Raw genomic sequence first — 288,358 nt, forward strand, 5'->3', positions numbered from 1 at the left:
GCAGTGGATCTAAGCATTATGGCAAATTTAAGGATTGTTTTTTCTTAAAACATAGGAACTAAAACTGTATACATTTTTAAAAATATAAAATAAATACATTTAACTTTTTAAAAAATGAGGTAGAGAATACCCTCTTTTATGTAGTCAAAAAAGAAATTTATTGGGAGGGAAAGATCCATAGGCTTTCTGGCAAAAACAGAAACAATTGCTATTTACACTCACTCTGAGCCACCAAAACCCAAACAATGACCAAGTGAGGCTTGGTCTAGGACTTATAGCTGGCCAATCAGAGAGAGCCATAGTGATTTGGCTTCCTCCCTTCAGTCTCTTTCTTCCTTTCTTCCTTCCTTTCTGTCTGTCTCTCTGTCTCTCTGTTTTTCTTTCTTTTTTCTTTTCTTCCTTCCTCCAATCAAATGTGTGAACTAGATAAGAAATAGATGCCCCATCAAACAATGAATAATAGGTTTTACACTAAGTGGAAAAAGTTCTTGATAAATTTATTAATTTTTAAAAATAATTTGTTTTTAAGACATTCTTTTATGAGTTATGTTGGGAGAGAAAAAAAGGGAATGGAAGAGGGAAAAAAAAACAGAATAAGAAATGAACATAACATGTGTTGATTTACATTCATTCTTCATCGTTCTTTTTCTGGATGCAAATGGCATTTTCTGTCCAAAGTCTATTGGGATTGCCTTGAATGATTAAATCATTGAGAAGAATCAAATCTTTCATAGTTAATCATTGTACATTCTTGCTGTTACTGTGTAGAATGTATTCATGATTCTGCTTATTTTGCTCAATATCAATTAGTATAAATCTTCCAGGCCTTTCTAAAATCAGCGTGTTCATCACTTTTTTATAGAACAATAATCCATTATCTTCATATACAATGACTTATCCAACCATTGCCCCATTGATGGGTCTATTTATTTTCCAATTCTTTGCTACCACAAAATGGAACTGTTACCAACATTTTTGCACATGCGGGTCCTTAATGATTTCCTTGGAATACAGACCCAGTAATGGCACTGTGGGATCAAAGAGTATGCACAGTTTGATAGTTCTTTGGGCATAGTTCCAAACTGCTCTCCAGAATGGTTGGATCATTTCACAATTCCACCAACAATGCCTTAGGGTTTGGATAGTGTCCTTCCAAACATTTATCATTATCTTTTCTTGTTAACTTAGCCAATCAGAGATGAGAGGTGGTACCTCAGAGTTGTCTTAATTGGCATTTCTCTAATCAATAGTGATTTAGAGCATTTTTTAATATCACTATAGATGATTTTAATTTCATCATATTAAAATTTTCTGTTCATATCATTTGACCATTTATCAATTGGAAAATGACTTGTATTTAGATAAATTTGACACAGTTCTTTACATATTTTAGAAATGAAACCTAATTACATCCTAAAGCATCCTAAACCCAGGATATAAAAATTTTTTTTCTCAGCTTTTAATTCCTTTTTAATCTTGTTTCTGTTGGTTCTGTTCTTGATCAATTTAGAAGTATTTGAAAAGCAGTATATATTATTTGATAGCAAAAATCCCAAGGAGCTATTTTGTAGTCAATGATTTGCAATACCTAGTAGACTGGTAAACAGTGTGGAACTCTAGAGAAGTAATCACCCTAGGGGAAGGAGAATATTCTTGGAGTCAGAATAAGACCAGCAAGCTACTTTTTTTTTTTATTAAAGCTTTTGTATTTTTCAAAATATATGCATGGACAATTCTTTTTTATTATTATTAAAGCTTTTTATTTACAAAGTATATGCATGGGTAATTTTTCCAACATTGATCTTTGCATAACCTTTTGTTCCAAATTTTCCCCTTCTCACACCCATCCCCTCCCCTATCTGGCAGTAGTCCAATACATGTTAAATATATTGAAATATGTGTTAAATCCAATATATGTATATATATTTATACAGTTATTTTGTTGCACAAGAAAAATCAAATCAAGAAGGAAGAAAAAGAAAAACTGAGAAAGAAAACACAATGCAAAGCAAATAATAACAGAGAATGAGAATGCTATATTGTGTTCCACATTATTCCCATGGTTCTCTCTCTGGGTGTAGATGGCTCTCTTTATCACTGCACAAGTGGACAAACAACTCATCATTTCTTATATAATAGTATTCCATTACATTCATATATTGCAATTTGTCCAGCCATTCTCCAACTGATAGTCTTCCCCTTGATTTCCAATTCTTTGTCACCACAAACCACATTGTTCTAAACAGTTTTGTACTTGTAGATCCTTTTCCCTTTTTAATGATCTCTTTGGAATATAGACCCAGTAATGACACTTTCTAGATCAAAGACTATACCAACCATTTATAGCTCTTTGGGTATAGTTCTAAATTGTTCTCCAAAATGGTTGGATCAGTTCACAACTCCTAAAAAATCATTTGTTTTCCAATTTTCCTACATTTCTTCTAACATTTATCATTTTCCTTTTCTGTTATCTTAGCTAATTCTCTAACCAATAGTGATTTAGAGCATTTTTTCATATGACTATAGATGGCTTTGATTTCTTCAACTGAAAATTGCCTGTTCATATCCTTTGACCATTTATCAAATGGGGAATGACTTGCATTCTTATAAATTTGACTGAGTTCTCTATATTTTTTACAGGCTACATATTTATACTAATTGCAAAAATTGTTCTCTCAGCTTTCTGCTTCCCTTTTAATCTTAGTTGCATTGGCTCTGTTTGTATAAAAACTTTTAAAATTTAATGTAATCAAAATTATTCATCTTGCATTTCATAATGTTCTCTATCTCCTGTTTGGTCATAATTTCTTCCCTTCTCTATAGATTTGACAAGTAAATTATGCCTTGCTCTCTTAATTTGCTTTTAGTATTACCCTTTATGTCTAAGTTACATACCCTTTTTGATCTTATCTTAGTAAGGGTATGCAATATTTGTCAATGCCTAAATTTCTGCGATACTATTTTTCCATTTTCCCAGCAGTTTTTGTCAAATAGTGAATTGTTATTCCAGAAGCTGGAGTCTTTCAAACAGTAGATTATTATAATCATGGACTATTGAATCTTGTGTATCTAACCTATTTTACTTATCCACCACTTTATTTCTTAGCTAGTATCAATCAGTTTTAATGTTTGCCACTTTTTAATCTAGCATTCCCCCTTGGAAGGGGAATATTTTAGTCTCTTCTCAGTTCTTTTGAGTAGAGGAAGAACTTAAAAATTTTGGAAGATTGGAGGATTTGGACTTTTCATCAGTATCCTTCGGACAACAGTGACTATGGGAAGTATCTACATCAAGAGCTATGGGAAAACTAATAGCACTGTGGAAAGGCAACTTCAATACTCTTCAAATAGTTCAGCAAAAAAGCTACACCAGGGAATTTAATGAGCACTATATTCTATAAAGGGCAACCAGAAACTGTGAATTATCCCTTTGTCATGTTCAAACTTACTTTCTTCCTGAACTTTGTGTGTTCAGGTAGGACACTGTGTCACAGTTTTAAGGGATGTTCTTATGATCTTACCTTTCGTAAATATTCCTTTGTAAGAGTTAAGTCTGACTGACTAATTTATATTAATTGTAATCATAGGGAGAGCCCAATAGTAGGCATTTATGAGGTATTGCATTAGAAAAATATCTTCCTGCCTATCAGAGCCCCTCAGACTCTGAGGGGACAAGTATCAGCTATGGGGACCTGATTTGCCAGTAAGAGTAAAGGTTTGAGATAGTAGCTTGAGAAACTCTCCACAGGATTACCTGCTTTACATTAGCACCAAAGATGACAAGGAAAAGTAGAAAAAAGGCTGAGAAAGCACAGAGGCCCATATGCAGGATGATAAACAGTACTTTATGTGGAGCATAGGAGATGAGGCTAAAATAGATGTTTAGTTAGAGTTCCATAAGGATTCAGATGGTACATTAAGCTCAAGGCACTCCAACTTTGGATTTATTCACCCCATCACCTCCATTTAGTGTAGGCCCCTGGAAGACTACACCTGAATATGGGTACAGAGTCTCTTTGCACATGTACAGATAAAATATGTCTCAGTTCATTAGCTTTCATTCTTTCTCCTTAATATTTTGGCATAGATTCAATCTAGGTTAGGGTAAGAAAAAAATTCCTCCAAATAATTGAAATTTTTTTTGACTAATTTTGTGTCCATTCTCATAAGATTCTTTCCTTACTTTCCCTTACCCAAAAGGATCACATTTTAATTTAAAGTACAAATACTGAGTGCAAGAGTACTCAATTGTACAGTGTTGAAACTTTCTAGTAACTTAATCACTCCTACCAAGGTCTGGAATTCCTCAGTCATAGTCATTCAATGTTGACATGAGTCTGACCTATCTAATTCTTCTTCTACAGGTCTCAGTGGTAGACTGAATTTAATGTCCAAGGACCAGATTAACTTAAAAGAGAGAGGCTCACCTTTTACAAATTGGTCATTAGGTAGATGATGGCTATTTTGGCCATGACAACCTATTAATACAAATTTTTTTTATATGACCCTCAGTCTCAATGAAGCACTACTTCTGCTGTTGACAACAGTGAAATGATATGAAAGTGGGAGTTAAGAATTACACAGTTTTTAGACTATTTGTAAACATTAACAATTACTGCCATTCTCAATGTGAATTTTTTGTTAATTGTCTAGTAATGAATATATTGGGTAACTGTGGATAAAGTGCTGGACTTGAGAAAAAACTCATTTTCCTTGAGTTCCAATCTGGTCTCAGATACTGTATGAACCTGGATAAGTCACTTAACTTTGTTTGCTTCTATTTTCTCATCTGCAAAATGAGGATAGAGAAGGAAGTGGCAATGGCAATCCATTCTAGTATTTTTGCGAGGAAAACCCCAAATGAAGTTATGAAGAGTCATGACTGAACAGCAATGAATATGTTCTTGGAAGAATTGAACTATATAAATATTTATATTCTTGTTAAAAAAAAAAAAAAAAGACCAAAGGAGTTCATTCCTCAATAAGAGGATAATTCCCAAGTTCTCTTTGGAAAGAGAAATTCTTTATAAAGGTTGGTTTTACTCTGTCCAACTGCAATAAGAAATACTTGGTCTTCTTGTTTTGCAGTACTTGTGATCATAAGCCAAAAAAACCATCATGAAGATAATTGCAGCTTTTGTGTCACTATGTTTCAGAAAAAAGAGGAAAAGTGCAAAGAACTTCATGAGTTGTTACAAAGCAATTCAATATACTCTACGATAGTTGTTTACTTTAATACAGTTATAGACAGGAGAAAATGGAGAATATATCTTGGAAACAATGGTTTGGGGCTTATGCTTTGTTTTGTTTTTAAAGACTAAAGGTGTGTAGAAAACTCCAAAGCATTATATCTATATGTCATAAATGATTTATTCAATGAAGGGAATCAGGGAAAAAAATTAAATAAAAAAATAAGGAAGGGAATCAGAAAGAACTGGTCACAGCATGTAGTAAACAACATAACAAAACATGAAACTGACTATTTTAACAGACAGGAAATGATTACAGTTATCATTTCCATATCATAGGAGCAGGCACCCCCAGATCTGGAAAGTCCATGTAAATTTTTTAGGTTCTCCTTTTGTACATGAGAAGAAGTCTGAATTATTATGGTATTAAAAGATAAAATATGTTGATACCATATAATACTATCTATATATTTTATGCATTTCTGAATTTCTAAACTTTTTCTCTGTTATCTGATGGCCTTTGTGTCACCTGAGGATTCCCCCAAAATTCTAAAAAATTCTTATTTAATATTTAATTTCTTTCTCTCTCTCTTTCTCTCTCTTTCTCTCCCCTTCTCTTTCTCCCTCTCTCCCTCCCTCCCTCCATCCTTCCTTCTTTCCTTCCTTCCTTTTTTTGTTTTTGTTTTGGCAATTGGAATAAGTGATTTACCCAAGGTTACACAGCTAGAAAGTATTCATTGTCTGAGGCCAGATTTGAATTCAGATTCTTCAGACTCCAGGGCCAGTGCTTTTTCCACTGTGTCCACACTACTTGTCTCACCCATTTAATTTCTTATGCAGACCCATGATATATCAAAAACTTGATGGGGAAAGTCATGATGTTGAAGGGAATAACTGTAGTTTCTTTTTTTTTAAATAATAATAGCTTTTTATTTTTCAAAATACATGCAAAGATAGTTTTCAACATTCACTTTTGTAAATCTTATATTCCAAATTTCCTCCCTCCCTCTCCTTCTCCCTCCAACCCCTCCTCCCCAGACAACAAGCAATCCAATATAGGTTAAACATACAATTCTTCTAAACATATTTCCACATTTATCATGCTGCACACGCACAAAAGAATCAGATCAAAATAGGAAAAAAATGAGAAAGAAAAAAACAAACAAATAAGCCAATAGCAACGACAAAAATGCTATGCTGTGATCCACATTTTGTCTCCATAGTCTTCTCTCTGGATGTGAATAGCTCTTTCCATTACAGATAATGATAGTTTCTGATGTCTGTGTCTAATAAGAATCAGCTTTCTATGCACAATTTGATTATCAAATAGCGCAAAGGTCAAAATCAACATCAAATTTGAAGAAAAAAAAAAGTTAAAATAACCTAGAGAATTAAGCCATTCATAGCATCAGAGATTTGGAGCTATAAGAGTCTTTTTTATTATTGATGTTGTTGTACAGTAGAGTCCAACTCTTCATGACCCTTCTGTCCATGGAATTTTGTTGGCAAAGATCCTGGAGTGCTTTGCCATTTCCTCTTCTATTGAACTAAGGCAAACCGAGGTTAAGTGACCAAAGTAAAGAACTTCCAGCCTTCAGAAAAGAGACTGGGTGAAGAAATTCCTAAGTTCCCTAAATTTACTTGTAAGAGGAAACCCTCCCCCTCAATAGCTGGTCACTTACAAGTGAAAACAATTTTGTGGTAATATTCAAAGCACAGCTCATCTGAGTGAAGAATCCAGGAAAATAATATGGTGATTCAAATCTGGAAAGAGACTATAGCATTAAACATGATTTAACTTCACATCATTTACAAAAATAAAAGTTGGGATCCTGTTTTGTTGAATTATAGATGTGGATCAAAATCATTTTTGTTGTTAATGAAAGGTTTTCTTAGGGAAAGAGCTTACAATTACAGTGTATCATGATGTCTAACTAAACTTTTCAGTTCAAGGACAATTTCTGAATCCTCTATCATGTACTCAGCAACTTATAAAGTATGGTGAAGGCTTTATATTTTAGTATGTTAAGTCACTATTTCACCTCTCCTAGGGATCATTGCATTTAAAACCTTACCTCTAATTTTGGGATAAAAGATTTTTTTTTATTAAAACTTTTTAATTTTCAAAAGGTATGATATGCATGGATAGTTTTTCCAACATTAGTGCTTGCAAAACCTTGTGTTTCAATTTTTCCCTCCCTTCCCCCCCATTCCTTCCTCTAGATAGCAAGTAATCCAATATATGTTAAACATGGTAAAAATATATGTTAAATCCAATATATGCATACATATTTATACAATTATCTTGCTGCACAAGAAAAATCAAATCAAAAAGGAAAAAAATGAGAAAGAAAATAAAATGCAAGCAAACAACAACAAAAAGAGTGAAAATGCTATGTTGTGATCCACACTCAGTTCCCACAGTCCTCTCTCTGGGTGTAGATGGCTCTCTTCATCACAAGACCGCTGGAACTGGTCTGAATTATCTCACTGTTGAAAAGAGCCATGTCCATCAGAATTGATCATCATATAATCTTGTTGCTGTGTACAATGATCTCCTGGTTCTGCTCATTTCACTTAGCATCATTATAAGTCTCTTCAGGCCTCTCTGAAATCATAAAAAGATTTATTTTCTTAAGAGGAATTTCAGACATCAGTGAAGAAATGTGTGGAGACATTTATGAGATAGAAAACATTACAATAAAGCAGGCCTTTAAAAGAACGCTGGCATTGTTATTATGGATGGTTAGAAGGTTCAGTGGAAAGGATTCTGGATTGGAGAAAGATCTGTGTGTTGATTCAAATCCCAGCCCTACCATTTACTACTTTACCCACCTATGATATTTATATGGGTTAGTCAAGGAGCTTTTCTGAGGCACAGTTTTTTTGATCTGTTAATTGAAGTTTTGGACTACATGGCCTATGAAGTCACTTTCTGTTCAAAGTCTCTGACCCTATGCCTCAAAGGAGATGAAATCAGTTATATATTAATGGAAAGTATTTTTAACAGTAAAAATTTTAAGTTGGAGGACAGTTAAATGATATCTTGATTTTTTTTTTTAATTGACAGAATTCATGCCAGGGTAATTTTTTATAACATTATCCCTTGCACTCACTTCTGTTCCGATTTTTCCCTCCCACCCTCCACCCCCTCCCCTAGATGGCAAGCAGTCCTATATATGTTGAATATGTCCTAGCATATCCTAGATGCAATGTATGTGTGCAGAACCGAACAGTTCTCTTGTTGCACAGGAAGAATTGGATTCAGAAGGTAAAAATAACCTGGGAAGAAAAACAAAAATGCATACAGTTTACATTCATTTCCCAGTGTTTTTTCTTTGGGTGTAGCAGCTTCTGTCCATCATTGATCAATTGAAACTGAATTAGGTTTCTTTGTCAAAGAAATCCACTTCCATCAGATTACATCTTCATACAGTATTGATTTTGTTTTTAAGTGAAAAATGAAAACTGTGTACACAATGTCAGAAGACTTGCTTGAAAAGTGAAATATTGAATAAATCAGTCATTTTGTCTACATTAGGAGTGGTAGAACTAGAGAATTTTTGTTCTTTTTGGCCACATATTACCTTCCACTTCATTACAACCAACAGGACACTGTTGTTATAAAAACGGTCCTCAAATAGAGCTTTCTAGAATTGTGTAATAAGGCAGCTCTAATCTCTCAGAATCTTTCAGCATAAACCAACCTGATATATTTTTAATGGCAAAGAAACTTTTAAGCCAGTAAAACTCATCTATCACCTGATTTCTCAAAAATATGTAAGTATACCAGGAAGTTGCTTTTTGTTTTCCACTTCAAAAATAAACTTAAAGTTTACTTTTGAAATTAAGATGTATTTTCCCATGTGATTCTGAAGGGTTTGCATGAGATTTAAATTGTAGAACTTTACTTTGTAATTTAAGTAGTGTCAGTTTACTAGCTATACATGAAACATACTTGCTTCTACTTACCATGAAATTAAAATAAGGGTACTTCCAGGTTGAACGTTAGAGGTTTCCACTCTTGCTTTTCATTCACAAACATGGATAGGACAGTGGGCTTAGAATCAGGAAGGCTCTAGTTCAAATCTTGCCTCGTAACATGTAATTAGATGTGGGATTTTCAATAATTCACTTAACCTCTGTAAAATGAGAGAATTGGACTCAGTTGCCTTCAGAGTTCTTTCTAGTCTGAAATCTATGATTTTATGACAAGATTTCCAATAAAATACAGGCTATTAGAACATAGAGTATTTAAATTCAGCTTGTCAGCAAAATGGATAATAATCATCTCTCAAAATATAGACAAAGTAAAATTCAAAGAATTAAGGAAAACTTTTGGCAGAACCAAAATTAGCAAATAGGATTAGCCTTAGATTTTGACCTATAGAGAGATGCTTCTCATTCCCTCCACCAAACTGCCAGAGGAGTAGGGGTTTCAAGTAGTGAAAGGGCCCTAGCCATCTCCAGTCCCAGTGCTCCTCTGACTTTTCTACTGCCCTCATGAGAAACATTCCTCTTTTGTTTGTTTTTAATAAACTAACCTTCATTCTAAATTTCTTCTTCTCATCTTCTTTTCATTTTCAGGTACATATTGAAACTGTTTTCTCCTGAAGACATAGCATTTTTTGGCATCCTTTCAAAGGCTGACTGCTTCTTAAGCTCTCGTGTTCTCTGACCCATAGGAACAAGAAAAACTGGCATCCATCTTCCTGCCTGATGCCACTGTCAGACTTTCCCTCAGCAACCCACCTTTAAAATTCATTTCATTAAGTGGCATCCACATCCAAAGAGAGAACTATAGAGCCTAAATGTGGATCAAAGCATAGTATTTTCATCTTTTTTTGTTGTTGTTGTTTGCTTTTTTTCCTTCTTTGCATGTTTTTTCCCTTTGATTTTTCTTTTGTGCAGCATGAAAAATATGGAAATATGTTTGGAAGAATTGCATATGTTTAACCTATATAAGATTGCTTGCTGTCTTGGGGAGGAGGGTAAGAACAAGAGGGAGAAAGGTTTGGAACACAAAGTTTTGCAAAGGTGAGAGTTGAAAATTATCTTTGCATGTGTTTGGAAAAATAAAATAGCATTTTTTAAAAAGAACCACTATTCTGATTGTGGGGAAAAAATAAAATTCATTTCATGCTGTCAAAAGATCCTTGCTGGTGTCATCTTTGGACAGTTAGGCAATTCTTCCTCCTTCCCCCCAAAATACTGGGCTTACCTTACTTTCTCCTCTACCCTAATTCTTAGGCAAGACTAAACCTGTGATTTCATTATTACAGGTAATTTTCAGGTAAGGAAACTCCCTTTACCATTTCAGGTTAGCAGGCTTTCTGCAACCTGTAATCTTAGAGAATTTTCTAAAGCACTGAGAAGATAAGAGACTTCACCAGGGTCAACCAACCAATGTGTTTCAGAGTAAGACTTGAAGCCAAGTCTTCCCTGTCTTTAAGGCCATTCTACTTTGCCATATTATCTCTTCCTCATTCAGAATCAAATACTCTGGCTTTCCAATTCCTTATCCTCTTCAACATCTATGACTTCTGCCTATCATGTTACCTTAACAAGTAACAGCAGTGGACATACTTTTAAAAACTCCCCATCACTACTAACATTAAATTTGACCCAGATAAATAGGAAAATTCCTAGTTTCATCTCTGTTACAAATAAGACTTGAAAATATTTTTAGCCTCCTCTTCCTCATTCCATAATTCTCTCCCACCCCTCAAAAAATTCATCAGAATCTCTAGCATATAAAGAATGTCTGGATATGAACTAAGAATACAGTCAGCTCCTCCATGGCTACTGACCCTCGGACAAGGTATGAATTTCCAGGACAAAATGAAACTTAATGGAATCATAGAATTGAATAGTTGGAATATAACTTGAATATAGTTGGAATATGAAATAGTTGGAAAAATAGATATTTTATAAGTCAAAGGATCACATAAATTTTGACAAGGAACTTCAGAGGTCATCTGGTTTAATCTTCTTGTTTTTACAGGAAAAAAAAAAAACCTGAGGTTGAGGGAGGCAAAATGATTTGCCCAAGGTTATCTATCTAGTCTAATCATTCCCAGAAACTTAAATCTTTCACTTACCTAATAAAGATGGCATACTCACAACAAAGAAGGCACTGTGTTCTACTAGCAAAGCAGAATTGAAGTAGTTCAAAAGAAATGCAAGATGTGCAAAGTTAGTGACTCTATCCCAAATGTTCACACTGACTATTTATTTGTACAGATCTGTGTTAGAGCATTCTTACTGATCTAATCAGCCACAGTTGGACACACTATAACTTGAGGCTAACATAGTGGTGTCATTTTAGTCCTCAAAGGGAACGAAAGATAACAACTAACCAACCAATCAAAAATCCAGATTTCACAAAAGAACTCGAATGCTAGGGAACATGCCATTCTAATTTTAGATAGTTCTAATTATTAGGAAGCTATTTATACAAAGTCAAAATCTGCCTTTCAGCAATTTCTACTCCTTGGTCTTCATAATGCTGTCATAATGTTCATAATGTTTCAATTTGTATTTAGACACCATTGGTTCTTTCTCTGAGGATGGATAGCATTTTTCAACCTAAGTCCTTTAGAGTTGCCTTGGATCATTGTATTACTAAGAATACTGAAGTTGTTCACACAAGCAAGTATTTATTAAGCAATTATTTTGTGCCATATAATGTGTTAAGTGCTAAGGATACAGAAACAAAAATTAAAGTTTCCACTTTTGAAGGAGTTTACATTTTGTTGGATCAGATAACACATGCACAGTTATCTAAATAAAATAGGGCAAATAAATACAAAATAATTTCAGGGAAAGGGAGAACACCAACTAGAAATGTTGGGGAAGGATTATATAGTAGGAAGCACCGCCCTTTGAAGGAAGAGAGGGATCCCAAAAAACAGAGATGAGAAGGGAGGTTATTCTCGGTATGAGGGAAAACATATAAAGCAATGGGAGGTTAAATAATTTGCCCTCATAGCCAGTATATGCCTGAAGAGGGAGACCCAGGTGTCTTTTCTTGACTCAAAGCTGGCTCTCTTTCCACTATGCCATCCCACTCTGCCTTTAATTCCGTAAATGCTTAATATTTGCTGAATTAAACAATTTATTGAAACCAATTTAATTACATAAAAAGAGAACTAATCCATTAAGAAAAATACATTGTTATGGGAACTATCCACTTTTTGTATTCCTACCCTTCCTTTGAGAATGAAATGGCATGGGATTGCATTTTTAAAAATGTCTTTATAATATCAAATTTCAAACCTGTAGAACAAACTTGAAAATTAAACCAAAAATATCATTTATTTCAACATGTGATATTGTCATATGTTCAAATGATAATTATTTATAATCTCCTCCTATTGTGTCACATCAGTTTCCACTTAATTATCAATATTATGATATTAGTAGAAAAAAATTAACACATACTTCCACTGAAGAGTGAGTTCTTTAGAAAACAGATGGTGTAGTTTTGGTCCTCTTTGAAAATGAAGGATGAATAGCCTTCAGTAGAATAATAGTTTAGTTGGGAAATGCAACTCGTTTCCCGTCCCCATCTTCTCATTTTGTAATGGTAGCAGCACCTAAGAGCATCTGTGTAGTAGCTATCTGTTGAATCCAGATAGTGAAATTCGGAACAGAAGTTTTCCTTTTATCTCAAGTTTTTCTATATCCCTAGGACTTTTCAGTCTTTCAGTTAGTTACCTCTGCCTATTTCTTTTTTGACTCTTAATTTTTTTTCTTTATTTTGTTAAATATTTACCAATTACATGTAAAAAGTTATTTTTTTAAACAATCATTTAAAAAATTTTTTTGAGTTCCAAATTCCTTTCCTTCCTCACATATCTTCTCCTTCTCTGATACAGCAAGCAATTTAATGTACAGTCATGCAAAAAAAAAATAGGGCTAATATTTCCATATTATCCCTATTGAAGAAAAGAGAGACCAAAAAAGAATAATAAAGTTAAAAAAAAAAAAAAAAAAAAGGACGCTTTGATTTGTATTCAGACTCCATCAGTTCTTTCTTTGGAGTTGGGGAGCATTTTTTTTCATAAATCCATCAGGATTATCTTGAATCATTATATTGCTTGAGAATAACCAAGTCATTCACAAGTGATTCTTCTTATAATATTGTTATTAGTGTGTACAATGTTCTCCTGGTTCTGCTCATTTTATTTTCCATCAGTACATGTAAATCTTTACAATTTTTCTGAAACCATCTTGTTTTTAATTTCTTAAAGTATTCCATCAGAAACATATATTACAACTTGTTCAGTCATACCCCAATCAATAGACATTCCCTCAATTTCAATTCTTCATCACCACAAACAGTACTATAAATATTTTTGTATAAATAGGTCTTTTGCCCTTTTGTTTGATCTCTTTGGTGTACAGACCTAGCAGTGATATTGGTTGTTCAGAAGGTATGGAGAGTTTTATAGACTTTTCAGCATAGTTACATATTGTTTTCCAGAACTGGTGGACTGGTTCACAACTATTGTATCAGTAGATTAGCATCCCAGTTTTCCCACATCCCCTCCAGCATTTATCTTTATCCTTTTCTGTCATGTTAGTCAATCTGATACAGGTGACCTGGAGTCTCAGAATTGTTTTATTTTATATTTTGCTAATCAGTAGTGATTCAGAGAATTTTTTAATGTGACGACTGATAGCTTTGATTTCTTCTGAAAAATGCCTATTCATATCCTTTGATATCAAATGGATAATTGCCACGAGTGTCTTACCACTACATGGATGTCCGTGGGCCGTGACATAATGCCAGCTGAGTGTGAAAAAAGAAACAGGCCAGGAGAGAGATGTGAAGAACAAACTCCATTTATTGATCTGAGGGTAAGGTTTTTTATAACTTTAGACAAAGTCATATCAAGCAATTTTCTCATGAGACTTTTCCCTAGCTGTTTCCTAGCTTCCTTATTATCAATAAGGTAATTTGGTTCTCCAGAAACCAAACAGAGGAATGGTGAGCCAACATACTGAGTTCATACAGCCTTTGGATTCCGGCAAGCTACATGGAAAATCTGGTCTGTTCTGAATCCTCTGACTCAAAGCTATCCCTCAACAGGGAATGATTCTTATTTTTATAAAATTGACTCATTTCCCTATATATTTGAGAAATGAGGCATTTATCAGATACATTTGTTTTAACTTTTCCTTTGCCCCTTTCCCCCTACTCCTTTAATCTCTATTTCCTGTTTTCCTTTTAATTTTGGCAGGACTAGATTTGTTTCTGCAAAAACTTTTTGATTTCATGTAATCAAAATTATCTATTTTACTTCCCATAATCTTATCTTTAGTTTGATTGTAAATCCTTTTTTTGAATTGGATAGATATATTTTTTTCTATGCTCCCATTTTTTATTATATCATCCTTTATTGTAATGTTCTCATTGGTTTTCTGGAGGTCTTGGAGCAGCAAATCCACCAGGAGGCTGATGAAGATGGAATGAATCTCTCTGAGTCCGAGGGCTTGTGCTCTTTCATCCTCCAGCTGAAAGTGAATGAAGGAATGAATCTGTCTCTGCGGCCCCCCTGGCTTATATGCTTTATTCTAAGTACAAACCAATCATTATATTACTAGGAAATCACTATATTACTAGGAAAACATAATTTGTTGTAAGATTAAATCAATCATACTGAACTTGGAGAACTATTAGACAACCATTGTCTCATCAGTTCCATTAGTTAGAATTGTAAGAATCCTTGTCTCAAGTTCTGACCCATAACACTTCATGTCTACATCATTCATACATTTTTACTTTATCTTGGTATACAGTGTGTGATATGTTGCTCTATGCATAGTTTCTGCTAAATAATTTTCCAATTTTCCCAGAATGTTTTTGTGGTCAATGTTGGGTTCTTACCCTCAAAGTTTGGTTCTTTAGGTTTATCAGACATTAGACAACTGTTATCATTTACTACAGCATGTTATATACCTAATGTATTCTACTGGTTCACCACTCTATTTCTTAGCCAACATCAGATTGTCTTAATAATTACTGCTTTGTAATAGTTTGAAATCTGGAACTGCAATGAATTGAACCAGCTATACCCAGCGAAAGAACTCTGGGAGATGACTATGAACCACTACATAGAATTCCCAATCTCTCTGTGTCCACCTGCATTTTTGATTTCCTTCACAGGCTAATAGTACACTATTTCAAAGTCCAATTCTTTTTGTACAGCAAAATAACTGTATGGCCATGTAGACATATATTGTATTTAACTTATACTTTAACATATTTAACATGTATTGGTCAACCTGCCATCTGGGGGAAGGGGTTAGGGGAAGGAGGGGAAAAGTTGGTCATGCAATTATCAATGCTGAAAAATTACCCATGCATATATCTTGTAAATAAAAAGCTATAATTAAAAAAATCACAGTAAGTTTCATTAATAAAAGCCTTTTTTTCTCAAAAAGAAAGAAAGAAAGAAAGAAAGAAAGAAAGAAAGAAAGAAATCTGGAACTGCTAGGCTGCCTTCCTTAACATTTTTTTCATTGATTGTGTTGATATTCTTGACCTTTTTCTATAGAATAATTTTCTGGTATCTTGATTTATATGGTACTGAATAAGTAAGTTACTTGGGTGGGATTATTATTTTTATTATATTGACTCAGTCCATCTGTGAACAATGAACATTTCCCCAATTGTTTAAATATGTGAAAGCTATATTCATATAATCCTTGGGTTTGTCTTGGTAGGTCACTACCTATTTCTGTTGTTGTTTTGTGTATTTTTTTACTAAGCAATTAGGGTTAAGGTGACTTGCCAAGAGTCACACAGCTAGGAAATATTAAGTGTCTGAGATCAGATTTGAACTCAGGTGATCCTGACTCCAAGGCTAATGCTGTAATCACTGCGCCATCTAGCTGTCTCTTCTGCCTATTTCTAAACAAAAATAGGACAAAAGGTCCCAATTTCAATTTCTGAAATAGGATGGAGTGTTTTGCGAATGTTTAAAAAAAAAAATGAAAAAAATTGTGCCTTTCGATAGTCATTTAACATTTAACTTTCAGTTTTTGTTTTCTAATTTTGAAAATATAAAAGGACAATTGTAATTTTTGGTCAATATTAAACTTAATAGGATTCGTATGATATTACTTAAAATTAAACAGGACATGATACTTTTTTTTTTTAATATGCAAAACAACATTTATTTCAGCACAATTTTAGAGTTGCCCTAATTGGCTCTAACTTGCACACTGACAGGATAACTTAGCATGATATAGTACTATATAATCTCATGTTGTTTTTCCTTCATTTTTTTTTAAATTAAAGCTTTTTATTTTCAAAACATGCATGGATAATTTTTCAACATTAACACTTGCAAAACCTTCTGTTTCAATTTTTCCTCTCCTTCCCAACCCTACCCTATATGACAAGTAATCTAATATATGTAAAACTGGTAAAAATATGTTAATCCAATATATGCATACATATATAATATCTTGCTGTATAAGAAAAATCAAATCAAAAAGGAAGAAAAATGAGAAAGAAATTAAAATGCAATCAAACAACAGAAACAGTGAAAATGCTGTGTTGTGATCCACACTCAGTTGTAGATGGCTCTCTTCACTACTGGACAATTGGAACTGGTTTGAATCATCTCACTGTTGAAGTGAGCCATGTCCATCAGAACTGATCATCATATAGTCTTATATGATCGTCATATACATAACTTATTTAGCCATTCTCCAATTGATGGGCGTCCATTCAGTTTCCAGTTTCTATCCACTACAAAAAGGGCTGCCACAAACATTTTTGCATATGTGGGTCCCTTTCTTTCCTTTAAGATCTGGGGATATAAGCACAGTAGAAACACTGCTGGGTCAAATGGTATGCACAGTTTGATAACTTTCTGAATCTAGTTCCAAATTGCTCTCCAGAATGGTAAGATCTATTCATAATTCCACCAAAAATGTATCAGTGTCCGAGTTTTCCCACATCCCCTCCAACATTCATCATTATCTGTTCCTTTCATCTTAGATATACTTCTTAGAATACTTCTATTGCCAATCCATTTGGAGAGCAAATAACCTCCTACTACTTGAAAAATTGACAACTCATATTCTAAACATCTATCTAAAATATAGAATACACTGTAGAAACCTGATGAGAATCATGGATAATAAAAGGAAAATATGCTCCTTTTGAAATTTAGAGGAAGATGTAGAGATTATCTCTATCAGGTTGAGGCAGCTAACAAATATTATGAATAGAGCAGGTTTGGAGTCAGGAAGAAGTGAATTCACATTCTACCAGACACTGGCTATGTGATCTTGGGCAAGTCACTTAAGCTATCAGACTTAGTTTCCTCATTGTAAAATGGAGATAACGGTGTCCATAGGGTTATTTGGGAGGATGAATTGAGATAGCATATGCAAAGTGCTTTACAAATATTAAAGCTTTACATAAATGTTTGTTATTATTTTAACTTTTCTCTTAGTAGCTTTAAAGCCTTAGCTTTTAAATTTTATCCAGTAGATATACACAAAATACTTCTTAAAGTAGACATTCTAACTGAATAACTATTTTTACCATAAATATTATTCATCATTCATTTTTGAAGAGGATCAAAAACATCATGATATGATGTTTTGATTTGCAAGGAGGTTGGATTTAAAAGAGGCAGAGTTGCACAAAGTTGTCCATCCCACTCTCTCTTCCAGAATCTTTGAAATCCAGTGGCAAAACAAAAGTCAGGATGACTGTCTTTGACCCAGGATGCAGTGGGCCAAGAATGATTTTGATGTTTTCAATGTCTGACCAAGTTCTAACAGCTCTACAGTGTCTGCTTCAGCCATCTTCATGACCATTGGAACAATTAAATTCTCATCTGCCCATTCTGCCAGGAGAAGTATTCACATGCTTGGGGTAAACATCTTCCTAATTTACCAAAGAATTTAAGTCCTACTAATAATGTTCAATCTGGTTTAGTCCATCTTCAGAAAAGATTTTACTGGGGTATTGCAGCTGCATATGCTACAGCTTCTTGGAGACACAGGTGAAAGTGAGGTGACAGTTTTCACAAAGATGGATAAGCATTTCTGAAAAGGACTCAGCAAACCTTGCTAGAATTCCTTGAATAACTCATATAATAACAAAACTGTTATTATTAGAAAACTTGAAAGCTACTAAAAAATTCAATATAAATGCACATTTAAACATTTATTCCTAGAAAGTTTTAGTTAAATAACAAAGTTCAAGACTGTATAAATCCATTTTCAGGTCGGCAAATATAATGTTTTTTTTTCTTAGTAAATTTATTTATTTTTAATACACATTATGACTTATGTTGGGAGAAAAATCAGAGCAAGGGAAAAAGCATGGGAGAAATTAAAAAAGAAAAAAAAGTGAACCTAGTATGTGTTGATTTACATTAAGTCTCCTTAGTTCTTTTTCTGGATGCAGACGGCATTTTCTCTCTGAAGTCTATTGGGATTGCTTTGATCACTAAACTACTGAAAAGAACCAAGCCTTTCATAGTGATCATCACATATTCTTGCTGTTATTGGGTACAATGTATTCCTGGTTCTGCTTGTTTTACTCAGCATCAGTTCATGTAAATCTTTCTAGAACTTTCTAAAATCAGCTTTTTTTTATCAATTTTTATAGAACAATAATATTCCATTATCTTCATATCCTATAACTTGTTCAGCCACTCCTCAATTGATGGGCATGTATTCATTTTCTAATTCTTTGCTACCAGCTTTGAGCTAATACAAATATTTTTGTGCATATGGGTCCTTTTCCCTCCTTTAAGATTTCCTGTATTCTTAAGATACAAACCCAGTAATAGTACTGCTGGGTCAAAGGTATGCATGGTTTTATAGCTCTTTGGACATAGTTCCAAATTGAATGGTTGGATCATTTCACAATTCCACCAATAATGCATTAGTTTCCTAGTTTTCCCACATCCCCTAAAATATTTATCATTCTCTTTTCCTGTCATCTTAGCCAATCTGAGAGGTTTAATTTGCACTTCTCTAATCAATAGTGATTTAGAGCATTTTTTCACATAGCTATAGATGGTTTTAATTTCATCATCTGAAAATTGTCTATTCGTATCCTTTGAACATTTATCAACTGAAGAAAACATAATAGTTTTTAGAAATATTAAATATATTTTATATCATCAAAAGAATTATTTAGAATTCCCAGTTGGTTATTGAACTCAGTGTTAAGTACCCACTATGACCACCAAAGATTTACCTATACATTTTAGATCTGAGATGTTGCATTCCCCAGTTAAAGTTCCAAGAGAGAACCGATATTGAATTAGCAGTAGATAGCCACAGGGTGTCACTACTAGATTGTGTCTCATCAAAAACTTAAAAACAAAACAAAACTTTTCCTTTAGGGAATATGGATCTAAAACTCTTTTTAAAAGAATAATGTAATTTTCATTTGCAAATTATGATTTTCAGCGCAGAATTTTTAAGGGAGGATAGGTATAAGTAAGAGAGAGGCTTGAAAATAGAAAAGTACTCAAGAAAAGGAAAACATAAGAGGGAGGAAAAAGGGAATAGTAAGCAAGGCAATTTAGACCAAAAAGAAAAGACAAATAGCAAATCAGAGCAGCTGTGAACATATTTACTTCATATTTTGATGGATCTGTGTTCTTATTAATGGGGGAGAAGCTTATTCATTCCAACAATGTAGATCACAATCCATCTACAGCTTCTCATTTTTTTTCTATAACTTTCCATAATCCTTTACAGAGGGTACACCAAACATTCTGAGGTCTACTTTAACTATTTTAATCTTGGATGCATGTAAATAAAGCATTAAGACTTTCTAACAATTATCTTTTATGAATAAAATTCTCACATTAGGACTGGTTGAAGGAACTGGGCATGTTCAGTCTGGTAAAGAAAAGATTGGGATGAAAACTCTTTTTAAGTATTTGAACAATTATCATGTGAGAAATGGAGCCAGGGCAGAAACTTGACTTCCTCTACCCCAAACCAAAACTCCAAATTCCTTTAAATAATGACTCTAAACAAATTTTAGAGCGTCAGAACATACAAAAAAAAAATGGAGTAGAACAATTTTCCAGTTGAAGAAAACTTAGGTCAGCAGGAAAGGTCTGTGGCATCAGGGTAGGAGTCCAGTGTCCAATCCTCATGAAGGTTGTGCCAATGTGGTCCCTGACCCAGTGCCAGTAAAATAGAAATGCCCCTATGGATTTTTGACTCAATAGCAGTACTAGTGGCTTCCAGACTTCTCTGCCCAGAGAATGCTAAGTCAACTTGAAAGGTCAACAGAAAAGGTCTATGGCATCAGGGTGGGAGCTGAGCAAGTAGTCCCAGAGTAGGTCTAGTCAGCTTAGATCTGGTCCCAGCCCTGATCCCATCTGCTCCCTGATGCCAGCAAAGCAGGAACAGACCTTGGGCTTCTGAATTAGCAGAAGCACTGGCATTTTCTAGATTTCTCACCCCAGAGACACCAAAGACAATTTGGAAGATCAGCAGGAAAGGTTTATCTGTAGGATGAGAGGGCTTTAGGATATCAGCATTCCAGAAGTGGGTATGATTCGTGATGGCAGCTTCCAGTTTTTCAGCTTATAGGAGTTCTCTTCTATATCTTATATCTTCTATAAAAGAGGCAAGAAAAAGCTTTTACAATGTTGGGGAAGAGGGGACAGCTAGGGAAAGTGAGTTAATCCTTACTCTCATCAGAATTGGCTCAAAGAGGAAATGACATACATACTTAATATCGATATAAAAATTTATCTTACTCTTCAAGAAAAAAGGAAGGAAAGGGGAGAAAAAGGAAGGAGAGAGGGGGTAATAGAAGAGGACATGTTGGGAGAAGGAGTGGTCAGTAGCAAAATATTTTTAAGGAGGGACAGGGTGAAAGGAGAGAGAGAATACAGCAGTAATAATAGTAAAAAAAAGTTTGAAAAAGTTTCTCTGACAAGACCTCATTTCTCAAACATTTAGTCAACTGAGTCAAATTAAAAAAAAAAAAAGAGCCATGCCCCAATTGATAAATGATCAAAAGATATGAACTATGCCCCAAAGACTATAAAACTATGCATATGCTTTGATCTAACAATACCACTACTAGGCATAAATCCCAAGAGAAATTTTTTTAAAAAGGAAAAAGTCCTATATGTACAAAAATATTTGTAGCAGCTCTTGTCTCAGAGCAAGAAATTGGAAAGTGAGAGGATGCCCATCAGTGGGGGAATGGCTAAATAAATTGTACTGTATACAAAGTAATAGCAATGTTCTGAATACAGATCGAAGCCATACTCTCTATTTTTAACTTTTTCTTGAGAGTTTTTGTGGAGGGGATGTGGAAGATCCTATTTTTTTTTTTTTTTTTACAACATGACCTTTATGAAAATATTTTATATAACTTCACATGTGCCTTCTTATTGGAGAGTGAGTATGGTAAAAAGAGAACCTGGAACTCAAAGATTTAAAAACAAATGTAAAAAAATTGTTATAAATGCAATTGGGGAAAATTTAAAATGTTAAATTTTAAAAAAGGATTGTCATGTGGATGAGGGATGGGAGTTATAGTGGGGATTCCATTTATGTATGGATTAGACTAAATGACTGCTGATGAATTTCCAACTCTCCAACTCTGATTCTGTAACATATAAGTGAGATTTAAACCCAGGTCTGTTTGTGAATAGGCAAACCACTTAACCTTTTTGAATCTTAGTTTTCTCTTCTCTAAAATAATCTACATTTACAGAATTGCTGTGAGATTCAATTGATAAAATGTATTCATTTTGCAAAACTTAAAATATTATATAGTTATCAGTTGAAATATAAAACTTATTACTTTGTATTCTTCTCAACTCAGGGTCATATACTGATCAACTTGCTGGGTTTACTGGGGGATAAGTCTTTGGAAACTTTATCTGTAAAATATCTGTACTTACAATAGCATAGTGACTCTAAAACTTGGGGTGGAGCACAGCATTAAGAAGAGAAAAAGATTATTTTATGTGATGACCGCGTATTTTAAAATCAGCCGGAGTCAGGAATTCAGGTTAAGGGGAAATCTTCAATCTTTATTCTTTTTGAGGTGAAGAGGGATTGCAATAGCAATATGGGCAGCTGCAACCAGGATCCAGCTAGTAGAGGTGAAGGGGGATCGTGATCGCAATGTGAGCAGCTGCGATAGGAAGCCAGCCAGCAGTCCCTTCTGCTTCTCTCTCCCCCCCTCTGCCTCCACCCACCAAAATTGTCATTTCCTATACAACACATCAGGACTTGCACAAGAGTGGGCGGGGGCCATTCTTTCTCCAAGCATATATATTAATAGAGTATGGTCCATATGGTCCAATTACTATTTAGCTTCACATGCTTGGGACCTCAGCGCATCAACTCGAGCTTCAGCCCATTACAATTTTAAAATTTCAGTGATGAGGGCATACTCAAAGTTAATTGGGATTCTACCTGGGCTTCTAAAAGATGAATTTTAATTACCCTCATGATTAAAATGTTTTTTTCCAAACATTTAGGAGACTAGGTTGTTGAAAAAAAAAAATCCACCTTTATTGGACTGTAAAAGTGAGTTGTTAGCTGTTTAGCTCCATCATCCCTTTCAATTTCTTTTCCCCTAACTTTTACATTTAAGGGTTCTGATAAAGGCCTCATTTCTAAAATATATAGAAAACTGATCCAAATTTATAGGAATTCAAACCATTCTCCAATTGATAAACGGTCAAAAGATATGAACAGATAATTTTCAGATGAGAAAGTGTTCTAAATCACCACTGATCAGAGAAATTCAAATTAAGACAATTCTGAGATACCACTATACCTCTCAGATTGGCAAAGATGACAAGAAAAGAAAAGGATGATTGTTGGAAGAGATGTGGGAAAACTGGGGCATTAATACTAATACATTGTTGGTGGAATTGTGAACAGATCCAGCCATTCTGGAGAGCAATTTAGAACTATGTTCAAAAAGTTATCAAATTGTGCGTACCCTTTGACCCATTAGTGTTTCTATTGGGCTTATATCCCAAAGAGATCTTAAAGGGACCCACATATGCAAAAATGTTTGTGGCAGCCCTTTTTGTAGTGGCCAGAAACTGGAAAATGAGTGGATGCTTCATTGATCAATTGAAACTGAGTTAGATCTTCTCTTTTTCAAAGAAATCCACTTCCATCAGAATACATCCTCATACAGTATTGTTGTTGAAGTATATAATGATCTCCTGGTTCTGCTCATTTCACTTAGCATCAGTTCATGTAAGTCTCTCCAAGCCTCTCTGTATTCATCCTGCTGGTCATTTCTTACAGAACAAAAATATTCCATAACATTCATATACCACAATTTATCCAACCATTCTCCAATTGATGGGCATCCATTCATTTTCCAGTTTCTAGCCACTACAAACCAGGCTGCCACAAACATTTTGGCACATACAGGTCCTCTTCCCTTCTTTAGTATCTCTTTGGGGTATAAGCCCAGTAGTAGCACTGCTGGATCAAAGGGTATGTATGCACAATTTGATAACTTTTGGAGCATAATTCCAGATTGCTCTCCAGAATGGTTGGATTTGTTCACAACTCTACCAACAATGCATCAGTGTCCCAGTTTTCCCACATCCCCTCCAACATTCGTCATTATCTTTTCCTGTCATCTTAGCCAATCTGACAGGTGCATACTAGTATCTCAGAGTTGTCTTAATTTGCATTTCTTTGATTAATAATGACTTATGCATCTTTTTATATGACTAGAAATAGTTCCAATTTCATCATCTGAAATTTATCTGTTCATATCCTTTCCATTTATCAGTTGGAGAATAGCTTGATTTCTTATAAATTAATTTTCTATATATTTTGGAAATGAGGCCTTTATCAGAACCTTTAACTGTGAAAATTCAACATTCACTCTTACAAAATCTTGTGTTCCAAAATTTTCTCCTTCCCTTTCTCTCACTTTCTTCCCCTAGACATATTTCCACATTTATCATGCTGCACAAGAAAAATCAGATCAAAAAGGAAAAAAATAGAAAGAAAAAAAAGCAAACTAAAAAAAGATGAAAATACTTAGATTTTTAACTCCTCCTGACTCTAGAGCTGGTGCTTTTATCTAACTTCACCATGTAGCTGCTTCCAATCAACTGCTTTATAGGAACAACGTAAGGTTTGTTTTATGTTTCTGAAATAGCTCCCTACAGGAACTATTTAAAAGCAGTGCCTGATAGTTCTACAGAGGTCAGTAGCTATAGTGGGTATTTTTTTTTTTTTTTTTTGGTAATTTGATACCCTTTGTCAGGATCTTTTTTTTTTTAAACAATATCTCTGCTATATCAAAGAATTAATATTATCACTTTGGGAAAGGATCCAAAACAAGCATTTCCACTGATCAGTGGATCAAAAAAATATAGGCGTATGATGATTTAAAATGCTTAAGTTTCAGCACTTTTTCTCATTAATGCTAAGGGGATTTTGTCAATTGCTTATTAATTTCAGTAGTGGGAAATCAATAAATGTTCTTGTTGGAAAAAGGGGTCTCTAATCCACCTGAAAATGATAAATGGTTAAAGTATGATAATGGCTGAAAGTCAATGGCAGTGGCAGTAGTGATTAGATCACCTTTAGATCCTTCAAGCCTTTCCTCAATGTCACTGTTGTTGAGTCATTTCAATGATGTCCAACTCCATGATCCCATTTAAGGGTTTTTTTGTTTGTTTGTTTGTTTGTTTTTTTGGCAAATGTACTGCAATAGTTTGCCATTTCCTTCTCCAGTTCATTTTACAGATGAGGAAACTGGCAAATAGGATTAAGTGATTTGTCCAAGGTCATACAGTTAGCATCTGAGACTGGATTTGAACTTAGAGCTTCCTGACTCTGGACCCAGCACTCTATCCATTGTGCCACCTTGCTGCCCCTAATGTTCTAATAGTTCAGTTCTAACACTATCTTACATTGTTTTCTAGTGATTCTTCCTTGGGAATATCTGTCCATAGTTTTTTTTTTTAGTTTTTTTTTTTTTTTTTTTAGGCACTCTACCTACTAGATTTAGTCCTTTACATCACTTCTACTTCATACCTCTAAAATCTGACGATTTTAAATTTAAGTCTAACTTTTACAGTAAGAAGCTCATCATCTGAGTCAGTCGACTCCAAGTCTTGATTTAATTGTTTAGAACTATTCTACTGTTGGTTGCAAAGTATATAATCAATCTGATTTTGATATTGAAGACCTGGTAATGTTCATCCTTTTTGGATTATTGAAAAAGAGGATTTGCTATGATAAACATACTATCTTAGTCTTTGCCTTGCTTTATTTTGCACTCCAAGGGTAAGCTTGCCTCTTGTTCCATTTTTTTTTTTTTTTTTTTGATTTCCAACTTTAGCATTCCAGTCTCCTGAAGAATGTGTCACTTTTTGGAGTGTAATTTAAGCCTTCATAAAACTGAGCAATTTTGGCCTCTGGCATCAAGGTTTGAAGCATGAACTTGTATAACTGTGAGATTAATTGGTTTGTCTTGGAGTTGAGCAGTCAAATATCATTTTTGAAATTATGCCCTACTTTTCTCATCCTTTTATTGACTATGAGGTCTATTCCATTTCTTTTTTTTTGCTGAGGCATTTGGGGTTAGGCAATTTGCCCAGGGTCACACAACTAGAAAGTGTTAAGTGTCTGAGACCAGATTTGAACTCAAGTATTCCTGATTTCAGGGGTGGTGCTCTATCCACTGTGCCACTTAACTGCCCCTATTCCATTTCTTATAATAGATTTTTGCTCATAGTAATTTATATACAGTTGAAGAATGATGAGCCATATAGAGATTAAGTGACTTGCCCAGGGTTACATAGCTAGTAAGTATATATGTGAACTTTGTTTTCTTGACTCCAGGTCCAGCACTTTATTGTACTACTGGTACATTCCTCTAATTCATTCTTTCTCTTAGACACACACACACACACATATGTATATATGTGTACATACACAAACTTGATGAATATTTTTCTCTTATAGTTTCTTTTAGTATAATATTTCCTTTTAGGTATATTTTAGTGTTCCTTTTCTTTTTACTTTGAATTCAATTTTGTCTGATGTCACTGATGTTACTCTTCATTTTTAGTTTGGAAGTTACATTGTAAATTTTTTTCTTCAAGTTTCATTTTGGATCTATTTAGAGATTTCAGATTTTCTAGTTAGAAAACATACTATTATTTCCTAAGAAAATCCCCAATGAGTTCATGAAGAGTCATGAAAAAATGACTAACAAAAGCAAAATTCCTCTTTATATTATGGAAGCAGTGATTTAACAAAATTAATGTTCTGAGGTTAGCTTTTTTAAAACTTAGCTTTCTTCTCCTTAATGTTAGAATTTAATTATGATTCATTTGGGCATATTGAATCTTGGGTTTTGCTTTGTTAAGGTCCTAAGGATTATTTTTGTTTCCAGTTTCTTATCTTCCAGTTCTGGAAGAACTTCAACAAGTTCCAGAAATGTAATATTCAAATTCTTTTACCTCCTACTAAATTTTCTAGACTACAGATTTATAGTCAGGCCATAGAGATCTTGTCCAGTCCTCTCCTTATGTGGATAAGGAGTGATTGAATGTTATTTGCCCCCTAAGGTCACACAGGGAAGTAGCAGAAGTGGGGCTTGATTTTTTTTCTTTTTTTTTTTTTATTAAAGCTTTTTATTTTTAAAACATATGCAAGGATCGTTTTTCAACATTCACCCTTATAAAACCTTGTGTTCCAAATTTCCCTTTTCTTTCCTCCACTCCCTCCCCTAGATGGCAAGTAATATTATATTAATTATGGTAGAGATATATGTTAAATCCAATATATGCATACATATTTATATAATTATCTTGCTGCACAAGAAAAATCAAATCAAAAAGCAAAAAAATAAGAAAATAAAATGCAAACAACAAAAATGTGAAAATAAAATGCTATGTTGTGATCCACTCAATTCCCACAGTCTTCTCTCTGGGTGTAGATGGCTCTCATCATTACAGGATCATTGGAACTGGCCTGGATCATCTCATTGTTGAAAAGAGCCACGTTCATCAGGATCGATCATATAATCTTGTTGCCGTGTACAATCATCTCCTAATTTTGCTCATTTCACTTAGCATCAGTTCATCTAAGTCTCTCCAGGCCTCTCTGAAACTAACCTGCTGATTGGTTCTTATTGAACAGTAATATTCCATAACATTCATAACTTATTCAGCCATTCTCCCACTGATGAGCATCCATTCAGTTTCCAGTTTCTTGTCACTACAAAAAGGGCTGCCACAACTACTTTTGCACAAATAATGGTTTGGACATGTATACTTATTTTGTATTTAATTTATCCTCTAATATATTTAACATGTATTGGTCATCCTGCCATCTAGGAGAGAGGGTGGGGGGAAGGAGGGGAAAAATTGGAACAAAAGATTTGGCATTTGTCAGTGCTGTAAAATTATCCATGCATATAACTTGTAAATAAAAAGCTAAATTAAATTTAAATTAAAATAAAAAAACAAAACAAATATTTTTGCACATGTGGGTCCCTTTCTCTCCCAAAATCTCTTTGGGATATAAGCCCAATAGAAACACTGCTGGATCAAAGGGTATGCACATTTTGATAACTCTTTGGGCATAGTTTCAAACTGCTCTCCAGAATGATTGGATCAATTCACAACTCCAACAATGTATTAGTATGGGACTTGATTTTCAATTCTTTGTCTTCAGATCCAATACTCTCGACACAAAATCAGTCAGCTTTTCTTTATGCCTACACCATTTGGATACTCTTCCTATTTTATGAGAACCAATTAAAAAATTGTTAAATGAAGGTAAAATTGCATACTGGGTCTTCCTTCCTTTCCAGTTTCCATCTATGATTTTCATATAGAATCTCCATTGTAGCATTTAGATTGTTAAGATTATAAACTATTCTACAGATCTATCCAGATCTGCATGTTTGCCATAGTTTGGATAATTGGCTTTTTTTTTTTTTTTTTTTTTTTGGGGTGGGGCATTCAGGGTTAAGTGACTTGCTCAGGGTCACTCAGCTAATAAGTGTCAAGTATCTGATGCTGTTTTTGAAGCCAGGTCCTCTTGACTTCAGAGCCAGTGGATAGAGCACAATGCTAGTACCTAGTTGCCCCATTGTCTTTCAGTATTGTGTATAGTTTTCCATTTCACTAAATCTGTTGCTAGTTATCTCTGTGGACTATTTTATGAATTTTTTTTTTTTTTTTACTGTATTCTCAATTCTTCACATTGGTATTTTCATTATTTCCTCCCAATACTCTAAAAAAATATTTTAACTTTCTTCTGTGATTTTTAAAAACTCTTTTCAAGCTTTTACTGGCCTAGTGATTTTTTTTTTTTTTTAAACCAGTGTCAATTGGCTTTTAATTTATTTGAATAGTCATTTGTCCATTTGAAGGAGGTCTCTTTTGGAGATCTCATATTATAGTTTGGTCATTTAGTATTTTAACTGATTCAGTTGCTCTATAGATTTTTTTTCCCCTGAGGCAATTGGAATTAGTGATTTGCCCAAGGTCACATAGCTAGGAAGTGTTAAGTATCTGAGGCACATTTGAACTCAGGTCCTCCTGACTTCAGGGCTGGTGCTCTACCCACTGTGCCACCTAGTTACCCTCTATTTTTAAAAATTGTACTGGTACTTGGCTTTGCTCATTAAAAATGTTGATTTTTGTGTTATTTCAAAACCATTTCTCTTCTTTATCTATTTTTACAGGGTGAGAAGCTTTTTTTCCATTTCAACCTCCTACTTCCATTCTGTATTAAGTCCCAAGATGACACACTCCTTTGGTTCTATTTCTCTAATTTGTTTTTGCTTTCTTTCTTTCACTGGTGTCTTTTTCTTCCCAATCTCTTAAAGTATACAGATGTTCCCTAAAACTGTTTTCAGATTTCTTGTTTTCTCGAGCTATAGGCTCTGCTTTGTCAATTCACTTACTCCCACATTTTCAACTATTATCTCTGCATAGATGACTCTAAATCTATATTTAAAGCTCTAACTTCAAGTTCTACACCCACATTTCCAAAGATTAAGAGAACATCTTCACCTGGATTTCTCTCATGACACACAAAATATTTTTAAATCTGAACTGCTTTTTCCTTTAACCCTACATCTATTCTTTTTCAATAGTAAGACCATTTAGTTTCCTAAATATTTTTGACCCTTATTTTTCTTTTCTCTCTTTTCTAAAAAGTATCACTGTCTTATGTCACTACACTTTTCTTGCACTTGTCTTTTACAGTGCAGTATCACTGTCTTATGTCACTACACTTTTCTTGTACTTGTCTTTTACAGTGCAGACTAATTTTGTATTCTAGTTATTTTATCCACTTTCTATTGCCTTCTGAATAAAGTTTAAATGTTCTGTCCAAAATTTTAAATTCTTCCACAATCTATTGTTCCACATGCAAAGATAATTTTTTCAACATTCACTGTTGTAAAATTTGTGTTCCATATTTTTCCTCTTCCCTCCTTTCCTCCCTCCCCTAGACAGCAAGTAATCCAATATAGGTTAAATGTGTGTAATTCTTCTATACATATTCCCACATTTATCATGCAGAAGAAAAATGAGATCAAAAAGGAAAAAAGAAAAGCAAACCAAAAAAAAAAAAAAAAAAAGGTGAAAATACTATGTTGTGATCCACATTCAGTGGATTCACAGGCCTCTTTCTGGATGCAGATGGTTCTCTCCATCACAAGTCTATTGAAATTGGACTGAATCACCTTATTGTTGAAGAGCCACAAATCTATCATAGTTGATAATCACATAATAATCTTGTTGTTAGGTACAATGTTCTTTTGATTCTACTCACTTCACATATCAGTTTATATAAGTCTCTCCAGGCTTTTCTGAAATCCTGATGATTGTTTTTTATAGAATACTACTGTATTACATTCATACATCATAACTTATTCAGCCATTCCCCAACTGACAGCCATCCACTCAGTTTCCAGTTCCTTGCTATTACAAAAAGGGCTGCTATAAATATTTTTGTACATGTGGGTCCTTTTGCCATATTATGATCTCTGTGGGATACAGGCCCAGTAGAGACACTGCTGGGTCAAAAGACACAGCCTCTCCCCACAGGTCAACTTCCATGCCTACTTTCCAGTCCTCTTTTTTGCCTTTGGGCATCCTATCCCCCCTACCAAACTCCCAGCTATTGTGTATATGCAAAGTTTGATACCTCTTTGGGGAATAGTTCCAAATTGTTCTCCAGAACTACTGGATCAGTTCACAACTCCACCAACTATAAAGAGCTGTAACTCTTGAGTCAATGCACTGAGGTTAGAACAACTGAGCACTTAAGGCTAATTACCGATTGGACAATACTCTATAAGCATATGCTTGGAAAATGACCTTTCCCACGATCCTGTGCTGGCTCAATAATTGGTGTATACAGAGGACTGTAGGAAGAACTATGGGTGTGGAGTAAGTCAAGGAAGAAGGTGGTCATGGAGATTCTGCATCCATCCAATTCACTTCTACCTTTAAAGACCAAGAATAAAGACCAAGGACTTTTGCTTATCCTGACTCTGGCTGATTCTAGGGTACCCAGGGTGCTAACTCAGTCTTCACAATCAACAATGTATTTACACTCTTTTTTATGAATTTAATCATCAACAAATTATTTCAGAATACACAGAATTACTGTGTAATATTGGTCGAGTTACTTAAATTCTTAAGTCCTCAATTTCTTTGTCTGTGGAAGGAGAGAGTTCACCTTTCCTGAGGCCTTTAGATGAATCTTGGTATTCATCTCTTGGTAAGAGGTAATGAATCTAAAAATGCATTTTTGAACATGGCCAATGAAGAAATTTGTTTTAATTGCCTATGAATGAATATTTGCTGTTAAGGGTTTCTGTTTTTCTTGTTTTCTTGGGAGAAAGACAATGCTTAATTAAAAAGAACAGATTTTAAAATGAGGTTAGACTAGGTATGTTCCAGCTCTAAAACTTTGATTTTTCTGTAGACAAATATCTTTCCAATAGAAAAACAATTATCTTTCCAATAAGGAAAAAAAAACCAAACTAAATAGAACCCTTCTTTAGAAGCAGATTAAATTGAAAAACTGATCATATTTGATAGCCCATGCTTCATTTAGAACTCTGCTGAAAGAAGGATGTAGTTCATCATTGGTTCTCTAGAATCAAAAAACTGATTTTGTAGACCTCTAGTTTTCCCCTCTGTTTATTATGGCTATTCTGTATATTTATTTTATCTTACTTCTGCTTTCTTTACTCTCCAACAGTTTACACAAGTTTCTTTGGATTTCACATTTTCATTGTTTTGTATAATTATATGTTCATACACACATATATATGGTATAATTTTTATATGTAGAGAGAATATAGCATATAATTTTTCTATATGAAATTATGAAAAATTAATATATCCTCCTCCCACCAAAATACGCACATACACACAAACACACACATTCATAATATACTGTTACTTTCATGAAGGAATAGGCCTTGTATCCAACTTGGGATCTGTACATACCTATACCTACCTTTATTTTTTTTAATCAACCTGGCAAATAAATAAATATTATAATAAAATAAATAAATATTATAAATAAATAAATAAATAAATATTGTGCTAAATAGTGGAGATACAAAAAAAAACTGAAATAGTTCTCTGTCTGCTTAGGTGCCAGTGGAGGATACACATATAAGGGATTAAAATATTTAAAAAATTATATTTCAGGGGAAGACACTGGGATTGTAAACCAAAGGGCAACAAACGGTTTCACTTTCTAGTAGCAAAGGTAGTGTTTATTTCACTACTGTAATAAATACTGTAGTAAAAAGGAGTGGAGAAACAATGGTCATGCTTGTTAAACCCTAGCTATCTGGTGAATGACACAATATGTACACTTTAAGGTTCTTATCCCTACTTTACATTTTTTTTTCATTTTGCTTACCGGTTTTCATTTAATAGAGCCACCAAAATAGACACACCCTGTTTAATCTCTTGCCCTGGCTATTATAATAGCTTGCTAACTGCCCCTCCCCCAGAAAATCCTCCCTCTTGCTATTAGATATCCAAGTCCATGCAGCTTTTCTTTTCAAAACTCTTGGGGTGGTCCTCTGTTTTCTCCTAAGATCTTCTTTTCTGACTCTCATTTAAAGTCCTGGCTTTCAAATACTTTTTTCACACTCGTTTGACATTAGACCCTTTCGTTTACTCTACTCTCCAGTCAAACTAACACACTGGGCAAGCTGGAATTTGAAGACACCACCTTCCTTGGCACAGGCCAACCTCCATGCCCTCCTTTCCCTTCCTCTTTTTTGCCTTTGGGCATCCTAGCTCCTCTTCCCCCTCCCCCTCCCCCCCACCAAATTCTGGTCAGGAGCCACCCCCTACAGACTAGGAATCACTTTCTATTTACTCTGTACACACACACACACACACTGTATCCTCTACTTGTTTCTCCTCCGGAACCTTGTAAATTTCTCTAGGCCATAAGCTGTCTCTTTTTTATTTCTTGTTGCCTTTGTATCGTACCGGCTGGTACCAGTGCGCCTAGGCTTTTTTAGAGGTTGGCTCAATCGATCCACGAACAGATACTGAGCTCCCCATCCGTGCCAGGACGAAAGGACGGCCGTTGTTACAGCTGGGAGAGCGGGACTAGTGCGCGGAAGACCGTGAGGGCCACCCACAGCCCTTCCGATCCGGAACCGTAACCCTTTTCCCACCGCCCCGCTCCGGGGTCTCCGGCAGCTGGCTTTGCAAGCCTCGGGGCGCTCGTTCCACACTGTTTTGTGTTACGGGTTATTTGTATACACGGTTCCTTTCCTTCCCCCCTCTGGCTCCCTCTGCGCGAGCACGGGCCTTAAGCCGTGGCTGGAGACAGGGGAGAGGGAGGGGGTCAAGGGCCAGGTTTCCTTTCCCGGCCTGGCCCTTCTCCGTCAGGCCGCCGTACGATGGCGTACGTGCGGCCAGAGACCACAACATGGCGGCAGTGCCCCTCCAGGGCCTAGTTCCCTCGGTTGCCGTCGTCGTGCTTTCAGCCAATGAGGAGGCGTCTCGGTTGGCGGGAAGCGGCCTCCTACCGCCAGGGGGCGTCTTGGCAGGGAAGCCAAAGGAGAGGAGTCGTAGTCGCCGCCGCTACCGCCGCCGCTGCTGGGGTGGGAACCTCTAGAGAAGACACCTCAGCGCCCCGCAGCGCTACGCCCGATCCCCCGCGGTCTCCGTCTCCTGCTCCATCCCCGGACCGGCTCGCTCGGACGCAGCAGGTACTCCACCTCGGCCGTGGCTCCTGGGATAAGGGGGGAGCGAAGCGGCCGGGGACGGCCTATGCCCTTTCCCAGGGACCCCTCTTTCTACGAGGACCTCCGCCCCCACCACGCCTTTTAGGCCGGGGCCGCGTCTCCGGTACTCCGCTAGGCTACGGTCCCGCCCTCCCTCCCCCAACCCGGCCGCTCCCCGGCTCCGCTGGCGCGCGCCCGCTGGTAGCTGTTTACCGCCGCCCCTTCCCCCCCTCGGACCCTTTCCCCGCCCCAGTCCCGAGCTGCGGTGGGCACGCGAGCGCAGGAGGAGGTGGGAGCCGGGAGCCGGCGACCCGTGGCTTGGGTTCTTATTTATTCCATGCCAGCGACGGTCCAGGCGGGGGACGGGGGGATTACAAAGAAAGAGACGCCTCGGGCCCTGCTCCTTAAGCAGCTTTTGAGATTGAGTGTATGTGTGTGTGTGTGTGTGTGTGGGGGCGTTCTGGGGGGCGACTTGTGCTTACCTCTGAGTGTCTCCCGGGAAAGTGTGTGACTGGCGAGGTGTAAAGGAGAAGGGGCTGTGAGAATTGGGAGGAGCCAAAAATAAAGTTTAAGTCAAGTTAACCCACATTTATCAAGCACCTACAGTGTGCCTGGCACTGCTAAGCGTTTGGAGATACAAAGAAAGTAGGGAAAGCACGGCCCCTGTTCTTAGGGACCCCGCTGTTGGGGTGGGGACGGGGAAGGAGATGGGGACTGGCTGCAGGCTGAGAGGAGTAACACGAGGATCTAATTTGTAAAAGAGAGAGAGGATAAAGATATTGGACCCTTTTTAGCGGATCTTGAAGGGCCTTGAGGAGAGGGATGTAGTCCAGTTGCATCTTGAAGGAAGGGAGAGGGGACTGTGATCTGGGCAGGAGGATTATCTGCTTGATATAAAGGACTGCAAAAGGAAGGGGTTAAAGTCGGGACTATTGCAGGGAGATGAGTTGAGAAGTAATCAACAAGCGTTTATTAATCGTTCTCTTTGTGCCTGATGTTGGGAAAGAGACAAAAATGAAAATCGGCTCTTAAAGTTAATGTTCTGTGGGGATAGAAGGACCACAATTTGTACATTGATAAGTATCAAATGCACACGGAACAAATGGAAGGTAGCACTAGAGGCTTCATATGTACATTAAATATGTGACTTATGCGTATTCGTTACACATTCATTTCTGTGTTCCCCTCCTACTAATGTGGCATACACACAAAACCAAGGGATTCTAAGAAGTGCAAGTTCGGTGGAATAATAAATGATGCATGGAAGTGGAAAGGAAGGGGATAGATGGAGAAATAATTGTCTGGAATATTCAGTAGGACTGAGAACTCTCTTGCATATTAAGGGTGAGGACTCTCCTCAGCTTCCTCTTGAGCCAGGAGAACCTGTTTTTGAATTTGGATTAATCCACATCAATACTTCCCCTTTCCTCTCTTCCCTCTTCACTTTTGATTTAAGAAGTCATTTGCAACCGACAAAACATGACGAGTTTATGCACTTTCTAGCTGGAAGGGGACTTACAGAGTCATCATTTATCTCAAGCCCCTCCTTTTACATAGGAAGAGAAAAAAACTGAGGCCTAAAGAAGTAAAGGTATTTGTCTAGTGTCACACAAGTGACTGAGATGTGATTTGAACTCATTTTCTCTGACTCCACAACTAGGGTCTCATAATACCAGACTGAAAAGTGTTTAGAGCTGCACATTCACAAGGGGAGAGGTAGGAAGGGAAAAGAGTAAAGGGTTGGGGTCCTAGAAAGGTTAAGGTGCTGTCTAGACAAAAGTGACCTTCTTGTAGATTTTGAGGCCTTTTAACACTGATTTATCTTTAATTGTGATAATCATACTTGTTAAACTTAAAAATTTTAGGACTTGTTCCTTTAGGGCTTTTTTAAATTGTTTTTTATTAGCTTTGATCCTACTTGACTAATCTGACTATATTGGTTTCCAGAAGGTGTGCTGGAGTTTGTTTACTATTTGTTTTGTGTCACCTTTCTGATTTTTCATTTAGGATTCACCTTTCTAGAGCTAGTGGCTACTGCCCTTACTTGTTTGAGGCTTTTTATGTTTTACATGTTGTGACAACTATAGTTTTCCTGACCTGCATTCAGTTATAGACAATTAGTCCTATATTTTGGAAGGGCCACTCAAAGGAAATATCAAAAGTTGTTACATCTAGTGAAATTACTAGATGTGAAATTGAAGATGGGTTCTAAAGAGATCTTGATATTAGCTTAGTGACTTTGGGCAAATTGACCTTTTAAATGTACAGTTTACTTATTTTTCAAATTTCTATTTATTTTGTCATGAAGAACACATAGTATTTATAAAGAAACATACATATATAACTTAACTGTTATTAAATAACAAAGCCTGCTATGATTAATGTTAAGACTAGCCTTGAATAGTCTGATAAGTAATTGAGGTTCTAAATCCTCTCCCTAGTTAAAGACTTTCAGCTTGTAGATTGATAGATGATCTGAATATGGTTTCCCAACTTGATCCCTTTCACTTAGGCATTTCTATTTTTGTCTGAAAACAGGAAAGATAGGTATTAAGTCAAATTTTGTAAATTAGGTTAAAAAACCCTATTTTACTAAAATTTTAAAAATAAAATATCATTCTTGACTTTCCATTTTGATCTGTTTTATGAACAAAAATATGTTTTAAGACAAGATATTACAAAATAGCAAAAATCGGACAAAACAGCAAGTTGTCCAGTTTGGTTATTTTTTTTCCTATATGGAATGTTGGGACAATTTCTTTTGGGTGGTTTTGGATTTCATTGAGGAAGTATAAAAGTATTCTCTATGTCATAAAATCTTTCTAAGAATGGTCTGTGTCTAAATCAAGGATATAGTGGAAAAGGTACTGAATTTGGAGTCAACACATTGATTCAAATACTTGTCCAAGGTCATATAACTAGTGAGTGGCAAAGACAAGTCACAGCCTCTCGGGCCTCAGTTTTTTCATTGGCAAAATGAGGTATCCATCTATCTGTGTCTGCAGTTCATTCTTAAGGATGAAGTTCTTAATACAGGGTATTAAATATTTTAATCTGCTGAAAAGGTCAAATTGAATGGATTTTATACAGCTGAATTTTTTCTTTATGAAAAGAGAATAAGATATTTGTTTTTTTAAAACTTGTCCACTTATTTTTGAAGTCCTTCCAGAAAGAAAATTGTTTTATGCTTTAGTCTAGAAAAATCAAACAGGCCAGGAAATGAGTGATCACATTTCTACCCTCTTTTATTCATATTGATAGCTGTAGGCTTAGTTCAAAGTTCTCAGAAGTGACTCATATTTATTCTCATAATACCTTTCATTATTAAAAAAAAAAAAGAAAGAAAAAGATTGCAAAACAAATTTTGTGTTCATACAAGAAAGATGGAAAATTATGTAGTCCTTTGTTTCCTGTATCGAAAAATAACTTTTTTTAGTTGTGGTTTTTTTTTTTAAATCCTGGATGTAATTGAGTTTCCATGTTTTGAGAAATGAAAATGAAATCTAACTTAAGGTATTATATAGTATTTTTGTCAATGATTTAAAAATCATTATATCTATAACATTTTTGAATCTTTATGATGGCATGATTATTGGATAGAGATCAAGTCACCTTTGAAGCATTCTTGCTGTGTTCCTCAGCAAATCACTTAACTTGTCCTTAGGTTGCTGATCTGCATTGATAGAAAGAATTTGCATTTTGGGGAGTTTCCTATACCAATGAAGTCATAGGTTTAAGCCCCAGTCCTTAGTGCTTATAAATCACTTTTTCTGAACAGTCTTACTCAAAAGAAAGGGGTGAGAAGGGAAGAAAGGAAACCACACTCAATATCTGTTTAGTATCTTTAATTGTGGCAAACCAAAACGTTTCTGTGTGATGTCATTGTATTTCTACAATACCTGCTTTGTAGTTTCATTTTTTTTTTTTTCTTTTAAAGGTTACATTATATCCCCAAAATACTTTGAAAGTGTTACTAAACTTGCCTTGAGTTGCAAGGCTTAGTGCTGCAAACTATTGATTTTTTTTTTTTTTTTGCATTTTCTTAATGCTTTATTTTAAAAATATACAACTTGAGACTTGAGTATAGAAAAATGTTTATAAAGAAGTAAAACTATGATGATTGTTGGAGGGGATGCGGGAAAACTGGGACATTGATGCATTGTTGGTGGAGTTGTGAACGAATCCAACCATTCTGGAGAGTAGTTTGGAACTATGCTCAAAAAGTTATCAAACTGTGCATACCCTTTGATCAAGCAGTGTTACTACTGGGATTATATCCCAAAGAGATTATAAAGAAGGGAAAGGGACCTGTATGTGCACGAATGTTTGTGGCAGCCCTTTTGTAGTGGCTAAAACTGAAACTGAATGGATGTCCATCAGTTGGAGAATGGCTGAATAAATTGTGATATATGAATATTATGGAATATTACTGTTCTGTAAGAAATGACCAACAGGATAATTTCAGAAAGGCCTGGAGAGACTTACACGAACTGAACCTGAGTGAAATGAGCAGGACCAGGAGATCATTATATACTTCAACAACAATACTATATGATGACCAGTTCTGATGGACCTGGCCATCCTCAGCAACGAGATCAACCAAATCATTTCCAATGGAGCAGTAATGAACTGAACCAGCTATGCCCAGAAAAAGAACTCTGGGAGATGACTAAAACCATTACATTGAATTCCCAATCCCTATATTTATGCACACCTGCATTTTTGATTTCCTTCACAAGCTAATTGTACAATATTTCAGAGTCTGATTCTTTTGTACAGCAAAATAACGTTTTGTCATGTATACTTATTGTGTATCTAATTTATATTTTAATATATTTAACATCTACTGGTCATCCTGCCATCTAGGGAGGGGTGGGGGTAAGAGGTGAAAAATTGGAACAAGAGGTTTGGCAATTGTTAATGCTGTAAAGTTACCCATGCATATATCCTGTAAATAAAAGGCTATTAAATTAAAAAAAAAAAAAAAAAGAATTTCTACACTAAAAAAAAAAAAGAAGTAAAACTACATTAAGCTTCATTTTTTTTTCTCACTTGGAGCTAATAAGTACTTTTTTTTTGATCAAGTAGTAGATTAAATTTCATATTGTCCCCAAACCTTACATTGACAGTGTAGTAGTGCTCATTGTACTGTTACCTTCTTAGTAAGACTTTTTTATATTTTGGTGTTTCTTCATTAAATATCCCTGGATAGAATCTAGAATCAGAGGGAGTCAGGCTTTTATATTGACTCTTGCTATGCAGATTATGTGGTGGAAAGATCATTGATTTGGAGCCTGAGGACCTTCCTTCAAATTTTTTAATTGTTAATTAATGTATGACCTTGGGCAGGTCACTTAATTTCTCTGAGATTCAGTTGCTTCATTTGTAAAGTGAAAAGTAAGTTAGATGAGCTTTTAAATCCTTTTAATCTATAATGCTATTGCCTATAGTGAATGGTGTTTGTTGCTTTTAGGGTGATAGTCCAATTCTTTAGTCTGAAAGTTAAGTCCCTTTATAATTTAACAGTGGCTTACTTTCTCAGACTTCACTTATCACCACCATCCTACCTGAACTTTTCATACAACCAAGTTTGTCTAGCTACTTTTGCTTGATGTATTTCACTTTTATCTTTCCACCTTTGTTCCTTCGTCTGACAGTTCTCTTTAGCTTATTGAAATTGGCTATCCTTTGAGGCTCAGCTCAGCTGTCGCCTTGTTGAAGGTGATCCTGATTAGCCCAAGTCAGAAATGATGTTATTGTTAGAAATACTTAAATTATTGCTAATTCTTCATATAGGTGACTCTGTTTGACATTTAATTGCTCCTGTTGGGGCTGGATGAAATTCATTATAGCAAAACTTTAGTGTTTTTCCATTGTTTACTGATTCATGTACAAACTTATAATTATTGCCTTCAAACTGTCCTACTATAGGTTTGATCCCAATACCTGTTAATTCTCTTCATACCATGAGTGGGGTTAAGAGGTGGGAAGTCTAGGACTTAATTTTTAGGTTTCTCAGCCTTTGCACAAGCTATTCCATGCATAAAATATTCTGCCCTTTGCCTTCCCTTCAACTCACAGGAAAGTTTTTCTGATCAACCCTGCTATGCTTATCTGACTATTATTTTCTCCCTGAAATTGCCCTCTCTAATGCCTGTAAGTACTATACTAATAAATTGCTGACTTAGAGCTGGATCAAACCTCTACAGTTATTTAATCAAACTTTCTTTATTTAAAAACAATAACAAAAAACAGCTCCAAAACAAAACCTGACATGGAGATGTGGGGAGACAGATATATGAGCTTCTGAAGCAAAGTGAAATAAGCAGAACAAGGAAGCAATATATATGACTCCAGCAATGTAAGGGGAAACAACAACACAAATTCAAAATGAAGATTGTTAGTGTAATGACCAAACTTGACAATGAAGAAAAGTGAAGTGTAAATGTCTCTTCCCTTCTTTGCAAAATTGAGGGACTGCAGATTGTACACAGAATACATATACTGTTGGAATTAATTGACATCAGTTTTGCTAAATTTTTTTTCCCCTCCCTCCATTGGTGGGGGAATATGTTCAGAAATGAAGATGGTATAAAAACAAGATTTCAATTTTTTTTAATGGACAAAAAAAAAAGGTCTGCAGAAGTGACTTTCCTAAGCTCATACAAGAAGTCAGAGCTGGAATTTGAATCCAAGTCTTTTGATCATACATGTACACATTCCATTCTATTATGCTTCTTTTTAAAGTATTTTTGATTATTTTTATTCAGTAGTATCCTGTATCTCTATTTTTCTCCCCATTTCTCTCTCTTCTAGACATCCGTACCACATGATGGGTAATAGGGGAAGAATATGATCCATCCCATGTGATGGAGAATGATATTTTTGAGAAAGGAAAAAAAGTCAGCGCAACCAATGATACATTGAAAAAATACAAAACCATATACAAAAAAAATACAAAACACTGGATCTTCCACCTCCACCAAGTGTTAAATTGAGAGTGTTCTCTCATACCTCTTCATTTGAGTCCTACTTAATCTTTATAATCTGTTACATTCACTTTTGTCTTCTTGGCAAGTTGTTTTTTTTTTCCTTTTACGTTGTTGTAATTACTGTGTATATTGTTTTCTTGGATCTGCTTATTTCATTCTTCATCACTTCACATAAATCTTTCCATGTTTCTCTGTATTCATCACACATCATTTCTTACAGCACAGTAATGTTCCATTACATTTATGTACCACAATTTATTTAGCCAGGACCCAATTGATGAGCATTTACTTATTTTCAGTTCTTAGGTACAAAAAGTGTTGCTTATAAACATTTTGAAGTATATAGAGGGCATTTTTTTTCTCTTATTAATGGCTTCCTGGGTACATAATGAAAATGAGACCTTTTATTCAAAGAGTAGAGATATTTTAGCCACTTTATTTGCATAATTCCAAATCAACTTTCCAAAATGGTTGGGCCACTTCACAGTTCCATCACATAGGAAGTCAGAGCTGGAATTTGAACCAAATTTTCTTGACTCTACATGCAGATGTCATTCCTTTTACTATATTGATATTTGATTATGTTCAATTGTAAAGGAGGTATTTTTGTCTCTTTTAATATGTGCTTCCAGTACTTACTGCATTTTTTGTATCGTGTAGGTTCATTAAATACTTGCATGACTGACATAAAAAGTGATAATTCTGTAAAAAATATAATTCATAATATAAAAATTCTCTAAATGATTCAAATGTTCTTAATTAGCAATAATAAGTAATGCCTATTGGAAGTTGGAATTTTCAAAAATGCTTTTTTCTTAAAAAAAAAAAAACTGGGGATCTCATTAGTTCTTCCAATTTCTTCTCTAGTCACCTAAGGTATGATTAAACTTTGGATTATCTAAAAAAAGAGGTAGAATTTCCAGATTTGGTAGAACATTTTCTGTGAAAACCCCAAATTGGCTTACGATTAAATTACTTGCTTTATTTTGTGAGAGTTCATTTTTAGGTTTTTCATATTTGCTTTGGCAATGAACTGATTTCTCAGTGTTTGGAGAATAGTTTATGATTTAAGGAGATGTAAGAGTTATTTTAAATTTAGACAATATTATCTCTTCTCTCAAATGACTACCACTATTCCTCCTTACATGTTGCCTTTTTGCTGCTAATGAAGTTAGTTCCTAAATAAATAACATTTATTGACAGTTGTTTTACATAGCAGACACTCTTGACTCTAATAAGCCCCTTCACAAAGTCCTTTCTTTGAGAAAAAAGATGATTATTAACTGAGAAGAGGAATACATCTTTAATGTTAGCAATTAGGATTAATACTGATTAATATTTGACCAGTATTTCATATTTACCATCTTTTCATATTGGCTGAGTCTTTCTTTCTCTAACCTGCAAAAAAAAAAAACAAAAAACTATTCCTTTTCCTCACTGGATGTTGTGCTTCTCCCATATAATACATTGGTTGTTGATATTTAAGTGTTTCTATTGATTTCTTTTTTCCCCCCCATATTGTTTCACTCACATATTGTTTATTTGACTGTGCTTTCTTCTCTTGCATTATTTCATATAAGCCTTCCCATGTTTCTCTGAATTAGTCTGTTCTTTAAATGTGATAGTAGTATAATACATTGATATTGTACAATTGGTGTCCTATTAAAGATCTTTCTTTAAACTTTTTTCTACATCATTAAATCATGTTAGATCAATTCAACAAATGTTTATTAAGTACCTACTTTTTACAGAATTTTGAGATTAGGGAGAACATTAGGACATGCCAAGATTAAATGTTTCAAAATGCTGCCATGTAGATCATAATCAAGTAGGGAAATACTCATGTTATAATTAAGTGCTGTATGGTCCTTTGGATGGACTATATCCCTGAAATGATCCCTTTGAAAGAAGAAAAATACATAAATAAAAATAAAAGAATAACATTGTACATCGATTGCACTCTGGTTTTATATGAGTCAAATTTTAGGGAAGTTCCGTCTGTATTCATATCAGTACAATAAATGTGTTATAACCCAGAATGTAGCTTAAGTGTAGACTCTGTGATATTTTTAGAAAACACTGTAGTATCTTTGTAGTATACAAAACATTGTAGTATCCTTGAATGTTGGCTGTGGCATAATAGGAAAATGTATCTAGAGTTCTACCTCAAAAAGACAGGATCTTACTTCTCTAACTCTTTCAATAGGAATTGCCTTCCCCACCTTCAAGGCAATGGGAATTCAGACTCCCTTCTGCTTTAGTTTACTGATAGTGATTTCTGTGCTTTAGGGCAGTAGTTCTTAAACTTTTTGTTCTCAGTAGCTTTATACTATTAAAATTATTAAGAATCCAAAGAGGTTTTTGTCTATATGGGTTATAGTTATAAGTGTTTGCTATTTTAAAAATAAAAACTGATTTTGGATCTATAGATTTTCTGAAAGGATTTTAGGATTTTGTGGACTTTTTTTTTTTTTTTAAATAATAGTTTTTGTTTTTCAAAATACATGCAAAGAGAGTTTTCAACATTTACCCTTGCAAAACCTTGTGTTCCATATTTTTCCCCCTTCTTCCTCTTTTCCTTCCTCCCTTGATAGCAAGTAATCCAATATAGATTAAACATGTGCAATTCTTCTAAACACATTTCCACATTTATCATGCTGCACAAGATAAATCAGATCAAAAAGAGAAAAAAAAGGAGAAAAAAAACACGCAAACGACAACAATAAAAAAGGTAAAATACTATGTTGTGATCCACATTCAGTCCCCATAGTCCTCTCTCTGGATACAGGTTTTCTTATCTGAAAATTGAGAGTGTTAGACTAGATCAACATTTTCCATATTCTCCATAGAAGGATGTAGTTTTTGTAAAATAATAATATTTCTATTGAATTTTAAAGTTTAGAAATTCTTTAAATTATCTTATTCAGTTCTTACAAATAGCTCTGTGAGGCAGGTACTATTCTTATCTTTATTTCATACATAAGAAAACTCCAGCTGAGAGTTTGTCTGAAGCCACATAACTAATAAGTTTATAAGGTACAGGATTAGAAGTCGGATCATGTTGATTCCAAACCCAGGACTCAACCATAACAACTGGCTGCTTCCCAAAGAGGTGTATTACAATAGACGAGCACAAACACAAAACCATAATTTGTTTTTGTTATCTGAGTTGCTTCACAGAATATATGTGTTCATATAGGAGACACAGAATTTGTGAAAGACATGATGCAGAAGAACAGGGCAAACAAGAGACTCTCTCTGATTCAGTTAAAGGTTGTCAGAACCTACTCAGCAAAATTATATTTAACACCTGCTTGAACCTTATGGCTTAAACCACTTTGCTCTTACTTTACCAAGATCCTCTCCCTTTGCCTTTAATAACTGCCTACAGATGTACCATGATTTTCTAGATTGCATATCTAAGAGCAATCAAATTAAAAGAAGACTGTCCTAATTAGATTCTATGAAGACTTTTTTTTAAAATTTAAAATACATTTTTTTAATTATAGCTTTTTATTTACAAAATCATATAGTATTGCTGTTGAAGTATATAATGATCTCCTGGTTCTATTCATTTCACTCAGCATCAGTTCATGTTAAGTCTCTCCAGGCCTTTTCTGAAATCATCCTGTTGGTCATTTTTTACAGAACAATAATGTTCCATAACATTAATATATCACAGTTTATTCAGCCGTTCTCCAATTGATGGGCATTTACTCAGTTTCCAGTTTCTGGCCACTACAAAGAGGGCTGCCACAAACATTTTTGCACATACAGGTCCCTTTCCTTTCTTTAAGATGTGTTTGGGATATAAGCCCAGTAGTAGCACTGCTGGATCAAAGGGCATGCACAGTTTGATAACTTTTTGGGCATAATTACAAATTGTTCTCCAGAATGGCTGGATGTATTCACAATTCCACCAACAATATATCAGTTTCCCAGTTTTCTCACATCCCCTCCAACATTCCACAATATCTTTCCCTGTCATTCTAGTCAATCTGACAGGTGTGTAGTGGTATCTCAGAGTTGTCTTAATTTGCATTTCTCTGATTAATAATGACTTGGAGCATCTTTTCATATGGCTAGAAATAGTTCTATGAAGACTTTTTATGAATTAAGTAAATGACTTTGGAAGGTTCCTCCTAGAGGTTTGGTAGGGATTTTTGCCCTGCTGATCATTTCTTATAGAATAGTAACATTCCATAACATTCATATACCATAATTTTAACTTATTCAGCCATTCTCCAGCTGATGAGTATCCACTCAGTTTCTGGACCATATTTTGAGGACCACTGTCTTAGAGCAGGAAGAACTGAAGCAGAATTGGGACAAAGGTGGAGAATGTGTAGAGAGACATGACAATGAGTCATTAAGATGAAGGAACTGTACCTATGACTAGTATAACTGTCTAGGGACATAATTCAGTTCCCGTATTGACCTTGAAGTTTCATTATTTCTTGTCTTTAAGCCCTATTCCCTACTTTTGGTTAGGGTATTTTTTTTTAAGAATAATTTTATTTGTAGTAATTTCTCCCTACTCCCTTCTCCCTGAAGCTATTGTCCTTAATTACCTACAATCAGTAATGCCTATAGGAAGTTGGAATTTTCAAAGATGCTTTTTTCTTTTTAAAAAAAATTATAGAGATCTCATTAGTTCTCCTAATTTCTTCTCTAGTCACTTGAGGTATGATTTTATTTCCCCTAAAAAACTTTTGGATTATCTAAAAAAGAGGTAGAATATGCAGATTTGGTTGAACATCTCTCATCTGACATTCTTTTAGATTTTTTTTAAAAATTTTTAACATTGTTTCTAAATTAAATTGTAAGATATCTCCCTTCCTCCTCTCCCTCACCCACTGAGAAGGCAAGCAAAATGAAATCAATTAATTTTACATGTGAAATCATACAAAACATTTCCATATTAGCTATATTTTTAAAAAGAAAAATAGAGAAAACTATACTTCAATTTGCACTCAGAACATTTCTTATTTTGGGGGAGAGTGAGTTCTCTATCTCACTCTAGAAGAATAGTGAAGAGTAACAGGTTTGATCCCAGTGTTATGTTATGAAAGTTTTAACCCGATACATTTTTCTGACCTTCAATGCTTTACCCTTAAGACAGTGTGGTAATTCTCCCTCACCTGCCTTTTCTTCTGCCATATTAGTGCTAATTTAGTATGACCTCCAATTGACTTTAACTCTTCTGAAATACAAAACTCCTACATTCAAGTGACCCACCATCCTAACCTCCTCCATTAATAGGAAATTACAGGTATGTACTATCACATCAACATCCATCAGATTGCATTTAAAGGTTATTGGTGTTTTAAGTACAAGATTATTAAGTTAAATGTTGGAATTTCTTTTTTAAAAAGATTTGTATTGATACCTTTTTTATATTGCCTAGATTCTCTTATGTCCCTTCTCTCCCCACTGAGAGAGGAATTTTTTTTTTTTTTTAAAGGAGAATAGGTAAAACAAATCAGATCAATACATTCTGAGGTTTTACTTTATACCTCTCAGATTAGTTAAGATGACAGGAAAAGATGATAAATGTTGGAGGGAATGTGAAAAATTTTATTCTATGTAATTTCATATTTTATGTAATGCTTTATACTTATGTAATGCATAGTATTGGGGGATCAGGGAGTATTGGTACTTTTAATGCAGTTTTCTCTTGTGAACAATTTTTTATGTTCAAGATATGAGAGACATGACTAGATAACAGTTGATTTGAAAGAGCATCTGGGGATTAGCAGACTATATTCTTAATGAGTCAGGTGTGACAGGTGTGACAAATTAAGGCACTCTATGCATTAAAAGAGAAACAGTTTCCAGTACTAATTTAGAGAATTGAATTCAGCATCATGGTTTTTTTTTTTTTTTTTTTAATTTGGGTGATTTTCTTTTTAAAAAGTTCATCTTTGCAAAATCCTGTGTTCCATACTTTTCTCCTTCCCCCTTCCCTAGACAGCAAGTAATCCAATATAGGTTAAACATTTCCACATTTATCATGCTGCAGAAGAAAAATCAGATCAAAAAGGAAAAAAAAAAGACACACACACACACACAACAAGCAAGCAAGCAAACAACAAAAAAGGTGAAAATTGTTGTAATCCATAGTCAGTCCCTAAATGTCCTCTCTCTGGATGCAGATGGCATTTTCCATCCTAAGTCTATTGAAATTGCCTTCAATCATCTCATTGTTGAAAAAAACCAAGTTCATTACAATTGATCAACACATAATCTTGTTGCTGCACTGCTCTCTTCACTCAGTATCAGTTCATGTAAGTCTTTCTAGGCTTTTTTGACATCAGCCTGTTCATAATTTCTTATAGAACAGAAATATTCCATTGCTACCATATGTTATGGGCCAGAACTCTGAACAAAGGATTCTTACAAGGTACTAAGTCAATGGAATTGATAGAGACAATCGTTATCTAATTTAGCATAGTTCAGTATGATTGACTTAATCCTACTAGGAGATGTTATGGGCCAGAACTTGAAACAAGGTACTAAGTGGAATCGAGGAGACAGTGGTTAAATCTAGTTTAGCATTGATTTAATCCTACAACAAATAATGGTTTCCTAGTGATATAATGATTGATGAATACTCAGTGTGGAACATATAAGCTAGAAGCTCTCGGGGCCAGGAGAGACAAGTGCACTAGAAGCTCTAGAGAGCCCATCAGCAGAAGTCGGGAGTTGGGGAATGGTCAGAAGCAAACAGCAACATGGGCAGCTGTTTCCCTTCACCTGAAGTGAATTTCCTCTCATTTAGGAAACAACAGAAACCTCTCTAGGTCCATGGACAGCTAGCAGTAATTGTTTTCTCTGCATACTTAGTGGGGAATTGTTTGGCTGTCAAAAATCTCCTTTTCTGTATAACCCTCATGATCATGTAAAACATGAAAAACCCATTTGAAGTCAGAATTAGATCTTTGCAAAGTAAGCAAGGGGCCTAGGATAGGGGTCTGTGGATCCCTAGAATCTATCCCCACCTTCCATAAACATACAGTGTAAAGGGTTCTAGGCAGATTAGTTTAGCTTTCAGGATCTTAAAAAAAAAATCCTTAGCTTGATCAGGATATGCTAAGATTGTCTCTCTCAGTGAACAAAAGGGAAAATGGGAGTGGCCCCAAATACTTGGGCAAAGTAGGCCTTCAGACAAAGAAACTAGCCCCAGAAAGCAAAAGAGTTAAAGATTTTATAGTAGCAACCAAAGAATTCTCCAGGGCTGGCATGCAAATCAAAATATCATCTGTATACTTTTACTGTATCTCATCTTCCACTGGTCACTTGCTTTGATTACAGAAACTTGCTATAAGAGAAAAAATCAGTGACATCATTTAAATAGTATCAAAACTGCTCCTTCAGGCTTGACCTGAGAGCACATACAAGAAAAAACATCCTTAACTCAGTTTTACTTCAGGAAATTCCAAATTTTAACAATTCTGTCTTAAGCTAGACTCAGGAATAATCAGGTGGGTTCTCATTCAAAGAACACCACTGGGAAATTGAGTCAGAAGGATCCTACATTTAGCAGAGGTCAAGATCAACCTTCTAATTTGTTCCCAGATACTAACTTCCACCTGTAACAATATGCTTGTGGCATATTCCTTTCAGATGGTGGATCACTGGCTTGACGATAAGACAGTTATACCTGAATTTAAAACTCCAAATAAATATCAGCTGCAGCCCCCAAGAGATTTTTTTTTTTTTTTATCTCCAATAACATTTCTCATTAATCAAAGCTTCAGGTGAATCAGTAAGAAATTTATAGCTTATTTTTTATAACTTAAGTAGATGGTTCAATAGTAGTTCAACATTGCACAAATCATTTTGCTTTTAAAATGCCCAATATATAGAAAAATTCTAAATTGCATATTGTCCATAACAGAAACATGTTCAAAGGCAAAAACTATTATTCTCAGAGTCCCTTTAAATAGTGGCTGCAACTTTAAGATGACTCTATATAATCAATTAAAACTCATATAGAATATCTTAATTTCACATGAAAGAACCTTATTGGAATTAACAATTTCTTCATTCTTTAAAAAAATGTTAAATCAACTTCTTCAACTGAGGAGTCCCTATAAACTTTTTGGAACTAGCCCTATTAACTTATCAAATCAGGTTCAAATTCTGCTCTAGGCTTTTGTTATCATATCCCTTAAATAAGGAGACCATTTTGCACTTCGATAAACATTAAATAATTTGCTGCAGACAGATGGACACCTTAGTAGAAATAAAGCACTTTTAGAAAACTTGTGGTTCCAACAAACCTCTTAGAGCAACTATAAACTTGAAAGAGAAAAATAAAACATTCAGTTACTACCACCATGTAAGTCTAGGCTGTTCCTTTAAACAATATAAGCAATCAGTGTTTCAACCAGCAAGGGGGAGAGGAGCAAAGAGTTGCAGTTTGTTAAAAAAGCAGTTGTACCACATCTAGTGGGGGGAGGGGGAAATTAGATTGTCACTTGACAATCTAACCTGACAAGGTCCTCTTACCCTTCCTCCATTCTACGTGACATTTCTCCCAACTCCACCATGCTTCCTGACCCCCACTTCTCATCGCTAACTTTTTTAGGGTACCAGGTCTCCCAGGATCCAGCCTGCCAGTCAGACATGCCCCAACCTTATAGGGTGTCTTCTTTCCCCTGGCAAAATGGCACGTTCCACTAGGACTTGGGCCTTTCTGTCCACCCTAATTCTTTCCCCCCTCTTTGCAACACACCACACTGTTCCTCCTTTTTCTCTCTCACACCATCTCTCCCCCTGTAACTCATCCCATCTCTCTTTCCTCCCAATTCCAACATACTCTCTCCCTTTCTCTAACATGCTCCCAAACTAGATACCCTTCTAACTAATACTCCATTTAAACTATTAATTGCTTTTGCAAATCAATCTCATCACTTGTCTTTAGATCACCTTTTTTTTTTTTTTTTTTTTTAACTTTAAACTTTGATTCACAACTAAATAACTTTGGACCAAATTTCTAAAACTTAAAATTGAATTTGGGGGATACAAACATGACCTCCCCTAAGATAAGCTACTGGAACTTTGTTTTAATAACCTATATTTTAACTTAAAACCAAATAAAATACAGTTCTAAATTTCCAATTGAAAACTGCTTTTATTATCATATCTCAAATAACAAATTTCCCTGAACTAATTGAACATCATTTCTTTCTCTTTTGGATCCACGTGTCCCTGCTATAGTCAGGGAATGGGTTAAAGGAGAAGAAAGAGACTCTTTATGTACTTCTCTATGTACTATCCTCCTCCAGGAGGCCCCAATTTAATTGAATTGCTTTGGAATCTTGAAATGATCAATTGCCAAATTCCCCAATGATTACTCTCAAAGGCCTTTTCCTGCAGTTCCAACTTTGAGTTGGAGTCTACAGGAAAGTCAGGCCTTTTTCTTTTTAACAAATTCTAGCTCACAGAACAGACATGACAAGGACACAAACCCAGGCAAAAATTACATGGAAGAGGATCATTCTTTCCCCACACACAACAGAAATATCCAATCAAGTACACTTTTTTTTCCCCCTCTGAAGATTTGAGTTGAACTGCCTCCTCTCTACAGAGCATCCAATCTCACAGCCTGATTTCTTGTAATACACAAAGTCAACCCCTTCGTGACTTGGCAGACCTTTCCAAGGGCCTATGCTGCCTAAGGACAGCCCAAGGACATTAACAGACACTGCCCCCGTGGATTATGCATGCATAAGCATACCTAGCTTACTCTTACTCAGGCTTCCTCATCTTTGGAGGTTTGTGTGTTTCTGTTTGTATCTGAGTGTCTTTCTTAGGCCCATTCTTCACAGAGAGGGAGGCTGAGAGTCTGATCTCAAGGACTGCCAGAGAAAACCCAACCTGGCATCTATCTTGAATCAGGATCCCAGCCATCTCCACAGATCCCAGATGAGCCCCCATAAACTGTGTGGGACAGGTGCTAGACCTCCTTTCCCAAATTAACTAATCAGAAACATCTTCAGGTACAAAGGGAAAACATTTATTTAGTCCTTGCAGGGAGAGGCCCAGACACACAGCTGGGAATCATCCCAGCTTCCACTGTGTGCTGGTGGAACTTGACCAGCTTTTGGCTTATTGGGATTTAAATAGTTTAAGACTGGAGATTTTTCACTGGATTGACTAAAAGGCTGTAATCATCCTTGACCAATGGTCACCAATGTTCTTTGCTTCCTGTGGGTCACATCACTTCCTGTAATTTCCTGTGGGTCTGACTTTTAGAGACCATGTGACTTCCTGTAATCTAGGTCCAAGACCTGATCTTCTGGTTCTAGGAATAGGAATCATGTGACTTCGTCTCAACTGAGAAAACTTCATCCAGTCAGTCCCATTCAAAATGAAGCTGGAATCATAAATAGCTGCTTGTGTGGCTTCATCAAGAATAGCTCATGCCAGACTTCATTCACATTTATTCTTTTGACATAGTTGATTCATCAGGGAAACACTAGTTTTATTTATTTATTTTCTTATTTATTCTTATTTATCTAGTACAGTTTAGATGTATCTGGAACTAAATGAATGGTTGAATTCTTAGGTATGTTATTTTTGGTTCTGTCGTCTTGAAAAATTTCCATTTGAGTGGCTCAGTTATTTGTGCTTGACTTCTTTTTTTGGGGGGGAGGGGGAGACTAACATTGTTTATCAATAAAAGGCATACTTGGCATATTTCTCAAGTTTGCAAATGACACAAAGTTAGGAGAGATAGTGAACACTGGATGAGATCCAAAAAGTTCTTGACAATCTCATTGGGTTCAATCTAATAAAATTGAAATTTACTAAGGATCAGTGTACGATCTTTGATTTAAAAAAAAAAAAAATCAGTTTTGCTAGTATGATCTGGGAGAAAGATGTTTAAAATTTTCAAATTAAGTTTTATTGAAACCTTTAAAAATAACACTTTCATTTTCAAATATGTTCCTCTTCCTTCACCTATGAAGGAGTCTTCCTTTGCAACAGAGACTTTTTAAAATAAAAAGCAGAATAACAAAATGAACCAGTGCAGTTAGACATATCTAATATCACAGACCAATATTCCACATGTGTCCCACTTCTTCAAGGGAAATAGGGAAGTGTCCTTTTTTTAAAAATACTTCTTGGGGTTAAGGTTATTTAGTATAGGAAGTACAGTTTCATGTTTTTGATTGTTGTTTATACTTAAATCATTGCATGTTTACATTTCCTGGGTCTGCTTATTTTACTGGCTTATCTATTCCACCTCATCACCTTATAGATGAAAAAATTAAGACTGAGAGCTGAGGTGATTTGCTTATAATCACATTGGTAGTAAGTAGCAGAACTAGGATTTCCACCTACATCGTTTGACTTTCATATCAGTGTTGTTCCCACTGTACCATGATGTCTCCATGTTTCTTTGAATTTCTCATATTTGTATATGGTCCCTTATAGAATAATATTATTCCATAGTATCCCTGTACCAAAACTTCTTCATTTGTTATTCAAGCAGTACTTTTTTTTTAAATTACCACAGAAATATTGCTCAAAATATTTTGGTACTTAAAAGGCCTCTTCCCCTTTTATTCTTTAACTTCATTGCCATATTCTCAGTAGTGGAATCTTTTGTCAGAAGTTACAAGTATTTCGGTCACTTAGTCAATAACCATTATTCTGAGACATGGGGAATACAAATATAAGGTAAAAAACAATTTTTCCTTCAAGTAGCTTACATTATAATGAGGAAGAAAACATATATAAAAGGAAGTTGAAAAGGTGAAAGGGAAGTTATTGGGGCAGGGACATGGTCAAAAGTCAGGATATTCCAGAGTAAAGCTTTTGGAAAAAATGAAGATAAGAACATAATGAATTAGGCACTTAATTGTTTTAACAATGGTTGTTTCACATGTGAAGACCCATATGAATTGATGCAGAGTGGATGAGCAGATTAGTAAATGCAGTAATAGCGATATTCTAACAATCTAACAAAACTATAAATGTGAAAGACTGAGCTACATTGATCAATACAGTGATCCAAAACAATTCCAAAGGACTTATGATGAAAAATGCTGTCTACTTTAAGCAAGAGAACTAATGAATTCTTAAGTGCAAATTGAAGTACAGTTATCCCTGCAACTTTCTTCATCTTGTTTTCAATATATCATGGGTCAACATAAGAAATTAAATGGGAATTTCTGGGGAGTTTTTCAGAAGCTGCATTCAAAAGTCAGCAGGCAACACAGAGTTTAGAAACTCAAAAATGCATGAAATATATGTATAGTATTGAATAATATTGAACCAAATTTTACAATAAAGTACAATTCCCTCCATCACCATCCCCATTCTTTTGCTCCCTCTTCTTCCTAATTTTTTTTTTTAAACATAGCTAATGTGGAAGTATGTTTTGTATAATTTCACATGTATAATTAATATATTGCTTGTCTTCTCAAAGGATGAGGAGAAGGTTAGAGGAAGAAAGAGAATTTGGAATTCAATAAAAAAGAATGCTAAAAACAAATATATATATATAATATATATATATATATATATATATTATTTTTTTTGTGGGGGGGAAGTATTTTCAGGAAGAATTGTCCAATTAGAGAAAAGGGCTATAGGTGTAGAGGCATCTTTCTTAATACTCGGGCATAGTTGTATAATCACTTTTTTAAAAAGCATGATTTCATATTGTTTTCCAAAATCATTAGTGTGTTAGCATGTTTTTTCTCCACAATCTTTCCATCCATGACCATTTTCATTTTTTTTTTTTTTTTTTTTTTTGGTCACCTTTGCTAATTTGCTGTCTGTGAGATGAAATGACTTATTTTAATTTGTGTTCATCTTACTAATGATTTGCAATCATCTTTCATGTAATCATTAGCAATTGGCAATTCATCTTCTGAGAACTTTGTTCAAATTCCTTGACCACTTATCTGTTTGGAACTGACTATAGCTAATTTGTAGTACATTAAGCAGCCTTGGAGGACAGTTTATTTGAAAGGCAAGAATCTTATCTTATTTGCTGCCATAAAATGATGAAATCCTTTTCTTTCATTTCTTGACTTTACTTCAGTCAATCAACAAACATTTATCATTTATCTACTGTATGCCAGGTACTGAGTATAAGAAATACAAGACTGAATATACAAAATGAAGCAGTTCTTGTTCTTAGGAAGCTTACAGTTGAGTCAAGTGAAACAACATGTAAAAAATATGAGTTCATTTACTAAATAGATACTAGATAAGAGGGGTGGAGGAGACACTAGCACTCATGTATATTAGTATTCTGGGCTTTTGCTAATCAAGATTAGCAATTCATAATAAACCTTTCAATATTTTTCTGAATTTTATGCATTATTTCTTACAGAATAATTCTATTTCATTACATTCATATACTGTAAATTTTTTTTAGCTATCCCTCAGTCATTAGATAGACGCATAAATTGTTTCCTGTTTTTTTGCTATGAAAAATAGTACTGTTAGAAATATTTTGCCACACTTTGGATTTGTCTGACATTCACCTCCTTGTTGTATAAACCCAATAATGGGATCATTGACTCAATTTAGGAACTCTTATTTGTTTAATTCCAGCTTGTTTTCTAGGATGGTTAAACTGGTTCATAATCCTGCTGGTAGTAAATTAGTATTCTTGAATGAAGGGATGAGAAAGTATTTATTAAAACACTTTATTAAGGCACTGTACTAAGCATTAGAGATATAGATAAAAACACATAAGATAATCTGTCTTCAGGTAGCTTACATTCTAACAGGAAAGAACAAAACAAAGTTGTGGTCAATTGGGTACACGATTCTGGTTTTGCTAATTTCACTTTCTATCATTTCATATAGTAGGTTTTTCTGTATTTCGTAGTATTTGTTTCCCTTAAATTTTGAGTTGAAACTTGTCACTTTAACTTATTTTTGGTTTTAATACTTTATCCCATAATTTGATTCTGGATAGTTAAATTTATTAATTAAACCCTGATGACCTATGTGATTATATGTATTCATTTTCATTGCAGAGGGTGAATCTAGAAATTGGATGTGCAGGATAACATGTCCAATGTTTCTGAGGACAGAAGAAACAGGCAACAGGATATTAAGAAAGGACTGCAGTTTATACAGTAAGATTTTAAGACTCAACATTATTTTGAAAGGCAACATATGATACATGTTATAATTATAGTGCTTCCAATAACATACACTTATATTTCTTCATAAGAAGTAAAGGTAGGAGCAGCTAGATGGCGCAGTGGATAGAGCACCCCTGAAGTCAGGACTCCCTGAGTTCAAATCTGGCCTCAGACACTTAACATTTCCTAGCTGTGTGACCCTGGGCAAGTTACTTAACCCCAATTGCCTCAGCCAAAAAAAAAAAAAAAACTGATTAAGAAGTAAAGGTAAAATCTGGTTTTATTCGGTGATTTCATATTAAAAATGGTTAGTGACTGACATTTGTAATTTTCTTTTCCTTTTCATCTCTCAGTATTATGGAAAATCATATAAGGCCTTAAAGATCAATTATCATTTAACCCCACCATTTTACAAATAATGAAACTAAAGCCCAGAGAACATTAAATAGCTTCCCTAAGGTTGTACCAGGTAGTAAGTAGCAGAGCAGGATTTGAACTCAGTTCCTCTGATTCCTTAATACATTTTTCTGTACATTTTATAGTCACTTTATGACTTTAGTGTCCATTTTTATGAGCCTCCTAACACTTTGGCTTTATTGTTCCTAAATTCTAGTTATATCTTTCTTTGTTCTACTTTAGTAGAGAATTACTAAAAAAGCTTTGTGTTAGACCTTATTTGTTATCTCTTGGTTTTCCATCCCCTCAAAATTTCTGAATGCTGAAATTCATTAGTCTTAGTCATAGTCTTCTAGTCTACTTTTTCTGTGTTGTGACTGCTACTGAACCGCCTCATCATCTTCATCATGATCACAAAATATTTAACTTTTCTCTATTTTCTGGATCATCATCCCTATTCTGGTTTTACTTGTTTTCTTACTAAGTTGATTCAATTGTCAGACTTCAAAAGACAAAAGTTGCTTCAGTTCATTAGTCCTTTAATGCTTTTCCATGTCTTTGTTGCTAATCCCCACATCTGGATAACCTTCACCATTAGTCTTATCCAGTCCTGCTAACTTCTGGAGAAAGTTACAATACTCTGCTATCTTCACTTATTACAGATTTATGTTTTCCAACTTTAGTGGGTCTCTTATTGGGTGTCAGAGCAGTATTTTTTGCCCTATTTATTGCATTCTCTACAACTACTGTTCCAAACCCCTAACTCCAACCTTGATAATCTTCCTGCCTCTCTGCCCTCTTTTGCTAGGTTATCTTTTCCCCCCACTCCTTAAGTGGAGGCACCTTCCAAAACTCTCTCCTTGATGTTTTCTTCTCTATACTTTCCTTTGGCAATTTCATCTCTTTTCAAAGCATCAATAATTGCTCCATGCAGATGACTCAGTTCTGTATATAGTTCCACCCCTTTCCTGGTCTCCAAGTGTACATTTCAAATTGTTCTATGACCCTCTCTAAATTGAACACACCTTTTTCTCATATCTTCTCTTATTCTTACTTCACTATTTTTGCTAATGGTTCTTCAGTTCTTCTAGTCAGGCACCCAAAGTCAGAACTTTGAAGTGATCTTTGATTTCTCCTTCACTGTTATCTTCCATATCTACTCAGTTGCCAAGGCCTGTTAAATCTTTCATGGTGTCATTTGCATCCATCCCCTCCTGGTTTCATCCTTGCTATTAGCACCTTAATTTAGGTGCTCATTACTTTTTGCTCTAGTCTCCCTTCTTCAGTCCTTTTTAAATTTTACAACTGGAGTAATTTTCCAAAAAGTCAGCTCTGATTATATTGTCTGTTTGAAATAATTCATTGGCTTCTCTAGCACTGTTTCATAGATTTGTGAAATCTTAGCATTAGAAGGGATATCAGATGTCTTTAGGTCCATCTTTTTGCCAAGATATGAATCCCTTTTAGTGTCTGTCTTAAATGGACATATGCCTCTGGTTTAGTTACTTTGTTGGTGAAAACTCATTATGTCACAAGGGAGAGAGGGAAGAGAATAAGCCTTGACATAGCACCTACTAAGTTGTTTTTTTTTTTTTTTTTTAAACAAATACCTCATTTCAGAAGGTGCCCTATTTCATTTTTTTTTAAAATTGTGGGAAGTTCTATTATTATGCTCAAATTTGCCTTCCTGTAATTTCTGTTCATTGATCCTAGTTCTGTTCTCCAGTAGCACATTTAAATATCTTATTTGTAAATGCTTCATAAATATCCAATTTGTTCCTCAAAACAGTCTTGGGAGTTAACTGCTATTATTTTCTCCATTTTATAGTTGAGGATACTGAAGCAGAGGTAAAGTGGGTTTGTGCAGGGTCACATAGCTAGTAAGTTATCTGAAGCTGGATTGACCGAGGGTCTTGAACTCAGTCCTTCCTGACTCTAGGCTCTCCGCTCTATCTACGGTACCACCTAATGTTTTCAATATAAATGCCTTTGTTATAAGTTTTAACTATTTAGTTTGGAATTAAAGACTCTCTGTGTTCTGGATTCCATCCTATATTTCCAGACTTGTTTCACATTATATTTCATATATGCAATTCTCTAGACAAAATGGATTATTAGCCATTGCCCAAACTTGTCTTGCCCTCTCCTATTTTTCTGTGTTTGCTTACATTATCTGTCACCTAGTATTCTAACTTATGTCATATTTTATTTATGTATATGAAACTTATCCATCTGAATTGCAAAGAACTTGAGGACAAGAAGTATATCTTTTTTATTAAAATATCTTGCATGTGGTAGATGCTCAACATCTTGAATTGGGTTTGTACATTTATTCTACTTTTAGACATCATTTTTCTTTCCATTATTTAGTTTCTGTAATTTTGTGTCAGTTTTAAATTGAAGTAGATATTTCCCTATTTTAGTCGTTAGTTTTTCTTTTTGTATTTTCTAAAACACTGGATTGAAGAATGTAAATATGCTGTAGTAACTCATGAAAATGGTTTTACTGATTAAGCTGTAATGTAATGAAGAAATTGTTTTTGAGAGTATTTTTATTTATTTTCTTTTCATTTACTAGATCATAAGGCTTATATTCACATAATGATACTTAACAAAACATATGCAATTGATTTATTCTTTGAAAGCAGTCAGATGAATAGACCATTGTTAATGTAATGAATAATAGGCTGACCGACTGTTACTTGGAGTCTCCTAAAGTTAAAATCTCAGATGTAGAAATAATTTAAAAACCTGTTGCTACCAAATATTGGATCAAATAAAATAAATGTATGATTTTATGCTGTTTATAATTTTTTTTTTTAACATTTAAAACTGGCTTTTTGCTTCTGGTGTAATTTGAGACATACAAATTCTACATTTTTAGAATCTTTGTCAATAGGTATGAAATGTAAATGGTGATTGAAAATTAGCATAATTATATTCTTAACATAGAAATAAATGTAGTAACTTTGGTGTGAAATTGAAAAATAGCAAAATAAGTGCTGGAACAGACCGGTAATGAAACATGTGGGGAAATTAAATTTTGTTTCTCATTCTTAGGTCACCTTTGCCATACCGAGGAACACAAGAACAGTATGAGGTAATTGATGCTTTAAAGCTTTAAAGTTTCATTACTTTATACTTCATTGTTGATGTGGGGAGATAAAATAACAAATACTTTTTATATTCCTGTATCTACTCTTTTCTAATTTTTTTTTTTTTTATGAAATCTTTGGAAACTAATTTAAAGATTATCACATTTACCATTTTAATTTTTTTCTAAAGACAAATGTGGCAGCATTTTAAAATACCTTTTTAAAAGTAGGGAAGTATATTTTTTCCATGTTTTATTCAGATATAAACTGAGAGGTAAGTTGAAAATATCAAGGAAGGGAATTTCACAGTTAGAAAAAGAAGAAAACAGTGATATAAGGGAGTTCCATCTGCATATATATTTCTGGTCCAAATATGGATTTTTAAATTTTTAAGTTTTTTTGATCTTTTAAGTGCCATGTATTTTTTAACTGTAGAAGTTTTTCATAATAGTGTATTTATATTAGTAGACTCTTAGGGCTCATTGCTAAAACAATGATAATTCGTTTCCAATTTATTCACTTTGCAAGTTTGAGAATAGGCCTGTAGAAGTTGAGTGACCAAAGTCACTTATGATCTCACTGAAAGCCAGATCCTTGTCCATGTTGTGATCAATAATTTACCCAATCTTGATCTCTTTGATTATTAATAAAGTTCCTATAATAAATTTTGTATAAATAATCGATTTTGTCAAGTTGGGCCCCTAAAATGTTAGTCATAACATAATTTTGCCATTTAAAATTTTCTCTTTTTTTTAGGTGTTTTTATGGACACTTATAAAAAATCTCTTTAATGAAGGAAATGATATATATCAAGATTGTGACTGGAATGGCTCATTAAGTCAGTATACAGAAGCTTTAAACATAGCTGATTATGCAAGATCAGAAGAAATTGCAATTTCTAATGAAATATTAGAAAAACTGCATATAAATCGTATTGCATGTTATTCAAATATGGTAAGTTGTTGAATTTTTTAAGTTGAGGAAAAACACATCCTATGGAAAGCTGATACATTAAAATCCTTTCAGAAGTAATACAGGAGGTATCAAAAATAAGCCAATTTCTTCTCTTTTCCTTATTTACTCTCTTCTCAAAGCAATCATACTCGCTTTTGTAGGTAAACAAAAAAAAAGTTTTGGCCTAATGTTGAAAGATTTTCTATTATAAATGTCTCTTAACTATTAATTTCACCCTAAAAATGGCCCGCATGAAGGGATTCTAAGGATGTTTATGTATGGGGAGAAACATTATGGGAACATGTTCCTTGTTAAGCATTGATTTTTGTTTTATTAAGTCTTGTAAAATGTCACCATTTTGATATGTAATGTCCTTTGTGTTTTTAAATTAGATAAATCATTGTTTAACTAGTTCTGTTATACAGTGTAGAATGTTAGACTTGTAATAAGGAATATATGAGTCTGAATCTTCTTTTAGATATGTTCTATATGTGTGACCCTCAGCAAGTCATTAAACTTGTTTCCATTTCCTTCTCAGTAAAATAGGATTAATAATAGCCTCTCTCTAAGAGGGTTGTTTTGGGAATCATGTGAAACTATATATATATATATATATATATATATGTATGTAAAGCAATTTTCAAATTTTAAAGCAGGGGTCCTCAAACTACGGCCCGTGGGCCAGATGCGGCAGCTGAGGATGATTATCCCCCTCACCCAGGGCTATGAAGTAAAAGGCCCACAAAACAAAGTTTTTGTTTTTACTATAGTCCGGCCCTCCAACAGTCTGAGGGACAGTGAACTGGCCCCTGTTTAAAAAGTTTGAGGACCTCTGTCTTAAAGTAATATAACTAAACCAAGAATTTTATAAATCAATATGACTATATTCTGGTGTTAATAGGCATTGATCGGTAGATGAAAGATATTTAATATAATGGAAAATGCACTAGATTAGAATCTTAGAAACAGTATTAAAATTCTTCTATCTCTCTGATTTTTGCAAAGTGCCTTTACCTGCTTGGCCCTTAGTTTGCTCATTTATAAGTTGTGAGAAAGTTGACCTTTTATTCCTTCCAGCTCCAAATCTATGATTCTGTATTTGGTAGTGAAATATATACGTAATACATTTCTTGACTTCATAAATAGATCAGCAAGTGAATCAGTCAAATATTAAGGACTTAATATTCAGTCCTTTCAAAGAATAGAAAATAACTTTGAAGGAAAATAATCTTGTAGAAGATTCAGATATTTTTAACATGTAAATGGCTTTTTTAAGGCTTAATAATTTAGCATTTTTAAAGTTTTATGTTGTGGCATTATATATAAGTTCATTGTTAATTTTAAAATGTTCTTTTTTATCTTGTCATTTAGGGATTGAATGATAAAGTTCTAGAAGACTGTGATAAAGTTTTAAGTTTAAATCTTAATAACTGTAGAGCTCTCTATCGGAAAGCTAAAGCCTTAAGTGATTTAGGAAGATATAAAGAAGCTTATGATGCAATAGCAAAATGTTCCTTGGCAGTACCTCAGGTATGGAATTCAAAAGAAGTTTTTTTAAAATATTATAAAGATTCATTTCTCATAAAACTATTTATCATACTAAGACTACTTAAATAATTTAAATGTTAAGAGTTCATCTAGTTTTAGTTGGTTATAAGGATTAAAAAAAAACATTGCTGGAAAATGATTTCCAGTTTTTCATATTTCTCATGTTGTTTCCACTTCTTTCTTTTCTCAGTTTAATTCTTGTCTTTTCAGGATGAGTGTGTAATAAAACTAACTCAAGAACTAGCCCAGAAATTAGGATTTAAAATAAGAAAAGCATATGTCAGAGCAAAGGTAATGTAAGGCTTCTACTTTTAATATCTTGGTTTTTATTTTGGAACTTTAAGTCAATTTTATTTTAAATGTAGTATATTTAATTTATTTCAGTTCTCAAATTCAGTTCCGGGGGAAGTAGCAACTAAGGTAAAGTTAAAGTTTATTCCAAAAATTAAATGATAAAATTTTTCTTTAATTTGAACTAAGCAATTAATATTTTCACATGTAATATTTTGTCTTTTTTTAATAACATCTTATTCCACAATTTTATTTTCTAAATTGTTTTCCTGTGACTAAATAATACCCAATATCATATGTAGAAAATAGTTTAAGTAACAAATGAATACTTTTAAAAATATTCACATATTGTTTGCTTTATTTTTCAGTGTTTAAAGAGCTCTATAGAAGACATAGAGTTAGGTAAGCTTTGAGCTATTATACCAAACTAAAAGAAAATATAAATTTTACAAGTTATATTTATTATAAAATATTATCAAATTAAATTTTTATATTTATCCATATATAAATGCCATAAATAAATTATATTTATTTTAAGTGTCCTAATCAACTCTGGTCTAGTAGGACTGACCTTCCCTTTAGTGGTTGTATTAGCAAACACTTAATATGGCCATCAGTTTGGTCATCCACAAGTGAAATAATCAATCTTTGAATGATTAAAAATCATCTTTTTAATTGTACTTTTTTCCCTTGTTATTCCATTTGTCTTCTGGCAGTTGTCTATTAAGATGAATGGTATATAATAGGAATATTTATTAAGAAACAGAAAATGAGATGAAAAAAAAAAACTTCCATTTTTTTATTATAGATTTGTCAGATCCAAAGCAAGAAGCTGCTCCTGTTATTTCTCTTCTCCCTCCTGACTTTGCTCCTGAATTATCAAATGAATTAGCTTCACTTCCTATTACATCTTTAACTCCTGTTTTACCATTACAAATGGAAAAAAGTCCTCTGCCTTCTGCCATGTTGGCAAATGGGGGAAAGATTTCCTTTACTTTGTCTGAAGCATACTTAGATGATGGAGATATTGTCCTTGGTGATGAAATAGATGAACTACTTGATTCTGCACCAGAAGCTGATGAAACTGTTTTGGTAAATTTTAAAATTTTCTTACTTTGTTTCTCTAAAGGGAGGATTAGTGACATTTTTTTTGGTAATGCAAATTAGCAAAAATCTGTACATTGTAGCTTAAGTTTTAGGTTTCTTATCTTTAAAATAACTTCTCTTTAATAATAACACCTGGATAATTTCAGTATTTTTAGACTTTTGCAAAAGCCACATTATCTATTGTAGTCATGTTTTCAAGCCACGTGATGTTTGATGGGGTCCTACTGGTGGAAAGGTAAGGATCAAAACAACATGAATATCACTGAAAACACAAATTGATCTTGTCGTTACCCATGACTATTGTACTTCCACATTCAAAAAATGTAATTCTTTTATCTCATTAAAATCTTTGCCTTAAAATACCTCATCATGTTCTTCAGATTTACTGTAGATTTTTAATCCTTCTATCCCTTTCAGTGGTTCTCAAAATATGGTCTAGAGAATCCTGGGGATCTCTGAAACCTTTTTAGAGGGTTTACAAATTCAAAAATAGTTATTTCCAATATGGTAAATGTCTATAAACAAACCGCTTTGGGGAGATCCTCAATAATTTTTAATAGGATAAAGATACTGAAAACAAAAGTTTGAGAACCACTGCCTTAAGTCTTTCTTAGACTATCGTCTCTACTGATTATACTCTCTTCCTTCTCTATATCAACCCCTTGGTGAATCATTTTAACTCTATAGTATCCTTTACTTAGAATGACTAGATTCACTTTAAATATATTAACATCATCTCACCTGGGCTTTCAGTGCAACAACGACATACTTTTAGACTTCCCTGATCAATTTGCTATCATAATTCACTTATGATAGCTGTTCCAGACATTGTTATTTCTCCTTATTCTATCCATATCATGTCCTTTATCTGCCTTCTCAAGTGAGGAACTCATCTCATACTTTACTGGAAAAGTTCCCTCTTCTTCCTTCCCTCCTTACATCACATTACTCATCTTCATCCTGGTCTCACATGAAAAGTTGGCTCTTTTCTTTGCCAGTGTTCTAACCTGTCTAGGCAGGTAGATAGCAGAATAGATAAAATACTGATCAGGAAGACCTAAGTGCAAATGCAGTCTCCAACACTTAGTAACTGTGTGATTCTTGGCAAGCCATATGACTTCTTTTGGTCTGTGTAAAATGTATTAATAGCACTTATCTCCCAGAATTGTTGTGAGATTGGTATAAAACACTTTGCTAAATCTTCATCCAACTGATGTCTACTAACTGTGGTTATTCCTTGAGATTCTGTCCTGGTATCTGTGAACTAGTTTTTAAAAAATACTTTTTCAATGTAATAGATTTCCTTTGTAATCCTGTGTATTTTTTATTTTATGCATCTAAAAATATCATTTTGAGAAGGGGTCCATAGATTTTATTAGACTGTCACAGATTCCATGACAGAAAAAAAAGGTTAAGAATTTCTTTTCATTAGTGATCTTGTTGACTCCTGTGGGTTCAGTGTACTCATTATCTTTATGTATATTAGCTTTAACTATATATATATATATATATCCAGCTCTCTCTTGAACTAGTCTTCCATTACCACCTGCTTTTTGCACTATTTTTTTTTTTTTTTTGCCAAGATAATTGAGGTTAAGTGATTTGCCCAGGGTCACACAGCTGAGGCCATATTTAAACTCAGGTCCTTCTGACTTCTGGGCTGATATTCTATCCACTACGCCACCTAGCTGCCCCCTTTTTGCACATTTTTTTTTGGACATTAGGAAATCTTGTTGCCTTCTTAAACATGCCATATCCCAAACAATGTTTTAATTTTCTCCCCTAAATTTTCTCCTCTTCACAGCTTATCTTTTAATTCTGAGGGTAAAACCATTCTCATTCTCAGTTTTTGACTTACGTGGCTTCCACATGTCTAGTCATTTAATTATCATTTGTACTTTTACAACATTTTTTATATATGACCCATTCTCTCCACTGACATAGCCATCACTCTGATTTAGGTGCTTATCACTCCACTTTAAGTCTCTCCCCATTCCAGTTCATCTTCCACTCAGCTGCTGTGCTGATCTTCTTAAAATGCAAGTCTGATCATGTCTCCATCATTCCCTCATTCATAACTCTAGTAGATTTTTATTATTTCTAAGATCAAATATAAAATTCATTGCTTAGCATTTAAAGTCTTGGCATTCCTTGAATATGACACTTCCTTTGCTGACTCCAAATGTTTTCACTCATTCTCCTTCATGCCTAGAATGTCCTCCATACTCATTTTAATGTCCTGTTTTTTTTCTGGCTTCTTTCAAGACTAAGCTGAACTACTGATTTCTGCAAAAAGCCTTTCTTCACTGCTAACACCTTCCTTCTGGGATTAACTTTCATTTAGACTGTACAAATTATGTTTGTATATAGTAATTTATATAATTTATATATAGTCTCCCCATTAGAATGTGAGTGCTTTGAAGATAGAGACTTCATTCTTGCTTTCTTATATTTCTAGTGCTTGGATCATAGCTTAGGAAATATTTAACAAAAAACTATTGCTCATCACAAACTGGCTAGGCAAATAACTCTTATTTCCAGAGTTCATAGTCTTACATTTGTTCATATCATCTCATCTGCATTTGTTTTTCAAATGAACTCACATATATTAGGATTAAAATCCATGTGTGTTAGGGAAGGATGCCATGGAGGCCTGTAGAAAACAAAAGGAAAAATATTGGGTCTCTTGAGAAAGAGAGTTTTAAAGGCCTTGTTTAAGGGATGGCACGTTATTTAGAATATAATTCTAATATCTAGAGTTATGGGAATTTTATCTAGAATCTCTACATAAAAGCATATACATATATATAAAGCATTTACAACTAAATCCCATCTGAATGGGAAAATGCTGCTTCTTTACATCCCAGAGTTTGATACTGCATGTTGTTAGTACTTATGTGTCCTTATGGGCCTTCTTCAATTTCATAAAACTATTCCCATAAGACGTTTTTCTGCACATGAACACTTCAGGGATATATAAATAACCCTACATAAATATTGTTGTTAATACAGACAAAAATGAACTTAACTTTTGGACAAAATAACATTTGCATTCAATTAGATATTAACACAAATCTTCTTGTATCTTGCCTATAAATTTGATGATATTTTAAATCAAATTAAAAAAAAAAAACACCTCAAACTGGGCAATGTGATCTCTAGTTTTTGGTCTTTGATTTAAGCTTTGTAGCATGTATCCTTAATATAAATGACTTTTCTAAATGTTATCCTTTTCATATAAAAAATTATATTCTATAAATTATATAAGCACATAAATATAATAATATTGGTAATTCCCTTTGAATCCTTTTCTGATCTTCTTGGATAAAGTATCTCAGAATATTCTTGTGGAGAAAATGGAGATAAATGAATTAGACAATGGTATAATTAGACATACTCAGAACTGGTTAAATGACAGCACTCAAAAAATAATTGTTAATGATTCAGTGTCATTGTGACAATAGGTCTCCATTGGAATGCCTTACGAATCTATGCTTGACTTTGTTCTGTTTTGTATTTTTATTGATTACTTAGATAAATGCAGTTTGCAAATGACAGAAAGTTGGATGAGATAGTAAACATATTGGATAAGAATCAGAATCCAAAAAATATCTTGGCACCAGGTGGAATTTAATAAGATAAAATTAAATTATGGATAAATGTAGAATCTTGCACTTGGGGATAAAAAAAAATTCACACAAGATGGGGAAAGTATAGATAGATAGCAATTAAATATTTGGGGTTTTATGACCTGCAAACTCTGTGAATCAGCAGTATTATGTGGCAGTCAAAAAAAGTTAAAGTGGTCTTCCTATACTGTGGTAGGTAACTCAGGTTTCAGAAATCGGAAGATAATATCATTGTACTTTGGCCTTGTTATGTTTAGTTCTGGCTTCAACAGTTTTAGAAAAACGTTGATTAACTATATGTATGTATAGTTTAGTATTATAGAATTGTCATGTGGTTTTCTCAATTTTTTTTTTTTTTTGGCTTCACGTTATTCTTCACATACCCCCAAATTTCTTGATACTTCTCATTCATTAGTCATGCTTAATAGAGATATAGAACTCTATTATATCCATCTTCCACAGTTCAGTCATTTCCTAATTGTCGTGTAGGAAACAAACAGGCTACAGATTAACAACTTTTCTGTTTAGATGAAATAACTTTAGGCAGACTTTCCTTTGTAATTACATCCCTGGGATGTTTCTTATAGTGAGATTAGTGGTACAAATATGTGATCAATTTGGTAACTCTTGTTCTGTTACCAGGTTGATGAAAGTCAGTGCAATCTTTTTGTAGAGCAATGTATGGCATCTAATTCTCTCATAACCTTGCCACCATTGAGTTTTGTTATTTTTATTTGTTTTTGTCAATTTTATTGGTATAAAGTATTATTTCCATGATAATTTAAATGTGCTTTTCTTTCTTTTTGTGAAGGTGAACACTTTTATGTGTTATATATCATATTTCAAAGAGTTAAGTCTTAAATATTTTTCTTTGTAGATACTTTGTAAAAATACTTTTTTTCTTTTGGTTTTCTTCTTTAGACAGCCACAGTAGTCAGAGGATCCATTCCAACGTCTAGTGTTACTCCTAGTATACCTTTTTCTGCACCTTTATTAGGAACGTGTGCAGGGTATGTTCCTGCATCTTCCTTTTCAGAAATATATCCACAGCCTTTGACTTCATCATTGGAAGATTTTTGTTCTTCTTTAAATACATTTTCAATGACTGATTCCAAAAGAGGTAAACAAAAAGTCATATTTGAAATATTTCAAATTTATTTTTGAAACAATAAAATTGTTGTTTGGTAGCTTTTTAAAAAACAATTTTCCTCCTGATAGTAGATAGTAGGAAGATTTTATTATTCAATTTTAAAGTATAGAAACATAGATTTAAATTTAAAAGTTAAAAAAATTTTTTTGAAAAAAGATTTTTGCTTGAAATACTAATTTTTAATTGTAGTCGCCAGAATTAAGTTATTGTCTAGCTAATATTTTATTTTTGTCTTTTCTGCCTCATTTCTCCAAAACGTTGTATCCTGAAAAGTGAATGCAATATAGAAGTGGTTTAATAATTTACATATAATGATTTGAATTAATCCCTACAATGACTAATTTTAAATTTATTTAAAGAAAATGAATGAGGCAAATAAACTCTTGAAAAATCAGAGTAAAAGAAATAATGGTCTATTTCACTTGATGAAGAGAGAAAAATTTGAAAGCTTTTTTGTGTTGTGTTGAGAAAAACTCAACTTTTAGATTTTTTTCCCTTCAAGCAAAACACTTTAGTGAGTTATATAAATATCTTCATCTACTATAGCCAATTTAATAAGTTGTCATATTGGATTACTACATTAGATATCGGTGGTAGAGAGAAAAACTTATTAAATGAAAACAGTGTATTTTAGGTTTCATTTGTATTTAGCCAGAAACCATGGAATTAGTTACTGTATTTTAGCTACTGTATTAGGAATCAGCTGTTTGTATTTTCAAGTGCCCACTTAGTGTTGGTTCTGACTGGGATTGTATAAATTTAGAATTTAGAACTGGAAGGAACCTTAATGATCATTGTATCCAGTCCCCTTATTTTATAGAGGAAAGCAAGTGGATTCCTTAAAAAAAAAAAAAAAAAAAAAAAAACTGAATTATAATATATTTTTATATACATAGATACATGGCAAAATTTAAATGACCAGGTAATAAATCTTGGAGAAGTGAGAAAGAGAATAGGGCTTTACTGTTAATGAGAGAAAAAAAAAGGAAAACAACTATGAACTTTATGCATTGTTTGTCATAAAATACTTTCATGTTTAATGACTTATAGAGAGGTCCTTTTGTACTTTGCACTTTTGCCATTTGAGGGTTGTAGTTCTCGGTGATATGTCTGGTACATCCTACAGTTTTTGAAAATATGTCAAATACATCTGGAAATTGCTACTCATTCATAAATTATTGGCATGATTTGTACATGATTGGGTTCTAGAACAAAGGATATATCCATTAAAACCAGAAGGTTTAATAATTTAGAAACCTGTAAAATTCAGTATGCCTTGCAATTGAGCTATAAGAAGGCAATTGTGAAAAGAGATACCTGCACTGAGTTACTAAATCACTGTGTTCTAATTGTATGTTAGGAATTAAAAAAAGTCAATTGAAGCTTTTTTTTATTGTTATTTTTAGATCTGCCCACATCAACATCTAGAGAGGGAGCATTGCTTAACAACAATAATTCTTCCATTTTACTTGTAAGTGCCTTTTATAAATGTGTTTATCATAGAAGAATAGAAGGAGCTTAAATACTTGAATAAGCTTTTAAACACACTGGAGTTTGTTTATGGTGTGGACAATAATGCTAAAATAACTTTCTTTGGGGATTTTTGTAGTAAACCCTTCAAACGTAGGATACCTCCATCATAATTGAATTATGTACTTTACTAGACAGAATTGTTTAAACATAAACTTTAAAATACATAAAGATTTTGTTATTGTTATAAAATTCATTTTATTTTAAAGAGAGAACGTAAAAATTAAATGAAATAATCGTTCTTTAAAAAGAAACCAAAAAACCCCCCAAAAATGGGAGTTTGAAGTCTAATTTTATACATTTAAGGGACTAAGTAGTAGTCAGCATGAAGCATTAGCAAATGCACTATTTACAGGGAATTTGTTTTATTTTGGTGTTTTTTGCAGTGATATTGAAACTATAAGTTGGTGACAACATATCCTTAAATCCCTTATTTCTGTCACAGATGAATGGACCAGCTAGTTTGTTTGCTTCTGAGAGTTTCCTGGGAATTTCAAGTCAACCTAGAAATGATTTTGGAAATGTTTTTAGTAGTGGATCTCCTAAAGTATCTTCAACTGTAGCTGGAAGAAATCCACTTGAAGGAACTCATGAATTACGCCAAGCGTGTCAACTCTGTTTTTTAAAATCAGGTAAGGATCAGACTGTGGAAGAGATTGTATTTTCTTGGATAAATTAAGAATTGCTGTTGAAAACTGAGTTGATTTGATAAACACATAGTAAAAAGCACAGAAAATGCTTTCTCCATAGTTAATAGTGACCTTTTAATTTCCAAATTCAATGACTTTTTGTCAATCCTCATTCTATCTTTATCTTTTATCCTTAAATTTTTTTTTTGGATACTACTCTGTCCTGGTCATCTTCCTACCTGTCAGACTGTTTCTTCTTATTTTCTTTTGCTTGATTTTCATCCAGGTCAGGACCTCTAATACTAATCCTATGTGGTTCTGTCATGGATCCTCTTCTTCTACACTATTTCATTTAGTAATCTCATCAATTCCTGTGAACTTAATTCATCTTTATGGAGATGATTCTCAGATCTACTTTTCTTATCCCAGTCTCTATTGACCTTCAATTTAGAGCCTCCAAATTGCCTTTCAGACATCTCAGGCTGGATATTCTGTCATCATTGACTCCTCATTATCTCTCCCTGTTTCCAATCTTGTAAAGGCTTGTTGATTTTATCTTTTCAACATCTCCTAACTGTGCCCCTTTCTCTCTTGTGACATTGCTATCACTCTGTTTGATGCTACTGTTACGTCTGCTGTTCAAGTCTTTCTCTCCCCATTCCAGTACATCCTCCATTCAACTACCAAAATGATTTTCCTAAAGTGTAGGTCCACCTGCTCACTGGCTCCAATGATCTGTAGGGTCAAATACAAAATCCTCTCTTTGGCATTCAAAACTCTTTTTAATATAGATTCCCATCTACCTTTTCATTCTTCCTATACCATAGTCACAAACTTTTCAGTCCAGTGATACTGCCTTTTTTGCTATTTGATGAAAAAGACATATCATTTTCTGCTCTAAGCATTTTTGATACCTGTCTCCCATGCCTACAATGCTCTCCTTTCTTAACTCATTCTCCTGGTTCCCCTGGCTTTTTTCCAAGCCCCAACTAAAATCCCATCTTTTACAGGAAACTTTGTCCACTGCTTCTCGATTCTAATGCTTTTCCTTGGTTAATTAATTTTCTACTTTTCCTGAACATAGCTTGTTTGTGCATATTTGTTTGCTTGCTTCCCCAGATGTTAAACTTCTTGAGTGGACGGACTGTCTTTTACCTCTTTTTGTATCCTGAACCCTTAGCTAATAAATGTTTATTGATTGACTGTAGAATAATATACAATAACCAGTAATCTTTGCATGCCATATGCTTATTGTGTTTTTTCCAATCAATTCTAGATAATCATTAGGCTTTTTGACTGAAACGACCATTATTTATTTTCATCTTTAAGTCTTCTTTACTTTTTTTTTTGTTTTAATCTGAATTTGAGATGCTAGTTGTGAAAATTACTGTTTTTATTTGATTATATATATATATATATATATATATATATATATATATAACCTTTGTTTAGGCATTGTCAAGATATCTCTTATTTTGAAATTCTTTTTATTTTAGATATATCAGTGATCCAGTATTTGTTAAGTTCATCATGAGTAGCATGATAGAGATTTTAGGGAGGAAAGAACAAAAGTAAAGCAGTTCTTACTCCTAAAGAGCTTATTTTCTCTCAGGAGAAGTGTGTGTGTGTGTGTGTGTGTGTGTGTGTGTGTGTGTGTGTGTGTGTGCATATTCAAAATATTTACAAATAAAAGCAAGATAATTTGGAACCTGTGATCAGGAAAGGCTCATGTAAAAGGAAACACTTGAGCTGAAAGTTGAAGAAAGTTAGGGATCCTAAGAGTTGGAAGTGAGGAAGGAGTGCATTCCAGGTTTGGAAGAAAGACTATACTAAGTCAGATATGGGGGGATATATTGGTGTTTGTAGTGAAGTTCAGAAAAGGTAGTAATAACTAAAGCAAGGCTGGAAACGTAGGTTGAGGCAAAGTTGTGAATATCTTTAAGTACCAAACATGGGACTTTATATTTGACACAAAAGGCAATAGGGAGCCATTTGGGTTGGTTTATTATAAGTCATATGGTTATTCCAAAACTTTAAGAAATTTACTTCAGTAGCTTTTTAGAAGGTGAATTAGAGTGCACAGACATAAAGAAGAGAGACCACTTAGGAAACTATTGAGGGCTGAAACTGTTGAGTCAATGCACTGAGGTCAGGACTGCCGAGCACTTAAGGCTACTGATTGGACAATACTCTATGGGCATATGCTTGGAAAATGGTCCTTCCCACTATCCTATGCTGGCTCAATGATTGGTGTATACAGAGGATTGTAGGAGGGACTATGGGGTGGAGTGAGACTAGCCAGGGTCGCTCTTTGGTGGTAGACGAGGGAGAAGGCAGTCGCGGAGATTCTGCTTCCATCCTGTTCAATCCTGCGTGTAAAGACCAAGAATCAAGACTAAGGACTTTTGCTTATCCTGACTCTGGCTGATTCTGGGGTGTCCAGGGTGCTAGCGTGATCGTCACAGGAAGCTATCACAATAGTGATGAGGTGTGGTAATCTATGTGTGTACAGAAAAGGGGATGGATTCAGGAGAGCTGTGTGGATATAAACAAAAGTATTTGGGAGCTCATTGTACATATATAGTGAGAAATTGAAGATAATGTCAAGATTGTGAGTTTGGGTGACCAGAAAGATGGTAGAAGATAGAAATAGTGAAATTTAGAAGATAGTACAATTTGAAGAAATGATTTGAGTTGTTTTGGCCATGTCAATTTGAGATGCTTACTAAGATCCAATAGGTAGTTAAAGATGTGCAGTTGAAGTTCAGGAGAGAAATTTGATGTGTGTGTGTGTGTGTGTGTGTGTGTATGTGTGCGAGTGCAAGTGCGCATGCATGCATGTAAATTTTGGAATCATATAGAGAAACTTTATGATAGCTGATGAGAACATTAAATGAACATTAAATGGAGAGAAAAGAAAGCAAAAAAAGATCCTATGACAGACATAAGTGTATGCCAAATCATTCAAAGTAATTGTGGTGGGCACTAGCAATTGAAGGTATGTGATCAGTGTAGGTTTCATTCTAGACAGCAGCACTGGAGTTGGGACTTCAAGGAAGCTAGGGATTCCAAGTATGGTGAAAAGTCTGCAGTATAAAAGGATATGTCCACAGTGGGGTGCAACATGAATGATGATTTAGAGCCCTTCATAGGACTAGTAAGTCAGATGAAAAGAGAATTGAGAAGTACTATTACGAACATTTAGAGAAAAGAGTTTCTGGGAGGAGGAGGTGATCAACAAGATTGAATGCTGCAAAAAGTTTGAGACAGATGAAGATTTGAAAAAAAAGTGTCAGATTTGGCATGTATAAAACGAGAATGATATCCCTAGTTATTTTAACATAAAAAAATAATTAAAAAGCAGTCTAGGCACTAAAGGGCAGTCCTGGATATATAACTGGTCTCTTATCATAACCATATTACATAATGTTTTGAACTTCTTTTCTCTACATTTTTCTGGAATAAGTTGATATAGTTACTATCTTTCCTGGATTGCAAGTTTTTATCACCAGGAAAAATATGGGTAGATGATATTTTATTTTATTTGTCCCTTATTGTATTATATCAAATGTGTGAATTACTTGTTAATTTTTCATTTCGTAGGATCATATATTTAGAGCTAGAAGGGACCTGAAAGGCCATCTACATCTAGTCCAACCTCCTTCATTTTACAGATGAGGAAACTGAGGCCCAGAAGAGTTTAAGTGACTTGCTGAAGTTCATATAGTAAGTGGTAGTGCAGGATTTATGGCTAGATTATGAAGTGACGATCAGCAAATTTACCTTGCTTAAAGAAGTGAATTTGAAGTGATATGAGCAGAATTTAAAAATATACTTTATCTGATAATGTTCCATAATCCAGTCTAATACAGACATAACACTTGAAAGAATTATTTTACCAAAGTTTTGTACCAGATCTAGTTTCATGACATTGTACAAAATATAATCCATATGTCCATAATCAAATTTAAGACCTATGTGACAGTTTTCAAATTTAATTTTTTTAATCATTTAACAAAAACTTTGTTTTTTCTCCTTTCCACCTTCTTTGCCCTTCAGTCCCTCTATCTAAAACCTTTGTAACAAATATGCACAATCTAGTGAAATGAATTCTCATCATATCCCCAAAATGTCTCAATCTGTACCATTATTTATTGACATCTTTGTCAGATAAGATGGGTAGCATATTTCATCTTGTTTCCTCTAGAATTGTTGATAACAATGTGCCCATTTTCATATTTTCATAAAGTTTAAACTCAGTCTCCAAACTAAGTAAATGTGAAAAGCACTTGTGCATTTTACCAATAATCTGATAAATTAAGAGTTTTAACAATAGGTTGATCATATCAGTTGATTCACATATTTGGCAAGTTCAGTGAAAATATCAGTTTGGTTGAATTTGAATTGAATTCAGAATAGTTCATTTAAAATAGTTGCACGATCCATGTACTTTTTTTTTTTAACTTTAGTCTAGAGAGTAGATCTTTTTATAGAAACCTTTTCTAATAGTATATATTTTGGTAATATTTTAATGACATACTTCTCATACAAGGTTCTGTATGCTGTGTTTAGGAATAATATGAAAGGATTAGAATATTGATGAATTGTTTACTTCATCTGTATGAATCTGAATTCTTTTGATCGAATTCAGCAAACACTGATTAGCTGTCTGTTATGTACAGTTCATTGTGCAGAGGTACAAAAGTTAGATAAATCAGAGTTCTTGCCCTCATGGATCTTACCACCTACCAGGTGCTTATTATGGTACTTTATATGGTAGTTATTCCACTGTATGTTTATTAATGAATAAACATTATGTGGATTCTGAGATGAATATGACAATAACTGGAGAAATCAGAAAAGCAGTACTGGCAGAGCTGGCATTTGACTTGAGCTTTAAAGGAGGGTGGTTAGAAATAAAAGTCAGATTCTTATCCTGGTGTCTGTGAATTTGTCCCAAAAATTGGTAATTGTGTATCAGTAAAATTGGTTTCCTTTGTAATACTATGTATTTTATTTTATGCATTTAAAAACACTTATTAGACTGACTGCTAATGGGGTGCATGACACATAAAAGGTTAAGTACCCCTCTATTAGGCTGAGAATAGGAGAGTAAAACAAAAGTACAGTCAGGAAAATGCAGGCTGTTTTGACATGGGGATCAGGTGTGTTTTAGTTTTACTGGAACATGGAAAGGAAATAATTGTAAAGAAGTCTAAAAATTTATGGTGCTATCAGATTGAGAAAAATTTGAATGCCAAGCTAAGAAACTTATACTCATTTGGCAGGCAGTAAGAAGCCGTTGTAGGGATTTGAGCTGAGGAATTACATAACCAGATCATGGATGGATTGAGGAAGCTATTTGTTAAAGAAAAGCATAAAGAGGTGAATAGAGAAGTGGGAGGCTCCTGGTAGAGAATATTTCATATACAGTTTGACTCATTGATTTTACCTAGCAGTTTTTTTTTTTTTTTCATTTAGAGGGATATTTGGAAACAAAAGATGCCATTTAACTTCATTTTATTTATTTTTTTAGGAAGAGTAAACAAATAAGCATCAGAGTGGCAGCACCTCCAGGAGTCCTGCCAGGTGCTGATAATGGACTAATAATATCATTTTTAGCCTTAATATGTATACTGTCAAAGAGAATTACAGAGTAAAATATGCTTCCCCAAACCCAGAGGGAAGAGCAAGTGAGTAGCAGCTTGGTAGGGATCAAGTAGAGGGAGCTGTGTGGCACCAGAATTGAGCAGAGAGAAAAGTGACAAGTACACAGTAATAATATATTTAGGAAACAGAATCCAAATTAAATGTAGAAGGTGATTGGTTCTAAGCAATCAGGGACTATATTTAAGAAGTTTTGTGAATGCTTTCTCATGTCATTGATATAAGAAATTGTCTTGTCAAAACAAAAAAATACATCTGTCTCCAAAAGAATATTGAAAATAAAACAAACACAAACTATTCTTGTTTAAAACAGGGTGTGGGAAATGCAATGTAATTGAAGAAAATTAAAAGGATAATTAAAATAGTTGAGATGGTGGTACTATTGTGTGAAGGCAGACTTGGATTCTTAGATAACAGATTCAAACTGAACTTTATTCTCTTTAAATTTTTGTGTTTTATAAACCATGAACGTTTAAATTGGTTCTTTCCTTGTACAGAAGGTGGAATGATAGAAAGATGTCTGGTACAATCTGATATTTACATCATGACACTTTAGCATGAAGGCTGTTTTTTTTTTTTTTTAATTTGGGTATTTTCAGTGAGAATTTTATAATTCATATAAATTTTTTCATGTCATTTTGTGATTGTAACTGGCTTAAAACATTTATGCTTTATTTTTTTTTGTTTGTTTGTTTCTTTAGGTCCTAAATTAATGGATTATACCTACCTTCCTACATTAGATCATAAATGTAAAAAGGACATTTTAATTGGTAGAATAAAGAATATTGAAGATAAATCATGGAAAAAAATACGTCCACGACCAACAAAGACAAATTATGAAGGGCCTTATTATATATGTAAAGGTATTTTATTAAGTTAATATTATTCATTTAGCTGAATAAAGATTCAGTTACTGATGAAAATTAAAAACAGCTATGAAGTAGTACAAGTAGATAACACCTGTTGCACCAGACTTGGAATCAGAAAGACCTGATCAAGTTTGGCTTATTGCCTCTGACTAGAGCTAAATTCATTTAGCGTCATTGAAGTGATTGAAGCATTGGTGAAACTTAGTAGCTTTGAGACCTTTGTTGTCCATTATTTAGAGACAAACACTCTTTTTTTCAGATATTTTTCAGTTTATTTCAGATATAACTTTTGCTTATTAGCCCTCTTGAAATGTATTGTCCGTTCATATCAAATGACCCTGAATAATTCTTTGAATTTGCTTAGGACCAGCAAGAGTTGGGCTTATAGAGACTTTCTTCCATGACTTAACTTAAAATGTAAAAACTTGATTCTATTACAGACAGCATTTTTTTTTTCTGAGGCATTTGGGGTTAAGTGACTTGCTTAGGGTTACACAGCTAGGAAGTGTTAAGTGCCTGAGATCAGATTTGAACACGGGTCCTCCTGACTTCAGGATTGGCGCGCTAACCACTGCACCACCTAGCTGCCCCCATGGATAGCATTTTTTAAAACTTGTTAATGTCATTCCTAAAGAAGTGTGTGTACATGTACTATTCCATAAAGTTAAAAGGATATTGATGTACTGGAAATTTGTCCTAAATTATGTTAAACTTCATAAATTGTTTTTCTAAAACTTGACAAAAAGCCTTAAATTCTTTAAATTCAATAGATGTTGCTGCTGAGGAAGAGTGTAGATATCCAGGTCATTGCACTTTTGCCTATTGCCAAGAAGAGATTGATGTGTGGACACTGGAACGAAAAGGTGCATTTAGTCGAGAGGCTCTTTTTGGTGGCAGTGGAAAGATAAATTTCACAGTGTTCAAACTTCTTCAAGAACATCATGGAGAATTTATATTCCTTTGTGAGGTACATTTTCCAAGTTTTTCTTCTGCTGACTTTGATTAGCCTTTTTGTCAGTCCTCAGTTTAAATGCACATTTTCTTTGCAAGCTTTTATGAAATTGAATCTTTCTTTAAAAAAAACAACAACTTTATTTTGAATGGAAAAAATTAGTGAATGTCTACAGTGAGTCATTAGAAATACTGTAATGATAAAATAAAAATTCTAGGTAATTTTATATTTTGTCTTTACGATAAACCTTACTATCTTATCTGTTCCAGAAATGTTTTGATCATAAACCTCGAATAATAAGCAGAAGAAATAAAGACGTTTCTTCTTCTTGCTCTCACCCAGTTACAAAGCATGAATTTGATGACAACAAGTATGTTGCCGGTTTTTCTTCTCATTTCTATCATGGAAAAGTAGAAAGTACAAAAAGGTTTTTTGCCAATACTAAATAGGAGCAGTGATATTGTCATGCTATTTTGTTCTTCTTTGGCATTATTTTGAAGAAATAGTTCATAGACAGGAATTTTTAGTGGCCTTTCCAAGTGAAGAAAAAAATTAAAGTGATATTTTATTACTGCAAAAGAATCTTGCCTATAAATGTATGAAGTGGGATATACTGTGAGTCACATCACATTCTTTAACCTAATTATTGCATAACATAAACGCATGTGACAGATTACTTCTAACAACAAATAATATAAATAATAAGAGGTTTCATCAGTTTTAAAATTTACTATTTATTTGTATATGACTTAAAATATATTCTCAATAGAGATCTTTAATTTTGTGTTTTTTTTTTTTCAAATATATACTTTTGTAGAAAATTGAAATATTGCCTCCATTTTCACTCTAGATGCCTTGTTCACATTTTACGAGAAACTTCAGTCAAGTATTCTAAAATCCGTGCTTTCCATAGTCAGTGTCAACTTGATCTGTGTCGTCATGAAGTTCGCTATGGCTGCTTAAGGGAAGATGAGTGTTACTATGCACACAGTCTTGTGGAATTAAAAGTCTGGATAATACAAAAAGAAACAGGTAAGTTAGAACCAGAAGCGTGCTTCACCAGAAACAGTAAGGGAGCCTTATAAAATATAATTGTATACTTGTAGCTTAAAATTTAAGAATTGTGGAAGCTGTCATTAAGGTAAGTTATAATATTGGGTTAACTTTTTAAAAAAATTTTTGAATTTAGCCTGATTTAAAGTTGTTGCTACAAATGAGTTTAATATCCTTTTCTTGGAAGGAAACATTTCTTAGGAATTCAGAATGATTATTGTTTTTTCCTCCAAATACCTTGTCCATTTAGCATTAGAAGTAAATTTAACTGAACATTTAGTTGGTGTTGATATGTTGGATTTCTGTTATATAAATGGAGGTTATTATGGAAATAATTAAAATGTAGGCTTTTGTACTTCCTAGGTATAACACATGATGCCATTGCTCAGGAATCTAAGCAATATTGGCAAAACGTGGAAGCAAAAGCACCTGGAGCACAGGTATTTTCATTTGAATGCTCTGCATTTGATATCCTATTTGGGACTAATATGACAAATCATTTAAGTTGGTTTCAGTATAGGATAAAAGGAGAGACAGGATGGAAAGAGCATGGCTTTGGAGTTGGCGGGACTTGCCTCTTCTGATGCTTTACTACCTGTGTGATCTTGGGCATTGAACGAAGGAATGAGGAATCATTTTTCAGCGCTTATTATGCACTAATAAGCAGTGGAGATAGAAATACATGCAAACAAGGCAGTTCCTTGGGGAAGAATATTGGGGAAAGTTGGCAGCAAATTGTGTTAGGAAGGACTGCAGGTACTAATTTCCTCATTTGTAAAATGTGACAGTGGGACAAGATAGATTTTCATTATCCATCTAGCTCTGGAGCTATGAAGATATGATCCTACATGCGGTACCATTCTATTTCATATTTAAGTCAGGTCAAAAACTCATGTGAAAAACGATGTTTTTAGTTTATTATCATTCAGAGTATTTTTTGAACATCTGCTTCAGCTTGTTGCATTGGTAGTTACTGCAATAGTTATATTTCTTTATACATGCCACTATATATTCTATACCTCAGAGATGTGGGAAAGGATTGTAACTTTGCTTTCTTTGGAAATTGGTTTTAAATGATAATAGGCAGCTAGGTAGTACAGACCTGGAACCAGGAAGACAATTAGTAGTTATGTGGCTTTGGGAAAGTCATATAACTTCTTTGCCTTAATTTCTTTAATTGTAAAATGGATACAACAGCACCTATCTCTCAGGAGTGCTGTGAAGACAAAATGAAAAAATATTTATCCAGTGCTTATTAGCACAATGTCTGGCATAAAGTAGGTACTAGGTAAATATTAGCCATTTTTACTGATTATTATTATTATATAGAGTTTTGTCATATCTAAACATTTTTGTTTATTTTAGAATGAGTTATAGATGTTATCAAAAGTATTAAAAACAAATGCATTATTTAGTTTGCATGTATTCATAATGTACTTTTTTGATTGGGGAGAAATCCTGATGGTTTTTCTATAATTTTGTTTTTGTTTTTCTCTTGTTTTTTTTCTCATTTAAGGTCCCCGGAAACCAAATAAAATATGGATCTCTTAATTTAAAGATAAAATTTGTATGTGCCCAGTGTTTGAGAAATGGTCAAGTCATTGAGCCAGATAAAAACAGAAAATATTGTAGTGCTAAAGCAAGGCATTCGTAAGTAACATATGCAAAGCACATGTCAGTTTTATTGTTATCCACTTTATAGGTTGGAAGATGTTAAAAATTTATGACAGCTACAATATAGAAAGAAAAGTTAAAGCATAGAAGAGGGCGAGGGGGAAATAATTTAGGAAGTCAGAAGCAAAGAATTTTTAGAATTGTCACTTTAAAATTCTTAAATTTGATTTTTTTTCTGACTAATCTTTGTTTTTTCTTTAATTTTAAATGCTCAATAGCAAAAGTTTTAATGTAAATATCAGTATAAAATGAGGTATTATTGCTAACATTATAAAATATCACTTATCGGGTTAAGCAAAATAAATAAATTAAATATCTTATGGTCCTTGAAGTACAAACTTTGTATCTATTCCTATATGTTGTACCTATTGCCAGTGTGTCTTTGTTTTTCTGAACTCCATTTTTCTTAGGTGGACCAAAGACCGTCGAGCGATGAGAGTGATGTCTAATGAACGTAAGAAGTGGATGAACATCCGTCCTCTTCCCACAAAGAAACAAATGCCTTTACAGTTTGATGTACATACGTAATTTTTAAGCCACTTTTTTTTATTAGGCACCTCAAATAATTGCAAAATGACATTAATTTGAAGGAAACAAACCTTTTGTTATTAGTGAACTTACAGTGAAATTGAAAACATTTGTTCTATGATATTCAAAAATGTCTTTAATATCTTAAATTTTAAAAAGTTTAATAAGTAGTATTTATATTTATATTTTTTCATAAAGTATACTTTGACATCATATTTGGTATCAATCAAGCCACTGGCTCAAAAAATTAGCTTGGTTAGTTAGCTACAAAAAACTCTTAAGATGTGTATAAGAGCATTTTGTTTCCTTTATAAAGAAGCAGCATAGCCTATGCAAGGGCTGGCTTCAAGTAGGCTTGGTTTCAAGTTCTGCTTTTGTCACACACTAGATATGTGACCATGAGCAAGTCACTGAACTTCTCAGTGCCCCAGGTAAACTGATATAGATTTGCACATATCCATTTCTCCCTATCTTTCTCTTTTCTCTTCCTCCCTCCCCCAATTATCCAAAAAACAAATTTTTGAGGGGGATTTTTGAGAGAGGCAATATACCGTAGTGGCTGGAGAGCTCAGCTTGCAAATCAAGACATCTTCTGTATACCCCAGTTAGCTATCGCAAAATTGGTAGAGAATTTCTTCACTGTGAGTTCACTATAACAATGAAGTCTCAGGTCTGGTTCTCTCTCTTTAACTTATGCTCCCCATAAAAGAAAGACAGATGGAAAGAAATATCAAAGTTTTGGAGGCAAAGTTATCAGATAGCCTTTCCATATTAACTGGCTAACTTACTTAGAGATACTGCATATTAAGATTTTTCAATTTATCCTTTGTGTTTTGTGGGTTTTTTTTAAAATTTCAAACATAGTTATCTAAAACTATTATAAAGAGAAAACCAGATTGGTCTAAATAGAACTGGTTTAATATTTCATTCAGATTATTGCTACTTTCAACCTAAAAACTCTTTTAAGAGCTTATTCTTTGTTGTTTTAATGCACCAATTCTTATCTTTTAGATAAGAGTTTTTGTCTTTACGATATTTAAATTTTTTTGGCACTATGTCAAAATCAGATTTCAAGTATTGTTTGATTAAATTACTGATATTATACAGTTTTGGCTATTTGAGATATATTTTTTTAATTTAACAAGATTAGGCATGATCCAGTTTTGCCACAATCTGTGTAGATTAGAAAATAATTTCTAGTAATAAAAGAGGAATATTGTCTGTCAGAACAGAGTATGAGAAAATTTACTGTGGATTAAGATGTTATCTCTAGGAATGTAGGTTCATAATTTACATTTGAAAGGGAACTTGGAAGTCATCTAGTCTAACACCTTCATTTTATCAATGAGGAGGGACCTGGGGCCATCAACTTTAGAAAGGTTAAGGAACTTGCCTAATGTCAGGTAGATGATAGTGCACCTTTACTTGTTATTTGAACCCAGGTCTTCTAACTGTTCCCTCTCTATGTCACCATGCTGCACACAATTCTCAATTTAATTTGGAAGTAGCAAGAACCCTTCAGGCAGTACAGATGAAGTGGAGATTTTATTAGCAAACTAAGCTGTAGTCTTTGTTTAAATAGGCAATAGATGCTGAAAAAGATATAGAATGATTTCATTTTATAGAACTGCAGTTCTGCAAAATTTATAATTTGCAGATTTTGACATGAATCAGTTTAGATTTTTATCGAGTTTTTTTGGTGTTTTACTTAGAACCAGTCTATGTCTATAGACACCTTATGAATGACTGCTGAATTAATGAACATTGCCAGTTTGAGATATTCGCTGAATTATATTTAGTGTGGTAGGGAAAATCCTAAACATTTGCTTGTATTTAATAATTATCCCATAGCCATTATCCTTTTAAAGTAAAAAAAAATAGTTCTTTAATAGGTCTTATAACTGTCTTTAAGTTCCTGTGACAACTAATTGGAAGAAGTATTTACTCTTAATCTTAGGAAAGATGTTCCCTCATTTAGCATTTATTACTAGTCTTTCCTTCTTATATAATTAACAGAAAGTTCACTATTCCAATTGGAATAGAAATAATTCTGTTTGTGTATATGTGTGTTCATAGATCTTTTTGTATATACATTTTGGTATATTTTATTAATCAGATACATGTTATTAGAGGCTGTAGAATTGAAAGTCTTATCTATCTGGCTGTATAACAAAGGAAAAGAAAGATAAGACAAGTGGACAGATGTTAAAAGCACACTTGTATTTGTCATCATGTTCTGTCTCCTTTAGACACAAACCTATTGCAGGAGGTGTTGAAAGGCATTTTATCTTTAGTGGTACTCTGTTATAGAAGGACTTGAAATTAATTAACTTGTTTTCTCCTATACTATGGACTTGTTCAATTTCAGTCCATAATCGTTGAGGTAATTAAGTTTGTTTAGTGACCAGTGTATAATCTTCAATGACAGAAATGTGGCTAATAATACCTTGTCTGCAGGAAGGCAGGAAATTGAACTGATTGCTTGAGGGCCTGTTTAACTCTACTTAATATTTATTTAGAACTCTTTATTTATTCCTCTGAATATCACCATATTTGGAATGGGTTTTTTTCCTCTTTGTTATTGATGGTAATCTCAAAAACAAACTGTTAAAACACACTTCCTTGTGGCATCTGGCCATTTTATTTATAACTAATTACAGAATATAATATGGCACATGAAAATGATGTTACTCTACATGGAAAAGTAGTTTTTTTCTGTTGAAGAATGTGTCCATATTTATTTTAACTATTACTTACTAATTGCCCTTGATTCAAAAGAGTGGATATATACAGTTAAGAGTTTGAATACTGAAAGCACTTTTAAAATTCCATATAAGCAGTAACATATATTTAAAATTACATAGGTTAATATCTTGAATGATGTGGACCTGATGTTACTCAAGCGAAAAATAAATTGGCATAAATTTACCAGTAGTTGTACTGGAATGTATGATATAGAAAAATGAGTAGTTATTTGATAAGAGTTTTAATTCAGGTTTTTAAATAATGCCAAATATTTTCTTGTTTCTTGACAGGATTCTAAGGCAAGTCTTTAGATTTGTACCTATCAGTATAGCACCTTTATTTTCTACAAAATAACAGGAAATGGTATTATAGGAAAACTGTAATGTCCTGATTAATGTAATAATTATCTTTAGATAACATACATCTAGTGAGAGAGAGGTCATCTGCTATCATTTTAAGTAAGTTAGTGATAAGGGTTTAGTGAAGTCTTATTTAGTAATTTTGGGGAACAGTATATTTAACATTTCTTCAGTATCCTGATATATCGTGTTTATATACTAACAAGATGAATCTTCTCATTTTTCAAATAAAGTCTGAAAACTAGTTTGTCCTGAATCGGAGACTTGGAACTATAAAACCCAAAAGACCAGATTGTATTAATTATTAAAGTGATCTGCTATGTGAAAAACTAAAACAAGTATTTAGATATTTGCATGTAAGAATAAGCTCTTCAGTTTATGACAGGTTTTTTTTTTTTTTAAAGCTGGAGACTTGGGGTAGCTAGGTGGCGCAGTGGATAGAGCACCAGCCCTGAAATCAGGAGGACCTGAGTTCAAATGTGACCTTAGTTAGACACTTAACACTTCCTAAGTGTGACCCTGGGCAAGTCACCTAACCCCAATTGCTTTAGCCAAAAAAAAAAAAAAAAAGCTGGAGACTTAATTGTATATTTTAGATTACTACTAAAAGTTGAAACTTCATTTAAAAGTTTTTATTTTTGAACTGTTATTTCTGATTCTTGAGTAGAATACATAGTCATTCTGTTCTGATTAAATATAAAAAATTAGGTAGTTTCACTTAAAGCTTCAGGCTTAAGGAATATTTTTTTCTTTCATATAGTTGTGCAATCATATTGCCTCTGGCAAGAAATGCCAGTATGTTGGAAATTGTTCATTTGCTCATAGTCCTGAGGAGAGAGAAGTTTGGACTTATATGAAAGAGAATGGAAGTGAGTAAAAAAGAATTTTTTCTTAAATATGACCTTGGAACTACGTTTTCATTTCATCTGAATTTTTTAAAGTAATATTGTAGTTTATTTTCTTTTACATATTGCAGGTTACTCTTGTTTCTTTTCATATATCTTTTTTTTCTTGTGAGGTCATATTAAGGACATTGGTGAAACTCACTATCTAAAGGATACCTGCAGTGATTTTTTTCAGTAAATTGAGGGATCTAACATATTTTGTGACTTTGGGTTTTTATATATAGGGTTTCTTAATTCAATGCATTCTTTTAATATACCAAAGTTAAGTTTTTAAAAGATGTAATTTTTGTCTCTAATAGTCACAATTTAGTTTTCATGGTTAAATTTAGCTTATTTACTAAATACTTATAATGTGCAAGAAGACATTGTGCTATGCCCTGGGGATAGAGAAAATCCTTCTCTTGAGGATAAGAATGAGAGAAAACTCAGGCTATATTTGAATATTTAACTAATGTAATACTTAATGTAATTAAGTTGCAACGTTCATTGAACCATTAAGAAGTTAAGGGGATAGAATTATATTTAATACTATAGACCAGCAGCCTATAGGCCATCATGTTCACCTCATTTAACAAACTATTCCATTTTCAATTTTCTGAAGGCAAGAAAGTATTGAAATCCTACCACCATTTTTTGTAGAAGAAAGTGCATTCTGATCTCTTGTGTTTAGAAGTATTTACTAAGTAATTGAAGACAGAATTAGAATTCTCTGTCTTATAGAAGACATTTCTAAATATATCGAAGTAATTCTTATAATACTTTTCTGTTTTTATGAAAAAAAAAAAAAAACACAACTACTATTCTCAGGTTGCCTGTGGGCAGTTAGGTGTTGCAGTGGATAGAGCACAAGACCTGAAGCCAGCAAAATCTGAGTTTAAATATGGTCTCAGACACTAGTTCTGTGATCCTGGGCAAGTCACTTGACCTGCATTTGCTTGTATTTGCTTGACCTGTATTTGTTGATTTTAAAAAAGAGGGACATACCAGAAAAGAAAATGGCAAATTATTTTGCATCTTTGCTAAGAAAATTCCATACACAAGTCTTTGGAGTCATGTAGAGTTGAACATAGTTTCATCTATCAACTCATCACCAGATTGTACAGCATTTGGCAATAATGCCAAATATATGTATTTTTACCAGAGAAAGCAACTTTCAGCTACTATCCAAGATCATTATTCTTGGCAATTTACTATCATATGCATTCTAGCTTTTGGTATCTTGTAGTTTGATTCTAGGACTTCAGTCAAGTCCAAAATCTTGATCATAATTGTAATGTTTATGAGTAAAGTAACAAATTTCAAACCGTGTTAAGTAAATTTACAGGAGTATGGTGGTGATAGCTTTTAAATTCAAAAAAAAAAATATAGATTTGAAATTGTCGCTTAATGGTAATATCTGGTGATATTTTCTGGTTTTAAGACCAATTATAGGAAAGTATCTTGCAAATGCAAATAGGATCCCTAACACAGAAAGCTTACTTTTGAAGTTCTGACAGTCTCACATTTGGTTTTTAAGCCTGTTATTTTTTTTTTTTTAACTACTTCCTACTTTTTCACTTCTAAAAATTGAGTCCATTATCAATGCTTTTCTATTTTCATATGCTTAAAATTCCATGTATTTTCACTGTTGTCTGATGACTTTTTTTTTTCAGTACAAGATATGGAGCAATTTTATGATATTTGGCTAAAGAGTCAAAAACCTGAAAAAACTGATGATGTAGCTGGCCAGTCAAATAAGGAAAATGGGAAACAAATTCACATGCCAACAGATTATGCTGAAGTTTCTGTAAGAACAACTTAATAATTATAAACTTTTTAAGTATATGGGTGGGATCTGAATCTGATTTTATCTGTATAGAAAACTTCTAGTATGACAACTTCTTTAACCAATAAAAAATTTCCAGTTAATCTATAACTTGGAGTCTTAGAGTGCTAACTGGGGATGTTAAAAGGTTAATGCTTCATCCATGTTCACTCCACAGTAGTTCTTTTTATTAGAGAAATGACTGAAACTAAGTCTTCTCCTCTCCCTATATTCCCTTATGCCATGCTTCTCTGTGATGGTAAACTACATATATAAAAAAAAGCATTCCTTCAACTTAATTATGGCTTCAATTTAAAGTAAAATTGAAATCTAGTATTGGCAGAATTGGAAGCTGACTTTGGCTCCTAGTACTAATGTAAATTACCTCACTTTCCAATTTCAGGCCAATCACTTAACTCTGATCCTGAGAGTTTCTTTAAATGTAAAAATGTAAATAAATTGAATGTGTTACGTGCCTATGACTTTTCCAATAAAGTCCTACTAGATGGCACATTGTAGCAAGAAAGTAACCCTGTATTTTCAAAAACTTTGCTCAGAGTACACAAACTTGGCGGCTGGAAAGCATTCAAGCATGGGTCCAATAATGACTCAGATAAGAATATAGTTAAGTTTGCAGAAGCTCATCCCCAGGGAGCTGGACAAAAAGGGACCATTTTTAAAAAGCCTATTCAAACACAGAAAGGTTGCTTGTAGTGTGCATCATTGTGTCTGCATTGATTAAAAATATGTCCTTGAAGTATTGAATTATTAAGGTACTTTACTTCAATGATATCTAAAAGGGTAAGAGAAAATCAAATGGTAACAGAAAATAAACTGGAGTATGTTTCTAATGACAAATTTTTTCTGCGTGAATGCTCTCAAATATTTGTTATTTGTATAGTTGTTATACATTTTTAAACGACATTTTTGTCCATAAATTTAAGTTTTTATTTTCTTAGAATTTTCCCTTTGTCATTCAGTCTTTCAGAGTAGTATTAATCTTTGTATCTATAATCAATTTAAAATTTCTTCAGTTATTAAGCTGGCATTTTATATATATATTCCTCCCCTTGTCTTTAGGAAAACATTTTTATTCTAGGGCTTTCTGGATGATTGTGGGTAAAAAGTACTTTTAAAGATCTAGACTTTTTATCTTTTGTTACGGTTATGGTTTGTCAAGGACTAGGAATTGACTTCCTTTTGTGCAAATAAGTATATTACTTTTGATTGAATTCTGTCTACCCTCCTATTTTATGTGCTAAATTGTTATTGTATATAGTTCTTAGTGACTTTTACTATAAGTTGGTTCACATTAGAAAGGGAATAGAGATATTTCCCTTAGAACTTAGGAGTCTAGCATAGTCTGTATACAATTAAAGTTCCTAATGTGAGTAGTCTTTCAAATTTGACTGGAGTAGACCCAGAGACTGGACTTAAAGGTCTTTTGAGAACTTTTTTTTTTTTTGCACACCTCCTTTTTCAACAGGATCTGATAATTGTTAGTAATTGACCATGTATGTTTTAGAAGTTGAAGTGTCAAATAACTTTTCAGACATCAAATGATTGAATCTGAAATGATTGAATATTCAAGGCTTTTTGGAGCATGACTATCATCTTAAGGGCTATTTAAGATTTGATAAATCTTTAGAGCTTTTTCTCAAATTAACACACTTTTTCTTATCACTTATAATACTTTAAGGAAGGCAGATTTCCTCAATAAGTTTAATTTTTTTTAAAAAAAGTAGCTTTTATGTTATTATATGTTAATTTTAACTGAGTATAACTTTTATTATTTTTATGTAAATAGGTAGACTTTCACTGCTGGCTGTGTGGGAAAAATTGTAATAGTGAGAAACAGTGGCAAGGTCACATTTCTTCAGAGAAGCACAAAGAGAAGGTTTTCCACACAGAAGATGACCAATACTGCTGGCAGCACCGTTTCCCAACAGGATATTTTAGTATTTGTGATAGGTATGTAGGTTTTATAATTTTGGACTTGAAAATTATTCATCTCATAGTTTCTTTTTTAATTTGTAATTTTTATTTTTTGTTTTCATATAACTTATCTGAATATATCCTTTTCCTTACAAGAAAGAAAAAAATTAATAAGGGGGGGAAAGGCACTTAAGTAAAAATACCAGTGATTAGCTAAGTCTGATAATTGATATGGTTTTCCACATTTATAGTTCCTCAGCATTGCAAAGAAGAGTGGGAAATGCATTTTTTTCATCTTTTCTGGGCTAAACCTTGTCATATCCCATTCAGTTTTGTTTTGTTTTCTTTGCATTTATATTGTTAATAGATATATCGTTATACTTACTTCACCTAATACCACTTCATATATCTTCTCAGGCTTCTCTGATTTTTTCATAGTCATCATTTCTTTTTCTTTTTCTTTTTTTTTTAATTTTAATAGCTTTTTATTTACAAGTTATATGCATAGCTAATTTTACAGCATTGACAATTGCCAAACCTTTTATTCCAATTTTTCTCCTCCTTTCTCCCGTCCCCTCCCCTAGATGGCAGGATGACCAATACATGTTAAATATATTAGAGGATAAATTAAATACAAAATAAGTATGCATGTCCAAATCATTATTTTGCTGTACAAAAAGAATCGGACTCCGAAATATTGTACAGTTAGCTTGTGACAGAAATCAAAAATGCAGGTGGGCAAAAATATAGGGATTGGGAATTCAATGTAATGGTTCTTAGTCATCTCCCAGAGTTCCTTCGCTGGGTGTAGCTGGTTCAGTTCATTACTGCTCCATTAGAACTGATTTGATTCATCTCATTGCTGAAGATGGCCAGGTCTATCAGAATTGATCATCATGTAGTATTGTTGTTGAAGTATATAATGATCTCTTGGTCCTGCTTATTTCATAGTCATCATTTCTTTTCAAGCAGTATAAAAATATTCCATTACATTATTGTACTACAATTTATTTTTTCATTTATGGGAATTTTTTTTTCCCATTTGCTACCAGAAAACAATGACCATATGGATATTTTGGCATATATGAGTCCTTTCTATATTTGACCTTCTCCAGTATATATTGAACCATGGGATCCCTTGATAAGAGTATATGGGCATTTGTGTCCCTTTTTTTAAAAGTGTAATTTCAAATTGCTTTCCAGAATAGTTGGGCCAATTCATAGTTCCCTCAGTAGTATATTAATTAACAAGCATTAATCACTGTGCTAGGTACTAGAGCTACAAAAGATAAAAAACAATCACTTAAAGCTTAAGTAGTTTATATTCTGTTGCAGGAGACAAAAGACATGTAAATTGAGTAAAGTCTCTTTATGTGCAGATTATAAGGAAAAAATGAGGCAATTAAATAGAGCTGTAGTTGGAGGGATTAAAAAAAAGGCATCATGTAGAAAATGACACGTACTTCATCTTAAATGAAGTTAAGGATTCTGTGAGGCAGAGGTAAGGAGGAAGTTCATTCCAGGCATGACAGTTGGAGAAAGAATATTGTATATGAAGAACAAAAAGGAGGCCAATTTTTCTGGACACTAAATTTCAGGAAGGGTAATGTATAATGGGGCTGAAAAACAGATTGGGATCAAATTGTGAAGTGCTTCAAAATCAAAACAAAGGGATTTCTATTTGATTCAAAAGGCAAAAGGGAACCATTGAATTTATCAAGTTGAATAAAGCAATCACACCTAATGCTTAAAGAAGATCATTTTGGCAACTGTGTAGAGGATGGAATAGAGAGACTTTGAGCCATGGAGAACTGTAGGAGTCTATTGTAACAAAGTTCAGGTGAAAGGAAATGAAGGCCAATTTAAAGTGCTAGCTATTTAAGAACAGAGAAGGGGTTGAATGCAAGAGATGTGGAGGTAGAAACAGCAAGATTTGGTGACTCATTATGTGGAGCAATGGATAATGAAGAGTCACTGATCATTCTGAGATTATGAACCTAAGAGACTGGAATAGTGGTTATCCCTTCCACAGAAATAGAGAAGTTCTATAAATGTGGAGGTTTTGGGGGGGGAAAGAGGAATTCTGTCTGGACAAATTGAGTTTTAGATAGATTTGGATAATTCATTCTGAAAGATCTAATAGGTAATTGCTGACATAGGACTGGATGGAGCTTAGGGGAGAAAGTTAGCCTGGATATATAGATCTGTGAATTACTTGGATAGAAATGCTGATCTAACATATGAGAGCTGATGAAGTCACTAAGAATATAAAATTAGAGACAGAAAAGGAGTTGTTATTTTTGCTAATTTTCTGGGTATGAGATAAAATGTCAGAAAAATTTGTATTTCTTTTTTTAGTGATTTTATTATAAGTCTTTCATGTGGTTGTTAATAGTTTGCGATTTTTTTGGATAATTGCTCATATCCTTTGATCACTTATCCATTGATAAATGATCCTTGGCCTTATTATATTGGTTCCCTATATAGCTTTGATATCAAATTCTATTAGAGTTCTTTAATGCAAACATTTTCTACCCAAGGAACAATTTTTATCCCAGTTGCATTGATTTTGTTCATGGCAAAGATTTTCAACTTCATGTAATTTTAATGATCACCAGTATTTAATGAAAAGAAATTATGAATATTGAGAACCTGGGGCCATCTATATGAATTGATAGAGTGTAGCAAAACTAGCAAAACAGTTTATACAATGACTACAACTGTGTAAACAAAACAAAAATCCCAAACTTGAGGGTGTGATTATAGTGACCAACTTTTACCTGAAAGAAGAGTTCAGAAAAATGCCCATCTCTCCCTTTGGAGAAGGGGGAGACTATGGATGTGTAACTTCATATATTACATCATGCCTAGTATTTATGTTGGTTGTTTTTCTCAACTGTTTTTACCCCTTCTTTTTTAATTCATTGGTGCATGGGATGAAAAGTTGGATGGTGGAAGTGAGAGAGACTATATATTAAACATGATGTAAAAATAAGAGTTATTAAGATGCCAGGAAATATAAGTAGATTACCTTTTTAAAAAAATGTTTTATTCTCTAGCCATGTTTATCTGGATAATTTTCCACGATAAACTATATATATATATATGTATATATAACATGGTACACGCACGTATGTATATAAATTAATGTATTTTCTGGGGTGACTATTTACAATGTCAATAAGTAGAATCTTGTGGTGGTTGTCATTTTCCCTTCATTCTTTAAGAAGGACCATGACAGGTGACGCTATGACATGCAAATAAATTGAAGTGAGGGAGGGCTGTGCAAGGTCACCTGCCTTACTTACTCTTCCCTCTAGAACTATTTGAGATGGCCCAGGATGCAATGGGAGACGTTGACCTTTTTAAGCTAATATCTTCAACAGGTATTAATTTGACTGAAGCCACACCCATTCAGTGATTAAGGCCAAATAGGAATTAAGGCAAAGAATAATCTCTTTGACCTTATCAAAAAATATCTAAATAAGTGAATCTGGAAGGGGAAGACCTTCTGGGTTTCTGGCCAAAACAGAAATGATTGCTATTTCTGTTTACTCTGAGTTAATCAGGACTGAACCATGACCAATTGGGACTTAGCCTGGAATCTATTGTTGGCCTATCTGTGAGACTGGTTTTGGTTTGAGGTGTGGTCCTTAAGAAATCTAGCCAGTAAACCTCTGGCCATGATTGATAACAATGTAAATGGAGCTAGGTGGCCCATTGGATAGAATGCCAGGCCTGAAGACTTATCTTTTCGAGTTCAAATTTGTCCTCTTGCATGTATTAGGTGTGTGACCCTGGACAAGTTACTTAATTTGTCTCAGTTTCCCCATCTGTAAAATGAGCTGGAGAAGGAAATGAGAAACCACATTAGTAGCTTTGCTAAGAAAATAGGTCACAGAATCAGACATGACCAAAATAAATGAATAGCAACAATGTAAGTAGAAAGAATGACACTTTAAAAAAAAAACACTTAATGTTTTGAAATTATATTCACAAGGTTGGTCCTAAAGAAGAGATAAGAGAGGATACCTCCTCCTACTTCTTTGAAAAGGTGGGGGGGAGGGGAACAGTGTGGGAGCTGGGAGCATTTTATATAATGTCAAACTTTTAAAATATATTGGTTAGTTTTGCTAAACTTTCCTCTTCATTCTTAAAATTCTTTATTATAAAGGATGGCTCTCTAGGAATGGGGCAATTGGAAATTGGAAATGTAGACTCTTGTGGTATATACACAAGAAAATTTAAACTGTTTATATTTAATGCCTCCTATAGTTTTTATTTTCCTTCATTGGTAATGCACAATGCCCTAAATATCTTTCAGTTTATATTACCTTTGTTTGAAATCAAGATCACAGTAATTCTGAAACAATTCATTAACCATTTGAGCATTAAGAATCTTTATGAAAGGTCTTATGTAAAAGGATAAATTTGATTGATTATTTACGTGATAATTTGATAGAACAACAAATTGATTAAGCTTCAAGTATTAACTTCTTTTGACAGATATGTGGCTGGTACTTGCACCGAAGGAAACACCTGTAAATTTGCCCATGGAAATGCTGAACTTCATGAATGGCAAGAACGAAGAGATGTTCTAAAGATGAAGCTTAGCAAAGCCAGAAAAGATCACTTGATTGCACCAAATGATAATGACTTTGGAAAATATAGTTTTTTGTTTAAAGATTTAAACTAATACTAAAAGTGATATGTTTCCTAATCAAAGCATCAACCTGAAAATTTCAAAGTATTCAAAAGCATGTAGCAGAGAAGCTGCAAGTTTTCTGCTTGTATTGGCATATATATTGTTCCTCCTGAACAACATTCTACAGTGGTTATGAAAATGGGGTGTTTAACAGATCTGGCTGAGCCGTCATGAAACCAGATGGTAAAGTGACAGGCTGCCATAAAGTATGCCCGATTTGCCATCTGTTGAACATAATTTTGGATGGAAGGTTGTTAGGGGGGAAAAGGATGAGGAAAAGGAAAACCTCTCTTGAGTTGGTCCTTAAGCTGAGACCTTTAAGGTAAGATAATAAACCAGTGTTCTGGAATAAGAAGACAATGATGGATGAAATAATATAAGTGTTTTAATGGAAAGAGTCTGTTTAAAAAGAAATAAAGTTTGCTACTTATCTGTATGTAGGTTGCTTAAAAGGATTTTCTTAATAAAGATTTTAAGCAAAATAACCATTTAACACTAGTATATGTTGAATGGGGTATTTTTTCTCTATTTGTATGTTTCACTATCACTTACCGAAAAGAATCTTGAAGAAAATGTGCACTAAGAATTTTTGGAAAATTGGCTGAAATTTTGATTTTTTTGGTCTTTGCTGTTAAATGATTTTGAAAGATTTTACTTGTATTGTTGGTATTGTGTATTGTATGGACCAATATTGCCTGTTATAAAACTTTATATAAATGCCTTTTTGGGGGGAGGAGGGACCAGTCCTTTTTAATGAAAGTATTGAGGAAATATTTTATTTTCCTATTCAACATTAAGGTTCCTCAATTTTTTTTTGTAGTCAGGAAATTATGTACTAAATGCTTAAACATTACCTGCCTTTTTGAATGGATACTTTTTCTTTCTGTATGCTTTCCTTTTGAATAAGAATCTTCTGTGTTATTGACTTACATGCAGTTTCTTATATTAGCTATAGTGCTGTTTCATGTTTTATCCTAAAAGGAATGCATGATGTCTCTGAAAAGGTGAAACTCAATATTATGTCATCTTTAGCTTTTAGTACCAACTTTCATATCGATTTATGAAGCCATCTTATCCATGCTATTTTGAAATAAAGCAGTAATGTAATTAAAATAAACTACTTCTCACTGCTAAACTGTTACTCTCTTCCTTTAAAAATAGATGATGCTTGAAATTCATGTTTAGGATTGTGTGTGCATTTAATTAGTGTTTTGAACCTGATTTTTTTTTTTTAAAGTCTTTTTTAGCAACCATTTTTAAGTTCAGAGATTACAATTACTTTAATGAAGATACTGAGGAAAAATTTCACTAGTACATACTTTCTTTTGAAACTGAAATTCATTAGAACACTTATTCTTGAGACATATACCAGTCTAGTATTTTTCCAAAGGCTGGACAGTAGGGGGCAGATTTTTGACAGTGACTTTTTGAAACAATTACAAAATGTTTTGGAATTGAATTCAATGAATATAATATCTTTGAGATCCCCATTTTGTCTTTTTCCATGAAATATTTCTATTTATTTTCTGTGAGAGAAGACTAGAAAATACTTTGAAATCCTTACAAGAAGCTTGCCACATAAATAAAAAACATTGCTTGGGAGAGTTGCACAATACTGCTGCCAGACTGAAAACATTTCTATTAGAAATAGTAATTTTTAATAATTAAGGAGAAAAAATGTATAAGTCAAGGACATGAGGAAATAAGGTTTATTAAAAGAAGTGGTATGATTTGATATGGAAAACAGTTTATTCCCAATTAGTTATGTAATACTTCTGATGACTGTTGAGGTTGTGATGAAGCCACCACATAATGGTAGAATATATAGTAATACATATCTGTTGTCATTAATGATCTTTGATATCTTCAGAAAAACCTCAGGAACTGTTTTTGTCATTCCAGGTTTCTTTGTCTTCCAAGATGACTGACTCATCTTTTTTCCTAAATCTTGAGGGAATTGTATAGCAATTTAGATGTTTTATATGGAACTGATGACAAAGTCAAAAATGGTCATTATAGGTATATTTTTAGTAATACCAGAGTTTTAATATTAGATCCTTGAAGAGTAGTCAGGATCTTACTTCAAATCTTAGTTTTGCTATTTAATACACCTGTGTGAAATCATTTCTGTGGACCTCAATTCAGATGAGGGGATTAATGAAACTAGTTTTCTTTAGTCTCTTCCAGTTTTAAATATTTGACCCTATGATCTTGCAGTATATTTGTTATCTCATCCAGCTGGAGTATTTCCTTCACCAAGACAGATTGCAAACAACCCAGGAACAACCCAGGTATGTTGTCATCCAGTCAGTATTCCTAAATCTTGCTTACTACCTTCTTATCTGTTTGTATCTTAAAATATTTTACAATTTTTCCCCTATGGGCAATTCATTGTTTGAAATGTTGTTTTATTAATGTTTTCTGTTGTCCTTTGGTTGACTTTCAACTATAATACTTTATGGACTATGGTAGTAGTCCCTGTCACTGTGGAGCATCACTGGGAGAATATTATAAAATAGGCCTTTGTTATATTTCATAAGTCACAATTATATCTTCATCAAGAAGAGTTTCCATTGCATTGAAGTGGATTTTGTAGGGGAAGTAGGGTTAAGGGGAAAATCAAAATATTAAAACTCAATACTATTTGGAAGGTATAAGCAATAGCTTGCTTACATGATAGTTTTGACATTTAACCTTGCTAGCAAAGTCATAGGGCACCTTGAATTGGACTGCAATAAAGTAAATGGTGGACAGAAACAACTCTGAATTGATGCTCTAAAAGGGGGGGAGGGGAGAAGACTGCTGTATCCTATTCAGTTTGCAATCTCCCTTGCAATAGCAAAGTTAGCAAAGTAGGTTTGCTAGGTTTTGCATCAGTTAGCAAAGTAAGATTCTACCCTCCTCACTTTTTACACATATCTAACACAGTATATGCTCACTCTTACAACTTTGTTTCTCTTTAAGGCATTATTTTTCTCTCTCTATTTTTATTTAATCTTATTTTATTTAGATGTTGATAATGGCTGGAAGATATAATAGTTCTTTCAATAAAATTTATTAATTAAGAATTAGGTGTTTAGTTTCCAGGCACTATGCTTATATGCTAAGGATGTAGGTACAAATAAGGGAGTAGGTCCCTACTCCCACATTCTAATGGTGGAAACAAGAACATATTATATATATATATATATATATATATACACATATATACATACATGCAGCATAAACAAAATATAGACACACTAAGTACATACTTATGCGTACTAAGTAAATACAATTAAGTTAGGGTTCCAAGTACTTATCAGTTGGGATTAGGAAACGCTTCGTGTAAAGGTGATTTCTGAACTACATCTTGAAGGAAAATGCTTGACTCAATTATAGTTGGAAAGCATTCTAGATAATGGTGAGAACAAATGTACTGGCAGGTGATAGTGTGTCAGTTGTGAGGAGGAATGAGGAGATAAATTTAACTAGTTTGGAGATTTTAGAGGGGATGATAATTACCAGTGAGGCTGGGAAAGCTAGTTAAAGCTAAGATATATAGGACTTTAAAAGTTAAACAGTTTATATTTTATTCTAGAAGCATTAGAAAATTATTGGAGCTACTTGAATAGGGAAGCCACAAAAATCTGCAATTGATAGAAGTGGTGAAAAGTAAGGAGTCCAATTAAGAACCTATTGCAATAATCAGTGAGAAGTGATAGGGACAGTAACCAAAATTTACTAATGGGAGGGAGAGAAAAGGGCTCTGATTTCATAAGTGAGAGATGTGAAAGTGAAAATGACAAGATTTGGCTAACTGATTGGACATTTGGTGGTCAGAGCATGAAGAGAGCAGGATAATGCTGAGAATACGATGCTAGATAGTGATTTCCACAGAAATAGGTTTTGTTGAGTTTAGTTTTAGATATGGTTTAAGTTCAGTTTTGAACTTTTAAGTTTCTGGCAACTTATGAGAATACCTGCTCTACTAAGTCACAATAAAATTGTAAGAATCAGATTGATATGATTGGAAAATGCTTTTTCAAAGTATATCTATATGATTGGTGCCAGTTCCAATGATCTTGTGATGAAGAGAGCCATCTATACCCAGAGAGAGAGGACTATGGGAACTGCATATGGATCACAACATAACATTCTGTTTGATGATGTTTGCTTGCATTTTTTTTTTTACTCATTTTCTTTCCTTTTTGATCTGATTTTTCTTGTGCAGCAAGAGAACTGTATAAATATGTTTATATATATTGGATTTAACATATATTTTAACATGTATAACATATATTGGATTTCTTGTCGTCTAGGGGAGGCAGTGGGGGAAGAAGGGGAGAATCTGAAACACAAGGCTATGCAAAGGTCAATGTTGAAAAATTATGCATGCATAATAAATATGAAATTTGAAAATATTTGAAAATAAGCTTTTTTTTAAAAGTGTGTCTATACACACAAGATGTGTATTTTGAAACCCTCAGATAAGGCAACTAAATGTAACTCTTAAAATTTTTTGCCATGGTTAGGATATTGCAAAAAATTTTGCATTTGTAGTCCTAGCCCAAACCCTCTCCTACCCTCCACTGAATTGTTCTGAGTGCAGTAAATCAAATGACTCACTTTAGATCATTTGCAAAAAAGAAAATATTAGTCTTCTCTACTTGAGGGATTATTGAGGATAAGATAATTTGTATTAAAAGCTCTTTGTAATTTAAAAGTGCTTTTTAAGTGCTAATTATGTTTTGATTTACTTAAAACCACATATTTGTTATGTCTTTTCAGTTATTTCCAGTGAAAATCAAATCATGAAAGTAAAGGCCTCCTGTTGTATGCTGTTCACTCAGTTACTATAATCTCTGCTCCCTTAACTCGATGAATATTTATATTCCACTTTATACTTGTGAGCAATAGAAACTTCAGTTTTCCAAATCATTTGATCACATGGATTTTTCTGATTTTTTTTGGGGGGGGGGTGATAAATTTAACATTTTGATAGAAAACTCATGGAATAATAGGAAGGACGTCTTACTAGAAGAGTAGGGCATAGCTTCTTGTCTGAAATCTACTAATACTATATTATAGCCTCAATTTCCTCATCTGTAAAATGGGGGGAGGAGGGAGGAAGAGTGAGTTGTACCACATGATCATCAAGGTCCTTTTCAGCCTTGACATTTTATTTTTCAGTGATAAATTTTTAAGCACTTTTTGTTTGAACCACTCCTGTAGGAAACTTCCAGGGTGGAACCTAGTTCCCGTCTCCCCAGTTGATGTAGATAAGCAACTGCTGTGCTATGCAGTCCCATATGGGAAGAGCTGAGAAGGAAGTTAGCAGTTAACCTAGTACAAGTCGGGGTGTGGATCAATTATTTCTCTCTCTCTCTCTCTCCTCCCCCCCTCCCCCAATAATCCACTTCCTCAAAGTGTTTCTAACTCAAAAGAGTTTTTCATACTTTTTTTTTTCTTTTTTGCTCTCAATTGGGATTAAGTGACTTGCCCAGGGTCACACAACTAGGAAGTGATAATTCCAATAAATCCAATTTAATTCAGGTCCTCCTGACTTCAGGGCTAGTATCCACTGCGTGGCCTAGCTGCCCCTCATATTACTTTTAAAGCTATGTTGTAATATTCTAGACTTTGAAACTGCAACTCATTTACAGATAACTGGAAAGTGTGATGAGCTGAGTGCCACATGTTAAATTGGTTCAATTTAGATCTGGGTCAGTTATGGTGAAATCCCCTTTGGCTATGGGCATTGCTGTTTGTATTTCCCTTGCCAACCGATTTCCATCTGAGTTCATTGTGTTTTACTTTCCAGCCAATCTCCAGGGAGAGATTCATGCAGATTTGTCTGCATAACAATATGCAGACAGAAAACATCATTCATTGGCTATATAAAAATAGCATTGATCCTATAATGATTCTGCCATATGGTGTCTACGTTCATTAATAGGACTTAGGGGAAACGAGTGGGTCGAGCAGTTTAAAAAAACAAGTATCCAGTCTTAAAAAGAACTTTAAAAAAATACCTAGTCTTTAAAAATATTTCCCTTTCAGGGGTCCTTAAACTTTTTAAATAGGAGGCCAGTTCACTGTCCCTCAGACTGTTGGAGGGCCGGACTATAGTATAAACAAAAACTTTGTTTTGTGGGCCTTTAAATAAACTAAGGAGCCCTGGGTGAGGGGGATAAATGTCCTCAGCCGCCGAATCTGGCCCACGGGCCGTAGTTTGAGGACCCCTGCCTGGCATTAATATAAAACGCAGCCTTATTCCCTTCCACTCCTCTCGTCACAAAACTATCTTTTTATCTTCTTAAGTTTATTTTTTTATTGTAATTGTAAAATATAATGCCTATGCTTTAGTAGCGAGAATTAATTCCTTTTATCAAAGTAACCAGACTCTCTTGTTGCTCTAATGCCTATAACTCAGTCTGTGACAATATGGTTGCTTGGATTCTCTGGTGTAGTGTGTTGAAGGCTTCTGTGTAAATCTTCTCTGGAATACAAGACACCCCAAAATTGTGAGTTCATTATTAAGCTAAAAAAAAAACTAACTTTTGGGGGGACGTCCTAATTAGGTGGCTTTAAGACAAATCACATAAAGTGGTCCCTATTTCATTGAAAACCAATGGGACAGGACGATAGGCCATTCCCGATCCCTTCTATTCCCTAATCATAAAACTCCGTGACGTTTCTAGTTTTAACTCTTGTTATCCTATTCCTTCCCCTTTTCCCATTTCCTCTACAGCCCAACGACCGTCAGACAGCGAGTCTCTCCTCTACCGGGACGCCCCGAGTACTTAAAAAAACCGGAACCCGTGTTGGGACAAAGATCCCAGGGGCTCGAGCATCCTCATACACCGACCAACGGGCCGCGCAATACGACGACCCCGGCCCGAGGTCCCCTAGCCAAGGGCTCTAGCCTAGGCACCATTCCTCTCCAAACCTCCCAGTTCTCACTTGCAGACTGACGCAGCACCGGTCCGGAAGTCCCTTACACCTTAAGAAGCAGCCCTCTAAGACAGCGAGGTCCCCCTCCAGCTGCTACTTGGCCCGTACGCGCACTCGTTGGGGGCCGGGTTATAGAAATTGACTGTTGGGGCCGTCCAGGTACGGAGAGGGGCCCGGGTTCCAGATTAGTAGGAGCTAGGCCTGGGAATGAATTCTGTTGGGACAGGGGCCGATCTTAAATTGTGAAGGGATAGAGCCGGGCTCCAAGCGCAAACTCAGTGGGAACGGGTTCCGGGTTCAGGTTCTGGATATAGATTCTGTTGGGGCGGGACTGGGTCGCCGGTTCCTTGGAGGCGGGGCCTGAGTTTAGGTGATTTTTTTTTTTGGGGGGGGGTAGGGCCGGGTCCACGGCGCAGAGAGTGGGAGCGAGACCTAAATTCAGGTTCTTTTAGGGGCGGAGCCCGGATCTAGATTCTGTTGGGGCGGGACCGCGACCCCGGTTCTCTGGGGGCGGGGCCGGAGCACAGGCTTCCGTTGGGGCGGGACCGGGCGCAGGCTCGGTGTGGGCGGGGCCCGGTGCGGGCTTGATGGCGGGGCTGACGTGGCGGCCCCGGGTTAGCGAGTGCTAGCGGCTGTGCGATAGGGGAGCGGAAGGCCGGGCTCGGCCCTCCCTGCCCGGCCCCAGGCGGCGGCGGCTGAGCTGTATAAAGCGGGTGGCAGGTAGAATGTAATGTCGTTATGCGGAGGCCGCGGTGGCGGCAGCGGCGACCAAGACGGCGGGGACGGTGGCGAGGGCTCCGAGGGCTCCGGCGGCAGCAGCGGCGGCTCCTCCCGCCCAGCCCCTCCCGGCCCTACGGGTCTCCTCTGCCGGCGGCTACGCGGCGCCTCCCTGATGGCCCGGCGGAGGCCCGAGCTGCTGTGCGGAGTTGTGGCCGTGGGCTGCGCGCTGCTCCTGGCCCTCAAATTCACCTGCAGGTGAGGCCCGGAGCTGGGGGAGGAAGAAGCCCCGATGGCTCCAGTAACAGCCGGGCCGGGGCGGGAGCGTTTTCGGCAGCGGCGGTCCCAGCGCGCCCGGAGGAGGCACTGCCTCCCTCGTGAGTCGCTTCACCTGGAGCAGGTGGCAGGAACGCTGGGTTGGGGTGTGCATGACCTCGATCTGCGGGAAGTCCAGGCCGGGCATGAGGAGCTAGGGAAGGTACTTGGTTGCCAGTCGGACCCTCCTCAGCCGGAGAGAGGGTAGCGCCGACGGTCATTCTGAGCGCCGTCATCTGCCCGACTCTGAAACTACAAGGAGATTGGATTGGTCACCCTTCCTGCCTCTGTCACCCAGTCTGTCTTTTTCTCTAACTCCCTTTTTTTCCTGCCCGCCCCCAGTTATCTTCCTGTTGCCTCTCCGCTGTTACCGCCGTCTCCTCTCTATTGCTTCTCTTTTCTGTTCCTCCTCTGTCTGCCAGTTATCCTTTTCGGTTACTCTCCCGTGTGTTTGCCTTCTTTCTCTATTGCCTCTCCGTATGTTGCTCTGCTCTCTGCTGTCCCCACTTAAGTCGCTACCCCTCTGTCTCTCTTGCCCTTTGTCACTTTATTGACTCCCTCTCTTTTGACCCCTTTCCTTTTGTCACCCTTACCCTCTGTCTGTTGTCGTCCTTTGTATTACTTGTCTGTCATTTTATTTTTGCCTCTGCTACTTTGCTCCCCCGAACTGTCTCCCTGTTGCCCCTTCCTGTTATTTCCATCTCTTTATTGACATCCTATCCGTCTCTTTTATCTGTCTATCTGTTGCCTCCCCCCACATTGTCCCAATTGATCTTAATCTCTGTTTCTGTTACCCATCTATTTTCCCCCCTCTTTCTCTTGCCCTGTCTCTAATACACACGTCATCCTAAATCAGGAATACAATCGGATACCTCTTGCTCTTCCCTCTTCTTGCCATCCCTCCCTCCAACTAATATTACTATCACTTGATTTTTCTTCCCTCCTCTGAACTTTTCTTTCCATATAGAGGAAGTAGGAGTTCTCAAGTTTGGGGAAGTAAAAACCCTTCATTGTGTCCAACTTTTCTTGTAAATTAGCGAGACTATCAAACTTCTATTCAATACTTGGTCATATACATTTGAAGTGGATGAGGTTGCTTCTCTGGTTTATTTTTCCTGTCAGAGAGGTCCTGTCCATTTCTCCATTGTCATCCTTTCAGTACCCACTAATTGATTACATAATCTTAGTCATTACATTCAGTCAATATATTTAAAAGGTTCAGAAAAAGGCAGAAACAACTTGGGCTCAAGGATCTTACATTTTAATGGGGAAGAAATATAAATAACCAGGTACATTCAGCACACGTGGAAGATAATCCTCAAGATGAGAAACTGAAATAGTGGTTGGAGGATACAGGACTCTTGAAGAAGGTGGGATTTGAGCTGTCTTGAAGGAAAACCAGGTTGCTTAACTTCTCTTTGCTTCCTGTTTGCAAAATTGAGGTTTAAGAATGCTTATCCCCTTTTAGCTAAAGATACATTTTGAAATAAGTGTGTGCCCGAGTACAGTGGAAAAGAACCCATTGACTTTGGACTGAGAAGTCCACCTTAAGTTCTAATCTGTAGGTGAGGACTTATATGATTTTAGGCATGTCATTTGACCTCTCTGAGTTTCATCTGTAAAATGAGGAGGTAGGACTAGAGGGTCCTACCTTTAAGGTCCCTTCTAGGTTTTAATGTATGATTTTATGAAAGCATTTTGAAATAGGGAGAAGAAAGGTGTTATATAGATCTAAGGAACTGTAACAGACATTACCTGATCAACAATTTTTATAACAAAAAATTAGAATAAACAAATATCTTGGTTCTTTTTTATTTTGGAAATAAGTTTAATAATGCCTCATTTGCCAGCACAGTCCAGGAACATGTCATTTAAATACCAATTTTTTTAAAAATGTGATTTAGCCATTTTTGATGGAAATTATTTGCTAAAGCCATTTTCCAAAGCCTCATCATGATATGGAAGTTACAGTAGATTTGTGGCTGAGCACAAACTCTGGCAAATCTTACCAAACTGCACAGCTTTGATTATGGAGCTAGTGATGAACTATATCTATGCCTGTATTTCAGGATCCAACTTAGCTAGGTTCAAAAAAATTTAAATTACCAGGTTGGTTTCAGTGTGATAAAATTTTGCCCAACACCAATTCTTGAATACCATTGGTTTAGTTGTAGAGCATGAGACCTGCCTTGAAGGAATAATTGACACAGAGGAAATGTCAGTTTGATAGAAATACCTTACAAATGTATGAATATATATTCCCTGTCCCCTTAAACAAAGAGTACCCAATAAAATTAACCATGTTTCAATAAATAAGGGTAATGTCATTTTTAAAAAATGGGCTATAATATAAGAATTGATGTGTAGAGAATATTTGTGTTCTCAATGGCCTTTTGAATTCTTATAACCTCTTATAGTTTTTCTATATCTTCTCTTAATTTCTGGCAGTTATTTCTCACTTCTCAGAGAATCTGCCTTCAAAAGCACTTTTTCATTGTCTCGGTATATGAGCTACGTGATCAAATTATGTCATTGTAAAACAAAGGTAGCATCTAGGAGAGTTTGAAAAGAATACTTTTAGGAGTAAAGTATATATAGACTTTATAACACTTATTTTGACTACCCATAAACCATTTTGAAATTTTGGTATTGAGAATCAAATGGCAAGAATGTATTACTAGTAGATACTGTGCTAAAAGCTGGGGAACTTAAGTCTAAGTTCTGTTTAAAAGGACAGTTCCTGTCTATTGAAAAGACCCCTCTTCAATCTTAAAACATAATATCTTGTATCTGGAATGTTGTATATTCCAATGTAATATTGTCACAATTCTTTATCCTAATGCACAGTGTAAATGTATTCTGTATACTGAACTTTCTCAGGTTTCATAAGTATACTGTTTGCTAAGATGAACATTTATGATATATCGTTCATTTATTGAACAATGCTGTAATTTTCATAGTTATGGCATTTTGCAGTTAATTGACTTTTTTTTTTCATTTTCTGGGATACTGTCTCCTCAAGCAATGTTTATTATCATTTTTGATTCTGATTAGCATATGTGAGAGAAGATAAGACATGGGCTAATTATTAAAAACTCTTCTAGCCTTCTAGAATTTTTGGAGTGAGAAAGGTGTAAAATGTTTATTGTATTGCTTAATTTCAAAGAATTATCTAATGATTATATTGATACCACATATGGCCAATATTGACTTTAGAAGATTATTGAAGACTTCCTGCCTCCTTTTTCTTTACAATTGTGGAATATAGATATAGAATGAGACATGTTGTTAAACTTGTCCAATGTATTTGTTCATGGTTGTAAACTTTTGTTACAAAGGAAATTCTGTGGTAGGAGAGTCATTTGGAAGTGACAACAAAGTTGTTGGTTTTTAAAAGTATAATAAAATGTTACTTTTAAAAGTAACATACTATTCTCAATTATTGTTTTAATATAAAATATTAGATTGGTTAGTGACAGTGCCCCTTCATGACCTCATTTAGTTATTCCAATCAAGGGCACCTTTTTAAAGATTGAATTTGCTTTAAATTTTTCTTGTAACTAAAGTTCATTGATATGAAATATTCTAATTTTTTTGTGGGGATTTTTTTTAGTCGTGCAAAAGATGTGATAATACCAGCAAAACCACCAGTAAATTTCTTCTCTTCGAGATCTCCTGTTCTTGACCTCTTCCAAGGACAGTTGGACTATGCAGAATATATTCGTCGAGATTCAGAAGTGGTATTGTTGTTTTTTTATGCTCCATGGTGTGGACAGTCCATTGCTGCAAAGGGAGAAATTGAACAAGTAGCAAGCAGGCTTGCAGACCAGGTAATGCCAATGAAGATACTTTGGGAAAATAACTATTCTAGAATCACAGAATTTTAAAATTTGAATTATAAAGAGACCTTAAGAGTCTTTAAAAAGCTTAGAGATAATTTTGCTTTCATTTTATTAAAAAAAAAAATGTATATGTCAGTAGTTAATCTAGCAGCAGCCTTGGAAGACAGAGGCACCATTGGATAGTTGGGTTAAAAGAAAGAAAGGGAGATATACCACAGGTAAGTTAAAGATTTTCTGTAGTTCCCCAGGTGTCCTAAACTGGAGGGGGGAAAATGGCATTCTACATGGCTGACCCTAACTGCCATTTTGCCTTTAAGTTTTAAGTTAAGTATTCATAAATAAAAGGACTAATGTGCCTTAAAATATGTTATACATTCCAAAGTCCTCTCCCTAGGCTGTGCTACCATTCTTGAAACATTGTTAAAACTTTTTTTTTTTTTAATTACCTTCAAGAATTTGAGAACATTGTTTGAAAAGTTCAGTGACAGAAATGTCTTGTCTTTTAAGATGCATTTGATTTTTGGAAAATCAAAAGTCATTTAGGAAAAAGTCAGTGAGCATTTATTAAATACCTGCAGTGCCAAATGCTAGGGATACAAAGACTAAGATGAAATGGACCTTGCCCTCTAGGAGCTTAAATTTCTTTGGGGTGGTGATGTCTCTCTGTGTATAGGTATATTATAATTTGGGGAGGGAGAAGACTTGGGAGATCAGGAAAGGTTTCATGGAGAAGGTGGTGCTTGAACTGAGCTTTGAAGGCAATCAGAGATTTTGAGAGGCAGTGATGAGGAAGTGTATCCAGAAATGAGGGGAGGGAGAGGTAGATGGACAGCCAATACAAAGGCTTGGAGACAGGCATTTAGCATCCTTTGAAAAAGAATGATGAATGCCAGGTTGGCTGCATAAATCTGGTGTGAACAAAGAGAATTAATGCACAAATAAGGCGGAAACGTAAAGGTTGAGTAACGTTAGATGATCACATTGAATAGTAATACTCCCATTGGTGAACTCTTCTAGCACTTCCATTTTGGGGAAGGGATTTCAAAGGGAAGGGAAATGAGCCATACTTTTCTGGATTTAACCATTATATTCTCAGATGACTATCTTCCCTCTTTCACTTACCCCCTTTTTTAATATATTGCTTTCTCTCATTAGAATATAAATTCCTTGAGATTAGGTACTATATTTTTGTATCTCTAGTATATTAAGTCCTTAATAAATACTGACTTTTGGGCCAAAAAATGAGTTTAATAAAGCAATGAGAGAGTTTTTTTTTTTTTTTAATGAGCCAAAAAATCTTTTTTAAAGTGTGTTCCTTGTAGAACTTTTTTTCTAATCTCAAATGGCCAATTTACTTATGTACTTATCTCATTAATGTCAGATGTTTCTCTTTTTATAGTAAATTTCAATACAAATATGTTATTTGTTTAGCTTTTAAAGATAAGGCCAGTGGTTTGTTAAAAATAACAGCAATTCTTCTCTGAATTATCTTGTCTTTAAAATGAATGTTCTTTGAGTGCTCAGTTAGGACATATATGTTTCATTAATTTTTCACTAGTTTATGGTGCCCTGCCATTTGAATGGCACAATATTTTCATCTTTTTTTAAAAAAAAACTTTAACTTTAAAAACTTTCTTTTCAGATGTTCCAATTCATAGTTACTTGAAAATTGTTCTATAGGTGCTGTTTGTGGCAGTTAACTGTTGGTGGAACCAAGGGAAATGCAGAAAACAGAAACACTTCTTTTACTTTCCTGTAATATATCTGTACCATCGGAGGTAAGATTTTCATTCAAAGTTCAATTGGAATTAGTTTTCTAATATAAGGATTAGTTTTGATAATGTTTTGAGGCAGTAAAATATAAGAACAAATATCCTGTATGTTGTTACCCTGATAACCTTTCAAAATCACATCATTAGTATATTATGCATTCTTGCATATAATTAACAATTGCTTAATTTAACTGTAACCACAGCCATCTGTGATATGATGAAACTCTCTTATATATCATCCATTATATAGATCTGATGGTGAGAGATAATCTAACACATTGCTTGAGCCCAGTGATATTATTTTTCATGAGCATCATTATATTTCCCATCCCTTTTATAAATTTTGCAACTAACTGTTCTTGTAACATTGTTTATGATATATATATGTATATATATTTGAAAATCAGCAAATAATATCAGGCATTTTTATGGAAATTATTTTATCTTAGAATGCTGTTATTAAAGTATTTTGTTATACTTTCAAATGTAATACTTTGTTGTATTTATTAATGGCTCAACTAGTATGAAGTTTATTGTAATCGGTGGCATACTTAAAAGTAAAATTGAATTGGGAAAATCTTTTTATTTTTATCTTGAATTTTTCCACTAATGATAGTTTGCTATCTCTTATAAGCAGAGTCTCTTCTTTTTTAAAAACAAAATGCCATTTTTCATTTTTGTACTCTCATGCTTCAAGCATAAGTTTTGTTTTTAAAAAAGAATGGTCATGGAACATTATTGTTTTCTAAAGAAGTGATAATAAATGATAGATGGATTCATTACCTCATCATTTCTCTTTAGATAATCATGCAATTAATTTTTTATGCAATTAAATTTGTAATATAGTTTAGTTAGTTTTATTTTGAAGTTGTTGGCCAACTTTATTTTCTTGGCCAATATTTTGAGTCCTGCTGTCTTAAACTTTCAGATTAAAGTGCAATTAGGGAATGCTTTGTTAAGTTTCGAACAAGCCTTTATTAAGCCTTATTCAACAACTATGTATATATAAGATGAAAGATAATCTCAGAAAGAAGGCATTAGTAGGATGCCAGGGGCAAGGGGAATGAGTAGGGACAGGAAACCTGGGAAAGGTCTCCTGTAGAAGGTAGCATTTGAAGTGAGTCTTGATCAGGTGTCAGAGGTAAAAGAGTCTTTTTCAGACCTGTGCTTTGGCAAATGATAGATTGAAGAAGAAAGAGAACTGAGAAGATAGGAAAACCAATCAGAACACTACTGCAGTTATTTAGGTGTGAGGAAATGAAAGCCTGTGCAAGGATGGTGGCAGTGTCAATAAAGAGAAGAGGACTTAAAGAAAATATGTGTGGATATAATAATGACTAGTCTGGACAACAGATTGGATATGTGAAAGGAGAGTTAAGATTGACACTAAGATTGCAAACCTGTTTGACTGAGATGATAGTAGTGCCTAAACTTCTGTGAGAAAGTTTGAAAGAGGAAAGAACTTTAGGGGAAAGGTGATTTCTTTTTTGAACATGTTGAGTTTTTAGATGCTTTATAGGAGCTCTGCTTCAAGATACTCAAAAGGCAGTTGGTGATATGGAACTTTAGTTCAGTATGGAAGCTAGATTTGATTAGAGAGATCTGGTAATGATCTTCATAAAGTACTCGTATCTATGGGAGCTGGTGAGATCACCAAGCCAGTGTGAGAATATAGAATGAAAAGAGAAGAGAAACGAAGAGGGAGCTTTGGGGCATATCCACAGTTATTGGATATATCCTAGATGAAGGTCCATTAAGGTGTGTCAGATCTTAAAGATAAAATTCAAGGTACGGAATTCCATTTAAATTCAAGACTACTAAGTAAATATTATGTAATCAAAATGTTGTAAAAAAAATTACCCTGGCATGGATTCTGTCAATAAAAAGTTACTATAATAAAAAAAAAAATTATGTAATCAAGGTTTAGCAGTAAAAATAGAAGCTGAATTGTATAGCTGTGAGGGCTATGTTTCTATAGCAAGCTTAATAACTTAACCTGTTACAAATGTTAAGTATTATTATAAATAATAATTTAAAGGGCACTTTTAAAGTTTGTAATGTACTTTTCATATAGTATCTCATTTGAGCCTTACAATAACCTTGTGTGGTGGACACTATAGGTATTAATAAGTATAGCATCAAAAGAGATAATATTTATAAAGCACTGTGTCTGGTATGCTTAGTTACATAATTGTTAATTCCCTTCCTCTTTCCCTATTATTACTTCCATTTTACAAATTAGGAAAGTAGGAAAGTAGGATTCTATATCTTACACATGGTCATATAGTAATAGTTGGGATAGTAGAAGTGGGATTGGAACCCCAGATCTTTTTTTTTTTTTTTTTTTTTTTTTTTTAACTTTTGAATCCTCGATCCACTCTGCTATATTGGGTCAAATTAGTTCAGTTTTGAATTAATAGTATGGTGATGCTCTTTGCCTTTTATAATAGTGTTGTGAGTTGGAAGAGACTGTTGATTGAAACGTGACTTTCTCTACAATATTTCTAACAATTGGTCAGTCAATATATTTTTTCATTTTAGAATATGAAAATTCTTAAGGCCCTTAAGAACCAACATATTGTTTCTTTTTTTTTAACATTAAAATTTTTTATTAAAGCTTTTTAATTTTTAAAACATGCATTGATAATTTTTCAACATTAAGCCTTGTAAAACCTTGTGTTCCAATTTTTCCTCCCTTCCCCCCACCACCTCCCCTTGATGTCAAGTAATCCAATATATGTTAAAACACAACATATTGTTTCTTATAAACTTTTGTTGTTATTGTTTAGTTGTTTCAGTTGTGGCTAATTCCTCATAACTCTATTTAGGGTTTTCTTAACAGAGACATTGGACTACTTTGATATTCTCTTCTAGTTCTTTTTACAAATGAGAAAACGAGCAAACAGGGTGAGGTGACTTGCTCAGTGTTTCGTAGGTAGGGGCCTTGCGTGTTCCTGACTATCTCTATATACTTACTTACAACTCAAGATCTCAGGCATGTTTATTTCAAACTAGATTGTCTAGGGCAGTGTTGGCTGGTAGTAATTGCAAATATAACTCAAGTACTAGTATCAATATTTATAATGAATTTTGTAGCAACAAGTACTCTGTTATATGTAGTAGTTTCCTGTTTTATTACAGCAGAACATAGTGCCAACTTTAAAGTTACTCTATAAGTGCCATTTATCTGGTTTTCTTAGCTGTAAAATGGGGATCATAGTACCTCTAATATTTACTTCACAGGGTTGTTGTGTACTTCATGGTACTAGACATAAAGATTTAAGTTGGGCTGAAACAAATATTTTTCAAATTATTCCCTGTGAAAAAATTGCCCTTGGAGACAGTTGGTCCCATGATGTGGTAAATTTGGTAAAATATCCTATCTATATCTTGCATTCTGGGAGTTCTATAAGTTTTGTAATGAGGCATCCAGATTGTTCTAATATATTGTTAGATTGAAAAATATTAAGCAAAATCTATTGACTTGAAAAGATATTTCCAGATTATGTGGTAACTTGTTTTGAAGGCTGAACCATAAATTAATTCAACTTACATGAATACAGTTAAAGCAGTTAACAGGTCTTCATATTTGTAAACTATTTTATTGAACTATGTTACTTTTGAAAAATATATATTTCAAAATCTTTGTTAATATGCACAATAGCTAGGATTCCTTCAAGAGAGAACATGGCATGGTGGGTAAAAGTGTTGGACTTGGGATTAGGAATACCCAGTTTTAAATCCCACCTCAGATACCTACATAGTTATGTGACCTTGGGGAAATCTCTTACTCTCTGAGGCTGTTTCTTTGTCTCTATAATAGGAATGATAATAATACCTACCTCTTGAGGTGATTGTGAGGGTCAAATGAGAAACTATGTGTAAATTTTTCAACTGCTATATAAATGTGAACTGCTTTTATTTCTGTGTTATATGAAGTAGCTTGCATTGTATATATTTTGGTTTTGCTTTGTTATGTTAATGAAAAATTTTTAAATTTAATTTCTGAAAGGGTGCTGTAAATCCTCTTGGAGCAGCTAGTTGGTTATTTGCTGGTGCTGTATTTCTTAAAATATGAAATATTCTGCTAATTACTTAATGATGTTTGGAGAATAGAATATTTTTTATAGAAGTTCAGTTTTTATTAGTCCATTTCATAATAGAGTAATAGCAGTGTTAGTTAAACAGTCAATATATCTTATGTATAATCATTATTTATAAGTGCTATACTATCCTCCCATCATCTCGTGGGATAATGCAGGTTGTCTCTAAAAATGCCTGCACTGTATAAAGTAAGAGCTTCTCACTTTACGCTGATGATTTCATTTGTGCGTTACAAGCTTAATGCATGGTATGGTTTTTTTTTTTTCCCTTCCTTTTTGGCACTAGTTTTGGACCAATTGAATACAAAGGCCCCTTGCGTGCTGTTTATATTGAGAAGTTTGTTCGCCGGGTGATGACACCACTTCTCTACATCCCCGCTCGGTCAGAATTACTAGATTTTCTCTCAAATTATGAGGTATCTATTTCATATTGATTTTTTTCCTCTCTAATGTCAGAAGTCTTTACTTTCTCTTACTTGTTATAAAATAATAATGTCTGTTCATAGCTTCTGATTTGCAGCAGTTAGAAAATAGAACTGCATTCAGAATTGATGAGTAAAATCCCATTTAGATAATTCCAGAAGTACTAATCTTTGACACTTTCTTCCAGTGCTAAACTTTTTTGTATTTCATAATGAAATAGTTATAAAATCTTATCAGAACTTATTTCTGCCAGTAATAATTCTGACAACTTTTAGCTTGTTGACATCTAGAAGTAAAGTAGATTATTTGAAAATTGTGGAGCCTAAAATTTTGTTAATTCTGTAGAATTTTGTTATATATCTAGGTTTCGATGTATAAATTATAGATTAATTTCTGTTTTCCACAAAAATGCTTTTATTGCATTTTTAACTTTGGGGAAGTTCACCTCTACTTAACAGATTCCTAGAGTGGTTGACATATGTAGTTTTATTTCTCCCTCTCTCCTTTACATACTACATTTTCTATTACTAGTAAATGAATTAACATTAGTTATGTGATAATTAACCACTGGGCGACTAATGTACTAACAAGTAATTTACTAAGTATCTATTTGTGCCAAAGGCTCTTACTATGTACAAAGAATATATAGTCAAAAACAAAATATTTCCTGCCTTCAAGGAGCCAAGATTCTCTTGATGTAAAAACATATACACATAAATGCATACAAAGTGAAGACAAAATAAATTGAGGGTATAGTAGAAGGGAATCAAGAAGGGCTTTATATAGGAAATGAACTGAGTTTTCAAGTACATTAGGGATCCTGAGACTTGGAAGTGAGGAAGAAGTAGAGTGCCTTAAAAGCATGAAGGAGAACCAGGGGAAAACCATTGTGGCAGGGGATGAAATATTTTGTTTTCAGAACATCAAGAAGACCAATTTGGTTGGACTATAGAGTAAGTGAAGGGAGCACCATATAATAATCTTGGAAAAGTAGGCTGGAGCCAGATTATGAAAAGGAGTTTTTATTTGTTCCTAGAACCAGTAGAAAGCTATTTGAGCTGGGGAGTGATGTGGTCAGACATCTGCTTTAGTACTATCAGTTTCATCAAATCCATCAATGGAAGATGGATTAGAGAGGAAAAAAGCTTGAAGTAAGAGCATAAAGAAGTTAATGGAACAGTTCTGATCTTGGTTGATAAGGACCTGACCTTTGGTCATGTGAATGAAAATGGAACTCATGCACAAGTTTTTGTAAAGGTACAACAAATAGAACTGGCAATTTGATTATATGTGTGGAAGTGAGGTTGATAGAGAAGGCAAGGATAATTCTGAGGTTGTGAACTTTGATGACTAGAAGGATAATTGATATCCTTGACAAAAATAGGAATGGTCAGAAGGATGAACTTGGAGTAGTAGATCTGTTTTAGCCTGAATTTGAAATATCTGAGGCTATCAAGTTTTAAATGATTTGTAGGCACTTGAGCTCTGGGGAGAGGTTTAAGGCTGCATATATATATTTTTTTAGGATTCATCTGCTTAGAGAACTGTAAGGAACCTTAAAGATCACCACCTCATTTTCTAGATGAGAGAGGTTGTGAATCAGTGGGACCTGATGAGGTTACCAAATGAAAAGATGAAAGTGTAGAGAAGGAGAAGAGAAAAGGGCCTTGAACAGAGCCTTGAGCTTTACCCACAGTTTGATGACAATCAGGACATGGATGAGAATCTGGTGAAGGTGACTAGAAAGAAGTGTAAAATCAGGTTAGAAAAATAAAAATACCATGAAAACTCAAAGAGTGAATATTCAAAAGGAGAGGGTGGTAAGTAATGTCAAGTCTATGGAAAAGTTGAGTATTTGAGTTAAAAAAGTCCTTTTGGATTTGGCAAATAAATTATCGTTGTTAGAGATAAGATGAGAGTTTGTCAAATAATTTGGGATTGATAAGTGAAAGTGAGAAATGGAGACAGAGCAGATATAAACAATTTTTACAAATATTAGACGGTGTTCATTAAAGACAGTATTGTAGAGTATTAGAAAAAGTATTGGATTTAGAGTCAGGACATTGAATTGGAATCTTGCTTGTGAGATATGTAATCTTGACTAAATTACATAGTCTCTTTATGTCTCAGTTTCTTCCTGTATAAAAAATTGGAAGTTTGTATTAGATAATCTCCAAAGATTCCCAACTTTAAAATCCTTCGATTCTATCCTAAATACAATTGGTAGATATTCTTACATAGGAGAAATATACAGAAATATAGGTTAATAGAAACTACAAAGTTCCATAAAACCTCATAAAGTCATATGCTACCTGCTGATTTATAATTTATGAGAATTCAGACTTTTTATTGTATTTATACTACACGTGGAAAAAATTAGTTTGCTAAGAATATTAAGCATTTTCCCCAAAATTTCCTTAATTTAAAAAAATCAATTATATTAACATACTAATTATAAGTCATTCTTATCTATTCATTAAAGTTTTCCTAAGTAGCTATTCAATTGTTAGTTATTCTATGCTTGAAAGAAAAACAAAACACTACCATTTCTTTAAAATTTGTTTAAAAAAAAAAAGATTAAGATTCTATAATAAAAATTCATTAATTCATGTTTGTTTTTCCCAATTGATATAGCAGAACGATTTTTGCTTTAGGATCCAAAGATTATATAGTGTTTTACCACTGTAAGGAACCTTAAAGATCACCACCTCATTTCTAGATGAGAGAGGTTGTGAATTGCCCAAGATTACACCACCAGTTGGTGGTAGAATGATTCACAGTCAAGTGCTCTTTCCTCTACAGTGTCTAAACAGCAAAAATGATCAAAGTGAGAAGAAACAGGTCCTATCAGGAAAGGTTAAAGAAATTAGGATAATTTAGCCTAAAGAAGAGAAGACTAAAGGGTGAGTGACATCATTACAATCTTGTAGTATAAATGAGGGACCTGTATGAAGATGATACATGCTTTTATACTTTCTATTCACAGAAGAGGATATATAAAAATACAAAGTAGCTTCCAGTTCTAATAATATTTTTGAGTTACTGTTGAGATAGGGAGGAAATAAAGGTAGAGAGGTTCATGAGTGTTACTTAAAGAGAAATGATAGGATCAATGGTCTGCTATAAATACCAGTTAAAATTGAATGTTTTTAAAGAATTTCCTGGAGGACTTAAAAATTTTTGGACACGGGGTAGCTAGGTGGCACAGTGGATAGGGCACCAGCCTTCAAGTGAGGAGGATCTGACTTCAAATCTGGTTTCAGACACTTAACACTTCTTAGCAATGTGACGACCCTGAGCAAGTCACTTAACCCCAATTGCATCAGCAAAAAAAAAAAGTTTTTTGAACACTTTCTCATAAATTTGAATTTGTATATTGATTATATTTTGATCCCTAAATGCTGATGAAACAATTAATGTTTTTATGATAAATTTTACCCAAGAAATTTTTTTGTCTATTTTTTTTACATTTAATTTTAATTTTTTTTCAATTACACATAAAAATATTCAACAAAGAATTTTGAGTTTCAAATTCTTTCCTTTCTCTTTGCCCTCCCACTTCTTTAAGAAGGCAGGTAGTTTAATATAGATGATATATGTACAATCATTTTTGCCTTTGTTATTAGTGATTTACTTTCAAGTAGCGCTTTTAAATGTTGCTTTAAAAATTTTATGCAGGTATCAATATCAAGTTGAGTTCAGACTAGCATGTGATAGATATATATAATATGGTGATCACACAAACGAAATATCATTAGCTTTATTTAACATCTTCTGTATCTTGATTGTACAGTTAATTGGAATTCTGTATTGTAATAAAGTTTGTTGGGATTATGGTTTGTTTTTAAATCTGATTATAAAAATCCTCTAATTCTGCAAAATGCTCTCTAAAAATCATGATTCTTCTCTTGTTGTCTTGTTAGCATTTCTTCTTGCTATGACACCCTCAAAAGAAAAAAAATTACAAATATCAGTATTGCTTTGGAGTAATTAACATAGCATTTATGGTAAGATCAGTGACCCCAGATAAAAATGACATGAAATAAAATTAGATTCTAGTTACACCTGTTGTTCAAACTGTGATAGCTCCTAGGTACATACTAGGTTTTTTTTGGTTGTTGTTTTTTGTTATTTGGTATATTTTGTATAGAACTATTAAAGTTTTCTTAATGGAAGTTAAAAATATATTAGCATTTTCTCACAATCATGAAAGTTGGTAGCAAATGCTTTTCTACCTCTTTCATAGTGTGCCACATTATGATCTGGATCTGTTGAATATGATCTGTTGAAAGGCATGATCAAGAGGAGTAGTGTTTTGACAGCCCAGTTATAGTGTGCTATCTATGGCTCTGTGGATTGAAAAGTATGTTATTGTTAAAGGAGCTTCCCTGTGGCTAAATCTTTGATTTCTTTTTGTTATATAATGATAGTCAGAATAGCTGTCTTTTCAATCCACAGAGCCATAGATAGCACACTTGATCATGAGATCAAAAGAGATTTCCCTCTTTTGTAAATTAAAAGTTAATAAATATCATGACCTACTTTATAGGATTGTGAAGTATAAATGGGATAATATATGTAACTTTTTAAAATTTAAACTCTTACACAAATATTGATGGTAAATCTTGGTAAATTGATATAAGTTCACTTGGGAGCTTTCTATTTAAAGCCATTCTCTTTAAGTTTTCCATTGTGTTTAAATACTCCTTAATTTTTTGTAAATCTGGATCTTTATGTATAGGGTATGCTTAAATTTAGTTGTAATGGAAAATTAAGACTTTTTTGTTAGTATACACTCTGGTAGTTTGTCATAGTGACAATGGTTTCAGTTTTTGGTCTTAATTTACATTTGCAGTTATATATAATACATTTAGGATACAGTTGGTCTTGTTTTTTCTTATTTTTAGAATGTAATTTGTTTGCCCACAACAAAAAAAAAGAAGAAAGTTTTAGATGGTAAAAATTATCGAACCATATCTTTACTACATGAAAAAGAAAATAATTCAAACTAAATAATTTTTGATCATGTCAAGCCTCTAAGTGTATACAAACTCACAGATGTTCTGTAAAAGTTGTTATTAATTGAATTTGTTAAATTTCTTTAAATTCATTACATACTTTTGAAAACATAAATCATGGAAAAAAACTGTAATTAAATATTAATGCTTCTCTGCATCAGTAGAGGGGGCTTCCCTACTGGGAACTCTCTGTACCCACTAAAAGCAAAGGTCTGGACTAATTTAATGGTTGAATTCATAAACATTTACCCAAATCAGGGCAGGTAGGTAGCATTGTGGATAGAGTACTAGCCCTGAAATCAGGAGGACCTGAGTTCAAATGTGACCTCAGACACTTAACACTTTCTAGCTGTGTGACCCTGGGCAAATCACTTAACCCCAATTGCCTCAGCAAAAAACAAAAAAGCAAACAAACAAAAAACATTTACCTAAACCAATTCTCTAACCATAGAGAATATGATTTTTTAAAATATGATCAGGAGCTGAGAGCTACTTTATAATAATTTGATCTTTAACTTATTTAATTATAATAGAAACAGCAAGTATTTATTAAGTATTGGTTCTGTGCCAGGCATTGATATCCTGAAAATATCCTGCTTTGCTTTATATAGGCTACTTTTATCTAGTTTGAAAAAGAGGCTTTGACTATTTTTTGTCTTATAAGTTAGATAAATTTAATGGTGAGAAATTTATTTTTTGAACAATACTTACTACGATTTCTTAACTCTTCAATCTATTCTGCACAGAAATTCCAAAGTGATATTCCTCAAGTATAAATCTTCTTTGCAGTGACTCCCTATTACTTTTAAGATGAAATACAAACTCCTTTCTTTGCCATCTAAAGTCTTACTCTGTTTCTATTCTATGTTTGTTGACTTACTACATATTACTCTCCCTTAAACATTCTGTGATCTCTTTGTTATCCCTTGCATATAACTTTCTATCTTTTGTCCCTGTACCTTTTCACAGGTTGTTTCCACTTTTGGAGTACCTAGCCTCTTCAACTTCACCTGTTAGTTCCCTACTTTTTTTAATGATCAGCTTAATTACTACCTTCATGAGGTCTTTCTTGATTTCCCTTCTCTTCTCCCTTCTCTTCCACTGGTATCCTTTCAGAGATTATTTTGTGTTTTCTTTACATGTATATGTGTTGCTTGCTACCAGTAGAATATTTTGCTCAGAATGTACACACATGCCCATCATTCACCCCTACACACACATATCTATGTATCAGTTTGTCTTTCTATCTTTTTACTTAAGGTCAGAGATTGTTTTGGTTTTTAATTTGTATTCTGAATGCTTGGCACACAGTAAACATTTAACAAATACTTGTTGATTGAGATAATCCAGTACACTGTCTTTATACATTGTCAGTATGATACTTCTCTGAATGTTGGACAGAGGGTGGTGGGATAGTTACTTAAATTTAAAGTTACAATTTAATATAGTTGGTGAATAAAATGACTTCATACTTTAAAAAATGTGATGTGTAACTTTAGTTAGGAATGACAAATATTAAAGAGCAAAAAAAAAAAAAAAAAAAAGCCAAGAAAAGTTGATCCACTCCTAGAACCACAAGAGGGTGTACAAACCATTTGCTAAAATTTACAGAGAACTGCAAATACTATACATCCAAGAGAGAAGTGTTTTTTTGCTAAGCTATTAATGAACATTTGTTTTCCTGGCAAACTTTAATCCATATAAAACAGCCTATGCATAATGGTGACTACTTTCCATCATGTGCAAGTTAAATTATAAAGAATTTTAAATATGAAAAATTTTGCATAAATTTGAGTCTATATATAAAGTGGATCTTTTAGAAGTTGGAAGACTTCTGTCAATAAAAAGTTGTTATAATAAAAAAAATAAAATTTTTTAAAAATTTGGAAGACTTCATTACATCTATTTTTGCAGCTAATAAAGCAATTGTTAATAGATGAATGAATAGAGCTGGGGGACAGAAGCTAGATACGGATGATTGACCCATTAGTACAGAATGAAGGTCAGCCTATAATTAGTATAGCCCAAAGCCTAATTTTTTTTAATGAAGAAAACAGGTTGACGCATACTGGGTGTAAACATATACCTGAGTAATCTGGTTTATTCTTAGATTAATATTCTAAAATATAATTATTGTGAAATTGAAAAGGGATTCAAGTAACTTACTTTTTTTGTTTGTTTGTTTTGCTGAGGCAATTGGGATTAAGTGACTTGCCCAGGGTCACACAGCTAGGAAGTATTAAGTGTCTGAGTTCATATTTGAATTCAGGTCCTCCTGACTTCAAGGTTGGTGCTCTGTCCACTGTGGTACCTAGCTGCCCCAAATAGCTCTTTTTAAAAATTTATTAGTTTCTAGATATTTACAGTTAAACATACAGGAGTCATAGAATAATTATCTGCATATTTTGTGGGTTGGATATGTTTGATTTCTTTCACATCCCCTTTTTCTCTATGGGGAGGATAAAAAAAAGAACATTTGCCAGAATCTATGACATATGTTTTGAAGTGTTGTTTTCATTTCTCAAAAATAATCTAGTCCCACGAGAGGGGCAGATTTAAATTTGACAGAGTGTTGCAAAACATAGATTTCCCCAAAGTTCAATTAGAACAAACTGAGAAACTTTTTGTTGTTGTTGTAAAGTATTTTCTCAGTACATTTGGTTTAATCATGGATATATCTTTTTGATTTCCTTGATCTTTTTCTCAACCCCAAACAGGTAGTTTTGATTTGTTGTTGTTTAGTCGTTTTGGTTGTGTCTTCCTTCTTTTAAATAGTATTTTATTTTTTCTAATTACTTTGTAAACACAATCTTTAATATTCATTTTTCAAATCAAAATTTGAGCTCCAAATACCTCCCTCTCTTTCTCCTCATAAGAAATTTGATATAGGTTATATATATGCAATTATATAAAATATATTTCCATTTTAGTCATATTCTGACAGAACAAAAGGGAAAAAAAACTAAAAATAATAAAGTGAAAATATAGTATGCTATGATGATGTCCATTTAGATTCCATCGGATTTTTGGATGTGGATAGCATTTTCTATCATGAGTCTTTTAGAATTGTCTTGAATCACTGTATTCTTTAGAAGAGCTGAGGCAATCATAGATGATCATCCTTATAGTATTGCTGTTAAGTCTAGCTTACTTAGAGGAGACACTATGGTGTCTCCTGGTTCTGCTCATTTCACTTTCTATTAGTTCATGTACATCTTTCCAGGTTTTTCTGAAACCATCCTGCTCATCATTTCTTATACCACAATAATATTCCATTACATTTTATATACCACAACATTCATTCCCCAATTGATGGGCATCTATTTAATATCCAATTTTTTTGCTGCCACAAAAAGAGCTAATATAAATATTTTTGTACAAATAGGTCCTTTCCCCAAAGTGTATGCAAAGTTTGATTGCCCTAATTCCTTTCCAGATTGGTTGAATCCATTTATAACTTTATCAACAATGCATTAAGGTCCTAATTTTCTTACATCTTTCTCCAACATTTATCATTTTCCTTTTCTGTGTAGTCAGTCTGATAGATGTGAGGTGGTACCCCAGCGGTGTTTTAGTTTGTATTTTTCTAATCAATAGTGAATTAGTTTTTTCTTTTTTTTCCACGTTACTGTATATAGTTTTGATTTCATCATCTGAAAACTTGTAAAAAATTATTCTTTGACTGTTTATCACTTGGAGAATGATTGTATCTTTATAAATTTGACTTATTTCTCTCTATATTTGAGAAATTAGGCCTTTATTAGAGATACTTCCTCTAAAAATTGTTTTCCAGCTTCAAATTCAGAAACTTTTAATGTTAAATTACCAGGAAATAAACAAACTCTTTGTCTTCCCATCCTTATATCGCCCCCTTTAAGTGTCTTTTTTGAAAGTATTATGTTATAATCTCAGAACTATTATGTTTCAAAGTTATATATTACTATAGTTTTTTGAATGTTTGCCAGACAGTCACCATTTAAAACAGTATAGTTAGCATTATTAATTATTAATTAGCATTTATGGAATTTTTTTCCAACTTTTTTGCCTTCTGTTTTTAACTCACAACCTGAAAGGCATCTAGAATAGTTATTTAATTTTGCTAATTCTTTTCATTTCTTTGGCAGTATATGTCTGTGAGGTACTTTTGCATGTTTGGGGTGCTAAATTTTTAATATTCTCTCATTTGAACGTTTAAGCCCCACCAAAAGTTGTTTCAACCAAGGTATGATGTTGAATAAATATATTGCCTATCTAGAATTGCAGCACCCTTTTTCAGTCATCAATACCTCTCAAGTTTTGTATTACAGCAGTATATCAAAAAATCTACCCATTTTTCATTTAACAAAAGCTAATGAGGTAATCTCTTTAAAGATTTACTTGGAAGTTGAGAATTAAATATATTCCACTGTTTTCACATGAATATATATAAGGAAATACATAACATTATAATGTTTTATTTGGTAACAGTCATATTGATGTCATAAAGGAGATAGCTATAACAGCAATCTTATTTAATCTCTAATTGTGATATTTTCATTACTATTTAGAATGAATTTAATGGTTTATGTAGATCTGTAAAATGAAAGCATAAACTTAAGTATAGATCTTGCTAGGTATAAAATAGATTTCTCATGCAAATTAAGACAACTCTGAGATGTCACTATATACCTCTCAGATTGGCTAGAATGACAGGAAATCAGATAATGACAAATGTTGGAGGGGATGTGGGAAAACCGGAACACTAATACATTGTTGGTGGAATTGTGAATGGATCAAATCATTCTGGAGAGCAATTTTGGAACCAAAGGGTTATCAAACTGTGCATACCCTTTGACCCAGCAGTGTTTCTGCTGGGCTTATATCCCAAAGAGATTTTAAAGGAGGGACCCACATGTTGCACCCACATGTGCAAAAATGTTTGTGGCAGCCCTTTTTGTAGTGGCCAGAAACTGGAAACTGAGTGGATGCCCATCAATTGGAGAATGGCTGAATAAATTGTGGTATATGAATATTATGGAATATTATTGTTCTTTAAGAAATGACCATCAGAATGATTTCAGAAAGGCCTGGAGAGACTTACATGAAGTGATGCTGAGTGAAATGAGCAGGACCAGAAGAACATTATTTACTTCAACAACAATACTATATGATGATCAATTCTGACAGACCTGGCCCTCTTCAACAATGAGATGAATCAAATCAGTTCCAATAGAGCAGTAATGAACTGAACTAGCTACACCCAGGGAAAGAACTCTGGGAGATGATTATGAACCACTACATAGAATTCCCAATCCCTCTATTTTTGTCCGCCTCCATTTTTGATTTCTTTCACAGGCTAATTGTACACTACTTCAAAGTCTGACTCTTTTTATACAGCAAAATAGTTGTTTGGACATATATACATATATTGTATTTAACTTATAACTTTAACATATTTAACATGTATTGGTCAACCTGCCATCTGGGGGAAGGGGTGGGGGGGAAGAAGGGAAAAAGTTGGAACAAAAGGATTTGCAACTGTCAATGCTGAAAAATTACCTATCCATATATTTGTAAATAAAAAGCTATTAAAAAAATAAATAACTGAAAAAAATGTTCTATAAGAAATGATTAGCAGGATGATTTCAGAGAGGCCTGAAGAGATTTATGTGAATTGATGCTAAGTGAAATAAGCATGATCACGAGATCATTGTTCTCTTTAAAATATAATGTTCTCTTCTCTAAAATATAATGTTCTCTGGGAGCAGGTTTCTTGGGGAGCTTCTGGAGGCAGCCTTAGTTTCAGTTCAGTGTAATAATCACCTCAAATGCATCCAGGGATTAAAGTCCAGTCCTTTATTTCTTCCAAAATAGCCCAGTTAGTTTTCTTAGAAGCCTATCTCTCTCCTTGGTTCCAAGAGCTCTTGCCGCTAGTCTTTTGCCTCTGTCAGCTTCAGCCTCTCATCCTTCCAATGTCTCCAGTCAGCACCAAGGTGGAAGTTGGAATGAATCTGTCTTGCCTCCTCTAGTGGGCTTGTCCTTCTGGCTTGTGAATCTTCTGGAATGCCTATCAATTCCAGTGACTTATCACCTTGTAAGAATTATAACAATTGTACATGGTAACAACAAGATTATATGATGATCAATTCTGATAAACATGGCTCTTTTCAACAATGAGATGATTTAGGCCTGTTCCAATGATCTTGTGATGGTGAGAGCCATCTACACCCAGAGAGAGGATTGTGGGAACTGAGTGTGGATCACAACATAGCATTTTCACTCCTTTTGTTATTTGCTTGCATTTTATTTTCTTTCTCATTTTATTTTTTTATCTGATTTTTTTCCTACAGCAAGATAATTGTATAAATATGTCTATATATAATGGATTTAATATATATTTTTACTATATTTAACATAAAAAATTAAAATAGATTTTTCTTCTCTTTCATAAGAAGTAATAGTAATAATTATTTACATTTAAGTGGATAGAAGGCAGGAGAACCCAGGTTAAAGTCCTTCCTTTCATATGTGCTAGCTGTGTAACTTTGGATAAATCAGTTGGTGCTCCACATAACACTCCAAATACTATAGAACAGCTGTTGGTCTGCATTGATAGAAGTAATTTCCTCACCTGGAGTTCTCAATACTAGTGAAAATGCAGGTCTGATTTTTAAAAATTCCAGAAGTAATTTTCTGGACAGCTCTATTAACTATTACTTATTGTTTTCACAGAATAGTGGTAACTGATGTTTATAAAGTTATCCTTAAAGTGCTACAAGAACATAAAATATCCTCTTAAGTCAAAGAATAAGTTATACAATTTTAGTTTTAGTGAGAGTCAGCATTGCCTAATGGGTAGAAAGCTGGCCTCAGTCAGGAGGTGCAGGTTCAAGTCCCAATGTAAAACAGATTTTGGCTGTGTAACCTTAACCAAATACCTGAATTTTTAGTGCCCCACTCCCCCACAATTAACCAACATTTGAGTTACAGAGCAGGTTCCTTCAATTATATCTTATTCTCATAACAATCTTATGGGGGATAGAGTTGAAAGTACTATCTTCATTTTACAGATGAGACATATAAAGCTTAAGTGGTTTGTCCTTAAACCTAAGAATTTTGCCTGCAAATTTATATTTCTTTCTATTCTGCCACATCATTCTGCTGAGCTGTGGGTAGTAGGTAATTAAGCAACAAAGGGCTATAACATGGAATTATATTAAAAGACTGATAACTTTATATGGCTAGAGATTCTTTGGGTCCCTTTTCTCCTCTTCACGTGGCTTGGTAGCCTGTTATATACCATGAAGCTGGGAGGCAGTAAGTGGTGCAATGCATAGCATGTAGGAGCAGGAGTCCAGGAAAAAAATCCTTACTCAGATGTTTACTAGTTGTGTGATTCTGGGCAAATCATTTAATCTTAGCCTCAGTTTACTCATCTGTCCCTTGCAGGATTGTTGTGAGATCCAAAAGAGATAAAATAGGAAATGACCTTTGCAAATCTTAAAGCAGTATATAAATACTAGCTAATATTAATGATTGTTATCTATTCTGTCTCTGAAAATAGCTATTTTAATTTTAATAGCTATTTTAAAATACTATTATTTTAAAACTATTACTGCTACTTGGGACTATCTAGGTGACACAGTGGATAAAGGGCTGGCCCGGAATGAAAGGACCTGAGTTCAAATGTATTCTCAGACATTTACTACCTGTGTGACTCTGGACAATTCACTTCAATTCACTCAGTTCCTCATCTATAAAATTAGCTGAAGAAGGAAATGGCAAACCACTCTAGTATTTGCCAAGAAAATCCCAATTGGGATCACAAAAAGTTGAGCACATCTGGAATGCCACCTCCACTACCACTATAGCAACATAATTTTAAACTTGCCCGACTGTAAGTTCCATTAAGGTACTGACCCTAATGAAAATTTTCTCTCCTCCAGCTTCTAACATAATGACCATAGTGGCATAGCATTATATATAAAAGCTACTTAATAAATGCTTGCTTAAATGAATTTAATTTGAAGAGTCCAAAAATGGGGTTAATCCTAATCTAATTCCAGGTTTACTTGGTGGGTTGTTTTTTTTTGTTTTTTTTTTTTAAGTGAAAATAGATGAGAAGTTAATGATGCAATAATCTTCTTTGATTGTGGATGTATCCCCTAATTAATTACTTTAGCTGATGTTGAAATTCATTTGCTAGATTTTCAGATATTTTTGATTACTTACATTTGCATAAAAATATGCATGCTAACCTTAATCTTTTTAAAAGGAACACATGATTTGCATTAGAAGTGTTAGTGGGCTCTCTTATAAATCCGAATTTTAAATCATTAGTCAAAGAGGCCAACAAGAGCTAAACTGTGCTGCTGCTGCTTTTTATAGGAATTCAGTTGAACTAGGAAGAATAATGATTACATGAGTTGGAAGAGGAGGGGGAAACATTCTAAATTGGAAGAATCCACTTGAGAAAAGGTATAGAAAAGTGGGAATAAATGTGATATAATAGAAAAGAGCATGGCTGGAGAGATTTTGGATTGAAAGTCATCCCATCTTGAACAATTTACCTCCCTAGACCTCAATTTCTTCATCAGTCATTTAGCATTTATTAAATGAATCCTGTGTGCCAGGTACTGTACTACATACTAAGGATGCAAAGAACAGCAAACAACAGCTCTTGCTTTTGAGGAGTTCACAATCTGATCCGGGACACAACCTACAAATGACAGGGATGAACCCTGAAACTGTCCCCCTGACTTTTGGGGTGGAAGCCATGGGGGTGAGCTCTGAAATTCTCCTGATACTCACCCTTCAGGGCAGGTAAGTGGTTTCATTAAGATTAGCCCAGGACCACTCCTAGTAGCTCAGTTGGAGAATGTAACTTAACCCAGTAACTTAAGTAGTCTCATTCAACTGGAAACCTAGTCCTGGGGGCAGTGACAATATTTAAGGAATCTCATTCAATGGAAGCCCTACTTCCAGACTGCCAATAAAAAGGACTATTCTGAACTCCAAATCTCTACAGAAGTCTGAAGTAGGATTATGCTTTGTCAAGGGACCTCTCCTCTTGGCACAGCTGCCTATCAGGACTTTTGCCCACTGTGAAGATATCCTCTTCTCAGTGATAACCTCTATTTCTCTGACAGGACCTTGCCACTAAGAATTCTGTCTGCCTAGCAAAGCTGGTTTCTCAGTGGCAATAAAAATCCCTTTTGCCATTCAGACTTTTCGGGTTCATGAATTATTTCATGTTGGACCTGCATCGACCAGAGAGGATTCCACAACTCTCTGCACTGCCACTAAATGCATCACAAAGAATTGATGTATGTACTAACAAGATCTAGATAGGATAAAATTGGGGGTAATCTCAGAAGGAAGGCACTGAGTTTAAGAAAAGCTTCTTGTTTCTAAAGTAGGTCTTTAACTTAGACCTAAAGGAAGCAATGAGGTAAAAATGAGGAGGTAGAGTGTTCTAGGCATGGGGGACAGCTAATGAAAATGAACAGTATCTGGAGGGAGGTCAGTGTTATATTGCAGTTTGTAGAAGGTGGAAGAAAACTGGAGAAATAAGAAGAGATCTTTGTTGTGCCAATGAGTGCTTTGTAAACCTTAAAATGCTATTTAAGGGTCAATAATTAAAGAGGAAAGTTGACAACCCATGCTATCTGTTTGAATTATTGCCCTCTAATTACATTAGATTTATTCTGTATTGTTAAAAAAAAAAAAAAGTGAAGTAAGATTTGACTCTGTATAAATAGTAATTTTCTTATAATTAGAGATCTCCAACAGAAAAATAAGCTGGATTATGAATAAATGAATCCCCCAACATAAACATTTTGAAACAGACTGGATGACCATCTGTCAGGAGTATCACAGAAAAGAACAGCTTTAATTAAGAAGAGATTCTTAATCAGAGGAGTAATATGATGGAAGCCATGTACAGGAAGAATTGAAAAAGTAGGGAGACTAGAATGAGGGAGAACAATTTGGATTATATTGAAGCAATTCAGAAGATAAAGAGTTGAACAATGCTTGGAATGAATAGAGAAGTATGACTTTTAAGACACTGAGGTCAAACTCACTGCTGTAGCCCATATCCAGAAAGTGTTAGATAGGATCTAGATTAAAATACAATTGGAAGATGTTTAATAAAATAAATATAAATATAGTACAATAGATGATATTAATTTGTGATGTCCTGAGTCAATATCTGGCCTCCAAGGATCCTTTTCTATTTCATTTTGACACTACTGCTCCAAGACACATTGCAGGAGGAAATACTAAAAGAACAAGGTCATTGAAAGTTGTGAGGCTAGAAAGAAAACTCAGAGTTCTAACTCCCAATCCCAAGGTTTTGAGCTCAGGGGATTGTGAAAATGTTTGTGCTTGTAGGAAAGGTGTGAAGGGAAAATTATTTGGGGTAAAGGCAATAAGTTCAGTTGGGATATGGAACAATTTTTAAACTACTGATCTTTTATCTTGAGAAATAATGGTTACTCTGTTATGTGTTTCAATTCTTATCTTTCCTGAATCCAGGTATCAATTATATTTTAAATTATAACATTTCTTTTAAAAAAAGAAAAAGAAAATTGCACTAGTGATTCCCTTGTTATATAGGAAACTGAACAAACTTCCTCTACCAAGCTGCTTTGCATTTTAAAGTCTTAAGAGTTACTTAAAATACTAACTACTATAATAAATAGTTTGGTCAGGCCAGGTTTTCCTGACTTCAGAGACAATTATCTACCTACTAGATTTTCCCCTTTTTATATTAAGTTATGTAATTTTAAAAGTTACAATATTTCCATGATGGAGGCATAAACACCACATATATATCCTATTTTTGCCTACATAATGAAATAGTTACATCCTGGCATTTAAGTCTTGTCTACAATTTGTCTCTAAACTATCTTTCTGGCTTTATTTCACATGATTCCTGCCAAGTTGTTGCCTGCATTTGGCATGCTATTTCTTGCCTTCATGCATTTAGGAAGCTCTCCTCCTTACTTAGAATATATCTCGTCCTCATATTTGTTTAAAATACAACCTATTTATGTGTAAGTCTTTCTATACCCCATTCTCTTGCTTGCAAGTGTCCTTTTCAGATTTTTAAGAGCACTTTGTCTTCTTTTTCGTGTATTAATATCCTTTTGTTCTACTTGTAAGAGAACAGGAGTGTGTGTGTGTGTGTGTGTGTGTGTGTGTACGTTGCCTGCCTGTGCCCATGATTTAATGTCAGAAGCCAGCCACTAAACTCCAGAAGTTCTCTGTCACCTCCAAGATCATATATAAGGTCCTCTGGAATTTCAAACCCCTTTTCAACCTGGTTCATTCTTTTTACACTTTATTTTCTCTCTCTCATGTCCATGTATTCTAGGTCGTTATACTGGCCTATTTGCTATATATGAGACCTTGAGTGTGTACTTGCACTAACTATTCTCCATTTCAGGAATGCTCTCTTTTCTTACCTTGACCTTCTAGCATCCCTGGTTTTCTACTCAAGATTCGACTGAAATTCTGTCTTATGCAGAAGGCCTTTTTTAGTCTTCTTTCCCCAATTATCACCTTTCATTTACCCATATATAAGTTGTTGGTACATAGTTATTTCCATGTTCTCTCTCCCCTTATATAATGTGAGATGTGGTATTGAGAGCAGGAGCTTTTTTTGCCTACCACACTATGTTTTACTAAATGCTTTTTGGCTAGCTGATTAGCCATTCTAAGTATGAGTAGTAATGTTACAAGGAGCACTTAGACACAGACACAGCAGACCCCTTACCTTTCAGCTCACAAGCTTCTTTTTTTTTTTTAATTGTAAAAAAAAAAATCTTTTATTTCAATATGACTTTAAAATAGTATTTTATATTTCAAATACATGCAAAGATAGTTTTCAACATTCCCTTTGCAAAATCTTGTGTTGGTGTTTTTCTCTTCTTTAAAATAATAATAATTGTTCTCTCTGGGAAAAAGTAGGTTTCTCGGGGAGGTTTTCTGGAGGCAGCCTTAGTTTCAGTTACAAGTGAATAATTACTCCAAAATCACAGCCAGCTGATAAAAAGTTCAGATCTTTTATTGTGTCCCTCAATATAGCCCGGTTAGCTCAGAAGCCTATCTCTCCTCTTGGTTCTAAGAGCTCCGCCCGAATGTCTCCAAATCCAAAGGTTTGTCCTTCCGACTCCAGCCAGCATCAAGGTAGAATTTATAAGGAATCTCTCTTGCCTCAAAGATAGGGCTTGTGGGCTTCCTCGCAGAGTGCTCCTCTCTGACCCCTGGGAATGTTCCCAAATAACTCTCTCTAGCTCTAAGAGCTTCCTGTATATATATGATCTCCCAAAGGTTAACTCCTCCTTCTGGAGAGAGAGGGATTCTGGGTTATCTCTCAGAGTGCTCTCTGGCCCTAAGGGAGGTGTGAATTCGGATATCTCATACTAAGCCCTGAACTCCATTGAGTACTTAGATACTTATGAGCTCTCTAAAGGTATGAACACAAGCATTGTTTCTATAAGTTGTACTTAGTATCTTGTTTCAAGTTCTGGCCCAAAATATCTCCTTCTAAGATCAAATCAATCATATTGAACCATGCCAAATTAGATAATTATTGTCTCTATCAACTCTAATGGCTTAACAGTTTGTAAAGATTCCAACAACCTTGTATTCAGATTTTTTTCCCTTTCTTCCCCCTTCCTCCTGCCCTAGCACAAGCAATCCAATATAGGTTAAACATGCAATTGTTCATCATAATGCGCAAGAAAAATTAGATCAAAAGGGGGAAAAATATGAGAAAGAAAAAAACAAGCAAATAAACAACAGCAAAAAGTAAAAACTATGCTTTGATCCACATTCAGTCTCCTTAGTTCTCTCTCTGGATTCAGATGACTCTTTCCATCACAAGTCCATTGGAATTGCTTTAAATTACCTCATTGTTGAAAAGATCCAAATCATCACATAATTTTTTTGTGTAGGTGTTTTCTTGGTTCTGCTTACTTCACTTAGCATCAGTTCATAGAAGTCCTTCCAGGTTTTTCAGAAATCAGCATGCTTATCATTTCTTATAGAACAGTAATATTCCAATACATTTATATACTATAACTTATTCAACCATTCCCAAACTGATGAGCATCCACTCATTTCCAGTTCCTTGAAAGCTTATTTTCTTGAAAAGTTTTTCTTCTGGGTTCACAAATGGAGAAATTCTCTTTAATAGCTTGGCTGCCTGAGTTTGAAATTGAACATCTTCTCTTCTTTGAATTCTGAGTTATTACACTTATAGAACTGCACAAAAATCATTGTTAATGATTGTGTATATAATTGCAGCAGCAAATAGAATACATGTGCAGATGTTAAAACAAGATATAGCAGCCTGAAGGGTAACTTGAATCTGAGAAGTTGATTTCTTAATTTCCTTCACAGCCCCCAGCCCTTTTCCCCACCAATTAAAAGGGAGGAATCAATAAAACAAAACAAAACATATTTGCAGATAGAAGGAATCACAAATTTCCTTGAACAATTCTCAAGGAGGAAGGGGAAGCAAATGTGCTTTAATCATTTTTGCCAACTATGTGCTGCTGTTTTGAATTCATCTGCTTCTCTTGCCTGTCCCAGTTTGTCTATGCACATTACATAAAGCATCTTCATTGCCTTGCTTCAGCTCTGGGTCTGATCATTTCTTTGGATTTGACAGGAGAAGCAAGGAACTTGAATGTGACCCAGTGTCCTTATCCTCCACCTCTCAGGATAGCTTGGCTTCCTATAAAGGAAGTTCTTGAGAACAAAAGCCTTGCACGTAGGGGACTTTAATAATGTCTGTGTACAGACATTTTACCAGCACATCACATCTCTATAACAATGTCTTTGGGGGAAGAACAGTGCAAATTCATCATGACACATATATATGTTGTATATCTTCTAGTAAGTGTAAGGGGAAATACTGTGTTGTATTTTATCCCTAGGACTTAGCACAGTGCCTTAAACATAGTAGATGCTTAAATGAAAATTTATTGAATTAAATTGTACATGGCACTTGCTTTTTCACATTAAATATATTTATGATATGGAGCATCTAGATAGCTAATTTTTATTCTTATTTTACAGCCTGGAGTACTTGGATATTTTGAATTCAGTGGTTCTCCTCAGCCACCTGGTTATTTGACATTCTTCACTTCAGCATTACATTCATTAAAGAAAGGTAAGTTTTAAAGAAAGTTTAATTTAAGACAATAAAACATGTATATAAAAATTTGAGCAATGCCACTTTATGGTGTGCTCTATTTGTTTTTGAAAGTCTGATGGGTGATTATTACTTCAAATAATTAACTGGATCTAAATGTGCTTTTGGACATTTGACCTTTGAGCCCAATTGACATTGCTACTCTGGAATAGTGGAACCATGAATAGTTCAATAGTGGACTACCTGAAATAGCTCATAGCTCATAGCTATGAGCAAAAGTAGTAGTTCAATTTCAGCTATTCAGTTCAGTTCAAAATTTCATCTAATTGTGTTGTTACCGACTTGACATTTCTCCATTCTTTCTGAAAGAAGGGATATCTTGTTAAATGTTTTGCAGAAATCTAGGTAAACTATACATACAGCATTCTCTATGAGTTTTGTAAGCCTGTTACAAAAAACATTAAAGTTCTTTCAATTTTCCTGGACCATGACTCCTCTCACTGTCCAGGAGATTAAAGTTTCTGTGGTTTGAACTGAGGATATCTCTGAACCCGAGCCCTGGCTCTCTAGTGCTATTTCAGTGGAGCTAGGTATTTACACTTTATATATGTTAACCTACCATCTTGGGGTCTTTCTTACAACTGGCCCAAGTCTTATTTGTTTTTCACTGGTCTATGTTTGCCTGAGGTGAAATTTTGTTTTATTTGTGGGGGAAATCTGGAGCACTTGGAATTTTCTGACCTAATTTGCCATCTTCCTCAAGATAGTTTTCAATATTCATTTTTGTAAGAGTTTGAGTCCCAGGATTTTTCCTTCTCTCCATTATCTCCCCTCTCCCCAAGACAGCAAGCAATTATACATGTACAGTCATTTTAAACATTTCTATATTAGTTATATTTTGAAAGGAAAATCGGAAAAAAAAGGGGAAAAAAACCATAAGAAAGAAAAAAGCAAACCAAAAAAAGGGTGAAAATAGTATGCTTCCGTCTCCATTCAGTTTCCATAGTTCTTTTTCTGGATACAGCTAACATTTTCCATTCCAAGTCTATTGGAATTGTTTTGGATCAATGTGTTGCTGAGAGGAACTAAGTCTACATACTCTTACATACTCTTGCTAATAGTGCATACAATGTTCTCCTGGTTCTGCTCACCTTTCTCAGCATCCGTTCATGTAAATCTTTTAAGGCCTCTCTGAAATCAGCCTGCTCATCATTTTTTATAGATCAATTATATTCCATGGCATTTATAAACCATAATTTATTCAGCCTTTCCCCAATTGATAGACACCCCCTCAATTTCTAATTCCTTGCCACCACAAAAAATGATGTACAAACATTTTTGTACATGTTAGTTCTTTTCCCTCTTTTATGATCTCTTTGGAATACAGATCCAGTAATGGCACTGGATCAGTTTTGACGTAGTTCCCAATTGCTCTCTGGAATGATTGGATCAGTTCACAACTATCAACAATTCATTAGTGTCTCAGTTTACCCATATCCTCTTCAGTATTTGTCATCTTTTTCTGTCATCTTAGCCAATTCGATAAGTATGAAGGGGTACCTCAGAGTTGTTTTAATTTGCATTTGCCTAATCAGTAGTGATTTAGAACATTTTTTCATATGATTATAGGTAGCTTTAATTTCTTCATCTGAAAATTGTCTGTTCATATCCTTTGACCATTTATCAATTGGAGAATGACTTGCATTCTTATAAATTTGACTTAATTCTCTATATTTTTTAGAAAGAAATAGTTTTAGAAAGAAGACTTTTATAAGAACTATTTATCTTTCTGTTTCCCTTCTAATCTTGGCTGCATTGGTTTTGTTTGTGCAAAACCTTTTCAATTTAATGTAATCAAAATTATCCATTTTGCATTTCATAATCTTCTCTTGTTTAGTCATAAATTCCTCTCTTCTCCATAGATCTAACAACTATTCCTTGCTCTCCTAATTTGCTTATATTATTACCTTTTATGTCTAAATCATATACCCATTTTGACCTTATTTTAGTGTGAGATGTTAGTCTACACTTAGTTTCTGTCATATTATTTTCTAGTTTTCCCAGAAATTTTTGTCACGTGGTAGATTCTTATCCCAAAAGCTGAAGTACTTTGGGTTTGTGAAACTGTAAATTACTATAGTCATTGACTATTGTGTCTTGTGAACCTAACCTATTCCTCTGATCCACCACTCTATTTCTTAGCCAGTACCAAATGATTTTGATGATTGCTGCTTTATAATATAGTTTTAGATCTGGTATGACTAAACTGCCTTCCTTTGACAGCCTCTAATCATTTATAACCCTAAAATTCCTGACCAGTTTTTACAGGACTCAAGCCTTGTATTTATCCTCTTTAATTGTTACTTCTATCTTCCAAACATAGCTTGAAAATCCATGTTGGCTAAAATCCATGTTGGCTAAGACTGTGTGAATTCACACTGATCTTTTCAAACAACTCCCTGGAAGTTGCCTTTCTCCATTCTTTCATCTTTTTATTCAGGAAAATCTCATTCTTCCTACTCTTGATTTTTCATATAGAATTTACCCCAATGTCCTTGTGAACCTTTTGAAGCTGTTTTCCAAAATGAGTTTTCCTGATACCAGGCTTGGTAGTGCTCCATTCACTGCACCATTGAGTTGCACCTGAGTAATCTTCCTAGCATGCTATTTGCAGCATGCATCTCCTGTTCAGAAATCTTCTGGGCCTACCAGTTGCTTTTGAAATAACATTTAAAATCCAGAACCTTTCATTCAAAACTTCCCATGTTCTGGTTCTATCTACCATTTTGTTGTTAGGTTATTTCATTCTATCTACCATTCTGTTGTTAGGTTATTTCATATATTCTGTGTTCTAAGCAAAATAATCAATCTCTGTCCCTTGCTTTTGTATTGATTATCATTTTACCTTTTACTCACACTTGTCTCCCCACATATATTTGATTTTTTTATTAAAAATTTCCAAATTCTCTCCCTCTCTTCACCCTCTCCTCCATTAAAAAGGCAAGCAATGTTATGCATAAGAAATCATGCAGAATATTTTCATAACAGCTATGTTGTAAAAGAAAAACAAGAAAAGTAGACCAAAAAAATAATGCTTTAATCTGCACTCAGTGAGTATTGCCATTTTTTAGACAGAAGTCTATTTGCACTATGACCTGTTTTTGAGAAATCCAAAGTACTACTGATAGAAATTCAGGGGCAGCTAGGTGGAGCAGTGTATAGAGCACCAGCTCTGAAGTCAGGAGGACCTGAGTTCAAATCTGATCTGAGACATTTAACACTTCCTAGCTGTGTGACCCTGGACAAGTCACTTAACCCAAATTGCCTCAGGGGGGGGAAATCTAGATATAACACAAAAAGGTTTTGAATTAGGTTTTGGTATATCAAACAAACCATAATGACAGCATTATTAAGAATAATAATCACAAATTACGTTTGTTCAGGCTATGTCGTGTCTCTTGATTTCCCTGAAGTGCTGAGCTATATACTACTTCTTTGATATACAGTTGAAAACTCTAGGTATGGAGTCAGAAAATTCAAGCTATTATGTGATCACATATCTCTGACCGAGACCTCCATGACCACTTGCTTTTCATTAAAACTAAACTGAACAAAACTTAACTCTTTGATTCAGAGGGTACTTCATGTTCTTAGAGTCCCTCATGGTTATCTTTATGGACATCATATCATTCAGAGGAAACAAAAAGTATTAATAGAATTTTAGGTTAGCAGAGTTTACTACTAACTTTTTTTGCCTATCTTTAATTTTTTAACATAGATAAATATAATCATGGAACTGGGCACTTTTTCTAATGGATTTGATACTAAATGTACACTTGAAAATATTTTTAACAAATCAGCTGTAGTAAAATATTGAAGCTTCATTATTTTCAGAACTGAATAGCTTGTTTTATTAACTATAAAAGCCCCTATTGTTTTAATCTTGAGCTTATTTAACAGAATGAATCTTAAGAATATGAAAATGTACAATGATATTTTTTGGTATTATTCTTCATTTAAGAATGTCCTACGTTAAGCTAGAAACTAAGTGTTCCTAGTTAACTGAAATTTGAATTTCCTTCTTTAATAAGACTTTTATTAAAGATATTTTAAACTATGTTTTGGGACTTGGCTAGAGTTTATTAATTTTTCATTGCATGGGGAAACAGAAAGATTTTGCATAGGTAATAATATAGTTGAGCACTCTGAATCTGGTCTAATTTAGATGAGCTATAAGAATGAAGTTGGTGTTTAGTCATTTTCAGTTGTGTCTTCATACCCTCTTTTCTTGGCATCAATACTGGAAGAGTTTGCCTTTTCCTTCCACAGCTCATTTTACAGATGAGAAAACTGAGGCAAAAAATTATATGACTTACCCAGGATCACACAGCTCGTGTCTGAGACCAGACTTGAGAAGACTCAAGTTCAAATCCATCCTCAAACACTTAATATTTGTGTCATTTGGGTGAATCACTTAACCTCTGTTTCAGTTTCCACATCTGTAAAATGGAATAACACCACTCTGGATCATTGTATTGCTGAGACTAAATCACTTACAATTATTCATTGTATATTATTATTGTTACTATGTACAATGTTCTTCTGGTTTTATTCACTTCACTCTGCATCAGTTCATGGAAGTCTTTCCACGCTTTTCTGAAATTCACCTGTTGATGGTCATTTCTTAAAGCACAACAGTATTCCATGACAATTATGTACAATCTGTTCAGCCATTGCTCACTTCATGGATATCCTCTCAATTTCCAATTCTTTGACACCACAGAAAGAGCCACTATAAATATTTTTGTATAAACAGATCCTTTTTCTTTCTTTCTTTCTTTTTTTTAAAATCATCTCTTTGGGATAACTACCCAGTAGTGATATTGCTAGATCAAAGGACATGCACAGTTTGCCTTTTGGGCATTTCTAATTGCTTTCTAGAATGTTTGCATCTGTTCAGAACTCCATGTATTAGTGTCCCAGTTTTCCCATAATCCTTCCAACGTTTATCATTTTCCTTTTCTGTCATATTAGCCAATCTGAGAGCTATGGGGTGGTAACTAAGAGTTGTTTTAATTTGCATTTCTTTAATCAATAGTGATTTAGAGTATTTTTCCCCATGACTTTGATAGCTTTGATTTCTTCTATTGAAACTGCTTATTCATAACCTTTTACCATTTTATCAACTGAGGAATGACTTTTATTCTTTAAGATTTGACTCAGTTCTTTATATTAAGAAATGTAGATTTTAGCAGAGATATTTGTTATAAAAATTTTTTTTTCTCAGTTTACTGCTTCCCTTCTAATTTTGGGTTTTGTTTGTGTAAACCCTTTTAAATTTAATATAATCAAAATTACGTTTCATAATGCTCTCTGTTGTTTGGTTCTAAATTCTTCCCTTACTCATATATCTGACAAATAATCTATTTCATCCTCCTCAATTTGCTTATGTTAGCAACTTTTATGTCTAAATCATGTACCCTTTTTGACCATATCTTGATATATGGTATGAAAAATTGCTCTATACCTAGTTTTTGCCTTACTGTTTTCCAATTTTCTCAACAATTTTTGTCAGATAGTGAGTTCTTGTCCAAAATCCAAGGCCTTTGAGTTTATCAAAATTATGTTCATTTACTACTTTGTATTGTGGATCTAATCTGTTCCACTTATTTCAAACTCCATGTTTTTTAGTCAGTGAGATTACTGCTTTATTTCTTGAGATCTGGTACAACTAGGCCATATATATAAATATATAAAAATCGAAGGGAAAGGGACCTGTATGTGCACGAATGTTTGTGGCAGCCCTTTTTGTAGTGGCTAGAAACTGGAAACTGAATGGATGTCCATCAGTTGGAGAATGGCTGAATAAATTGTGGTATATGAAAATTATGGAATATTACTGTTCTGTAAGAAATGACCAACAGGATGATTTCAGAAAGGCCTGGAGAGACTTACACGAACTGATGCTGAGTGAAATGAGCAGGACCAGGAGATCATTATATACTTCAACAACAATACTAGATGATGACCAGTTCTGATGGATCAGGCCATCCTCAGCAACGAGATCAACCAAATCATTTCTAATGGAGCAGTAATGAACTGAACTAGCTATGCCCAGAAAAGAACTCTGGGAGATGACTAAAACCATTACATTGAATTCCCAATCCCTATATTTATGCACACATGCATTTTTGATTTCCTTCACAAGCTAATTGTACAATAATTCAGAGTCTGATTCTTTTTGTACAGCAAAATAATGTTTTTGTCATGTATACTTATTGTGTATCTAAGTTATATTTTAATATATTTAACATCTACTGGTCATCCTGCCATGTAGGGGGGGGTGGGGGTAAGAGGTGAAAAATTGGAACAAGAGGTTTGGCAATTGTTAATCCTGTAAAGTTACCCATGTATATATCCTGTAAATAAAAGGCTATTAAATAAAAAAAAAACAAAACAAAAAAAAAAATAAATAAATATATAAAAATCTATCTCTATATTCAGGGTTTTAGGACTGACTAGGGAAACCCACTTATTGTGTATGCCTGTTTTGCTAATAGATTTTTTTAGTTCAGATTGCTTCTTCACTAAATTGTCAACCACACAATGTAAAGTTTAAGTTGTTAAGAGCAGCCCAAAGAAGGAAATTTTGTGAAGCCAGAACAGGGAGGAATCAAATAACCAAAGGTTTAAAAGAGAGGAGGCACAAGGAAAGCTGAAGAGAGCTGAAGAAAACCAGATAATTGTGATCAGAGTGAAACTATGTTATCTACCCTTTTTTTGTCATTTGAGATAACCTTTTTCTTGTCCTCTCAGGTTTAAAATTTTGTAGGTTTTTTTTTTTTTTTTAATTCTCCCTCCTTGTTTCCTTTATCTCCTTTTACCTTTCAGCAAGTTATTGAACCCTAGCAATTACTCCACCCTAATATTTTTTAATTTTACTTTCCTTTTTATTGCTACTAGACTCCATTATCTCACACTTGGATTCTTATAACAGCTGGTCTTCCTCCAGTTTCTTTTTATTTCAGGTTATTCTCCAGATATGATAAACTGCACTACTGGAAACACATTTTTTGTTACACCAAGATCTGAGGGTTTTCTTGATGTCCATTTCTGTTTTATCTTGGTCCCTAAGCTCTTTGTACATTAAAAGACTCACTAGAAATCTGAACCTATTTGACATTGGACTGGTATATTTCAGAAACTCATATCTATACTAGTATACTAGTGTGTATGGGTGTACGCGCATGTGCACATGTATATGTATACACACACATATATATCTGCACATTTGAACATCATTTAACAGTTAAAATGTGTAATTTATAGCATGACTAACAATGTTAAGTATACTTTTTATTGGTCTCATCTCAAAATGACAGGTTAAAAAATAGGCTCAAAAAATAAACCATTTCATGCTTCCTTTTTCCTACTGCTTATCTTTCACAATGAGAATTTGAATTAAAGATTGCCTTAACTTGGGAATCAACATTAATATACTATACTATATTTCCTGAAAGTAGGACATTTTAGAGCACATGGATAAGGAGGCTGACCAAATGAGAAAAAGATAATTAAAATGCATTGAAAAGTAGAGAGGGCAAATTCAGCCAAAAAGTAATCCTGTTACTTTTCCATCTGAGAAGTAAGTGACAGTAACTTAAAGATGGAGAAAGAGAGAGAGAATGTACATGAACGACCATGGGGGATGGGGGTGGGCGTGTGTGTGTGTGCACACCTGCGCGTGCGTGTGTGTGTGTGCATCAGTCATGTCATTTCCTTAATACATATAAGAGTTGTTTTTGGTAGCATATTGTTAATTACAGGATAGCTTTTTTTTTCATTTTCGTTCTATGATTTTGAAGGCCAAAAGAGGAAGAGAATTGATCCCAGTTTAGTTATTAAATAATAGTTACTTGTCTTAATTTTTTGTCCTCAGATTTAAATTTTGATATTGGCCTTAGGATTCTTAATCATACATTTAAATACATGCTTTTGCATACATATGTACATGTACATCTTATTTAAACATTTATGTAGATATTTAAATATACATATAAAATCATATTCTGTAGTGAAAGACAGCTTTTTAAAATGTGAAGTCTCCAGCTTGCCATACATTGATTTTTCTCTTAAACTGTAGTTTATTTCTGCCCTTGTGGTTTATTTACTTTTTAATGGAAAATTTACAAAAATAAGTTTATTTCTATTATACCTTATTTTTGCTTCTGAGGTTTACTTTGAAAATATTTTAAAATTTTATTATAAGATTTTATAATGTTTTGCTAAACATTACTTTTAAATTTCTTAAATTCAGGAAATATTGCATATAGCCATAAAACTATCATGTCTATTTCATTTTCTAGATATTTTATTTTGGTTTTTATTGCTGCAATATTTTCCTTTTTTCTACTAGCCAAAGCAACTACAATAATATATTCACTTTACTCTTAATTGTTTAGCAGTTGGATAAGAATTACTTACGTGAATTACTGTGTTTATACTGTAAGAAATAATATTTGGAATATATTACAGGTGTACATTTTGTTGACTAGATTTAGTTGTCAGAGGTGGCCACATATGTAGATTTGGTTTTGATTATAGATTTTCTCTCTAGGGTGCTTGGAGTTGGAAAAAAAAAAAATTTCTCTGCTGCCACTCAGGGATCTGTGGGCTTCCTTTGAACCCAGGCCAATTTTATGAAAAGAAGCTCTATTTTTAAAGAATTCATTTAGCTTTTGTTCCTTCTATTTTTTGTAAGCATTTTTTAAAGCAAAAGAACATCTTCTGTTTCAGATTACCTAGGAACATTACGCTTTGGTGTTATCACAAATAAACATCTTGCCAAGCTGGTGTCCTTGGTGCACTCTGGAAGTGTCTATTTACATAGACATTTCAACACATCACTTGTAAGTATTCATTCTTCATTATTGATACATTATGGTGCCTTGAATTTTAATTGAACTTTGTACTTTTGTGTTCTTGGGATTTTCATGAAATCTTGTTTTTCATTTGATATATAAAATTACCAAAAATGTGTATGGGACATTTTCTGCTTAAATGCCCAGGAGTTATTCCCTACCCTTTATGCAGAGTAAACTTTATACCATTTATCAAGAACAATAAAATGACAAGTTTCTCTCCCAAGGTGATCTGATAGATTTTTAAGCCCTTTCGATTCATCTTGGAGAGTTTCAAGAGTTTATGGCTATTTGATATCTGGAGAGCTTTAGGGAGCTCTTGAATTTTCCTTTTAACTTAATGTTTCTCATTTTTAACTATGTTTTGGAGAGATAACCTCAAAGCACTTATTCCAGAGCTTTGATATAATCTTTCACAGCTATTCTTTTTATTTGCTACTTTACTTAGTCTTCTTACCCTTTAGATAGGACAGTTTTCATTTTATTTTTCTTAGAATTGTGTAATTTTGTTAGCTTTAGTGATGTCTTCACCTTAGACCATAAAGATATTTTCCTGTATTTGTCTCCCTATGTCTTTCACCAGCTGTCTACTTCTCTTTCTCATTGTAATGTTTATTTCCCTCACTGGTAGTATTTTCTGTATAACAATATAAATTAGATTATTTTTCTCCTCAATGATTTTGGGATACAAATTCATTATTAGAAGGTAATAATACTGGCAGAATTGAGAATAACACTAAAAAAAACAGAGAATAACACTAAAAATTACTATTTTAATTTATTGATTGTGTAAACTGAATACTTTCTTATTCTGAAAAAAGAATCCCAGAACACTCTCTCATCATATATTTATTTCCTACAATGAATATTCTTGTATGAGCTTTTGGTTCTTGTTGAGAGTTTTTGAACATTAAAGTAAACATGCCAACTAGCTTAGTGGTTGTATATATTAATTCTGTACCTTAAGAACCAACCAAGCCATTTCCATCTTCACTAGCTGAACCTACTATATGTATTGTCTTCTCCAGGTAGAATATGAGCTCTTGTGATCAATGATTGCCTGACTTTTCTGTTTGTTTCCTCAGTGGTTGGCACATACATAGCAAGATTTAATAAATGTTTTTTTTTTTCATTTGTTCATTATAATCTGCTCTCCACCTGCAACTGCCTTGCTATTATTTGGCCTATTTATAACATTATTCACATAGAATTAACTTGACCATGTAATTTTTTTTTTTTTTTTGCCTGAACTTTTATTGTTGTGGAATAATAAAATTAGAAAAAAATAGTATAATTGGTATTTTCTTAGATGTATCTTGGCATAGATGTAATATACGTGTCTATTGGTTCATTATGCATACTTGACAACTGTGTGAAAATTGAATCTAGATAAGATGTTAGAATAGTTATTTGTAATATCAGTGACAAAAAAAAAAAATTAACCTAAGAATCAGCAGTGAGATAATTCAGTGTGAATTAACATATCCTGGTACTATCAAATTTACATTTTTAACTTTTGAGATAAAATTTAGTCTTATGTATAGTTTCCATAATCTGATAATGATATTGGTTTGATTTTATCATGTTTCCCTTTATACAAAGGTCTTTCCTAGAGAGGTAATGAACTACACAGCTGAAAATATTTATAAATGGGCTTTAGAAAACCGAGAAATGCTTGTTCAATGGCTGCGACCACATGGCGGGAAAAGTCTTCTCCTGAATAATGAACTCAAGAAAGGACCAGCACTTTTTTTATTTATACCTTTTAATCCCTTAGCAGAAAGTCATCCTCTATTAGACGAGGTAAGATTCATAATATGAAAGCATAACTCAGAAATATTTATTGTAAAGTAAAGCATCATTATTTGCACTTTGTTAATTCATAGTTTATAATAATTCTCAGAAGGCGTCAAGTCAGTGCCAGTAACAAGTGTCCATAGCTTTTTTTTTCTTCAGTTAAAAGGTCAGAACCTGAGGCCAGTGAATAACACATCTTGGCTCAACTCCATCCACCATGTAGCTCAACAATGATTAAATACAAAGAATTATTTGATAGTGGATGAGGTTGAAGAAAGCAAAACCATTCTTAATTTCCCTACATAAAGTGATTGAAATTATTCTTGCTTTTTATTATTAATTATCACCATCATTGTTGCTATTACAATTGAGAAAATGGAAGGACAAGCACAAAAGAGATAGGGAGATAACACTCTATACAAAGTAAAAGTAGAAGTTGATCTGTTTCAGTTCCCCTTGTATATCCAGAATGAGAAGTAAAATCCTAGCACCAGCAGCAACATTTTTTGGCTTTTCTATTTTCAAGTCAGACAACCAAGCCAGTTCTCAAGTGACTGCCAACCATCAGCAGGATTGGATTTCCACTTTCCCCCTTGCTTGACTTCACCCAGTTTATTCCCTTTTTCTGTAAGTTTATTTTATACATGGTTCATTTGTAGTCAGTTATAGGGAGCAATAACAAGTTGTAGAAAGCCTGGGGATAGTTACTAAATTGTATTTACTATCTCTTTTATTTTCTTCTTACCATAGAATGGCTTAATTGATTAAAACAGATTTCAGAGACTCAGTGTACTTTACTGTAAGCTAACTGCATACTCCTCAGTCTCTTCAGAGTGAACCTAACTTATACTTCAAAGAAAAGCAGAACTTAATACTACTTGTCCAGCTAACACCATTGTTTAGTTGCTGTAATCTCATTTACACCATTTCTAGGGATCATTCCATTATGTGGTACTACTTTGTACTGTGTGGAAAGTAAGAGAGAAATGAAAGAGGAACAAATGAAAAACTTCCTTGTTGTTCATGGCACTGATGGGAAGATCTATGAATAATAAAATTTAATTTCTTTGAAATATTTTGGCCATTCAAACTTTTATCTGCTCACCTTCTAAATTAATTGAGAGTTTATTCATTTAGATTAGCAGTAAGACTTTAGAGCACTGTAAAGAAAAAAGTTTTATATTCACCTAAAGCAGTAGCAATAGTTCTAGGTGTAAATATTTATGTAAATGTTAGCTTTCAATGTTTAATACTTTTAATGTTTTCAGTTTCTGATCAAATTAGATGTGGATTAGTTGCTGTGAAAGAGGAATAGAAGTTCTGTTTTCCTGTTAAAATGGATATGGGTGTACATTGCAATACAATAGAGAATGTATTAGACTAGTAATATTTTTCCTCAGACAAGCATCCTGTCTGTGTTTGTGTATCTACTTTACATTATCATTACTTTTCCTATTGAATTTTTATTTAGAGATCACAACACTCCTGTCAATTTAATTAACTTCTCTTTATAGTTGGAAAAACAGGTTTAGAAAAATTGTGATTTATCCAAGGTAATGATCAGCTGAGACTAAAATCGAGACTTTGTTAATCCCCATCTAAAGTGTCATTCACTCAACTCTTCTATTTTTTTCTCAAAGTGTCAGGCATATGATCAGATTTGATTGATAAAGGCTATAAATCTCATTTCTAAAAATTTAATTCTTAAATTTGTTTGCTCTTATGGATGAAACTTTTCCCTCACTTTTAAGGAGCCAAAAATTATCATTGTTATGTTTTAGTTACCTGACAAAAAATAGAGGTTTAACTTAATTCAGTGTAGTAATTATCCAGGTTTTGTTTTTTGTTTTCAAAGTAGTTAAAATTTTTTTGTTTATATTTTGTTTTTAATATTAATTTCACTTCTAAATATATATCTCCCTAGTCTCCTACCTAATGAGTCATGCTTTTACAAAAAAATGAAAAAAAAAAGTGGGGGGGGGGGAAGAATTCAGCAAAATTAACAGACATGTCAAGAATATTTCTGTAATATTCTACATTCATAGTCCCTTTCTCTCTTTCTCCCCTCCCTCCCTTACAAAGAAGGGAGAATGGGGCATTTATTTTCTCAGTTCTTCTTCATGGCTGAACTTGATCATTATTATTAGACAAAATTTAGCTTCCTTTGTTCGTCTTTCCATTTACATTGTTTTAGGAAATGTGTATATTGTTTTCTTGGTTTTCTTTTATTCACTCAGTCTTAGTTCATAAATTTTTACGATGATGTGATAATTCTTAGATCAGACCTACAAATTTCACTGATTAAAGTAAAATAAAAGCAATAATTACAGTGCTAATATTTTTTAAGTTGCTTATTTGTTTCTGTATAATAAAATATGACATCAAGCACTAAGCGACTCATATAGTATAGTTTGACCAAGATTTTAAAAATACTGTTTGTAAAGTAAAAGAACAAAAAATAAGAATCTCCTTTCTTTATTATCATTTTCTTCATTTTATTCCATTTTTTAAAGAAGAAATTCCATGTGATTTAATATCTTAATATCATATCTGTCGTTGTCAGGATTTAGTCCATTTTCACTTCCTTCCTGTTACTACAAATTGATATCTGCTATGTTGTTACTTCTCTTTCTTTTACAACTAAAGAAAAGCAAGATTTATTGTGCTGTTTTATCTTATCTACAATCGAATGCTTTCAGGTTGAGGCAGCTCATCTAGCCTCAGTCATTTACTAGCTAATATTTTCCATGTATGTGTGTCTACATAATACATACACATGTATGTATATGTGTATATATTATATGTGTACACATTTGTATGTCTGTTTATATATATATCATAAATGAAATTTGAGTGATATCCAAGTTTATATTGCTAGTATGTAGTATTGCGGTAATCATAAATAAGAGACATAATAAAAAAGTAAAAGAAGTAAAATTACCCAGTGAATTCAGCCGTCTGCCTTTGTGCAAAGGCATTGGTTTGGAAACTAATTCACTTGCTACTAATATTTCCTTAGGAGTTCTGAAAATTTTCAGAATGAAATTATTTTGGAATATTAGTGATAAGATGGAAGAATAAAGCTGTCAGATTCTTAAATATCTTATATAGTTTGAAGCTTAACAATACATGTAAAGAACCCGGATAGGAGATTTGCTGCTAATTTCCCCTGTGATCTGAGCAAGGCATTTAAACTCTCTGGGCATTTACTTTCACACTTGTAAGTCAAGGATGTTGGAGTAGGTCTCTTCTGCTTAGGAAAAAATACCTGTCAATCTGAGGGAGTAAGATATGGGACCTTAAAAAGTCTCTTCTGGAATTTAGATAATTGCCATATTAGTAAATCTTTGCACAATAATAACATATACTTTCAAGAATTCATATTCAAAGCAATGTTTATTCACTTATTTGTTTCTTATTTATTGATGAGGCAATTGGAGTTAAGTGACTTGCCCAGAGTCACAGAGCTAGGAAGTTTAAGTGTCTGAGGTCAGATTTGAACTCAGGTTCTCCTGACTTCAGGGCTGGTGCTCTATCTACTGTGCCATCTAGCTACCCTCTAAAGGAATATTTATTACCAGAACTTTTTCATGGAACTTAAAATTGTCTTATTTACACTAAAATTGGAAGGGGCTTTATTTTAAGTCAGTGGTATACAACTCACTTATTCTATTTCCCTCATGACTTTTTCTTTAGATTACCGAAGTGGCCTTGGAATACAACAACTGTAATAAAAGTCAAGTAGTTGAACAACTACTTCAACACTTGAGACACGTGGATTCATCAACATTGGGTTCTCTGGTATCCAATTCCCCAATCCAACTGGCAGAATCATCTTCAATAACTGAGTCTCCATGCTGCAATACTGTGGTGCTTCCTCAGTGGCATTCCATCTCAAGAACCCACAATGTCTGTGAGCTTTGTGTCAACCAGTCAATTGGAATTAAGCCAAGTAAAGTCAATGTGCCACAATGCAGTTTTTTTGAGATAGCAGCAGCTTTGGATTCATTCTACCTCAAGGAACACACCTTCTATCAAGTTACATCAAATAGCATAGAATGCAGCAATTTTTTAAGTTTCTATAGTCCTTTTAGCTACTATACTGCATGTTGCAGGACCATGAGTAGGGGCTTGACTAATTCTGAAGAGGATATTTTTCAGTCCCCTAACATCGCATTGTCTTCCCATGAGAAGAAATGCAAAGCTGATAACCCAAGTTCTGTTCCTCACATTGAGGAGAGCATCCCTCTCTTTCCTGATGTTGATATTAATAGCACAAGTATCACAGGCCTGAGCTGCAGGACCAACAAGACTTTGAACCTTTATCTATTGGATTCAAATTTGTTCTGGTTATATGCAGAAAGGCTGGGTGCATCAAGTTCCACTCAAGTTAAAGAGTTTGCCGCTATTGTTGATGTAAAAGAAGAATCTCATTACATCTTGGATCCAAAACAAGCTCTTGTAAAGCCCACTTTAGGTACTATAGGTAGTTTTACGTCTGCAAATATTATATATAATACTAATTCCTGAATAGAGATGACTTCTTAATGTTGTTGGTAAAGTACTGCCTCTTAACTGTAATGTGTTAAATTGGTTAAAAGATGTCAACCTTTACATAGTTTTTCACTCTTTTTGCCTGTAATGTATTGTTATTTTTTAAATAACTAAATTAGCTTAATACCAGGATGACAGAATTGAGTAGTGCTAGAAAGAGACATTACAGATCCTGTAGTCCAGACTCTTTTAATGATGAAAAAACAAACTCAGATATCTTAAGTGACATATCTTTTGTCACCCAACTAATAAGTGGAGAGCCTCTGAAATCTAATCTAGTGTTATTTCCATTGTTCTACACAACTTCCTAGTCTCTAAATTCTGGATCAGTTTGTTACTTAGTTCTATGTTTCGTGAAAAAATCAAATCAAAACATTGATAGCAATTGTGAAGGATTGTGAAAATATTTCTAAGATGATATCCAGTGGGAAGAGAATATCCTCATGAATTAAGAGTTTACAGTTTTTGACAGAAACATCTCATGTAAATGAGAAATGTCAACAACTACATCAACTTCATTCCTCAAAAGAATAATAAAAATACTTTGTTCAAGTTATCTTTTTTCTCCCTTTGCCCCAAAGGTTCAGTTTATAATAGCCCATACCATTATACCGATTTGACCAGCTGCTATGTTTATAGCATTGTACTGGTGATATATTCTTGCCATTATGTACCTAGATCATAAGAACAGGGTATTCTTATGGCAAGCGGACAAGTAAATGATTGTTATCCTTTTCAAAGAACTCAAAAAGAAGAAATATTTAAACTTAGCCTGTCTGTAGCCTCAGTGAATTCATTAGGCCCTGTGGGGCCTAACATTTTACTCGTGTTCAAACCTATGAATTCCAAAGCTATGTTAATTCAGCTTTATTGGAAACAGGAAAGTCATCCTTTCCCCAAGTAGACTGTGAGGAATTAGTGAAAGAAAATTTAAAATTTGATTTTCCAGTATTAGAGACTATAAAAAGATCATGAAAAATAAAATTAAGCCCGCTTCCCATAAAGAATAACCATTTTTATTAGTAACTTTCTTAGGCAGGTTCATGACAAGTTGTATACTTTGAATTTTTCTAAGCAAAATATACTTTACATGCACTTAGGAATCTATTTAAAGAAATCTTATAATCAAAAACTTTGTAAAGTAAAAACTATTAATGAAGAAAATAATTGTCCACTAATTTCTGTTTTCTAAAATATTTTGGTACATTAGGTTTTATTAAAGGAATACCCTTTTTAAGAAAAAGGTAGTTTAAAAAATGTTTCATAAAATGGTATTAAGCTAAATTAATTTGTTCAATGGAATTAGAACATGCTAACTTTGAAATGTTTTTAGGACAGCATCTTTAGCTGCTTAATTATTTTCTTGCATCAACCCTAAACATTTCAGCTGATTGCTTGCTCAGCCTTGATAAAATCAGTAGTGAATTATAGGACGTCACCTGTTGTACAAGATTATTACATGCTCAGACAAGTTAGAAGCTGTAGAATTTGTGTTTTATTCACATTAAAATAGTGATCCTGTTGTTTGTTTGTTTTAATTAAAAATCATTAAGATTCTGGTAAGCTCTTCACCTTCTTCCTATAGTTTGCTCACTGGAATATCTAGTGAAATTGGCATTTGGCTCAGAATTTAATCAGATTTTGAGGATATGAAAAAAAAAGATGTGAAACAATGTTGCTATAATGTAGCAAAACAGTATTATATAATGAGTTAATAGTGTGGCTACTAGCTAAAGTTAGGCTTTTGAATATTTGTGAATTCCATTTACCCCTTTTATCTTTTAATCTTTATAAAGTGTAATCAGAAGTTTAATTTCTGTTTCACTAAGCCACAGGCTAGGGAAGAAAAAAAAAAGCACTGTGCTCACAAAAAAATTAGCCCTCAAAAGCCATGATTAGAATGCTTGATATTATTCATTGTCATAGTAGTTCATTTGAAAATCATTTTATTGTAGGTTGACATCTCTTAGAGACTGTGTTATTTTGAAAACTCTTTTAAACAACCTTACTTTTGAATTTGTGAATTGGTCCTTCTTTTAAAAAGTGGCAGAATTCCTAATCCTCAAATTTGACAGTTTATAACACTATGGAAAATGATCTTATGTCAACCATTAATAGCTATGTTATGCTATTAGATAAAGTTGATGCCTTTAATTGAAAATTACCATCACCTTTATGAGTTTTCAGGGTGGGACAGTTTTAAAATCTGATCCTAGAAATATATTTTAGCTTTATAAAATGTAAACATTAAAAATATAATCATTTTTTTTTATAGAGTCTTTTATTCAGAACTTCAGCGTTCTCTACAGTCCACTGAAAAGGCACCTTATTGGAAGTGACAGCGTCCATTTTCCTTCTCAGCACCTAATCTCTGAAGTAACAACTGATACCTTTTGGGAGGTAGTCCTTAGAAAAAAGGTATTTTCCTGAAAAGGAATCCTCCTTTCCCTTTACAAAGAGGTTTCCTCTCAAAATACCTTTGTGTGAATGACTGGTATTTCACTTTGATCATTAAAAAGATATATTAATTTGACATCTCATTTATTTTTTTTAAGTGTAGCATTCATTTTCTGTTTTCTCTTCCTCTCTTGAAATCTATACAAAATAGAAATGATTTAATTTTCCCCAGAGGTTGAGATGTCTGATTTGGGATGACTTGGTGAAAAAGGTAAGGTTTATTTATCTTTCTCTAGTTTTATTAAATCCTGCATTTTCTTCCCTTAGGATGTTTTATTGCTGTATTATGCACGTTGGTGTGGATTCTGTGCATCTCTCAATCATATTTTCATTCAGCTTTCTCGTCTCCTGCCTCCAGATAAATTTACTGTGGCCAGGTAAAATAAACTTATTTTCTATGTGCTTTGCTAGTATGCCTCTTAAATTATTTTTTTATTTTTTCATTTTTTATATATTAACTTATAGATTCTGTTCATTGTTTAACCAAATTTAAGCTAATATATCCATTTAACTGTAGTTTAAGTACAAATTCATTATGATCAAGATTATTATAACAAAATACACTTGATTTCTAATACTATGTGTGTGTGGTACTTTATCATATTAATATATATGGGAAAAAATCCAATTTGGACAGATCAGTTTTAAGTTATCCATCCTGCCATATTGTAAGCCTCATTAGGGCAGGAGCCTTTTTTTTTTTAATTTTCTCCTGCACCTAGGGTAGTGCTTTTGTACATAGTAGGTGCCTCATAATGGTTATTATTGACTTCATTGATTATGAAGTAATAAACATGAAAGGGATTGAAAAGCTTTGCTGGCAAACATTGTTTTACTTTGCCTTAAAAATAATAGCTTGAACATTGTATTCTCTGTTAAATTCAGAATACATCATTTAATTTATATTATTTTACATATCTTTAATTTGGTTATACCTCTTTTTTAAAAATTGGACTTTTAAACAAAAACATAAAACCAATTTCTATTTAATATATATTGTTAAACTTAGGGAGATGCTACCTCAGATTTTGCTCTGTGTATGGATTGTAGAAGTTATTGGACTAAAGAAACTTGTTTTTACAAAAGGAAGGGAACTTTTGGCTCTTTCTTAATATGCTGTAGTCCATACATAGTTATTTATTCAGCAAATATCTCTGAACTATCTGCTACAAGTAGCTCTGTCATGAATACAGATAAATTAATTTACTTCAAGGATCTGGTATGGGTACTCCCTTTAACCAGAGTAGATTGCAATTCATCATCAGATGTACTAGATGATCTCTCAGTTTTTGTAGATGAAAAAGACATTATTTCACATTCAACCTCTAATTCATTTGGGCTTGTCTTAAATGAAAGCCATGTAACCCATCACCAGGCCCATATACAGTGTTTGAGATTGGCAAAAAACCTAACAGATTGCGGAATAGGCTTTTCACATTCCACAAGGAAGAATCAGAATGAGACTTTAATGGAGGACAAAAAGGGCAGTTCTGTTATTTAAAAAAAGAAAATTTTAATGCTTTGTAATAATGGTAGGTAGCATTTACAGGTTACTACATTTGGCAGCTAGGTGGTGCAATGGATAGTGTTCTGGTGTCAGGAAGACTCATCTTCCTGTGCTGAAATTTGGCTTCACACTTAATTAGTTTTGTGATCCTGAGCAAGTCACTTCCATCCTCTTGACCTCAGTTTCCTCATCTGTAAAATGGCAAACTTCTCTAGTTTCTTTGCCAAGAAACCCCAAATGGGGTTACAGAGTCAGACTTTACTAGGAAAGCATTTACATAGTACTGTCTTAAGTTTTGTTAAGTTTTTTATGGAATTTTATTTTCTACTTGACCTTTCTTTCCAAGTTAATTTCTCTATAAGAGAATGAATATAGAAATAAATGATAAAGAAATGTCTTTGCCAACTCAAGTACATTGTTATTTTGCTTTTAAGTTTTTTCTAAATTGCTAAATTATGATGTAATCATGCATCATTCTAGAGGTACTTAATTTCTATCAAACCAGATCCTAACAAGTGAGCAAACTACTTAGGTATAAGAATAGTATTGATGTAGAAGCTAATTTATACTTACTTAGCACTAGGATCTTTACTAAAATAGGTTGTTATGGGCACACAATAGTACCAGTTGATCCTATAGTAGTATTGTCTAACATATCTAGTTGTGTTTTCACTCAGAAGAATCTGGCACAGCCTTTTTACTTTTCCATATTCTTAAGGTATGGTAGGTGCTTTTTGTTATCCTTTTTTTTTTCTGTTCCTTTATTATTTTTCTATTCTGTTTCTCCTTATCACTAACAGGATTGATATAGCTCAGAATGATCTTCCCTGGGAATTTATGGTTGACCATCTCCCTACCATTTTGTTTTTTCCATGCAACAGGTAATTTTGGATTTTTTTCATTACTCAGGAGTGATTTGTTTGGTGTGGTCTAAAAATTGAGTGTTGAGATACTTTTGAAGAAGCTAAATCGCAATAAATATTATTTTTTAACTTTTTATGTTGATAAGATGGTGTTTATAAAATATACCTTAGGAAAAATAAATAACTGAACTATAATCTCAACTTTTGAATTTATATATGTATTTATTTTGTTAAACTAACTCATTTTCCTGGCAATATTAGGAAGTTAAAATACAAAAAATATAATTTTATATAGTCTCTACATTTATGAATCAGAAATTTACCTGTACTTGAATAATTGATTTTTCTCCAAATGTACCTAGGTTTTTCAATGTGTTTCCATATTAAAGCTGTTAATTGTAGTTTGGAGACATTGACCTAGATGAGATAATAGTGAATCCTAAGAGCACCAACTTAATTCCATTATGGAGCTCCAAGGAAGAAGAGGAAGGAAGGAAAAGCAATGAACACTTCTGTAAAGCAGAATTAGCAAATGTCAATATGTTGTGGTTCATGATTAGTTGTGCCAGTAGTCTCTTAATCTTTACTACTCTTATTGTTGCTTTTATAAGTTATGAGCATTGTAGGGTAAATTAGTAATCTTGTATATGGAATCAAATTAGAGGGCAACACTATCTGTAGAATAAAGATGTATTTTGGGGAATCAGATGTGCTAGTGAAGTTCACATATGTGAACCATTATGCTATAATTTCATGTGCTCTTAATGTGGTAATACTGTGGCAATGGTTGTCTCAGCTATTCTCATCCTAATATTTTCAAACATAGAATAGTCATCATATTTTTACAAAATAGTGTCCTTGCTTTGTTCATGTATTTTTTTATTCTGAATCCTTTGTGAGGAGTTAAGGTCATCAGAAAAAATTCTGCATAAAGTTACTGAGGGGAACTTTTGAAAAATATAGGAAAAGATCATTCCTTTCCAAGGAATTTTTATGTTGTTCACAATTAAAATGGTATTATATGGAAATTCTTTCTATAATTTTAGTTAAACAGATCTCATAAGAAGTACATAAGTATTTATTTGAATGAATGAATATATGGAAAAACTAGGAAAAGAATTGTTTTGAACTCATAAGTCTAGACTAAATAACTTTTAAATAATATCAGTCTCTAGTCATATAAATATTTCAATACTCTTTTTTTCTGTATGAACTTAGTGTGAGAAGACTTTTGATTTCTTTTTCAAACCTAAAATCTTAAAAATTTAATGTGGTGGGATGATTTTCTTAAAGGTATGGCTGTGGAGGGGTGTGAGTATTGTGTATGTTTTTAATTTCCTTAAAGGAAAAAAAAAGAATCTTAATAATGATAAACTGGATTGTAATGAAATTCAGAATGAATGCAGGTTTTATAACATCAACCATGCAAGTGTCCTTGTGGCCCTGGCTGTAACCAAGTTAAGGTTTCCCTTTCCTTAGACTTTTAATGAATATGATTGTTAGACAGATTATACTTTTTAAAGCTATGTGTTCTGACAATGATTTGTCATCTTAAATTGTTTTAAGGTTTACAAAAGACTTAACATGTATGTTTCTCTTTTGATCCTCTTGTGATCCTTGTGAAGTGGATGCTATTATTATCCCCATTTTAAGAGATGAAGAAACTGAGGCTGAGAGGTTAAGTGATTTACTAAAGGCTACATAGTGAGTAAATGTCTGAGACGGAATTTGAACTCGGGTCTTTTTAAGTTCAGCCCTTGTGAGTTTACTCATTTCAGGAATTGTTTGCAGGTCTGTTTACCATTACTGGGGGTTGGTTCTTAGACCACATTAGTGAAGTCTCTTATATAGCTTTATTCATTTTCTAGGAATGCATAAGAATGATATATGATAATCTTTCTGAGAGACACAACAAAATTTTAGATGAAATTTCCACAATGTTGATTAGGCTTTATCACTCACAGCTTTCTTGGGAGAATTAATCAGCTTGTAGCTGCAAACTCATTGGGCCGGGGACAAAGCAGGGTGATATATTGTTTGTTTGTGTGTGTGTGTGTGTGTGTGTGTGTGTGTATTATTAGACTATATAGTAAATTTTCTGTATATTTAACTATTACTTTATATTATTTCCATTTAACTATTAATTTTGAGCTGTTACTTTAACATTTATCAGTTTTTCTATTGACAAGCATGCCCTACCTTAAGAAAAATCTTTTAAGATCTTGTGTGAATGTCATTTGATAAACAGTACAGTTTGGCCAGAATTAACTGCTTTCTTTATACAGTACAAGTAACTTTTGTAATGATTTAACTAATCAAAGTGCTAAAGTTAAATACATATTTATTATGGATGGTGATTGGCAGAAAAGTTTCAAAAGGAACCTTCATAGTAAGTTTGTAGAAAATCTCGATGGAAAGGGAAATTATAGGTGTGTCCTTTTTCTTTGCTATTCTAAAAAAAAAACCAAAAAAAAAAAAACCCCAAAAAAACCAAAACCTAGCTTTAAACCAGCCTGGTTTGTTTTTCTTTAATGCATTAAGACCTGGATAGTAGCTCCCCTAGCACATTTTCAAAGATGGGAAACTGAGGCCCCAGCTGCCTTTGCTAGCACTTATTTGTCTAATTGTTGCTTACTTTAGTTATCCTTCTGAGCAAATTATTTTAACCATCTTTTAGAAAACACTATATTCTGTTCTACATAAAGAGAGTCAGCATTTGATCAGTGGATATTAATGATTTTTAAAAAGTAATGGAAAGATCTTGTAATTCTACATGGTTGGAGCCAAAAGATTCTAAGGTGATATTTTGTTTTCTGTTGAGGCTGGTTATGAATGTTTGTGTGTGTGTGTGTGTGCGTGCATGCACTGTATGTAGCATTTTCCCACACTCCTAACTCTACTCCTAGACCCCAATAGGAGAGGAACCTTTGTTTTTCAATACTTATTTGGAATCTCTGAGTTCTTTTCCTCCCCAAACTCATCTGAATAGAGCTGGATAGCTTCTAGCCAGTTCTTTTTGTGGACTTGGACTGAAGTTCATATAGTTTCTAGAGAGGGGGAGCTTGGCATGTTAATTAATAGACATTAAACTTTCTAATTCTGGTACTCCATGATTGTCCTAGGGAGAAAAAAAGATATTGGTCTAGAAAAAAAGTCTTTTCTCATTAAAGCTTTTCTGAGCTATCTTCTTGAGTGATTTTTTTTAAAACTTATTAGCTTTATCTGAAACCATAAATTCACCTCCTCAGATCTATTTGGAAAGATAAGAGTATTGCCTTTAATGGATAGTGCCCCTGGCAGTAATTAGTAATGTCAAGAGGCCTGAAACTGTGGTATTAATGTAGATGTTGCCTAATGCTGCTTAAATGTGTCCCTGGAAAGTTACATCCAAATCTAGGAAAAATTATTACTAAAAAATAATTCAGCAACAAACAATCCTTTATTTTTCAAATTTTCAAATTCTAATTTTCATGTATTTGCTCTAGAAAACCAGTATATTAATTACAGCATGATACTGTAGGACTCCATAAATCCTTCTTATGAATTGTCCAAAGGTTGACCTAAAGAGGTCTGATTAATCATACCTATTTTCCTGTTCCCCACTAAGATGGAACAGCATAGGCTTTTTAAGCCAAGGCCCAATTATACTAAATCTATTATTCATAAGATTATAAATACGTGGTATGCATAGAAATACCTATGCATAGAAGTACCGTAGGGTAGACACAGACATTTCAAAGAAAATTAAAATTGTTCTGTTATTTTTAACTCAGCTATCTAAGCAGCATCTGCAACATCAAGGTAATATTATTAGTAATTTATTTGTTTTATAATTTTTTCAAACAACTTTGTTGGATAAGTTTGTATCATTGTTTTTTGCTTGTATAATAATTAATAGTACAGCAGACATTTTGTGGAGGGTCTGAGCTTTAACTATTTTTGTCCTCAGTTATCAAATGTAAACCAAAAAAAAGCTTTTAAGTTCTATAAGTTAAGTAAACTTCAATAGCAGGCTGACTTTAGGCCTATGCATTTCAGCTCTAACCAAATACTTCGTTTTTTTCCTAGGAAGGACTTGAGTGTGAAGTTTCCCGAGGACTCTCCCATCACCCTTCCCAATCTGCTGAAGTTCATTTTGCGTTACTCAGACCCCATTTCTGCTGTTGGGAGCTCAGCTGATCCACAAACCAAAGAACGTCTTCAGAATGAGGCAGTATTACAGAAAGGACACATATCCCACTTGGAGAAAGAGATTCATAAATTAAGAGCAGAAATCACTGCTCTTCATCGGGCTCAAGCCCAAGTAGAATCCCAACTTTCAGATGCCAGGAGAGATAAACACAGACTACAAAAGCAAAAACAAACACTGGAAAAGCAACATAGTGTTCTTCAGCTCCACAGTGAGCAGTTAGAGGCCCTCTATGAACAGAAAACCCGAGAGCTGGAGGAGATGGCACTGAAGCTTCAAGAATTAGCAGATGCATCAGAAAACCTCTTAACTGAAAATGCTTTACTGAAAATCCTGGTGGCAACAATGGAAGGAAAATTAGAAAATAAAGAATCTGAAAAATCCAATACCCTGCAAGAAACACTTTCCCATGGAACTGATCTCCCGTCACGAGACAACACAAAACTTGCCACTAATATGAGTTCTCCTTTGGCTTCGGAACAGAATAATGAAAATAGGACAGATTGATTTTTAAGCTAATATGAAGAAATCAGAAGGGACAGTTGTATACTGGGAAGATAATTTATGCAAATTTTATTGAAATTCATTGTAAATAAAAATTTTTCTCAGTGGTCTAGAAAATCAAAATGGATGATCATTCAACTTGGGGAAACATTCCCTACATAATTTATTGCACAAACTTGGTAGGTTTGAGACCAAAACAGTAGTACAGATCCTTGAGGATAAGAATCTGAAAAAACGAAGTTCAATTCAAGTGACAAAAACAAACAATTCCCCTTACTAGTTTTTAATCATTCCTTGTCACCATTTCAGCAAGTTTTTGAAGGGCTTAAATGATTAACCATTTAAGAATTGCTTTGAGAGATTAATAAAGCAAATGATTTAAAGGTCTTAGAAGCTAAATATTTGATTGGTGAGCATGGCAAAAGCTGCTATTTTTACCTGGCATTTTACTGGCCAATTTTATTGGTATTCCCATTTTAAGCAAAGCTTTAAGCTAGTAAGTTACTACTATTCACCAAATATCATCTGCCTTTAAGAAGTAAAATAAAAATAAAAAGCAAAGTTAAAAGTTTTCCTTGGTGACCAAGTGGAGGAAAAAAGGATTTCCCTAAAATTTGAAGAAATGAACAGTATTTCATAAATTATTAGTCCTATAAAAACCAGACATGGTTCTCAAAAATGGGGTTGTTAAAAGAATTTGTTAGATGATCTCAGCATACTTCATAAGATGCAAATAAATGTGAAGTTGCCTTTGAATCACTTTGCTGGACTAGCTGGATTAGGGATTTGTTTTTCCTACAGAGCAAAATGATGAAGAGGTAGAAAGCTTCAGAAGTTGTTGATGTGAATAAGTTAATGGCTGTCCATCCTAGAATTTGCTCATCTTTGGCTTGTGCACTGCTGTCTCACACCTCCACTGCATTCCTTTCAACCTTGGGCTTGATGTTGGTTCTCCTTTAATTCATGAAACATAGGCAACCATTAAATTTGCACTTTCAATTCTTTCTAAACCTAGAACACCTTCCAGCATCCCCATCTTAAGTTTCCAATGAAATATGACTTCATTGCCCAATAAAGGAGGCTTTACTGCAGAGCAGGGGTTCTTAACTTGGGATGGGAGAGTGATATGAACTTAAAATTATTTTGATAACTATTTCTATGTAGTCTTATGTATTCTATATTAATGCATTTAAAAATATTCTGATGAAAGATACCATAGGTTTTACTAGACTACCATGACAAAAAAGGTAAAGAACCCCTGCTGTAAAAATCTAAATAAATCCCTCTCACCAAAACAAAATTTTTAATAATAAGGAAATGATGGAAACCCATTTTAATTTGATTTTTTAAAACAACATTTACTTAGTACATAACTCAGCTTTCCCCACCATAGTTCTGTTACTTTCAAATTTTTATATACTCAATTGGCTAAGCTAGTGATTCTTTAAAGTTAGGCACTGATTTTCTTTTAATCACTAACATTTGAATTAACCCTAACATTAAAATTTTCACTGTGCCTTGTTAAATCTATGCTCTTCTTTTACAAAATTCATAGCAGTGTACATAGATTGATTTAAAACAATGAGTTAAAACTTTGTGGGTTTTTTGTTTGCTTTTTGAGGCGACAAGCAGGCTAGATTGTGATTAAAGACCTTGTTTTCAAAACTGAAATCCTTACCTCCTAAACTTCATTAGTCACCCCCTAGTACTTGATAAGCATTAAACCATGTGCCCTGCGTGCATGCGCTCATACACACACACATGATTTTGAATGAACATTAGGATAGTTGCCTATAGGTTATCACATGCTTGCTAAATGTTTTTGGAGCCGAATTAGAGAATTCCAGTCATGCTATACTGATTTGCTGAGGAAGGTAAAATTCAATACGTATTAGTGGGATAGTAACTAGAAATTTTGTTTCTGAAAAGAAAAAAGACTTAAGCCTCTTGCCATTCCCTTCCAGTTCAGAAAACATTAAATAGCAGGAAATAGTCTGTTACTGGCTATAATGGGACAATTGGGTTTGTTTAGACTAAAAGTGGATTTCATATCTTCACGTGTAAATCATAGCAATTACAGCAAGCTAGCACTAAGTAATGCCAGTTGTAGGGAAAAGGCATTTCTATACTTTTAACATGCTTTTAAAAACACATAGGAAAAACTGCTCTGCTGCTATAAATTAGCCTGGCAACCTTCTGGACTATCCCCACGTAGATTACATATCCTTCACTGGCTCCCAGACAATACAGCAGCTTCCTTGCAATAGTTTATACAGTTAATGTTAACAATATTCATAGTTAACTGCCTCATCTACCTATAAAGGAGAGAGACTTTTTTTTGGCCTATTGCTTCCTGCAATAGAAGCCAACTTCTAATTAAGTATCTCTTATTTTCTATAAATTTAACCCACAGGACTAAAAAACAACAGCTCTTTCTTTACATATTTACATTTGTGATTCCAAACTATGCCAGCTGATGGCAATTTGAGTTTTCCAACAATTAGAACTTTTTCGTGGCCATGGGGCTCAATCTTTAGTACTGAATTTACCATTACAATAACTTCAGACCAGCAGCTCCATGTGCTATATTATTTTTTAAAAGGAAAAAACAAAAACCAAGTGCTTCTGGTGCCTATTTACAGTTCACAGTTTTGTTAGCTAGTTCACATTACAGTAGTAGCTCCATCAAAAACAGGCTCAGCTAAACATTCAAGTAACAAAAATGCTTTGATTTCTTTTACACCAACAGGGCCTGGTCTGTCCATTGCCTGCAATGGACAGTACCACCAGAAAGATTAGCCATCTCCCAGGGCCAAGGAGTTTAGGTTCAAGACACAGGTCTCAGTGCATGCAATAACAAAACCCAGAAAGACCATAATGTAAATTTAAACTTGGTTCTTCTTAGAGAGCAGCATATACAAGTTGTTCTCCAGTTTTTCTGCTGGTTGTACACAAGGTTTAGTACCCATGATCATTTGTGCCAAGGACTTATCCATGGACTTCTGCGCCATTAGGAGTCAGCTTGGCTTTTCGCTCCACACACGGACCTTTAGCGGAATACTGGACCAAAAGGAAGGGTTCTTTGGTTTCTCCATCACCCACAATGCTCTCTTCATCTTCTGACTGGCTGATACGCTGTAGGCGCAAATAACACCAACAGCCAAGGATCAAGGCCCCTAGGGCAGCAATGGCAATGAGAATGACAATAACAGTAACCACTCCAGTGGTGGGGCTGTGGTCCATAATAGACATGGTCAGTTCTTGGGGACAGCTCACAAGCTAAAAAGGACTTCTTTCCACTTCTGTGGACTTAACGTGGTCCCGTCAAATGCGAATCCTGAAACAAAAAGCAAGATATATGTGAATGCAGCTATGTTTGCATCCCATTTCCAAATGGTAGTAAAAACTCTATAACAATTGCCACTTAATTACTCCAGGATTCTTGATTTGGATCCAGCTTTATAAAGAAACAATAATTTCCTATTCTTGGCTATCCATCCATAGTAGATTGCCCTCACTAGATGAATTGCCTTCCCCTCCCCCCCCCCCACTTTGGATAAGAGATCCTAGTCTTTGAATGATTGGATTTCCCATTTTAACCAGATAACATTTTTTCCCTTCACTCCCCTAGGAGTTCACTGACTCATTTTTAGTTTGGGAATGGGAGGGGAAGGCCAGCTCTTCATCTGACTTTTTTATCTAACTTTTAGATCTACTTGATTAAGGAACACCTTTAGCTAAGTAACAGCTATTAAAAACCAGATAAATGGAAAGATCCATAGTTGTGGAAGTTTCCTGTGATTTATAGCTTCAATAAATGGAGATGATGATAATTTTACATTTTAGAAAATAAAAAAAAATTGAAAAAAAAGATTCAGTGGCATTTAATGTCATAAGGGAGAAAGTGAAACTACTGCTTTTGGTCCTAAATAAAGCTTACATGTTTCTGCAGATCACCAAGTATTTGAGTGTCTGGTACATCAAACAAAAGTAAAAAATATAGTAAATGTCAACAAAACAGTCTGGAAACACAAGCTTTGCAAAATCAAACATTTATAGAACACAAATGTACATGACTGTTCTGACACATCACATATAGTAATATAAGAATAAGGGATAGTAAGGGAAGGCTTTTAAAGGAATGGGGTCTTAGCCTTAACCCCAACAGAGAGAAGATGAGTCTTCTGTTCTAGCACAGGGAAGTGACAATAGCTGAAGAAAAGACCTCAGCTTGACTAGAACAGAAGGTTCACACTGGAATGTGGAAAATAGATTTGCCAGGATTTTTTTCTTAAACTTTTTTATTTTCAAAACATATGCATGGATAATTTTCAACATATACCTTTGCAAAACTTTGTGTTCCAAATTTTTTCCCTTCTTTTCCCTATTCCCTTCTCCAGACAGCAAGTAATCCAATATATGTTAAATATGGACAATTCTTCTATACATATTTCCACAAATAATATATTACACAAGAAAAATCAGATCAAAAAGGAAAAAGATGAGAAAGAAAACAAAATTCAAGCAAACAACAAAAAGAATGAGAATACTATGTTGTGATACACAGTCAGTACCCACAGTCCTCTCTCTGGGTGCAGATGGCTCTCTCCATCATAAGATCATTGGAACAGGCCTGAATCATCTCATTGTTGAAGAGAGCCAGGTCCATCACAACTGATAATCAACGTAATATTGCTGTTGCGCCATGTACAATGATCTCCTGGTTCTGCTCATTTCCCTTAGTATCAGTTCATGTGAATCTCCCAAGGCCTCTGAAATCATCCTACTGTTCTATTCTTATGTAACAATAACAGTCCATAACTTATTCAGCCATTCCCCAACTGATGGGCATCCACTCAGTTTCCAGTTTCTTGCCACTGCATAAGTGGGTCCCCGTCCCTCCTTTATGATCTCTTTGGGATATAAGGCCAGGAGAAACACTTTTGCCAGAATTTTTGATGTTAGTTTGTTGAGGCAGCATGGGATAGTGGATAGAGAATTGGCCTTAGAGAGGAAGAACTAAATTCAATTTCTCCTGACATAGTGACTGTGTGACTGGGCAAGTCAGAGGTTGTGAGCATAGAGTTTTGTCTCCTGAGAGTGAGGGAGTAAAAATACAGGTCCAGTACCTATTCCCTTGTTTTTATCATAGGAATGGAAGCAAACAAAGTAGCCAGTTTCTAATCATTCTTGAATATGACATTTCCCCTTATATAGAAAGGAAAATTTCCCAGAAGCTTAAATTTGCACTATTAAGTTTTTGAGAAATCACAACCAAGAATAGCACAGTCAGTAACCATTAAATACCTACTACAAATCTAGTATTGCTGAGCGCTTGGTATACCAAAACAAAACAAAACAAAACAAAAAAAAAATGAAAGTATCTTCTATTAGTTGAAACACGCAATTAGGTTCCAAATATATATAAAGTAAATACAACTAAGTCTCAAAATAAGGGGCAGCCTTATGAGATGACCCTAAGATGGACTCTGAAGGAAGTTAATTTTTTTAACAGGAGAGACAGCATTCAAGGTATCTACTGTGTGTGATACACAGCAGAGCGGCCAGTTTGGCTAGTCTTTAATGTGCAAGTGGGGCAATGCATAAGGAGTCTGAAAAAGCAAGCTAGCAACAGATGGTGAAAGGCTAGCGATTTCTATCTTACCTACTTAGGTAGGAGAGAGTCAGTGGGGTTTTTGGTCAAGAGAGCAACAGAGACTTGGACTTTAGAAATATCATTTTGGCAGCTGTGTGGAAGATGGATTGGAGAGAAAGTGACTTGAGAGGAGGATGAGTAGGGAGGCTAGAATAACAGCTTAGCCAAGAAAGTAGGGAAGCCTGACCTAGGGTAGTGACTGTGTGAGCAAAAAGAAGGGGATGCCGAGATGGACGGCCTGAAAATAAAATCAACAAGACTTAGCAACTGTCTAAATGGAGGAAAGAGTTGAGGGTAATCAAAGTTACAGAATCAGGTGAATAGTCAGTAAAAAGTTAGAAAGTTAGAAATAAAAATGTTTCTTGAAATAACAGCAAAAGTTGATAAATAAGGCTTACCTCCAAGAAAATATATTCAGTATTTTAATCAAATCATACTCAGAGAGAGAAAAAAGGAAAAGGATCCATATCATACAAAAATATTTATAGCAGCTTTCTGCACAGTAGCCCCAAACTGGAAACATTGGAGTATCTGCCTATTAAGGAATGACTAATCAAATTATCATATATAAATATAATTAAGTAACTACTACCTGTTTATTATATGTAATATAATTACTATTACACCATAAGAAAAATGAAATGGACAATGTCGGGGAAACTGGAAAGGTTTCTATGAATTGGTGCAAAGTAAAGTAAGAACAATTGTTCTTCTATATGTCACTACACAGTGACAACGTTACTACAGAGAAAAACAACTTTGAAAGACTAGGACTGTGATCAATGCAGTTATTAAATACAAATAGAGAGGACTGAATATGAAATGTGCTACCCACTTCCTGCCAGAGGCGTGATGGACTTCAAATTCAGAACAAGCAAAAATATTTTTGAACATGGCCAATATGAGAATTTGTTTTGATGGGTTATGCACACCTGTTATCAGAGTTTTATTTTGCTTTTTTGTTGTTTAAACGAATGAACAGTGGGTCAGAGAAAGAACAATTACTTATATAAATTTTTTAAAACAACCAAAAATCATTCTCATATCCATCATCCCCATTTGATCCTCACAACTACCCCGAGATAGGAAAAAAAGACTTTTGAAAAAGGAATCTGAACAACTTGAAGATTTAGGGGTTTTTCTGATTTTTTGAACTACCACACATGTTGTGAGCATCCAATGAAATAAAAACTCTGAAAATATAAGAAATGTAAGCTGCTATTTCTAAGTACCTAGGGTTCTGGAATAATTCCTATCCTCAATCAGTAACATTCTACTATGGAAAAACAGTATGAATAAGGCACAGTAAATAATTAATATTAGAGCAAAGTAATCGGGGAACATTTGAGGGAGAAAGTACTCCCAACTGTTGGAGTAGGGACATGGGAAAGGGTGGTAATTGAACTGAGTCTTGGAGGAAGAAAAAGAAGTCTAAATCACAGAGATAAGAAAAGAACATGTTTTCCAGGAATAGGAGATGGACTTGTAGCAGAGAGGACTGAAATGTTAAATTATAATGCTGTTTGACTAAAAACATGTGCAGGAAGAATAGATTGAGACCATACTGCAAGGGCCTTCTGTCAGGATTAGAACATTTGTATTTGATCCTAGAGGCAACATGGGAAAAAAGGAAGTTTTTGGGGAGTGAAACTCCACATTTAGATGTAGTCTTAAGAAGGTTAATTTTGTTGTTGTTTATCCTTTGTTCTTTGCAAAGATCCAATGACTTCATAGGATGATGTCTTGACTCATGAGTGAATTGTATTTTGCACAAAGTTGTCATCTTCACTTTTCCAGAGTAGCTATACAAAAGTCTTGGTGACCAGTGATGGGACAGGATTCAGTGGATGACCTTGACCTCTGTGATGTTCCACCTTCACAGCCATTGGAACAAATTGTTCTCATTGGAGTCACAAGGAGAAGTACTTGTTCCCATGCTTGAGGTAGATATCCCCCTAACTTGGAGATGAGTTTGAGTTACTCAGTCTGAGGGAGTCTGTCAGTTACTCTCAACTTGTATTAGCCTGAATGCTGAGACTGGTGGGTGGCCAATGCTTAATCTAAAGGACCCCAGATAAGAGTTGAACGCCAGGCAGACAATCATAAGGAGATGAACAAACCTGAAAAAGGCTCAGCAAGCCTTCATGCAAGAAATGCTGTTCTTCCCTGAACATCCCACACCCAAAAAGGTTCCTTTATGAATTGCATGGAAGATCGACTAGAGAAGGTCATGTTCCACTAAGAAAAAGCTTGATATTTATATGAAGAAAGGGTGGAGGGAGTAGTGTGCTTTCTCTGTCTCGAGAAAACAGGAAGAAGGATTTCCATTTCCCCATCATCGTATATGATCCAAGGACCACTTTTAAAACATCCTCTAAATTTAAGGTACCCATATACCCATAGGTATAAAGAAAAAAATGTTTAAAAAAAAAAAAAAAAGAAAGAAAGAAAGAAAGAAAAAGATACTGTCCCTACCACCCTCAAGGTGGTAATCTTGAGTGGGATCCAAGCATATATCAGCTTAGAAGCAATAGAAGGAATTATGTATGGGGAAAATGTTGATGCTAGTAATTTTCACAATAGTGAAGAGAGACCTAGTTTTGGAGGCAGGAAGACTTGGTAGCATTACTGCATGCAGTAATTTTTCTTTATAAAATGGCTTACTTTCTTCTGTTTTGTCCTAAAACGTCCTTGACCCCATTTTATTCCAGGGAATGTGCCATCCTTCTCCCTAAGCATTTGCCAGTTCAGTCTGTATATTTCAAGCCCAAGGATTCTGAGTCCAAATTAGTTTTGGAAATGCTAAGCTATATAAATACTGAGCTTTCTAAGTAGCTGGTGATAATAGTATCTAGCCTACCACAATAACCCAATTTGGAGCTCACTTAACTACTCAAGTAAAAAACATCAAGGGCATCAACTATTTCACAAAAGACAGGAGAATATTCATAATCCATCAAGTTAAAAAAATATTTGGAGAGATTTAGATAGAAGGTAGAACTTCCCAATAAGGTTATCAAACAAGAGAATGGATGAGAGAAATTATAATCTTCTTCATCAATATTTAAAAGATCAGTGATTTCAGAGTAGTACTATCTGCCAAAACAATTTAATTAGCATTATAGTACCAATAAAGTGGAAGACACAGTACTAAATAATGGGTGTATATATAGCTGGGGGGTGGGGATCTCTGCTGTCAAAGAGCTTACTTTCTATTGGAGGGGAAAAAAGAAGGAATAGAATTTGTAAGAAAAGATTATTGAGAGAGAGAGAGAGAGAGAGAGAAAGTAAGTGTGTGTGTGTGAAGGGGAAAAGAGAAAAGACTTTCCCTTTGAAGATATCACATAAACTGAAGTCTTTAAGGAAGATTATTCCTTTGCTACTAGTGCTCATCTAGGTTTCAACTCTGTCATCATTTTCATCATTCCTCACCCTGGATAAACTCATGACCACCATCCTGGAGATTACTTTAGAACTTTGTTATTCAATCTCATTTGTATTCTCAGTTGTTTTTCCTTCCTAATTGGAGGGCTAGAAGGGCGGAGCAAAATATTCCTTTTATAGCCTTTTATAGAAGGCTCAAAATCCTAAACTTTATCTGCAACAAAATACTCTGCTTGGTTTTAACTCTACCATCATATTCATCCTGGGTACCCTCCAACACTCTTCTTCTCTCCCTTCAACTTCCTTTTTTCTACTGACTTCCCCCATTTGACTATAAACTCCTCCAGATCAGAAGCTTTCATTTTCTTATTTATATTTCCAGTGCTTACACAGACCTTGGTAAATAGTAGGTAATTAATAAATGTTGATATGAAAAATTAAGGCTTCTAAGAGGGCAGGTGATAAGGAAGTACATTCTAGGCAAAGGGGAAGGTTCAGAGCTAAGAGAAAGTAGCACTACGCCAGGGAACACAAACAAGCTAGTCTGGTTATAATGGAAAATGCCTGAAAAGGAATCTTGCACATTTGGAAAATCCCACTGGATCTATTGGTGGGAGAAACATTTGAAAACAATTCAGGAAAGTTGGGTGTCTAGAAGGATGGTGGTATCTTCAATAAAAGAATGAAAGATTGGAAATTTGGAGAAAAGGAGGAGCAAGATAACATGTTGAATTGGAGACAACTACAGGACACAAAGCAGCCAACTGGGATTGCAGAATTACAATGCAAAACAAAGATTAAAATTATATATATGTAGATTTGGAAATTAGATCAACAAACTTAAGAGAACTGATAAAAATCACTAAAAGAAGGTAATTTGTAAACAGATTATCAAAAGAGTGGCAGTAAACCAAGTTTATAGGCATTTGTTAAAGCACTTACTATGTGCCAGACACTGTGCTAAGTGTTAGTGATATAAAGAATGGCAAAAAGCTGTCCTAGCTTTTAAGAAGCTCACAGTCCAATGGGGGAGATGCATGGAAACAACTATATAAAAACAAGGTAGAGAGGCAATCAGATTAAGGAAGACTGAGAAAGGCTTCTTGGAAGATATGGGACTTTAGTTGAGACTTGAAGGAAGCCAAGAGGTAGAAATCCAGACATATGGAACAGCCAGCCAGCTTAAATGCCTGGAGCTAGGAGATGGAGCTGTGTTGAAGGAAAACGGTGGAGACCAAAGTTTTAAGGGACTTTGGATCAGGACATGGATAAGGATCCAATAAAAGAAACCGAGGAACAGGTAAGAATAGGAAGATTGTCACAAAGTGAAGAAAGAGAATCCAAAAGGTCAGTGTCAATAAGGATGAGGAATAAGAAAAGGCCTTTGGATCTGGAAAACAATTTCATTAAAGGCTACCATTTGACTAGTAAGAAAGCCCACTGTAGAGTTGAGAAGTTAGTGGGAGGTGAGAAAAAGGAGGCAATGAACATATAGCTTTTTACACAAGAGAAACAAGATACAGGACAAAAATCTGAGTGGATGGTGGAGTCAAGTGAACATAAGGACAGAGAAGATACAGGTGTGTGGGTCTGGCTACAGGGAAGGTATCAGGGGATAAGGAGAAGATCAAAGCTGGAGTAATGTGAGCTGAACTCAATCACAAGAAGAGAGGCTCAGGTCACACAGGAACACCTATGTTTTCACTTATCTGAAGGCTGATCTAAAACCCAAAACCAAAACAACCAAGGATGGCCAATCTTATGATGAGGTTATAAGCTCATATTCAAACCCCTTATAACTCAGTAGGATCTCTTAGAGCCTCATGGAGGTCCCAAGAGTCTAAGGTCATCTCTCTGCCACAAAATATGCATTCTAGGACCTCAAGAAAGAGACTCTTCTTCTGAGCTAGCTCCTAAATGGAGGAGAGGGTATATGATAAATAAAGGTATAAACTTCCCTGTCATGCATAGGATCTTCCTTCAAGATGTTGTTTTTTGTCTCGTTTAACATAAAACAATCCATAACATGATTCCTTCCATGCTTACTTGGGGGAGGTGGGGGGGGAGATTCACTACACCCACACAAATTCCTTGCTGACTCAAAGTCACAGAAGAGAAAAGGTTTAGAGAATTGGTCCAAATCATACTGTAAAACAATTTGGAATTACATGAGAAAAGTTACCACATACTTCATGCCATCTGGCCCTGTGACCCTACTACTGGGTTTCCTTCAGCTCAAGGAGAGAAGAAATGGTGTTCCCATATACAGTGACGGTCATACCAATTCTTTTTGGATATTAAAAAAAAAAAAAGAAACTAAGTAGTTTCTGACATACTAGTAGATGACTGAATAAACTGTCCTACCTGATGGAAATATTATGGTTTTAGAAAAAACAAAATGAGGAATTCACAGAAGCATAGGAACATCATGTAATGATTCAGAGTAAAGCATAAGAAGGAATATGTGTGTATGTGTGTGTGTGTGTGTGATATATATTACAATAATGTAACATACATATACACATACCAAAAGGCAATCAAATTCAGATTATATGAAATAATTAATTTGGGGTCCAATGAACACACTTCTTGTTAGTAGAGAACTGACAGGATTACGGGAAATGCATGTTAACAAATAAAGTGAATCTTGCCTAACCTCTAAGAATCTTAACTTTGTAGCAATTGGAAAGGGAGATGAAATCTATCAGTAAATGTGGCTTTAAAAAACAACAAAGGGGCAGCTAGGTGGTACAGTGGATAGAGCACCAGCCTTGAAGTCAGGAGGACCTGAGTGCAAATCTGGTCTCAAACACTTAACACTTCCTGGTGTTTGACCCTGGGCAAGTCACTTTTTAATCCCAACTGCCTCAGCAAATAACAACAACAAAAGGGCATTAATAAAATATTTTAACAGTGTGAGACCAAAGAAGCCATAAGCAATTCCAGTGAATGTTGTATTAATTACTTACTATTTCATATGAGTTTAGCGTAAATAATACAGGGTTAAATGAATAACAATGGGTAGCTCTGGTGAATAATACAGAATCTCTATTCTCCTGGAGTTTAGTCTAGTAAAAACTGAGAAACATGTGTACCAATAAGATGCTAGGATTTACATCTGTAAGGTATTTTTGAAATTATCCAGCAAATCTCTATGTGTACTTCTCAGATTTATTTTGCAGGTGAGAAACAGGCCCCTTAAATGACTCACTAAAATTACCATAATGCAAAACCCATGATGGCAAGAACAAATAAACTGCAACAGACATGAGAGCAGCTTAATCCACAAATTTGGAGTTTCTGGTCATTATTCTATGAACATTTATTGAATATGCTACATAGCAAATACCATGCTAAGTCCTAGGGATACAAAACATAAATGAAATAAATAGTACTTCCATTCAAGGAGCTTATATTTGGGGTTATTTTGTTGTCCTAGGTCAATTTGGCTGGAGCGTAGCTTGTTTGAAAGGAGATAATGGGAAATCAGTCTAGAAAGATACACTGGAATCATATCATAAAAGGCCCTCAAGGTGGACCTTATTTTTTTTATTTTTTTGGTTATACACATGGATTAACTCTTTAAATACACATTTCTTTATGAATCATGTTGGGAGAGAAAAATCAGAACAAAAGGGAAAAACCATGGGAGAGAAAAACAAAAGAGAAAAAAGAAGTAACCATAGCATGTATTGATTTACATTCAATCTCCATAGTTCTCTTTCTGGATGCAGATGGTGTTTTCCATCCAAAGTCTATTGTGATTGCTTCGGATCAATGAACCACTGAGAAGAACCAAGTCTTTCATATATGATCATCAATCAATCTTGTTACTGTATACAATGTATTCCTGATTCTGCTTGTTTCATTCAGCATCAATTCATGTAAGTCTTCTTTTCAGACCTTTCTAAAATCGGCTTGTTCATCATTTTTTACAGAACAATAATATTCCATTACTTTCATATACCATAATTTATTCAGCCATTCCCCAACTGATGGGCATTTCATTTTCCAGTCTTTGCTACCACAAAAAGGGCTGCCACAGACATTTGCACATGTGGGTCCTTTTCTCTCTTTTATGATTTCCTTGAGATAAAGACCCAGTAAAGGCACTGCTGGGTCAAAGGGTATGCAGTTTTATAACCCTTTGGGCATAGTTCCATATTGCTCTCCAAAATGGCTGGATCATTTCACAACTCCACAACAATACATTAATTTTCCCACCTCCCCTCCAACATTTATCATCTTAGCCAATCTGAGAGGTATGAGGTGGTAACTCAGAGTTGTTTTAATTTGCATTTCTCTAATCAAGTGATTTTTAACATGTTTTAATATGACTATAAATGACTTTAATTTCATCACCTGAAAACTGTCTGTTCATATCCTTTGACCATTTATCAACTCGCAAATGACTTGTATTCTTATGCATTTGACACAGTTCTTTATATATTTGTTTTAGAAATGAGATCAGGCGGATCTTAAATGAAAGACCTTAAATTTTTTTGAAGAAGCAATAAGAAGCCACTGGGCTTCTTAAAATGGGTAGTGACATGATCAAATCTATGCTTTAGGAATAGCTGATTCCAATAGGAATTGGCAGCTGAATTTTCATTTTTTCATATGAATTTTCATATTTTTCAGATGGATTAGACAAGGGTGACAGTCCAAAGGCCAAAGAGATTAAGGAGTCTATTGCAGTAGTCCGGGCTGGAGGTGATGAGGTTGTAAACTGAGATAACAGTTATGAGTACAATTGGGAAGATGTGAGATGTTTGGAAATAGAATTGACAACATTTGGCAACTGATTAGATGAGGGGACTGGGAGGGAGGATCATGGTTGTCCAAGGTTGACAATAAGGATGTTTGGCATATCAAGTTAGAAAGAAGAAAAGATTTCCAGGGAAAGATAATGAGTCCTGCTCTAGACATGTCAAATTTAAGAAAACTGGATGACAGCCAGCTGGAAATATTCAATAGGCATTTAGTGATGGATGACTGGAGCCAAAGATATAGATTCAGGTATTGTCTCATGGAGATAACTGAACCCATGGGAACTGATGAGGTCAGTAAGAGGGTATAAATAAAACATGAGAGGGCCTAGAATAATGCCCTAGGGATTACAGGGTAACATATAGAAGATGTTCTAACAAAAGAGACTGAGAAGGAGCAGTTAGAGAGGTAGGAGAACCTTTATGTCATGAAAACCAATAAAGAGTCGGTATCAAATGTTAGAGAGGAACAAACAAGAAGATAGATGAAGAGAAAGGACTGAGAAAAGGCCAAACGATAGAGGAATTAAAAGATCACTTATCTTGGAGAAGAAAGGAACTGTTTTTTTTCCCTTTTTTTGAAATCCTCAATCCCTGACACACAGTAATCCCTTAATAAATGCTTATTGAAGGAAGTTTTCAGAAGAAATCAAACTTATCAATAGTCACACAAAAGCTCAAAATGAAAATTAAAACAATTCTGAGAGACAAATCCCACTTCTCATATTGGTTAACATGACAGAAAAGTAAAATATGTTGGAGGGGATGTAGAAAAATTGGAACACTAATGCATTGTTGGTGGAATTGTTAACATGTCCATTCTGAAGAACCATTTGGAACTATGTCCAAAGGGCCACAAAACTGCGCATATCCTTTGACCAGCAATATCAATATTAGATCTATATCCCAAAAAGAAAAAAAAAAAGAATCTATGTGTACAAAAACATTTATAGCAGTTCTTTTTGTTTTGACAAGGAATTGAAAACGGAGGAGATTCCTATCAACTAGAGAATGGCTAAACAAGCTATGGTATATGACTGTAAAGGGATATTATTGGGCTATAAGAAATAATAAGCAGTGTGGTTTTAGAAAAACCTGCAAAGGCTTATATAAATTCATGCAAAGAAAAGGGAATAGATCTATAAGAATTGATCAGCAGGAAGATTTCAGAGAGGCCTGAAGAAACTTATATGAACTGATGCTAAGTAAAGTGAGTAGAACCAAGAAAACATTGTACACAGTAACAAAAATTCTGATGGACATTGCTTTTTTCAATGAGATGATTCAGGCAATTCCAATAGATTTGTAAAGGGCACTAAGATTCCAATAGATTGTGTGTCCAATAGAAAGCCATCTGCTTCCATGAAGACTGAATGTGGATCAAAGCATAGTATTTTCACTTTTTTGTTGTTGTTTCCTTGCCTTTTCTTTTCTTGATCTGATTTTTCTTGTGCAGCACAATAAATGTGGAAATACAAAAATTGTACACGTTTAACACATACTAGATTGCTTGCTCTCTAGGGGAGGGGAGGAAGGGAAAGTGAAAAATTTGGAACACAAGGTTTTGGAAAGATTAATGTTGAAAACTATCTTTGCATTTATTTCGATAATAGAAAGCTATTATTAAAAAAAAAAAAGAAAAGGAACAGAACCAAGAGAACATAGTACATAGTAACAACAATAATGTAACTATGACCAATTATGTATGACAAATTACTCCAGGACAATTCCAAAAGCCTCATAATGAAAAATGCTAGTATCTGCCTCAAAAGAGAAAACTGATGAACTCTGAAGCTAGACTGAAGCACACTTTTAAATTTTTCTTTATTTTTATTCCTTTTGTCTGTTTTCTTTGCAATGTGGCTAGTATGGAATTTTGTTTTGCATGACTTTATATATAAAATTGATATCAAATTTCTCACCTTCTCATGGAAGGGAAAAGGGCCTAAGGGAGAGAGAAAATTTGGAACTCAAAATTAAAAAAAAAAAAAAAAAAAAACCATGAATGTTAAGATGTTTTTACATGTAATTGAAAAATACTTAAGAAAATAAAAAATATATTTTAAAAATGCTTGTTGAATGAGGAATGAGACCATATTTCCACCTGGACCATGAAGAAGACAGAGAATAAACTTTTGGTACATCTGTCTTTGCTCACTTGTGACAGGAAATTCTCCTTGGGAATTCCTTTCAGATTTCTGCTTCTACAGGCCAGATGGCAGCTGGATCTACAGACTGAGGTGTTCAGCCAATTACAGGCTGAAGGGCACTCAAGACTCAGAACTCATTCACTGTTTTATGGAAGTCACCTAAGTCCTCTTCCCCAGAACTTTACATAGGGAGCTCTGGACCGAGAATGGCTTATGGCTAAAACACCAAGATCCTTTGCAATCCTGGGATAAGAAAGATACTAAGAGGACACATCTCTGAATAGCTACCCTCAAACCATATAGAACAGCTTTCTACCAATCAGCATTTTTACTAGTATCCAATCCAAGTCCCTCCCCTAGTACTTTACACCCACTTCCTTTTATCTTATTTTTTATTTTTAGTTGGCTCTAAAGCAACAATCCTTTCACATTGCAAGAGACAATCACTGCTCCGATCTTTCTTCTCCATGCTGAGCTTACAAAGCTGGGCCTTTAATAGCATGGCAGGGGGCAATATCTCCTTCTCCACCCCTGAAAAGGGAAGCAAGTTAAACACAAGCCTGTTTCTATTTGGAAGGCAAAGGCAGGAGGGAAATCAAGCATCCGTCCCAAAGCTGGCAGGAAATGGGAAATCAAACAATGGAACTAAGATCGGCAAGGACGAGGGAAAACCTGGCCAAAACCGCCTCCAATTAAACCAATGTCTTCCATGTCACTATGAGGGAGGAAAAGAAAGGGAGTGGGTGGAAGGGGGAAAAGGAGACCTGCAGACGGGCCTAACAGCTTAGATTGACTTCCCTGAAGCTAGGAGGAATATAGGCTCAAGCAGGGCTCAAAATAGGCAGCAGGATTCTCATTACATCCATTCTTACAGCCTCCAATCTGGAGGGAGAAAAAGGGAACCTCCTGCCATCTTGTAAGGAGCCGGAAGGTGAGACTTTTGAAAGACTTGTTCTAGCCAGACCATCTAAGCAACTCAGTAAAGACTAAGTCCTTCAAAGCAGAAGTGATTACCTTTTTTCCTTATCACTGGGCCCTTTTGGCTGGGCTACTGAAGCCGGTGGCGACTTTTCAGAAAGTTTTAAAATGCCTAAAATAAAATACAGTTATCCCTTCCACATCAAGACTTTACCCATCTTGATTGTGATATATGGTAGGTCGGCATTAGAAATTTAATGGGAATTTTGGGGGTGTTTTGTGGATGTCACAAGACCACGAGTAGACAACACAGAAGAAATTTAGAAACTTAGTAACGCATAATATATATATATATATATATATATCATATAATATCAACCCAAATTTTACAATAAGGTAAACCCCCCACAAAAGAAAAAATTCAGACTTTTACAAAGGGAGTCAAAAAATTTTACATGGAATTTCCAAATTAAGGGGGTGTCACGTCCTCTAACCCCCTCAATGAAGAAGGGATAGATACAAAAGAAAACCACTATAATTAATTATAATTATCAAACCTAATATTTTTCAAGTTTATGGATTCTGGTTAAGAACGCCTGATTTAAAAGATCCTTTCTTTACTATTGTGATTCTTCCTTTACTAAGACTTGCAAAACTCAAGCAAGAAAGAGTAGTGGCAAGTAGAGCTCAGGTTTGTGCAAAAGTGACCTTTTTGCTTTCTAAAACTGGGTTCTTACAGAGCGCAGACATTTGAACCCCAAAGAAGTTCTCTACTCCCAGAAGGCTGCGGGTGGGTTCAAGAAATCTGTCTGATCTCTCTGGACAAGGTCCCCTTGCTAAAGCAGGCCTATCTGTACTAGCTCCCTTAACACCGAGACTGGCACAGCCATTAGAACTGTGCCTTGTTCACGGAAGGTCCTGACAATCTGTTGCTACAAAGCATCTTAAAAGACCAAGAGGGGCGTGAGCAGCTCACAGCTAAGCTGCCTTTTGGTAAATGGCTTCTGGAAGAGGCTGCTCAAACAGCAGGCACAGGAACTAACCGCAGGCAAAGCTAATTGGAAAGCTCAATCAGCTGTTTCTCCCAAGAGAGAGCCAGCACATGGCTTTCTGTGAGAAGAAACTGAAAAACCCTGACCCTTCAGAATAAATGCTGTGATGGGGGAGGGGAAAGGGAAGTGGCAGAAGCATTCAGCCTGAGGAGGTCAGAAAGCAGTGGTGGCCAGGGCCGCTCCTGGAGACATGGCCCATCTCAGAGGCTCGTCGGGTTGCAGATGCTATTAGCCATCACCTAAAAGCTCAGGTGACTTTTCCTCCATCGGAGCTTGAATTTGGAGTCAAGTTAAATTATCAGGGCAGCAAGATGGTGCAGTGGATAGAGTGCCCACCCTGAAGTCTGAGGAAGTTAAAAATCATTTTAATCTAGTCTGAAAAAGAATAAGAGGTAGGATTTTTTTAAAAGCACTGTTAAGATTTGCAAAGTGCTTTATAGAGGTCATCTCATTTGATCTTTAAAACGATCCTATGAGGCAGGTGATATTCTCTTCATTTTACAGATGAGGGAATCAAGGAAGAGAAGTTAAATGACTTGTCAAAGACTGCTTGGTAAGAATATTCATTTCTTCCTGTACGCTAAGCATGTCAGATTTGGAGCTGGAGGACTTTGGTGAAAATCCCAGCTTGGCCACAGTGTGACATTAGGCAAGTTACGAAATTTTATCTCAAAACCTCAATTTCTTTATTTATAAAGTGAGGGTTTGTACTGCATGCCTGCTCCAGGCCCCTTCCATCTCTAAATCTCTTACCCTGACCCACTCCTCACTATGTTATTACAAAACTCTCATGGAAGTAAGACTGAACTTGAGGCTGCAAATTGTTCTCGAGGGACATGTTCCTGAGTGACCTTTTTATGAAGGGATTCAAGGGAGCAGACTCTTGAGAAATGAAAAACAAAACTTTGCACTAGATTAATTCAGGAATGATACCACTCAGAAATACACTTACAGGTTCTGACTAAAGTTGCACTAACTACATACCCTGCAGGGTATGTGCTATTTTTTTTTAAACTGTGAAATCAGATTGTGCTATTTTTTTTAACTGTAAAATTGTGTGCAGCCCTCCTACCCAGTAGTTGATCTTCATAAGCTTCAAAAGAAACATAAATGCACCCATTTTTAAAATGTAAACTTTCAGCATCCAAGTTATTTGCATGTTGCAATTCCCCTCTCCCTCATTAGAATGTGAACTTCTTGAAGAAGGGAACTGGGTTTTAGGTTCCTCCTTTCTTTCTTTGTATCCCCTAGAGTTTAGCAAACCATCTGGGCACTTAACTAAGCTGATGGCAAACCAATCAGGGTTTGAAAATTTAAGGAGAGTGCTAAAACACCACCACAGAACTACCCCAGGAAAAGATGAGCCTTTAGGAACCATTTATCAGGTATTCTGTGTCTGTGTCCCTCTTACTTCAGAGATTGGGCCTCTAGAGTCCCCCTTCCAATACAGGCTCAGGACTGAGTATATTCTCTGGAACTGTGAACTCAGCAGAGGGGGGATAGACTGGGAGAGGGGGAAAGTCCTTTTGTTCTCGAAAACCCCAAGTTTCCTCATCTTTTGGAAGAGAACAGTACATGTGATAGAAAGGAAGAGAACCCAAATGATGGGGGCCTCAGAGGCAACCTAGACCAACCCCTCACTTTACAGATGAGGAAACTGAGATCTAAGAAGTTTAAGTGACTGGCCCAAGGTGACACATAAGTATCACAGGGGGGATTGAAATGTATGCCTTCTCATTCCAGCATCAGTACTCTTTTCTACCACACTGCATTGCCTCCAAGTATCTGGGTGAAGGAACCAACAGAGCAAAACAAGGAAACAGGTTATCTATCAAATACAGAGGGTTTATGGATAAAGTGCCTCTTTCTTCCCACTAATCAACCAAATACTGTTTTTTGTTTGCTTGTTTGTTTTTTTTAATGAACATTAGATTGTAAGCTCCTTGAAGGCAAGGGTTGGCTTTTGTCTCTTGTGGTATATCCAGTGCCAAGCACATTTTTATTTTTCAGTCATCTCCAACTCTTCATGACCTCATTTGGGGTTTTCTTGGCAAAGATGTGATTTGCCATTTCCTTTTGCAGCTCATTTTACAGATGAGGAAACCGAGGCAAACAGTTAAGTGACTTTTCCAGGGTCACACAGTTAGGAAGTGTCTGAGGCCAGATGTGAGCTCAGGTCTTTATATATTGCATCACCTCGCTATCTTCAAGCACATAAGAGTAAACACTTAAATGTTTACTGATGGACTACTGTAGTGGCAACCAGGGTCTCTCTTTTTCCATTAGGAATGGAAGCCCAGGAAAGACCAGTGAGGATATAGGTGCAGATGGAGTATCACCAAATTTCAGAGTTAGAAAGGATCCCAGCAACTCATGCCTGTAAAAGACTCTTCTACAAGAAACTCAATCAATAGCCATCCAACCTTTAATTGATGATCTTTAGTGATTCTTCAAACAAAAAAAGATTTGGACTTTTTTTTTTTTTTTAGCAAAGAATTTGACAATCTGGGTAAATCTGAAGAAGGACAACAGGCATGGAATATTTTGCATATTTTCAAACAGTTGGCGTTGATTGATTTTGAGAAATTATTTTCTCTATTTCCCCCCACATATCCACATATTCTTTTATTTTTTGTTAAAAGGGATGCGGTCAGCCCAGCCCAGACGTCAGGAAGACCTGAGTTCAAATCTAGCCTCAGACACTTCCAAGCTGTGTGACCTTGGGCAAGTCACTTAACCCCAATTGCCTCAGCAAAAAAAAAAAAAAATAAAAATCTATATATGTACATGATGATTACAAAATTAAATATAAAAATGAAAGATATACAAGAATACTACATGGAGAAACTGTATACACAATGTTCCCCTGATTTTTACCAGATCAAAAGTTTTGGCATAACCTGTTCTGAGTCAATTCACATAGGTTCTCTGTGATTACCTTATCATAGGCTAAGATGTTGGGGCAGCTAGGTGGAATGATGCATAAAGCACCAGGCCTGGAGTCAATAAGACTCAATCTTCCATTTGCCTCTGTTTCCTCAACTGTAAAATGACCTGGAGACAAACTACTCCAATTTATTTGCCCAGAAATCCCAAATGTCATGAAGAATCATACATGATTGAAAAACGACTGAATAACTGTTAGATGTTGATGCCTATCTTTGTAATGCTGTACAGCATTTTAGAATTTCATCAGGATTCAAAGTCAAGCTCACTGGGCTGTAGTTTAAAATATCTTTTTTCTACAACCCTGCCTCTCTCCCCTTTAAAAAATTATGAGTTTTATTTGTCAATCTCCATGAGATCCTTCTGAGGAATTTATCGAGTCAAACTGAACAGGGATTAGAGAATGGAGTTTTGTAAATCTCACTATATCTATACATCACAATAGCCATAGTTAGATCCTCATATTTCTGGGAAAGGACCAGCAACAATGGAAAAAAATTACTTATGCTACTTACTTCACAGGGCAGTTGTGAAGAATGGTCTTTATTAAAAAACTACTGTAAAGTGCTTTATCTATGTGAGCTATTATTAAGATGTCTAATGCTATATGTTCAAATTTCCTCCGAGGAGCTATAGATCAGGTAAAAGCTATCAAAAGGGGGCTTCTTTAAGCCAGGCCATGACTTAAGCAAAGCATAGTTTATCATTCCCTTCACACTTACCCTAAATATCTTCCTTAGCCCCTTTCCACCCCCCACCCCCCAAAAAAGCAAAGGAATAATAATCCAAATGTTAAGGACTTCTCAGGGTTATAAACACTGTTCTTTCTCCTACTTCTTCCAAAGCTTTAGCAGTGGATTTTGCTAGGAATTGGATCCCTATCTGTGAAATATATTTGCATTTTATCTGGGGGCTCCAAGGGACAGAAGGGCTCTTCCCAAAGGAAAAATTACCTGAAGGTCAACGAGATAAATAATTGGGAGAAGAGGTAGGGCCTGACACTTTTAAATCACACAGCCTACTCCATTATTTACCAACTCAGGACTATACCTTACCAAAGGCCCCAAGGAACAATTTTCTGGATGGGCCTTGGTATCTCCAGTCACAAGCTACACAGCCAGTGAGTTTGCAATTCACACCAGATGCACCAGCAAAAGGCCTTTCTCCTCATTATCCTTTCTGGCAGCTTTTTCCTTTCCCTCCCCTTGGTGCTAGTTCATTAGGATTAATCCACAGGAGTTTTCCAGAATGCTAACGGAGGCTAAGTTCCACAAATAGAACTCTCCATCCCAGGAGCTGCCAATGTCATTTTAACTTAGCTCAGCCCCCACCAGCATGGCTTGCATCAGGGGCCCAAGTTTCTCTCTCCCCCTAGATTCTTAAGGGGATGTTACAGTCATACCACTAAGTCCCTCTGAGGAAAACCAGCCATTTGGGGCTGACTTGCATTAAGTTGCTCACTCATTCATCCACAGGGATGGGGTGGGGTGGGAGTGAAGGTGCTGGAGTAGACTTTACAGTGAATAATCAAGAATTATTTATAAATTTTAACACATTCCAAAAATCAGATAAAATTTACAGATTCTCTGCATTCTTTGAATGCACACGGAATGAGAGCAGTAGGAAGTACAGCAAAAGAGACTATGGATTAAGTTTTCCCCTAGGAAATCCACAGAGTAGGTAATATAAAGTTATACAGAGATCCTCAACTATACCACCTGCTCTCCTAACTTTCTCCTTTTACTGCACACCTTTACCATGTATCAGGTTGCTTGCTGCTGTATTGGGGAAGGGGAGATGAGAGGGAGGGAGAAAAAAGATGAAATGCAAACTCTTACAAAAATGAATGGTGGAAACTATCTTTATATGTATTTGGAAAAATAAAATACTATTGAGAAAAAAAATAAAAACTAAAAAAAGCTTTCTCCCTCTGTCTTTTTAAACACTTAAATCCGTAACTGAATGGATGAGAGTTAGAGTAGGAAAGAACTGTCACCTTGACTTGGGGTGGGGGAGGAGAGAGGAAAGAAGGCAGATCTATAGCATTTGGCTTTATCAATGTAACACACAGCACCTTCATGTTTATATTTTCCTCACAAAAGCCTTATTAATTATTCTGTATTAGAGGCAACAAAACAATTAAAGAATATAGAAGACTGCTATAAAAGTCAGGAAGACATGAGTTCAAAATCTTCCCATGACATATTGGCTGTGGGATGAGCAGCAAGTCCCTTAGCCCGGTAGGGTTCCAAATCAGAGGCTAACCCGCATGACTGGTGGGAGATTCTGTACCAAGCCAGAGGGCCCTTCTATCGGTGAAATCAAAGACCCAGACTCTCCATCTCCCTTTCCCCCTAAAAGAAAAATTCCCTTACATATGGAAGGCAGGGAGATTATTTTAAACTGCAGCAAACACCTTCAAACTTTCTCTTTCGTCTCCAAAGAAGTTACGGGAGACTCGCCACGCTAGAGACATCTAGGCTATAAGAGGGAATCTGAAGGAAGGGAGCTGAGCCGAGTTCCTGGGACCCCGGTGCAAATCATACTCATGGTCAGCCTTGCTCGTTACGAGAGGAGGGAAGAGCGCGCAGCATCCCCTGGTCTCTTTCTCCCATTAGCCTCTCCTGGGCTCGTTTTATACGAGCAGCACCCCCCACACTCGGGCTGCACAAGAGCCGACACCTCCTGGTCCAGAGGAGGGGCAACCGGTTTCTGCGGCAAGGCCGCCTCTCCCTGCCTCCCCGGGCGGTGGGGGAATGCCTAAGCTGTCCCATGAAGCCTGGGGAGAGGGGGAGGAGGGGTGGGCGCCGCGGGGAGCGGCTCGCAGAGAGCCAGAAGGAAGGCGCGCCCCGGGGGGAGCGCAGCCCGCGCAGGAAGGGGCACCTCCGCTTCTCGGGAGCGCAGACGCGAACCGCGGCGCTCGGGGACAGGAGGCGGGGGAGCGCGGAGAAGTCTCCGAAGAGAGGAGAGACGGCGGGAGAGAGCTCGGTGACCCGTTACTCAGCTCGGTCCCGGGCGAGAGAGAGAGCGGCAATCAGCTCAGGGACTCGGCCCAAAGGAGACGACCCCACCCCACTCCCGCGCAGCCCCCGGCCCCCCGGGGTCCGCTTCGCGGCGGCGGCGGCGCAGCGCCCTCCTCCCGCCGCCGCCGCTTCCTTTGTCCCGATCTCTCGGCCGCCGGGCCCCGGGCCGCGGAGACAAAGACCACCCCAGCACCCCCGCGACCGCTTCTGGCGCCGTAAGCACCAAGCCCCCTCCGCCGCGGCTCCGGAAAAAGGCGCGCCCCCTCCCCGGCGTGACGCGCCGCAGCGCCCAGCCCGGAGGTGCCAGTCCCCCCGCCCCAGCCGCGGGCGTCGCCATGCCCGGCTCCTCGCCTCCCCGGCCCCCTCGCCGGTGCGCGCGCGGGGCCGCCCCCGCCGCCCTGCCCCCTCCCACGCTGGGTCCCGCGCCGCGCGCTCCGCCGGACCGCTCGCGGAGCCCCCCGCCCCCCCAGCCTCTCGTGCGACGCGCTCACCATGGCGCTGCTCAGACGCGGCCGCCCCGGCGCTACCTCCGCCCCGGCGCTACCTCCGCCCCGGCGGCTCAGTCCCGGCCGCGCACCATCCCGGGAGGGGCGGGGGGCGAGGAAGGAGGGACAAAGCCGACCGAGAACTGCTCTGCGGCGGCGGAGCAGCCCCGCGCTGCCTTATAGAGGGGGGAGGGGCGGGAGGGGCCGGGGCGTCTGCCAATGGGAGCGCGGTGCCTGTGACCGACGGCGAGAGCAGCCCGACCGGGAGGGCGATACGGGTGAGCCGGTCACATGGGCTCCGCCAGAGAGGGGCTCTGAACCTCCGAGTGGGAGGGGGAGAGCCGGGGGCGGGGCTGGGGCTGGGGGAGCGCCGCAGGGAGGAGGGGCTCGGGCTGGGGGAACAATGGAGCAAAGAATTTGTGGGGAAGAGGAGGAGGAGGAGGAGAAAGGGGGTGGGGCTAGGGGCACGCTGAGGAGGAGGGACGGGAGACGAATGGGGGCATCTTACTGGCTCCGGGCAAGAGGAGGCGTGGCCCACTATCAGGTGGTCAGCATACACACACGCTACACACGGTGCGCGCATATTGCTTGTAGGTATCTCCGCGGACCTGCCTAAAAACAGACAACGGAGAGGACCGGCGGGTCCCTCCTGTCCCCAGGTCCGACCCACAGCACCGGCCAGAGCCTCCCCGTCACGGCGCCCGTCATACAGCCCGCTCTCATCCCGTTCCACCGAGGGGTTTTCCCGGGTTCTTCCCTCTTCAGCCCCGACTTACCTCGCGGGGACCGAAGCCGCGCCGGAGTCACTGCGGTGCCCCGGAGCGGAGACGGAGTGGGGCGAGGTTGGAGACCAGTCAGAGCTCAGTTACCCGATAGCGCAGCGGCATCCCGTGAAACTCTCTAGTCAGAAGGCCCCAAGTTCCCCTCACACTCGATTCACGAGATGCAGCCTCGGATCCGCAACTAGCTCAGCGCATGACCTTGGGCAAGTCCGGTCGCTCGTCTTCCCCGAGAAAGGCGTCCGTCGTCCTCTCTGAAATGAGAGCGCAGCAGTGGATGCTCTCAAAGCCTCCTGCCTGCTTTGTGTGTCCCCATAAATCCCTATGACTCAACCTTTATGCTTGGCGGTTCCTGCCGGGTAGTGCTGCCATCCTTTGTTCCTCCCTTGATAATTGTCATGCGAGAGATTTTCAGGCCGTTTTGACTAGTTCCACCATGCGTTCGGTTTCTGAAGGATTGATCTCTCATCCCCTCTCACCTGGATGGGGAGAGGTAGTGCTATATGCAAAAAAAAAAAAAAAAAGTGGAAGGGAATCATTAGGACCACCCCCTTCATCCTCGGGAGCCAGGAAATTACAGACACCCGCTTCTTTTTAGAAACTTAGATACTTCTCTTTTTGAGAGAATTATAGGTGTTGAATGGGGCTTTCTCTTCTTCTGAAGTATGGTAACAGGTAGAGCAAAACTGAAATCTGTTATAATTCATCGGGGGTGGTAGAAAAGAAGGTAGGGATCAAAGGAGGAGGAAGGATTGCAGTTGTTCAGAAGAATATTTCTCTTGTTTGGAGAGCATCGATTTAATCTGGGTTCTAGTCTAAAAAAGGTTCCTAAATCATAAAGAAAAAGACCCGCATCTGCAAAAATGTTTGTAGTAGATTTTTTTTGTGGTGGCTAAGAATTGGAAAATGAGTAGATGCCCACCAATTGGGGAACGGCTGGACAAGTTGTGGTTATATGAAGATAATGGAATATTATTGTTCTATAAAAAATGATTTTAGAAAGGCCTGGAAAGATTTACATGAACTGATGCTAAGCTAAACATGCAGATCCAGGAATACATTGTACACAATAACAGCAAGAATGTGAGATGATCAACTATGGAAGATTTGGTTCTTCTCACTGGATCAGTGATTCAAAGCAATCCCAATAGACTTTGGATAAAAAATGCCATCTGTAAATAGAAAAAGAACTAAGGAGATTCAATGTAAATCAGCACATGCTATATTCACTTCTTTTTTCTGTTTCTGTTTTTGTTTTTTTTTTTTATCTCTCATGGATTTTCTCTTTTTGCTTCGATTTTTCTTTCCCATGATGAATCATTAAGCAATGCATGTTATAAACAAATAAATAAATAAATGATGATCCTCTCTCCCCCAAAGAAAGTTTCCTAATATTGTTTCTAAACAAGCTGAACATCTTTCAGGAGACTAGTACTTCAGAACCTCCAGTTGGGCAACTTTTCCCTTCCCCTCCCTTTCTTTGTCCCTTCCCTTCCCTTCTTTTCTCTTCTCTTCCTTTACCTCTTTCTCTTTCCCTTCCTTCCTTTTTTTCCCTTCTCTTTTCCTTCCCTTGTCTCTTTTCCTCCCTTTTCCTTTGTCCACATAAGGTATTGTACCTTTATTTGTGAGTGCTTTGTTCAAAGAAATGTAATTTTGGTCTCTGAAACTTCCCAAAATATTTTGAGGTTTTTCGACTAGGATCATGCTTTAAACCCAAATCCTTCTGGCTCTCATTGATTGATGAACAGTAGATACCAGGACAACTCCCACTTGGTCATTATTTGGGCTCTGATTGGCTCAGAGTGAATAGCAGTCGTTTCTGTTTTGGTCAGAAACCCTGGGGTCTTCCCCTCCCAGATTGTTTTGGGGGGGGCCGTGGCTAGATAGAAGAGGCCATTCTCTGCCTCATTTCTTACCTAGGTTTATTCACTGATTGGGCATTGACTTAGTCAAACTGAGACCCGGGAAAGATCTTAGCTTAAAAAATCCAAGGTCTGCCACTGCATTCAGGACCATCTCCAACCATCCTGATGTATGTTTTGCCACTGGATCCAGATGGCTCTGGAGGGGAAGGTGAGGCAGGTGACTTTGCACAACTCTCCCTCACTTAAATCCATTTCACTTGTATGTCATGGTCCTCTTCAAGAAGGAAGGAAAAACAACAACTACAGAACATTCTCTTATCCAGTATGAAAAGGAAACCCTGGAACCTGTCTTACGTGGAAATAGGAAAAAGGCACCAGGGCTGAAATACTGTATGGCATATGAAAAGTCACCCTCTCCATTCCCCCCTCTCCCAATCCCCCCCTTTTTTTTCCAGAAAAAAAGTTTCAGTTCAGAAGTTCCTAAAGAGTCTCCAGACAGAGGGAAGAAGGAGGTCAGGAGCCCTTTGGCTTTAAATACCTCAGAACGAAAACAGAAAGGAGAGATGATGAAGAGAAGTTTTAAAAAATGAGACAACTCCTTATCTTCCATTCACAAGAGATGAAAACCTGGCATCATCCAAAGCAGCCACTGCAGTAGTAGTTTCTAGCTCCCTAATATCTTCCAATGGAAAGGGCTTTTGGGGGAAAACAACATGGAAAGGGCTCTGATCAATACAAGAATGATTTGTGTTTCTGAGGACTGACAGATGTCTCTACCTCTTATGAGAGGTGTGTAACAGAATGTGATGTATTTTTTCAGACTTGACCAATGTCATAGAACTGTAGATTTAAAGTTATTTAGTTCAACTCCTTTATCTTATAGATGAAGGAACAGACAGAAAGAAGTTGTGACAAGACCTTGGTCACACAAGTGACAGACAAATTTTGAATTCAGAAGTTCAAATTTTGAAGCCCATTCTATTGCAAGGACAGAATTTTGTAAATACCATTGTTATTTTTTCATCCAAAATAAATTTGTGCTGGTATATTTTGGTTAATTATATTTTATTATAAGGGAGTGTTCAATGGGGAAAGAAGAGGAAAGTGACAGTAATGTTAGAAAGAAAAAAACGAGCATTAAGACAATTTTTTAAAAAAATTAAATAACAAAATTACTTTTGAAAGCAACAGCAGGGAGATCTGTGCATCTGGATTTCAGGAGAACAGAAAGAGTAGAACTCCCCAGACTTGAACAAATTCCATAGACAACTTCAGAGTCTCCCAGTTTTCCTTTTCCCAAACTTACCCCCTTTCCTCCCTCTGGAACTCCAGGAAGGAACTGAAACAGGTTCTTCCCACATAGCCAGTTTTCTTTTAAAAGACTTTGGAAGCACAAAACCTCCCCAGGCTTAGGCCTCCACTGGACTCCATCCTTTGCAGAGCTTTCATTAGTGGGCACCAAGGTACACGAATCCCTGGGCAGATTCAGACAGGCCTGGAACAGCCTCAGAAGCTGAATAGGACCATAAATCATTCGGTGTAATCCTCCTGTTTTACAAACAGGGAAACAGACTAAGAGGATAGAAGGAACTTGCTCAAATCACATAACTAGTTAAAGCAGAGCCAGTATCATAACTCAGGCTTTCTGAAGCTCTCTTTGATATAGGACAATATATATGAAATTTTGGAGGAATAATTATTGTTATTACCAAAATTACTATTACCAAAAGCTGAAGAATAGAGAGGTAGGTTGCCTTATTTCTGCATAGCCTGGATCCTCACAACAAATTCATGAGATAAGTGCTTCAGATATTATTATCTACATTTCACAGAAGAGGCTCAGAGAGTTTAATTGAGAGATTGAGCTAGTGTCATTTGAACCCAAGTTTTCCTGATTTTAGTCAGTTTTAGTGCTTTACCTATTATGAGAGAAATTTTGGAGGAATAATTAGCGGACCATGGGTCCTTGGGTGAAATAGAAAGGGGAAATGGAAATTGCAACCTTCTCACACATAACATTTAGATCTGTAGGACCTCACCACTAAATTCTGTTGGCTCATTACCATTTCATAAGGACCAAGGAAGCTGTGGAATAGCATCTATGCAAAAGAGGCCCAGGATACAGTGTGTAGCCTCAATGTAACACATGTTCTAAGGTAAGCAGATGTGTATCTTTTATAAGCATTTTGTATCATCAGCCTGCCAATCCTGCCATGCCTAAATCAGTGCTCTTTTCAAAGTAAGTGTCCAGTGGTGTTTGCAAACTGACCCATACACCATGTACTTTTGGAAGTATTGGTCTCAATGTCAGCTGGGGAAAGGGCAGAAGTCCCCCAGTACTTTGTTTCAAGCAGTCTCTATTGGGAACAAAGGGAAGCACTTTTCCCCCCACTCCCTGGAGACCCTCATCTTTCCTGCCCTCCTCTTCTAAGTTTTGGCTTTATACCCTGGGTCACAGGCATCTGGCATTCTGTGGCCAGAGCAGCCCTGGCTGCCAAGCCCGGTCACGAGGTCCTGATGAGCTGACAGGAATCCGTCACCAGGTCTTGGGGAAAGGGTGCCAGGAGGCTGGAATCTAGGAGAAAGGGGCTCAAAACGCTGCATCTCCGGTTATGTTAGGATAAGAAAAGGAGGGAGGAGGATGGTGTGGAATGGTAGGGGTTCTGTGGAGCTGGTGACCAAATGTGGTTTCCTGCAGTGCAATGCAAGGAGAGAAAGCTCGCAAGCTGAGGGGAGAAAAAAAGAAATTGGACTGCAGTGATATATGGTGTAGGGGCAGGGGAGAAATTAAACTGGGGGGGAAGATGGTGAGACGCAGGTTTGGCCAACTGAACACAAGGAGAATTGATTTCAGAGGGAGACTCCAAAAGGCAGGCTGGACTGCTTCCCGGGAAGCCAGACTCTCTCCTGCTGTTCTCTACCACTCCACCCCCATCCCCCACTGGAAAAGGGACAAAAAGTACCAGTTATCCCTCCAAGTTTCATTTCATAATAGATGGAACACAGGAATTAAAATCTGGAGAACCTGAATTCAGATGTTAGCCCTGACACTTACTAGCTGTGTGATCCTTAGGCAAATAAGTTAACTTTTCTGAGCCTCAGTTTTCTTATCTGTAAAATGACTATAATAATGCCTGAAGTATCTTCCACCCAAGGCTGGTGTGAGGATCAATGAAGTGATTGTATTAGCCACTTTCAGATTTTAAAGGGCTCTATTATTATTAATCATAAAAAATAAAAAAGTGTTTATCATGATGTTTTTCTTTCTTCTATAAGACCTTTCCAGGTAAATTTCCTATTACTAATAATTTTTGTTCAGTCATGTCTGACTCTTTGTGACTTCATTTGTTTTTGGTTTGGTTTTGTTTTGTTTTTGGCAAAGATACCAGAGTGGATGCCATTTCCTTTTCCAGCTCACTTTACAGATAAAGAAACTGAGGAAAACAGGGTTAAGTGACTTGCTCAGCCTCACACAACTAGTAAAAGATCAAATTTGAAGTCAGATCTTCCTTACCCCCTGCCTGCTGCTCTATCTACTTTACTACCTACCAGCCTTAACAATACTAGCTAGCATTTATATAGCACTTTAATATTTGCAAAGTACTTTATGTAGATTACATCATTTGATCTTCACAATAACCATATGAAATACATGCTATTTTCCCTATTATTTGGATGAGGAATGTGAGATAGCCTTTTAACTCGTCTTCGTAACCAAATCCAGTGCTTCCAGTCTATTAAACCACCTAATTATCCTTTCCTTTCCCCTTTTTGAGGGAAGCCTCCCGCAGTTTTTACTCCCTAGGGCCTTTTTATTATATTCCAGCTTTCCATTTGTCTTTGACGAGAAAGAGGTTATTAGATACTAACTATTCAGAGAAGATAACAAAACAACATAATCTCAGTCTGACTCCCTGGATGCTGGAGTTCTCTGCTGGTAGTTTCTCTTCAGAAAGTTGGAGACAACTCTTGCTTTTTTCCAAGTTGGTCTGAGACTGTTAAATGGATATGAGTTTAGGTTATGGCTAGAACTAGGATTAGCGACCTAGAAAAAAAAATGGGAATAGCTAGATTGTACAGAAGATAGAACATTAAGTTTGGAATCAAGAAGATTCATCTTTCTGAGTTCAAATCTGGCCCCTGACACTTACTAACTTTGTGATCCTGGTTAAGTCACTTAATCCTGATTGCCATTCCCTTCCCCAAAAAGAAAAAAAAAGGAAACGTATTAGGTTCATTTTCACCTCATTTTCTGCTTGATGCTTTCCTTTATAGGAAATTATATTTTGCGGCTCCCTTAACTCTGCATCTCTTCTCTGCCTGAATTTTTAATTCCATGAAACAAGATACCATCTATAGCACCTCACCCCCTCACCTTTCCTACCTCTTTCTTGTGTTCTCCTTTTCTATTAGATTATAAGCTCCTTGAGGGCAGGAACTATCTTTTTATTAATTATGTCCCTATCACTTAGCATAGTGACTGACACACAGAAAGAGCTTAATAAGTGTTTATTGGATTGGAGTTAATAAATTTGCTGAGTCCCAAGTCTCCCTAATCCTTTTTAGGATGTAGTAGACTCTTCACTGAAGGTAGCAGAGTATATCCATAGGATTCCAGGTGTAAGAAACTCAGTCTACTACTGCTCTCTCCTTCCTTCCGAACATCACCTGTATAAAACATGCTGCCTTTCCTGAAGGAAGATGACCCACCATCATTAGTCAGTTGTACTTTTCTAGCAATCATGATAGACTCATATTGAGTCATCCACACTCATTCTGTGCCCCTTGTGATGAATGACACACATTTATAACATTGTGAAAGGATTAGAAGTCAGGGCAGAGCTTTTTGCTCTGTGCATAGCTAAATGGCCTGAATAGAAATCAAACCTATTCAATCTTGATCTCATTTAACACAGGTTCCAGCCTTTTTTGTCCATTTCTAAGTAAAAATAAGGATTGAGAGGTCCTGCTTGTTGATTCCTATCCAGCTTTCCCTCCCTCTATCTCCCTCTTCCCACATGAGATTTATTTGGGCTTCTTTTAGGATAGGGAAGGGAAAGGGAAGGGATGGGAATAAGCATTTATACTGTTCCTCTTCCATGCTGAGCATTGTGCTAAGTACTTTTTACAAATATCTCATTTAATCCGCATGGCAATTCTATGAAATATCTACTATTGTTTCCATATTTGATACTTAAGGAAACTAAGGCAAACATATATTAAGTGACTTACCAGAATTATATAGGTAGGTAAGTGTCTAAGGCTGGATGGAGATGGCATTCATTCTGGAAAAAAAAATTAGCCTCAATGGGCTGAGATAATACAAAGATGAAGAGTAAGATGAGCAGAATCAGGAGAATTTTATGTACTAGAATATTAATATTATGAAGATGAACAATTGAAGATTTTTTATAAACTCAAGGAGAATGAAATAAACAGAACCAGATCAATTCATTCAATAACAACACTGTAAAGATCATTTTGAAAGCTACAAGAACTATAATCAATATAATAACTATCTATGATTCCAGAGGACCTATGACAAAACAAACTGTTCACTTCCCACAACAAGGTGATAGATTTAAGGTACATAATGAGACATATACATATACATTAGCCAAATGCGTATGTATATAGATGCATATGTATTTGTATAATAAATATGTAAATTTATGAGGTGTTGAAGAAGCACTAATATCTGTAATATCCAGGGGCTGTTCATCCACTTTTGGTGTCTACCTGAGACCCAGCTCTCCTCTGTGGATTCAAGAAGCTGTAGTATGAGCAGCAGCCACACCCCAGTAAATTGTCTGGGCAGACTGGCTAGACCAGATTAGAGTAACGGCCTCAAACTCATCGGTAAGTTGGGGAATGTCTGCCACAAGGCTTCCCTGGGTGGAATGGGGATAATTTATACCTGTGTCCATGGAGGCAGCTGCTGCAGATCCTGTGGAGATCCTAGAGCTTGAACAGACATCAAAGATGTCAAGGTCATCCACAGCATCCTGGGCTATTGCTAGTTATATTCACTTTTGTCCTGCTGTTGGACTTCAATGACTCTTGAAGAGAAGGTAAAGTTGACAACTATGTGCATTTCTGCCTCACTTAAATTCATTTCATCCATGAGTTAAGACATAAAAGATTTTGTTTTGTTTAGTTATACATGTTGTTGTTTATCCTACATATTCAAACAGGACCAGATATCAAGGTCATACTGATTATCCAAAGCAGAGCTAGGATTTAAACTATTTTAACACTTAGTCCTTCCAAAACAAGACAAATGTTAACTGGACTTTTTAGTCTCTACTCCTATGGCTGGGGAAAATAGAGCCTTGGAGTAATAAGCCAGAATGTTCAGGTACCTGAGACTGCCTGATTTTCCTTTAGTCTTTTGCTTTCAGGGTTGGGATATGACCCGTCCTTCATTCACCCATTTTCACTGAGAATAATGGTGTTTATCTGACAAAATAAACAGCATCTAGGAAGGGGACAGGATCTGTGTCCATTCAGTGAGAATGGGTAGACCTAGCTGTCTTTCTGCCATCCCCAAGGCTGATGGTTCCATTCCACCAGCTGTCATTCACTTTCTTTTCCTCCCCTCCCCCCAATTCAATGTAGCATGAAATTCCACGTCAGTTCTTGTCATGGCAAATGTCATGATTGATCATTGTGTCCCCAGGGCTTTCCCAAACCCAGTCGGTCCTTAGAGAGGCCTGAAAAATGTCTGTGGTCAGTGAGAGGGCACGGAAATTAGGGCCCCTGTGTCCTGTAGAACACGAAAGCATGTGTTCTCTTAACTCTGGGCACTGGATTGGGAATCAGGAAAACCCAGACTCACATTTCATTTCAGACATTTATTAGCTGTGCAACTGTGGGCAAGTTATTTAACCTCTCAGCTTTAGTTTCCCTTTCTTTAAAATGAAGGTCCCTTCCAGTTTTAAATTATGATCTGGGCTCCCCTTCTGCTCTTGTACTTGCTATTGTATTTACTAGAGTTTTTTTAAAAAATTAAATCTTTTCTGATAAACCTTGCATTCATTTCTCTGCATCTTTTTAGGGGTTCTTGGTAGTTGAAAGGAGTCAAGCTTCTCCCATCAGACCAGGAGCTTCCTGAAGGCTTGAACTACATCTCTTCCTCTTTTCTATATCCACTTTATGGTGCCCAGGACAGGGCTCTTTTTGCAAGTGGGGAAGGAAGAAGAGAGACTTTTCTATTGAAAAGGTCAGTATTCAGAAGTGGTCCAGGCTACTCAGGGCTTGAGGAGGACCCGGATGTCAGATGATTCCTCCCAAGAATTTTCTGAGACCTTGAGAAAATTCTGATCCCAAGAATGACTAAAGAGGCAGAGGAATTATCCTGAGATCACCTGGAAACTTGTGGGCAACAAGAGAATGGAAAAGGAAATTAATCTGATAAGTCCATGTTTACACTTGGCAAGTAAAGAGGCCTGGCTTGTACAGAGCTATCCTGGTTGATTTTAAAAAGAGCCTTGTTTGCCCCCGAGGTAGATTTACCCAGTTTCTTTAGGTTGACCTTTATGATGCTCCATAGAGTTTGGCAGGATGAAAGACCTTGCCTCTTGAAAGGAAATCTGCCCTTCTAACAGACTTAGCAGGATCTAAGCAGAGACAGGAGAGAAATGAGGTAGGTGGGACCTCATCTGCAATGAGCCAATTTGGAAGCTGAGCTAGGGGTATCTAATGAGATTTTAGTACTAGCAATTCTTTTCTTTTCCTAGCTTAGGAAAAGGTGGTAGGGTAGCAGTTACAGTTTGGGGAAGAGACAAAAACAAATACCTCTGTGAATGGAGAAAATCCTTGGGGAAGGTGACTTTGATGGATGAAACCTGGAATCAATAACTTCTTTGCCACTGGATACCCCAGAATTAGCAGACAATTTTTTCTTTGGTCCCTGGGCCCCTCCTCATATACATAGAGGCTTGTGAATACTTTGCACCAAGCAGCATGAGTGAATATCCTAGAAGTGAAATGAAACAGCAGTAATCCACAGCGTTTGCTTCTGCTTTCAGAAAAGTACAGCTGGACTGGACTCTGTAAAGAGGCTTGTATATATATGTGTGTTCTGGAATATTGTCTACAGATGACAGAACACTTTTTTTATACAAGGGTTTGTAAGTGCTCATTGTAAGCTCTTGGCCACCATTCTATCTATCCCAGATATTGAGGGCTCTCCTCAAATCATTCTGTTTTTACTTCTTTGTGCATATTGATAGGTAGCATGGAGTGAAAAGAACATCAAATTTGAAGTCAGGGAAAACTTGGATTTAAATATCGCCATTGACACATTATATATTCTATAATGCTATATATATAATATATATATATATATATAATATATATATATAATATATATAATATAATGCTAATATATAATATATATATTATATATATATTCTGTTATAATTGATCAGTCACTTAACTACCATCTGCCTCATTTCCTCATTTGTATAATGGGGATAATCTTCCATACCTAAAAGGATTTCTGATTTCTCTGGGGATCAAATGAAATAATAATGTATGTAATGCACTCTGTGAACTTGAAAGTGCTAAATAAATTACTGTTCTGATGAAAAGGATAATGATAGCTAGTTTTTATAGATTTCTTGAATATTTGCGAAACACCTTTACAGGTATTAACTCATTTTATACTCACAAAAATCCTGGGAGGTGGATGCCATTGTTATCTCAGTTTTATAGATGAGTAAACTGAGGCAGAGGAGGTTAAATAAATTGCCTAGGATCACACGTCTTTGAGGCTGAATTGAAACCTTTCTGACTTCCAGAAGGAGTCAACACTTAACACATCATTCCATATAGGTCATCACCTAACTGCCTAAATTATTACTCTTTTTCCAATAAAATATTACTCTCTTCCAAAAGAGAAGACCCTTGAAGACAGAAACCATTTCATTTATTGTCTTTTTATGTCCAGAACCTAACGCAATGTCTTATACACAGTAGGTATTTAATAAATGTTCATTTGAACTGGCTATCTGCAAGGATTCTGCAAATGGCAGCTCTAATCTGTGTTAGCTAGTAATAGATATATCATCAAAGCAGGGTTAACCTTATCCCTGAAATGTGTCTAAGTGACACATTTAGAGTGTCACTCATTTGGCTAAATCTAAAACCATTTGAATGGAGAGAGTCAATTTCTATACTGTTTTCTGGTTTTGAATCAGAAGAAGCCTCAATGACAAAATTTATTATCTTGCCAAACCTCAGTCCATTACTTCTACTATCAGTCTCCTTTGTTCACAAAGATCCCTGAACAAAACTAGAGAAAATCTCACAACTGTGCTGAGCGGTGCATTACAAATTCATGTTTTCAACTTCATCTGTACTCTTATTGCAGCAAATTGATTCCTTCCTATCTCACTAACCACAGAAACTCTTCCAAACCTTCTCTAATCTCCACAAACCCCTACTCTGAGGGGTATTGATAAAAATGTTTAACAACCATTTTTCTCTTAAAAATTTTTTTTAATACACATTGCTTTATGAATTATGTTGGGAGAGAAAAATCAGAGCAAAAATAAAAAAAATAGGAGAGAAAAAAAACAAAAGAAGTGAACATACCATGTGTTGATTTAAATTCAATCTCCATAGCTCTTTTTCTGGATGCAGATGGCATTTTTCTGTCCAAAATCTATTGGGATTGCTTTGGATCAATGAATCATTCAGACAAAACCCAACCAGCTTTCAAAGAAAAAAAGTACAAAAAAAGAAAGAAAAAGAAAGAAAAAGTTTTTCAAAAGAAAAAAGGACATATGACACACTTCAAAATTTAATCTACAAATTTATTTTATTTTTTGCTGAGGCAACTGGGATTAAGTGACTTGTCCATAATCACACAGAAAGGAAGTGTTAAGTGTCTGAGACTAGATTTGAACTCAAGTCCTCCTGACTTCAGGGCTGGTGCTCTACCTACTACACCACCTAGGTGCCTTAGTTTAATCTACATTATTAATATTTCCTCCATCACTTTCTTAAATCCAGACAAACAACAAATCAAGACCTAATTTGTAGCATTTGTTGACTTTGAGGGGTAAATATTCACAATGAACATTTACAGTACTCATGCCCCCATACTTTATCCTAACCTCAGCTCCTTTTCAGCTTAAAGACTTTGCCTGTTACTTTAAGAGGAAAAAAAAATTAAGGCCAATGTGAGCACTTGCATTTCTGTCCTCTTCATTTAAAATCCCTTTGACATTTCCCATTGTCTTTTCCTTTCCCTTAGCCATTGACAAAGACTTTTCTCCTTACCAAGGTCAATCTCTCTACATATGCACTTAATCCCATCACCTTCCTTTTTCTCTAGATTTCATCTTCAATCAATTCTCTCCTCTTGAATCGTCAATCTCTTCCTATCAACTGGTTTCTATTTCTTCCTGACTTCAAGACAGGCCCAAATCTCTCCATTATTAAAAAGCTTCACTACATAAAGGGGATGTAGGAAAACTGGGGCACTAATACACTATCAATGAAGTTGCAAATTGGCCCAACTGTTCTGGAGAATAATTTGAATAATTTATGCCCAAAGGGCTATAAAACTGTAACACAGCAAGATCACTACCAGCTCTGTATCTCAAAGAAAAAAAATTTTTTAAAAAAAGGAAAAGGATCTATTTATACCAAAAACATTTATAGCAACTGCTCTATGATGGTAGCAAAGAACTGGAAATTGAAGGGATGCCCATCAATTGAAAAATGGTTAAACAACTTGTGATATGTGATTATGATGAAATACTATTATGCTATAGGAAATGGCAAATAGGAAGGTTTCAGAAAAAAAAAAACTTGGGAAGCTTATATGAACTGAACAGAACCAGTAGAACATTATCCATAGTAGCAGTGATACTATAATAATGATCAAGTATGAACAACTTAGTTACTCTAGACAATGATCCCACACTTCCAAAGGGCTCATAGTGAAGTGTCCTGTCTCCAGAGAGAAAACTGATGAACTCTTGAGTGTAGATTGAAGTATCATTTTTCAATTTCTTTATTTTTTTGCTTTCTTCTCTTTTTCCTCTATATTCCAAATATTCTTAACTTGGGGTCCACAAACTCACTAAGATCTTTGTTAGATTTCAAGGAACCCATGAATTTAGATGGAAAAATTTTCCATGTTTATTTTCAGTAATTTTGAACTGAAAATTAGCATTTCCTTCAGTTATGAATTTAAAAACAAATAATAAAACATTATTTTGAGATGTTCATAACCTTTACAGCACTGCTAAAGGAATCTATAATATCAAAAAGTATAAGAAGTCCTGCTGTTTTCTTGATAAAATTCACAGCTCTTGTGGGTTTAACTATTATCTCTATGTAGATGACTCCCAGATTTATATTTTCAGAACCAATCTTTTGTCATGCCAATTGTCTAGCTTATCCTGCCTATTATTTAATTCAAACTGGATATCCCAGAGATATCTTATTATTAAAAATAAACTCATCATCTTTCCCCCAAACTTTTTCTTTTTCCAAATTTCTCTATTTTTGTTGAACACATCTTTCCCCAGACTCAGGTTCAGAATGTCAGCATTATCCTAAATTCCCCACTTTCCCTTGATCTCCATATCCAATCGCCAAATTTTGTCGTTTTAAATTTCACAATATTTCTCAAACATGATCCCTTCTCTCCACTCAAATGGCTACCACCTTAATTTAGCCATTAGCTCTTACCTAAATAATTGCAACAGCCTCTTCATTATTTCTCACTATGCACCATCCCACACACTGCTGAAAGTAATTTTCCTTAAGTACAGATTTGACCATGTGATTCCCTTCTCAACCAACTCTAGTTCTTCCTATTGCTTCTAGGACAAAATATAAACTCTTTTGTTTAGTTTTTAAAACTTTGTACAACCTAGCCTCCAACCTGTCTTTCCAGTCAGTGAATATCACTTAACTTTCTGCATTCTTCCACCCAGCTAAACTGGCCTTCCTTCTATTCTTTACACAAGACATTCCATTTTCCATCGCTGTGTCTTTGTCTTGAATGTCTTTCATACTGGTGCTTAATTAAGCACCTATTTGCCTCTCCTTATAGAGCCCCTCTTTTTCTTTTTATGATAACTCAGGTACCATAGTTAAGTTGATATGAAATTGTTCCTGATCCTTTCCATTGTTGATGCCCTGCTTCCCAGATTATCTTGTATTTAACTAGTTTGTATTTATTTGTATTATTAACCTTTTACTTATATTGTCTGTATATATGTATATACACACACACAAATGTGTATATGTAAATATATACATATACACACATAAACATATATACATATATGTGAGTATATGTGTGTGGGAAGAGTATATTCTTTCCTTCCTTAGAATATGAACTTCTTTTAGATAAGGATTATTTAAGTCCATGTACTTGTATCTAAACTAGTAGATCCTCTTCAAGAATGAAGGACAACTATCAACCAATCAACCTAGTATCTGATGCTTAATAGATACTGGATGATTAAAACACTGAACCTTACTTCACAGGGAGTAGGTTATGAGAAGCTTTTCAAAGTTTTAATGCAGGTTTTATAGAATTGTCAAGAGGACAGAACATAAGGAGACTGAATATCTTGGGCAGAGGGCAATGAGAAAAAGGAAGGAGGGAGAGAGAAATTGTAAAGGGCAGGAAGGATGATTAGGGAAGGCATAGAATTCTGGTGTAGCTGTTAATCTTCCATAGGCCCATGCAATTATGGTTATAGGATAATCCATCATGGCCCAGGCTCAAGCTCTTTTCAGACTGTAGCCATTTTTTTATATTCTATGAAAAAAAGGAAAGCTATCTCACTTTTATCAACTATAGAAATAACTACTTCAAGGAACAAACTGGCAAGAAACAATGCAGATGCGCGTGATATAATGAAAATAGTTCTGGATTGGGAGTCAGGAGACTTGATAGCTTTGGTAGTGGTTAGCTATGTGACCTTGGATAAATTAATTAACTTCTCTGTACCTCAGCTTTCTCCTCTGTAATATCACAATAGAATTGAAAGATTCCTTTCAGTACTGAGACTTTTTCTGTTTACCAACTGCTTTCCAAGGCCTCAGTCCACTGATTTCATTATTCCTGAAATAGTATTTATGTTCCTCCAAAACAGTTCATTTATTCAACAAGCACATAATTAAACATCTACTATATACATACCATTGTTCTGTGTATTGAATGAGATAGGAAATTTAGATATTAAATTTCTAATTTAAGATATTATCTTAAATTATTATTTAAGATATTATCCAAATCCCCATGAAAATTGCAATGAAAGTAAGAAATAAAAGGCAAAAACTCTGCTTGTTTCCAAGTGAGAAAGAGCAACAGGAGAGAGTAGAAACAGTCAGTTGAGAAGCTCAGGAGGGTATCTTCCCAACTTTTCTAGCTTTACTTTGATGTGAGAAAGTTCTTTTCTTTAAAATTCTTTCCTCTCTGTGTCACTCTGATGTAGCTTCACCTCTCAATGCGTTCCAATTGGAGAGATTGCCTTTGTTTGGAATTTGCATCCCTCAAAGTTCTGTAGTCAGAGCCCAGATCCTGCCTCTGACACTGTCTACGTGTGTGATCATGGGAACATCATTAAACCTCACTGGGGCAGTTTTCTCCTTACCTGCTTGGATCTGACATAAGAGAACATGAAGGAGGAAGAAGAGAGCCTGTAGTATAATTCCCAGTCTTTGGGGAAATTGTTCATTTCTAGCCATATCGAAAAAATCGATCAAACCACAGCAGGGATTTATTGTGTGAGGCAAGTCTCCATTGGTGCTATTAATTATTTATAGAGCTTGCTCTGAAGAGGTCTGGGTTGCATCAGGGCCTGGAATACATTATTCATACAGTCTGGTTCCTACAGGTTTCTATTATGAACTTGAAGCTACAACTCAAAATCAGCTCCGTCTACAGGACAGGTTCCTGTTGTCACCAAGGGCATGCATCCTTGCATCTTCCCTCCAGGCTCCAGGCTCAACACCTGCTGATGTTCTTTATAGATGTGGGGGGATGACATAGATGTTTGGGATGGAAGGACAGGGACCAAAGGGATGTTTTCAGTGGGAGGGGATAAAAAATCTGGTGACTTCAGAGACAAAAGTATTTGGGGCTGAAACTGAAAATCAGGTTTCAGGAAGAATAGGAAATGGATGAAGTCCAAGGTTTCCATCCAAGAGGGAGAAGAAGATAGAGTGGGCTAAACATAGTAAGCCCAAGGCTAATTATATTTTTAAAATTAAATTTTATTATTTATTAACTTTTTTCTTTTTAAATTTTGAATTCCAAATTCTCTCCTTTCCTCCTTTCACTCATTCTGAGAAGGTGATATCACTTGATAAGTGATTGAAGTGAATTGAAGGTGATAGCAAAGTGATATCAATTATGCATGTGAAATCACACAAAATATATTTCCATAGTAGCCACTTTTTTTAAGTCAAGAAAAACAAAGAAAATAGAAAAGTATTCTTCAATTTGTACTCAGAGTTAATCATTTCTCTTTCTAGAGGTTAAAAGCGTTTTTTCATTATAGAGATCCTTTGAATTATTATGTGATTATTACTATGAATTATTATGATCAGAGTAGTCAAATATTTCAAAGTTGATCATCATTATAACATGTACATAAAGATCTTCTAGTTCTCCTAGTTTGTTTTTTACAAGCCTCTTGTAATTTTTTTTAATAACACAGTAGTACTCCATCACAATTATATGCCACAACTTGTTCAGCCATTCCTAAATTAAAGGGGATTCTTTTGATTTCCAATTCTTTGCCACTACAAAAAGAGCTTCTATAAATATTTTTATTCAAATAGATTTTTTAAAATTTTCTTTGATCTTTTTTTTTTGGATACAATTAATAATGGTATTATTGGGTCAAAAGGTATACATAGCCCTCTTGTGCTTTATATTTATTTTCTAGCCATTTGGACATAGTTGGTTGGACCAGTTCACTAGTATACTATATTTCCCTCACTTCATTCAGCATTTGTTATTTCTGATGGATGTGACGTGGTATCTTAAAGTTGTTTTCATTTGAATTTCTCTGATTAATAGTGAATGACAACATTTTTTCATATGATTGTAGATAATTTTGGTTTTTCTTCTGAAAACTGCCTGATCATATCCTTTGACCACTTATCAACTGAGGAATGCCTCTAATTTTTATAAATTTGACTCTATCCTATATTTAGTATGTATTTGAGAAGTGAGGCTTTTATCAGAGAAACTTGCCATAAATTTTTTCAATATCACTTCACTGTCCATATGATATCTTTTGGCATAATGTAGTTTTCCTGAATATCTCTTTTAATTATGTCTATTTTTATTTCTGCTTTGTTTGAGCTCATGTTTACTACTTCTGCCTTCTTTACTTCAGTTGAAGCATATTAGATCCTGCTCTTTATTTTAACTGTTGTCTTTCTGTTTCAAATGTCTCTTGCAAGCAATTTATTATTGGATTCTAATTTCTAATTAATTCTGTTATCTGCTTCCATTTTATGGGTAAGCTCATCTCATTCATCTTTACAATTATGATTACCATGTATTTCCCTCCATTCCATTTTCTTCTGTTTCTTCTTCTCTTTCTCTTTTTGCCCTTTCCTTCCTCCAAGATATGTTTAACTTTTAACAACTGCCTTCTTTAATCTGCCCTCCCTTTTATCATCTCTTCTTTTCTCTTATCCTCTTTACCATTTATTTGCTTTTGATAAGAGAGATTTCTATACACAACTGCATAAGAATATGTATTATTCTTCCCTTCCCACTTCTCCCCTTTCCCCTTCTTCCTTCCTGTGATTATCACAGGACAATCTATTCCCTTTATCTTTATACAGCTGGATAATGGAGGCATCCTTGAACTCCTGGGGCATAACTTCCTCTTGCCATACAAAGTGGAAAATTTCAGTCAGTTTTTCTATGAGCAATGGACATCCCACCTTGGAAATCTCAATGGGAATAGAGTCAGCACCAGGTGTTTTGCCACAGAAAAGTAAACTAATGTCATTCAAAACCTCTTCTTCAGTTGGAACTTCAGCTAGGGAGTGAATGATTTCAACTTGAGGTAGTTAATGGCTTCAGCACTGATTAATGATGATCTAATGAGAACACTATGGAATTAACTGTTCAGCTCTTCTCTCTAGGACCATGTGCTTATCACTAATCAGTGTGGCACTATCAATACTGAGTAGTTGAGATGCACTATAGGTCTTTAACCCATAAATAGCCATTAATGCATCATAAAAATGCTTTGTATTGTTATCAGCTAAAACTGAATTTGGCTGCCTTCTTACTGAGGCAAGAATCTTGTGTCTCTCTTAAGTTTCAATTGGACTTTACTCTTGATGAAATTGAATGCTACCTGCTGGTATACCTTGTGAAGTTCTCATTTTTCATTTAGCAACTTCTGGATTTCCCCATCATTTTCCAACCATTTTTGATGTTTGCAAGTGTTCTGACCCAGATGAGCAAATGCAGTGCCATACACCAAATTTCTGAAATTTCTGAAAGCTGCTCACTGCTTTTCTGCACTTTTTTTCATGTGTCTCTTTTTTGTGTTTTGTGGATTCTATCTCTGTCTTTCCCCTTTCTCCCAGTGCAAGTTATTGGGGAAGTTCTCCTTGATAATTTCTTAAAATATGATATCTAGGACTCTTTCTCTGATCATGGCTTTCAGATAGTCCAATAATTCTTCCTTTTTTTGGTGAGCTTTTTCTTTTGCTTTTATTACAAGTTTATAATATCAATTGGCAAAACACTGAATACAAGCTTCACTTTCATAAAATCAAAACATTAAGCAGTATATCAAAAAGATTTTTAGACAAAAACTAGCCACCAAGAGTACAAAATCTTAAAACATACAAAAACATAAAACAGCACACAAATCATAAAAACTATAAAAACTTTCAAATGAAGCAGAAATGTAATAAAAGCAAAAGAAAGAAACTATGTAAGAGTTGGTCTCTGCTTACTTGTGTCTGGGGGAAAACTGTTCCAAGCTTTAAGCTTTTCATGCTATTGTTTTCAGAGTAATTTGGGGGATCTTTGGGGCTTCTAACTTGGTGAAATCCTGGGAGAGATATGATCACTGTTCTCCTGGTCTGTGCTCTGGTCTTTACCCCAGGAAAAACCCCTGGGTCCCCTGCAGCCACAAGTACCAGAACTCCTTTTTGCTTCTATAATCAGGGTTCTTGTTCCCTTGTGACTGACAACCAAAGCTTCTCTCCATCCTGAAACTATGATCCAGAACTATATATGGGCAATAAGGTTGCCAGTCAGGGCCAACTATTACCTGTTGTGAAAGGAGAGGCACTAGTGTCATAGACTTCTACTGACTTCTTACATTTTCTCAGACTGCAAAAATGTCTCATCCCAACCTTTTGTTGGCTCCTTGACTCCAAAATTTGACTTGATGTGTCATCTTAAAAGTTGTTTGGAGGGGATTGTTGGGAGAGTTCAGCTGGGTGGCTGTCCCTAATCCACCACCTAGGTTTAAAGACTTAGACCTAGGCCAATTCTGATAGAGCTTAATTTTGCCTTTGGAGCCACTCTTGGATTAGGGGTGGAAGTGTACTTTATCCCTTAATGCTTCTGATCAACTGGTGATTATATAGTGATGGAAAAGAGCTACAGCAGCAGGACAACAGCTGGATTAATAGTTATAACACTTCCTTCCCCCACCAATTAGGTTGCATGCTGGTTTTTCCCTTAGCCTAGGGAATGAAGCATTTTATCAGCTGAAAAATCACTAGTTCTGAGTCACAGGACCCTAGGCTCAAATTTTGCTTCCAATGCTTATCACCTCTATAAATAAGTCTTTTTTGGTATTTTTAATTAAATCTTTTTATTTTCAAAACATATGCATGATAATTTTTCAACATTGACCCTTGCAAAATCTTGTGTTCCAAATTTTCCCTTTCTTCCTCCCACCCTCTCCCCTAGCTGGCAAATTGTCTAATGTATGTTAAACATGTTAAAATATATGTTAAATCCCATATAGGTATACATATCTATACAATTATTTTGCTTCACAAGAAAAATCAGATAAAAAATGAAAAAAATAAAATGCAAGCAAACAACAACAAAAACTCAACAACAAAATACTATGTTGTGGTCTATACTCTGTTCCCACAGTTTTCTCTCTGGGTGTAGATGGCTCTCTTCATCACTGAACAAGTGGAACTGGTTTGAATCATCTCAATGTTGAAGAGAGCCATGTCCATCAGAATTGATCATTATACAGTCTTGCTGTTGCCATGCTTAACTATCTCCTGGTTCTGCTCATCTTACTGAGCATCAGTTCATGTAAGTCTCTTCAGGCCTCTTGTATCCTTTGATCCCACTGGTCATTTTTTTTTCTTATTTAATATTTTTATTATACCTTTTTACATACAAAGCATATGCATGAGTAATTTTTCAACATTCACCCTTGCAAAAACTTCTGTTCCAACTTTTCCTTCCCTCCACCTCTTCCCCTATAGATGGCAGGCAGTCTCATACATGTTAAAGTATATCTTAAATACAACATACGTACACACATCCGGATAGTTCTCTTGTTGCACAAGAAAAATTGGTTTCAGAAAGGTAAAAATAGCCTGGGAAGAAAAACAAAAATGCAAGCAGTCCACATTCATTTCCCAGTGTTCTTTCTCTGAGTGTAGCTGGTTTTATCCATCATTGATCAATTGGAACTGAATTGGATCTTTTCATTGTTGAAGATAGCCACTTCTATCAGAATTAAACCTCATATAGTATTGTTGTTGAAGTGTATAATGATCTCCTGGTCCTGCTCATTTCACTCACCATCAGTTCATGTAGGTCTCTCCAAGCCTCTTTGTATTCATCCTGCTGGTCATTTCTTACACAACAATAATATTCCACAACATTCATATACCACAATTTATTCAGTCATTCTCCAATTGATGGGCATCCATTCAGTTTCCAGTTTCTGGCCACTACAAAGAGGGCTGCCACAAACATTCTTGCACACACAGGTCCCTTTCTCTTCTTTAAGATCTCTTTGCGATATAATCCCAGTAGAAACACTGCTGGGTCAAAGGATATGCAGTTTGATAACTCTTTGAGCATAGTTCCAAATCGCTCTCCAGAATGGCTGGATCTATTGTGATGTTTTTGTTTTTATTGTGTTGTTGTTTCGTGAATGTTTTTAAACATCTCTGGACCTCAGTTCCTCAGCTATAAAATGAGGTTGGTTTAGATGGCCTTTAAGGTTCAATCAACACTATCAATATCAAGCACCTACTATGTGCCAGGAACTGTGCTAAGTGTTGGGCAGACAAAAAGAGACAGAATACAGTCTCTGATTTCAAGGAGCTTACTATTTAATGGGGGGAACAGCAAACAAAGAAATATGTATAAAGTAAGCTATATACAAGATAAATAGGAAATGATTAACAGAGGGAAGGCACTAGAATTAAAAACTGGGAACCACTTTTCTATGGAATAGGGATGGTGAAATGTCTGGCTCACAGGCTGTATAAAACCTGCAAAATCACTTGTTAAGGCAACCACAGGTGATGATGAGCTGAAAGCTGGTACAACAGTCTCCTCTGCTTGAGTTCTCTAAGTCGGTAATTTTGGGCGGTCTGAGAATGATTTTATAAATATCTAAACGGCCCTTGGCAGTAAGGTTCCCCACACCTGCTGGAGAAGGTGGGATTTTCGTTGGGATTTAAGGGAAGCCAGGGAGGGATGTGGGTGGGAATGAGGAGGGAGAACATTTCTGGCTTGAGGTAGTAAGAGAAAACGCTGGCAGTGGAGAATTGGAGTGCCTTGCTTGGGGAACAGCCAGGATGCTGGATCAAAGAGTGTGTGTCTGGGAGTCAGGTATAAGAAGACTGGAGAGATAGGAGGAAGCTAGACTACAAAGGGCTTTGAATGCCAAACAGAGCATTTTGCATTTGATCCTGGAGGTGATAGGGAGCCACAGAAATTTTGAGAAGATCTGACCTTACAGGTCTGGGGAGAGGGGAGTACTCATGACACACTTTTAAGTCTAAACTGCATTATTGAATTTTTTTCTTGGGCATAAGTGATTTGCCCAGGGTCACACAGGTAGTATCTGTGGCTGAATTTGAATTCAAGTTCTCCTGACTTTTAAGGCTGGTGGTTTATGCACTGCTACACCAAATCAAACTCTGATTTGGAGGTTGTGCAGATTTCTAAGATATAAATGCTCTCACTGAAAATTTAATAATCAGTTCTAGTCAACCTATAGGAGTCAGCTCTAGCATATTTCTTTCAAGGTACAATATAGGATCAGGTCTGAGCAAGATGAAAAAAAGAGAGAGGAGGCGGTTAGGTGGTGCAGTAGATAGAGCATCAGCCCTGAAGTCAGGAGGATGCGAGTTCAAATCTGATGTCAGACACTTATTGCTTCCTAGCTGTGTGACCCTGGCACTGTGACTGGCAAGTCACTTAATCCCAACTGTCGCTGTGTGTGTGTGTGTGTGTGTGTGAGAGAGAGAGAGAGAGAGAGAGAGAGAGAGAGAGAGAGAGAGAGAGAGAGAGAGAAATTACCTGGTTTACAAGTCTATGCAGAGGACAAGCACCTCCCCCTTCACTCAGCCCCTGAGAACTCATCTCTGGCAAAGTTGTGACAGTGGTAGATTGGTGCTTGATTACCCAAACTTCCCTTTTCTTTGTAACCTCTGAACCTCAAGCCCTTCTCATCAGAAGGAAATATCTGATCAACTATTTTAGATTAAAGTTAATTCTGAACCCCATGCCCCTCTCATAAGAAGGAATTAATTATCTGACAAACTATTCTAGACTAAAATTAATTTTTCCAGAAAAGTTTGTAATTTAAGAAGACAATGAGAAATGAGATAGCGTTTGGGGCATCAGTGAGAATATACTTTTTTTTTTCAAGAGAGGGAATTGTCATAGGATCATCCATTTAGAGCTGGAAAGGGACCATCTAGTCGAACCTCCTCATTTTATAAAACTGTTGAGATTAATTGACTTGCTTGAGGTTATCCAGGTGATTAATGTTGGATTAATGATTAATTGTTGGATTTTGAATCCAGGTCTTCTCACTCAAAATCAGTGTTCTTTTATTTTCTCTTCTATCCTTTGAATCACATGATTTAGGAAATCATTTATTTTGCCTTTATCAGGTTGGTTTTAATAATGCATGCACCTAGAAAAGTACAAATATTCCCCCTCATCAGACTGGTTCTGTTAATATGTATACCTAGCAAAGCACAAATACTCCCCTTCCAGTTCTAGCCCACACGGCAGCTCCTATCTAAAAAAAGTAACTCCCACTCCCTTATTCTCCTTCCTGCTGTTCTCTAGATGACTTTTCCTCCCTTCCCCCATTCTGATATAATCCACTCGAATGGCTAAGTGCCAATGTTAATAGTCCCAATGTCAAAAGCAAGAGCTTTTTGTTTCCCAGCCTCCTTTCCCCACCTCCTCCCACCCTCCCATCCTTCCACCCCTAGCAGTGGTAATATATGACTTTGCTGAGTATTCAAGGTACAAGTATTCAAGGGAGGAGGTAGGAGAGGAGAAGGATTCACTTTGAGACCAGTTGATTTAACTGAGCTAGAGGGTCTTAAGAGCTTATGGGGACCAAGAACAATGTGTTCTGTTACTTCCTAGGCAAGAGACTCGTAGGGCTCCTGCAGCCCAAGTTCACAGTTTCCAGCCTGTTTCTGCTTGGGGGGGGGGGGGCTGTTCAGGAGGGGTCCCAAGACTAGACAAGAATCAGCAGCTACCTACACCGAGTATTCTAAATGGACAATGCTTCTGTTTAAATCCCATACTTCCCTATCTCCCATTTTCTCTCCAGACTTTCAGGAAATATAGAATTTCCTCCACTTGGGTCACTCTTTTTGATTAAGGCATTGTATCCGGAAGACCCTCAGTCCAATAACCTGTCTAGCCTTTGTATCAAGAAAGTTCCTAATTGCACATGTTTAACCTATATTGGATTGCTTGCTGTTTAGGGGAAGGGAGAGGAAGGAAAAGGGAGAAAAATATGGAATATAAGGTTTTGAGAAGGTGAATGTTGAAAACTATCTTTGCATGTGTTTGGAGAAAAACATACTATTTACAAACAAACAAACAAAAAGGGAATAAAGTTCTTTTTCATTTGAACTGGCTGAAGCAAAGTTGTGCCCTCAGAGAAGCTTGGGAACTGCCAGCCAGGGAAGCTGAGCTGCAACATTCAGCTGGTGGTGAGTGTCAGACACATGAGACTGCTTTTCAAAGGGCAAGTGGAAACCTTCTCATTTGTAATCTATTGCTCACTCTGGGAACTATATTTTAGTCTAGAAAGCAGCTAATTTATCCATCCTGAAGTTCTGGGCCTGGCTCTTATTTTACTCTGCATTCTCAGGGTTAGTGTCTCAGTGAAAGGTTGATTAGAACAACTTTGCCGGTCTTTTCTGCCTAAAACTGGCTCTGCTGTGGAGACCAGTAGTCCCCTTTTCCTCTTTTCCCAGCAGTCCTGTTAAATTCTCCCATATGGTTTCCCTTATTTCCCGAAGGTATTATCTGGCTTTAGGCCATTTCTAAGAGGATGTCATACTCCTCCCTCCCCAGCTGCCTCCTTCTCAATCTTCTCAATTGTTTTCCTAAAAGGAACTCCCATATGTGACCGTACTCTGTGCCCAGCTATTATTTGCTAAACGGTTTATTCACCTTGTACCTATACAAGTCCTTTCTCACCTTCACAAAGACACTGAGAAAGGACACTTGATGTGACACTAGACTGAGGAGTCTGAGTCCTAGGTTTCCTAACCCAAATTCTATGACCTTGGACAAGTCATTCAACATATATGCTGCTGAAGTGAGCACAAGAAGCAATTTTTAAGAGTCTACTAGGTTCCAGACACTAGGGTCAGCACTGGCAGTACAAAGATGAAACAGAGAGACGGAGACACAGAGACAGAGAGAGAAAAAAGACAGAGACACAGAGAAAGGGAAAGAGAGAAACAGAGAGAGAAAGAAAAACAGAAACAGACACAGAGAGAGACAGAAAGACAGAGGCAGAGAGAAAGAAAGAGACAGAGACAGAGAGACAAAGGGAAAGAGAGACAGAGACAGACACAGAGACAGAGACAGAGAGACAGAGAAACAGAAAAAGAGATAGAGACAAAGAGAGACAGAGACACAGAGAGAGACAGAGACAGAAAGAGAAAGAGACAGAGAACCAGAGACAGAAATAGAGACAGAAAGAGACAGAGAGATACAATGTTAGCTACCATTATTGTTGTTGTTACATTTGATTCTCAAGACAAGTAGGAAGCCGCTGGGAGTTTATTGAATAGGCAAGTAATATGGTCAGAATGAGCTTGATTTTCTCATCTGTAAAATGGGGATAACAATACTTGCATTATCTACTTCATAGAATTTCTGTGAAGAAAGTGATTGGTGGATATTAAAAGCATTAGCTAAATGTAGAATGTCCATATTAAAATGTTATTATGTTGACTAACTAAAATGTTATTAAATATCACTATCATGTCAGCTTCAGTTAGTCAATAAGCATTTGTAGCAAGGTTTTCCATGTGTGGTGAGGATTGTCCACCCAATGTAGTATAGGGCATATGATGTGGCTCCAAGGCAAAATAGATATCTCTAGTCTTTTTTCCCTTCTGTACACTCCTCCACCTTTTCCAAGTAAGACCTTAATTATTACCTGGAGAGGAAGCAAGAGGTTGGGGCCAGAAGCTTGGGTAATTTGCTCTCTTTAGAGAGGCAGAGTAGTGGGCTAGAATTATATCTGCTCCCTCAAATAATGTTCATCTAGGGAATAATGATCAGATTCAGTGATTATCTTTATTACATTAAATGGGGGGAAGGAGGATCTCAAACTATTGCTGAGGCCTTTCCTATCAAATACCAGTTTCACAATGAACATAACAGTTATCTTTTTTTAAAGTTTTATTTTTCCAAATACATGCAAAAATAATTTTCAACATTCACCTTTGCAAACCTTGTGTTCCAAATTTTTCTCCCTCTCCTCCTCACCACCCACTCCCCAACACAGAACATAACAATTATCAAAGAAAATCTATTTATTCAAATTGGCATCAAAACCAAAATCAGAAGAAGTATATACATACCAGACAATTCAGAGTAAAGGAACTCTCCAGTTGGGAACAAGTACCAAATTAAGCCAAAAGAAAGTAGATCTCTCGCAAGGGGATATTCTCTTAAATCTCTACACTAGCCACCTAGGGATAGGAACATGATGGAGACTACCAGCTCCCCTTATGTCTTTCCAGACTCTGTTCCTTCAGGTACCTGCAGTGGAACTGGTTTCTCCCATCTCCCTTTTTGAAGATGGGCACTAGAAGTACCCAAAGTGACTCAAAGCTTGAAAAGAATTTGGAAAAAAAAAAAAAACAAACTCAAGAGTGTGAAGCTTTCTCACTTTCATTGGCTGTGATCTGTCCTTTATGCAGGACCACCAGTGAGGAGAGAATAATATACCAATTGGTCTTTTACACATTTATTAAAGTGCCTGATGGGTGCCAGGAACTGGATACAGAGAAAAGCAAAAGATGGTCTGCTCTCAAGGAACTCGGTCTAATGGAGAAAACAACATGCAAAGAACTATGTCCAAGCAAGGTATAGACAGGGCAAATGGAGATAATCTCAGAGGGAAAGCATTAAGACAAAGGAGGATTAGAAAGAGTTTCTTGTAGAAGGTGGGATTTTAACTGAGACTTGAAAGAAACAAGAAAACCTAGGAGACAGAGATGAGGAGAAAGAATTCCACAGAAGTGTAAAAAAAATTGCTCTTTGATATTTTCTACTACCAGATGCAAAAAGATCGTTTGACATGGTTTAGAATTCCAGCTCTGCTGTTTACTGCTTATGTAATCTTAGAACCTGGGCAGGTAAGTGACACAGTGGAAAGTACATCAAATCTAGAGTTAGGAAGACTCACCTTCCTTGTGTTCAAATCTGGCCTCACACACTTACTAGCTAGGTGACTTTGAGCAAGTCACTTAACCTTATTTGCCTCAATTTCCTGTATCCTGTGATTCAACAGTTTGACTCTTCAGGTCAAGAAAGTAGAAGAAACGTTCCTTTTGATATAGAAATCCTCAAAGACCTGAAAAAAGCTTGCACTCTTTATGGGGCTACATCAGCTTATGTTAAGATGTTATTACAGAATTCGGCTTATGAAGTCTTAACCCCTAGGGACTGGAAATCTATAGCAAGGACATGCTTAGAACCTGGACAAAACTTGTGTGGCTTTCTGAATATAGTGAGCTCTGTAGGATACAAGCCCGACAAAATAGTCATAGTTAATCCTCCAATCACCTGTGACCAACTAAGTATAGGTTCTTATGCAGAAATTTCAGTACACATTAATTATCCCTTAGCAGCTTCTGGGAAAATTGCTGCTGCTGCTATCAAAGCATGGGCTTCTCTCCCCAATGAAAATGATAAGGGTGAAGTCTTCACAAAAATAACACAAGGGCCAAATGAATCCTTTGCTGATTTTGTGGGATGTGTGCAGACTGCTGTCTACGAACTAATGGTGAAACTACAGTAACAGACATTTTGATAAGGCAACTTGCTAAAGAAAATGCTAATGAGGTTTGTAGAAGAATTATACTAGGACTACACAAGGATGCTCTTTTAGAGGAGTTCATAAGATGCTGTGCCACAGTAGGCACAAATACCTTTTATAACCAGACTATGATGCAGACTTACCAAGATCCAAACATGGGAAGACAGGGTCCCTTTTGGCAAGAGACTTCCAGAGAGACTGGTCAATGCTTTCAATGTGATAAAGTAGGACATCTGAAAGCTCAAGGTTGGTATAGAGACAGAGTGAGAAAACAGGGTGGGAGAACAAGACCTAATACCCCATGTCCAAAAGGCAACAGAGGCTTCCATTGGGCATCAGAATGTACACTGATTCAGGGAAATGGGATGAGGGGCCCAGCCCCAGGCCCCAGACAAAAAAATACTTGGGGCATGATGTCAGCCTATGCTACACCTAGAGAGTGCCTAGAAGTCCAGTACCCAGACATGACCAATCAGCCAGGAAGCAACCTTATGGGAGAAAGGGATTACAATTGGGGAGAATAGAGTTGTATGCAGCTGGGACAACTGAGATGCCCCCTGGAGAGGTGAAATCTGTTCCTCTCCAGCCTATGGATCCCTTACCTTCAGGCACAGTAAGCTTGACCATTTCACCTCCTGAGACCACTTACAAAACAGTGTCCATCCATACACTGCTGTGGGAAACTGGGGAAAGTGTAGATAACATCCCAGTCACTAATAGAGGTAGACAATGTGTGACTTATTACCCAGGAGAAGTAGTAGCAACAGTTTTACTGATACAGACTCCCAATAAGCAATCTGGTGATAGTCGCCCAGATTCTGACTCCAAGCAACAAAATCCAGGAATATATTGGACAGCAGCTGTAACAACTGACTGACCTATGCTTACTATCTATATAAATGGCCTACCATTAGAAGGATTGGTAGACACAGGTGCAGATCGTACAGTCATTAGAGGTGTTAACTGGCCTAGTCACTGGCCAAAGATTAAGGCAGACACCTACATGTCTGGCATAGGGGAATCAATAGCAGCTGAAGTTAGTGCTACCCCTTTGAGATGGACTTTTGAAGGTGAAACAGGAGTTTTTACTCCTTTTATAGTTGAAAAAATCTCCATCAATCTGTGGGGAAGAGACATTTTACAACAATTAGGATTAAAAATGAGTACCTCGGGTTTTTGGGCAGGGCTGTTGTTGAAGGCCTGCCAACACTTTCACCTGTTCCTATCCAATGGAAAACTGATACACCAGTATGGATACAACAGTGGCTCTTAGCTAGTGATAAAAATCAGGCCTTATTAGATATAGTACAGGAGCAACTTGACCAAGGACACTTACAACCTTCTCTAAGTCCTTGGAATTCCCCAGTATTTGTTATAAGAAAGAAATCTGGAAAATGGAGGATGTTGATTGATTTAAGAAAGGTAAATGAATAGATGGAAACTATAGGAACTCTTCAGCCTGGACTTCCATCTCCTATTCAATTGCCTAGAGACTGGCCTCTTTGGGTTATAGACATAAGGATTGTTTCTATTGTATCCCTCTAGATAAGGAGGATATGAAAAGATTTGCCTTTTCAGTGCCCAGCATTAACTTAGCTGAGCCTTATAAAAGATATGAATGGACAGTTTTGGAACAGGGAATGAAAAACAGCCCTACTATGTGTCAAATGTATGTATGCTGCTTACTCCAGTAAGAAAAGCATTTCCAAAAGTTATTACATTACATGGATAATATTGAGATGTGCATCTGAGGAACAAATGTTAGAAGTATGTCTACAAAAGACCATAGAAACACTAAGATACTACAAATAGCTTCAGAAAAAATTCAAAGACATGCTCCTTTTCAATATTTAGGATATGAAGTATATCCTAAGGTGCTCACAGTACAAAAATTTTCCTTAAGAACAGAGAAGCTAAACACCTTAAATGACTTTCAGAAATTGATAGGAGATATCCAATGGATATGTCCAGTGTTAGACTTGACTACCTATCAATTACAACCATTATATGACATTTTAAGGGGAGACAGTGCTTTAAACTCAGCACGCAAGCTTGCAAAAGAAGCTCAAGAAGTTTTGAGAGAAGTTCAACTGGCTTTATCCAATGTGATTGAAAGAGTCACTCAAAAACCCTTGGAGATATCAGTTTTTGCTACACAAGAGACACCCACAGCAGTCCTTCATCAAAGAAACAGTGTGATAGACTGGGTGAACCTCCCAGCACAGCCAGAACAAAGTCTTACTCCTTACCCAGTGCTTGTAGCTAGAATTTTATTAAAGGCCATTAAGTGAGCAGTACAATTATCTGGGATAAGACCTGACAAAATATATACATTTTATACTAATGCACAAATTAATGTATACTGCGAGACTATCCCAGAGTGGCAAATTTTATTGGCCACAGCTCCAAATTTTACACACAGGTCTCCATTAAAGATAACCAGACTACTACATAATTGACAATGGATTCTTGAAGAGAAGGTTTCTAAAGTTCTTCTTAAAGGACCAACTATCTTTACAGATGCATCCAAACATAATATTTGTGCTGCATACTCTCATGACTTAACTATAAAGAGAGTAGTCAGAACTCCTTTTCAGTCCACTCAGCAGAATGAATTGTATGCAATCATTCTAGCTCTTATTATCCAGGAAATATAAATATAATATCATATTAGGCCTATTCGGTAGGTATGGTACAAAGAATTGCCACAGCCCAAATAAAATTTGTAGTCTCTAATATATATCAGCTCTTTAAGGAATTTCAAGAGCAAGTGAGAAAGCATCCAGGTAAGATTTATATCTTGCATGTCCACTCTCATAGTGGACTTTCAGGTCCTATTTTTGATGGTAATTCAAAGGCAGATAGCTTTCTAACTATGCTGGCCAGTACTCCTTTATTTCAAGAAGCCCAAGAATCTCATTTTAAATATCATCAGTCTGCTTGAGCTTTATGTTTGCAATTTAGAATAACATGAGAGGAAGCAAGGAGCATAGTAAAAGCCTATACAGTTTGCCTTCCTTTCCACACTCCTATACTGCCTCCAGGGAAAAACCCTTGTGATTTGAGACCCAATGAAATTTGGCAAATGGATGTGACCCATTATAAATCTTTTCGTTGTCTGTGTTTTATTCATGTTGTGGTAGACACTTTTTCAGGATTCACTTTTGCAATACCAGGAGCAAAAGAGACAGCTCGAGTGGCCATTGAATTCCTTATCCAAGCATTTGCAATTATGGGTGTGCCACAAGCAATAAAAACAGACAATAGTCCTGCATATACTTCTAAACATTTTGCACACTTTTGTGCACAGTATAAGATTTTACACACCACTAGCATACCCTTTAATCCTCAAGGACAGGCAATAGTAGAGAGGAAAAACAGAGACATTAAGATGCTCCTCCAAAAACAAAAGAAAGGGGGAACCACAGGTAACCCTAGAGAACTTCTAAATCTAACCCTTTATACTATTAATTTCTTGATTTTTGACAAAGATGCACTGGCTCTGGCAGACAGGTTTTATAACCCACCAGAAGGTCAGTGTCCAGTGCGAGCAGCTCCACTATCTTTAGATAATCACCAGGTGATGTGGAGAGACCCAGAAAGTGGTGAATGGAAGGGACCAGATAGGTTAACTGCTTGGGGGAGAAGGTTTGCTTGTATCTCCACAGATGGAGAAGGAATCAGATGGGTGCCAACAAACCATATTTGCCTTGTCCATCAGAGAGAGATGGAGCAGACCCTTGAAACAAAGGAGAAGACCCAAGAAACATCAGGTGGTTCCCTTGCTGACTGTGCCCACCATTGAATGAGCATGGCAGTTATGGCGTTTGACTCATGGACATCAAAAATCGTTGGACTTCAAAACCCTCAGGAATCATTGGATTCTCTGAGACATGATAAGATTGTTGTAGGACTTGAAAACCCTCAGGAATCATTGGATTCTCTGAGACATGATAAGATTGTTGTAGGACTTCAAAACCCACAGGAATCATTGGATTCTCTGAGACATGATAAGACTGTTGTAGGACTTCAAAACCCTCAGGAATCATTGGGTTTTCTGAGAAATGAGAAGACTGTTGCAGAACTTCAAAATCTGCTGGAATCATTGGATTCCCCAACACATAAAAAGACTGTTGCAAGACTTCAAAAACTTGTGGGAATCATTGGATTTCCTGACACGTGAAGTAATGGACAATAAATTGGTTTTGGATTATTTCTTGGCTGCTGAAGAAGCATATGTGTGACTGTTGTTTACATACCCTCCTTCTAGGACTTCTGGAAATCTCTTATAATACCATATTGATTTATATTGTTTGTTATATCACTACTTGCATGTACAATTCATGTTTATTGCACCACATTGAGCCTGCACTGACTGTGGGGAGAGTCATCACTAATAGCCTGTGCTTTATTGCTACGTGCTTGTGTAATACCTCCCATGCTGATAGATTTGTGCATACTTGTTTCTAATAAGACCCTTCAGCTCAGAAACCCACTAGGAATCCCCACTTCTCTTTGGTGCTTTTCATCTCCCTTCCTGAGATGTCAGGGAGGGCATGATCATCTCCTTTTTAGTGCTTTCACTTCCCTTGCTGAGAAGTCGGGGTGGGGGGTGGTGAGGGTGGTGATCACCTCCTTTTCGGTGTTTTCACCTCCTTTCTTGAGAAGTCAGGGAGGGCGTGATCACCTCTTTTAGGGGGCTTTCACCTCTCTGAGAAGTCAGGGATGGCATGACCTGTGTTCTAAAACAGAAGAAAGCAAGAGATGTAGAGGGCTGAAACTATTGAGTCATTGCACTGAGGTCGGTTCAAGCATTTAGGGCTAATTACTGATTGGACAATACTCTATGGGCATGTGCTTGGAAAGTGGTCCTTCCCACTATCCTATGTTGGCTCAATGATTGGTGTATACAGAGGATTGTAGGAGGGACTAGGGGATGAAGTAAGATAAGCCAAGGGTCACTTTTTGCCATAGATGAGGAAAAAGGAAAAAGGTGGTTGTGGAGATCCTACTTCCATCCCCTTCACTTCTACCTCTAAAGACCAACAATAAAGACTAAGGACTTATACTTATCCTGACTCTGGCTGATTCTGGGGTGTCTGGGGTGCTAGCACAGTCATCACAATATCCCAAATATTCTCTGACAGGTTCTAGTCCAAATTACCACATAGAAGCTAGGGATATGCTTGCTTCAGGTCATGATGACTCAGGGATTTGTACTGTGTGATGATGAAAAATTCTCTCATTGACTTCTGAAGCTGGAAGAAAGAATGACTCAGGATCTGCCAAAAGGGACAGTCCACCTCATTTTGATCTCTTTCTTTTGTCGCTTCAAGAGAAGCAGGACTACTTTATTTAAAAAAATTTTTTTATTATTATAGCTTTTTATTTACAAATATATGCATAGGTAATTTTTCAGCATTGACAGTTGCAAATCCTTTTGTTCCAACTTTTTCCCTCCTTCCCCCCACCCCTTCCCCCAGATGGCAGGTTGACCAATACATGTTAAATATGTTAAAGTATAAGTTAAATACAATATATGTATATATATCCAAACAGCTATTTTGCTGTATAAAAAGAGTCAGACTTTGAAGTAGTGTACAATTAGCCTGTGAAGGAAATAAAAAATGCAGGTGGACAAAAATAGAGGGATTGAGCCCCCTTTTAAAGGGACTAAAACTTTCCCCTTTGGTGATGTTATTCTTTTAAAGGTTCTGAAATTCAACCATTATTTGAGAGCAAGAAGGGTTAAAAAAAAAAACAAAACCAAGAAATAAGCCAAAGTTCAAATTTGCCCTTAGATATTTATTTACTGTGTGATCATGAACAAGTCACTTAGTTTTCAATCATGCTTTAGTTTCCTCATCTTTAGGGATAATACCAGCAGCTGTCTTCCAGGATTGTTATGAGGATCAAATGAGACATTTGTTAAGTGCTTAGCACAGTGCCTGGCACATAATAGACACTTCCCTTCTCTTGTTCATCTAAAAAACAAATAGACAAACAACCAAAACAGCACTTGACTGAAGAGGAGATAAATTCCACATTGCTTCATTAAAGAAAAAGGGGCAATTATCCTTGTCTGTATTTGTCATGGACCAGAAATACATATTCTGTATTTATTTGTTTATTTTGTAGTTTTTCCCCCCCCTCTTTTTATTTATTTTTTAAAAAGAAAATAAAACAAAACAGAACATTGTCATGTGCCTAGCAGAACATCAGGGAGTATTAAGAAAGGATATAATAGTTGAAAAAATTATATTTGTAGCTATCTTTGCTTTCTTGTGGGTTGTTCTTTTGTTCTGTGTTGCATAGTTGGGTTGTTTTTTTTATTTTATGCTTTTTTCCCCTTTCATTCCCCTCACCTCCCCCAAGCAAGCTATAGTTAAGCACATATATTTTTCCACTTATAGACTCACTCACATATACATATATCTATATATACACATGCATAAAGTAACATGCATATATATCTATATATACTTAGCCACACCCATTATATATACATGCATTTACTTATATGTAAACATGCATCTGAAACAATATTAGTATGGCTGACATATAATGGAGATTGAATCTTTAAATTTGATTTTGTCTAAGATTAATGATTATTAGCCATACTTTTTTTTTCTAATAAATTCTACTCCTGATCCTTTTTGTAATGTTTGTATATATCTTTTCTTTTCTATCCCTGCTAACTCTTCTGCTTTAATTCTGGTCCTTAACTTGCTTTTAATATTACTTAATCTCCTTCCACACGTGTATCTTTCTCTTATCTTCTTCCCCCAGCCTTTGCTTCCTCCTCTGCCCATCCCCCCCTTATATATTTTTTCCTTTTAAAAATTTATTTATTTATTTTCCCTTTATTTCTTTATAGATTTTGGAGGGTGCTATACCCTTTATGATATATATATATATATATATATATATATATATAGTGTTGCCTATTGAACCCATTCCCAATGTGAGTAGGCTTTCAGAACTATGAGCCCTCCTCTCCTTCTAATGCCTTCTAATGCCTAAGAATGTCTGTTCTTCCTCTGCATCTCATTTGTATGGCATAAAAACTATTTTTACCTTTTTTCTAGGCAGTTTTGCTTTTTAGAATCTACTCAACGCTGCTCCAATTTTCTTCTCAGCTACTCAATTGCTCATGTCAATTTTAAACATATGGTATTATACATTTCCATGTAAAAAACATAAACAATTTATCCATATTCAGTTCCTTGAAACTAATCTTTGATATTGGCTCTTATATATTAAATTTTCTATTGAGTTCAGGTTTGGTTGAGAAAAAGTCCTAAAAATCTTCAAGTTTGTTGAATGTCTATTTTTTTTTTCATTCCATATTATAAATAGTTTTGCTAGATATGATACTTTTGATTGCAGGCCTAGTTCTTTTGATTGCCTGTACAAATGATTCAAGTTCCTATGGTCTTCTATTATGGCTGCTGATAAATCCTGTACAATTCTAATTGAAGTACTAGCATATTTGAATTTTTTCTTGTTTCTTGTAGAATTTTCTCTTTGACCTGGGGTTTTTTAAATTTGGCAATAATATTTCTATATGTTTTCCACAAAGCATTTCCTTGAGGTGATGTGGATTTTTTTTTCTATTTCTATTTTCCCTTCCTGTTCTATCACTCCAGGACAATTTTCTTGGATTATTTCTTACATTATTGTGTCAAAGTTCTTTTTTTGATCATAGCTTTTTGATCACAGTAGTCCAATTATTCTTATATTTTCTCTTCTTGATCTGTTTTCCTGATCTGTTGTTTTTCTTATGTTTCAAATTCTGTTCCATTTTTTTCATTATATTCTGTTTTGTTATTTTTGCTCTCTTATAGCTTCATTGGCTTTCCCTTGCCCAATTCTAATTTTCTTTTTTTTTTCCTTTCTTTGCTGAGGCAATTGGGGTTAAGTGACTTGCCCAAGGTCACACAGCTAGGAAGTGTTAAGTGTCTGAGGACAGATTTGAATTCAGGTCCTCCTGACTTCGGGGCTAGTGCTCTATCCACTGGGCCACCTACCTGCCTCCTGTATGGAATAGAGAGAGAGAGATAAGGTGAAGAACTTACAGGAATATATGAATTCTTTTTCTGTATTTTATTTTCATTATTTCTGTGTTTCCCCTATAACCTGTGTAATATATGCAGGCTCATATTTACTTGAGCCTTGGCCAGCTAGAAACATATTTACTTAACCTGAGCTGATGGCATTGATTGGTATTTGATATTTCTCGATATTTAGTCTATTAGCTGGACAACTATCTTCTTGATTAAGCTTGAAGGCCTGATTTTCTGTTTCCCAGAAATCAGGAGATTTTGGGGAAACAGAAACCTTCCATTCCAATCTCTCCAAATAGCAACAGCCAATAAAATGCCTCCCCCTCCCCTTCTCAATGCTCTCTTGCTTGTGATGTAATTTCTTGTATAAAAGCTATGTATCTTTAATATTTCTTTAGCCCTCCTACTCTGTGTTATGTTACTCTTTCTTATTTCTAGATGGGATGGCTTATCTTCTGAAGGTTTTCAATAAACAATTTTTCTGACTTCTACTGAGTGATCTCTGAGTAGTCATTTTGGGTAAGGGTCTTCTATATCCCTCACACTCCCAATTCTAATTTTCAAAGATTTATTTTTGTCTTTAAGACTCTATATCTTCTTTTCTAGTTGGTTAAGGTTCTTTTTTTTTTTTTTTGGATAGTTTAAAAGAATTATTTTTTTTTTTTAGTTTTTCCTCAATGTCTCTCATTTGATTTTTTAAAATTCTTTTTTAGTTTTTTTATAAATTCTCTCTGAGCAAGGAGCCATTTCACATTACTCTTTAGAGTTTTTTTTTTAAACTTCATTATCCTTCTTTGAAGAAAAACCCCAGTCTTCCTTATTGCCATAGTAAGTTTCCATGTTTGGATTCTTTCTTCTTTGCTGGTTCATTTTTTAAAAGAAGTATTAATGTAAGCATCTCTAATCCTAGGATGGGAGCATAGTGCCTCTAGCTTCACATCAGCTCTTCCCTCTGACTAGGAACCCCAAACCAAGAGCTCTCCCCTGCACTCGCTCGTGCTGATTTCTTTTCACCCAGGGCTGGGTCCCTGCAGCACAGCTGGACAGCCTAGATTCACTCATTCTTCCTGGATTTAGACCCGACTCCACATGCTGTCCAGAAGATGAAAGTTTTTATGGCTTGGACTGAGTTTCTAGCCACAATCAGCTTGCCCCAGGACTTCCTATCTGGTGTTTCTATGGAGGTAGCTTGGAAGTGTTAGCACTTCACACTGGCTAATCCCTATCCAAGGGTCTTTATTTGCATCTCCTTGGGTTGTCCCAGGAGGACTCTTCTTCTGCCCCAAGTATTCTTCATTTTTTACCTATCTTCACTCTGAGATACAAATTAGTTCTGTTGGTGGGGGACATCTGCAGAGCTTGAAATTTACTGACCTAGTCGCCATCTTTCCCCATATTCTGTATTTAAATGCAAAGTGGGAGCCTTGAATTTTTCTTTATTGGAGTTGAGTCTCAGATTCAAAAGGAAAAGCCAAAATGAACTGTGTTATGAATTTCCCAGAGAGAGAATCTAGGTAAAGCCAACAACCATAAAGAGATTATGAGATAAGATCCTTGTTCAATGCTAAACCTTCAGGATTGACTTTGGATTCATTCAGTTTAGCCTTATGGCTCTGAGTAATGGTGCGAATTGATATTTGAGTACATATCATAACCCCATCTTGAGCCAGCTATATGGTGTAGTGGATAGAGCTCTGGATTTAAAATTAGGAAGACCCGAGTTCAAATTTGATCTCAGATGCTTGTTAGCTATATGAGCTTGAGCAAGTCAGTTAACTTGTATATGCTTCCATTTTCTCAATTGTAAAATGGGATCTACTTCCCAATATTGTGGAAAGATAATGAGATAATAATTATTAATTTATTTTTAAATAATAGCTTTTTATTTTCAAAATACATGCATTGATAATTTTCAACATTTACCCTTGTAATATATATATTGCATATATATATATTTCCACATTTATCATGCTGCATAAAAAAAATAACATCAAAAAGGAAAAAGTGAGAAAGAAAGGAAAAAAAAATAGCAAGCAAACAACAACAAAAAAGGTGAAAATACATGTTGTGGTCCACATTCAATCCCCACAGACCTCTTTCTGGATGCAGATGGCTCTCTATCACAATTGCCTTGAATCACACATTGTTGAGAAGAGCCATGTCCATCACAATTGATCATCACATAGTCTTGTTGTTGCCGTGTATAATGATCTCCTGGTCCTCTCATTTCACTCAGCATCCGTTCATGTAAGTCTCTCCAGACCTTTCTGAAATCATCCTGTTGGTCATTTCTTACAGAACAATAATAATCCATAACATTCATATACCACAATTTATTCAGTCATTCTCCAACTGATGGACATCCATTAAATTTCCAGTTTCTGGACACTACAAAGAGGGCTACCACAAACATTCATGCATATACAGGTCCCTTTCCCTCCTTTAAGATCTCTTTGGGATATAATAAGCCAGTAGAAACACTGTTGGGTCAGAGGGTATACAAAGTTTGAAAGCCCTTTGTGTATAGTTCCAAATTGCTGAAATAATATTTATAAAACACTTAGTATAGCCCTGGCACATAGTAGACTCTTAATAAATTATTATTCTCCCTCCCCTCACTTCCCTTAATTGTAAGCTCCATGATGGCAGGGATAAAGTATTAGCTAAACCTTGTATTTTATCCATATTCCAGCAAAGGTGCTCTGCATGTCATAGTTACTTAACAAATTTTTAAAAATTGAATTAATGCTTTAGAAATGATATTGATTTGATCTTGGCCCGGAACTAGTTCTTTGTTGCATCTTAGAGATGCATTTAGGATAGGGGATGTCCTCATCATGCTCTCTGGTTAGCTTACTTCCTCATAATTTGTCCTGATATTTTATCTTCTTGATTGCTGTCCTTTGTTCCTATCACATGTTGCTGCCTCCACTATCTATCATCATTCTCCACCCCACCCTAGAAAGGAAGTTGGGACTGAACCTTACCTACCAGCTTTTAAAATCTATTTAAGCTGTGGGAATAATTGATCTCCTCCCCAGATGCAGATGTCTATTCTTCGATTCTTTCTCTCATTCCTAACAGAGTTAGAGGAGAATAGATGGAAGAAGAAGGGAGAGAAAGTGGTGAAAAAAGTAAATAGGAGACTAGGAATCTAGGTTTTTTTATATTTTCATTGCTGTGTTCCTGCCTTACTGAGGTCAGAGATTAGTGGACAAGTTACATTAACCCATCCTGCCTCTAAACCTGTTCTAACAGGATCCTAGAAGAGTAATGCTTAATCTATTCATTTTCTGCTTTTCCCCCTTGATACCCTCCGTTTATCTATACCAGTCCTAGGGAGGAAATACTGAGACCACTGTTTTTTCCTCTCCTCTCACTAACAAATATCAGAACCAGTCTACCTGCATGTCCATGCCCAGAGGCTGATTACAGGGTTGGCTGGGAGCCTGAATCTCCCCTGGGATTTTTCTGCATAGTGAATCATAGAGCCACTGAAAGACAGGCAAGAAAACATGAAATGATTGCCTGGGCCTGTGTTCCACCCCCACCCCCATTTTTTTCCTTTTTTTCTTTTTAAATTTCAAATTTGACAAACATCAACATGAACATTTCCTTATGCAAAAAAAAAAAAAAAAAAAAAAACAGAATAAAAGAATTTTCTTTGAAACCATGCATCTATAGTACATATAGATTTTTTTTTTTTTTTTGGTAATAATTGCTTCTTTTTCAAAATACATGCAAAGATAGTTTTCTTTTTTCCTTCACCATTACAGTTCTCTTTATTTTAAAAATAAAAATAGCCTTTTATTTTTCAAAATACATGTAAAAATAGTTTTCAAATTCATCCTTGCAAAAACTTGTATTGCAAATTTTTCTCCCCTTTTTCCCAACTTTCCTTCTCCTAGACATCAAGTATCCAATATACTTTAAAACATGTGCAATTCTTCTAAACATATTTCCACGTTTGTCATGCTATACACACAAAAATCAGATCAAAAGGGAAAAAATGATATAAAAAAAACAAGCAAGCAAACAGCAAAAAGATGAAAATACTATTACACATAAATTGTTGCTTTTTAAAAAATAGACTTTAGATTTAAGATGGTAATATTAATGTTGCCTTCCTTTTCTGTGATCCCTTTTGAAATTCCTTTTGTTTTCTTCTGTTCATTTAAAAAATATTTCATTTTCTCCTCTCCTTTCTTCCCTCCCTTTCCTTTCCTAAATTTCTCTCCTTAAATCTCCTTTCACCTCCTTTCCTGCCCTCTCTATTTTTCTGTCCTCTTTCACCTCCTCTTCTCTCCTCTCTTTTAAAGACTTTTATCATTTTTAAAGCGTTCATGATTATCTCTCTGTTCCTGCACATTGTATGGGCTTCTTGATGCTTCCTGATAAAGACTTGAACCCTCCATTTCTCTAGTGGGGCTTATTCTTCATTTAGACATTCCCTTTTATTGGAGGTATTAAAGCAGACTTTGGATGACCACTTCTCAAGAATGCTATAGAGAGAATTTTTGCAGTGTTTGAGAGGTTGGACTACATTCAGTTCAACCATGCAACGAGTATTTTTAAGTTTGTATTATGTGCAATGAGCTGTGTTAAGCACTGGGAATATGAGGAAAAAACCCTCCATCCCTACCCTCAAGAACCTTATTGTTTAATGGGAAGTGAGAAATAAAACATATACAAAAATAAGAAGGTTATAAGATAGACTATTTTTATTTATTTTTAAATTGAATTTAATTAATTTATTTTTTATTAAAGCTTTTTGTTTACAGAACATATGCACGGATGATTTTTCAACAATGACTCTTGCAAAACCTTCTGTTTCAAAATTTCCCCTCCTTCCCTCAACCCCCTCCCCTACATGGCAGGTAGTCCAATACATATTAATTGTTAAATATATGTTAAATCCAATATATGTATGCATAGTTATACAGTTATCTTGTTGCACAAGAAAAATCGGGTCAAAAAGGGAAAAAAAAACTGAGGAAGAAAACAAAATTCAAGCAAACAATAACAGAAAGAGTAAAAAAAAAAGTAGCTATGTTGTGACCCACATTTAGTTCCCACAGTCCTTTCTCTGAGGGCAGATGGCTCTCTTCATCACTGAACAATTGGAACTGGCTTGAATAATCTCATTGTTGAAGAGAGCCACATTTTTAAAAATGATGTTTTATTTTTTCCAATGACAGGTAAAGAGAAATTTTAACATTTATTTAAAAATTTTTGAATTTCAAATTTTTTTCCTCACTTCCTCACTTTCCCCCCTCCCTAAGACAGTAAGCAATTTGATATAGGTTATGTATATGCAATCATGAAAAACATATTTCCATATTAGTCATGTTGCGAAAAAAGAAACAGACCAAATGGGAAAAAACTCCACAAAAATAAAGAAAGTGAAAATAGTATGTTTTAATTTGCATTCAGACTCTGTCAGTTCTTTCTCTGGATGTGAATAGCATTTTTCCTCATGAGTCCTATAAGGAAGAATATGATGAAAGCAAAGAGAAGTTAGAAAAAAATTACCATAAGCAATTTAAGTGGGGGAGGAGATCAGAAAAGGCTTTATGGAGAAAGAAGAATCTGAGCTGGGCTTCGAAGGGTTTCTTACACCAGTGATGCAAACTCAAGCAGAAATGAAGGCCATGAAATCATACATGAGGATCCTTATGGGCTGCGTTTTAACTTAGAATACTATATATTAAAATTTGATGTTTTATTGTATTTTTGTAGATCTTATTAAGTATTTCCCAAATTCAAACCAATTTCATTGGTCAGAGATTCCATGGGAGAATGGTTTTGGGGAATGTCTGAAAGTGGGAGAGGACAGGACAACATTTGGATAGAGGCATCTAATAGTACAGTAAAATACGGAATAGCCTGAAATAAGGCTGGTGAGGTAAGATAGAATCTGATTATGAAGGACCGTAAATGCTAAACTAAGGAGTCTATATTTTATAGCCTGTAGCAAAGGGACACTGTTGAAAATTGTTGATGGCCTGTGAGGTCCTTTTCAGCACTCTGATTACAAAATATTAACTGGAGAGTAGACTCCTGGATGCTTTAATTATAGCCCTTGTGTATTACTTCACTGTCATGGTAAAAAGCTTCCTATTACCCAAAAGAAGAGAGTGCCTCTGATTTTTTTTTGTTATTTCAAGCATTGCCTGATTCTTTTCATTTTGGAATATTTTTCTTTCCCCCTAGGGGAATGGCATCTGACAATTTCATCTTGTCCCTTTCTGACATCAGGATAGTTAGTTCTGATTCTTCTTCCTTTCATCTTTCCTTAATGACATTTAATCAGCTTTTTGGAGCCGTAGAAAGATGTTCAAACCTCTCCTTTATATAATGTTGTATTTTTTTTTCAGATGCCCTTCTGAAATAAAAAGTCCAACTGTTTAGCTTACAGAATTTAATTCAATTTTCATTATTTTTCATTTAATTCAATTTCTATAAGCAGTGGTTTAGTGGAGACATTATGTCATTATGTATTTTTATGTACTGATGTCATCTTATATTATGTCATTATGTATTTTCTCCACCAACAGATGCTAATAATACAACTACTATTATGTGGTGGTCCATGACATTTTTAACCTTAAAAAAGGGTTTCCTATAGTCATTTTATTAAAAAGTTGTGATCTATCGCCTTTCCTTAATCAAAACTTGCCTACATTCTGCTTGAATCTTTTAAAGTACTGCTATTTGTTAGGTTACAATGACCTGCAATGAGATTTTTCATAATTATAACTGATATTTATAGGGAGATAATGGGGCTTTGTGGATAGAGAACTGAGCTTGGAATAGGGAAACTGGATTCAAATACAGCCTTTATGCTGGCCATGTGGACTCTAGGCAACTCTCTTAGACCCAAAATTAAAAATAAGGCACTGATCTGCAAGGTATACTTCTTCTTCTGGTATATCACTGGTCCCAAACTCAAGCAGAAATGAGGGCCACAAAAAATCAGGATCCCAATGGGCTGCATATTAACTTAGAAAACCATATGTTAACATTATGAGGTTTTATTATATTTTTATTAATTTTGTTAAATATTTCCCAATTGTAATCTCATTCTGGCCACAGTGGGATATGCTGTGAACCAAATGTGTGTGTTTGACAGATACCTCAAAATCAAAAATCCAGACCCTGTCCCATCCCCTTAAAAACAAACACAGTTCTGGCTCTGTCATTAACAAACTGTATGATTTTGGGTAGATTTTTAAAATATCTCTAAGTTTCAGTTTCCTCCCTTGTAAAAAAGACCCTGGGTGATGTCAGAGACTCAAATGAGATATATGTGAAAATAATTTGGAGAATGTAACATGCTGTACAAAAGTGAGATATTTTTATTAAGCACCAATTGTGTGCCTCTTCCTGTTCAAGGTTGGGGTGGGGGTGGGGAAGGGTATGAGAATCTATGATTCTCTCTCCTTACTCCCTTCTAGCCTTTTACTGTAATTGCTCAACTTTTGCGCAGTGTTACAGCTCCCTAACCCTGGTATCTCATATTTTTTTCCCAGGAGTCCTCTCTGGAAAGCATCTTTCTCTTGTTTCTGTTCATCCTTATTTTTTTCTGTCTCGGACTTCCATTCTTTCTCTATACATGGTTGTCTGAACTCTTTGTCAGGTTTTCTCTCAACAATGAACACATAAAGAGAAGATTGCACAGTTCGGTTTGAATTTTGCCAAGTTTGTTTGGGGCTGCACGACTCTGATTTGGAGCAGATTTTTTTCTTTCTTTTGCCATTTAAGAGAAGAACATTCTTCCATGATCCCTGAAAAGGATCTCCTCTGAGCTTTTGGAGATAGGTGTATATGATGATCTTGAAGAACAACAATTTCGAACTTTTGTGATTCTCCCTCCTCTTGTTTTGGGGGGTTCCTAATACCCTTTCCCCCTATCTCCAATACTCAGTTGTTTATTATGACTTTAGGACCAATTCTGCTTTTTAGGGCATTTTTTTCTCCTTGGATTTCTGTAATTTTTTAAAACTATTTGACCTGATCTGTTTTTTTTTTTTTAAGATGTTATTTTCTTCAGTATTTTCTTTTTGTTTTCTTTACCAAGCTATGACTCATTTTCGTAGTTTTCTTGAATGACTTTCATTTCTTTTCCCACTTTTGTATTTACTTCTTTTACTTGATTTTTATAAGCCTTTTTTGAGCTCTTCTGTGAACTGTGACCAATCCATATTTTTCTTTTTTTCTTAATAATATTTTTTCCCCAAATACATGTAAAGATAGTTTTCAATATTCATTTTTGTAAGACTTTCTGTTCCAAATTTTTTTCCCTTCCTCCCTTACTTCTTCAAGACAGCAAACAATTTGATAGAGGTGAAACATGTGCAATTCTTGTAAACATATTTTCACATTTGTCCCAAATTTCAAGGGTTTTGTGCAGCTGTTTTCAGAGATCCTTCTAGAGACCTATAAGTTTTCAGTTCTTCCAGTGTAGTATAATCTAAGGAGAGATAATCTGGGAAAATGAACAAACAACAGAAAAAAAAAAAATTGGACCATAGAAAGTTACTATAATAACAAGGAAGATCACCCTCAGAAAGAAGATAAAGTTCAAGCTCCTACTTCCAAAGACTCCAAGAAAAACATGAATTGGTCCAAAAGAATTGGGATGAAAATGCCATCTGCATCCAGAAAGAGAATTATGGGAACTGAATATGCCTCAAGGAATAGTATTTTCACCTTTTTGTTTGTTTTTTCTTTCTCATGGGTTTTTTCCCTGTTGGTCTGATTTTTCTTGTACACCATGACAAATATGGAAATATGTTTAAAAGAATTGCATTGTTATGTGCTGGTGCAGCACATACTGCTCTGTTTGTGCTCTTACTCAGGTTCTACAGACCTTACCAGTTGTTTGTGACTGGAAAATTATTTTATTTCATCCTTTTGTAGGTTTCTGTTTCTCCATTCTCCAGGAATGCTTTCATGGCATGATCTAAAGGTATTCAGAGGAGTTTTGGGAGAGTCAGGACCTATTTTCCTACCATTTTGGCCATCCCTTTTATATTTTTAAAAATTGTTGATAATCTCCTCCCCTCCCCCCATTTTTGTTTATGTGGCTTATATCTATCAGTATTTACCATATTAGAAATGAAAACATTTAGTATTATTATGTAAATGGTTTTGACTTTATGAACCCCATGAAAAGTCACAGGGGTCTCACAACCAAGCTTTGAGAAACCTGTGGGCAGAAGACCCTCAGGGCCTTCATGTTTTTTCAAATAATGCAGGAATCCTTAAGTAGACAAACTTACCAACTTACCTTTTGAAGCCTGAAATACATCTTATATATTTTCTGTGTTTTACATTATAATAGTATCTATCCTATGTATCCCTTCCCCTTTTTTTTCCCAAAGAATCCTCTCATATGACATATTATTTTTTTGGAGAGGAAAAAGAAAAAAATAGAACAATTGATTAATAAATTGAAAAAGTTAGAAAACACATGCATTATATAGCACCTATAGACTTCCCACCTCTCTTTATAAAGGGTAAGAGTGTTTTCTCATGTCTCTTTATTTGCTTTCTTTACATTTGTAAATGTTTTTAGACATTATTATTGATTCATTTTCCATGATTTTCTTGAATTACTTTCATTTTTCTTTCCATTTTTCCCTCTACTTCTTTTCTTTGATTTTCAAAATCCTTTTTTGAGCTCTTCTGTAACCTGAGACCAGTTCATATTTTTCTTAGAGTTTTTGGATGTAGGAACTTACTTTGCTATTGTGATGAGTAAAATTCAAATGTATTTAAAAGTATTACCAAATTCATAATAGCTTTTGTTTTGTAGAACATAATAGGTATGTTCTACAACAACAGATGCTAATAATATAATTCCTTTTATGTCAGAATGCATGAAATTCTTTTTTTAAAGGGAGTTCTCATACTCTTGAAATCTGTGAACTCTTACTCTAGAATAGATTGTTCCCCTCTCCTTTCCTTCATCACACCTTTCTCAAATCCTGACCACTCATTCCCTGGGGGCCCTAAGTAACAATTCTCCTAGTTAACAATGAGTAGTAAGATATTTTCTATGACAATAATAACTGACATTAATGCTTTATAAATTTCAAAAGCATTTCATGAACGTTATACAATTTTGGCTTCAGGACAGTCTCATAAGGTAGGTGCTATGATTGCTGCTATCCCCATTATGCAGATGAGGAAAATGAGGATCTGCCAGATAATATGAATCTATGGTAATATGACTAATAACTTACCAGGGAGGGCTAAGATTTGCATGTCTCTCTTCCTGACTGCAAATTCAGCATTCTTTCTATTCTGCTATTGTATATGTCAGAAGATCTTGGGAGATTACATAATAATTATTGTTTTTATATTAACAAAACTCAAGGCTGATCACTCCAAGGCAGCTAAAGAAAGATGAACATCTCCCTGCCTAAAGGTTATAGATATGTTCCCAGAACATATGATAAGTAGTTTCAAAATTTAAGCAAATATTTCTGAAACAAAAGATTTCACAGAATGATAGTAAAGGTTGACACGAATAAGTTTTTAAACCACTGGATTTCTCAAAGGTAAATGAAGCTGGTGGCTGGAATTTGTGAAGCAGTCAAGATCTGAGAGAACAATTGATTAAAGGGCAATCATGCAGACTTGTTTATAGAAACAGAATGACTTATAGGAGCAATTCAAGATAAAAAAATTACAGTTATTATTAAGGTTTTAGTGACCAATACAGAGTAGAAGAAACTACCATATGCCTCTGCAGGCTGTACAGTTTTAGAACCTACCAAATGCCCGGTAGGGTATGTCCTGGTGGAGAGAATTCTTTTTCAAAAGAGCACTGTCTTGTTTAAAGTAAGTTAACAGATCTGTGTGCTGCAAGTGCAGAATGCAAAATATTCTTGAGAATTGGACAAAGTGTTCTGTAACTAAAGCATTATCACAGACAAATCACCTGGGTAGAACAATAATCCACATGTATTTAAGAGCTATATTTTTCATAGATGTTGCTGTATTGAGTTGTCATAAACTTTAAGGCAGAATGAAACACTTTTAAAATACAGAGATCCAGCAGAAAAAATTAAAACCATAAGGGAACAGGATGAAGCACATACTCTCTCTGTCATCCTGTTTGTTTATTAGAATTGCCTTGAAGATGTTTTCACTGAGCTGACAGAACATGGGCTGATACTACGATGCTTTTATTCCTTTGCAGAAAGCAGTCATCTGATCCACTTGTAGAATAGACTATAGAACATAAAAAATAGTCTGTTAGAAAGGCAATTTGTCCCAGTATCACTTCTATCTGAGCTGTATAAAAAGGATACTAAGATAACTGAAATTATTGGAAATAATAACTGAAATTTATATAATGATTTAAAGTTCACAAATAATAATATCTATATTCTCTCTAAGTTTCAATTTCATCATCTCTAAAATTAGGTAAATGATCTCCTCCCTGGTAAGGGGTTAACTAGTTATTGTGCTGTCCCTACTAGGTAAGCTGCTTTACCCAAGAAAATGTTGTCAGAAGACTTTAAGGAGTAAATCTAACATAGACATTTCTATGATCTATGGCAAACTTTGAAGGAATACTTTGGAAGTAGGATTTTTTTTAAGTAATATGAATGAAGGAATGAAAAATAATTTATTAAATTTTTATTATATGCCAAGTATAATATTAAGTGCTTAAGATAGAAAAAGATAATCTCAAGGTGTTCACATTGTAATTGGAGGGAAAACACATATAGGAGAACATTTTACTTTGGTAGATAGAAAGATCCAGATGACTTACTTAAGGGTGAAATGACAGTGTGGATAGTAAAGTCTGGGAATCCTTAGGAAATACACGAACACCACCACAATTGGGAATAAGGGTTAGAGTAGAAAGGGAATTCTGAGTTTCCTCAGTTAGGGGTAAAGAGGTCAGCCAGAATGTGAAAAGAGTAATGAGGCTTTGGTATTAATGTTGGGATGAAGGGGCAGAGAAGGAATAGAAAACCCTCCATTGGAAACAAGTCTGGGACCCATTGGGTACCCAGTAAATCTGTGGTGGCCTGCCATGAGGAACTTAGAACTTAGAGTTTAAAGTTCTCCTGTATTAGAAAGAAGTATTTACAAAGAAGGAACCTCTGAGAGAGATTGATGATAGGTCCTATGAAGGGCAGTGTTGAGATACTACTAGAGAACAATGTATGAAAGTTGTCTCCACGACTTAGTTTTGTGTCTAGATGGTCAGGAAATACAAATTGGGGTCACAAGATACTTTTCTGCCTACAAATAAGTGAAAATGAAAGAGCCCCTAGAATGTTTGATGAACTAAAATGGAGGTTTTAGCCCAGAAAAAAATGAGCTATTCTGTGAGTGGATATAGCCAAAAAGGGCAATCACCTTAGTTACTTAGTTACCAGTACCAGGCAATTAGCTTCCACTAATGTAAGCACTAAATAATACTTCAGAATGTGAAAAGTCTATCTATAATAGGAGGTGGGAATCCACACAGATCATACCTGCTGCTGCCTACTCTGCCATCTTCCAGGTAGAGCTTTCCCTGCTAGTCCGTCCAAGATTCTTTCTCCGTTTTGGGTCTGGGGAAACAAAGTGTAGTTCCAGGGATCCTTAACATCAAGCTCTTCAAGTGAGCCTGATAACCTATGACTATGATATGATATGATATGATAAACCATATAAACTATGACTAGATCATTCTTTTAGGCCAGTGATCCTGAGTCATTTTGTTGTCATGTCTAGCAAAACCTTTGGATTCCTTTTTAGAATAATAGTTTTAAGTTCATAAAATAAAATACATAAGGTTATAAAAGAAACAAATTATAGTGAGATACATTATTTTTTTTTACATCCACAGATCCATGTGAAATCCTGTTATAAGGGAAATAAAAATGAGCCTGGAGTTCATGTTTTTAAGATTTTAGAGCCTGAGGGAGTTATAGAATCATTTGTGAAACTAAATTGTAGCTCAATGAGCTCCATAGGAGTCTCTTAAATTGCCCCTCCAATTTAGAACAAGAGGATCAAGAGATTGAGTTCTGGGTCCTGTAATGATGGTAACTCTTTTTTCCTCCTCTTCAATATGAGGGGGTTCCAGAAGTTGCTCCTTAAAGTTGATAACACCTCAACTGAGCCTCAGTTTCAGTAAAAGTTGAATGAGTCACTGTCTTTGAACTTGGGCAACACTTTGCCTTTCTAGGGTCTCAGGTTTTCTTCTCTATAGAGAGACTAGATGATTTCTTCTGTTTTCACTTTCTGTCAGGAAAATGAGATTCTAACCTCTGACAGTCCTTTCTCCTATAACAACTATCTCATGTAAAGTCTTTCCAGGCCTTTCTAAAAATCAGTTTGTTCACCATTTTTTATAGAACAATTTATTCCATTACTTTCATATATCATATATCAGCTGTTCCCCAATTGGTGGGGATCTGCTCAGTTTCCATTTCCTTGCCACTACAAAAAGGGCTGCGTCAAACGTTTTTACACATGTGGGTCCTTTTCCTTTTTTATGTTTTCTTTGGAATACGGACCCAGTAGAGACACTGCTGGGTCAAAAGGTATGAACAATAAAACAGTCTTTTCTTAGTTATAATGGATTACCATTTTACTGTTCTCATTCTTCTTGGATGCAAAGTGTGAAAAAAATAGCTAATCTTGGCATCTAATTATTTATAATCATTAATTAAAATAGACACTTCCTGATGTCTTGCTTGTCTCCCTGGAGGAAGGTAACCCCCCTTACAGTGGCCTCCTGGTTCTGTTGCCCCTCAAAGGATGGGGGTGGGGTGCATCCTTCCCTCTAAATGAGGAAACCTTTCATGTTGTTTTCCCTGGGTGTTTGGTCTATGGTGTTTGCTCAAGGGGCAAAATTTCCTAGTTACAGCTCTGTCTCTAGAAACTGGGTCTTTCATCCTGTGCTATTTTGATCATCGACTCTAATAAAAAGATATCTGGCATTTGCAAATGACACAAAGAGGGGAGGGACTGTTATTATTCTGGATGAGAGAGTTGGAATCTGAAAGGATTTTTGACAGGTTGGAACAATGGGCCAAATCAATTCAGATGAAATTTAAGAGAAAAATGTAAGGTGTTTAATATGGGTTCAAAAATCACATTCACAAACGAATGGGACTGATTGGATGAAGTTTTCTCAGTTTGAAACTAGGCCTAAGTCACATGATCCCTATTCCCAGAACTGGGAGATCAGACCTTGGACTCTGGGTTCAAGAAGGACCCTGGGATCTCTAAAAAATCAGACCCTAAGTTATAGGCAGTGACATGACCCATAGGAAGCAGACAACATTGGGGACCATTTATCCAATAAAAAAGGCTGGGATCTTTTCCTATTTATCTGGGTGTTCTACTTCCTGCTGTTTAGGTTCCAGGAGCACATGGTGGGGTTGGGATGAATCCCAGGTGTTCTTGGGCCTCTCCCGGAAGGGATTAAATAAATGCTTTCTCTTTGTACCTGAAGATGTCTTTGGTTAGTTAACTTGGGAAAGGGGTCTAGCACCCATCCCCCACATATATAAGATAGAAGAATTCATCTCAATCAGATGGATTTTAATGGATTGTAAACTCACTATGCATCATGACAGCAATCCAGCAATGTGATATGAAAGCCAAAAAAATCGAACTCAGTCTTAGGTCTGTGGTGCTGTAATTTCCTAGCAAAGCTACTGTTTTTAGGAGTTAATGAGATGGCTTCAAATTAGGAAAGCTTGGATTCAAGTTTTACCTTGGACATAATATCAGCATTTCATTTTCCTGGACAAGTCATTTTACTTCTCACTGTCCCCAGGCAATTGCTAAGTCTGTCAATTGTAGAAGGATGTGTTTATGATTATTTTTCTGGCTTTTCCATTACAATGATTCCGTTCCAATTAAGGTTCTAGGGTTTGAGGGAGTTGAATCATTCATGAACTAAACTGTAGCTCAATGGGCTCCAAAGGAATTTCTTAAACCATACACCATACACCAAATCAAGCAGGAGGTTCAAGACATTGAGTTCTAGTTCCTGTTCTGGTGGTAACTCTGGATCTCTATTTCCTCCTTTTCAATATGAGGGAGTTGCAGAAGTTGCTCCCTAAAGTTGATTTCAGTAAAAGTTGAATGAGTCATGTCTCAATTTGAACAACATTTTACCTGTCAAGACAAACAAAATCTTGTGAGATAGGCAGTTAAGAGAGGTATTAGCATCCTATGAATAAAGAATCCAGTAGTGAGTCAATAAACATTGATCAAGCATCTAGTGTGTTACTGGTACTAAGCTCTGGGGATAAGAAAGAAAAAGAAAATTTCTGTTCACAGTTTACAAATAACTGTTTGCAAACAAACTACAGAAAGATAAACTAGAAATAATTTACCAAGGGGTAGTGCTACAATTAAGAGGAATCAAGAAAGTCTTTCTGGAAAAAGGTAAGATTTTAACTAGGATTTGAAGGAAGCCAGGAAACAGAAATGAGGAGGGATTCTCGGCATGAGGGGACAGTCAGTTTTCAAGTACCTGAATCAGGTACTTGTGAGAGGAATGAATAGCAAGAGGCATAGAATATGGCAGAGAAAGAGAGAAGGTATAGGATGTAAGAAAACTGGAAAGTGTGTGTAGAGGGAGGAGGTTATGGAAGGATTTTGAAGGCCAGAGTGCAGGTCTCTGTCAGTGAGCTTAACACTTTGTTCTGCTTGATCCCAGAAAATAGAACAAGGAACAACAGGTGCTAAATTATAGAGGCAGATTAGAGTTGCATTAGGAAAAATCTCAGCAATGCTCAGAGTTTTCCTAAACTGGAATGATTCGGATGTCTTTTGAGTTCCTTGTCAGTGATGGTGTTGGGGGAATATTTTTTCAGCAACGAGTCAGTTTATGTGACCTTGTTCTTCCCTTCCTTTCCAAAATTCTTGATCTGGAAGTCTCTTTTGCTTCTCTTTCTTCCTACCTCCTTTTCCCTCCTTCTCTATGCTTAGGTGAGAATCACTGCCCTGCTGTCAACACTTACCATTTTAACTCTCCCTCCTGCTTTTTGCTTTTCGACAGATTTTCATAACATGTTATAATTCTCAAGTCTGCTCATTCTTTCTTTTTGATTCTGTTTGAGGGCGGTTGCTTCCTGATGGCATATAAGGAAGCACTTTAATCTCATCAGCAGACTGGGTAATGGAAAGGCCATATGTCCAGGGTGCACTTTGTTGTTAGAAACTTTGTTATCAGAGGTTAAACAATAGACCATCTTAATATAGCATTTTTAAGAATTAGGAAGCACTTTCTTCTTAGTCATGCTGTAAGACAGCTATTTTTAATGGTTAGTAAGCTGGCTTCAAATTAGGAAGGCCTGGATTCAAGTTCTCTCTTTGTTACATATGGTTTGCCTTTCCCTGGGTAAATCAGACATTAACGTAAAGGTTTCCCATTGCATCCAGGGCCATCTCCAGACATCCTGATCTATACCTGGTCACAGGACCCAGATAACCCTGGAAGGGAAAATGGGGCAGGTGACCTTGAACAGCCTTCCCTCATTTAAATCCAGTTCACTTGCATGTCCTAACTTCACCTCCCTGATGTCATGGTCTTAATTTCTCACTGTCCCAAGGCAATTTCTTTCTTTCTTTTTTTTAATTGAAGCTTTTTATTTTCAAAATATATGCAAGGATAATTTTTCACCATTGACTCTTGTAAAACCTTATGTTACAATTTTCCTCCCTTCCCTCCACTCCCTCTCCTAGATGGCAAGTAATCCAATATACGTTAAACATGTTAAAATATATGTAAATCCAATATAGGCATACATATTTATACAATATCTTACTGCACAAGAAAAAATAGATCAAAAAGGAAAAAAAAATGAGAAAGAATGTAAAGGGATGAAACTCTGAATAGGTGCACTAGACTCAGACAACCAAGCACTTAAGGCTAATTACCTATTGGACAATACTCTATTAGCATATGCTTGAAAAATGGCCCTTCTCACTATTCTGTGCTGGCTCCATCTTTTGGCTCCATTATATCATGGCTCCATAATATAAGATATTAAATCTTATATAATAAGATAATTATCTTATCCTACAGATAATTGTAGGAGGGATTAGGGGGTAGAATAAAACAAGCCAGAGTCACTTTGGAGGAGAACGAGGAGAAGGGAGGTCAGTAGGTGCAGAGCTTGTGGCAGGTTTGTCCATCTCCTTTACTTCTCCCCCTAAAGACCAAGGACTTTGCTGATCCTGACTCTGGCTGATCCTGAGGTCAACAGGGAGCTAACCTGGACTTCACAAAAGAAAATAATATTCAAGCAAACAACAACAACAAAAGTGAAAATGCTATGTTGTGATCCAAACTCAGTTCCCATAGTCCTCTCTCTGGATGTAGATGGCTCTCATCATCACAAGATCATTGAAACTGACCTGAATCATCTCATTGTTGAATAGAGCCACATCCATCAGAATTGATCATCTTATAATCTTGCCATTGCTGTGTATAATGAACTCCTGGTTCTGCTCACTTCACTTAGCATCAGTTCATATAAATATCTCCAAGCCTCTCTGAAATCATCCTGCTGATTGTTTCTTATAGAACAATAATATTCCATAACATTCATATATCATGACTTATTCAGCCATTCTCTAACTGATGGGCATCCTTCTTGCCACTATGAAAAAGGCTGCCACAAACATTTTTGCACATGGGGGTTCCTTTCCCTCCTTTAAGATCTCTTTGGAATACAGGCCCAGTAGAGACGTTGCTGGATCAAAGGATCCCAAGGCAATTTCTAAATCTATCAATTGCAGATCTACTTGGTTGTTATTATTCTGTCAAGACAAGCAATCAAAATTTAAGGTAGCAGTGCTGCCACTGTCATAATCCCCATTTTACATAAAGGAGATAAATTCAAAGGAATAGGTAGAACTGCAGGGTCTGGGGGTTAGAAACCCCTGATTTCAAATTCTGCTTCATGCACTTAATAGATATGGGACTTTGGTCACTTAAAAACAGAAAAAGAAAACTATAGTCCAGTTTTCTTTTGTGTGTATGTGATTTTTTTTAATAATTATAACTTTTTATTGACAGAACCCATGCCTGGGTAATTTTTTACATTATCCCTTGCATTCACTTCTATTCCGACTTTTCCCCTCCCTCTCTCCACCCCTTCCCCTAGATGGCAAGCAATCCTATACATTAGACCAGTTTTCTTAAAGAATACTGGTGTAAAAATTTAAAATAAAATACTAGTAAGAAAGTTAGAACAATGGGTCACAAAGATCATACAGGATGACCTCTCAAAAGTGGTGCATATCCTTTGAGCCAGCAATACCACTACTAGGTCTCTATCCCAAAGACATCAAAGAAAAAGGAAAAGGATCTATGTGTAAAATATATATTAGCTCTTTGTGAGATGGTAAAGAATTGGAAATTGGAGGGATTCACATCATTTGTAGATGGTATATGATTGGGATATAAGAAATGATGAACAGGATGCTTTCAGAAAAACTTGGAAAGAGTATATGAATTGATACAAAATAAAGTAGAATCAGGAGAACATTATGCATAGTAATAGCATATTGTTTGATGATCTACTATGGATGGCTTATCTATTTTCAGCAATGCAACAATCCAAAATAATTTCAAAGGACTTAGGATGAAAATTGTTATCCATCTTCAGAGAAAGAACTGACAGAGTCCAAATGCAGATAGAAGCGTGGCTAATGTGGAAATATATTTTGCATGACTACACATTTATAGTCTATATCAAATTGCTTGCTTTCTCAGAGAGGAGGAAAGGAGAGAGGAAGAAAGAATTTGGAACTCAAAATTTAAAAAGAAATCATGTTAAAATTGTTTTTACATGTAATTGTAAAAAATACAATATTTTAAAAAGATTTGTTAAATATCTACTATATGTGCTTATTCATTCCCACTGTTAAAATCATATCACTATCTTTCAAATCTTCAGTTGTTCCACATGCCTACAAAATGAACCTTTAAGGACCTCCCCAATCTATTTCCAACATACATTTTTGGTCTTATTTCAAACTACTCTCCTGTCAAAATTGTAATTTTAGGAGCCACTACATCAGAGTTGCACTGGATGAGGCAGATTTAAATGGCTCCACGTTGGTAATAATTCTGTTCTTGGAGGTTTTGTTATGAAACGTATGAATGACTTGTGGTTATGCCCTCATTTAAAGAGCAAAAACCTCACTAATATTAAGTTGAAGTGTGTGTGTGTATGTCAGGGCAAGAAAGTTGGAATCCCAGTCCAGTGCTATGAAAGGTCATTCTCCTCTGCGTGGTTCCCAGAGCTGTCCTGGGCCCTCATGCCTCAAACAAAGAGACATCAGGAAATGCAAGAACAGTGTGTACCACAAATGTTTAACAGAAATAAGATTAGATCACTCAGATGCACTTTTTAACAGAATAAAAGGATGTGATTAGAAACATGTTCCTGTCACGTTTATCTGAAGTAAAATATAGGTGGGGATTTAAGATTGCTAGTTTCTCTTGTCCATTTTCTCTCCTTAGTGTTCCAATTATTTTTGTTGCTGTTCAGTAATTTTGGACTCTTGTTGATCCCTTATGGAATTTTCTTGGCAAGATACAGTAATTTGCCATTTTCTTCTCTAGTTCATTTTCAAGATGAGGAAACTGAGGTAAACAAGTTAAATATCTTGTCTAATCATACAATTAGTAAGGATCTAAGGCTGGATTTGGATTAGGTCTTCCTGCCTCTGGCCAGGAGCTCTCATCTACTTTACCATTTAATTGCCTAGGGGATATTGTCCATCTAGGCAATTACCCATAATTTAAAAGACCCAAACTGTCATAACTCTGCTCCATTCATCTCTTATGCTCTCCTGTGGAAACCTGAGGACTATAATTGTAGTTCTGCTGATCTGTGATGTTCTGATGGATATCTCCAATACTAGCCTTTCTTTTTCTCTTTCCTCTCTTTCTCTTGATATAAAATCCCACCATAGGAGGGAAACTATTCTCCAATCCTGATACCCTGTTAAGTTTTGTTTCCCATTTTGGGACAAAATACAAGTCCTAGGATCTTCAGAGATTTAGGCCTTCTTTTTGGCAGCCAACCCAAATCTTACATGAAGGATGTTCCATAAATATGTTGTCTTCCAGCCAAAGTGATTTACTTGATATTCTCCAAACACATCCTGCATTTTCCTAACCCTTTGTTCGCATAGTTCCCTATACTTGTAACAATACTTTTCCCTGTTGAAATATCTGTTTTTGAAGACCAAGCTCAAATACCACCTTTGCTTTAAAAAATAAGTTTTATTGATGCTTTTTGAAGATTGCTTTCTCTCCTCAAAATCATCATCTTAACAGTTCTTGTTTTTAGCAAAGTTCAGTTAAGCAAAAATAAATATCTTGATTATGACTTTTGAGAGTATGCCTCATTAAACACCTGTAGTATTCCACTTCTTGCTAAAAAGAGGTATGCATATTTCATCAGTTCTTTGGAATTAAGGTTGGTCATGGGTCCAATGTAAGTTTTGATATCATTTAGCCCTGTTTTCCCTTTATATTATTATGGCAATTTACTCTTGATGCTGTACACAAGCCTTCCCAAGTTTTTCTGAATTCCTCATTATTTTCTTTTCTTTTGGCACAATAACTTTCCCATAAACTCATATATTGTAATGGTTTTAATCATTTCCAAATTACAGAGGCCCCCTTACTCTAGGGCAGCTAGGATGCAATCAATAGAGTGCTGGGCCTGAAGTCAAAAAGATATCTTCCTAACGTTCCAAACCAGCCTCAAACATTTACTGGTTGTGTGACCCTAGGACACTCACTTAATCCTGTTGACCTCAATTTCTGCATCTATAAAATGAGCTGGAGAAGGAAATGGCAAACATTCTAGCATATTTACCAAGAAAACTCCAAATGGTGTCACAAAGATTCAGAGATGACAAAAATGACAAAAAGAGAAAAGAAGAACGATTTACTCCTTTTTTAGATTGCCACAAAAATGCTGCTATAAATAACTTGGTATAAATGAAAATACAATATTTTCATTTTTGAAGTTTAACTAATGAAAATCAATTGTCATAAGAAGTAGACTAAAAGAGATCTTTGTCAGAAAAAAAATTAACTTCTTCTAAGGTGTATGGCAGTCTATTCCAATTCAAATATAAGCTAATTTGTGAAATTTTACACAGATGAATACTATAGAATTATGAACAATTTTAGTTAAAAACAGAGAAACTATAAGGAATAAAAAACAGTTTAAAGACATGTTGGTAAAAGAATCTGCAATGAAGGGCATTTAAGGCTGAGAGTGAAATGAAGACAACAAATAGAAGAAAAATGGAAAAGATCAGCTAAGATTTTTATAAGAGACTCTTTTTTTTTTTTTTGTCTTCATGGAAAGAGGAGCCACTATAGTGGAATGCACTATTAGAGTACCAGTTCTGCTTATAGAGAAAATAGAAAGGAAAAGAAAACAGGGAAAAACTGCTTTAGACCAACTGTGAACAGAGGAGGTCTTTACTGGATAACACACAATTATGAATTTGTTGAAGGGTCCTTTCTCAAGGTATCTGAACAATAGAAACATAGCAAAAGCAGGGGAGATCTTAAGCCTTATTACTTTGAATAAAAAGGTGACCAAGAGGACACAGTTATATTTAACTATATGCCTACTTTCCTATCTATATAAAATTTGTATGCGAATAATCTATCTGTCAAGATTATTCTTGATGAGAGTATTAGAAAGGAATGAGCGAATGTTTGCAAGTAATATTCCATACTAGACAATATCTTTGCTAGCATAAAACTGACTAAAACATATAGTGAATATATGATGTCCCTCTACTTATTGTTTGTTGACACAATTTGATGTTATAGAGCAAAAATATCACATTAAAAGATCTCTTCAAGTAAGGTAACTCTCATGCACATATCAAAGTGCCAATATTTCTTGAAAAACATAGTTACAGATCCTCTCGATGTCAAGATAAACCAAAGAAGGCCCTATATATAATGGATAGATTCCCTGTGGGAGGACATGGATAAAGGTCACACAGAATGGGTGAGCATGTATGGACTGCAATCTGCAGCACTTGAGGGAATACTTATATTGGAATGATGGTCAATCAATCAATAAACATTTGTTAAATGCCTACATTGTGTCAGGAATTGTGCAGGGGCAATATGAGGGCATTGGAGAAGCCCAAAAACTGGTGGGAGATAAGGAAAGATTGTGCTGGGCCTCCTCTTTAAATGGTCCATGGTTCTATCCTCCAGGTAGAAGTCTGGTCAGAAGGATACAGGGTACTGATGAGATGTGAGTACCAAGGATGACTAAATCTTGCAGGATAATGAGATTTCCCAGTGATGAGTTTCCTGGAGCATTAAGGAATGATGGAGAATTCTGAAGAAGTCCAAAAGCAGTGAAGCTGGTAGTAAATGAATAAAAAAAATCTAAGTATTTAACTATAAATATCTTGACCTACATGGGACCTTCCTTACCTTTTGCCTTTTCATTCTTTCATTATACTCTCAGGGGAATCATTAGAGCAGAGGGAATGAATAATTTAGTCACTTTCCTATCATAGTTTCTATCAGGTTAATCACTTCCAAATTATTGTCTGGAATAATGAAACCAATTAATAGCTCTGCCAGCAATATATTAGTGTGCTACAGTCCATCTATCATTAATAATTTCCATCTTTTATTATCTTTTCCAGTTTGATAGTTATGAGTTGAAACCTCAAGATTGTTTTAATTTGCTATTCTCATTATTAATGATTGTGGCATTTTTTTTCCAATTTGCTGCTAGTTTATACTTATTCTTTTGAAAATTATTATTTTTGACCACTTGCATAATGGGGAGTGGACCTTGATATTATATATTTACATCAGTCTCCTAAATATTTTGTATATCATACTTAACAAAGCTAAGAAATTTTTCAAAACCTTTTCCTTTATTTTATATTAGTACTAACTTCTCTTTCCTCTGAAGTCTCACTTTTTTGTGGATACTATCCCTTATGATTTTTGGCACATCCTGCTTTGTATTATAAGTTTTACTTGTCTGATTTCTCCCCACTTAAAATATATATTATATGTGTATATATATTATGCATACATACATTACACACATGTTTGTGCATGTATGTGTGTGTAGCCTGAGTCTTCCTATCTTGCCCAAGTTACAAGTGCAGGGTCTATTTACTGACCCAATCCCACCCTGATCAGCAAGTTTGTCTTATTAGTCTGAATTTAGATTCTTAATTTAGTCCATTAGGTGAAGAACTCTGAGCTTGACATCTTCTAGCCTGGGCCTTCCTGATAGTAGGGATTACTGGTAAACCACTATGTCCACCCTACATTATTACCTTCTTAAAGCAAAGACTTTTTTATTAGTTTAGCACTTGGCACACTTTTCTGCATAAAGTATAGCATAAAGTGCTATAAATACTTATTAATGAATAAATGAGCAAATGTCTTACACAACTAATCTCATCCTTGTGTATTCGTGTTAGTTTCATTTTCAGAGCTAACAAAAGAGTCCAAACTTCAAGGGAAAGTGCTACTTTGGGAAAACAATTATATTGAAATATGGCTATCAAAATATTTTTTGAAACAGGTTCACAGACCCCAGGTTAAACTCCTCTGGAATCTACTTCTTCAGATAAAACAATTTGGTCTGGCTTTGATCACTTGGGACAGGTAGTGTGGAAATTCCCATTCCTTCTTCTGGCTCTCTTGGTACTTTCCTCCTTGGGTCACAGTTAGAAATACCCCTCATTTTCCTACTAATAAGGTCCTCTCATCCTATGACTTTTTTAATGTAAGGATTATCTCAGTTCCCTTTTCTTCCCATTACTAGCTTGTCTAAGGAGCTATTTCATCAAATGACACAGTAATGTCATGGCTACAAAAATCCCCTTTACTCCCAAATATAGAAGGGCAGAACCTTTTCTAAATGCTATCACATTCATAGGCAAGGAGGGCTTGGAGCTAGACAGTAAGGGCAGAAAATGGGAGATGGGAGATGAAGGAGGGACAAGCTGTTTAGGTCATATTACTTGTGTTAATGGATAGCCAATACCCTGTCCTGTTCCCTGTCCTGATGAAGGACCAAAGACATTCTGACTCAATCTATCCACTTAGACATAGACTACCTATGTTATTCTACAATTGTACACATAGTGTATACATATTATCTCCCTCATAGATTGTAAACTCCCTGAAGACAAGGGCCATTTCAATATTTTTTTCTTGTATTCTTAGTGCTGAGGACATGTAATAAAAATGAACAGAAAGAGTTTTTTAGAACTTAGATCTCTTTTTCAGACTTATAGAGATTACAAATAATACTGATAACTTTTAAAGGGATATCTAGAATTAAGCTGCCTTTGCCAAATTCTTATGTATTTGTTCATTTTAAATTGTAACAACAGTAAAATCTGAATCCGTCATTGTGATAATTATAAATCTCTAGTCATTTGCTCTTGAATAGAGAATATGGTGTGAATAAAGTTGGTGAGGTTCATTCTTTGTTGGTACAGAAACAGCTTTCCCAATTGTAGAATAATAGAGGGAGTCTATGGGTATGTTCCAGGATTTCTGTTTTCCAATGAAATACCTGGACATTAATATGTTTAAACAGATCTAAGATCTCACTTAATATTTGGATGACCTGGGCAAGTTCCCTTTAGCAGTTTGGATCTGGCTTCCCATATCTGTCAAATAAGGAAATAGCCCTAGATAATGTCTAAGGTTCCTTTTAATTCCCTATCTTTTAAATTCTCAGGCTTGTTTTTACCTTCCCTGCTTTTTGCTCTTTTGTAAGGCATTATTGTTTATATCTGCTGCCCAGAGCTAACCCTAGCAGGAGTGGGGCTCCTGATTTCAGGCTCCTACCTGATTTCAAATCTGGGCTCAGACATTTCCTAACTGTGTGATCCTGGACAAGTCACTTAGCTCTAATTTCCTTCCCACCCTCATAAATACATAAATAAAATAAAAATAACCCCCAAATAAAAAAATAAAAATAAACTAGCAGGGTGAATCCCAGGTCCTGACATCTGGGGGAGGAGGGGAGGTGAATTTTCCTTATCCTCATAGATTGTAAGTTACCTGATACTTCATCCTTCCTTAGGCTGCTTCCCTGAGAAGTACTTGTGTTTCTTCACCTAGAGCTGTGACTAGTGTAAGCTAACTAGGTCTTTTTTCCAGGGCACCAAATTGAGAAGGAATGGGGAGCACTTGAAATTTTTTAGCAATGGTTCCTCCCAGGGTCCCCTTTCCACCAGGGTAAGGCATGTTGCTGTCCAGTATGGGGTCTCACACCACCCTGAATGCCTAGGCTCAGCAAGGGATTAAAGTAGCACACACCTGCTTTGTACCTTTAACTCTCTGAGGTCAGGGACTGACAGTGATTCGCATCTTTTACTGGTTCTTCCTTAGGATGGAATAGAGCATCCTGCATAGAGTAAGACCTCGATAACATTTGTCGATTAGGATGTTAGCATTTGATATTGTTTTAGATCAAACCAATAATCTCCTCTCTTCCTGCACACACCATAATCATCTGAGGGAGCTCCCTCTCAGAGTGCCCATCTTCAGAGCTATTAGCAGAGCACTCTAATTAGAACCTTGTGGCTGATTCATCTTTTCTATTTATTGCCCAGGCATCACAGCTAGCAAATTCCTACCTCCTGCTCCTCTCATGCCTGTGGTTTAGAATCATCTTCTGCTTAGATGAAAACCCTTTGCCCCTGCTTTCCCCCCCTCCATTGTTGTCCCCAATTTTGCTTTGCCCCAATTGTCCTCAGCCTCAGTCCCAATTTAATCTTCCCTTTCCACTGCACTCTCTGGAATTTCCTTTTCTGGTTTCCTTTTTACCTAGGTCTCTTCCTTTCACATTCTTTCCATTTTCTGATATTCATTGAAAATTAATTTTCTCCTAATGACATCAGAACTCTTAGATTGAAGGCTAACTGTTCCCTCATTCAACTCTCTTGATGCAAAAGGCCAGGAGACTGAGTTGACCCACTCCTTTCTTATACTTTCAGATTCTCCTTCTGCAATAGTCATTCAATAACTACTTTCTTTTCCTTTTTCATTCTGTTCTGGCTAGATCCTTATTACTGTCATCCATGGGCCTCCAGAATTTTTTCCCTCTTCTCCAATAAATTCAATACTTAACATACTATCTTCTTTTTTATCCCAGGAGCCTCCCATCAATCTTTGTTTCTAATCTACCTCTGCTACTACAGAAATGGTTATATCTTAGATCTCAGCTTCTTAAATTGTGGGTCATGACCTTATATGGAGTCTCATAAGTGATTGTGAGAGCCATGAAATTATGATTATCAGTAAATGTTTGATTTGTATACCCATTTTCTAAAACTATATACCCACGGAGTTCCATCCCCTTTTCTTTAGAGCTATTACATATGGATATGATTCTGGGGAGAGACTGGGAGAGGGATTTATTATAATTGACATAAAAGGAATTAGGCCATAGTTGGGACACTGGAGATTAAGAATTTGGTACTCTTTCTACCGTAATCTTGCTTCTCTATGTGTCCCAGTACACAATGTCATATATCAGCCATGTGATTTTGGGGTTGCCTTCCACAAGACATTGGGGCCCTTTATACTGGGCTGAAATCCAACAAACTCTCCACTGCAGATGGGAAGGGGGGGCCTATGGGTGAGTTGAATAGCCTTTTATCTCCTGCCAACATATTTTTGGTACCATGTAGGATGCATATGCCGAGGTATTTCAGTAATAATGAAGAAAAGATGTCTTGCAGGAGGAAAGGGGAACTTTTCATCAAGTGAGATTTCACTGGTCTAAAGGCAACCCCAAGAATGTATTCTGGTATACATTTTACAGACAGAGAGGGGCTTTGGAAGATTTACATAATGACATCCTATCTCAGGGCAAGCTTTATAGCTAAATCTTCCCAGTCAGCCAAGTGTCCAGTCTCCTTTTCAATATATGTGGTGGGAATTTGCACAAAGTAAGCAGTCCCAAAAAGCTAAGTATAGCATTTACAGCTAGTTGAGCTGATGCAAAACAACAGCAGCAGTCAACTCGGGCAAAGACTGACAACAAAGGAAGGCTTTGTAGACCATATCTAAGTCTGGTTAGTCCTAAGCCCCCCTATGGCAGCCCCTTAGTAGAGAGGTCTCTCTGCTTAGCTCTAACATCTGGATGTCTGAAACCGCCACCAAGATCCTGCTTGTAGTAGTGAGGATGGTCCATCCTCTCCCTTTTCACTATCTATCAGTGGTCAGTCTGGTCAGTGGGCCAGAAGTCACCAGCTTCCCCTTCGTATTTTATAGTTGATAGAGATTGCAGTCCAGGGCTGGCTGGAGCTCTGGGCATTCCCCTCTCTTCTCTCCCTGGTACTCAATTAGGGCTGGCTCCACTAGTTACTTGTTGACAGGATGGAAGATTGTTTCCATCAGCAAGTTGGTGCTACTGAAGGAGGAGTTCCTGACATCTATTAATTAGGACTCAACGAGATGAACCTGGGGCAGCCCTAGCTCAGAGTCAGGTCTCCACCAGGAGTGAGCCGAGTTTGTGTCAGATGCACTGGATCTGTTGGTCGGCAACATAGAAACTGCCAAGAAGCAAAAGCTTAAGGTATGTCTCTAAGAGTGGAAGAATATAGCTGGCCTGGTGTCCCTGATGACCGGACTATTTTTTGACAAATTCCCTCCATTTCTCCCAGTACCATCTTGAACCCAACAACTTTGCTCTGCAGCCCTCAGAGACTGTTCCAACTTGCCTCCTGACTTGAAAGTTCCTTTGTCAGCATACTCTGATTCACTGGATGGCCTTTTCTTTCCATCATCTGACAGATTCTGGTTTCTGACTCAACTGTGTCTGTGTGTGTCAGAGAGAAACAGACAGACAGATGGAGAGAGAGACAGAGAGAAAAAGACAGACACACACAGACAAACAGAGAAAGAATAGAGGGACAAAAGAGACAGAGAGAAACGGACCAGGGAAAGAAACAGAAACAGAGGAGAGAGAGATAATGAGAGAGAGAGAGAGAGCGAGAGCGAGCGCCATTACCTTGTCAGTGCTAATCACTGTGGACAGAAAGTCAGGCTGCTGAGGATCAATCAACCCTTTCTTGGCTGGGATTAGGTCTATCTAGATATTAATATCCATAGACTAATTTAGTGGGAGATTTGTATATATACACCTTCCTTAATATGTTCCCATTCAGCACTTTATTCTGGGTTTTTTCTTAGATGGAACTCTTAGAAAGAGGATGGGGGAAATAAAGTAGGGGATAGGGAGAATGTTTTGGTGACCAGTATCTTGATTCACAGAATTAGTTTAAAACTGGTTTAAACAGGTTTAAAATTGGAAGGGAGCTCAAAGGCATTCTCATTCAATCATCTCAGTTTATATATGAGAAAACTGAGATCCAGGAACATTAAGTAACTTGTTCAGTATCACATAGGTCGTAAGTTAAAGAGCTAAACTTGAACTCAAGCTAGTGTCTTTTAATCTTTGAAAATATGCTGGATATGTAAGAGTTAGGATAATATGCCCACTCCCTGTTTAGTACCAAGACACAAACTTGATTTATATCAGGTGAAATCCTGGGGAGCCTACCTGTAATGCAGTGATTCTTAACTTTTTGTGTCATAGATCCTTTTTGCAGTATAGCAAGCCTATGGACTCCTCAAAATAATGTTTTAAAAATTCTAAAAATAGGAATAGCAAGGAAACCAATTATATTAGAATATAATAATCAAAATATTTTCTTAGAAATATCACAAATCCCAAATATGAACCTTTAATCTAATTAAATCAAGGGGTCATACTCCCTTTCCCCCCACTCAATGATTTTTAAATCTGTACCTAATGTCTGGGGATAAATTTATTTACGATTATGGCTCAGTCTAGTGTTTCCTCAAAAAGAAAAAAGCAAAAAAACTTCTCAATTTACAATATGAATCAGGTAGAGGACAAGTGATTTATTTTTACATAAAAAGGAAAAGCTAAATCTAAAAACTTAGAATGTACATTACTGGACAACAAAATGGGGTTTGATAACTTATCTTAGTGAGCAATTAAGGTGACAAAGGGGATAGGGCACTGGGCCTGAAGTCAAGTTCAAATCTAGCCTTGGGCATTTACTAGTTATATGACTAAATAAACCACTTATATGCCTTAATTTCTTCATATGTAAAATGAGCCTGGAAAAAAGTAACAAAGCAGTCTAGTATCTTTGCTAAGAAAACCCAAAATGAGGCCACAGAGAGTTAGAAACAACTGAAATGACTTAATAGTAACAACTTAGCTTACTATTATAAACTTCTAGGAGGTTTCTCTTTAAAGCACATCAGAATTTAATTCCATTATGAGATTGCTGATTAGGCACTGGATGTTTCACATCAGCTCTGCACTGTCTAAACAATCCTTAGTAAGCATCTGCTGGTAAAACGGCCGGGCTTGGGCCAGTCCAAGAGGTATGGAGCACTTGCCATGGATTCCTCTCCAACTCTGATCTGATAGGACCCAGATAGTCCTGAGCTCTGGAATTTACAGTCACCCCCTTCTAGCCTGGCCACATTCCTCTCAGGCTAAATATTCTTTCATCTAAGATCAGGAAAGAACAAATGTAAATACAGGAAAGATGATCAAGGGCCCAGACTAAGGCACACTAATTGAATCCCCCTTGTTCTAGCTGACACATGGGAGAAGTTGCCATGATGCTGGAATGAAGAGGGGCAACTCTTCCCTACCCTCACTCTAAATCTAGGGGTTATATGATGTCAAATGGATATTGAACAGAAAAAGAATCTCTTCTTTTAATTTATGCTACACCCAGTTTTCCTACATTGTCATGGAGCAAATATCAGGGAAGGGAAGAAACCATATTACACTCAAATGCCATATTTCTTGCTGCTAGGGTACCACATGGTTGGAAGCAAGTCCCCATTTCCATGAGTTCATCCAGAACTAGGAATGGTGACTCTGAGCTTTCTCCACAGGATGATCCCTTCTAGAGTCAATTCAGTCTAGTTACATTCTTTTAATTATACTATGCTCAGTTGTTCATTCAAACAACCATTTATTAAATGCCATCTGTGTCCCAGACATTTCCTGCACTGGACATACAAAGACAAAAAAAGAAACAATATTTACCCTTTAAGGAGTTTATATTGGCTGTTGTCAAAATGACATCATTCTCTTGGGGTCAAGGTACAAAGTGTCCGACTGTGGCTAATCAGACTGACTGAACTTGGGATGACTTTAGTACAGGTTGGGCACAAATAGTCCTTATGAACATTTAGAGTGGAGATGTCTCTAGATTTGCCCATTTTACATTTCTTCTGGGCTACTGCAATTCCGCTTTGCTCATAGAACACAACATCGCCTTTGATGAGAGCCTACCATGCTGGCAGTTCCTGTGCCAGTGTCTCCAGAGAAACCTTGAGAATGTCCTTGTATTGGTTCTTCTGACCAGCTTCTAGAGAAACCCTTGAGTGTAAAGGACATTGTATATACCAGGACCCCTAAAACCTGCTATTAAATAAGTCCATTAGTTCTTAGTTAGTGTGCTCCCCACCCCCATCAGTAGATTTACTTCTAAGGACTATTTTGGTAATATCCTAAGATATTCATAAACGACTATTCTGTGAAGTAGACCCAGACTGGGTGGCTTCTCAGTCCAGAGAGGATCACAGGTATTTGGAGCATTCTGCCTCAGAGAACCTGTATAATAGATGTTTCTGATGAGCATCATGATCCAGATTTTTAGTGAGTGGCAATGGCTAAAGCTTCAAAGGCTTGGGACCTTGAATAACATGCTCAACAATTACTTAAATGTCTCAGAGAAGCATCCTATTGGGCTTCTAAGTTGGTGGTTCAGTGGGAGCCTCAAGCACTTACACCTGTTGACCAAGGTAAGGGGAACAGGACCAGAATAAAGATAACAAACCGTACAACTCTGAGATAAATATAATTTAAAAGTGAAACTTCCTATACTACTTCCACCCTGTACTACTTTTTTCCTATACTGCTTCCATTCTATACTATCTCCTTCCTATACTACTTCCACTTTATACTACTAGAGTGAAAAAGTATATATAGATAAGTAACTACAATATAGCTACATAAGAATTTGGGCTAAGAGGATGCTAACAATTGGGAGGATCGGGAAAACCTTGTATAGTTCAAATATTACTCGACCTTGAAGGGATTCTAAGAGATGGAAATGAAGAAGGAATGCATTCTAGACATAAGGAATAGTCTGTAAATTCTAAGAGAGAGAGAGAGAGAGAGAGAGAGAGAGAGAGAGAGAGAGAGAGAGAGAGAGAGAGAGAGAGAGAGAGAGAGACAGAGAGACAGAGACACAGAGACAGAGAGCCCTGTTTGGGGAACAGCATATAGGACAGTTTGGCTGGTAGAACATTCCCAAGGCAAGACTTGGAGAGGGGGGAATCAAACTAGAAACTGGTAAGCCTTCAGCCTATTAACCCTTCTCCTTGTTGGATTATGTTGCCACTGCTCATGTCTTCCTGTCCATAAAAAAATATAGTTTAACTTCATGAAAGTTGTGGAACTAGGGAGATATAAAACTGGGAGGGTTTTATTGGGTTATTTCCTTGATGGTAAACAACCAAGTTCTCTGAGTCACAGAGGATGCTGCTTTACTGTGAGCTCTTACCTCCCCACCCCAAATCCTGTTCCTCTCTGGGGCTGCAGGATGACACTCCCTGTACCAATTTCTGCATATGATGGTGACTCACTTCTTTGCTTTGAGTGCCAGAACCACACAACTGAGATCCCTCAGAGGGATAGACCCAGAAGAAGAAAACAGGTTGGGAAGGGGAAAGGTGTGTGAAAGCAATAATTCCTCTGGTAGCCTGAGTACCATCCTCCTAGAGGTCCTGCTTCTGTAGAAAAGTTCCCTCTTTGGCTTAACTGGTTAGCTGCAGCTCTGCCTCATGAATTCCTCTTTAGCTTTTAGAGACTGACTTTGCTGATGCTGGGTATATTATTTCTTGCCCTAGATGGTAATCAGAGTCCAAGTCTTACTCTAGAAGCAATCAGGTCTACTAGAAAGAGCACTGATTGTGTAACCAGAGGACCCAGGTTCAATTCCACCTCTATTATTTATTAGCTGTTATCTTGGACAATGATTTAATTATCCTAGGCCTCATTTGTCAAATTAGGTCTAGGTCTGTGATTCTGTTATCAATCTATCTATTTTAAATTTTATAATAGCTTTTTACTTTTCAAAATACATGCAGAGGTAATGTTCAACGTTCACCCTTGCAAAACCTTGTGTTCCATATTTTTTCTTTCTTCCTCTTCACCTTTCCCCTCTCCTAGACAGCAAGTAATCCAATATAGGTTTAACGTGCAATTCTTCTAAACATATTTCTCTGTGATCTATACTGATGCAATCTTATGGTTCAGCTTTGCCTTTTCTAATTTTAATATCATCTATGTAGTTTGTTAAACTAAAATTTAAAAAAAGAATACTTTTGGCTTCTGTGATAAAATACTGGCCAAGCAGAGCTAATAGCAGATTATTGGCAATTCTACCTGTGCCTATAACTTTGTTTATTCTTTGTTTTTTAAGTCATGTCTGATGCTTCATGGCCCTATTTAAAGTTTTCTTGACAAAGATACTGGAACGATTTGCCATTTCCTTCTCCAACTTATTTTACAGATGAAGATTCTTGTCCCAGTGCTCTATCCATTGCTCCTCCTGGCTTCATTCAAAGCTCAGTTTATGTTACTTCCTGTAGGAAACCTGCAAGAAGGATTTAGATTCTTCCAGTTGCTTCCAGTCCCTGGACATCTTTTTTTTTTTTCTTTTGTGACATGTACTTGTGACTCCAGGCCACCCACAGAATGTAAGCTCCTTGAAGGTAAAGTTTGATGGTAGTTTTTGTCTTTATGTTTCTTGGAGTCTGTGGAGTAGGATGTGGTATTTAATAAGTGATTATTGTGATCCTTTTCCTTGTCCTATTAATGATAACAGTCTCTTTGCACCTTAGAGAATCTCTGTTCGTATTTTGACACTGGAGTCTCTGGTTCTCACCTCTTTCTTTTCTAGTCCCCATCCCACATTCTATTTTCTTAGAGTTGTCCCATTCAGCTTCCTTTCTATCATCATGTACACTTCCTACCTTGTGGGAATGTAGGTTGTTCAGCTCAGTAATCACCTGAGTTTTGCAAGAGTCTTTATCCCATCATGGTTCATGGTTATTGCTCTTCTGAACAAGGCAGACCCCACTCTGTAGCAGCAGACTTCTGTCTTTTTCTTCTACAAATGCAAATTGTTTATTGACTTATTTCCTTCTTTTTTGTAATAAGTAACCAGAGCAACAGGGGATAGGGGGGAAGCAAGATCAACAGTGAAGGGAGAAATGAAAATGGTGCTAGGAAAAGATGGATGCAAATCTTCAGGAAATCCTGTAGTTTGGTTCCCTCAAAAAAAAAAAAAAAAAAAAAAAAAAAAAAAAAAAAAAAGGAAACAACACCATGCAGATTAAAGTGAAAGGGAATCCGGGATCTGACCCCGGATTTCCAGAAGGATAAACTGTCCTCTGACACAGGATCCATACAATTTCCACCTAATTCACATAATTTCCAAGGGACATAATCTGCTCATCTGCTGCTCACGGCTGTTTGAGCCTTGAACCAATCAAGTTTTGAGGATGGTTTCAAAACCTCTTAAGGAAAAACTAGCGCAACTTGCTGGAGGGTGAGGGGATCAGGCTATTGTTCCGACTACATACTTTCTAAATTTGTCAGGAAATAGCTGTTAGCATCCAGAATTTTTCCTTTCCATGGACAGGAAAATTCAAGTGTAAACAGGCCTATTATTAATTTGCAGGAAATATGTTAGGAGGAAAATAATTTCAAACTTGAGCTGAAGAAAAAGAAGAGGGAATTCCTTAAATTGAATCCAGCATATTGGAGGATTTTGGGGTATGATGATGTGACATTGTAGAAGGAGAATTGAGTTGAAAATCTGCTTAATCTTTTTTTTCAATTATAGCTTTTTTTATTGACAAAACATATACAAGTGTAATTTTTCAACACTGACCCTTGCAAAAACTTCTGTTCCAACTTTTCCCCTCCTTTCCTCCACTCCCTCCCCTAGATGGCAGGTAGTCCAATATATGTTAAATATGTTAAAGTATATGTTAAATACAATATATGTATACATATTTATACAGTTATCTTGCTGCACAAGAAAAATTGGATTTAGAAAGAAGGGAAAAATAACCTGGGGGAAAAAAAGTGCAAGCAAAAACAATAACAGAAAGAGTGTGAATGCTATGTTGTGGTCCACACTCATTTCTGATTTTCTATTTTGTGATCAATAATGATCTCTAGCTCTTCTTTGGCCACAAATTCCTTCCTCCACTACAGGTCTGAGAGGTAAACTATCCTATGTTCTTCTAGTTTATTTATTATCTCATTCTTTATGCCTAGATCATGAACCCATTTTGATCTTATCTTGCTGATCTTGGTCTGGTCATTGCTCCACAAGGGAGTGGTCATCTTTTAAGCATGGGTCCATGCCTAGTTTCTGCCATGCTAATTTCCAGTTTTCCCAGCAGTTTTTGTCAAATAGTGAATTCTTATCCCCAAAGTTGGGGTCTTTGAGTTTGTTGAACACTAGATTGCTATAGTTATTGACTGTTTTATTCTGTGAACCTAACCTATTCCACTGATCAACTAGTCCATTTCTTAACTAATGCCAAATGGTTTTGGTGACTGCTGCTTTATAATATTAGTTTTAGATCAGGTACAGCTAGGCCACCTTCATTTAACTTTTTTTCACTGGTTCCCTTGAAATTCTTGACCTTTTGTTCTTCCAGATGAATTTAGTTGTTATTTTTTCTGGGTTAGTAAAATAGTTTCTTGGGAGTCTGATGGTCATAGCACTAAATAAATAGATTAGTTTAGGTAGTATTGTCATTTTTATTATATTTGCTCAACCTATCAAGAGCACTTAACAGAAAATCTGCTTAATTTTAAGGCTGATTAATCTTAACTCTGCCAATCTTAACTCTGTGACCCTGGGGAAATATCTACCTCTATGGACCTTGGTTTCTTCTTTTGCACGTCATCCATAGCCACTTCAAATTTTGATCCCTAAAATCCCTAACTAGGTTCAAGGAAGGTTTTGGATTAGCAATGACTCAAAACTACAGCTGATGAGCCCCATTGAAGTTTTTGTTTTACAGAATTAAAGCAAGAAATACATTAATTCAATGCAAAAAAACATTAAATTAAAATAGTATTGCAAATTAAATAACAAGGAAAGTCTGTCCAACCTCCATTCACACTGGGAAATACCCAAATTCCCCACAGAAATGGAAACACACACTTAGGGAACATATATAGTAGGGAACTCAATTAACTTGTTCAATTCATGCTCCTAGATATATGATACAGAGGGAATACTTTTTTGCCTCTGAATCTGATACATGCTTTTTCTCCAAAGTGCACCTAATATTATCTGTTAATCTGCTGATATGATTTTCTGGTTTAATTTCTCCACTAATCTGTAAACTGCTTTCTCCCCTGAGCTGCATCTGCTGTTGTCCATCTGCTGGGCCATCTTCTCTGCTCTGCTTCCATATGCTTGTTCTCCATTGAATTGTAGCTTATCTCTGGTCATTGCTCCACAAGTGAGTGGTCATACCTCTTTTGTGAAAGATAGCCCAGGGTTATTTCAATTCTTTTGTGAGAAGAAGGAAATAAGCATGTGCCTACTATATGTCAGGCATTGTACTGAAATTAATATGTCATTTAACCTGCACAACAATCCTGAGATTTTTTCTTGAGAGAAAACTGAGGCAAACTGAGCCTAAGGGATTGCCCAGGATTGCACAGTAATGTAGGTCAAGGTCTAGTCTTCTATGATTATGCTACTTTGCTGCTTCTGCTGATTCATATTTTTACCTATCCAACAAAAATCCTTAGGAAAAACCCGTTTTTTTTTTATTAAAAAAAAAACAACAACAGTTTTGTTTCTGCCTTAGCAATCAGGCCTGCTTACTATTTGGGATAACTTGAAAAAATTCCTTTCAATTCCTCACTTGCCCCTGATGGCCCTGCAGATTGCCCTGCTAAATCACTGATTAGGGATGAGGATGGCACTGGTTATCCTTTCTTACATTCATATAGTTGCTCCCAAACTACTTCTCTCCCTACAGATCAAATGAGGGCATTTGGATAAGATCATAATGTTTTATGGAGTGCTTATTATTTGCCAAGCTATGTGCTAAGTATTTTACAATTGCTATGTTATTTGATCCTTACGACAACCTGGGAAGGCAAATGCTTTTCTTATCCTATTTTACAGATGAGGAAACTGAGTCAAACATTGATGAAATAAGTGATTAGTTCAGTAGCTCATAGCTACTAAGCATCTGAAACTGGATTTGAACTCAGGTTTTCCTGAACCATGTTGTCTCCAAGCATATCACTGTAATGTCAAATATCAAATATATTTTGCATCAAGTTCTGATTTATTCCTATTATTTTAATAGGAGAACACATCTCACTTTAAATAAAACCACATTATAATTTAATTTTAGGAAAACAAATGATTCTACTCTCTGCAAGATTTTGGATGAAGCCACAAAAATGTAAATAAAAAGAGGCTTAAGACACTATACATTTCATGAATATAAAAGGCAACATGAAACCATGGACAGTACTAAAAGTTGGATAGAAGGAAAGAAAAGCTCACAGTAGTTTCAAGTATTTGGGTTCCAAGGGGGCTTATGGAGCTATGACTGAAGCTGGGGCTTGACAGAAGATTGATTTGGATAGACAAAGGAGAGTGGGGAGAACATTCCAAAGGGGCAAATGATGTATATGCAAAATCAGAAAGATAAGAATGTGCAAAGCATGCTTGGGAAATCATAAGTTAATCAACTTTGTTTGAACAGAGGGGAGGTATAGGGGGATAGTAGGAAGTTTGGAAAATTATCATTTGCTGTGACTGTTATCTAAGAATCATGAGTTATCCTGAGCCTCAAAGCTCAATGTCAAAAAGTCAAATGTCAAAAGGGACATTGAAGGGCCTAAATGAAAGGGAAAATATATGTAGCAAAAAACATAAAGTATAGAGAGGGGTCTGCCAGTGCCAAGGAGAAGACTGTCATTGTGTGACTTGAAAGGAGACTGGATAGATATCTTTAGATTCTTCTCCCCCCATCTTTTTCCAAGGGACGTTTTCATTTTTTGCCAAGAAGTGTATCAAGAGGTTGGAACCAGAAGGTTGGCAGGCTTGAAGTATATCTATTTACTCTATTAAACATGGTTTGTCTATGAGTATTAATTGGATTCCATCTAACTTCTGACCACTTTTTTTTTCATTTTGGGGATAAGGGAGTCCCCAAGCTCTATAGCCAAGTCTTGACCCCTTTCCTGCCAAATATTAGTTCACAATGAATCCACATAGTGAATAACTAAGAAACCCATTTATCCAGATGTTGACAAAATAAAAAACAGGGAAAGTATACTTAGGAGAATATATGCCAGACAATATAGAATGAAAGAGCTCTTCCATTGGGATTAAGAAAACTCAGGTCATTAGTATCTTCCATTGGAATCAAAAAATCCTGGATCTCACCCAAGGAGAAACTTCCTGAAGTCTCCTTGAAGTAGTAAAATGAGGATAGAGCCATGATGGAGACTGCCAACACCATTCATCTCTTCCCACAGCCTTTTCTCAGTAACCAGACATGGATTGTCCTTTTCCATTTTCTCTCTTGAAGCTAGAAGCTAAAAGTGCCTGATGTGACTCAATGCTTGAAGAGTCTTGAAAAAAAGACTGAAATCTTAAAGAATTTCTAGAGGGGACTGAAGGAGACTGGAGCTCTCCTGATCTCTCCATGGTTTCGACTGCCCATCCCATAGGCAAAGGCATTTATCTCCATCATGCCATTGGGTTTGGGGCCAGGAGTCACATCGACTATGGAGTTCTAAACAGATTCAGCAGAGTTCCCAAGCCTTTGAGTACCAAAGTACTAGACAGCTCGCATTCACAGGACAACACCCAGGGCCTGATTATTTACTCCATATACAGATTGTCTTCTATACTCCAACATTTTAGAATGAGCCTCTAGGGCTGATAAGAGATGTGACATCAGTACAGACTCGAATACCTGAATACCAGTTACTGACTGACTTGGATATCTGGAAAAGCTGCTTCTGCCAGCTGAGGACATCCCTATTTTCTGAGTATCTAGAGTGTCAAGAAGTAGTTACCACTGTCCCCACCCCACATCACACTCCGTCATCATGGGCCTCCGGATGGTAGGGTTCTCTACCGTAATATAACTCCCAAACCTCTACTTTCCCCTGTGATTCAGTTACTGACTCCAGAGAAATCCTGATTCCCTGCTACCTTTCCCAAAATTTCCCTCCCTATCACCTTTTCCTCTCCTGTACTTTCATGCCTTTGTGTCCTGTGGAAGCCCTATGGTTCACAATTTCCTTTTCTTCCTAGATCTTGTCATCTCCTACTTGGTCTCCTGGCACTCACTGGAACCTGGCTTCCTCGGGAACCCACGGCACCCCTGTGCAGTACTGGGTGTTCCTCCTCTCATACCCTGGGAGACACCAGGTCAGAAGAAGGCGGCTTCTCTTTCGGTATCAGAGCTGCGCAGGAGGAATTTCTGGATGTCCACCCTGAAGGTCCCAGGAGCTTTTCATGTTCTGGAAGGACTGACCACTGTTGGGAGGCAGGGAGAGGGGGAGGAGGGAGAAAACAGCTGCTGGGGGAGGAGACACCTCAGAGCACCCTAAGAATTCCATGCTACTGGTGGGGGAGGTGGGTGCTGATGGACTGATGGCTAACATAACCTAGGATCACGTGGGCTTTTTTGGCTATTACATATTGCTGACTCATACTGAGCTTGCAATCTCCTCAAACACTGAAGTCTTTCTCATGTGGACATTATCTAGCTGTGATATGTCTACCTCTATTTATTCAGTTTGTTGTTATTATTATTTCAAAATATAGGACCATATATTTGTTATCATCACTTTAGAAACTCATTTCCAGTGCTCAGCACAGTGCCTGGTACACAGCAAGTGATTAATGAATGCTTGTTGATTAATTGAGTAGGGACTTAGGGGCACAAGACCCTGGGAGTGTGTGGCTCTTTGCAAACACCTCCAAATCATACTGTCAGTATCTTCTAAATTTTGTCACCCTCTGGTCTCCCTTCTCTAATCACACCTCAGTTTATTCATCACTACCACTTCCAGGTCATCCTTTGGGAGCAAGCATCGTGTGACCTCTCTGGAATTCACCTCATCCATCTATGCCACCGGGTGATCACCTCTCAGCCTTCAGGTCATTTATTCTACTTCCTTTCTCTGGTTCATGGTCGGCCTTTTTCATCTTTAGACTCAGACTAAAAAAACTTTAAAAAACAGATTGATGTCTCTTCAACCCTCTTCAACCCAGTTCATCACCTGCTCAACGCCTGTGATTTAAACGTTAATAATAGCTCAGTCTGCAGGATCAGTCACCGGTTCTCCCATCACCAAAAACCATGATATGTCCTGAACCTTAAACTTTGAAAATTTCCTCTGTGATCATAACCTTCTCTCTTTTAAGATCTCCCTTTGTCACACTCATTCTAAATTGATTCTGTCTTCACTATGACTTCCACTCCTCTTGGCATTTTCCCTCCCCTCATTTTCCTTTCTATTACCTAGACGTCTACTTGTCTTGTTTTCTCCCCATCCCGGCCTTGATTCTAGGCTGGTCACTCTACATTTTCTTCCACCCTTCAGTCCCTTGGCTTTTGTCCTACACTTTGTGGCTATTGACAGTAAGTGCTTAATAAAGTGCTTTATCTATTGATCTACTTAACTGACACGTATTAAGTCCCATTAGCTCAGGATTGCTCTGGAGCAAGGTAGTTTTTTGATGTTGTTAAGTCATTTTCAGGATCCTATTTAGATACTGGAGTGGTTTGCCATTTCCTTCTCCAGCTCATTTTACAGATGAGGAAACTGAGGCAAATGGAGTTAAATGACTTATTTGAGATTACCATACTTAATTTATTTTGTAATCATTATAAATATTTTATTTCATTATATATATATATGTGTGTGTGTATTTTATTTCATGCATTTAACAACATTACTTTGAGAAAAAGTCATAGGTTTCACTGGACTGCCTCAAGGTTAGAAGAATCTTACTTCTGGAGCCAAAGATGAACTCCAGTGACCTCTAACTTCATTACTACCTATTACGAGACATCGGGAAATTCACTTAATCTATGTGGGTCTCTGGTAAAGGAGGGAGTTGCACTAAATGGCTTCTGATAATTGTTTCTAGTTTTAAATCTGTTATCAATTAATCAGGAACTGTGAAAGGATATCCCTGATTAAAAAAACAAAAGTTAAGAACCCTGTTTAACTAATCCAGGCTTTTAACACATTATCCTTCCCAGATGACACTTGTGTTTTAACAGAAGCCTTCTGAAGACTGAGGACCCAAACCTAAAAGAATGTTGGGAATTTCAGGCACCTTGACAAGCGAGTGCCAGAAGGAGGACCTGGAAGTGGTAGTGATGAATAAACTGAGGTGTGATTAGAGAAGGGAGACCAGAGGGTGACAAAATTTAGAAAATACTGACAGTATTATTTGGAGGTGTTTTCAAAGAGCCACACACTCCCAGGATCTTGTGCCCCTAAGTCCCTATTCAATTAATCAACAAACATTCATTAAAGTTTGGGGAACTTTTAAATCAGAAGAGAGAGGCATTCCCCTACTTCATCTAAATATAGTCAGTTTTGACCCATTCATTTGACATAACATTTGGTCCGACAAATAAATTCTATGAAAACAAAGGATTTGGGACAGTCCTTGTAAAGCAAAAATCTAGAGCCAGAAAGGATTTTGGTAGCCATCTGGTCCAACTTGCTAATTGTACAGAGAAAAGTAAGGATCAGATAAGGAAGGATGGAAACAAGCATTTTTTTTTATCTATCTACTATGTCCTAGGCACTATGCTAATCACTTTAGAATATTATTTCTTGGGTTCCTCACAAGATCCCTGTGAAGTCAGTTTTATCATTATATTCCCCATTTTACTATTGAGAAACTAAGGCAGGTAGGTTAAGTGATTTACTCAGGATTATTTACCTAGAAAATGTCTGAGGTCACATTTGAACTTGGGTCTTCCTGAAGTCCATCCACTGTGGTACTTAACAGCAGGAGGCCAGGTATGAATTATTCATGGTCATCCAGCTGGTTAGTGCCAAAGTCAGAGCTCCTAGTTCAATGTTCTTATCAAACCATGCTGTCTTTTAGAAAGAGTTTATCCTCCCCACTGTCCCGGAGAACATTGTATGGCTGTCTACATGCATAGAAGACGTAAATATGGTCCCTGTTTATAAGGAGACACTATTGTGTTAGGGAAGGGAGAAAGGGAAAGGGCTGACCAGGGAATAATAAACAGAATACCACTTTAATCTTTGAAAATAGAAAAAAAGGGAAGTCTGGATATGGAGGGGCCCAAGGCTTGCTGGGGCCATCTTGGTCATGCTAGAATTGGACTTGTTCAATTCAATTCAATTCAAACATTTATAAACTATCCATAGTGGATAAGATGCTAAATGCTGGGGTTGTAACAAACCAAAAAAATAAAATAAAAAATCTATAATGATCCCTGCCCTCAAGAAGCTTCCATTCTACTTAGGGGCAAGGATATACAATATGTGATTCCAGGAAGTACAGACCACTAATTTTAGGGACCATCAGAAAAGGCTTCATGAAGGAGATGGCACTGATCTACACTTTTTAGGAAGGCTCTGAAGAGTCAAGGAAAAAGTGCTTTCTGGCCAGGATTGGGGTCAATCACATTTGCAAAATTATGAAGTGAGGAAATACAATTTGATATGTAGGGAACAGCTAATGGGCCATTTTGATTGGAACAGAGAATATGTAAGGAGATTAATATAAAAGGGTATAGAAAGGTTCTGTTTAAGTCTCTCTTTGTGCCCTTTGCAGTTAGGAGAGTCAACAATAAGCAATATTGGGTTATTAGCATTTACCTCAGCCAGGTGGATATTATAGTATCATAAGACTCTGAACAGGACAGGATCTTAGGAGTTTTCCATCTTTCTCATATTATTAAAGACCCCAAGAAAGCAAGTGATTGCTTAAAATGACAGGGTTAAAATTCAAATTGAGAGTCTCTGACTCCAAATTCATGGCTTTTCCCCTTGAATTCCTTCTATGCTGTCTCCTTACCAACTATTGCTAGCTCCTAGCTGGCTGTCACACAAGTATCTTTGGAAATCCACTTTTCCCATGTGAATTTTCCTGGCCACAAAACTCTTGAGCTGCCAAACCAGCTAATACTTCCTGGTTACCACATTTTGAGTTACTTTGCTCCACATTGATTTTTGCTCTGCATTGCACTGGTTGCATCTGTTTGGGGTGGAGCCTCAGCTTTGGAGATCTACATGTTTTTCAGTCCTAGACTAAATACAGAGGAAGTGAGGGCCCTGCTTTAACTAAGAGGTTTTTATTTAACATTTTTTTTTTTTTTTGCCTCATACAAGTACCACAAACTGTGCTTAAGGCAAGTGGCACAAAGCCAGACTTCGCTTGAGGAGGAGGGGGTGAAATATTCTATTGCTGGCAAAAGTACACTTACCAGAAGAAGGAGCAAGGTTGTAGCTCCCTGTGTTGATGTGGGTGGAGGAAGATAGGATGGGGGCAGGGAAAGAACTTGTTCCAGCTCAACATTTGGTAGCTAGTTTAGATTTGAAGTGAGCAGACCTGAACTCCAAATCTTCACTTTGTTACCTTCTCTCTCTCTGCAGGTTACTAACTTCTCTAGGCCTCAGATTCAGCTGTATAATGAGAAGTTTAGAATAGATGACCCAAAAAATCCCTTTCTGATTGAAATCTGTGACTCTTGAGCTTGCAGTATTAACCAGTTCTTCTTGCAAGCTAGGTACTTAGTTCTATCATTTCAACTTTCCTAACGAATCCCAAGTATTATCAGTGCTTCCAAATCCAGAATGTGGAACAAAGCCCTAGTCACCTCACCAGAGTTACAGCTCTGAGAGAGAAGTCAGAAAATCCCAAGGACTTCCTGGGGCAAGGTCCAAAAAGAAGCAAGGACCCCTTGAAATTAAAACAGAAAAACAACAACAACAACATGTTTTTCAATTTATCCAGATGTGTCTGATTGAAGTTCATGTGACAGTCAGCCAACCTATTTCTTCCTAAATCCTTCAAGTGAGGCGATTCTGGAAATTTACTGTCTTTCTTTGCCTTTGCTGATCTTTAAGCTGAAGCTGCATTAGTTAGGACTCAGTAAATAAGCACTCCCTCCCCTTCTCCTATAGGTTTTTCTGACAGCTGAGAGGTCTGGTAATTATTTCTCTTTTCCTTCTCTCAGTCTCAGCAGTCATGACTCCATCCTAGTTGTTATTGGGGAAAGGGAGAAGATAATGAATGATGTTTTAAAAAATGAGAGAAAAACTTATTGGGAGTGATTAAGAGAGAATTATCATGTCACTCAAAAAAGAAAGGCAACTGTGATCTCAGAGAGAAAGGAAGGAAGGTAGAGGACATCCAGCAGCCATAGCTATGGAGGCAGGTGGCAGGATTGAGTACAGAAGAAATAAACGATTGCCAAGAAGGCAGAATCCCACAGAAGCTTCCCTGTAGAGATGGAACCAGGGTTCAGTGATTCCAGATGCAAATGGTCAGCAGAGTATAAGAAAGTGGCAAGAAAGATCGGTGAGTGCCATTAAAGCAGTAAATTGCAAAATATTTGTTTCTCAGATTTCTTGGGAGTTGTCCATCTTGGGTCTTGGTCTTCCACTGGGAAAACTCGAGTTTATTCATTTCAGCAAAATCCATAAGATTTATTTGTATTTATTGCATTTATGTTTTTTTTCTGGTCATGTATGTGTTTAATGTTTGCACTTATGTTTATATTTGCACCTGAGTGTTGATATATTTGTTTCTGCAGGTATTTGCAAATGCTTTTTAATGATCAGATTAAAATTTCCAAAAAACTATTTTTTATTTAGCGTTCTTAAAATTTTTTTGAGTTCCAAATTTTCTTCTCCTCTTTCTTCTATTCATTGAGAAGGCAAACATATGCTATCATTTAAATTCTTTGAAATTATGTAAAACATTTCCATATTAGCCATGTTGTACAAAAGCAAGAAAAATGAAAATGGAAAAATTATACTTCAAATTACACTGAGTTCATCAGTTTTCTCTGAAATTGAATAGCCTTTTTCATCACAAGTCCTTTGAAATTATCTCAGATCATTATCTTGATCAGAGAAGCTAAGTATTTCACAGCTGATCATCATTATAAAATTGCTGTTACAGTGGACAGTGTTCTCTTGGTTCTGCTCATTTCACTCTGCATCAGTTCATATAGGTCCTCCCAGGTTTTTCTGAAACTATCCTGCTCATCATTTCTTTTAGCATAATAATACTCCATTACAACCATATACTATAGCTTGTTTAGCCTTTCCCCAGTCAATGGGCATCCTCTCAATTTCCAGTTCTTAGCCACCACAAAAAGAACTGATATAAATATTTTCGTACAAATAGGTGCTTTTCCTTTTTTTTTTTTTTTTTTTTTTCATGTCTTTGGGACATAGACCCAGCAGTTGTATTGCTGAATCAAAGGCTATGCACAGTTTTATAATCCTTTGGGAATAGTTCCAAATTGCTCTCCAGAATCCCATTATATCCTATTATTAATTATCATACAACATTGGGAAGAGGAAGACTTTTGTACAGTAACATTTCCATTTTTCAGTAGTCACTTATTCTGTAATTTTTGGAATATGGTCAAGAAGGAAATAAGCCTCCTTATCATTTTTGTTGTTGTTCAGTCATTCAGTCATGTCCTTCTGTTCTCCACTATCTCCTGAAGTCTGTCCAACTCATGTTTGCTGCTCCCATATGACATTATCTATCCATCTCATTCTCTGTCAGCACCTTTTCCTTTTGCCATCAATCTTTCCCAACTCTTTTCCAAAGAGTCCTGTCTTCTCTTGGCCAAATTATTTTAGCTTCAGTATTTGACCTTCCAGTGCATAAGCTGGATTAATTTCTTTAAACACTGACTGATTTGATCTTTTTGCTTCCAAGGGACTCTCAAAAGTCTTCTCTGGCACCACAATTCAAAAACACTGATTCTGCTTTCCTTAGAGTTCAACTCTCACTGTCACAGACTGCTAATGGAAAAAAAACCAAAGCTTTGACTTCACAGTGGACAAGGTGATGCCTTTGCTTTTTAATATGCACTCTGGATCATAGATTTAGCCAGAAAGAACCTTTGAGTTTATCTAATCCAATTCCCTTCATTTTATAGATAAAGATATCAGAAAAGATAAGCAAAGAATGACAGATCTGGGATTCAAACCCATGTTCTCTAAATTCAGTGCTCATTCCTCTGAATACTGCTCACCTATGCATTCTTTAAAGACTTAATTATTTTATTTTCTTAGATGAATTACTCAACAGCAGTTTGTCTGAAAAGACCTAGGGGTCATAGTGGATTTTGGTGTGATTTAAGTGTTAAGAACAACTTCTCTTACAAAGTTGTAGCTATTTTTCTCACACTTTTCTTGGTTCAGATGCAGATTCCTATACCCACTGAGAAACCACTTCCTGCCTAAGTAGGAAGTATATTGAAACTACCTTAGTAAACCCAAACCAGAGACTGGGTATATTGAGTCCTTCCTTTTCTATACCTTCCTTTTCTATAATGTAGTATTAGCAAAGTCAACACTTTTGGAGAATAAGTAATTCTTTGTAAACTGAGAAAGAACATTGATGAAGGAGCTTTGGAAAGAAGGCAAGCAGACAAAAGGAAATGGGAATATGGAGATGTTCCTCAACAACCATGAATAGAGCATCAAACTGGAGCAGCTTGTTTATAGCAGGGGTGGGAAAGCTTTCTTTCAAGGGTCACTTGGATATTTATGACATCATTCATGAGTGATATTATCAACTTATAGAAGTTAGGTAGTGGGAGGTTGTTGTACCTGCATTTAGCTCGTCATCACATGTAGTTGCCTTAGAAAATGATTTCTCAGGCCTTTTATAACCCATGGGCCAGATGTTCCCCACCCCTGGTCTATAATGCTGGAGAAGTGAATGTGATGTTAGCACATTCAAAAGTCCAGAACACACCAGACTGACATGATATGGAGGGATTGGCAACCTAGAGTTGGAGAAGAGGCAAATCCAGCCTCAAGGACTAAAGGAGTTAGCCACTAAGAGCATGAAAAGAAGAAGCAAATGATTAATAATTTCCTCATCCCCATCACTTATAAAAATGATCAATAGTTAAGTTTCCTTGATAGAAGGAAAACTTAGCAAGTTCAGGAAACTGTATCCATTTGTAAATTAAAGCCAGTGGATAAAGCACTGGACCTGGGGTCAGGAAAACCTGAATTCAAATCCAGTCTCACACTATGACACTGGGTAAGTTATTTAATTTCTGTCTGCTTCCGTTTCCCCAACTACAAAATGAGAATCATAATAGCACCTATTTTCCAGGGTTGTTCTGAGGATCAGATGAGATAATACTTATAAATTGCTTATAGTATCTGGCATTTAATAAATGCCTTTTCCCTTTCTTCCTCCAGGATCACATAGGTAGAAATTGGCAGAGACAGAATTCAAAGCTGGGGCTTTCTACTTCACCATGCCGTCTCTTTAGTACTGAATTTCCATCATTCCAGTTCCTACTTCTGACCTTGAAGAAGTCCAATTCCTCTTTCACAGGGACAGCTCTTTGAAGACTCAAAAGATGACTATCAACAATCACTAAATCTTCTTTGGGCTAAAACTTTCCAATTCCTTTAACCAAGCTTGGCTCTGTTATATGCTGGTTACCCTTCTGTGGAGATGGTTCAAGTTAACTACATTTTCTCTATTATATAGTGCCAGAAAGCAATCTAGATGTGGCCTGACCATGGTAGAGCTCATTGGGATAATTACTTCCCTCAATCTGATGCTATTGCTATCTGAAGGCAAGTTAGGAAAACACTAACTTTTTTGTCATGTTGTTATTCAGTCAAGTCTAACTTTTCATGACCCCCATTAGGATTTTCTTGGCAAAGATATTCTTGTTGTTTTGCAATTTCCTTCTATTATTATTATTATTTTGTTTTTTGTTTTAGGCATTTGGGGTTAAGTGACTTGCCCAGAGTCACACAACTAGTAAGTATTAAGTGTCTGAGGCTGGATTTGAACTCAGGTTCTCCTGACACCAGTGCAGGTACTTTATCTGCATCATCTAGTTGCTTCCTCATACATGCAAAGATTATTTTCAATATTCACCTTCGCAAAATTTTGTGTTCCAAATTTTTCTCCCTCTCCCTAAGATAGGAAGCAATCTGACATAAGTTAAATATGTGCAGTTCTTCACATATTTCCATGTTAATCATGTCAAGAAAAAAAAAAAAAAGAACCAATTCTATCACAGTTCCAAGTCATTTTACGGATGAGAAAATTAAGCAGGGTTAAGTGACTTGTTCAGAGTCACACAAATACTAAGTCTCTGAGGCCAGATTTGAATTCAGGAAGATGAATATTCAAAGAGCTGTCCCTATGAAAGAGAACTTGGACTTCTTCAAGGTCAGAAGTATTCTATACACTAAGATACCACCTACCTGCCTGAGTTCTATTATTACCTCCTTTTTATAAGTGGGAAAACTGAGGCTGAGAGAGGTTAAATGACTTGCCTATACTCATAAACAATCCCTGTAATAATGTCTTCCAGAACTATGTCAGAAAATAGCTGGGGCAGCCAAATAACACCTCCATGTTATCCAGATAGAATGCCAGGCCTAAATCAGAAAGATTTGAGTTCAAATTTGACTTGAGACACTTACTATGTAACTTTGCATAAGTCATTTATTTTCTGTCTGCCTCAATTTCTTCATTTGTCAAATGGGATAATACTAGCACCTCCCCTCTCAAGAATTTTGTGAGGATCAAATGAGATAATAATTCATTAGTCTGTATTGAACATATTTCATCCCTTCCATTTTTGAAAGCTAAGGCAGTTTATTCTCCTATTCCTTCTTAATATGTAGTAGATTTTTTTTTGTGTTTTTTTAAATCCCCCTACAGGTTGACTTTTATGAAAATGTTTTGCACAATTTCACATGTGGTTTCTTAACTGTGGGTGGAGGATAAGGGAGAGAACCTAGCACTCAAAAATCTTGAAAACAAATGCAAAAAAATCATTTAAATGTAACTGGGGGAAAATATCAAACAAATGAATGAATGAATGAACAAACAAATAAATAAATCATCCCACAGGAATGGTAAGGCTGATAGGAATTTCCTAATTTCTTTGGCTTCTAAAGACTCTGGAATGTCAGTTGCCTGCTGGAGATACTTTCTTCCCTCAGCTGCTTGAGGTTGGAGGTGGGAGGCAGGAGAGAAAGAGAGGCCCCTTTAATAATGGAAACACAGAAGCCAGCTGGTCCTGGCCCCTCCCCGGGGAAGCACACCATTTTGTTCAGCATTCCCTCTTCTGACAGGTGGAATGTGATTCCCTCTGAAATCAGGCATCTGGACTCCAGCTGATTTGGACAACCTGAAGAAGCGGAGCCTGCTGCTTGAGATGAACCATCTCTTGGGATGGCAAGCAGGGCCGGCCAAACATTCTCACATGAGATCAATGACTTGGTCCCAGCTGACAGGGTGTTTGGGAGAATATGGCCCTTTTCCTGATGATACCAGCCCTGGCCAAGGGCCTCGCAGCCCTGTTCTCTGTTCTGTGGCCGAGCCAGACCACATTCTGGAGCATTGTACTCAGTCCTTTGGAGCTGGATTTAAGGAAGGCTGTTGCTTTTTTAAAGAGTGTCCAGAACTTACCATAGATTTTTACCATGTTTAACACATATTGGACTACTTGTCTTCTAGGGGAAGGGTGGGGAAAAGTGGGAAAAAACAAGGTTTTGTAAGGGTTAATGTTGAAAAATTATTCATGTATATGTTTGGAAAACTGAAAAGCTTTAATAAAAATTAAAACAAAATAAAGAGTATCCAGAGGAAAGTAACCAGGATGATGAAAGATCACTATATAATGCCATCTGAAGAACTTGATTAGCCCAGAGAAAAGAAGTATCTTTAACTATTGATGGGTCTGTTCTGGGGAAGAGGAATTAACTTTGTTCTGCTCAGCCCTTTAGAGAGTAGATATTGGAGCTATAGGAGGAAGTTGCCCAGAAGCAGATGTGAGGAAGAATGTCCAATGAATAGAAGTGTCCCACTGTGGAGCCAGGACAGCTAAGTGACACATAGTGCACAGAGTGCCAGTCCTGGAGCCCAGAAGACTCATCTTCCTGAGTTCAAATCTGAGCTGTGTGACCCTGGCCAAGTCACTTACCCCTTTTTGCCTCAGTTCTATCTGTAAAATGAGCTGGAGAGAAAATGGTAAACCACCCCAGCATCTCTGCCAAGAAAACCCCAAGTGAGATCAGGAAGTTAAGTTGTTCCAAGTGGACATGACTGAAACAGCTCCACAAAAAAGTGGGATCAGCTACCTCAGAAGTCAGTGGTTTCTCCCTCCCTGAAGCCCTTCAAGCAAAGGCTGGAAAGCCACTTATTGAATATATTTGTTGGCCCTGATGGCCTCCGAGGCCTCTTCTAGCCCTGAGATCTTGGTGTGTGGCTCCAAATCTCCAAGGACTTGGATCCTTCCTTTTGTGCCATTTGCTCTTGTCTGCCTGGAACATTGCTCACATTATTTCCCTGAAAGCAGGTTCTCAGTTCCAGTGCTTACTCCCAAGCTTGTACCCACACAAAGAAAAGGAGAAGGAACACCAGCAAATAATATGTGGGTTCCAGCTGTCAAGAGAATTGGGTTCTTATTTATAGAAGTGATTTTTCTAACCTCTTTTCTCCCCCGCTATTTCTGCTTCATCATCCTCCACCCACACAGAACAAGCTCCCATAGGCTGATGGTGGAACACTCACAAGTATATAAACACAGACCCACATACACACTGACTCACAACAACCAGAGTTATTAGAGAGAATCTAGGCCATCCCCTTTATTTTGCAGGTGCCAAACCTGGGGCATCCCATTCTCATATTTGTGGCTTTCAGAAACAAAGTGGGTCCACCTCCACTCAAAACTATGAATCCCCACCAATATGTTTACTTTTACCAATCAGGCAGGGAGCAAATTTACTCCTAGAAAAGGCATTTAAGAAAATGGCCTAGGAAAAGGGGAAATAGAGGAAATGTTCTATTTCCTCTAAAAACTTGGGGCACACTGTTTCATAAATATCCATACAATTAGCAGAAAGATTTGATATGCTTAAGGAACCCAAAAAGAAAGCATAGATGTAGGAAGCACATGTGAGCAGGGTGCATGTATGGAGAGAGAAATTTCACCTTATATAATTCAGGTCTGCCATGTTGTCTAGTGATGTCATCCTATTAATATCACTGGGTCTGATCCCCACTGATATAATTTGTCAGGTAGCCCTGCCAGGTGGTGCTCTGTCATGGGACATGACGTTTTATTGATCTTGGGGTTGTTACCAGCTATATCCTGCTGTGTTGGCAAGCTTTTGACTTCAGGTGAGATGCTAACTATTCCCTATAAGAGAAAGAATGGCTTCTATCACATGTCCTTTACTATAGAATCCAGAAGTTTAAGATTCAGTTTTTTTCCAGAGACCAGACTCTTCATATATCTGGTGTTATAATAAGGAATAACCTTCAGGCACTTTTCTTCCTGATAAAGAAAAATTGCTCATTTTCCAGAGCCATAGGTATGATTAGATTTTTCTCTCCAGAGATTTTTCATTTCTAGTGGTGAAGTTCTGAAATGCAGAAGAGCTAATTAAGTGGGTTCCCTCAAATTTGTGTTTCTTTCTGCTCACCATGAAAATCATCTCTGTCTCGAGCCTCTGTCTGAGTTAGGGTGAGAAAGTCCTTTTAATTTTGACTTAATTTCTTTATTTCCAACATTTCATCAGACTAGGAAGGGTTGTTCCCCTCTCAGTCCCCCAAGATCCTCTCCATTTTAGCATGGAATTTAAGATAGGATTAAAGCTTAAATGAAAGAGGGTGAAATTGTGGTTCTTAACTAACCAGGTCTCATTCCTTCCCTTATTATATATAAGTGACTCTTAACTAACCAGGTTTCATTCTTTCCCTTATTATGTATAAGTGGCCAGTAACAAGTTTCTCAAGCTTTGAGTCTCCATATAAAGATGATGTCAAAGAGATCCAGAGAAATACAGCCATTTACCCAAGGTCATACAATCAATGAATGTCAAATCAGCTTTGGGACTTTTCCAGAGAGGAGAGTTGGACTCACAAGGGAAGGGAAATAGGCTGAATAATCTTCAGTTCCCTCTTTCTGGTTAAGAAGCGAAAAAAGAAGACTATGTCTTCTTTAAGACATAGTCTATGTGGAACCACAGTAGTGTGCCCTGCTCTATTCTGCTACTAGGTGTGCCCTTCTCATAGGAAAGTCAGTCTAAGTGCTACCCGCTTCTTAGAATCGCCTTACCCTCTCCCCCAGTTCTCTCAGATTACTGGAGATTCTTTAGGAGGGCTCATTCATTAAGGGAGCTGTGGGAGGGAGAGAGGGGGTGGTAGCAGTATCCAGCCTTGATTTATAGGTCTGGTCTGGTTGAATATTCTTTCCTTTTCTGAAAATCTTCAAAAGGACTGTCATTTCCCGAAATCAGGCAAGGACATGTTTCTTGTCTCTTGCCCTATTGTCTTCCATAAGCAGAAAGGGAATTTGTAAGTAGGAGTGGGCTTGGAATACTACTTGTATCCTTTTAAAAAGACCATAAGCACAACAACACCTGATTACCAGGGACCTGAGAGCCATCCATAACACTTGACATGCTCACAATCCCTGTTCCTTGCAATTGCCAAGTGAACAGAACCAGATAAGGTACTTCTGTTTCTGTTGGTTCTGTAGTGAGATAATTAACTGGAAGATTGTTCTCTCAGGAGCTACAAACACCTGCACTGTACATGACCAATCTGCTGTGGGAAATGCTACTCAAGATCTGAGAATGATTATTTCATGGTCCAGTCCCCTTGTGGTTTTTTTATGTATATAAAGCACTGCCTTGCTCCAGCACCTTCTCTTAAGAAGGTGAACTTCCGCTTGCAAATGTTTTCCTCACTTTCAAATGAACTAAACTTCCATTTGTGTCCTGACTTTTCTGTCTCTAGATATCTCTGTCTGGCTACCGTATTCTCAGGTTAGAGGCCAGTTCCAGTTGAGTTAACAGGTTCCATCCCAGACTTATACAAATGCATCCCACAAAGAATAAAAGGAGAACTATAATGAAATAAAGATCAAGGCAATCCTCAAACTGAAGGAACCCTGTTTGATTGTTGTTCAGTCATATCTGACTCTTTGCAACCTTATTTGGGATTTTCTTGGCAAAGATACTTGGAGTGATTTAGCCATTTCCTTCTCTAGCTCATTTTACAGAGGAGAAAACTGAGGCAAACAGGCTTAAGTGGCTTACCCAGGATCACTTGTTACTACTTCCTTTGGCTAACAACAACCAGAGAACTAGAATCATAGAGTGACAGTTTGAGCAATTGTAGACACCTTACTTTCAACCCGGAACAGAAAGAACCAAGGAACCAAATAAATCTGGCTATTAGGATTCTTAACTTTGTGTCATGTATCCCTTTAGCAGACCGGTGGAGTATGAGCCCCTTGACACAATCATGTTTTTTTTTTTTAATAAAGAAAATCCTTAGGTTTACAAAGGAAATAATTAGTTATCTAAATATCTTTCAAAAAACTGAACAAACATATTCACTGTCCCCAGGTTGAGAACTCCTAGACTAAAATCATGAGCTGGTCACCCTTGGAGTGAGACTTTTATTTTATTTGTTGTAAATTCAACACTCCCACCTCTCACCTTCCAAATAGTGATACTTTTAGATTGTTTGGGACAGTATAAGGGTCTGTCTGAGTTTGTTTGACAGTAGATCAGAGATTTGAGAGGCTTTTAGTTTCACCACATTGGGCTTTGTTTTCCCTTCTGGTGTTTTCCACCCACGCTATTTCTCATTTCAAGCATCTTGGGATTTCCCCAGAACCACCAGACCTAACCCCAGAATGTTGAGTCACAGGACACAGTCAAAAAGGGTGTAGGTCACTGCTTTTCCCCATCACTCCATCCCATGGCAAACAGAGCACTTCACTGATTCACTCTTAGCTATGGAATCTACTCCCATGAATCTCCCATTTTAGAGGAAAGACATCATAGAGTTTGACTTTCAGAAACAAAGGTCCTGACTCAGCTCTGGTGCAGGGATCATAGAATTAGATTTGGAGCTAGAAGTGACCTTAGAGGTCATGTAGTCCAAACCCCACATTTTACAGATGAGGCTTATGGACCTGAAACAATCTGCCAACGTCACACAGTAAGTGGCAAAGTCCCAATTCAATCCGGCTCCTCTGACTACTTATCTTGTGTTTCTTCCACAAATGATTCTGGACATACAAGGCATAAGTTGTGATCCTCTTTCCCCTCTTATTACCATCTCAGTCTTTTCCTGAATCTCCCTAATTGGGCCTATTTTAAGATCTCACAGCTCTGAAGGGACAAATGAGTCAGGATCTCTTGATTCTGAATAATGACCCCAAAAAGTCAAACCTTACAAATTTGGGGAAGGGAGGAAAAGAAGTGTCATTTGTGGATAGAATTCTCTGTTGAGGTTGGACAAGCTGCAGTTTGAAACAGCACTGGCAAAGAAGTAACTTTGTGTTACAATGGTCAAGCTGAATCACCTCTCTGGACCACAGTTCTAACCTCTCTACAAATCCACAAAGACTGATTATCCACCAAACTTGGCTTGGATAGATGAAAAAGCTGCCAGAAATATAGCTAAGAAGAGGAGCACAGAAGCAGCCCTTTGCCTTAAAAGCCATCCTAATTGCACAAAGAAAGAACTTCAGGACTATTTTGGGAATGTTCACAAGAAAAGGCTAAAGGAACTGGAATGCTTTAGAATGGAGAAAACAAGAATGTACAGGAATCATATCTATAACTATAATGATTTATCAGTATCTATCTCAGTCTTTTCTGTTCATCCATCAATCCATCTTTGTCTCTCTCTGTTGGTTTTTCAGTCTGTCAGACTCTGGCAGTAGGTCTGCCTATGTCTATCCATCCATCTATTTATCTATTTGTCCATTCATCCATTCATCCATCTGTCCATCTATCTGTCTGTTTATTTGTTTATCCATCCATCCATAATCTCTCTCTTTCTCTCTCTCTCTCTCTCTCTTTCTCTCTCTCTCTCTCTTCTTCCCCCCCTCCCCTCTGCTCTCTCAAAGCATTAGATAAAGGATTTCCTGCTTCAGCAAAGAGTCTGACTAAAGAATACAGAATAATATCCAGAATCTGAGAATAGCTATATAATTTTCCTATCAGGAAAGATTTTGATTTTCATCTTCTATGAAGGAGTGAGATGGACTTCTTTTCAACTCCTCTAGTTGCTAGCTGAGTTCTATGTGCATGTATCTTTGAGTATCCTGTGCATGAGGAATTGATATTGCTAGGAATGAAAGGGAGACTAATGGAATGTTACAGAAAGCTGATATCAACAAAATTTGTCTTCTAGGACTCCACAGGCCTCTGTACTCTTTACCCATCTCCACCTTTTCTTTCACCTCTCCTGTGCTCAGCTGGAGGTAGAAAATGTTTTCATGCTCTTTCTACTCTCTTCACTATGAAAACCTGAATTTCTAGGACAGAGATGACAGGCATACTGAAATAGGAATGATTATTAAGGCTTAATTTGTCATCTCTTGAATTTTTAACAGAAGAAATGGCATTAAGTAAAAGGAATAAATGTCTAATTAGAGAATTTTAAATATTAGCAGAACTCATAAGATAATTGTAGGGGATAAGGAAATCTTTTTTAAAGCTTTTTATTTTCAAAATACATGCACATTCACTTCTGCAAAACCCTGTGTTCCATTTTTTTCCTTCTTCCCTTCCTCCCACCCCCTTTCCTAATTGGCAAATAATTCAATATATGTTAAATATGTGCAATTCTTCCATACATGTCTCCACAACAATCATGCTGCACCAAAAAAAAAATCCGATCAAAAAAGGAAAAAAATGAGAAAGAAAAGAAAATATAAGCAAACAACAAAAAATGAAAACAATATGTTGTAATCCACCCTTAGTCCTCACAGTCTCTGGATGCAGATGGCTCTTTTCATCACAAGACCCTTAGAACTGTCCTGAATCACCTCGATGTTGAAAAGAGCCACATCCATCAGAATTGATCATTGTATAATCTTGTCGTGGCTGTGTATAATGTTCCCTTGCTTCTATTCACTTTGCTCAGCATCAGTTCATGTAAGTCTTTCCAGCCTCTCTGAAACCATCTTGCTGACCATTTCTTATAGAACAATTTTATATAGAACAATAACATAGTGTTATCAAAAACATAACATTCATACACCATAACTTATTCAGCCATTTTCCAGCTGATGGGCATCCACATAGTTTCCAATTCCTTGCCACTACAAAAAGGGCTGCTATAAGCATTTTTGTACATTTGGGTCCCTTTCCCTTTTTTATGATCTCTTTAGGATATAGACCCATGCACAATTTGATGGCCCTTTGGGCATAGTTCCAAATTGCTCTCCAGAATGGTTGAATCAATTCACAACTCCACCAACAATGTATTAGTTTTCCCACATCTCCTCCAACATTCGTCATTATCTTTTCCTGTCATCTTAGCCAATCTGAAAGGTATGTAGTGTTATCTCAGAGGGGTCTTAATTTGTATTTCTCTGATGAATAGTGATTTAGAGCATTTTAAAAATATGATTAGAAATGGTTTTAATGTCTACATCTGAAAATTGTTCATTTCCTTTGACCATTTATCAATTGGAGGATGGCTTGTGTCCTTATAAATTTGAGTCAATTCTCTAGATATTTTAAAAATGAGACCTTTATCACAACACTTGGATGTAAACATTTTCCCACAGCTTATTGCTTCTCTTCTAATCTTGTCTGCATTGGTTTTGTTTGTTCAAAAACTTTTTAACTTAAAATCAAAATTTTTCATTTTGCATTACAAAATATACTCTAGTTCTTCTTTGGCCACAAATTCCTTTTTTCTCCACAGATCTGAGGTAGAAAGAGCCTTTTCAATACTCTTACTTAGTAATACTTAGTAATACAATACTTAGTAATAGTAATGATATCTGTACCTACATATCTATCTTTCTATAGCTTTTTAATGTTTTTAAAAAATCCTCACAACAACCCTGTGGTATAGGTGATATCATTACCCCTATTTTATAAATAAGGAAAGTGGGGCAGAGAGATGTTTAATGATTTGCCTAGGGTCATACAGATAGTAATCATCTTTACAAATATGCGTGTGTGGTGGGGAGCTCTGACATGAGCCCACATTATGAATAGCTAAACCCTGAAAGCCACCAGCAGCTTGAGTTGGGCAAAGAATCCAGCTCTTTGCTTTTTAGGGGAAGAGCATAATGTTTTCCCTCCTCACCAGGCTATCTTCCCTATCCCCAGCCATGAACTATAACATCTAATTATGATATCAGGGTTACATGCAGTGACTCTATCCAGTGGCTGGAAAGATTTAAGGCACAGTTGAATTTTTTTTTAACAATAAAAACATATTATTTTTATTTATTTCATGAGATCTTAGAGAACTTATAATTAATGGTCTAACAGAGAAGCACAGGATGTCTCATTTACTAAGACCTAATGCCCGTCCCCGGGTCATATAGCTAATGACAGAACTGGGAATAAGATCCTTGATTTCAAATTCAATTAAGTCTCTCTACTGGGCAAATAGGTGGATATTGTAGTCAATATTACATCTGCCCTGGAGTCAGGAAGAGTTAAGTTCATATCCAGTCTCAGACATTTACTATTTATATGACTATGCACAAGTCACTTAACCCTATTTGCCTCAGTTCCTCATCTGTAAAATGAGTTGGAAAAGAAAATGAAAAATCACTCCAGTATCTTTGCCAAGGAAATCCAAAATGGGGTCAAAAAGAGCCAGATGTGACTGAACAAAAAATCTTTCACTATGCTATTCTGCTTTTACTGGATCTCTAATCAAATTGGGGGAAAATGGTTAGCTTGCATGTTATGTTAAAATTGTATCTTGTTCTCGTTAGTCTGGCTACCCCATCCTGCTCCTAGTCTGTAAAGAAGTTTATAAGTAGCCAGCATTTACTAGCAATAGCCAGAAGTAGGATCGAAAGAGGAACCTAGAAGCCACATACAGTTTAGTCACAAAGATCAAAGGAGCATAATTTATAAATTGTATCATTGAACAACCAAAAATTATATTCTAGTAATAGGAATATATCACTTATATGATATATAAATCTCATTTAAGTTCCAGACATCCACACCAACAGAATGCCAAACTTTACTGAAAACTGAGATGGTGCGGATATATTAATTTTATAGTTTTACCAACAACTTTTAGGGGATCTGGACATGTTAATGAACTAATTCCAAGGCAGCATAGATAAGAGTTAGTCTGTTCCCTCCAAAATCCTATAAAAATGAGACTTCAAACTCCAGTCTCTCTCTCCCTGCCCTTCTCCCATTCTTCCATTTCAGCCTGGGTCTATGCTGCTGAATGCTCCCAAATCTAATCCAAAATTATGTAAGTGAAAATCTCTGCCTTTTTCCCTCTCTATCCCCTTTCCCATCTCTGCCTGTTCCCATGAAATCTGCCTCTATGTCCTTTTTGTCCCATATCTTCTCTTATTAAAATGTGATTGCAGTCTTACTTCCTGCCACCATTGTGGTCTTTCCCAGAGTGTGTGCCCGCCCCATTTCATAACTTCATAAATTAATTAACAATTCCTACATCCAGATTTTCTACCTGCAGACCCAGAGTACACACCCAATTTTTTATAGCACCCCTCTTGTAATTAGATATTTAGAAGATTTGTTTCCAAGTGACCAAAATCTCATTACATATATTTTGTAAATTTGTAAAAACATTTTGGATGGATTGATGTGTGGGGCTTTTGTCCTTCTTGACACAGCCTTCATTTAAAGTATCAAAACAATAAATTTATAGAGCAGTTTATTAGTTTCTGATTCATTAAATGTATCCTTTTGTGATTTCTAGGGCAGTATTGGATCCCTGACAAATCCTCCCTCTATAGGCACAGTTTACACCTTGATAGATGCATCTTCAAGAGTTGCTGTGGTCAGAAACATTCATCACAAAGATAAGCTGTCACTTGTGGGCTAAGTTCTGACAATACGCCTCTTTTAGCACAGTGAGGCTAGACAATTAAGAGACCTGTCCCTCCCTGAGTCCAGGATGGTGCAGTTTTTACTGGAGCCCCTAGAGTTAACTCTGGTTTCATAGCTTTCTCATTCATGGTTACCATCATACTATAAGGACCTGCTGGAGCATTTTATACTGATTATAAGTTGGATAGCATGATCACTTAAGAACAAATTGTTTCCTGAAAGAAAATAGAGAACTTGATATTTTAACGACCATTATCCAAAATTTTAAATATTTTATAATTTTAAAACAACGAAAAGCCCAACATTTTCTTTATAAGCAAATCATTTCAAGTTAAAAATATGAATTTAAAGGAAAACAGAATTTACAAAATTCTCAAGTTTACCAAAATTACATGCAGAGGTATTATATTTCTAATGAGAAATAAGAACAGAAACTTAAATATGATCGTCTTTATTAACAATAAATATAAAGGATATTTTTAGTGGCAAATGCAGAAGAATTTTTCAAAACAAAAATAATTTTAAAAGCTTATTAATTTGTACCAAATGAGTACAGGATCTACACAATTGACATAGTTAATCTACTATGAATGCTTGAGATCTCACATATCTACTCTTCCTTTCCCCCACCCACAATCCAAATTGACAGGGATACAAAAAAGAACCCAATGGAAGTGAAACAGCTTCAAGGAGCAGAACCTCTAGAAGTAAAGAAGAGAGCTAGCTATTAACTCATGAATTATCACTAATAATCTTAGATTGCAGAGAGAATTGTACAGAGAGAAAAAGTACAATGGCCCTAGATTTTGGAGTTGTGGGTTACTTCACTTATATGTATTGCCTGCATATTTACTTCACTACCATTGTATTGTTTGGGCTCACACTTATGACATATTCTGTAAATATTAATGAAGAAGTAAACCTCAAGTTTATGAGGGGATGTTTTATGGCTATTATTTTTACTATGTTTTTTTTAAAAGTTGCCTTTGCTTTAACTCTGTTAATGTTAATACACTGATGGGGGCTTGGGAACTATAGTGCCCTCAGAATTCCTACTAGAACATTTAGAGATTCAACCTGCAAATTTGAGTGCTGTGTTGGGGGAGGGTAAATCACAAAGTTTGGGGCATTCCATATCCAGCATCCAAGATTTTCCTTCACACCTAAACATCCCTTCTTTCTTTCACATCTTGTACTTCCTAGTTCTCTTCATGATTCTCAAGTGCCAGCTCTATGCACTCCCTTCATTCTTAGTGCTCTCCACCTTTCCCTAATTTTTTTGTATTTGTTTCAAATATACTTGTTTGCATACATATTATTTTCCCCAGTAGAAGGCAAGCTCTTGAAGTGCAGGGACTTATTTTATTTTCTGTCTTTGTTTTCCCAGCAGCTGTCTCACAACAAGCATTTAACAAATGCTTATTGAATTGAACTGCCTTCTTTTTTCTAACAGTAAGGTCAGCTCTCTGAAGGACCCTTGACAAATAGATGGCTAGGGAACAACATTGCCAGTAGTTAAAACAATAGTTAGGTGAAATCTCCTCTTGACATCCTCCTGGCAGACAGTGACATTTTGAGCCTTATGATTCACAGAGACATTTGTTGCCTACAAGTGGCAAACTTGCAGGTAAAGAGTATCATTTTGCAATCAGAGTAAATCAAGATTCATGAAATTCACTTATTTCCTGCCAGGAATCTGACTTTAGTTTTTCCCTTTCTGTTCTTTTTCTCTGCCTGTTTAATCCCAGTGTCTCTGAGGCAATCTGGATCCCTGGACAAAGGTAAAGGTGGGGGGAGTGGGGGGGAGAGGAAATAATGTTAATGCGGTTTGTGGGACAAGTTCCAAATATTCCCCATTTCTCAGGATATAGGAAAACCCACAGAATCCTTTCATGAGACTCTTCATTCTTTCCCTGTGGGTGAGGATGGATTTCTCAGGCAGGAGTCCAAAAACCCTTCTGAGTTGTATTTACTCCAACCCTTCATTTATACCACCAGGCAATCAACTGGTGTTTATTAGGTTTAAATTTAAAAGGAATACTCTAAAGAGATGATCCAAGTACGAAGGCCTCAATGAGAGAAACCTACAGCTGTCTCATGCTCTTAACCTCTTGAGTTCCCACTCTTTATTCCAGCTTCCTACTTTCTCCCTCTCTAAATGATTTGCAAAGGCAGAGGTCACCACCTTACCACCTCAGCTGGCTTCTGATGGTGGTGGGAGCCGGGCTGCCAACCTGGTTGGGTGTGGAAAAATTCCCTTGTCTTCTTTGTTCAGATGAGGCAAGGAAAGGTGTCTGCCCCCCACCTTTTTACCCTCCCCACTTTGTGGTATGCTTGGCCAGCACGCTAGGCAAGGGTTTAGAAGACTGGTATGGGCTTGTTCCTGAGCAGGCATTAGGAAGAAAGCCTTCTTTCCCACCCTACCCCCTCCATCTCAGAACATTTCCAGTTTATTCTGCCTATTTTCAGTTCTACAGGAGGAGGCCTGAGGAGCTACAGCCCCAGCTCCACCCTTAATCAAAAGTGATGTAAGGGCTGCTATTGTGATGTGAAGAAGAATGGTCGGACTGAGTAAGGATCTGGAAGGATTGATAATGTAGCAGAGGCAGAAAATATGAAGGTTTCTAGCAGACTATCTCCTTCTCACCTCTTTGGTTGCCTTAATGTGAGGAAGTCTAAAGTGAACTGCTACATGGGGGAGGAGGAGTGGCCATCTGCATTTCCCACCACGGGCTGCCCCGTGTACGGAGAGAATGGCAGCTTTTTCTTTTGTATTTATTCTTTTCTTGTTTGGGGTGAGTGACTATCCTAAAATGGGAGAACTCAGGTAACTGGTGGGATTGGAAGGGCCATCACAGCCACCCAAGGTCCCACAGCTAAGTGCTACTGGCAGCAGCAGCTCAGTGAGGGGAGGGACTAGAACAGAATAACAGTGACCTGTTGGAACCATCCCAGTGTCAACCAAAAGACTGCATTTTGGGAGGAACCAGTCTAGCTAAGTAAGAGAGTAGCTTTCCATTACTGATGCCTCTCTTTGAAGTGAATCTGGTGAGGACTGCAGAGAGAAAAGGACTCCCAGAGCCAGGATCTGGGAGGCATTGCTTAGCCATATGTGCTCACTAGATGAGCTTTATTACCTTTAGATCTTAAGTTTGAGTTAGTTTTTGCAGGACTGTGTGTGTGTGTGTGTGTGTGTGTGTGTGTGTGTGTGTGTGTGTGGTGTGTGTGTGTGGTGTGTGTGTGTATGTGAGAGAGAGAGAGAGACAGAGACAGAGACAGAGAGAGATAGAGACAGAGAGAGAGAGGCAGAGAGAGACAGAGAGACAAAGAGAGACAGAGACAGAGAGAGAGACAGAGAGAGAGAAGGAGAGAGAGAAACAGAGAGACAGACAGACAGAGACAGAGAGAGAGATGGAGACAGAGAGAGATGGAGACAGAGAGACAGAGAAAGAGAGGGAAGGAGGGAAGGGGAGAGAGACAAAGAGAGATGAAGAGAGAGAGAAACAGAGACGGAGAGAGACAAAGACAAACAAAGTGAGATAGAGATAGAGATAGAGAAAAACAGAGGAACAGAGGAAAACACAAATAAAGAGAGAAAAACAGAGAAAGAGATATGGAGACAGAGATACTCAGAGAGAGAAAAACAGAGAGCAAGACACAGATACAGAGAAAGTGAAAGAGAAAGAGGGAGAGAGAGAGATAGACACGGGGGAGGGGCAGAAAGAGACAGAGAGACGGAGAGAGAGAGAAGGAAGGATAGAGAATGAAAATGAGGATCTTCAGCTCCCAAGGCAGAGGTGTCAGTGTTGCCACTGTTGTATTAATAAATACTTTTTAAAAAAAGCAATTGATTTCAAGTAATTGATTGAAACTGGGGGGAAACACACAAGATGGAGGGTATGAAGCAATAGGTTAGGAACTGTAGCCCCTCAGGATTACTTAATGCTAGAAGTTTGATGGGAAAAGTCATCAACTGCCCTCTGGGGACCTGGTCTGCCAGTGAGAATTAGGGAAACACTCAGGATAGGGTGCCAGATTAGGAAACTATAAGAGGAAAGAAATTTATTCATCGAGTGCAAATTTCTGATCCTAACTTTAATTTGAAACATCTGGCCAAAGCCTACAAAGCTGACAGGTCCCCGGCTCATCCCCCTTGGCCTGGATGGGCTTTGTCTTTGCCTGCTTTTCTTAGCCCAAACTGAATTCTAACCACGGTCTCAGTAAAGACACTATTCTGCTAACAGTCTGGCGCTGGGGACTGAGAATGAAACCAAAGTTAGCGTCCTATTTCCCATTTTTATGAGCATTCATTCTTATCACAACCTGACCTCTTTTTCGGTTTGACCTGATCTCTCTCCAGGTAAGGATTGGTTGGACAGCCTATCTCAGGCTGGCCCAAATTCTTGGTATTCAAGAATCGTGGTCCTTAGCTTGGACTAGGACCAGATTTTCTTAGATTTCTTTGCAATGCTTCCCCCTATCGGGAAGAAAGCTAAGGGCAAAAGGTTTCCAGGACACCAGCATCAGAGGATAAACAAATAGGAGGCAAAGATTGGAGAAAAGCTTAAAGGACATTGTTAGCATACAAAAGATAAGATGATGTCCTATATAGTTCTGTTTCCCTGGAAGATCCATCTCTCCCAGTTGTCAGAACTGTGAAAGGAAAAGAACCTTTATCATTTCAAATTGAGTTGCAACATACTGGTATTGAGTAACTGGGATAGATCAATAAAGGTAATCAGCCTTTTTTTTTTTTTTTTTTTTTTTGGCTAGAACTTAGCACACCCTTAGGAGAGAAAACCTTAGTGTTCAGAATCAGCCACTATTGTTAATAGTGCCTAGGTACTCAGTAAATGTTTAGTAAATGAATGCATTTCAAAATTAGTTTTAGAATTTAATCTTGTGGGGGCAGCTAGTTGATGCAGTAAATAAAGCATGGGTTCTGGAGTCAGGAGGACTTGGGTTCAAATCTATCCTCAGATACTTATTAGTTGTGTGACTCAGGGCAAGTCACTTACCCCAACTGCCTCAAAAATCTTTTTTTTTTCCCTTGCAGATGTTGTTGAACTCAAAGACATTAGCAATCATATAGTCCCACACCCTAGATGAGTAAACTGAGGCCCTGAAAAATTAAATTGTTCACCTGAAGTCATTGAAACAAATGTGTGATATAGCTGGAGCTCAAACTTTGGTTTTCTGACTCCTAGCCAAATCCATCCACCATTCTGGCTCAGGGCTGATCTCTTGTTCTCCATTAAATCACATCATATTTCTGTCTCCTGATCTTCTCGACGAGGAGGGAGGAAAAAAGGGTGGGAAATAGAAAAAGAGCTGTGATGAGACATTTTTGCAACCTGCTAGTTCCCCTGGGGTTTCCTCCCCACAGCTGCAGGATCTAGGGAAGGAGGTGGTTGAGAGAGGGGGGAAATGACTACCCAGTTTGGATAGTTTTTTTGTTTTTGTTTTTTAAGGAGAAGGACCTGTCCTTGGGAGAGAAAAAAACAAAACAAATGAAGCCAGGAGGCAGATGGGCCCAGTGGGGGAGAGAAAGAGGTTGATTGTCAGTGCTGTTTGTGGCTGGGCCAGGAGGATGGATTTCACTTGGGGAACTTGTTGATGGATGGCATGGGATGAGAGAGGAAATTGATCTTCTAGCAGATGCATGCTGATAGATGGATTTGAGGTGGGTAGTAGTGGGAGTGGGAAGAGACTGCTGCAAAGGGACCGCTCGCTGGAATATACTGTATTGGATTTTAAAAGGCTGCTGAGTAGCTTGGAAAATCAATAGCCAAGGAAGGAAGTGGCTGAAGCAGAGACCAGGCTTGGACAGATGCCTATCTATTCTCAGCCTTCCCAGGGAGAGGGAGCAGTTGAGATTTATTTGGAGGGGAAGGTGAGGGAGTTGCATGGGAGAGAGAGTTTAGTATTTCTTAGGGAGAGGGAGGTGGTGGGGGAGAAATTAATCTTAACTGGACTTTGCAGGTTTCATTCCCAGAAACCCTCATTAAGTCCGGGGATTGGCAAACTATGCACACCCTCTGATCCAGCAGTGTTACTACTGGCCTTATATCCCAAAGAGATCTTAAAGAAGGGAAAGGGACCTGTATGTGCAAGAATGTTTGTGGCAGCCCTGTTTGTAGTTGCTAGAAACTGGAAACTGAGTAGATGCCCATCAATTGTAGAATGGTTGGATAAATTGTGGTATATGAATATTAGGAATATTATTGTTCAGTAAGAATGACCAACAGGATGATTTCAGAAAGGCCTGGAGAGACTTACATGAACTGATACTGAGTGAAATGAGCAGGACCAGGAGATCATTATATACTTCAACAACAATACTATATGATGATCAGTTCTGATGGACCTGGCCATCCCCAGCAATGAGGTCAACCAAATCATTTCCAATGGAGCAGTAATGAACTGAACCAGCTATGCCCAGAGAAAGAACTCTGGGTGATGACTAAAAACCACTACATAGAATTCCCAATCCCTATATTTATGCCCACCTGCATTTTTGATTTCCCTCACAGGCTAATAGTACACTATTTCAAAATCCGATTCTTTTTTGTACAGCAAAATAATGTTTGGACACGTATACTTATATTGTATTTAATTGTACATAATTTAATTTATATTGTATTAAATTTAACATATTTAACATGTGTTGGTCAACCTGCCATCTGGGGGAGGGGATGGGGGGAAGGAGGGGAAAAATTGGAACAAAAAGTTTGGCAATTGTTAATGCTGTAAAATTACCCATGCATATATCTTGTAAATAAAAAGGTATAATAATAATTAAAAAAAAAAGACTGGGGATTGGTGGTAGTATGGGATGGTAGCCATTGAGGGGCTAAGGCATAGACAAAAAGTTTAAGAAATGAACTTTGGTAGGATCTAGCTGTTGGTTTCACAGGTATGGATCAGGGAACAGGCCCTGGTTTCAGGAAGAATAATGGACAGGTAATTTTATATTTTGTATTTTAAAGGACATGCTCCTGTCTTGAAAAATCACAACTTTGTTACTTACCATCCGCCAAATGACAAGGGCTTCATTGTAACACATGCAATGTTACTAATTATATAGTATATATAATATGCCATAGAGAATAGAATTTTCTTTCATCCAAAATGTGTGCATTCAATGCTGGTTCCAGATGCATGAGATTGGAGGCAGAGCCAAGATCGTGTAGAGAAGCCGGGACATTGACTGATCTCTCCCCAGCATCCCTCAGAATCAATGATAGATCAATACTTGGAGCAGATTGTGGAGTGGCAGAACCCAAACACTTGGAGTGAAATAATTTTCCAGTTTAAGATATGTTGGAAGGATTTCAGGAAAGGTCTGTCTGAATTAGGCAGGGGGGAACTTGGCCCAGCTCAGGTGAGGTGCAGCTAGAGAGGCTGGCAGGGGAATCTAACCAGAGGCTGTTAGCCAAAATAGAGCAGCATTGGCTGGTTTAGGGGGCCAGGGGCTCAGCTGCCAGCTGTGAAACCTCCAACGCAATTGCAGAAGGCAAATTGTGAGCCCCCAAGCCCTAGCATAAAAGATGGGACTAGATCAGGTCAATTCACCACAGTGGGAAAGCCTGCAGCAGAGCTGACTTCAGTACAATGGAAAGTTGTGAGAAATCCTTGTCCCCCTATAAAAAACAAAAACAAAAACTTGGGACAATCTCCCCTGTGCCCTAGGAGCAGAGCTCAACTTCTAAAAATTAGCAAAAAACAAAAAGAGCTCTGACCAACAAAAAGCTACTATAGTGACCGGGAAGATCAAAACACAAACCCACAAAAGAACAGCAAGGTCAAAATGGCTAGTGGTGAAGTCTCAAAGGGGAATATAAATTGGTCTCAGGTTCAAAAGGTTCTCTTGGAAGAGCTCAAAAAGAACCTTAAAAGAGAGATAGGAGAAAAATGAGGGAAATAAATGAGAGCTACGCAGGAGAATTGTGAAAGTTTGGAGAAAAATGCCAACAGTTTAGAAAAGGAAACACAAAAATTGACTGAAGAAAACAATTTCTTAAAAAATAAATTTGACAAAATGGAAAAAAAATATACTGACGAAAACGATTCCTTAAAAAATAAAATGGATGAAATGGAAAAAAGAAAAGAACTCTTTAAAAATAGAATTGATGAAATGGGAAAAACCTCAGTTGAGCAAAACAACTCCTTTAAAAGTACACTTCACTAAGTGCAAAAGGAAGCAAAAAAGCTAACTGAAGAAAATAATTCATTAAGTATTAAAATTGGAGAAATGGAAATGAATCAAGAATCACTCAAACAAAATTTAAAAAATAAAAAATAGAAGGAAAAAAAAACCTTTCCATTGGAAAAACAACCAACCTGGAAAATAGATCCAAAAGAGATAATCTAAGAATTATTGGACTATCCAAAAGCCATAATTAAAAAAAAAAAAAAAAAAAAAAAAAAAAGCTCCTGGACAGTATCTTTGAAGAAATCATCTTCCCCAATCGAAAAATAGTCAAAGAATAGAACAGACAATATTCAGATGATAAAATTAAAGCCATTTATAGTCATATGAAAAAAAATGCTCTAAATCACTGTTGGTTAGAGAAATACAAATTAAAGCAACTCTAAGATACCACCTCACATCTCTCATGTTGGCTAAGATGACAGGAAAAGGTAATGATAAATGTTGGAGGGCATATGGGAAAACAGGGACACTAATGCATTGTTGGAGGAGTTGTAAACTGATCCAATCATTCTGGAGAGCAATTTGGAACTATGCCCAAAGGGCTATGAAACTGTGAATACCCTTTGATCCATCAGTGCCATTACTGGATCTGTAGCTTAAGGATACAGGAAATCTTAAAAGACGGAAAAGAACCCACATGCGCAAAAATTTTTGTAGTAGCTCTTTTTGTGGTAGCAAAGAATTAGAAAAGGAGTAGATGCCCATCAATTTGGGAATGCAAAACAAGTTGTGGTACATGAAGATAATGGAATATTATTGTTCTACAAAAAAATTTTAGGAAGGCCTGGAAAAATTTACATGAAGTGATGCTGAAAGAAACAAGCAGAACCAGGAATACAGTAACAGCAAGATTGTGCAATGATCAACTACAAAAGACTCAGTTCTTCTCAGTGGTTCAGTGATCCAATGCAATCCCAATAAACTTTGGTTAGAAAATGCCATTTGCATCCAAAGAGAGAATTATGGAGACTGACTGAATGTAAATCAACATATGCTATGTTCACTTTTTTCTTTTTCTTCTGGTTTTTTTTTCCTCTTCTATTTTTTCCATTTGTTCTGATTTTTCTCTCCCATTATGATTCATAAAGAAATGTATGTTTAAAAAATTAATGTACATATATAACTAGAAAATTTTTTTTAAATTTAAAAAAGAAATCATCAAGGAAAACTATCCTAGAACTAAAGGTAGAAAGAATCTACCAATCACCTCCTGAAAAAGACCCCAAAATTGAAACTCCAAGGAATATTGTAGTTAAATTACAGAATTATCAAATCAAGGAGAAAATATCGCAAACAGATAGAAACAATTCAAATGTTGAGAAGTCAGGATTACCCAGGATTTAGCAGCTTCCATGTTAAAAAATCAAAGGGCCTGGAATATGATATTCTAGAAGGCAAAGGAGTTTGGACTACCACCAGATGCATAAGATTAAATCATTTCTGTTCTCTTAAAGAATGGTAAATTGTAAGAGTTGAAAGTTTCAGGTGCTGTCCAGCACAAAAGAGATTGTATTAAGAGATGGGGATGGAGAAAATTATTAATGAATGATTGTTGTATCAAAACAAAATATATGATAAAATATATATTTATAAAAATTGATATTTAAAAACATCTTTTGTCAGAGAGAGGCAGAAAAGAACAGAAGAAAGTACAGAAAAAAGCACAAACAGGGCAATTTGAAAATAATGAGTGGGATTTATTTTATACTTTAGAAAAAATAAATATGAAATGGAGATTCATAGTTTCATATACAATCTTCTTTTTGATCAGCTGTATATATGGAAATGTTCTTTGTTGGTACTTAAATCCTAATTATAAAAATTCTTTTTAAAAAAGAAATGTGTCTTTGGAGAGTATAATGAAAGCCCTCTCTTCCTTCATTTTCCATTAATCTGGAATCCTAAGGGAAATGGTGAAATAAGTATTTTTAAAGGACTCTTCATGTTTGTTCAGTACCCTTCCATTTTCTCCTTTTCAATACCAAGAATAATTTTTATCTTCCCCACTATATTTCCTCTCATTATTTTCTTCTATCCCACCCATATTCATGCTCAAGGATGTATTAGAACTAGCTCTAATCTGCTGACAATTGATGGTTTAATTTTCAGTGTGATCATTTATACTTAGAGAAATCTAACAAAGTACAAATTAGAATGTGATTTATTATCTTGTTGATTGTTTAGACTTGGAAAAGAAGAAAATTAATAATGAAGATTAAACTTTAAAATGTCTCCTGAATGTGTGTTTCTATTTTTCCTTTCTCAGAGAACCAGTTGTTAAAGATTTTCTAGCATATTCTTGCCTATATGCCCCCAACTTAGCACACTTAACATTAACATTCTCTTGTTCAATATTTCATTCTGTTTGGGTCTTGCTAGGGTAGGGCTGATCTAATAGATCAATTCCTTCTAGATTGTTAATGACTGGTAATTGCTTAATGTGGTATAAATGATAATGATTAGAGTAGCCCCTGATCAATTTGATGAATCTCCTACTCAGTTTGATGAGATAATAAGGCATGAAACCATGTATGAAAGGCACCCCCATGGAATTAGGCATATGCCCTGTTTCTTTAGTAACAGACACAGAGAAGTTCTCTGATTGGTTCTCAGGGACCGACACTTCAGCTATGGTTTAGACCACTGGGCTCCTATAAAAATAACTGTTCTTCCCCCTACAAAATTGAGCTGTGAAAGATCTTTGGCCCTTGCATGCTTTCTCTTGCTAGCACTAGATCAGATTGTTTCATGGTATGAGAGAAGATTTCTCTTCCTTGTGCACCCCAAGCAAAGGGTCTTGCCTTTCCATTTCCTTCTCAGAGCATAGGTCAGAGACTAGAGTCCCAAGAACACACTTTCCACACCCTGAGGAGACTGTGATAGGGTAATGATGGAATTCCTGTAGTAGCACATGGCAGTTGTATACAGGTGCTTGCATGTGGACTAAAAGGGGGGGGGCTAATAAAAATGGTCTTTCTCATCCTTGGGCTGCGTAATCTCAATTATAATTGTTACCAGGAGATCCTACATTTCTGATTTTTATCATTCAGGCACTGATCTCCTAGAGTGATCATTTATTTAACAGCATGCTTCTTGGAAAAGGTAGAAAATTCCTACCAGGATCTCTCAAAAGGGTGGAAATCTGCTATGTTGGGTTATCAGGCCAGAACTTTGACAACCCCACTTTTGCCCTGGGTTGTTAGAAAATGGAAGCCAGACATGAAGGTGAATTGTTTGCCCAGTAGCCCTTTTCCCTAGCTCCTAAAGTGAATTCTCCCTTCCTGGGAAAGTTAAAAAAAAAAAAAACACCTGTTTCTATATCTTGTGGGCACTTTGTATCATATATTTTCTGTGGAGGGTAAAATAATGGATGTCAAATACAGAATACTATTACACTGAGTGCCTATGTAGGAGTTGGGGACCTTGTTATTTATATTTGGGGAAATCCAGATATGTCATACCTAAATTTTATTTTGGAGATTTCCTTAGAAAGTCCAGGATGGGGGCTCAAGCCAAAAAAAGAAACTGATTCTCTTGGGGGTATGATTCTTCTGGGTGAACCCAGAGTCAGGACTGGGGATTGGGATGGTGGAAACTTGGCTGTGGATGACAGTAATTTAGTGGGGAAGGGTTAATCAAAGACAAAAACCACTGGACTAGGAATACAGATATTTGGGCTCTAAAAACAATTCTGTTATTAATCCCTATTGTGACTTTTGAGTAGGTCATTTTATCTCTTAGGGGAAGTTTCCTCTTTGGCAAAAATGAGAATGTTAAATTACATGAAGTCTAAGGTTCCTCCAAGCTCTGAAATTCGTTGATTTATTCCTGGTGCTCTCCCTCTTCCCACTGGCTCATTTCTGCTTATCCATACTAGTTAGCAGTAATTGATGGAATAATAGTCTCATAAATTCCCATCAAGGGTCTAGAATTGATGTAGGTGGTTAATGAAGATGTGCCTGCTTGCCTAATAATTTCCGTCTCTTTAACAGAATTGATATCTGCATTCCTAGAATGAGAACCATAGGGGGGAAAGTGGGTTGTTTTTGGATTTCAAAAGAACTAAAGGGTTCCTCAAGTTCCAAGAGGTCTTTTCTGATTGTCTCTATTGCAGAACAATCTCTGTCTCTCTCTGTCTCTCTCTCTATCTCTCTGTCTCTCTGTGTCTCTCTCTCTGTCTCTCTGTCTCTGTCTCTGTCTCTCTCTCTCTCTCTGTCTCTGCCTCTCTCTGTCTCTCTCTGTCTCTGTCTCTGCCTCTCTCTCTCTGTCTTTCTGTCTCTGTGTCTGTCTCTCCCTCCTTCTCTTTCCCTCTTTCTTCCCCCTTTCCCCCTGCTAAACAGCACTCGTAAGGAGTGTATCAGAACAGCATAGAATCTCTATGGACCTGAGACACTTTAGTGATTGAGAAACACTCCTGACTCACCATCCACACGTCCTGAATATAAGGTTTAGCACAGGTAATTCCTCAGAGGGCAGGGTTTTCTGAAAAGTAAGCTGGGAAGAAGCTAAATGAAGATGATTGTGGCCGCTGTTCCTCATGCCTTCCAGGAATAGCAGATGCAGCAATGGCCCTGCTACAAGGAGACGTGACATTGGGTTCTCCTTCTGGGAGGGTTTTCTTTTAGCTCTGGGCTAGACAGACCATGCTAAAAGTAGCTTTGCTTTTCTTCCGCTGAGTCCCCACTGGTGCTGCTGGCTTGGGAGCACTGCTTTTCTTATTCACACATCCTGAATGCACACCAAGAGCAAGGGCTTTCCCGTGAGCATGTGAAGAATTGCTGGCTCCATCTTACCTTGACACCTGCTCTTACCCTTTGCTGCAGAGGCAGAAGGCTTTGGGGGAGCAGTGCTGTGGCCAGACTGTGTCTGCCTAATATACTTTGGCAGCTGCATGAGACAGGACAAGAAAGTGCACCAAGGAGAGAAGTCAGCCAGTGATGTCTGTTTGTGGGTGAAAAAAGAAGCAACAGGAGAAACAACAATCAGATTCAAAATAGGAACGTGGTTTGCTCTGAGAAGCTGCGGGAGGGAACAGGCAATTATTAAGCATCTACTATGTGCAAAGCACTGTGGTAAGTGCCTCAGATAATAAGGGAACAAGCAATTATTAAGCACCTACTATGTGCAAAGCACTGTGGTAAGTGCCTCAGATGATAATATCTCATTTAATCCTCACTATTACTTTGGGAGAAGCAGCTCAATGGCTCAATGCTATAGCTGGAGCAGACCTGAGTTCAAATCCAGCCACTCATACTTACTGGCTGTATGAAGCTGGATAAATCACTTGATTTCTGTTCGCCTTAATCCACTAGAGAAGGACATTGTAATCCTTGCTGTTCCTCCTTCTTTCTGAGAGAAGACCAATGACATCAGGAGGAGTTCAGGGAGGCAGGGCTGTGCAAAGTCATCCACCTCGTTCTGCCAGGTCATTGGAGTCCAGTGGCAAGGCAGGAGTCAGGATGACGTGCAGTGGCCCAGCAGGTGACCTTGGCTAGGATCTTTCCCTGTTTGAGGCAGTACCTATTCAGTAATTAAAGGCTATTTCAGTAATTAAAGAATTGAGGCAAAAGATGGCTTAGTTTGGTTTCATTAAAAGAATCAATCTGAGAGAGGAAGATCCTTAGAGTTTCTGACCAGAACAGAAACAATTGCATTTAAACTCAGTCTGAGCCATCAAAACCCAGATAATCTGCGACCCTTAAAGCTCTATGTAAATAATAGCTATTATTATATCTCACATCATTGTATGAAGATCAAATGAGCTATATATATAAAGTACTATCAAAAATCTATTTATTATTAAGTAACTGATTCTGTGACAAGCAATCTTGTATTTATCAACATCTTGATGCACAAACATTGTCCTTTTGTTTTACAATTTTGTTTGTCCAGTTTCTCCCCAAGGGCTTATATTTTCAAATTTTCTCCATATCTCCTTGTATTATTTGTCATTTCCCCTTACCAAAGAAGAATACTAAAGGCATCTTTTTTTTCCAAATTTATCTCTTCCATTTGAATGTAGTTCCCAGGAAGAGCCACAATTAGACATAGTACTGTTTCTGGGAAAGGGATAACACAATAATCTAATAGTATCCACTGTTCAAATAAAGTACCAATTAATATTGGTATGTTATGTTACATCAGCTTAGCCATTTTTTTAGTAGCCAAGAACTAGAAACTAAATTGATTCCCACTGAATGGGAAATGACTAAACTAATTGTGGCACATAGAATAAAGAATGTACTGCACCATAAGCTAGAAGCCAGGTCTCTCAACTCCAGATGAAGGGCTCTTTCAATTACACTTTGCTGTCTTATCTGGCATTTGCTCTGGAGGTTCCATGGACCAAACTGGGAGTGGGTTTCAAAAGGCAAGTGGGAAGCTAATAACAATAAGCATTGTTACCTTGACAACTTTAAGTACTAGTATAAGACTTGATATGTGGGATGAGATTCTGGAGTGAGAAAATGCATGTTTGGCTAAATAATGTCCTTTGATCCCTTAAACCTGGCCTCTGGGCTTCCTTCCTTCCTTCCTTTCTTCTTTCCTTCCTTCCTTCCTTCCTTCTTTCCTTCTTTCCTTTCTTCCTTCCTTTCTTCATGTAAATAATAGCTATTATTATATCTCACATCACTGTATGAAGATCAAATGAGCTATATACATACATAAAGTGCTATCAAAAATCTAGTTATTATTATTAAGTAACTGATTCTGTGACAAACAATCTTGTATTTGTCAACGTCTTGATGCACAAACATTGTCTTTCCTTCCTTCCTTCCTTCCTTTGTTTTTTCTTTCTTTCTTCCTTTCTTCCTTCCTTCCTTCCTTCCTTCCTTCCTTCCTTCCTTCCTTTCTTTCTTTCTTTCTTTCTTTCTTTCTTTCTTTCTTTCTTTCTTTCTTTCTTCCTTTTTTCTTCCTTCCTTCCTTCCTTCTTTTCTTTCTTTCTTTCTTTCTTTCTTTCTTTCTTTCTTTCTTT

General features: G+C 36.0%; 3 protein-coding genes across 6 annotated transcripts; 2 read left to right on the forward strand and 1 right to left on the reverse strand.

Moving 5' to 3' along the window:
* Positions 1-32,301: 32,301 nt before the first annotated feature.
* Positions 32,302-93,243, forward strand: ZC3H7A (zinc finger CCCH-type containing 7A). Its single transcript, XM_003761691.4, has 23 exons — positions 32,302-33,450; positions 54,473-54,574; positions 58,040-58,079; positions 58,831-59,028; positions 60,400-60,558; positions 60,787-60,867; positions 60,961-60,996; positions 61,236-61,269; positions 61,676-61,959; positions 66,525-66,723; positions 68,160-68,224; positions 68,729-68,915; positions 75,281-75,442; positions 76,219-76,415; positions 76,670-76,770; positions 77,251-77,432; positions 77,817-77,893; positions 78,970-79,103; positions 79,538-79,643; positions 83,520-83,628; positions 85,317-85,450; positions 87,276-87,439; positions 91,910-93,243. Exons 2-23 carry the CDS (start codon positions 54,507-54,509, stop codon positions 92,097-92,099), a joined length of 2,907 nt encoding a protein of 968 aa, XP_003761739.1. The 5' UTR covers positions 32,302-33,450; positions 54,473-54,506; the 3' UTR covers positions 92,100-93,243.
* Positions 93,244-99,724: 6,481 nt separating this feature from the next.
* On the forward strand, positions 99,725-155,356 carry TXNDC11 (thioredoxin domain containing 11). 3 transcript variants are annotated; one of them, XM_031944541.1, is made up of 13 exons: positions 99,725-100,019; positions 103,690-103,906; positions 105,599-105,696; positions 110,080-110,209; positions 125,568-125,642; positions 129,308-129,401; positions 138,180-138,292; positions 139,907-140,107; positions 143,798-144,578; positions 146,931-147,073; positions 147,380-147,489; positions 149,420-149,500; positions 153,551-155,356. In XM_031944541.1, the coding sequence occupies exons 1-13, from the start codon at positions 99,775-99,777 to the stop codon at positions 154,176-154,178; spliced, it is 2,916 nt and encodes a 971-aa protein (XP_031800401.1). In that variant the 5' UTR covers positions 99,725-99,774; the 3' UTR covers positions 154,179-155,356. The 3 variants fall into 3 exon arrangements, with proteins under 3 accessions (XP_031800401.1, XP_031800389.1, XP_031800396.1); XM_031944529.1 differs by lacking the exon at positions 125,568-125,642 and having other exon boundaries at positions 99,726-100,019; XM_031944536.1 differs by lacking the exons at positions 99,725-100,019; positions 110,080-110,209; positions 125,568-125,642 and having other exon boundaries at positions 103,768-103,906.
* SNN (stannin) lies at positions 154,230-179,367 on the reverse strand. Of its 2 annotated transcripts, none has more exons than XM_031944554.1 (2): positions 179,335-179,367; positions 154,230-157,512 (listed from the first exon to the last, which is right to left on the reverse strand). In XM_031944554.1, exon 2 carries the CDS (start codon positions 157,425-157,427, stop codon positions 157,164-157,166), a length of 264 nt encoding a protein of 87 aa, XP_031800414.1. In that variant the 5' UTR covers positions 157,428-157,512; positions 179,335-179,367; the 3' UTR covers positions 154,230-157,163. The 2 variants fall into 2 exon arrangements, with proteins under 2 accessions (XP_031800414.1, XP_031800408.1); XM_031944548.1 differs by lacking the exon at positions 179,335-179,367 and adding an exon at positions 178,565-178,791.
* Between the last annotated feature and the right edge of the window lie 108,991 nt (positions 179,368-288,358).

The sequence above is a fragment of the Sarcophilus harrisii genome, chromosome 1, assembly GCF_902635505.1.
Source record: "Sarcophilus harrisii chromosome 1, mSarHar1.11, whole genome shotgun sequence".
Taxonomy (NCBI): Eukaryota; Metazoa; Chordata; class Mammalia; order Dasyuromorphia; family Dasyuridae; genus Sarcophilus; species Sarcophilus harrisii.

Coding starts and splice junctions, on each gene's coding strand:
- SNN (XM_031944554.1), bottom strand. CDS start 157,427: ATGTCTATTATGGACCACAGCCCCACCACTGGAGTGGTTACTGTTATT.
- TXNDC11 (XM_031944541.1), top strand. CDS start 99,775: ATGTCGTTATGCGGAGGCCGCGGTGGCGGCAGCGGCGACCAAGACGGC. Junction 129,402..138,179: donor ATTACATTCATTAAAGAAAG/GTAAGTTTTAAA, acceptor CTTCTGTTTCAG/ATTACCTAGGAACATTACGC. Junction 149,501..153,550: donor TTGTTTTTTCCATGCAACAG/GTAATTTTGGAT, acceptor TTTTTTTCCTAG/GAAGGACTTGAGTGTGAAGT.
- ZC3H7A (XM_003761691.4), top strand. CDS start 54,507: ATGTCCAATGTTTCTGAGGACAGAAGAAACAGGCAACAGGATATTAAG. Junction 58,080..58,830: donor GAACACAAGAACAGTATGAG/GTAATTGATGCT, acceptor TCTTTTTTTTAG/GTGTTTTTATGGACACTTAT. Junction 60,868..60,960: donor AAGCATATGTCAGAGCAAAG/GTAATGTAAGGC, acceptor AATTTATTTCAG/TTCTCAAATTCAGTTCCGGG.